This window comes from Carcharodon carcharias, chromosome 6 (genome assembly GCF_017639515.1).
Source record: "Carcharodon carcharias isolate sCarCar2 chromosome 6, sCarCar2.pri, whole genome shotgun sequence".
In the NCBI taxonomy this organism is placed as follows: Eukaryota; Metazoa; Chordata; class Chondrichthyes; order Lamniformes; family Lamnidae; genus Carcharodon; species Carcharodon carcharias.
Window position 1 is genome coordinate 16,325,934 of NC_054472.1, and position 244,013 is coordinate 16,569,946.

General features: G+C 44.0%; 3 protein-coding genes and 1 long non-coding RNA gene across 4 annotated transcripts; 2 read left to right on the plus strand and 2 right to left on the minus strand.

Annotated features, from left to right (window-relative positions):
- Nucleotides 1-57,733: 57,733 nt before the first annotated feature.
- Nucleotides 57,734-81,495, plus strand: txndc5 (thioredoxin domain containing 5). The gene is made up of 10 exons (XM_041189394.1): nt 57,734-58,085; nt 62,327-62,476; nt 63,813-63,918; nt 68,796-68,892; nt 71,232-71,344; nt 72,562-72,648; nt 73,182-73,346; nt 74,360-74,442; nt 76,146-76,275; nt 80,252-81,495. The coding sequence occupies exons 1-10, from the start codon at nt 57,910-57,912 to the stop codon at nt 80,372-80,374; spliced, it is 1,230 nt and encodes a 409-aa protein (XP_041045328.1). The 5' UTR covers nt 57,734-57,909; the 3' UTR covers nt 80,375-81,495.
- Nucleotides 81,116-203,244, minus strand: bmp6 (bone morphogenetic protein 6). Its single transcript, XM_041189393.1, has 7 exons — nt 202,615-203,244; nt 157,718-157,910; nt 146,273-146,421; nt 132,105-132,302; nt 97,458-97,534; nt 85,438-85,548; nt 81,116-82,064 (listed from the first exon to the last, which is right to left on the minus strand). Exons 1-7 carry the CDS (start codon nt 203,051-203,053, stop codon nt 81,915-81,917), a joined length of 1,317 nt encoding a protein of 438 aa, XP_041045327.1. The 5' UTR covers nt 203,054-203,244; the 3' UTR covers nt 81,116-81,914.
- A 500-nt stretch (nt 203,245-203,744) lies between these two features.
- On the plus strand, nt 203,745-214,580 carry LOC121278898. The gene is made up of 2 exons (XR_005943291.1): nt 203,745-203,903; nt 214,378-214,580. It is a non-coding gene; the product is annotated as an uncharacterized LOC121278898 (long non-coding RNA).
- Nucleotides 214,581-214,644: 64 nt separating this feature from the next.
- Nucleotides 214,645-237,783, minus strand: zgc:101569 (uncharacterized protein LOC449822 homolog). Its single transcript, XM_041189395.1, has 6 exons — nt 237,514-237,783; nt 232,080-232,250; nt 228,119-228,216; nt 225,650-225,794; nt 225,407-225,556; nt 214,645-215,384 (listed from the first exon to the last, which is right to left on the minus strand). The coding sequence occupies exons 1-6, from the start codon at nt 237,668-237,670 to the stop codon at nt 215,161-215,163; spliced, it is 945 nt and encodes a 314-aa protein (XP_041045329.1). The 5' UTR covers nt 237,671-237,783; the 3' UTR covers nt 214,645-215,160.
- Between the last annotated feature and the right edge of the window lie 6,230 nt (nt 237,784-244,013).

Sequence of the window (244,013 nt, forward strand, 5' to 3'; positions counted from 1 at the left end):
GGAAATTCCCACCCATGAGTTCCTATCCCACCGTAGCAGCTAAGGAATTTAAATTCAATTAATTAAATTAAATCTGGAATAAGAAGTTAGTATCAATAACGGTGACCCTGAAACTAGCGGATTGTCATGAGAACCCATCTGGTTCACTTGCAGGGAAGGAAATATGCCGACCTTACTCTGTCTAGCCTACGTGTGGCTCCAGACCCGTAGCGATGGGCTTGGCTCTTACCTGCCCTCTGGCACGGCCCAGCATGTTGTATTCACACTGGTGGCTCAGCCACCACCTTCTCAAGACCAATGAGGGATGGGCAAAAAATGTTGACTTTGCCAGTGGCACCCACATTCCCGTGAATGAATATAGCACCCATTAATGCCGTGTGAGGGTTGAAGGAGATGACGTTAGCAGCCACCTCCCCCAGCTTTTCCTGCTGCCACACACCAACAACACCATGCAAACACTGTCGTCTTATCTCCACCGGTAATACTTCTAGCTCTCCTTCAGTGAAGTTCATACATCTCTCTCTCTCTCTCTCTCTCTCTCCCTCCTCCTCCTCTCTAGTTGGCCATTTTCTCCACCCGGCTTCCTTGGCTAGTTGCTCTTTTTGCTTTCGAACTTTGAACTGTGATTCCCATCCTGGATTCCCCGGATCCCTCTCCTGGCCAACATGTGACAGACCTCCCAGGCACCAGAGAACACCACAGCTCGGTGGGTGAGGAGCTTCTGGCCACCTGCTTGAGGTACGCCTGAGCTTTGTTGAAAAGTCCACAGGCCGCCTGGAATTCTGACAGTACCGGGTTACAGCTTCTGGGTGGATCGTCAGCGACACTAAAGCCACACTGAGCTGTGATTTGTTTCGTTAAATTTTTAATGTGACAAATAGTGTGCAAGGGGGATTCACGAGGCAATAACATCTGGCTGCTGATGAACGATTGAGCGCCGAGCACAATGCAGATGTTTTTGCTTCATGATCCATTTCTTTTTCCAATTAATTAAACAGCACCAAGCAGAGCAGTTTACTAAACAGCCCTTTAATAAGTCAACGTGGGCTGAGGCGGGATTTACTAAAGTTTTTGCGAGACTGTATTAATTTCTCCTAAATGCCGCCTGACAAGGTCAATTGCTGCACATGCTGCAGGCCCAGCTACTATGAAGCAATTCATTTACTGCGTGGGACCATTGTTTTGGTTCCCTGTCTTTGTTGATGGAATTGGTATCAAAGTAACAGCAAAGTGTAAAGATTTCTTTCTCAGGTCCGTGTTTTTTTTTGCTATTTTGTTTCATAATTGATGTGCACAACCTTCTAAGTCAGAGGTGTGAGTGCTATCAACTGAGTCTTGGCTGTCAGAGAATGGCTGTACACAAGTTAGAGATCATAATATTTCAAATGTGCCCTTCCTGGTGAGTTATACTGAGTTGTTTTAACTTATTTAACAACTTTAAGGTACGCTTGGATTATCTTTGTCAATAGCTGCCTCACATTAATACCTTTGGTGACTGATCAATAACAATTCATTTATTGTTTTTCTTCTTACTAATGCTGTGGGGCGCTCAAGGGTATTCAGGAGCAGAAACCATGTCTTGGTTGATTTGATTTGTGTTGCTCACCAGCCCAGGATCACTGTAACATCCCCATGACTGCCAAAGCTGGGAGCTACAGTTCCTCAGGATAGTGTCCTCGGCCCAACCAACTTCAGCTGCTTCATCAATGACCTTCCTTCTATCATAAGGTCAGAAGTGGGGATGTTCACTGATGATTGCACAATATTCAGCACCATTTGTGACTCCTCAGATACTGAAAAAGTCCAATATCCAGGCTTGGGCTGACAAGTGGCAAATAACATTCACACCACACAGGTGCCAGGCAATGACCATCTCCAACAAGAGGGAGAATTCAACCATCGCCCCTTGACATTCAATGGCATTACCATCACTGAATCCCCCACTATCAACATCCTGTGGGTTACCATTGACCAGAAACTGAACTGGACTAGCCATATAAATACTGTGGCTACAAGAGCATGTCAGAGGCTAGGAATCCTGCGATGAGTACCTCATCTTCTGAAACCCCAAACTTGTCCACCATCTACATAAACAAATCAGGAGTGTGATGGAATACTCTCCACATGCCTAGATAAGTGCAGCCAACAACACTCAAGAAGCTTGACACCATCCAGGATAAAGCAGCACCCTTGATTGTCACCCCTTCTACAAACATTCACTCCCTCCATCACCGACGTACAGTAGCAGCAGTGTGTACCATCTACAAGATGCACTGCAGGAATTCACCAAGGCTCCTTAGACAGCACCTTCCAAACCCACAACCACTACCACCTAGAAGGACAAAGGCAGCAGAAGTTCCCCTCCAAGTCACTCACCATCCTGACTTGGAAATATATCGCCGTTCCTTCACTGTCGTTGGGTCAAAATCCTGGAACTCCCTAACAGCACTGTGGGTGTACCTACACCACATGGACTGCAGCGGTTCAAGAAGGCAGCTCAGCACCACCTTCTCAAGGGCAACTATGGATGGGCAATAAATTCTGGCCTAGTCAGCAATGCCCACATCCTGTGAATTAATATATAAATAATTTTAAAAATACAGGCTGGGATTAATCCTGGGACAGTAGGACGTTGAACAACATGGTTAGTGCAGTTGGATGTAAGTCCAAGCACACCGTGATCAAATGGTATGGTGCTCTGCTTAGAGCACAGCTTGAGCAATGCTTTCAGCTCAGCTTGTGAGAGAGATGAGAGGGACACTCAGGCACTGGAGACAATGCAGAAGCAAAGAGTCATGAGGCTGATCTTTAGGACAAAGATGAGACAGGTTTGGGAAAATATCTATGTAGTTAATGGAATGGAAAAACATAAATCAGGAATATTAATTAAAATTAAATTGTGGTGTCTGTAAAAGGGACATGGGTCTTGATGGATGTATCAATATGGGCCAAATGGTCTTCCTCATCCATAGTTATTTTGTGACCTTGTGCTTATGAATGCATAGGTTTGTGCTGGACCACCCAGTGCCCATCTCCTCTGTTCAATCGATATAACACTCAGCAGGTTACAAGACACCTTGCCGCCTTCTACTTCGTAGAAACCCAAGCAGAAAGTGCCCATTATTGCTCTGTTGGTGTGGTTAACTCACAAACAGGTTCACTGTGCTATGCACTTATCAGTAAGGATAATTCAGCTGCCTGAGCTGTAGTGTGTGAGGATTGCCACTAGAGGTCAGAATTATACAAATAGAGACGATTGCAAGTGACAATAATATACAAATACCCCATAGATTCACTGATTTAATAGTGAAAATGGTTGTTAAAAGTATGTTGTACAAACTGTTAGCAGGTATATTTTTACATGAATTCAATATTCTGTAAAAACAATATGTCTCTTAGTAGCAACAGGGGATATTTTATTGAAACATCTTTTTTCACCGCTGAATGAGTGAGGGTTTAACCATTGCATGATTGATGCACCCAGTATTACAACACAACAGCTCTGTTTCATACTGAATGGTTGCTATGTTGGATGACATCGATTGTTGAAATCTCTAATTCTCTATTCCTGTACAAGGCAAGTCAAGTCCGGCCCTATCAGGGCTGAAATCTTGATACATTTGTTCTGTATAAGCGGGAGGAGAAAGGACTTGCATTTGTATAGTGGCTTTTAAGACCACTGAACTTCTCAAAGGACTTTACAGCCAATGAAGTACTTTTGTGGTGTAGTCACTGTTGTAATGTAGGAAATACAGCAGCCAATTTGCAGACAGCAAGCTCCCACAAATGGGTAACGACCAGACAATCTGTTTTGATGATGCCGATTGAGGGATAAATATTGACCACGACACCAGGAACGACGACCCTGCTCTCCTTCCAACTATTGTCACTCACTCGAGAGGTCAGACCAGTGCCCATGGTTCAACCTCTCATCTACAACATAGTCAGCACATTATAGGTTGAATATCCTTTATCCGTAAATCCGATAGCCAAACACATCCAAAAACCACACATTTTTTGAACCTCATCGACCTTTAGCGCCTTTTTATTTGCTTTAGGCTCTAGCTAGCCTAGGCTTAGGCTACTGTGATGTATGTAGGCTAGTCCAACATCCGCAATTCCCTGAAATCCAAAACACAATCGGCCCCGAGGGTTTTGGATAACGGATACTCGGCCTGTATCCGCTCCGTATCGCGCTGGGAGCGTCAGCCTGGATTCTGGTGCTTGAGTCCAGGAGGCAGGACTTGAACCCACAAACATTGGACTCAGATGCTGGAATGCTATCAACTGAACCATAGCTGATGCCAGAGCAGAGGTGGTCATTTCAACAACATAAATGGGACTGAGCAAAAGGCTCCCTTGTAATGCAGTGATTCTTGCTGGAACACAGTTCCAGGGGCATCCTCTGACCTCAGCATCTCCTTCAGTCTTCGTGTGGGGGCCAAGATAAACACTCTGAAGGGTATGTCAGATGAGGCTCACTTTGCCCCAAGATTTACATGCACACACTTTCCAACTTGGGTCGATTTATGTTTCTTCACTCCCTCATCCAGGGCCAGTAGGGTCAAATATATCTCCCCTCCCTTCACCCTGGTGAAGATCAACCCATACATCATAGACCATTTGCTAGCTATTGTGACATTATGAATGTAACTCAGGACCTCACCTGATGGTACAGTTGCTTATGATTCTACACATTACTAAAAGCGTTTTTAGTGTATGAAAGCATTAGAGACTCCCCTCCTCCACACGTTGCCCTCGAGGTGGCTGTGGTGGGGACGAGACGTTGTTCACCTCCTTGTGGATTGGGCCTTTGCAAAGAAGGTCTGGAGAGAGATGCAGTGGTTTCTGTCGAGGTTCATCCTGAGCAGTTCTGTGACACAGGACTCTGTGCTCTACGGGCTGTTCCCAGGGACACACACTGAGACAAACATCAACTGCAGCTGGAGGATCATCAACTCGGTGAAAGTCACTCTTTGGTCTGCCCGAAACTTGTTGGTCTTCCAGCGCAAAGAGTTGTCCCCGACCGAGTGTTGCAGACTGGCACATTCCAAGGTCCAGGACTACGTGCTGAGGGACGCACTGAAGCTTGGGGCAGCCGCCGCAAAGGCCCAATTGGGAAAGGTCGCTGTCTGAGACCTTTCTGCCATTGTGCACCAAGGGGCTGGGAAAGGTATAGACCCCTCGGGCTTGTATTCACAATGAATGTATGTAGTGAATACAAGTGTATTATAATTGTATTGAAGCACCTCAGAGCAACATGACGTATGTCGATAACTCAAATACCATTGCACTGTCTGTCTGTAATGACCATATTGAAATGACTGTAATATTCATTGATTGTATTGAAGCACCTCCTGTGTAAAAGTTGAATCTGATTGTATTTCTGGTGATGGCCATTTAGAAATGTTTTGTAATGTTCTTTTAGATATTTTATGAATAAAGTATATTTTTCAAAAAAATTAAATAAATAAATGTTTAAAAACCAAGTCAGTTCATTCGAATGGTTCCAGGGATGAGGGAGTTGTCCTACGATGAGAGGCTGAGTAAACTGGCCCTATATTCTCTGGAGTTTGGAAGAATGGGAGATGATCTCATTGAAATGTACAAGGTTCTGAAGAGGCTTTACAGAGAGGTTGCTTCCATTGGCTGGGGAATCCAGAGCACAGGAGCATGTCTCAGGATGAGAGATCAATCATTTAGTAGAAACTTCTTCCTCAGAGGGTTGTGAATCTTTGAAATTCTCTGCCCCCCCACCAAAAAGCTTGTGGATTCTCCATCATTGAATATACTGAAATCTTGGATAGATTTCTGGTCTCTCAGGGATCAATTGGGATATGGGGAGCAGATGGGAAAGTGGAGCGGAGGAATGATTTTGTTACATGGCTGGTGTCTGGTCTTGCTCCTATTTCTCATATCCTTATCAATTGAGTTTTCACAGCTGTGTGCTTTTTTTCTGCATGTTTTTGATTCTGTAAAAAGAAAATTTTTTGTTCAAATGCACTAAACAAGTCAGAAGGCTGCGGGGGGTGGGGGGGTTGGGGGCGTGGTGGTGGGAGCGGTGACTTAATAGAGATCTTTAAGATTATGAAAGGGGTTTGACAGGGTTGGCGTAGAGACAATGTTTCCCCACCTACAGGACAGTCCAAAACTAGAGCTCATAAATATAAGCTGGTCACCAATAAATCCGATCAGGAATTCAGGAGAACCCTTCCTTACCCAGAGAGTGGTTATAATGTGGAACTCACTGCCAGAGAGCATAACTGTGGGGAATAGTACAGATACATCCACCCACCACCGTTCACCCAAAACATCCATGATCATGACATTCCTCCTTCCAACACCAAGTGTAGAGTCAGCAGATGCCTTGTTACTCGCAAGTCAAACAGACAACTTTCCAATTGCCAATAGTTTTCACTGGTAAACCAGAGCGCTCAAAGAAAGCATAACTGCTCCAAAATGGCCTCGATGTGTTAATAAGGAGGGTCCTGTCTGTTTCGCGAGGTTTAAGTCGAGACCTGCTGGAAAATGAAAGTGGGGGGTGGGGAGGGGGGCGTTGGGTGGGTGCCGCAGTCTGTGGCAAACTTATTGTTTGGCCTTTGGGCGTCGGTTCTACCTGGTTCCTGCTGAAACAATTGAGCAATAGAGGGACTGTAATCAGGGGCCAGTGTTTCTGTGTTTTCAGTGGCTGATAATTCAGGAAGCTCAGCAGCAAATCACTGCACCACCTTTACCTTTCTGATGTCCCCACACACCCCCCACCATTTGCAAAGCACCCATAACAGCCAGCAGAATATCAAGCTCTGAAGAAGAGTCATACGGACTCGAAACGCTAACTCTTTCTTCTCTCTCCACAGGTGCTGCTGAACCTGCTGAGCTTTTCCAGCATTTTCTGTTTTTTATTTCAGGTTTCCAGCATCCGCAGTATTTTGCTTTGATACCACAAGCCAACTGGTGCGATGCCATGTATAAAACAAAGAGCCAACTCTTACCCTCACTCAACACAAACAGCAAGAAGGAGTGACTCTTTTTGAATGATACATGATTATATAAAAGCTAATGAAAGTTCCAAGTCTGGTTTGAGAAGATCAAACAGCATCTAACAGTCTAATAATGTGCTTCAAAAATTACCACTTCAATAATCTTCTCATCTAGCCACAGTGACAATTATATATATATATAAATTATATATATTTAGTTTTATGTAAGTAAATATATATATATACAATATATATAATACTTTTATATATGTCTGTGTGTATATATAATATAAATATATATATATGATATGTGTGTCTGCGCGCATGTGTGTATGTGTGTGGGTATGTATATATTCCTATACATGTATATTACATAAGCCTAGTGCATAAAGACACTTTCTGAAATAGTGATAATCCACAGTCTATATTGAGGTTACTGATCTCAGGGGGTGAGGCACTGGACTCTGCAATTTAGGACTGATCCTCCAATCCCATCATGGGCCTTCCCTCACTACTGACACTTTCTTAAAATTATGTTTTCATTATTGGGTTACCATAATAATAACTGGGTTTGAAGAGAATGTTTAGGGCAGTTGAGGGAGAGAGGGAGAATGGAATTTTTCTAGACTCTCCAGCATGCTGCAGCAACACTTACACAGATGTCCAACAGCCCAGTAACTGCTTCTGTATGGCATTGAGTCTCCTCCTGTGAGCTGGGACTCTGCGGCACGCACCTGAATCCTCTACAGTGGAGCTAGAACCCTAGGCTGGGTCTGAATCCCGATCTAGAGCAGAACTAGGACCCGGGTTGGGTGTGAATCTTGAATTAGAGCAGAGGATCTGAATATCAATCTATAGTAAAGCTAGGGCCAGGGTTTAGTCTACATCCTGATCTAGAGCAGAGCTAGAACCCAGGCTGGGTTAGAATCCCAATCTAGAGCAGATATAGAACACAGGATGGGTCTGAATCTCAAATTAGAGCAGAGCCAGAACTTGGATTGGATCTGAATATCAATCTATAGTAAGGCTAGGACCAGGGTTGAGTCTACATCACGATCTATAGCAGAGCTAGAACCCAGGCTAGTTCTACATCTCAATTTAGAGCAGAGCTAGAACTCAAGTTGTGTTTGCATCTTGATCTATAGTCAAGGATTGGGTTTGTATCTCGATCTGTAGCAGAGCTAGAACCCAGGCGGGCCTGTGCCTCAATCTACAGTGTATCTAGAATGCAGGTTGCATCTACATCTCAATCTACAGCACAGCAAGAATTCGACAGCGTCTGCATCTAAATCTCTGAGGGAACTAGAGCCAACAGAACTCAATCTCTGAGGGCCAATGAAACAACAAAGAGTTCCTCCCAGATTGCTTCCTGTTAACAAGCAACAGTTTCCCATGGTGACTTGACACCTGGTCTTTAAGAGTAACATTGGCCCTCTCATTGCAGGGGGTCCCAGGCAGAAAATCACACTCCCCAATTGGGTGGTCCACTTATCAGTAACACCAATGCCCGAGCAGCCTGTTGATAGCCATGGAGATAAGGCCCGGTTGTCAAAAACAGGCCAGAGATTCCAATGATTCCACCATTCCAGAGATTCCATCCAATGGCCACCTCAAAACTGCTTGGGCCAGTGGGAGGTGAAGGGTGAATGTGGATAAAAATCTGCCCCCACATCTCAGCACCCCCATTGCAGGTTGAAAAGCCCAAGGAGGCTAAATTGGTTTGCAATGCGTGATGACCCGTTCTGCCTCGCCTCATTGCAATCTTACCCTCGTACATTTTTCCTTTCAGATACCCAAGAGCTGCAAGGGGTGCAAGAGCAAGAGGACAATGAAGGTTGAAGCACACTTCTCGCTTCCTTTAATACTCGCGGCCACCAGCTCAGACCCTGTGCGTTTCTTAAAGGCAGTTGAAGGGTGAGATCCATGCTTGGTCAGACACTGGGCATGAGAGGGCTGCAGCCAGGACAGGGGGAAAGGATGGCACAGCACCAGTTTCCTGGAGGGTGAGATTGCTTGTCAGTTCTGCTACAGAAAAGCTCTTCAATGGGCCAGACCATCGCCTCAACGAAAGCGATCAGGTTGAGCAGCTAAGATCTTTCCTTTCTAAAACAATTTGACTGCCAATTAGAAGTTATTACCAAGATAGCTCCAGATAACTAATATCACACAGAATGGAAATAAGACTTGTGAGCCTACAGTTGTCCACGACTGTTCGAGTACAGCCATCACATTAACCTGGCTCTAACAGTGTTCATTGACTCATGATGATCATCGGTGCCTCACAAGCCTCACCAGTCTTTCTCACCACTTTGGGATAAATAGTATTAAAAGTTTGTCTTAAATTCTTTCAGTTTATGTAGGGCTCCCATCTCATTTACTTTGCACACATACCTGCATTTTGTCTTGGTGCTGTATTTAAAGAGAGAACATGAATACTTTAAAGGAGTACTCATCCAGAATAAGTACCATCATTCTCAGTTTTCAAGCCTTTTTGCACCCAGTAATGTTCTCACCTCGCCTGGCAGCCCTCTTAATACTGAAAGAATTCTTAACTGCTCTGCTTTTCCTCTGTGGCTGTGTTTCTCTTTTGAACATCTCCCTTGGTCCCTGATCGCTCTTTTGACCTGTTTCCACATGAATCTGTATGTGTAGACACCATTTTCTCTTCACTTCACTCTCAATTTGTCAATCCATTTAGATTGTTTAGTCTGAGCTGACTGTGCTTCGGTACTTGTCTCACATGGCCAGAATTGTGCTTTTAAAAGTACTACCAGTCCCAGAACATTGCTGCAGAGGCAGGTTAAATTCCAGTCATGCCTTTCAGACACCCTGAAGCTAATAGCTTCCTCATGATGTAATCCTTCACAAAAATAGACAAAAAGCACCCAGATTCCTCAGCCTTCGTTTGTGTGGATGTTGCACAACCTGGGCAAGCGAGAGGAGTGTCGTTCAGGGCCTGGTTCTGCTGGACCTCTACCTGTACCTGATCCCGTTGGGACAGGGTGATTGGGCTGGGGGGGCGGGGGGGCCGGTGGGGGCGGGTTGGGGGGGGGGGGGGGGGGGGGGGGGGTGGGGGTGGGCGGGGGGGGGGTGCACAGAGGGAGGGGGCGGGGGGAGAATCTGGGAAGGACAGGGGTGGCAAGCACTTAATGGGCGCCCCTTTCCCGACATAACTGGAAGAGGCAGGGATATCAGGATGGCATTGGACACACAGCCAGTTCTGTCTCAATTGTACAATCCAGGTGTGCTTGTCCTGCTAGGAGTCCTCCTACCAGAAGGGGGCCACGAAGCCGTTTTTTTTCAAGATTTCTATTTTTTTTAACATCTCCACTACTGCTAAAGTGACGTTTAGACATTAGCTAAAGTAATTTTAATATCCTGTCGCCATGATTCAGTTGGTAGTGTTCTCAAATACGAGTCACAAGGTTCAGGGTTCAAGTACCACTCCACGGCTTAAGCCCAAAAATTGAGCCTAACACCCCAGTGCAGTACTGAGGGAGGTGCTGCACTGGCAGAGGTGCTGCCTTTTGGATGAGAACCAAGGCTCCATTTTGCCTGTTCGGGTGGATGTAAACGATCCCTTGGCACTATTTCCAAGAAGAGCAGGAGAGTTCTCCCTGGTGCCCTGACCAATATTTGTCCCTCGATCAGCATCAAACAGATTATCTGGTCATTATCAGATTATGTGTGAGGGAGTTTTCTGTGTGCAAATTGGTTCTTGTGCTTTCTGATTACAGCAGTGACTACACTTCAAATAGTACTTCACTGGCTGTAAAGCACATTGAGATGCTTTATATAAGGTGTTATATAAATGTAAGTCTTTTCTTTATTTCTTTTCCTTTTTTTTTAAATAACTTTGCTTTTCAGCTGATGAATCCATCCATCAGATAGGATCGCCAACTGTGGTTGGATATATTCCTGGAGGTTTCATCATTTGACCTCCTATGATATTTTGTCCATGGCTGGATAATCCAGGGAAATCTTGGTGCATTGGCAACCCTACAATCAGACCCCTGCTTATCGTCTTCACCCACTGTCAGCTCTCATCTCATCCTTTCGTGACCAATAGACAGTGCCTCATTCCGGCCATCCCTTAGTGCATTCTGTGGTCTCAATCTCCTGTGGGAAATCCCAATGTTTTCCCTCAGTGGAAATCCCCAATTCAGACTCGAAGCTGAGAGGAAATAAAGTTATACTGTTCAGTTTGTGAGAGAATCGCAAACAGTCGCCAAACTATGTGAGTGAACAGGATTTGAGAGCTGGTCAGTGCAGAGCTATCTTCAGGAAACTCTGAGAGGTTCACATCTGTCGACAGGGAGTTTCTCTGAGTTCAAAGCTTCTGCTGAAGGCTGACATGAGGGATGAATGCTGAGTGAGCTGAATACTGCCACACAGGGCCAAATGGACAGTTCGTGAGAATCAGATAAAAGCTCCATGCAATGATCTGAAGGAACACACACGTTCCAGATTGTTGACGAAGGTGTGTGAAAACTTTCCAATACTGTGTTTTCCCTCAATTGGCCTGGCTAAACTGCTCGATTTACAGATTTCTGCGCTTTAGCAGTTAACAAGGTGCTTAATATAAGAAATATGAAGGGACGTGCTGATTGGTCTGTTTGTTGCCAGGTAGGTTAATCAAATTTGTGAGCCATGAGTCTGATGGGAGCAATCTTGGTCTACTGACCATTTTGATTGGCAACACATCGAAATAAAACTGTGAAACATTAACACCAGGGCTGAAAAACATTAAGTAGAACAGGACTATGGCAGACAAAATGCTCCGCACTATGTTCAATACATAAATCTGGCTGCCTTTAAAGGCTTGTCCTTGATTTCCATGGAGAAGCATAATAAATAGCACCTTTTTTATTCATGTCCCTTTCTTCCTATTATTCTCTTCTCTCTTGCTTTTCTTCCCCCCTCACATTTCTGTTTCAACTTGTTTTAATTGTTATCGGTTTCTGTCTCTCTCCTCTTTACCTGCAGTCTTGCTTCTATCTTCACAACCTTTAACTATATCCTGAAGACATTAGATTTGAGATTTTCAGTCCAGTTGACCTATCCTCACATTGACTTAGAGAGATCAACTGGGCCTTCCTTCTAAGATCAGTAAGATGGTGGAGATGGGGGGGAAATAGGTTTTAATTTTTAACACGATGGTCCAACAGGATTTTCAGCGGCAAATTCCCAGTTATTTAGGAAGTGGGACCCTTGGAAGGGAACCTGCACAGTTACTCTTCACCTTGTGCCAACAAGCCTCACTGTCTGCACAGCCAAACGCCCCCTCGCTCGCACTGTCTGGTGTGAAAAAAGGATGCCAGTTTTTTCAGACGCCAGTTTGTGAACAATACGGTATTAATCATTTTAATTCCGCAAACACTCAAGATGGATTTTAGCCAAGAAAGTAACTGAAACATTAGTTCCACATATTCTTCTGAAACTTGTCAACTTCCTAAAACAGCCCGGAAAAAATATTTACATCAGGCTACAGTATGAATGAACTTGTGACACACTTGGTCTCCTTCATTTACTACAACCCCATGTAAAATAAATCTTAGAGTACTTGCAATGGCTGCCTGTCTTTAGGCCTTATTATTATATAGAAGGTGCCTGAGGGCGGAAGCTAAATAAATATGTATTGTTATCTTCAACAATCCTTCTTTTCTTCTGTAAGGGGCTTTTATAAGGTTCATTTTAGCTGGCTGTTCTCCTGGACCGTGCCCAACTGTGCATTCTTCATGTGTAAGCTTAACAGGGAGTGTTGTCTGGCTGTCCACCTGTGGGAGCAATCACATCTGGGAGCGACCCTATTATCATCTAACAGGCCCACACATAATAGTCCAGCAGGAGATGTAGAATAGAAATGACCTTCAGCATCCCAGACAAGCTCCCCCATCCTTATTTGGAGACACTTTTCCCAAGAAATTGGGGAGAGATGTATATAAAGTGGTCAAACCCATATGGCCTTTTATGGTGTTGCCCCCTCCCCCCCCACAATTGTTTTCCCTTCAGATGCTCATCCAATTCCCTTTGGAAAACCAGGATTGAATCTGCCTCCATCACACTCTCAGGTTGTGCATTCCTGATCTTAACCACTTGCTGCGTAAAGAAGTTTTACCTCATGTCACCTTTGGTTCTTTTGGCAATCGTCTTAAATATGTGTCCTGTAGTTCTCAATCTTTCACCAGTGGGAACAACTTCTCTTTATCTACTCTGTCTATACCCAACATGATTTTGCACAGCTCTATCTAATCTCCTCTCAACCTTGTCTTCTCTTGGGAGAACAAGCCCAGCTTCTCCAACGTATCCACGTAACTGAAATCCCTCATCCCTGGAGCTATTCTCGTAAATCTTTTCTGCCTCTCTAAGGCCTTCACGCACCTCCTCAAGTACGCTGGCCAGAATTGGACACAATGCTCTAGTTGAGGCTGAACCAGTGTTTTATAAATGTTCATTATAAGTTCCATGCTTTTGTATTGTATGCCTTTATTTATAAAGCTCAGGATCCCAAATGCCTTTTGAACCATTTTCTCAACCCACCCAGCCATCTTCAATGGTTTTCCTGCCCTGCCATCTTCAACCATTGGTCCACGTTATAGCTTAGTACACCAATACAGGTTCATCAATTTGACACTGAGACTTCCATGGCTGTTAAGGCAGTAGGGTGACTCACACCAAAGCGCCTACCAATGCCACAGGTCAGAGATGTGTGCCAGGTATACCTTGTGACCTGCCGCATGTAGAAAAGCTGGAATCTGGGTTAGTGCTGGACAGTTGCGGCCTTCTGCCGAATTAACCGGCCGGCTGATTTAATCGTTTTCGAGGTCTTCTTGCTTTTCTCTCAGGGTGGGGTGGTGCCTAGCAGAACTCAGATACCCCCAATACACTATGGCAGCTGTAACTGAGGTCAATGGAGGATTGACCTTATGCTCCTCCCTGTCAGGTGTGGTCCAGTGGAGGGTCTCATCTAAATCAGAAGGGTTCGAGACCCACTCTAGCGAATTGACCACTAAATCCAGACTGAGGGAATGTTATAACAGGTGGATAGAGACTCTGCCTCAATGTTGCTACCCGCCTGTATTGAAGACACATGGGACCAGACGACCTGCACCATTGCTCATGCTCCCATGAGCCTCGTCCCACGCCTCTTCATTTAATGCTATCAGCACTACCTTGTATTCCTTTCTCCCTCTTGTGTTTATCCAGCTAGTTTATCTGCCAGTACTGTCAGGTATCCTGTCTCTCAGATGAGACATCAAACCAAGTACCACCCACCCTTTCTGAAGTGAACATGGCAATATTGGGAAGGTGGGGGGAGGCATTATCCCTGGTGTCCTGGCCTATATTTATCCCTCAATCAACATCACTAAAATAGATAATCTTGTCATTTACGTCATTGCCATGTGTAGAATCTTGCTGTGCACAAATTGGCAGCCATGATTCCCACCTTACAATTAAACTTCAAAGGTAATTGGTTATAAAATGCTTTGGTATGTCCTGAGGTCATGATAGGTGCTATGCAGATGCACGTCTTCCTTTCTACACCGTCCATCAGTGCTCTGATGAGCATTGTTATTAAGGCTTTAATTTCTGGAAGATTTTTTCATATATATATATATATATATATATAAAATCAGGCCCTGCCTCTGGATGGATTTATAACCATCTGGCTTCCTGATTAGCACAGTTTGGGAATGCTTTGATCATTTTGGCGGGGAGGGGGTTCCTTTATATATAAAAAGTTCTGTACATTTTTAATGCTATGTTCCTTAAGGAGCAAGCAGCTGTGTCAGAACCGGCCATGGCAGCTGTTCTCCAAGATTCCCGTTCTGGTGGTCTGGCCCCTGGTGTTGATCGTTCTTCAGATCTTTATTATTTTCCTCCCCTGGTTTAATCCAGTCACAGTTTGGAGTCTGGCTTTATTCCACATCTGATGTCAATAATATGCAGTATACAATAGAGCTTTCCAGAAATGTTCTACTGCAATTACATAGAATGACATTGAATGTATTCTATTATTGAGAGTAATGTGTCTAAGTTTCCTGATGATATCAAGCAAGGTGTGAAGGTAAACTGTGGGGAGGACACAGAGAGGCAGCAAAGAGGTACAGACAATTTAAGTGAGTGGGCAGTTGGAGTAGATTGTGGGTAAGTGTGAAGTTATTCACTTCGGTTGTAAGAATAGAAAAGAAGAATATTTTTTAAAAGCTGTGAAACTGCTCACTGTTGATGTTCAGAGAGCCTTGGTTGTGCTGGTACAAGGAATACGGGAAATTAGCATGCAGGTGCAGCAAACAATTAGGAAGGCAAATGGCATGTTGGTCTTCTTCACAAGGGAATTGGAGTACAGGAATCAAGAAGTCTTGCTACAGTTGTACAGGGCTTTGGTGAGACCACATCTGGAGCGCTGTGTGCAGTTTTAGTCTCCACATTTAAGAAAGGATATATTTACATTGGAGGCAAAGGTTCACTGAATTGGCCCCTGGGATGAAGGGATTGTCCTATGATGAGAGGCGGAGTAAATTAGACTTATATTCTCTGGAGTTTAGAAGAATGAGATGTGATCTCGGTGAAACACACAAGATTCTGAAGGAGCTCGATAGGGTAGATGCTGAGAGATTGTTTCCATTGGTTGGGGAATCTAAAACACAGGGGCACAGTCTCAGGATAAGGGGCTGATTATTTAGGCCTGAGATGAGGGGAAATTACTTCACTCAAAGGGCTACGAATCTTTGAAATTCTCTGCCCCAGAGGGTTGTGGATGCTTCATCACTGAATACATTTAAGGCTGGGATGGACAGATTTTTGGTCTCTCAGGGAATCAAGGGATATGGGGAGCTGGTGGGACAAGCCCGAGATCAGCCGTGATCATATTGAATGGCAGGAGCAGGATCGATAGGGCACATGGTCTACTCCTGCTCCCATTTCTTGTGTTCTTGTGTGCAGCAGAGAAACAGGTCATTTGGCCTAACCAGTCTTTGCTGATGCTTATATGCTCCACATGAGTCTCCCCTGACTGCTCTTCATCTAACCCTATCAGCATCTTCTTCCATTCCTTTCTCCATTGTGTGTTTATCCAGCTAGTTTACCCACCACAACCTTCAAGACAACAGCCATGTCTCTTCTGCAAAACCAAAGTACACCAGATGGCTATTCTTGCTGTGTGGTGCCACTCTTTATGTTTGACCAGTTCTTAAAATGGCAGCAACTGTCTCCTAGCACCACAGATAAATGTCGTATTTTAGAAACTTGCCACACAATTCTCTGGCTTTGATAGTCTGTGCTTGGCGACCCCGAGCTGGTACCCATACACCAGGCTCTAAGGTCATACATAGTTCAACCTGCCAGGTAAGATGAGAGTTCTGGCACAAATTGGGTGAGGTACATTTGTGTAGTATATGGGTGTTTGCGTTAGTGAGGGTTGATGTGGGACTGGGGAAACATTAGATGTAGAGAGTCACATGATGGTACACTGTGCGCAGAGAGTGTCTGAGAGAAGCCGGCATGAAGATAGTATCTAGGGCTATACTTTGGAGATATGTATATCGTTGTGTCTTAACAATAAACAGTTCATGTTCAACCACACAAAGGCCTCCAGACCTCTCAGTGAGACACCAAATGATCTTTCAACAATTTATGATGACTTCTCATGCCTATCCATAGAGGTGCTGCTGCTTCCAGAGACAACATTTGGATCTGGATCCCCATGTCTCTGGCTCCCAGAATATTCAGGAATGTTATAAGCATAATACCAGGGCTTTACAAGGAGGGTAGCAAAACTGGGAGGTTATATCTAGTAGGAAAGATTGAACAGGATGGGACTTTTTCCCTCTGGGAGTGTGAAGCTGAAGGGGGACCTGATAGAAGTCTTTAAGATTATGAAAGGGCAGACTTGGAGAAGAAGTTTCCACTTGTGGGAGATACCAAATCCAGGAGCCTTCAATATAAGATAGACACTCATAAATCCAACTGGGCATTCAGGAGAAACTTCCTTGACCCCTAGAGAAATGGGGATGTGGAACTCACTATCAAAAGGAATAGTTGGTACTAAAAGCAGAGATGCATCGAAACGGAAGCTATGTGAGAGAGAAAGGAATAGAGAGATAAACTGATAGGATTAGATCAAGAGGGACAGGAGGAAGCTCGTGTGCAACATAAACAGGGGCATGGACCAGCTGGCTGGCCTGTTTCTGCCTTGTACATTTTATGTACTTCTAAGGAATGCAAACAAACATGTTGTTTAATGATCCTCATCTCGCAGAAATTCATTCCTTATCTACTGTTTATTCTTCCCTTGCCACTGTACTTTCATACATATAATTGTCAGGCAAACTGCTAGATCTCTATCCCGAGTCTTCAGCCAACACTCCACACTGTTCCACATCAAAAGATAGATGCTGCTTTCTCCAATCCCCATTAGCTGAAGCATCTCATCTCCAATGATCCACCTGAGATCAGATGTGGAGACACAGACGCAGAGGGAAATTGTATCCACCTCATCCGTATGCAACAATATACCTGCGATTTCCTGGCAATGCATCTACAATTTCCTGCATTGCACCTCCAATTTTCCTGCATTGCACCTAAAATTTTCCAGCAATGCAGCTGTAATTTCCTGCAATGCATTGGCAATTTCCCTCAATGCCCCGCCTTTTCCTGCAAAGCACCTACAATTTTCCTGCAATGCATCTGCAATTTCCTGAAATGCATTTTTAATTTCCTGCATTGCACCTGCCATTTCTGGCACTGCGTCAGTAATTTCCTGCATTGCACCAGACCCTCAATACATCTGTTTATCATCATCTTTCTTTGCTCAATCCAAGGGGCATATTTGATACAAATAGAAGCTGAAATTTGGCTGGTGGTTTTCGGCTTGCTGATCTGCCGGATTCCAGCTACCTTGGCAGCTGCAGATGTGAAAGGTTTGCCCACAGCTGGCTGCTTCCTTGCCACAAGTGGCTTGTGCCTCACTGGGAAGGCAGTTGCCAACTTCCTGAGCTGCTAGCAGGAGCTAAAGGGTGCAAGAAGCTGTGGACTCTATACAGTGATCAAAATCAATGTGTTCAATGAATGTGCAAAATCCAGTCCAGGAATGTGTCATTTTGTTTCCAGGTACTTTCCAAAAATCTAATGCAGCCCCTCCTGCAGTACAAAGTCCCCCAGTCTGCTCTGTGTTTTTCTAAATATCGTTGGTGGTGCCTACAATCACACTGAACTCATGTTGTCCAATCGTCAAATATTGCAGAGGAAATTTAAGCTCAGAATTTAGTGCTATAAATATTTGCAGACAAAGCCTAACATTGTGCTATATAACTGCGAGGCCTCAGCTTTACATTTCAGTTAGGATTTTGGGGGTCTTCACAGGGAGGTTTTGAGGATGAATTGTGTGAGGGAACGTGTATAACAGGGCAGGTAACAAGTTCGCAAATTAATCTTGAATTGTCAGAAAATTAAATTGGGGGCAGATTGCACATTATAAAAATAACGGTATTTTATCAATAAACTTGCAGACCTCATATGCCTTTGAGAAATTCTTGTTACAATTACATTGGAAAATAAGTGGCGAAATGGGATAGGGGAATCTAGGGGTACAGATACACATCTCATTAAAAATAACTACTCATGTTAATAAGTCCACAGAAACTGCAGACTGACCAATGGGTGTTGTAAAGGCTGTTTGGTGTCTCAATGAGAGGTCTGGAGGCATGTGTAGCTGAACATAAATTGTTTATTGTTAACACATAGCTAGAGGCATGGGAGAATTTTCTCCCTGTCGGGGGGGGGTGATTGGGTGGGAGCAGGCGTGCAGCTGATTGCTGCCCACGATTGGCTGCGTGCCGCCATTTTATGTGGGCGGGCCAATTAAGGCCCACTCAGCGTGACGCACACCCGGAAGCACTGAGCGCTCCCTGTGCGGGCAGGGGGAGTAGGCTGATTCGGGGCCTGCGCAGAAATCTCCCTGAGGCAAAGAGCTGCCTCAGGGTGATTAGTTTGAGTTTATAAAAATTTTAGTGAAGGAAGTAAAAATTTAGGACATGTCCCCTCATGTGAAAGTATCACATGAGCTGGGACATGTCTATGAATTTTAGTTAAAATCTTTATTTCACTTATAAATCATTCATGAAACCTCATCCCGCCCGTGGATGAGGTTTCATGAAAAATGCAAAGGCCACCAGGGCTCTTCACCCACACACCTTAAGGTTGGACGGGCAGCTATGTTAGGTGGTTTAATTAGTTTTTAAATGGCCTTAAGAGGCCTTTGACAGTTTGGTGGGCGCGCAGCCGACTCCGGTGTGTGCCCGCCAAACTGAAAATCGGAATGATGCACAGTGACATCGGGACGCATGCCGGACGTCACTTTACGCATCGGCAAGTGGGCCCTGCCCCCGTTCACCAAGCTGAAGATTCTGGCCCATATCTGCAAGGTATAGCCCTAGCTAGGTGCTATCTTCATGCTGACTTCTCTTAGACTCTCTCTCTCTATGCAGTCTATCATTATGTGACTCTCGACATCATGATGTACTGTTCTCCAGTCCCCAATTAACCCTTGCTTCGCTGAATCCCCTTATACAACAATGGGTTTTATTTCTTCAGGAATAGAACTGAAGAGCAGAGGACTTACGTTACACTTGCACAGAACCTTAGTCAGACCACACTTGGAATACTGTGAACAGTTCTCCATACTATAAAAAGAATATGGAGGCACTGGATAAAGCGCCAAAAAGATTAACTAGAATGACATCAAAATTGCAAGGTTATAGCTTTCAGGAAAGATGGAACAAGCTGGGGCTCTTTTCTCTAGAAAAGAGAAGGTTGGCAGGTGATTTGATAACAGCCTTTAAGATTATGAAACGGTTTGCTAGGGTAACTGTAGAGAAAACGTTTCCAGTTGTGGAGGGGTCCAAAACCAGTGGTCACAAACCTAAGATGGTCACTGATAAATTCATTTGGGACTTCATGAGAAGCGCCTTTGCCCAGGGAATGTGGAATTTGCTGCCACAAGGAATAGTATAGATACATTTAACGGGAAGCTAGATAAACACATGAGGGAGAAAGGAATAGAAGGGTTGATGAGGTGAGATGGATCAAGGCAGGAGGAGGCTTGTGTGAAGTATAAACACCAGCATTACCTTATTGGGCTGAAAAGCCTATTTCTGTGCTGTAAATACTCTGTCACAATTCCATTTTTTCACAATTAGTAAGCACTGCAACCCTCTTTGCCAATGCTTCTGTGAGGCATATCCTGTGAGTACCAAATCACGCTGACTTACTTCTAAGCCTAACGATTTTGTTTCCCTTGCATCACTTCGCATGGCTTTTCCTGGTGCTAACTTGGTCTTGTTCGTACAAGACAAACTCATCAATCACTTCCTGCAGTGACCTGCTGTCTAATGAGAACAACCTCGCTAATTAGTAGGACCAAGTCTGTGTCTTCCTATCGTAAATCTAAAGGTCGCGCAGTCTTAATCTTGAGAGAGAGGCTCTTGTGAAGTCAAATTGTGTGCTGCCTCCTCGCACTCTTCCGTTTACCTGCTTTTTATTGCAGCTGGGAAGAGATTATGTGGCACAGCTGCTGGCATTCTCCCCATGAAAACAGTGTGAGCGCAATGGAATGCTACTTTTCCTGTGTTAATTAGTCTCTTCTCTTCCCATTATTCTTAAGAAGAAAGAACAAACTGTCTGTAAACTGTCAATAAGGTAGCATTATAGAATGATACAGGTCAGAAGGAGGCCATTCAGCCCATCATGCCTGTGCCTGCTCTTTGAAAGAGCTATCCAATTAGTCCCATTCCCCGGCCCTTTCCTCACAGCAATGCAAAGTTTTCCCCTTCAACTCTGTATCCAATCCCCTTTTGGAAGTTACTGTTGAATTTCCATTCAGACAGCACATTCCAAGTCACAAGCGCTCACTGCGTAAAGCTATTTCTCCACATCCCGGCTTTTATTTTCCCGTTTCCATTTTTTTGGAGGAAAGAATGTCAACCTTGTTTTAAAATTCTCCATTTTTGTTATTTTAGTTGATCGTTTCACTGTCAGTTGCCTCTCCTCAGCTGAAAGAGGGGGAGGAAAATTATTCCTGGGGTAGAGCTTTCCCCCTGTCGGCAGGGATGTGTGCGGATGGACGCAGACCCGATCGACGCCCCCCGATCGGGTCCGCGCCGCCATTTTACGTGGGTGGACCAATTAAGGCCCGCCCAGCGTGACACGCGCCCGGAGGCGCTGTGTGCCCCCTGCCCGGGCGGGGTGGGTTCCCTGAGTCAGAGTGTGCTCTTGAGAGCAGAAATCTCCCTGAGGCGCAGAGCAGCCTCAGGGAGATTAGTTCTGAGTGTGAAAAACGGGAAAAAAAAGGTTTTTAGAAAAATATTCGGACATGTCTCCTCATGTGAAACTGTCACATGGGCTGGGACATGGGTGTTCATTTCAATAAAAATGTTTTTCAAAATTTAAAACCATTCATGGAACCTCATCCTGCCCGTGGATGAGTTTCCATGAAAAATGCGAAGGTTGCCTGGGCTTTTCGCCTGCTCCCCCCCCCCCAACCCCCGACCTTAAGGTCGGATGGGCAGCTCCGTTAATGATTTTAATTGACAGTTAAATGGCCTTAATAGGCCTTTGATAGTTCAGCGGGTGCGCAGCCAGGCCGAACTGAAAATCTGAATGACACGCAGTGACTTCGGGACACACCTCACGTCGCCATGCGTCATTTTACGCCTCGGCGAGCGGGCCCCACCTCCACTCGCCAAGCCGAAGATTCAGCCCCTGGGTTCCTGGCGTGTCTGCGCGAGTCGCTGTGAGGAGTTCCATCAGAGCAGCCTAACCTCACTCACTCCCTAATTATCCACACCTCCCTGCTAAAAGCCTCAAGGCTCCACTCAGTTGCTTCCTACATTAGCGCAGCTCTGTTTTAAGGCAAGAATGGTTCTTCCTGGAGTTGAATGGAACAGATCAATCTTACAAGGTATCACAGCACCTATAGCACCAAGCAGCTCAGGAAATCTCATCAACGGCCAAGTGGGTAAAGGAATAGGCTGGTGGCGTAAAGGAAAGAAAGGCCTGTCTTTATGTAGCGCCTTTCACAAATTCAGGACATCCCACAGTGTTTTACAGGCAATGAAGTACTTTTGAAGTATAGTCACTTAGATGGAATTCATAGTCTGAATAAGTTGGTCTTGGGAAGATTTGCTGGTCTCTTCCTGCCCATCAGTGTTATATATTTGTATGTAACCAAGGAAACTCACAGGTGAAAACGGAAGGTACTAAACATTAACAATGACAACTGATTTTTGTTGTTTCCACTTACTTTGAAATTGATTTTTGTTGGTTTTCTAAAGAGAGTGTAACCTACAAGGTATATATTGAGCAGTTTACATTCCCAATGCATCGAGGCTTGTTTAGAGATATGCATCACACATTTTAAGCATTTTTTGTGACAAGCCTATTCGACGTGTCAGGGCACTTGAATAAGCATTTCATGGGTCATGGAGGTTAAAATGTTTCTACCATGACGACATAACAAGCCTGAGATTAACATTCCTCTGGTCAGAATAAAGGTGGGGGCTTTTTCTTTCAAGGGTTCTGCATCTGGTAACACATCTTAGTCACAAGGAATGAATGATTTCTCTGCACTGTCGAACTCTTCCAGGGTGGATGCACCCACGTGAGAAAGGTTATGTTGAAAGTTCAGCATTCCTCTGTGGTAAATGGACAAATCAGTGAACTGCCCTAAGCCTGATCGTTGTGACTTGAAACAATACTGTTCTTCCCCAAAGGAGGCCTGTGATTAATTGAAGCCCAAACAGCTTGTGTCACTTGTCATACATAACAGGCAATCACCTTGCAAAAGATCTTAAATTTGCCACATTACCAAAGTGCGGAGAGCAATGTGAAGCGATCCCGTGTGTTCCTTCATTTTCACCAGGAGGAGAGGTACAGATATTATTCAGCACCAAGTTAGGCAACGCAATAGCACGTATAGATCTGTGTAATCACACTGAATTGTTCTGTCCCAAATCCCCATCCACTCTTCTTTGTGGCCAGGCCTTCAACTGCTTAAGCCTTTTTGGCATTTTCCTTATGTAAACTGTCCACCTCCCTTTCCTTTCAACCCACATCTCTGACCCTCCTTGTGGTCACCCTTCCTCATCGCTCCTCCTTTAAGACTCCCCTCACAGCTTGACTTTTTAACTTAGCTTTTGACCATGCCTCCTAATCCACTTCCTGTGGGTCCAGTAACATAGTGGTCGTCTTACTGGACAAGTAATCCAGAGAAACAAAGTCAAATCGCACCAGGGTAGCCGGGGAATTTAAATTCAATTCATTAAATCAATCTGAAATTTCAAGAACATGTTATCAGTAGAAGTGGCCAGAAGGACATGTCAGCCAGACAGGTCCTGCAGCCGGTGATGGAAGAAACAAAATGAGGAAAAATGCGACTTCACCTCATCCTTACCAACCTGTCCATGATGGTATTGGTAGGAGTGACCACCGCACAGTCCTTGTGAGGTTGAAGTCCCGTCTTCACATTGAGGATACTCTCCATCGTGGTTTGTGGCGCTACCACCGTACTAAATGGGATAGATTCAGAACAGATCCAGCAGCTTAAAACTGGGCATCTATGAGGCACTGTGGGCCATCAGCAGCAGCAGAATTGTACTCAACCACAATCTGTAACCTCGTGGCCCGGCATATCCCCCGCTCTGCAACCACTGTCAAGCCAGTGGACCTTCGATTGTTGAGGCCTGCCTGCCTAGTTCCGACAGAGAACAAAGTTCCTCAAATGGAAGAAAGTCGCTCATTCTGTTTGCAGCCTCAGCAGTGGCTACCTCTCTCAGTGGTGTTGCCGAGGCTGCGGAGCTGCCTGCCGTCTGATTGGGCTAGGAGCTTGGAGAGCCTGCCCGCTCTCCTTCATTGGCTCGACGGCAGCCAATCAAGAGACCGCCTCCGGAAAGATTGCCACCGTGGTCCTGCTTCCTACCCGTGCTCAAGACCAACATCGGGACTTAGCCCTTCCGAGAAATCCTGGCCAGTGTGTTTATCCATCAGGAACAGTTGCTGACGTGACAAGAAGCCTTAGCTGTTCCTTCTCTTCCCAAACCCTTTTCTGCATCTCGATTTCGATCCGATATTGACAGCTCTTCAAAACCTGTTTCTTTGACCCAAAATCCTGTCACCTCCCCTGGCCCAGCTCTGCTCCCTACCTACTGGGAACTGCTTTGGTTCTCTTTGCTACATTAAAAGCAAGTTGTTTTGCTGACCATTTCCCCAACCCATCTCCCACATCAGGTGGTGTTTTAATTATTGGTAACACTGCACGAAGTTAAAACAACAGGGTTTAGGAATACAACCACTTTGTTGCGATACTTGTTCGAGAGCTTTATTTGGCCAACTACTGTTGACATGGGCCGGGAATTAACGCACCCCATTGGAGCCAGCATAATCACGGGAGAGGCTGTATGGCCCATTCCCACCGAGAGGGAAAACCAATCCCCATTTAGTCAACGGCAGGAATGAGATGACGTGAGAAACCTGCCCACTGGCTAAGTAGGTTCATTGTTGAGACACTTAAAGGCCATTATCCCCGAGTCCACTGGGATTTAATGGTTGCTCAAGGATTCTCCCAAACACGCTCAGGTCTCCCGTGCCTCATGAAGGCCGCCCGACCATGGCCTATTGAGCATTTCCAGCACTTCTGTTTTTATTTCAGATTTCCAGAATCTACAGCATTTTGCTTTTGCATCTTGGTTCGTCTTCATCCAGTGTCAGGCTCCGCTGTGTCTGATTTCTACAAGCCGGGTAAGTTCTACACAGTTGGAGGGTTATTTATGAATGGGACATGCTGTATTACTGCATTAATCACTCATATTTTCAATGTAGCTTTGATGTGTTAGTAAGTGGTGATTGAGAGACCCAGCCTTACAAAGGGGTGGGGGTGTGGGGGTGGGGGGGGGGGGGGGGGGGGGGGGGGGGGGGAGTGCCTGCTGAAAGCCCCTTAACCTTGCATCTGACCCCTTCCTGACCTCTCTCTGGCGACCCACTCCCCGTGACCCTTAACCTGTCCACATTCACCCGTCTCCAGGGATCCAGCTAGGCTCCCTGGTAAAAGCCTCAGGAGATAACCAGGGGCAGCCACCTCTCCCGATGGCTCTACCAACAATGGAGAACTGCCGACCTCAGATTGGCCTGTGGCTCTAGGGGGCGGTATTTCCACCCTACCAGGGGACTTAATTCTGTGGGAGGTGACTTAAGTTGCCCACTTAAGTACCTGATTGCATCTTACATGATCTTGGGTGCCCCTTGGAGAGGTGACCCGGGTTTCTCATTGGTGGGCTGAACTCGCATGTTTTCTTAATGATATGCAGTTAATGTCTTAAGATTACTGACTGAAGTTAAGGGTATGATGAGGCTATTAGAAAGCCAAGTTTCTGATAGATGCAGATGAGCAAAATTAACACTGTGGGCTGAATTTGCTGATTATGCACAAAACTGATGTCATGGATCACTCACAGAATCAAAGAATTGTTACAACACAAAAGGAGGCCATTCAGCCCATTACGTCTGCACCGGCTCTCCGAATGAGCAATGCACCTAGTGCCGTTCCCTCACCTTCACCTCGTAACCCTGCACATTCTTCCTTTTCAGATAATAATCCAAGTCCCTCTTGAATGCCTTGATTGGATCTGCCTCTTAGATCACACTCTCAGGCAGAGCATTCCAGTTCCTAACCACTCACTGTGTGTGAATAAGCTTCTCCTCATGTCACCATTGCGTCTTTTGCTAATTATCTTAAATCTGCGTCCTCTTGCTCTCGATCCTTCCACCAAAGGGAATAATTTTTCCGCATCTACTCTGTCCAGACTCGTCACGATTTTGAATACGTCTCTCGACTCTCCAAGTCGCCCGTTTTAGACACTGATCTCAGAATTTAAAAATGAGCAATTTCCAGAATGGGCATTTGATCAACAATTCTGCTTTTGCACCTGCCTTCCTTCTCTTTTAAAAAACACATTGAGCAAACCTCCTTTCGTTTTGCAATTCTCAGAGGCAGTTCATCACTCTTAACTCATCTGAGTTGGGGCAGTTTGTTTTTCACCGTGAGATCAGCTTGCATCTCTGCCAACCACAGACTGACAGAAACCAGCCAGCAATAACAATGGCCTTCCTTAGTCCATCAATGGAGAACAATTGAGCGTAACCTACACAGAGAATGACTTATCGTTGCTGACCACCGCAGTCATACTGAAAGAAGCAAGAGCGCCTAGAAGTACAGGCTTGTTTTTGTCCTCACCATGGAGTCTGTCTGAGTTCTGTGCCAATATATTTCAATGCTGTACATGCATAGACAATAGTCTCCAGCCTGGGTAGGCTGCAGTTAACAAACAGATACTTTGTACGGAGCCAGACCCGAGGTCACAGGGCGTAAGTTGAGAAAGAAAGTGATATAGTGGCTTTCGACTATATATCTGTTCAATATAAGACACTTTGTTTGCAAACAGTTCACAAACAGAGAATACCCTGAATGAAACGAAGACATCATGAATGACATTACACTGACTCCTGTTTGGTTAAATACAAGTGTGTGTCTGTTTTGAGCTCCTGCATTCATGGCACACAAACACTAAAAGGTAACCCTGGTATACATGCAGATGGAGAATGACACCATTTGAACAGGAGTCATGTCCTATTTGAGTGCCTGCTGTGCCCACCTGACACAAACAGACACAAATACCAGCTCCTCAATCACCTCTCTAGCCTGCCTTGGTCTCGAATCCTGGATTCACTAACGTCCTTTAAGGAAGGAAATCTGCTGTCCTTATCGGGTCTGGCCTACGTGCAACTCCAGACCCTCAACAATGTGGTTGACTCTTAACTGCCCTCGGAAATGACCAAGCAAGCCGCTCAGCTCAAGGGCAGTTAGGGATGGGCCACAAATGCTGGCCTTGCCAGTGATGCCAACATCTCATGATTGAATAAAGAAAAAGAAAGAAGGAAGAATTCATCACCAATTTAGCCTATCCCTCATCTCACATATAACACAACTGCGATCCCATTACGGCTACATAGCAAATATTAATGAGTAATGCAGCAAAAAAGCATGTCCCATTCATAATTAACCCTTCACCAGTCTGTATCTTACCGGGTTTATAGAAAGCAGGCACAGCAGAGCCTGACACTGGAGGAAGACTAGCCATACTGCAAAAGCAAAATACTGCAGATTCTGGAAATCTGAAATAAAAATGTAAAATGCAGGAAATACCCAGTAGGTCAGGCAGCATCGGTGGAGGCAGTAACAGAGTTTCAGGTTGATGAACTTTCAGCCGATGACAGGTTATATGATTGGCAACAGGCAGGGTTTTTATTTCGGTGGGCGCGCGAAATCGGCCTCTGGGGAATGGACTGCGACCGGTTCCCGACTGCAATTTCACACTGGCCGACCAGCCACCGTGAAAGATGCACCCAAAGGCTCAGCGCTGCCAGGGTGGGGGGGGCGGGAGGAGGGCGAGCGCTGAAGTCAGCGTGGGTGCGCAGGGGGAGCGTGGAACGAAACCTCCCTGAAGGCAGAGAGCTGCCTTGGGGACCTGAAGAATTTAAATGCAATAAATAAAGATTTTAAAACCTAGAAAAAAATGTCCGCACATTAGAATCCGTCACCTGAACATTTAGATGATGAAAATTCTGTGCAAACATTTTAATTTTTAAAATTTAATAACAGGAACTTCATCCCGCCCTTGGATGAGGTTTCATCAAAAATGCAAAGTCCACCTGGCAGATTCGCCCGTCTGCCAACCATAAGGTTGGACGGGCCACGAAAAATCGGAGTCAATTGGAACTTTAATGGGCTTAATTGCTCTCTTAATTGTCGGCGGGCGCGCTGGTGACTTACCCACGTGCCCGCCGACCGAAATATCGCGTGAGTGTGGGGTTACATCGGGACACTCACCTGAAGTCATCGCACGCTGTTTTACACTCGAGTGGGGTCAGGTCCACACCCGCACGTCGAGCTAAAACTTCTGCCCGTTAACCCTGTTTCTGTCTCCACTGACGCTGTCTGCACTGCTGAGTATTTGCAGCATTTTCTGTATTGAATCAGCTATGTGTATCAGCAGTTGTCTTTTGCTCACCGACTCCGCGGTGCGGAGCAGAACAAACCTCTACTTCTGGGAGCTCTGCTTCTTTCAGTGTTACTGTGGTCGTCAGCAACAATAAGTCATTCTCTGTGTAGGATGAGTAATGTGCTCATTGGCCTCCATTGGCCCCCAGTCCAACAACGCCTCAATCTTAAAATTCTCAACCTTGCCCTCAAATCTTCCCATGGCCTCACCCTTCCCTATCTCCTCCAGCCCTACAACCCTTAGATCTGTAGAACCCTCCAATTCTGGCCTCTTGCGTATCCCCGATTTTAATCACTTCAGTGACCATTGGTGGCCGTGAATTTAGCTGCCTAGGCCCATAGCGCTGGAATTCTCTCTGTAAACCCCTCTACCTCACTCCCTCTCTGTCCTCCTGTAGTAATTATAATTTTGATGAACGTAGGACTGTAGCTTTAAGAATAATCCTGTGTTGTGAGATCACATGATCTGTGTAAACCAATGAGTTAGCAGCTTGGGGAACCTCTATGGGAGAGTTCTTCTCTAGTAGAGTTTGATGCACCCATGTTGTTGCTGCTGCTGTCTTGTAAATAAAGTTAAATGTGTCCACCAAGAAAAGTTGCCTGGAAGATCAACTCTATAACGCCTCCTTTAAAACCTACCCTTTTTTGTCCTAGTATCTCCTCATGTGGCTTAATTTCAAATTTTGCTTGATAATGCCCTTGCAAAGCCTCTTGGGATGTTTTTTAACTACATTAAAGGTGCTATATAAATGCAAGTTGTTGTCAAGTGAAGAGTTTCTACTCTGTAGGTTACGTATCAAAATGAATTTGCAGTGTAACAGCCCTGCTTGACACCGTGTGATACGAATGGAGAAATGCCCATTGCATTACCTAGCAATTTGTTGCAGTGAAAACACATATTCTATTTCAAAAAGGCATCTGCTACAAAATAGTCGGCCCCCAGAATGAAAAGGAACGATTTTAATCCCGCATGGTTGGCATAAACCAGATGATGGGGGAGTTAAAATTGCCAAGGTCAACTGGATCTGACTGGGACTGAGCTGCCACTATTTTAACCTGTGCGCATGAGCTGGTGCCAAGATACTGACCCAAAGCCAATGGGGTCCTCAGGGCTGCCTGAATTTCCATTACTTCCCACTATCTTCACAATGCAAACAGCTGGGGGCCGTGGGGTAAAATACCCTCTTCCCCTTTTCATTTTTCTGCAATGGGTGAGGTTTCAGTTGACCAAATCTCACCCACTGAAAACTGACCCGCATTTAAAATCGGGGCTGAGGTACAGCGGAGCCGTGTGACTAGTCCCTGAGCATCACAGCCCGAGGGTCCTTCGGACAAACTGCATGCAGAGCTACTAAGTTGGCCCTCATGAAAAGAGGAAAACTGAACAAGTGGTTTCCGATTAAAAGTCATGCATTAGGCGATCCGTGACTGACAAAGAGGAATGTCCAAACCCACAATGGAAACAGAGTGGAGGAACCTCTCTGACTATTGGGTCTGATCATAATACAAGGAGTTGCCACCTTTTCAAACATAGCCATGAGGCAAAGGAAGAAGCTGCACAAAAACCCATGTACGCTGGCAGCCTAGTTCACAAAGCGAAGAAAACAGACCGAGAGACGGGAAGCTGAGTACAGTGAAGGAAAACCGCTGGGAGAAGAAGAGGAGCATTCGGCGGAAATAGCTTGCAGTTACTGCCCGTCCCTGGTTGCCCTGGATAGATGATGGTGTTGGACCTTCTCATTGAACCACCATTCTCATTGCACTGTTGGTGCTCACGGAACCTGTAAGGCAGAGGTCAGCATTACACAATATCACCAAAAATTGTCCTAAAGTTCAGTTGCATTGTTTTCACTTAAAGGTTTTTGATATAGTGCCTCATGTGGCTCTCATGCCAACAGGAGTTCCTGCCATATTTCAAACATTGATGCCAATGGAAGAGGTCTCCACCATTGGCAGGCAATGGCCGTGCAACTTAGGAGATGATGAGGCTGGAGGTTACACACCACAGGTTGTTTGGTTATCTTCCCTTCCTTTTCTCTTTCTAACTCTCTCAGTCACATACCCACACTGAAAATGTGATTCCACTCATCTGTCAGTGCTTATCCATGTGATGGTATCCTAACCCTTGTCTTAACCTAGCTCGATTAAATGACGCCATCCTTTCAGAAAGACTGAGGAAGTGAACCTTCTGGGTGAAGAGCCAATACATGTTGCAAAGCACCAGCTCACTAAGTTGGACTTAGTGAGTGATTTAGAGGGGTTTGTGCTGTGGGAATTCACCAACTGTGAGTAAGCAGGAGCAGCCAGAGGTGGCAAGGACCACCCAGAAAAGGGTCAGCGAAGGGCATCCTCGAGCTCAACTCTGCTGAAGAGGTAAGAGATGCTGGTTTCAGGGGCCTTTAATGAAAGATAGGGGCATGGGAGTATAGGAATAGAGTTAGGCCATTTGGTACCTTGAGCCTCTCCACCCAATCAATCGGATCTATACCTCAAATCCATTCACTCACTTTTGTTCCATGTCCCTTGATACCATTACTTAACAAAAATTTATTGATCCTAACCTTAGGAAAGTTCCAATTGACCTCCGAGTTCCAGATTTCCACTGCCCTTTGTGTGAAAGGGTGATTGATTTCTGTGCACCACCAATTGCCAAATGCATTGGACTGCCAGCCAGGGAGATACTGCAACATGTCAAAGAGTGTGGAGGAGTCCACTTCCAACCTTATGGCCTTCTCACACATGACATTAAAACTCTGCAGTCAACCATGGAGCACACAACCATCATAAGGGACGACCCTGCAGGACCGTATAGGCTCAGGCATCTCCTCCACGTTGGACAAGGCTCATGATGAGGCCGGTCATTTCCTCCTCATTATCTGTCCCCTTGCAACCTCTGTTGCTTTGCTCAGATTGCAAAATCAGCTCCCAATGATTTCCAATTATCCACTCTAATTTCAATGAGACAAAGCCTAGCAGTTTTAAAAAAAAAACATTATGTTTGCTGATAAATGCAGCTGAGGAATCCTAAGAGGAGCATCTAATCAAGATGGGGACCCCACGGCTTCCCTGCCTCTGCCCAATTAAGTCTGAGGCAGGAAGGCCACTGGACTGCAATTAATGCCGTTAATTAAGAGCCCCATCCAGTCACTACTGGTATTCATCCAGTGACAGGCAAGGGACTCGCTATGTGGGAAGCATAGTACTGGCAGCAGCCACTGTCACCCCGGTGGTACTGCCAAGCTAAAGCTACCAACCTCAGACTGGTCAGCAGCTCTCGGCGGGCAGGACTTCCATCCTCCAAGGTCCTTGATTCCGGGGAAGGCCCACCACTGCCCAGCTAAGTGCCTGATTGGCACTTAATTCGGCAGACCTTCCCAAAAAGTGTCCAGCGGGCAGGCAAGAACCTGCTGCCTCCATTAAATACCGCCCACAGCCTTTACTACTCCAGTCAGTAGTTTCAAGCAAATTTAAACTGAACTGATGGAACAGTATCTTGAGCGCCATTATATGAATTATTACCTGGTTAGATACACCGTACCTGGTTCGATGACTTAGTAGGTTTCCACCATGATCTGTTAGCAACGCTTTTTGGCTTTTCCTTTTAGCTTCATAAATAGAGGCATTGAGTAAAGCAGGGAAATTATTCTGAACATTTAAGAAGCTCTGCTCAGGCCACAACTGGAGTATTGCACCCAGTTCTGGTCACCATACTTTAAGAAGGTGAGTGTGCTTGAGAGGGCGCAGAGGAGATTTACCCAGAATGGTACCAGGAATGAGCGATCTTAGCCACCAGGTTAGGTAGGAGAAGCTGGGGTTGTTGTCCTTGGAGCAAAGGAGATTGAGGAGAGGTTTGATAGAGATAAATTAGACAAAGAAAAGCTGATTGTAAAAGGACTAGGCAGGAGGCACAGATTCAGGATTTTGGGCAAGAGATACAGAAGAGATGTGAGAAAGAATGCTTTTGTTTCCACAACGAATGTTAATGATCTGGAACTCACCCTCCTAGAGGTTGGTGGAAACAGAGACCAATGATTTCAAAAGGAAGTTGGATGGACATTTCAAAGAAGAAATGTACAGGGCTGTGGAGATTGAGCAGCTGAATGGGACTGATTGGATTGCTCTACAGAGAGCTGGCATGAAATTGATGGGCCAAATGGCCTCCTCCTGTGCTGCAATGAGTCTATGACAATACGTAGATCAGCTTTTCAGTTAATTATTACAGCGCCATAACCGTGACTTCGAAGGCTCTGGAAGCACATCTAACAGTACTGACATAATCCAGTAAAATCAGATAAACAGTGAAGAGAGAGAGAAAAAAAACCAGGCTAGATCCTTCAGGAAATTGAAGGCAAATGGCTTGCTGCCTGGAAAGGTGGTTGTTAGCTGGGTGCTTGGTCAGGCGTTGCATAGTTACTGCTAATGGTAGCTGAAAGTCAGGTGACAGGATTAGACTCCACAGGGTTGCTTTTCAAATGATGGCACTGTGCCTGCTTTTTGTTTTAATTGGCCATTCTTTGGACTAATTTGTTAAAGCAATCATACATCTGAGATTGTCCTTCTGCGATGAATTTTCCCCACCACCTCCTCTTGTGGTCACAGAGACTCAGTCCAGCAGCAGTCAGGGGACCAGCCCTTTTTTATTCTTTCACAGGGTGTGGGCGTCCCTGGCAAGGCCAGCATTTGTTGCCCAACCCTAATTGCCCTTGAACTGAGTGTCTTGCTAGGCCATTTCAGAGGGGAGTTAAATGTCAACCACATTACTGTGAACCTGGAGTCACATGTAGGCCAGGCTCGCTAAGGATGATAGATTTCCTTCCCTTAAGGCACTGGAGGGGTTTTAACAACAATTGATGATAGTTGTCATGGTTACCATTACTGGCTTTCAATTCCACATTTTTTATATAATTGAATTTAAATTCCACCAGGGATTTGAACCCATACCCTCAGAGCATTAGCCTAGGCTTCTGGATTACTAGTCCAGTGACATTACCACTATGCCACCACCATTTCCAATTTACCTAAGTGGGTGCTTTGACATGTGGGCCAGGGCAATGAATGTTGACATGGACTCTTTGTTATTGGAAAGATTGTCACAAACAAGCCTGGTCCTCTCCTGATCTGCTGCCCAAACAATCAAAGGGGGAGAGGGAGGGGGCAAAGCAGGCAAAAGTAGATCAGCTACCCATTACGTACCCTGCCTGATTTTCATTTCCCTCATTTCCCTTGCATCCCAGCCAGAGAGGAATTTTACCCTCTGTTCTTTCCAGAGAGGGTTCCAGGGATGGGGGATTTTATTTACAAGGTTAGATTGGAAACATTGGGGTTGTTCTCCTTGGAGTGAAGGAGAGTGAGGGGAGATTTGAAAGAAGTGCACAAGAGTAAGACAGATTTAGATAAGGTAGACAGGGCAAAACTGTTCCCATGTGCTGATGGTACAAAGAGGAAGAGGCACAGATTTAACATCTTGGGCAAGAGATGCAGTTAGGATGTGAGGAAGAACTTATTTTACTCACCGAGTGGTAATGACTTGGAACTCACAGCGGTGGATATGAAAACAATCAATGATTTCAAAAGAAAATTGGATAGGCACTTGAAGGAAATAAACTTGCAGAGCTATAAGGATCAGGAGAGTGGGAGTGATTGGAGATCCAGCATGGACTCAATGGACTGAATGGTCTCTTTCTGTGCCATAAATGACTCTATGAGTCTAAATGGTCACTTGATTGCGGTAAGTAATGGGAACCCAATTGCTATTTGCCCCTCTTTAACATAGGGGCACTCTAATGCCAATCATACCACGCACTGGCATGCCAGCTGAGAGCTAACCCAAGAATGGATAGGGGAATAAACCTCGCCCCTTCTCAGCTTAGTAAAACAGTAAGCTTTTCTCACTATGTCAGCAGTGAGGGAGCCAGCATTTGCAGGGTGTCCAGTGTACCTGAATGTCACGGAGGTCAACATCCATGGAGCAAAGCTTTTAATTTTAAAAATTATGATTAGTGCATCAGAGAATTGCCAGTTTGTGTAAATCCTTGAAACAGCCAGGGAGACCCTGTGCCAAAAACCCAGCTGAAGAAATAATCGCAGTATTGGCTAACTGAGCAAGCTTGTACCAGAACAAATACTCTATCTGCTTGTGTGTCGTTCTTTCACACGTCATTAAATGGCCTCCATTGTCCGTCAGCATGCTTGAGTTATCAGTAATGGCGGTAATCCAAAGCTTACCATTACCTTTAGACATTTAGTGGTTTACAGTTCCCGTTCTCTTACGCTAATATGTTACAGTAAAAGCTTAAAATGTTTTTTGCTTAAGTATAAAACTGCTGAGTCCAACAAAAATATGGCCTCGGTAGATTTCAATTTTTTAAATTCATTCTTGGCATGTGCGTGTCACTGTCTAGACCAGCATTTATTGCCCATCCCTAATTACCCTTGAGAAGGAGGTAGTGAGCCGCCTTCTTGAACCGCTGCAGTCCATGTGGTGTAGGTACACCCACAGTGCTGTTCTCTGTTGCGGTTTGATATGACTAAGTGGCTGGCTAGGCCATTTCAGAGGCCTGTTAAGAGTCAACCATGTTACTGTCGACCTGGAGTCACATGAAGGCCAGACCCAGTAAGGGTGGCAGATTTCCTCCCCTGAACGGTATTAGTGAACCAGATGGCTTTTTAATGATAGCTTCAGGACCATTATTACCGAGACTAGCATTTTATACTAGATTTATTAATTAACTGAATTTAAATTACCCCAGCTGCCGGGATGAGATTTGAGCTCATGTCTCTGGAGCATCAGTCTGGGTCTCTGGATGACTAGTTCCGTAAGGGGACAACTATGCTCATTGCCAATGTATTTTAAACAATGTTGCACTCACAAAAATAACACAGACCCTGCAGCTTCCAATTTGCTTCTATTGCTATACTTCGCCAAGCCACAGGGAGGCTTACAACAACAATGTGACAACAAACACGCCTGTGATTTTCTCTACTGATGGAATAGAGACTAAAATTTTAAGCAGCAGGGAAATCAAACCTAAATCTTTCTTTTCTGCGGACTCACAGTCTGGATTGTTTTCTAATAAAGAATGCCCAGTTTCCAGCTGTCTTCAGCTGGTCTGGCAAATTAACTGGACAGAGGGGTCGCTCCACTGAATGTCCCCTGTAATTTCCCTCCTGTTGTAGTAATAGGGTCTGGAACATAAAGGCCAGAATCTTCGGGTTGGCGAGCAGAGTTGGGCCCCACTCGCCGACGCGTAAAATGATGGGTGGTGACGCCGGGCGTGTGTCCCGATGTCACCGCGTGTCATTCAGATTTTCAGTTCGGCGGGCGCACACGCTGAACTGTCAAAGGCCTATTAAGACCATTTAAACACTAATTAAAATAACTAATGGAGCTGCCCGTCCAACCTTAAGGTCGGGGGTGGGGGGGGTGCGTGGGGGGGGTGCAGGCGAAGAGCCCAGGCAGCCTTTGCATTTATCATGAAACCACATCCACGGGCGGGATGAGGTTTCATGAAAGTTTTATAATTCAAATACATTTCTTCATTAAAATTCATTGACATGTCCCTGCTCATGTGACACTGTCACGTGAGGGGACATGTCTGAAATGTTTCGTTTCTCTTTATTTAAATTTTTGAAAATGGAATTAAATTCCCTGAGGCAGCTCCGTACCTCAGGGAGATTTCTGCACTCTTTTGCGCACATGCACAAAGGAACACAGGCCCCGACTCAGCTTACTTCCCCCACCCGCACAGAGAGCGCTCAGCGCTTCCGGGTGGGTATCACGCTAGGCGGGCCTCAATTGGCCCACCCACATAAAATGGCGGCGCTCTCCCTCTCCCACTCAGCACCCCACTGCCACCGCCCCCCCACCCCCCCCCACCCCCCCCCCCCCCCCCCACCCCCACCCCCAATGGGGAGAAAATCCTCCCCAAAGTGTTAATGCGGGACTGAGTACAGTACCGCCCACACAGTGATGTAAGAAGGTAGATGACCTAGAACCAGGGTCAACCTAGAGATGGACAAAGCTGTGTAAAGATGTAGGATGGAGTCAGCTCCCCAACTATATATCTATATAGTTATGAGTTGTTAATAAAGACTTGCTGTTGATATACTCAAGGCTACAAAGGCTACTTCATGGTGTCCAAAGCAGAATTCTTCACCTGTGACCCTGCCAGAAACCAGTCCACCGCATTTAAATGGGCACCCAGTTGCCTTTGCTTTTCACACCATTTGTTGCCTCTGAAATTTGCTGGCCCGGTCCAGGTGCTGGATCAGTATAGTGTCACACAACAACAACAACAACTTACAGCTATATAAAATCTTCAAAGTAGTTAAAGTACCAAGGTTGCTGGACAGGAGTCTTGTCAAACAAAATTTGACACTGAGCCACGTAAGGGGCTATTAGAACCGGAGACCAAAAGCTTAGTCAAAGTTGTAAGTTTTAAGGACCTTCTTAAAGGAGAAAAGAGAGGTGAAAGAGGCAGAGAGGTTTCAGGAAGGAATTACAGAATTTAGGGCCTAGGCACATAAGAACATTAAGAATTAGGAGCAGGAGTAGGGTTGGCAACTGTGATTAAATGTATTCCTGGAGGTTTCATCACAAGACTTGCTCCCACATTCCAGCCATTAGTTGGCCAACACATCCATCCTTGTGGCTTATTGCCTTCCTAAGCCAAATGGAAAGCAAAAAGACTCATTACCCAATTGACTGGTACATGACTGTCAACCTTTTTCCCCTCATTTTCAACATTTTTATGTCTGATAAAGAGAAATGTTCAAAGAAAATGAAGCAAAAATAACATTTTTTTTCAATGTCCCAATGATTTTTCTCCAGGGTTGCACACAGCACTGTCCTCAAGATTGATCTTCAATTCCTGGAGACCCCAGGCCAATCCTGGAGGGTTGGCAACCCTAAGCAGGAGTAGGACATTCGTCCCCTGGAGCCTACTCTGCCATTCAGCAAGACTATTGGTGATCTGACTGTGGCCTTAACTCGACTTTCCTGCCTGCTCCACATAACCCTGGACTCCCCTGTCAATCAAAAATCGAACTCAGCCTTGAATATTTTCAATGACCCAACTTACATTGCTCTCTTGGGAAGAGAATGCCAAACACTAATGACCCTCTGAGAGAAGAAATTCCTCCTCATCTCCATCTTAAATGTGAGATCCATTATGGCTGCCAATGGTGGAAATCAGGGATATACGGGAGGCCAGTCTTGGAGGTGCACAGAGATGTTAGAGGGTTGTAGGATAGGAAGGGGGTTACAGAGATTGGGTGGGTGGGTGAGGCCACAGAGGGATTTGAAAGATGAGAATTTAAAAATTGAGGCACTGCCTGACCGGCTGCCAAAGTAAGTCCGCAAGCACAGGGTTGATGGGTGAACAAGTCTCGGTGTGAGTTAGGATGAGATTTGGTAACAGAGATTTGGTTGAGCTCAAGAAGGTGCACGGTAGGAGAACACTGGAATAGTCGAATTTGGGGGTAACAAAATTACGGAGATAAAATAAGTGTAGGGATTTGGACCACTGAGGCGAAGCCTAACATAGGCAGGGCAGAGACAGTTGTTATGGCGATGGAAGTAAGCAATTCAGTGAAGGAAAGGATATGGGGTCTGAAGTTCATCTCCGGGTCAAATTGAACGACAGTTGTGTCAGACAGTTTGGGTCAGAAAGTGAGCAGGAAAGTGAGGAATGGAGTCGGACATGACTAAGAGCAGAGTTTGTGGTGAGGGCCAAAAACAATGGCATCGGTCTTCCCAATATTTCAGCGGAGGACATTTCTGCTCATCTAATATTAGATGTTGGGCAAGCAGCGTGACAACTCAGAGGCAGTGAAGGGGTTGAGAGACTCGGTAGTGAGGTAGAACTGGGTGGGTGGAATCGTTCCAGATTTGCACTAAGTGTGGTGGCAGGTGGGAAAAAGAATATTTTACCTGTCGGCTGCAATGGTGGATTTTCATGCTGTATTGTCCTCGTTAATCATGCATTCCAAGGAAACACACCATTTCGCTGACGGCAGCCCCCGATTTGCCTGCCACGCCATCACTGCGCTGCTTCCTCATGCCAGGCACCAGACTTAAAGTGCAGCCATGCGCACATCTCTCAGTGCTTCCAGCCCAGGACTGCTGCACAGAAGACATGGTCCCGAAAGGCAAGAAGGCTGCAGCCCCTCGATTCAGTGATGCATCCCTGGAACAATTTTTGGACACCATTGGAGCCCACTGCAATGTCCTCTACCCCCGCTCTGGCTGCAGGAGGCCCATCAGTGTCACCACTCCAGCTTGGGAGGTGGTGGCAGAGGTGGTCAGTGCCAACGCTGCACAGAAGAGGTTCGCCACCCAATGCAGGAACAGGAGAATGATCTCATACATGCCGCCAGGGTAAGGCAACTGTTTCATCACTCTAAACTCACACACTCACAAAGCCATCAAACATTCACTGGCATCTCAAGGGACATCACCACTCACTCTCTCACACACACCCTCACATCTCCATCTGGCCTCATCTCCTCTGGAGACTGCCTCCTCAGCCCTCAACCTTTTGGGGCCACTTGCGCAAATCATCATGTGTCCCGACACATGCCTTGGCTTGCCCTCCTTCCCCAGTACAGCCCTAGCCCTGCAGCCTCTTCTCTTGCCTGAGGCCCCTTAACCCCCTTCCCCAAGCAAGTCCTGGCCTTGCAGCCGTTGAAAAGCCACCCCACATTATTGCTGGTCTCGTAAGTAGAGTCCTGCCTGTGAGCCCCCTCTAAAGGTGATGTGGTGCTATCTGTGAAGCCTGGCGCTGATGACTGTGAGTGCTGACTGAAGCAAGGTAGGCAAACAAACCTCAAAGTCCTGAGTGAAGTGCAGCTCGCAAGGTGCACATTGCTTATGTACAGTTGTGAAACACATCGGACATGCTCGGATGATCCAGCATGAGGGAATGATTCCGGCGAGCTGGGCTTATAATGAGATGCAGATGTATTACAATGAAGTTTCCAAGGTCTGATGGTGGGAAATGCAGCCCGTCATTGATGAGCAGAGCAGACAATTGCAAATTGGTTTCACGACGCCGTGAAAGTGATTTTTGGCCTTCTTGCCATATTGTCTGCTCATGCCCGCCACCAACGGGCACAGAAAATTACATCCATTATGTTTTCAAATGATGCCACCAAGGGGCAGCATGGGGATGAGAAATAGGATGGCATCCAAGGATAGATCCTTGAGGGACTCCAGAGGTTAATTTGTCAGGGTGATAAGAGCAGCCATTGCAGGGGATTCTTTGGCTACAGCTGGATAGATAGAAATGGAATCAGCCGAGTGTATTCCCATTGAGCTGAACAGTGGAGGAGAGGCTTTGGAGGAGGGCGTGGTCAACTGTGTCAATGGCTGCAGACAGGTTGATAAGGACCTGGAGGGAAAGGTTACTTTGGTCACAGTTACATCGAATCCCATTAGTGACTTTGATAAGAGCTGTTTCATTTTGTGGCAGGGGTGGAAACCTGTTTGGAGGGTTCAAACATGGAGCTATTCAAAAGATGGGCATGGATGTGGGTGGTAACCAAACATTCAAGGGCTTTGGAGAGGAAAGGGAGAATGGGCCGTAGTTAAGGATAGTGAGTTCAAGGGGTAATGCTGACAGATTTGAATGGGGGCAAGAGGCAACCATTAACAATATCAGCAATCATGGGGCCCAGAAGGAAGGTTGAGTGGTCAGCAGTTTGGATGGGAGTAGTGTTGGGAGAGAGGGATGTGGGATTCATGTACCAACTGAGCTTGGAGGGGGCCTGAAGAGCAACAAACGCTGGCCTTGCCAACGACACCCATATCCCATGAAAGAATAATGAAAAAAACCTTAAAACTAATTATCCCTGAACCCAGGTGGCTCAGGGATTATACAAGACTCACACAGCCCTCCCATGCCTCCAGAGAGCTGCCAGCCTATTGGGGTTGTCAGTGGCCTACTGGGTTTTGGTGGTGGGGTGGGGAGGGTGTGGAGGTGTGAGGGGTGGTCCTTGTTCATAGGTACTCGGTGCCCAATGAGGAACCTGGCATTGGGTAGGTGGAGAGCCTGCTGACAGCCTCCACCCTGCCCTTGCATTCGGACCCCTCCCCATCTCACGGGCAACTCCATCCCCATAAACCCTAACCCACCCCACTCACCTCTTTCCAGGGATCCAGCGTCAATCCCTGGTGAAGGGGTATGTTACTGGGCCTTCTGATTGACCCACAGCCCTCGGGGGTGGGATTTCCACACTACTGGGGACATAATCTGATGTGAGGCCCTGCGCTGTCCAGGTAAGTGCCTGCTAACCTACGAATTGCCTCTTGGAGAAAGGTTCCCACTGATTCTCCAACCAGTAGGTGGGACACACCCATCTCCAACACTAAATTCCTCCTTAAAGATTTCTCTCTGAGGTTCCTGTGCTTTGTGGAGGAGGCTGTTGAAGATAAGGAAGAGTAAAGGATGAATGCAAGAGATTGTGCCCCTATGCATACAAGTATAGACCCTGCCACAAAATCTTACAGATATATTGACTCAAAGTAATTTTTCCTCTCGGCAGTGATTGAGAAGGTGGCGTTTTCCCTTGACAGAGATATCCCAGGTACGGGAACGTGGTTTGAAGCCTCTTTTCACAAGGGGCACAACCTTGCTTGGGGCTGGGAAGACGACAACCGCACTTAACGTTTCTTCACCCTAGTGCTCCCGTTTGATCCCTGGTGACAGTCGGCATATCAGTCAACCAGTCAGTAAGTCATTGCTGGATTGGATATTGGAAGAATCCCCCTTCAGGTAAACCTTTAAATTCCACATGGACGCAAGGCAGAGAGAGAGAGAGAGAAAGAGAGGGGGAGGGGGGGGGGGGAAGGGAGAAGGGAGAGGGAGAGAGAAAGAGAGAGAGAGGAGAGAGAGAAAAGAGATATCAACTTCTTCCGAGTGGTTGAAGTCCCACAAGTGTTGGCTGCCATTGATGCCAACCATATGGGTATGCCGACTGAAAATCTTATCACTTTCACCAACAGGAAATGTTTGAAATGCATAGCAGTTTGATTAGCATACATGAAGAGGAAAAAATAGATTAATGACTTGAGGTGACATTTTAGAACTGGGTTTGAAAGCTTTTTTTTTTGAAGATATTGAGTTATCCAATGTTCATTTAAATAGGTTACATCACCATATCCTCAATCTGGGTTCCTCTAGGCTGCTACAGGGTCTAGAATACAGACAGATTCAATCATGAGCCAGGTTGTCCTGTGAATGTAGAATGTGCTGCCAGTTGGGTTTATCGTAGCACTGTATTGTAAAAGGTTTCAGTTCGCAAATCAACCTTCTGTATAGGAACACAGTAAATAGGAGCAGGAGTAGGCCATTCGGCCACTCGAGCCTGCCCCACCATTCAACTAGATCTTGGCTGATCTTCTACCTCAATTCCATTTTCCTGCACTATCCCCATATCCGTTGATACCTTTAATAACTAGAAATCGATCTCCGTCTTGACCATACTCATTGACAATATGTCTGGGTTAAGATGTCAATTAAATGTAACTGGATCTAGTATTGTGGAATTAAAATCTTTACGTGGCACATAGACTTGGATTATATTCCCTAGAGTTTAGAGAGAGCTGATCTAATCAAGATAAAAAAGGATTTGGTGGAGTTGATACAGAGGAGTTATTTCCTCTGTTGTGGGAAATCCAGGAAAGGGCGTCATAACCTAAAAATTAGAGCTTGGTGGTTCAGGAGCTAAATTAGGAACCACTTCTTCATACAAAGGGTTGAGGGAATCTGGAATTCTCCCCATCAACAGAAAATGTTATTGAAATCTTCAAGGCAAGGGATATGGATCAAAGGAGTTGAGGCACAAATGAACTGGAATCTAACTGAAAAGCCGAACAGACTCGAGGCTGTGAATGACCTTCTCCTCTTCCTGAAATGCACAGCAACAAAAAGTTGGTGGAAGCAGATTTAATAGTAACTTGCGGAAGGGCATGTATAGTGAAACTGGTAAAATACAGATACCTAATTATGGATCAGTGCTTGGACCACTGTGGTTCAAAGTTAACGTTAATTATTTTGAATTAAAGACTGCGGAGGAGAAATTTGCTCGTGTAGCGCCACTGTGTGATCTGTGTGATGTTCTTCAATGATGAAGAGAGACATGGTGCTGCCTGCCTAATTAATCGGCATACATCTGCACAGCACTGCTAGAAGCAGAGTTACACAAGCAAAATTCTTGCCCAAAATTTCTAAATTTGAGGACAATACCAAACTGGGGGGGATGGTCAATATTGAGGAGGACTGTAACAAAATAAAAGAAGATATTAATGAACATGCAGAATGGGTGTATAATTAATGTATAAACTTCATCATAGTTAAGTGTAAGGTAAGAAAAATAAAGAGATGATATATTATTTGCAAATGGGGTTGAGCAGCCGAAGGTATCCCGGAGTACTAGAGCACTAAAGGTAGGTAATCAATGCAGATTAATAAAACCATTAAAAACAAATCAAACCAAACACTTGGGCTTATTTCCAGAGGGAGAAAATTGAAAAAAGTGGAGAATTCCTGTTAAACCTGTATCGAATCTTGGCTAGACCATATTCGGAGCCCTGTGTACAGTTCTGGTTGCTGCGTTATAAAAAGGATATCGAGGCACTGGAGAGTGTGGAGAAAGGATTTTCGAGGATGATACCAGAACTGACAGGTTATACCTATCAGAAAACAAGGAACAAGCTGGGTTTCTTCTCTCTTGAAAATAGAAGGCTGAGGGGTGACCAATTAGAGGTCTTTGATATTGTGAACGATTTCGATAGAGTATAGACACCAGGAGAGTGTTTCTGTTTTTGGGGTAGAGCTAAACTATGGGCCATCAACTTAAGATAGTCATCAGGAAATCAAACCGGGAATTCAGAAGCAGCTACTTTACTCAGAGAGTGGTGGGAATGTGGAATTCGCTACCATCAGGAATGGTTGAGGTGAATAGTGTAGATACATTTAAAGTAAAGCTGGATAAGTATATGAGGGAGAAGGGAATAGAGGGTTATACTCTATTGATAGAAGTAGATAAAGATTGATGGGAGGAGATTTGAGTTGGGCATAAACATCGGCCTGAATGTATATTCTCTGTGAAGGATGGCATCAACTGTCCTTTTTGCAGGTCTCCTTATTTTCAAAATGTCATTGTGTTTACCGACTGCAATCCTGGCTGATTCAAATCTCAATATCGGTTGGGTCAAAAAGGAATCCAGTGACAATCCATCAGCCACCATGATCTTCAATCTCAGGTACAGTGCACACTTTGAACATTTTATAGTGTGGCATCTAGCTCTGTGCTGTGTTTTAAAGTGTAAAAGGGCTTGCTGCATTGAAGGCTGTCTATAATTTGTAACTTGGGAGTGTCTATAGTTTCAGCACGCCTCGAGGATCTGTTGTGATATAAGTTATTTGGAACTGTCAATAAATGTTTACTTTTTGCCTGTGTTCAATTCTTGGGACTATTCGCTTATCCAATTTCATGTGCCTGCGCAGAAACATTTTGCAGGGCTAAGGGGAAAGAACAGAGGAATGAAAGCAATTGGAGCTGGCACAGGCACAATGGGTCGAATGGCCTCCTTCTGTGCTGTAAAGTGCTTTGAACGACCACTTGGAGTAGGTTTGGCATCTTCACTGCGCAGGATGAGATAACAATGCGCAGGCGAGCTACTCTGTCAGATGACCAATCAGACAGTGAAGACATAAATTAAGGCCCTTTCATTTACATATTTAAAATGCCTGCAAACCTTCCAGGATAAATTATTCTTCACTTGAAAGACAAAATTACAGCAGGCTCCAAAATGCTAGAAAATGGACCATGGAAAGCATCAACAATCAAGCTGTTCTGGAGGGACATGTCGTTCTCTCCCCCTGAAAATAAATATTGCACCATCAATGTTTTTATCACTAATTTCTAAATCAATCACTGCTGCAAACTGAGCTGTTGTCTATTTTAGGTTTTTCCCAGACAGTAAAAATGTTGGAAATATTTGTACCATAAATCAAGACAAGCTGAGCCTACTGCATTTTACTCAGATTCCTCAGATTTTGAGCTGTCATCTTTTATGGATTTGAGACTTATTTGTCAGACTAACAGATATGACACTTGACAATACAGCTACCAAATGAGTCATGCAAGGATGAATTAATGACTAATCTGCCAACTTGGTGACTAAGAGCTATGATCTATCTTTACTGATGGGTTATCTTATTTTCCCTTGTGCCGGGTCCTCTATTTATTATGCTAGTTCAGATCATTATAACATATCCTTGCAATGCCCATTGAATCACAGCTTGTGATTTAAGGAGACAGCTGGTTCTTGCTACATAACCTGATGTTCATACTGATTTCAGGGACACCATTTTTACAGGCTTAACTGGAGTGACCACAGGCTGCCAACCTCGCTGTGCCCCAGGGCAATGATTCGGCAGTCTGCACAACCTCAAGGACCAATAACTCTGAGTTGTGTCAGCTGCCAAGCAGGTCGTATGAGAGCCCTTCAGCTGAATAATATCTGAGGCCACTGCCCAATGTGCCCTGTTCCCATGGGCACCCTTACTATATGTTGTTTAGCCCAGTTGGCTAGGTGGCTAGACTGTAATGCAGAATAATGTCAACAGTGCAGGTTCAACCCTTGTACTGGCTGTGGGAGGTCATGGAGGCCTGCCTCCTCACTTTGCTCCATGTTTCTGGCATGTTGCACCTCTAGCTATATTTCGCCAATTGTCTCCCTCCAATGGATACAGATGCCTATGGTCCTTTGTGGACTAGAGTTAATTACTTGATAAGAAAGCCACTTTAGATACATGGTTCAAATATAATTTAAGACATAATCTGCTGCCAGGGCAACCACTAGTTAGTGAGTCAAGTAACCAGGTTACTTTTAACAATAAATGCCACTCTGTTGCTGGCAGACATGCAGCTCTCCTGCTCAACTACCTAGGTTTCCACATTGAAATCCATACACTACTCTTTATGGGGGCATTTGGATTCCTTGCTCAAAATCATCCTATCAATGATAAAGATCTCTCACTGGCAATGAATCTGTCAAACTTCCTTACTCTTTAAGGCCACCATGCCATGTTGGTAGCACTTCTGCTTCTGAGGCAGAAGCTTGTGAATGTTATTTCCACTCTAGTGCATATAATCAAGGCTGACACATCCATGTAGTGCTGAGGGAGTACTGCAGTGTCAGAGGCATTGTCTTTCAGTTGAGATGCTAAACTGAGGCCCCGCCTGCTCTCTCAGGTGGACCTAACAGAACCCATGGCATTGTTGTGAAGAAGAGCAGAGGAGTTCTCCCCAATGTCCTGGTCAATACTTAACCCCCAGTCCAATATAACAGAAAAGGATTACCCAGTCATTTATTTCATTGCTGTTTATGGGACCTGGCTGTCCGCAAAAGGCTGTCATGTGTGTTACATTGCAACAGTGACTACACTTCAAAAGCGCTAAGATGCTTTGGGATGTTGCAAAAGGTGCCATATAAATGCAAGTCTTTCTTTATTACTCCTGGCTCTTCCACTCCAGGAGGTTAATCGGGATGCCTGCCTGATGATTGCCATGAGAGCCTTGAAGGGGTATTTCCTTACTTTGACTGTTGGCCATTGGCCCTTTAAGTGGAGGGAGTAATGGAATACAATCTAAATTTCAGAAGGCTTTCATCACTGGGAGGAGTGCCACCTCCATCCATGGAAACCTAAACTGGCTCTCCCTGTGCTGGATTGTGAAGAGTAATATCTTAGCGAAGCTGTCTTTCTTGTGCACTCGGTCTCTTGAAGAAACACCAACATCGGACCTATATTGAATCACATGATAACGGTCACAAAATGGCTGCCTTTAACCCTTTCAGTTGCTACAACAGCAGTGCTGGATTCTTTCTGAGGGCACCTTGAAGGTTCACTGAGGAAAAGTGTTGGGTTACTGGTCATATAACATCGACAGGTTTAAGGACATGTTCAAAAAAGGAGCTTACAGAACAATTTTAGTGCATCTCCAGGGCAAATGAGGAAAATCCAGTCTTGGCGAAGGATAATCCAGAGGAAGGAATATGAACTGGATCCAACAAATTTGGTTCATTCAGCCTGAACGTGGTGCTATGCTAATTTTGGCTCAGTATTAAATTGTGTTTTTCTTTGCAGGTTAGACGTGATGACAACGCTCCTGCTCAGAGTTTTAGTGCAGTGGAAGTGGGTTGCCCTCACTGAATAACCTTGGATGACTGCCCATTGCCTCTGCATGCAGATTTTATCATGAAGCTTAAAGAACATGAGCGCTCCGCAGTCTCATTCTGTAATGCAGGGACATGTCCTTCAAACTTGCCTATTCTAAGATGCTGCCGAGCTGAGTGGTGTACTTACTCATTGTGCGAATGGGGCCAAAGGCTCTTTGTTAAATGCTTGGGCAGTGGTGTATAGTGACACGCACCCTCAATCCATAAATAATACTGTGAGATTACATTGCATTGCCAGCTGAACGAAACGACTATAGTTGCTGAAGCTGCAATTACTCAAGGGCATTTCCAGTGATAACCTTGCGCCCAGAATTTAGCAGCAATTATTTATGAATGTGGAACATTTTTACAGGAGGGTTCAAAGATTAACTGTGGAAGCAAGATTCCATACAATTTTAAAATTTTCATCCTTGTTTTGAAATATCTCCATGGCCTCACCCCATCCTACTTCAGTAACCTCCTCCAAGACCTACAAGTCCTGTGTTTCTTTTCTAGAGGGATGGAATTGAAATGTTATGCGAAACCTGTATCGAACGTTGGTTAGAAACTCTTAAGAGTGCCGCGTGCACTTCTGGTCACCATATTAAAGAAAGGATGTAGAGGCACTGGAGAGGGTGCAGGGAAGATTGAGAAGGATAATCCCAGAAACGTGTGGGAAAGGATTCCTTGAAAAAAGGCTGAGGGGTGACCTCATAGAGGTCTTTAAAATTATGAATGGTTGTGATAGAATGGATACAGAGAGAATGTTTCCTCTTGTGAGGAAGAGCTAAACTAAAGGCCAATAATATAAGATAGTTCCCAGGAAATCCAATAGGGAATTCAGGAGAAACTTCTTTACCCAAAGGCCAGAATTTTCCAGCCCTCACCATGGTGGGATCCCCCATTGCGATGCCGCAAGCCATTGAAATCTTTATTCACATCGGCGGGACTGGAAGATCCCACCAGCATGAGGGGCTGGAAAGCCTGGTGAGAAAGTGGAACTTGCTACCACAAGGAGTGATTAATGCGAATAGTTCAAATGTATTTAAAGGGATGCTAGACAAGCATATGAGGGAGAAGGGAATAGAGGGTCACAAAGATAGATTTAGGTGGGGAAAGATGAAAGGAGGCCCTAGGAAAGGATAAACACTGGCATGGACTGGTTGGGTTGAATGGCCTGTTTCTGTGTTACATATCCTATGTAATCCTATGTCCTAGATTTCTGCGCTCCTCCAATTCTGGCTTCTTGCACATTCCCAATTTTCAAAGCTCCACCATCCTTTCAGTGGCCTAGACCCTAAGCTCTGGAATTCCCTCTCATAAGCCTTTCTGCCTCTCCACCTCCCATGATGCAGTTAGGAACCCAACACTATTTTAGCCCAATAGCACAGAAGCCCTGCCCACTACTCAACCCATAAGTAAGACTTTGTGAAATTAGTCTCTCAGAGCCTTATCGAAAAAGGCACTGATTGTACAGGTAGTTGGATCATAATGATGTCTGTGCTGTTTCGATTGGCAGGAGAGTTTCAGTTTCTAAACCATCAATTCCTTTTTTTTCTCTCCGCTTACCCTTAGTAAGGTGTTATCTGCTTTAGTACTGCCAATTTTATTTGGATAGAAAAACCACTGGAAGAAGAGGAGCAGCAGCTGGGCCTATTATATGACATCAGTTTTCTTTTAATTCTATCTTGTGGGGCATTGCAGGCAAGGTGAGCAGAGCATAGTGATAACGTTACTGGATTTATAATCTAGAGTGCTGGATGAATATTCTGGAGACTTGAGTTCAAATCCTACCATGGCAGTTGGGGATATTTAATAAATCTGCAATTAAAATGTGAATTCCTATTAGTTATGATCATGAAACTCCTGGGTTGTTGTAATAGCATTTGATTCGCTGAGATCCATCACGGGAAGAAGTCTGTCATTCTTACCTGGCCTGGCCTGACTGGGACTCCAGACTCACAGCAATGTGTTTGCATCTGAAACCACTAGCAAACCACTTCAGGAAAAAAAATTGCTGTATAGTATACCTTTACCACATAGACTGCAGCAGTAGCAATTCAAGAAGGTGACTCACCACCACCTTCTCAAGGGCACTTGGGGTTGAGTAATAAATTCTGGCATTGCCACTGATGCTCACATCCCAAGAATGATTTTTTAAAAATGTATTGCCATACCTGATGGAGGTAAGTTGCCTTCTTGAACCGCTGCAGTCCATGTGGTATAGGTACATCCACAGTGCTGTTAGGTAAAGCGTTCTAGGATTTTGACCCAGTGACAGTGAAGGAACAGCGATATAGTTTCCAAGTCAGGATGGTGCGTGACTTGGAGAGAGCTTGGAGATGGTGTTGGCCCCATGCATCTGCTGCCCTTGTCATTTTAGGTGGTAGAGGTCGTGGGTTTGGAAGGTGCTGTCAAAGGATCGTTGGTGAGTTTCAGTGCATCTTGCAGATGGTTCACACTTCAGCCATGTAGTGCTGGTGATGGAGAGAATGAATGTTTAAGGTGGTGGATAGATTTCCAATCAAATGTGCTCATGTTTTATGGATGGTTTCAAGCTTCTTGCATGGTGATAGAGCTGCACTCACCCAGACAAGTGGAGAGTATTCCATCCATTATGATTCCAGCTGAGGTTACCCCTAGACAAACCTAATCCCAGAGTGGAACCCAGCTTGATAGATCCTAACTTTTATTTATTTGTTTAGATGCTTGGAAAGGTGCTACTGAACAGAGTCACCGGAGTCAGCTAATGAACTTTTAACAAAAGCATTAAACATTTATTAAACAAGGAAAGATGAACTATACTCCTTCACCCACACCTATGCCTTTACAGATATATACAGACTTGTAAGGATAACACAAGTTACAAAGCTATCTCATACTCTAATGTTCACATTAATCACACAGTTCATGTAAACCAATTGCCCACCTGTGGTCAGACACATGACACTCTGAAACCAAGTGGCAGATGCCACCTCAACCAGATGGATGTCTCCTCAACTCCTCTCCCCCTCCCAGACACTTGTCACACCGTGAGCCAACCAATCTCACTGAACTTCGTCTTTCACACGAGGGTTTCCAATCTCCACTTTCCAAGACCTCGCCTTGGAATCTTCTCCCAAACTGATACTTTCTTTCAGACGCCTTATGCAACGGTTCATCTCCAGGGTTTTGAACTCTCCTTCCAATGTTCCTCTTCTCTGGGTCACTACATGCATTCAAGCTGTCTTCCGTGCATTCTCTCTTCACAACACAGCCGACAACAGTACCACTGCTTCACATGCCCATAGCCAAGTGTTATAGACTTTTAGTTGTCTCTTTCTATCTTCTTGCCTCTGCAAGCTGTTCTCACTTTAAATCTGCTTTCTGTAGCTTTTGTCTCTTTAAATCTGAAGCTTGGAGACTTTTTCTCTGCCCCTCACTCTTAACTTCATCAGCAGGATCTTTTCCTGGTTCCTGTCCTTCCTTTGATAGAGGGTCTGTTTGGGACTTTCTCCTGTTCCACTCCTTTGGCTTTTTGGGTCTTTTCTATAGCTTGGGACTGGTTATCTGTCCCCTTTTGCTCTTGTCTCTCTCTCTGGCAGCTACTTTCAACCAATTTTAGCTTGGGACTGGCTATCTGTCCCTTCTAGGTGGCTTCTGTTTGGCAGCGGTCTTCAAAAACTGAACTCAAAACTGTATTTAGTTTTGTGCGTGTCTGTGGGAGGGACCTGCCTCTCTGGATCCCTATTGCTAGGCAACAGCGCTGTTTTTTTTTCTATTCTTGTTTGCTTAACTTAGCTTACCATTGTAAAACTCTCATTAGAAATGCAAGCACACTTTAAAGAGAAACTAAAACTCAATTTAACCTTTCTTAACCACAGATACAGAAATATAAATCAAACTTAAACTTTAAAGCTAAAGCTCATTCCTAACACCCATAATATACAAATATAACTTACTTAAACTGTCTCTATTTCCTAACACATCACACTCCTGACTTATGACTTGTTGATGACTTGTTGTTCAGGTCTTGCTGCATATAGACACAAATTGTTTCATTATCTGAGTAGTTGTAAAATGAATGTTGTGCAATCACCAGCAAACATCCCACTTCTGACCACTTCTAATGATGGAGGGAAGATCATTGATGAAGCAGCTGAGGATGGTTGGACCTAGGACACTACGCTGAGAGACTCCTTCATCAATGTCCTGTGGTTAAGATGATTGCTCTTCAACAAGCGCAACAAAGGGCTTGTTGAAATTCTTACACCTCACCTTTGGAGTTTAACTATTCTTTCCATGTTTGGACCAAGGTTGTAATGAGGTCTGGAGCAGAGTGACCCCCATGTCAGAACCCAAACTGATCATCGATGATCAGGTTGTTGCTGAGGAACTGCTGCTTGATTTCACTGATGGTGACACTTTCCATCACTTTGCTGTTGGGTGAGAGTAGGCTGCTAGAATGGTAGTTGGTTGGATTGGATTTGGCCTGCTCTTTGTGGGTAATTTTCCACATTACCAGCTAGATGCCAATGTTGTAGCTGTACTGGAACAGCTTGGCTACAGGCAGAGATTGTTCTGGAGCTTGAGTTTTCAGTACCACATCCCAGGAGTTGTCAGGGTCTGTAGCCTTTGCAGCATCCAGTGCCTGCAACCATTTCTTAATATCACATGGGGTGAACTGAATTGGCTGATGATGACTTTGTCCATGTTGGGGGCCTCAGGTGGAGGCAAGATACATCATTCACCAGGCACTTGCAGCTGAAGAAGGTTGCAAATGATTCAGTCTTGGCTTTTGCACTGACATGCTGGGCTTCCTGCATCATTGAGGATGGGAATGCTCATGGGCCCCGTTGGATGTTTAATTGTCCCCCACCAGTCAGGTCTGATCCATTCATAGCAGGATGCTTATGTCTGTCTATTGTATGCTATTTACGCTATTTAACAGGTATATCACCCTGGATAGTAGCTTCACCATGCTAATAACTCATTTTTAGGTACACTTGCTGCTCCTGGCATACTTTCCTACAATTCTCATTGAACTAGGGTTGGTCCCCTGACATGATGGTATTGGTGGAATGAGGGATATGCCAGGCCATGCGTTACAGAGTTTGGTTGAATACTATTCTGTTGCTGCTGGTGGTCCAAAATGCCACATGTATGCCCAATCTGTTCTGAATCCATCCCATTTAGCACAGTGCTAGTGCCACACAATATGATGGAAGTTAACTTTTGTGTGAAGATGGGACTTCACCTCCACAAGGACGATGGGGTGGTCACTCCTACTAATACTGTCATGGGCAGAAGCATCTGCGACAGGGTAGGTTGGTGAGGATGAGCTGAAGCTTCTGTTTTCTCTCTTGTTGGCTCCCTCAGCAACTGCTGCGGGCCCAGTCTGACAGATATGTCCTTAAAGATGCAGTTTGTGAGATCCCTGGTAAGTGAGGGTTGGATGGGGATGGGGGCAGGGGTGGTCGCCAGTGAGGGAGGGAGACAGGGGGTTAGAGGAATGGGCAGTGGAGTGGTTCTCAGCAGGCATTCCCCCCTTCCCAATGTCGGGTCTCTCAATTAGGCATCGAGTGCCTTTGAACGAGGGGCTGTCCCCCAGAATGCCTCAAGCAACCCTAACAATGGCAGCGGGGCGAGGCTCCTAAGTGGGCATTAACTGGCCCCTTAAGGGCAGGGAGGCCACGCACAAGCCATCATACCCTGGACTTAATTAGGCGGAGGTGGGGAGCCGTTGGGGCTCCAACCCTGCAACCTCCTGCCCGATCAAAAGCCCCCTCCCCATCTCAGAATTTACCTCTGGGGGCTGGCGGGGGGGGGCATTAAATTGCACCCCAAGGCTTGAATGAACAATCTAGGTTGACACTTAAGTGCAGTGCTGATGGAGGGCTGCATTATTGGAGGTGCTGCCTTTTTGATGTTAAATGCTAAATCGAGGCCACTTCTGTCCTCTCGAGTGGATGTAAAAGATCCCATGACACTGTTTTGAAGATGAGCAGGGGAGTTATCTTTGGCGTCCTGGCCAATATTTATCCCTCAATCAACATCACAAAAACAGATTATCGGGTCATTATCATATTGCTGTTTGTGGAGCTTACTATGTGCAAATTGATTGCTGTGTTTCCTATCTTACAGCACTGACTAAACTTCAAAAGTACTTCATTGCCTGCAAAGTGTCTTGGGGTGTCTGGTTGTCATGAAAGGCACTATATTACTGTAACTGAGTTCAAATTCTCCAGCTGCCCTTGTGGGATTTGAACTCATATCTCCAGGTCATTAGCCCAAGCCATTGATCACCATGCTGCCATTCCCAAAGGTATGTGGAGCGGGGTTGGGTTAGGGCATTCGTGGAAGGTCATAGCCAGACACTGGATACAAACCAGGTGTTAGTGTTGTGGGTCTGTCCTTGGAGCAGTATATCATAGATGTGCTTTGCCAGGCAGGCAGTTGGAGACCTCTGTAACCTCTCGAAACGACTTGCTGGCTGTAGGACCAGGGAGCTCACGTTTTTCAATCGGTTATCAAAATCACTACAGCACTTTGCCCTTCCTTCCAACCTGCTACAGGTGACCTCAGCCGCATGGCGCAGTCTGCTGTCCAGAAAAATGCATTAGGCAGGCTAGGGCCGAGTGGCATATCAGCTTCCCCTTTGACCTCAACAGTCCAAATGAGGGAGCTCAGGGGTTTGCAACTGGCTTACCCCGCGTCCAGTGACTGCACACAGGTTGCCCTCAGGACACTAGCCTTCATCAGCAGAAAAGACCAGCCGTCCATTAATGTCCAGGCAGTGTCAGGTCACAGATGTATGAACATGCAAGCTCGTGTAGGCTATCAAGCCAGCTGTCACGGCCATTTATCAACAGAAAATTGACCACTTCCCCATTATTTTTCCAGGAACATGACAGGATGGCTGCTGAGAGATGAGTGATACCCCCTGCAGATATGGATCACAATACCCCACCTCAACTCCACAAACCCATTACAGCCAACACAAGCATCAGCAAAGTCACGGGACCCCTCAGGATCATTCGTGGCCATACCATTGGGATGCTGAACTCCAAGAGTCGAGCGAGGTCTGATGGTTTCCGACAACATGCCAAGCAAAGAGGCTCCCACATTTTAATGGTGTTCTATTGCACAACGAAGGCAGACAGAGAGGCCTGCCTTTGGAGGAGACACAAGAGGCACAGCAACACTCATCTGCAGAAGAGGAAGTGGCAGAACAGGAAGGACCTCTTCAAAGCCTGGCAACAGGAGAGGTGAGGGGTCAGCTCGCGATTCCACAGACCTGTTCAAGCTCCTGCCCTGACAACCTACACAAGGTCCATCTGCATTAACCGTCCTTGTGACATTCCTCACCAGTCCCTTAATCCTGCAGCAAAAAACATCAAAATCATTCAACCACCTGCTAAATGAATGATATACTGACTGTGCAGAGCCAGAGCTGCTATGAAACCACACTGCAGGCTAAAGTCTAAACAACAACAGCAGTGTGCATTTATATCGCTCCATTAGCATAACAAAATGACCTCACAGAAGCATTCCGGAACAGATTTTGACACAGCCACATAAGGAGATATTAGGTCAGACAACCAAAAGCTTGGTCAAAGGGTTCGGTTTTTAGGAGTGTCTTAAATTAGGAAGGTGAGGTAGAGAGGCATAGGGAGGGAATTCCAGAGCTCAGGTAGCTGAAGGCACGGCTGACAAGGTTGGAATGATTAAAATCAGTAATGCACAAGAGGAAAGAATTGGCAGAATGCTGAAGTTGGTGGGGTCGGGAGGCATGGGTTGCTGGATTGGAGGAGATTACAGAGCTAGGGAAGGGGAGGACATGGAGAGATTTGTAAAGAAGGAGGGGAATTTGAGGTTTTGCTTGGTTGGGAGCCAGTGTAAATCAGCAAGCAGCAGGGAGGCTGAGGGTATGATTGAGGGTGTGGCAAGGAAGCAGACGTTGAAAGCCTGAGAGAAGGTAACACAATGGGTTCCATTGGGTGGCTCTCTTCCTAATGAGGTGGAGGCTCAACACTTCCACTGAGCTGCAGGAATGAAGACTGCAGAGCTGATGAGCTGAATGGCCTCCTTCTGTGCTATAAGATTCCATGAAGGTGAGTGGTTCCTTGAAAGTCTGTGTTTATTGACTCCACCAGCCTCCCCTAGGTGGACACCTGTGCTTCGAAGGCATTGTATAGGTATGAGCTCGGAGCCTGTCTGAACTTCCAGCAAAGCTGCCAAAGCTGGTGATGATGACTCCACTTGTGAGGACATGGCTGGAGGTGGTCACACTGTCCCAAAAATACAGCAAAGTGGACTGCTGCCATTGGAGAAGGCAACATAAGGCTGGAAGTGAACTCCTCCAACCATTGTAATTGTCAGTCTTTCCAATGCTTGGTTTAACTGCTTGTGTGAGACAAGATGTATATTCTTCATGGTTAAGCCCCAGAATTTCCCATCTCTGTCTTGCTCAGCTGAGCTGGGAGAGGATCTTCCTGGATTTCCCCCTGCCACCAGCATCATCTGCTGCTCACTGGTGCTAGGTGTCGCACCACAGGCAGATCCCTCTGGCTGACTGTGTGACTCATGTGGAATGGCAATACCACTGGCAGTGCTTAGGGGAGATGGATCATATGACAGTTTACCCTGAAGAGATTGCCTTTCTCTGAGGTGTTTTCTTCATGGGATGTGGGCATCTCCGGCAAGGGCATTTGTTGCCCATTCCTAATCACCCTTGAGAGTAGTTAAAAGTCACCTACATTACTGTGGGTATGGAGTCATCTGTAGGCTAGACTAGGTAAGGATGGCAGATTCCCTTAGTGAACCAGATGGGTTTATACAACATTTGATGGTAGTTTCAGGGTCACCATTACTGAGACTCCCTTTCCATTCCAGATTTATTAATTAATTGAATTTAAATTCCACCAGCTGCCATGGCAGGATTTGAACCCATCTTCCCAAAGCACTAGCCTGGGTTTTTGCATTGGTAGTCTAGTGACATTACCTCTACAAAGGGACTAAGAGGGAAAAAAAAAGGGGCGGGGGTTAGAATGATGCTGAGAGGCTGGATGTTAGCAGTTGACTGTCTGGAGTGGGCAACTCAAACATGTTAAGCCTGCTGAATGTTTTCATGAGTGAATGAAGGATTAGGAGGAGTATATGCCGACAGGTTGTGCGGACAGGCTGCCAGTCTCACCTCCCCTGATATTCATGCTTTGCCAGGCCCACTAATCTCCTGGGACTGCAATATGAGTGAGGATATTATGATGGGGATCCCTCCCTTCAGTCTTGGTTGTCTCCCGCCCATTAGGCATGGCTTTGGCCTGCGGAAAGAAAAGGTGGGAGTCAGTGTGTAGCTGTTTAAAGGTGGAGATGTGTAGGGCTCATGTTTATAGTGCATGGGATGAGAGGTGAAGAAGAAGGCAGATGGAAGGTGGATAATTGTAAAATCAATGTGTGGGGTAAGAAGTGAGGCGAGAGCCAGGCTTGAATCAGTGTTAAGATATGAAAATGCTGCCACTGTGAGCAGTGAAGAGAACAAATGAAGAGGTGAGATTGTTTGGAATAAGAATAAGACATTTTGCAGTCCTCATCATGATTTTAAAACACACGTATTCTTGAAATGTGGTTGTCACTAAAAAAGCCAGCATTTATTGCCCATCTCTGTTTGCCCTGAGAAGGTGGTGACCTGCTGCTTTCTTGAACACAACTGAAGGTAGTAAAGGGTCAACCAGTTTGGAGTCACATCTAGATCAGCAGGTTTCCTTCCCTGATGGACATTAGTGGACCTGGTGGGCTTTTATGACCATTTAACTGCTTCATGGCCGTTTCTTTAAGCAGCTTTTGACTTTTAGCTTTTTAAAGCTGGTTTTAAATTGGCAAACTCGTTCTCATGGTCAGGCCTCTGGTTATCCAGTCCTGTGACAGAACCACTGCGACATTGTAGTGCATCCATTCTATGCTGAAGGATGTAGCGGAGGGAAAGGAATTGTGGTGAGAGAGGGGCTGGGTGAAAGGAGTGATGACGAGAGAAGTGGAGGTATGAAGAGTTGTACTCACCCTTGCTGCTCTTGGTCTAACTCTCCATCTGCATAACCTCTTACTCCTGTCTCCCTCTTACAGTTTTTCCAGATTCCCCCTTCAAGGTGTCAGCAATGGTTCAGTTGGTAGCACTCTCACCTCTGAATCACCAGGTTGCAGATTTAAGTCTCATTTGAGAGGCTTGAACACAGAAATCTAGGCTGACAATCCCAGCCATTACTGAGGGAGTGCCTCAACGTCTGAGGTGCCACCTTTTGGAAGAGACGTTAAACCAAAGCCCCATATGCTCTCTCAGGTGGATGTAAAAGCTCCCATGGCACTATTTCAAAGAAGAGCAGAGGAGATCTCCCCATTATCCTGGTAATTATTTATCACTCAATCAACATCACTAAAATGGATTATCTGATCATTACCATATTGCTGCTTGTGGGAGCTTGCTGTGCACAAATTGGCTGCTGGTTTCCTACATTCCAACAGTGATTACACTTCCAAGAATACCTCATTGGCTGTAAACCACTTTGAAAATGTTGCGAAAGGCACTATCTAAATGTAAGTCTTTTTTCAAAAAATTGCATCTGATGCTACTCATTTCAACTACTCCTTAGCGAGCTCCACATTCTCACCACACTGCAGATAAACAAGTTTCTCCTGAATTCCCTATTAGATTTATCAGTGACTTATGGCCACTGTGACAATTGAAAACACCTCATCTACACCCACATCCTTTCATGATTAATATTTAAATCTATTTTTATTTGGGAGCAGATTTGATAGAGGTGTTCAAAGTCATTAAGGGTCTGGACTATCTTGGGAGAAACTGTTTCTATTGGCGGAAGGATCGAGGATCAGAGGACACAGAATTAAGGTGATTGGTAAAAGAAGTAATGGCAATATGAGGGAAAATAACTTTACGTTGTCAGTGGTTAGGGTCTGGATTGCACTGCTGGAGAGTGTGGTGGAGGCAGGTTCAATTCTGGCTTTCAAAAGAGATCATGATCTGAAAAACAAAAAAAAAATGCAGGGTTATGGGGGAAAGGCAGGGGAGTGGGATCAGGCGTGCTGCTCTTGCAGAGAGCTAGCACAGACACGACGGGCCGAATGGCCTCTTGCACTGTCATTATTCTATGATTATTTAAACGCCGATGAACATTGCATTTAAGGTTTCACTCGGACACAGCCTGAATGTTGCAGTATACGCTGCCTGGCATCTTTTTGTGTGTGTGCTTGCAATCACCTTACCAACAATACAGTCAGTGTTAACAAAGAGCTGTGCAAAGAGCCACAGTGCAGCTGTGTAATATCCTGTGATCCACCCACTGGAAATGGAGGGGCTTTGATTGACAGGGCAGGCGGTGCAAGTGAATGTGTGTTTGTGTGCTGCTTTACCCTGTGAACTGGCGTGAAGCTGTGGTAAAGCAGGCAGGCTTTCCCTATTGAGTCTCTGCATTTCGTTCAGTTTGCGGCTGCTGTAGTGGAGACCACGTAGGCTTTCCCGGGCAGAGGCACTGGCTTGTGATATATCTGCTCTTTTCTTTTTTTTGTGTGTGTGTGCTCGCATTTTGGTTGAATGAACGATGGCCCCATCCAGTTACCTGTCCAGTTGGCCCCTGCTCCTAACCCTGCTGCTGGGCGCCCTGCCTCCCTCTCTCCAGGAACAAGAGGATGAGCACAGCAAACACCTTTACAACGCCGAGCTCTTAAACCACGCCGTGCAGATCGCTCCTCACTTCATCATGTTCTTTGCACCTTGGTAAAGTTTGGCATCTCTTTTCTCTCTCTGTCTTTTGTTAACCATTTATTGTACATAATCAGATTTTCTTTCGTTGGTATTGGAATTTGGAGAAACGAAAGTTTGTAGCCAAAAAAGAAAAGTTGCCGGCATGGGAGTTTAAAATCCCAGCACAGTTTCCTAATAAAAGTTGGGGGGGGGGGGGGGGAAGCAAAGGGGCAGTTTACTAGAAGTTCTACTATTTGAAGTGTTAACTCTGTGTTTTAAGTTTCATTGCAGCTCCTAATGTGCTGTGTGTGTGTGTGTGCCTGTGTACGTGGCATACGACAAAGGATGGAAGATTACGTAACAATGTTTTACAAAAAAAACCTAACGATCCGTTTGTTTACCGGGGCGAAGTGCTTTTGGTAACAATTGTGAAAGGAAGTGACCCGTGTTTGAAACGCTTCCAGTGCGCTCTCATGGAGTGGCTGCAAACGTAACTGGGTTTTGCAGCAGTGTAACCCCCCTCCGACCACCCCTCCTCCGCTCCCCATCATACATTTACATTCTCAGAATCAAACTGTTCCTGTCCCCTACACTTCCTTGTTTCTGAGTTCCCATTGAATGTGTGGATGTGCAATGAGAGCTCCTCATGACTCAACACTTGAGCTTCTTCCAATTTATGCTGTCCCTTATGTTACATTGGTTGCTGATCTCTGAAAACTCTGTGCAGACATCAATTTTTATTTAATGGTTTAAATGTATTATATCAATTCCTCTGGGCGGCGTTTCTGAGTTGTATCAATGCCAGACATGTAGTTGAACATGGCTGATTTTGAATAATTATAAGAATGCTTTGAAGTGTTTTTGCACTGTTATTGTGTCCTGATTTTCAAACATGTACATTTTTTTATTACAGTTATCCATTTAATTCAAAATGATAGGAAAGAGCAGACAGACTACCTTATTTCTTACCAAACAGTAGTTGATGCCAGATCAATTGTTAGTTTTAAACCCTAGATTGATAGAAAGGTCTTAAGGGATATAGGGCAAAAGCAGGTAAATGGAGTTGGTTGAATGGTGGAACAGGCTTGAGGAGGCTGAATGGCCTCATCCTGTTCCTGTGACCCCCTTCCTATAACCTAATTCGAAGTTTCAGTAACAATTTTGTCTTGGTGGGTTTCTGTCTCCCTACTGTATTAGTTTCAAGACTTAAATTCAAATAAACCCCAACTTCTTGGAGTAGATTCACACTCTGATTGGACTGCACCAACTGGTCTGATATAACTTGACATCACCTAAAAAATTCAGTTGATATAATTAGAATTGGGGAATACGTTGACTGTAGGGCTGGTGATTTGTTTGAATTTAAATCTGAAACTAATGCAGAGATGGTTTGACTTTGAATGTAGATAACATCTGTGATGTACTGTAGTACAGGCAGAATAAATCACCTGTACTGCCAAACAGGAGATTCTTTTTAAAGAGGCTCAGTGAGTGTTCATGTGTATGTGGATGAAACATGTCTATGTGTATTGCATATCACAGGAAATGTTCGACTATGTATAGTAAAATCCTTTAATGAATTTTCCTTCCCTTGAACGATTGTTGTCAGAGATGCAGCTCACATCTGTTAATTTAAATGGATAAAATGTGCGGCATGTAGTCTCGAGTGTATGTGGAAACATTTAGGTCTGAGTTGGAATATTAATTTCCACTTAAGCTGGCAAACTCTCATTCAACATTCCGACTGAGTTTTCTCACTTTAGATTTATTGGATTTACTAGGTAATCTGGATGATTTATAACTTGAGGGATGGGGGAAGTTGTAGAGTCTGGCTGGGTAGGGAGGGAAGAAGGTGCACAGTTGGGTCAATCTGAACGTGAGAGACTGAGGAACAGGATGATGTTTGGAGAGAAGGCAAGGGTTAAAGTCTGACTTGTTGGTTTGAAAGTGATATGTTTACCATCAGGGGAAGAAAGTTCACAATTGGCCCTAGAGGTTATATGCTTTTCTCATGGATGTGAGATCTCACTCGGCTTTGCTTCATATTTGGCATTTAATACTGCACGCTAGCACAGATACATCAGAAAGCACAGAGACACATTACATACATTAATAGACACATGCACATTAAAGTTGTGATTGTATTCTGTAGGTGCATCTTTTTGTTTGATTGTCATACATCAGGGAGCAACTGCAAATCAGACTCTACCTCTCTAAACTATAATGTTAAGTTGCCTCCTTCAGTCTTTTTGACTTTTTTAGTTTCATAACAATCTGCAACTGCTGCTGATTTGAATCTCGAAGAGTTACCTGTGTTTATTCCTGCATTTCACATGGCATTGCCACTGGGATCAGTAAGAAAGAAGCTGGCCAGTAATCTGCTCCTCAGTATCAGGGAGAGGAAGGACTAAAATGGTATTTGAAATAACAGATGTTACTTTGCTATACCGGATCCTTCTTATCTACTTACAGTTTCTGCAGCTGTTTGGGAGAGACAGAATGGTGTATGTGATTAATTTGATAGGATCTTTTAGTCCTTAAAAGTTGTTGATTTGCTTCACGCGACTGGGATGATTTTAACTTTGTGAAAACGGTACAGAGATTTGCCAATTTCTTTTACATCACATGCAATATTTCTTTCGATTGAAATAAAAATCAAGGAAGGTGTAAAAGGGCTAATGATTTTCTATTATCCATTTTACACTATCAGAGCTAAAGTGGCTCCCACTGTTGTTTAAAGTCTTTGTGAAAAGTACCATTGTCTGAGCAAGATGTGCCAGCCTTAAAGTTAGTACGCTCACTCAAGCATTATGGAAAAGTGCACTGAAACATTAGCATGCAACGGATGGAGTGGTAAGGCACGAGTTTGCGCCTGTGATCAGCAGAATGAGAGTCAGCAATTACAGACAATGCTGAGGTTTTACCTTGGGGAACTGCAGTCCAAAGCACCATCTCCAGGTATGTCCTGTTCCACTGGCAGGACTGATACACCACTTGCAGGGCAACAGTGGTATACAGTCAGGTGGACTGATCCTGTGGCTGGAGGTCCTCAGCATCGATTCACATGAAGTCTCATAGCTGCAGCGCAAACATGGGCAAGGAAACCTCCTGCTGATTACTACCAACTTCCCTCCCTCAGCTGATGAATCAGTGCTCCTCCATGTTGAACACTACTTGGAGGAAGCACTGAGGCACATCATGTACTCTGGGTGGAGGACCTCAAATGCCCATCACCAAGAGTGGCTCGGTAGCATCACCACTGACCAAGCTTCCTGAGTCCAGAAGGACATATCTGCCAGAATGGGCCTGTGGCAGGTAGTGAGAGAAACAATACGAGGGGAAAATCCTAGTTGATCTCACCCTCACCAATCTACCTGTCACAGGTGCATCTGTCCATGGTGATATTGGTAGGAGTGACCACCGCACAGTTTTTGTGGAGACCAAGTCCCTTCTTCACACTGTGTGCACCTTCTGTTGAGTTGTGTGGCATGACCGCTGTGCTAAATGATGGGGAACAGATCTAGCTGCTCAAATTGGGGCAACCATGAGAGGCTGTGGGCCACCAGCAGAATTGTATTCAACCACAACCTGTAACCTCGCGGCCCGGCATATCCCTCGCTCTGCCATCAAGGCAGGGGAGCAACTCTGGTTCAATGAGGAAGCTGCAGAGCATGTCAGGAGCAGTACCTAACACTGAGGCGTTCACTCTGGTGAAACCACAATACATGATTACATGCATGCTAAACAGTGGAAGCAATGTGCTATAGACAGTTAAGTGATTCATTACCAATCGATCAGATGAAAGTCATGAATGATGGTGGGCAATTAAGCAACTAACTTGAGGAGGAGGCTCCATAAATGTCCTCATTTGCAATAAGTCAGAGCCTAGCATAAGTGAAAAAGACAGGACTGAAGCGGTCGCAGCTATCTTCAGCCAGAATTGCTGAGTGGATGATCTTTCACTGCCTTCTCCCGAGGTCCTTCCCATTATAGATATCAGTCTTCAGGCAATTTGACTCCCCCGCCCCACATCTCAAGAAACAACAGCTGAATACTGGATACAAGGTAAGCTACGGGTTCCAACAGCAACCCGGCTGTAGCATTGAAGACCATTAACACGTTTCTTTCTTTCTACAGTTCTGTTCTTTCACAAGTAGAGTGCATGTGAATGAAGTAACATGCATCAGAGAAGCCTGTGTATGGTTAGCACAAGCTTTAGATTTTAATCCCATTCACTTTACAGTTATACTGAATGTGTTGTATATTCTCAACAGGTGTGGCCATTGTCAGAGACTTCAGTCAACGTGGAATGAACTAGGGGACAAATATAACAACATGGAAAACCCTCCGGCAAACGTAGCGAAAGTTGACTGCACCAAAGATACGCAGACCTGTTCAGATCAGGGAGTCCGTGGATATCCTACGTAAGAGGGGTGTTTTTAAGGAGATAGGCGGGGGGGGGGAGGGGGGGCTGGGGCCTTTAATTGAAAATGTTTTTAAACACCACGCGGGTCCTGAAAAAGCCAGTCACCTACTCGGGGTCATTCACACACTACCCGCACTTGTTAGGCGTCTGTACTCTCTCTGAAGATGTCAGTGATGTACAAGTTTTATTCATTTTGGATCTTGTTTTTGATTTGGTGACAAGAGGGGAGCGATCCTGCGCAAAAGTCTGGGGTTTTTAGTTGTGCAATATTTAGTGAGTGCTGATTTATATTAAGTCTGTCGTTTATGCAGCTTTATTTCTACAATTGTTCCTGGCAACCAGGCTGATAAATTTGTAAAAACAAGAAAACCAAATGATTGAATTGATAAAATGTGCTGTCGGGTGCAGTGTTTTCTGTAAATATTTATTCATATTGTCAGCAGACCCAGGGAGATGGCCCACATTGGAATGTGGGAAATCATTGTTATAGTAATAACGCTGCTCTGATGTAATCTGCAGATTTGTTACTGTGGCGAGCTGCAACCAACTAAACTGCATTTAAAACACAATTTTAATTATCTCTGTTAACACTTTACATGCTTGGTCAACCCACACAGCCCCCGCCAATAAATTTTGAAAGATCTCTTGGTCACTGTGACATACCCAGCGTCTTTCTACCTTCTAATCTTACCAGATGCTTTGTGCAAAAAATGTTTGTTTTTTTAAAAACCAAATAGCATTTTGGAACTAATATTAGATATGTAACCAGTTTGCTACGTGGGTTAATCGTTTTTTAACATACAAACATATGAATTAGGCCACTCAGCCCCTCGAGCCTGCTCCGCCATTCAATAAGATCATGGCTGATCTGAATGTAACCTCAACCCCACATTCCTGCCTACCCCCTGATAACCTGTCACCCGCTTGTTAATCAGGAATCCATCTGCCTTAAAAATATTCAAAGACTCTGCTTCCACCGCATTTTGAAGAAGAGGGTCCCAAAGACTCTCAGCCCTCTGAGAGAAAAAATTTCTCCTTACCTTTATCTTAAATGAGCGACCCCTAGTTCTAGATTCTCCTACCAGAGGAAACCTCCTCTCCACATCCACCCTGCCAAGACCCCTCAGGATCTTAAAGGTTTCAGTTAAGTCACCTCTTACTCTTCTAAAATCCAGTGGACACAAACCTAACCTGCCCAACCTTTCCTCATAAGACAACCTTCCTAGTCTTGGTATTAGTCTAGTAAACCTTCTCTGAACTGCTTCTAATGCATTTACATCTTTCTTTAAATAAGGAGACCAGTACTGTACACAATTTTTCTGATTATCCATTAGACTGAAGTTGTTCAGACCTGACCAGGAGGCAGTGAAATATCAGGGACCACGAGACCTCCAATCGCTGGAAACCTGGATGCTTCAAACTCTGAATGCTGAACCTGCTGTAAGTCTTTAGGAAATCACTTAACTCTTGCAGTCGGAAATGCTTTAGAATGGAGACTGTCACTGAGAAATCATAGTGGCTACTGTGCGTTCTTATGACCAACTTGTTCTCCTCTTCCTGGACAAAACATGGGATATAGCTCATGTTTGTTTGCATGTTTTTTTAACAAAACTTTCAGACTGTCAAACTGTCAGCTGTGTTGTTACAACTAATCTACTTTCATCAAGGAAGCTACTGTTTGTGCCTTAAGCAATAACTGTTTCTTCGAGTGGTTCTAGATGAGGTGTGAATGGCAGGATCACAACCACCCGAGCGCAGTGTATAGGGATCAAGAAAGAAACAAGAAAAAAATGCACCAGCAAAAAGACATGAAACAAAATGGGGCTAAGGTTATGATCTAAACTTGTCGTACTCAGTGTTGAGTCCAGAAGGCTGCAGGGTCGAAAGATGAAGTGCCATTCCTTGAGCTTGCGTTGAGTTTCATTGGAATACGGCAACAAGTCAAGGACAGAAAGGTCAGTCTTGAAGCAAGGTAAAGAAACGAAATGACAGGTGAAGCTAGGGGTCACGCTTGCGGACTGAATGGAGGTGTCAGTAAAGTTGTCACCCAACCTGCGTTTGGTCTCCCCAGTGTAGAGAAGATATTTCATTGCGTCTGTCATTATACTTATTGTTTTATCTCTACCACAGAGATTAACAATATTGTAATACAGTGCGAGTGGCGATTGTTAAAAGCCTCAAATTACCTACAATAGTACAAAGTTAAAAATGCAGACAATATTTTTAAGTGTACAGTGGTTTTAATATCATTATTAAGGTCTAGAGTCTTAATCAATATAATCCAATCCAGTCCAAAAAATGGAACAAATTAACAGCTCCATGCATGTTTCTTTAGATATTAACTAGTCTTTCCCCATATTAATTCGTAAATTGGGGAAATACCAGTCTCCCTGGAACAGCTGTTTGTTTTTATAGCTTTGCTGGAGTTCAATTATGGCTTTGTTTCAGGTCCATAATGCTTCAAAAAAACTATAAGAAGAAAAGAAATCAAACTGCTGCTTGCTTGATTTTCCCTGTTTAACCCATTCTGTCTTCCACAATCTTATTTGAATTCTTAGTCTAATTTCTGCCTTATTCCAACTTCTGTGTAGCCTTTTATTTGGAAAAATCCTCTACACATTTCACTTAGCCTGTTGGTGAAGGGGTTGCAAGTGGACAAACATAAATTCGAAATGATGTACGTGTTCTTTTCAAAATGGCAATCATAGCGTATGGTGAACAGATAAAGTTGTTCTGTAGGAGTCTCTTGAGAGTTTGGTTTTTATAAAATTCGTAAAAGGGAAACTCATGGTTATAATGACTCAGTAGCTCAACAAGCTAACCGTTAATTTTGAATCCAAGAACGTGAGCAATTGTGGATCACCCTCAGCTTCTTGTCTTCCCTATTCTTGTTCTTTTCCACCAGCTTGAAAGAAATGAGCACTATGACCTCTTCATTATGAAATGTGTGGAATAACTTTTATTCATTGCGATATTGAGGCCTGTCTGGATAATTCACAAGAGTTTGAAATCAAATGAGGAGCTTTGGGTTTCCATCAGCTAATTATACATTTATTAAGGTCTGGTTTTTGTGGCCTTGACTCTGAAGTCCAAATGATGGTGTTCGAAGTCCATTACTTGCTTACTCTGTTGACCACTCTGGACAGTTTTGTGTAAATTAATTGCTACTTTTTCCCCCTCCATCCCAACATTCATTAACTCAGCCTGCTCAATTAAATGCAAGTTTTTGTAAGCTGCTCACTGTTGAGAAAGACCAGGAAAAGGATAATTCCTTAAGTTTGCACTTGGAAAATAATATTGTAAATTCATTAGGATTGCCTCATGTTGCGTGTAAATGGATATTTATGTGTTTTCTCAAACTTGACATCAGAGGGTCACTGTGGGTGGATAAGGAAGCTTGGTTGCACAGTAATATTGCAGTGTTCAGGCACCAAAGCTGACCAAGTCTCTCGATATCAGTTCCTTATTTTCAGAAGGTGCAACTTCATATTTAAAGAGCAATAGATAGGAAGGGGCTATTGTGCTGAAAGTCATTTGCATGCCTGCAGGAGAAATATGCAAATATGTTACCCTGTAACACCAGCAGTCAGCGAATACCGTGATAACCCTGAGTTACAGCAAAAGCAGTGAGGGGATTTGAATGGCAGGATCTTTGTTTTGCATTGACTGATCTTGATGTGCCCAATTTCGGCTTATTTCTGTATTAAAATAGCCTCGAGAAATTGTAGCAGAATGGAAAAAATCTGAACGTCCAATGAGGATAGGAGTTTGTCTGGCAGTGATGACTCCAGTGTTGAATAAGTCAACTGACCTTCCCTGTATAATCACCTGTGATGAGTGGCTACTTGGGTGAGTTACTCTTCATAATGAAGGAACAGGAGGGATCATTGCAGATCGACACTTCAACTCTATTTACCTGACTTCTCTCCATATCCCTTGAAACCTTTAACCGATAAAAATCTATCACTCTCAATCTTGAAATGTTTATTTGTCCATTCATCCAGTGAGTTCCAGATTTCCATTACATTTTATGTGAAGGAGTACTGTCTGGTTTCAATCCTAAATGGGCTCACTCTTAATTTTAAGATTATGTCTCCTTGTTCTGGTTTCCTTATTGAATCCCTTAATCAGTTAGATACCCACTTAGCCTCCTAGACTCAAGAGGATGCAAGCTAAGTTTATGCAATCTATTCTCATAATTTACGCCTTGGTATTTGTATAGAACTCTATCCCTGCATGAGACAGCACCCTCAAAACAAGAGGGGACAGAATTGCCCAATTTACTAGCCTTGGTCACGTATTTGTTTGAAAATGGAATCTGTTGTAATGGGGGAGTACTCTGACTGTCATTGTATGTGCTATTTGGATTATTCCCGCCAGTGTTACTCACCGACTTAAGAGGTGATTGTGTAAGATCTGTCTTATTGTAACTCTCCTTTCAAACTTTCCTCCCCATGGGAATTCCAGCTTGTGGTTTCCTGCCCAATCATTTTATGAGTTGGAAAATTCTGGGGTAGCTGATGCAGCAACAGAAAGTCCCACTCTGTACCAGAGAGCTCAGTGACTCCGGCAAGTGCTATCCTTTGGCCTGTCACATCTACATGCTGTCCCTAAATGGTTTAGATTGACTCCATGCCTGGTAATAGAAGAATAAAATTAAGTACTTTTGGAGAATACTCACCTTTTGTAAAGTTGCAAAGGTGGCAACCATTTGTTCATAACAAGGTCCAGCAAACAGCAACCTCTTCAGTCATGTTGTTTGAGGGATAAATTTTAGCTGGGAGGTGGGGGCGAAAACCCCTGCTCGTCTTTGATCTGAGTTCAGGGATTTTTTACGCCATCCGAGAGGGCAGATGGGGTCACGGTTTAATGTCTTCATTGATCTCTGACAGTGCAGCGCTCCCTCAGTACTGCACAGTGTCAGTTTAGGTGTTTGTGCTCAAGTTACTTGAGTTGAACTTGAGCCCACAAACATCTGCCTCAGATGTGTGAGTATTATCACCTGAGCTCAGGCTAATACTTGAAGCTTTTGATTTAGCGCCTGAAATTATAACCTTGACGTGATATTGAAACTCCAGCAGCCGGCCATTTTAACAGTTGCCCCAACTCGTTCACAGCATAACAGAGCCAAAGAGAGGTGGAATAATGGCTGCCTTGGGCTGCTGTTGCTTTGAAGGCTGCACTGAAGTATTTCCTGCTCAATATTTCCATGGGCTCTATTTTTAAGAGGGTAACTGCCCAAGGACATGCTGATGAATTAATTACCTTTGTAACACCTACCATAAATTTGTGAAGCATAGGCAAGTAAGCCCGAGGAAGGAACAGCTGTGGAGTCTCAAGGCTGTAGTGTTTTCACTAGGATTTTACCAAGGCACAATGAATGAGTGTGTAAAAGCTTTGTGTCCCACATGAACTGTGAGAAGTGACTAATGTTCCATGATATATTTTTGCCCTTTAAAGCTTGCATTACATGTGGAGAGAATATCTTGAGGTACAGAGCAATAGTATGAGAAATTTACTCTAGAGTTAAGACAAAATAAGGCAAAGAATTCAGCCTCAGACAAGTGGCATATTGCTCATTAAAATGTACTGGTTTAAATTCTGTTCCCCAGAAACCCCACCTGCCCAGGATTATGTTGCTAATCTCCTAAACGAACCGACTGATGCTTAAATCTAAGCACAAGAAATGGCCTCTCTTACTGAGGTCATATTTCTGGATCTATTGTATCCATTTTTGCCTTCCTTCCGAACCCTGTCACCCATTAAGCTTGTCATCCTTTAGGAATTGATGTGGTCCCCTTATGAATGTGTCAGCGTAATTAGTATTAATTAATATCTGCTGCTTTTGCTGGGAGTCTGCTCTGTAAATTGAACAAGCTTAAGCTCAAAAGACGTACCTGGCACAGCATTGGGCTTTAGTCCTGACAATGAGTTGCTGCCCTTGGCAGTCCAAGTTGCTTCCCTTTGTTGGGTAAGTTCTTAAATTTGGCTGTTCCCTATGAGACCTCTGGGTGAGCTTCTCACCCGGACCTGAAAGAGTGGATACATGACATTACCTCATGTAGCTGGATTAATTAAGTTTGGGGTGAGAGAATGAGTGGAGAGGGCCGTACACCAGTCTGTCTGTAGTAAGGGAAGAAGTATTTTGATCAAACGCAGCATTAAGGAGATGAAGGGTGAAGTGTGTTGTCCAAAGAAGAGATGCATTTCCTTTAGGGTCAAATACCTATTGCTAAATTTGTACTTACGGTGCAGTTTTATCTCCCAATAATTTAGAAATGAAACCCTGATTTAAAAATGTTATTTATTCTTGGTAGCAAATAGAATCTGAAGAGGAACCTCCCACGGTCCCAGAAGCCAAGCAGGGCTTGTATGAACTATCAGCTAATAATTTCAAGCTTCATACTACACAAGGTATGTTTTACACCAGGTTAAGTATTTGTTTGTTTGGTGTTTTTAGGTCTGGATGTGCAGGGGCTCCATTATGGCCTTTTAATCCCTGTTAGAAGGTTGTAGAATAACTCATATTCCTAGTATAAAAGCAAAATACTGCAGATGCTGAAAATCTGAAATAAAAGCAAAGTCCTGGAGAAACTCAGCAGGTCTGGCAGCATCTGTGGAGAAAGAACAAGAGTTAACGTTTTGAGTTGATTACGCCTCTTCTTCAGGAATGACCAGCTCTGAAGAAGAGTCATATTGGATTTGAAACATTAATGCTGTTTCTCTTTCTACAGATGCTGCCAGACCTGCTGAGTATTTACAGCACTTTCTGGCTTTTATGTATCTTGTTTGATTCTGAGAATGGTGGTGCAGTAGTAATGAACTGGGCGAGTAATCCAGATGCCTGGGCTAATGCTCTGGGGACGCTGTTTCAAATCCCATCTCAGCGGCTTAGTGGAATTTAAATTCAGTGAATTAATATATTCATAATTAATGATCATGAAAATACTGGATTGTTGTATAAACCATCTGCCTCACTAATATCCTTTAGGGAAGGAAATCTCTCATCCTTATCCCGTTGGCCTACATGTGACTGTAGACCCACAGCAATGTGATTGATTCATATCTGCCCTCGGAAATGGCCTAGCAAGCCACTCAGCTGTATTAAAACTGTTACAGAAAAGTTGAAAAAGAACCTTAACACAGTGCCGTGGGTGTATCTGTACCGCATGAATGGCAGTGGTTCAGGAAGGCTGCTCCCACATCCTTCTGAAGGGCATTTAGTAAAGGGAAATAAATGCTGGCCTGTCTGCGATGTTTACATACCAAGAATGATTTTTTTTTTTAAATTGTGTTAAATGAGTCCCACAACAGACTCTCAAATGTGAATGATGGAGCTTCAGTTCCTCTTTTTAAAGGAAGTGGCTGTTTTTTTTATTTTTTTGGAGTGACCACTTCAAAACACGGCTTTCCTTTGAACCATACAAGTAGGCCATCAGGAGGAGAGAATTTGCAATTACTATTTCACTGCTTTAATGGTAGCTACATTGTTAACCTTTTGTAAAGATAAACACTGTACTGGATGAGCGTGTTAACCATTGGTAAACTTGCTATAGTCCTTCGAGTGCGTGTGACTCTTCTTCGATCTGAAGAAGAGTCATACGGGCTCGAAACATTATCTCTGTGTGTGTCTCTCTCTCTCCACAGATGCTGTCAGACCTGCTGAGTTTTTCCAGCATTTTTTGTTTCCGTTTCAGATTTCCAGCATCCGTAGTATTTTGCCTTTATATTACTGCTAAAGTCCTGATTGGTTGACGTGTGTTAATGGTTTGAAGGAAGGTATATGGTTGCTCCTCCGAGAACCGTCCGTCCAATGCAAGCACGGGAATCTAAAAGAAATCAGGCTTTCCCTTGTGTGCTTCATGGAGTCATATAAAAATATTCAAAACAATTAGACTCCTACCAGTAAGTTAGTACAGATTACTGATGTTAGACAGCCATTGGGCCAGCTAACAGTTGGATTTAGTACAAAGGAAGTTGGAGCAAATAATTAAACCTAATTACAATACGTTCATTATGAAGGAAAGAATTGTACTTTGGGAGAATAAGGCATGTTTCTCTCCCATCTGTGTTTGGGCTCTCCATGTTTTCTGTCATCTTTCAAATGGGCACTGTGTGGTTTGCAAAAATATTCCAGTGTGACAGAATACGGACTCTCTGCCTGACCTCCTTGTAAGAAGTAGCTTACCCTGACTGCCTGACAACATTGAGAACTTGGACCTGCAGGGGATTATGAATGAGCCTCTGCTTTCAGTGCCCTGCGGCTCCCGTGTGTACTGTTTACAGGACGCACAGTAGCACCTCCCAACCTGTTGCCTCTACCGCTTAGGCTGGTGGGTTCACCATCACCTCCAGGTTCCCCTCCAAGTCACATCTCACACCACCCTGACTTGTACATATAGTGCTCTTCCTTTATCGTTTTTGGGTCAGGGCCTCGGGAATGCCTACCCGACAGCATTGTGGGAGCAGCTGCATCACACGGACTGCAGCACCTCAAGAAGAAGGGCCCACCTTCTTGAGGACAACTGGAGACGAAGCTGGTTTTGTCAACCGTGCCCCCACAACCTGAATAATTAAAATACAAAATGCTGTCAGTTTGCCTCAGTTGGTAACACCCTGTGCTGTTGGGAGAACGTTTTCCCTCCCTCGCACTTCCTTTCCAGGTGAATTCTCAGGAATGGTGTTTAGACTTTCGTGTGTTTTCTTTTAAAACAACTTCTTGTAACGTGCGATTTAAAACAAATACTTTCCAGGTTTTCACTTTATCAAGTTCTTCGCTCCCTGGTGTGGGCACTGCAAAGCTCTGGCTCCAACCTGGGAACAGCTGGCATCAATGTTTGAGCATTCAGACGTGAAAATTGGCAAGGTGGGAGCATCAAAAGTAACAGGAAACATTCTTTCCAACAGAGTTTTGAAGAGTACGCTTAACAAGTTGTGCGCATTGCTGTGTTTACTCTAGATCACATTATTTGATAGAACTGCTTGATTGTTGATGAGGATATGTTTGATGGAGAGGAGTACAGTCTGATAATCCAATACATTATTTGCTATTATAAAGTCAATTCAAGATTAGTGCAAATTGCAGGGACTCTTTTCACCATTCCCCCCACACCCCCTTCCTTGAACACTATAATACCAGTGAACATAATTATTGGGATATAGAAATTAGTGGGGTGAGGAAGAGAAATCACAATGATGGTTCTCTGTATTCCATCTTGGTTGCAAACTTTATCTGGGAATCTCTCATTTGAAGCCCCCGTGTTACAAATTCATTGGGGCGCATTATTGTTCCAACCCTGACGTGTGCACTCTTTAGGAAGTGCTTTTCGAGGCTGTTGTGGTTGAGTAAACCCTGCAACTCTGAAAAGTGGTAGGATTGATCACTGAATCCTAATTGTGCCCAACCCCATGCCTATTCTCAAAGCCCGATTCCATTAGTGAGCTTTAAAGCCATTGGAACAGAACTGTTTGTGATTCAGTTGTTGGGGTTGTCTAGGATACTGGAGAAGCATTAACTGCATACTGTAAACCTGATTTTGAAACCCATGAGTGATATCATGTACAAAATTGTCCTGGAGACCCTCCAGCTAAATCTTCTCTCACTATCCTGAGAAGCCACAGTAGATCAAGGGTCATTTGACCTCCTACAGTGGTTGTCACTAAACCAGGGTACTTTGGTCAGTCATCAATTGCAGCCTTTTACCATAATTAACAACGTTGAGAGGTGAGCACTCCCTCAGGAAATGCTTTGGATCTAAGGTATAGATATCCCTATACAGTCCTTGACACATCAACAGGCTCTAGCTTTGAGCAATATGGCTGGCTGGGAACTATTTCAATTTGTGCTATTAATCTACTCTCCAACATAAATAGGGCGGTTTGCCCAGTTAAAGGGGGGTGCACAGCCCACAGACTGCCAGCCCTTTCACTTAAATTTTCTTCCTGATATAACTTGCATGTCAAAATTCCAGAAAAATAATTAGGCAGAGTTCACTTTAGATGTCGAAACCTCTCAGTAATTTGTTCACTTTCTGACTGTAGCCTTTCCTCTGCAATATTAACTCTCTTGCGATCTAATTCTAGGTTGATTGCACTGCCCATCAGCAGTTGTGCTCTCAGAACCAAGTGCGTGGGTACCCGACTCTACTTTGGTTTAAGGATGGTGAAAAGGTAAGTGTAATTTTTATTTTAAATTGTGTGTGACGGATTTCTCCTCCCTCCTGGCCTGATTCAATAACATGTGCTGCCTTCCATGTATCTTAGCACATTAGGAACTTCAGCTGAGCTTTCAGACTGTCTCAATTCCAAGGGATGGTCCTTGGTGCTTAATGTGTGCAGAAGTGATAACCAAAGCTTATCTAACATGGTAAAACCTGTCTGCGTTGGAGTGGACAGATGTCCAACTTCCAGGCAGAATCTGTTCTTCACTCCACTAAACACTGTGGAGCACCTTCTGTATCAAACTGTGTGCGCACACATATGCAAGTGTATAATGATGGAAGAGGCAAGGGAAAGGAATTCTATGGGGGAAAAGTGCATGACATTTGCTGCCTTTTGACTGTGATCGTAACAATCTCTTTGGATATTCTACTTTTTTACTGTTCAGTTGTGAAGAGTGGTAAAGTGTGGCTTTTTGAGAATATTTTGAACCATAAAATCCCTCTCCAAATGTTCAAATGAATTCAGTGTTGCCCCTTTCTCAGGTTGATCAATACAAGGGAAAGAGAGACCTGGACTCTCTAAAGGAATACGTGGATTCCCAGTTAAAGGTAGCTGAACCTTCTGAAGAAGATCAGGAAAGTGATGAACATATTGAGGAAGAGGATCGACCGGAGGAGGAGGAGGAGGAGGAGGAGGAGAAGGAACCGGTATTTAAGATATTTAGGGTGGTTTCAGACAGAGAAACTGCAAGGGCAATGTGGTTTTAGCCTCTTTTTGCTCTACAGTTGGGGAATTTCAGTTCTTTGAGCACTGAATTCGTTCATTTAACGATGTTTCATCAAACTAAAATGCTCTCTTCCAATCTTTATAAGCGTTAGTGTCTGGTCACTGAACAAAGTTAATATGTGCCTTTCATGGTCTTGATTTGTTTGTGTTAGTCCTTGGTAGGAGATAGTTTGCAGGTTTAAGCTGGTTAATGGTGCTTGTAAGTAGATTATTGAAATCAATACATTTTTATATGGGGGGGGGGGGTGCCATGGTGGAAAATTCACCTCAGCTGAAAAATGTTCATGTTGTGCTAAGCAACATGCAACCCTTTTTTTCAAGAGGAAAAACCTTAAACTCAGTTAATTTAGTTTTTCTTTGATAACTCTGGCCCTAATCTACTGCCCAATTTAAACGTGCAATAAATAGGTTTTCATTTCAGATGTTGCTTCTAAATTTAGGCTTGTGAAAACAGTAAATAAACTGCACTTGAGAAATTCTGTGTTGTGAGATTAAACAGGTTGATACCTAATTAGAACACGAGGTATCAGGAAATGTTTTTCAAAGGTTTCATCTGTAGATATTATTTTCTTTGGGGATTTTTCTATGCAAAGACCCGAAAGGCTAGATGTAAAAATTAGCCGTATCACATCACAGTGGGTGGTCCATTTCTGTCCACTGTTCCCCACAGACTGGAGTTCTGTATCCCAGATGTGCTGTGATGGCGAGACCAGGTACCTTCCCCCTACATTTGAGAGGGACGCACTGGCTAACTTAATGGATGAAAATGAAGAATTATGGAGGTTTCTCAACTTGGCATCCGACAGGGCCCAAGTTATGCCACTGGGGACCTTAAATGGGATGGAATAAGAGACTTTAGGATTCTTTCAGTCTAAAGCTGTGACGTGCATGCTTTACACTCATAATGACTGTTTATATTTTTCCCTCATTGCAGTACAGTGTGCTGACCTTGACTGAGAGTGACTTTGAGCAGATCATAGCCATGGGGGTGACATTTGTGAAGTTTTATGCTCCCTGGTAAGTAATATGTTCTTCTGTGATTTATTAATGGAGGGAAATATAGGCCAGGTCAAAAGGATCAAGCGGGTTAAGTTTATTCAGAGAACTCCCAGCCCTAATTAGTGTGCAGGCGAGAATTCATAATCTTGAAGCATTTCATAGTTTGGCTGCTGAAGGGAATATCTTTTCCTGTAGGGTTTTTGGTTAAAAAGGAGTTGGGATTTGACGTTGTTGATTCTGTCCCACGGTAGAGAAATTTCTGGCTAGAACATTCTGCAGTGTGGTGTCCTGGAAAGCCACATGAGGGCTCTGTGAGGGATGAAATGCTGGCAATAACTTGTCACTTCAGCTATTGCCCACATGCCCCTTGGAAACCTTCCCAAATTTCTGATGCATTGGTAATAAAAAAAAATTGAAATTGTAACCCACATAGGAGCCACATTGAGTGGGTGGGCTCACCAATTCCACAGTGGGTGGGGGGTCTCTAGATGTCACTTACTTACTTTCCTGCTGTGGAAGGAGAGCCAGCAAGAAGATTCCAAGTAGCATGTTCCAGCTAGTCTCTTTCTACAAATCCTCCTACCCCCTGATGAACCGTCCTGTCTTTTCCTCTAGAACTTTCTTCTACTCCTTCCCCTCCAGGTACCATGCCTAAGAGGGTGTTGTCAACCATGGGTTTCGATCGGATTGGTCCATGATTATGCTTGGCAAAGTACTGCAGTGGTTTGCTGTTGCCTTCTGCAGTATGGACGACCAGGAAACTCTCCCATTCTTACCGCCTGCCATCAGGCACATTGGAAGGATTTACAGGCCAATAATCAACCTATTTGGCTACATTATGGATGCACCTTCTGTGGCCATCAAATCCTGATATAAGGCTGAACTTGGAGCCTTTGGCCCAGAGGTAGCGATGCTACCAATGCGCCACAAAACCTCTCCAGGACTTTCTACTAGGTCCTGTAAATAACTGGGCACGATCACAAATGGGTTAATTCAAGTGTAGATTTGTAAGCTTTGGTCCCACAATGGGACTTGAGCAACTTTCTAACTCTTGTGACATAACAGAGCCTTGGAGTCTTTCTGCGGAAACTCAGCAATGGTTTATGGGTTTGTATTTGTGGGAAGGAGGAAGAATGGGGGGAGTGGCTGTGGTTTGTGGTGGGGGGGGGGTGTGGCTTGGCACACCACCTAGTGGCTAATTTCAGTATGGCATTAGCAGTCTTCAGAGCAGGCTGCACCTTTCAGAAAGGGGATGTGCACATCAGAAAACACACTTGAGAGGTTTGGCCCTCAAATAAATGTTGATATAAGGACCACAATGTTTCCTTCAATATAAAGCTGTCAGCTTAATGAACATGGCAACTGAATCTTGAATTTGTGAAATGCCATGTAGTTTTGGAGACAAGTGAGATATCTTAGTGGGCACCAGTACTTTGAACATCATCAGTAGTTAAAAGACCCCTTGTCTACAGTGTTGACTTGTAAAAAGCTTCCCTGTTTCTGTTCTGCTGTGGGTTAACTCTCTTTTGGAAATGAGGGTGCAGGATCCTTGGAGGTGTGGCAATATTTACAGGAGGGGGCCCCTCCACACTTGTGCAACAGTTTACAGTAAAAACTAAGATATTCGTTTTTGGACACTTCTGCTCAGCACATGGAAGAAGTTTTGCACTTTTAACATTACCTCCACCTGTAATCCACACACTCTCTATCTTTGTCAATAGGTGTGGACATTGCAAGAGTCTAGCACCAACCTGGGAGGAACTTGCCAAACAAGAATTCCCTAGTCTAAATGATATCAAAATTGCAAAAGTGGACTGCACTGAACAGCGTTCCCTCTGCAATAAGTACTCGGTAAGTAAAAAAAACTATCAGATGTTGAAAAGTAGTAGTTGGCGGGTGACTTTCCTTTTTTAGTTTGTCATTTTCCATGTGGTTCAAAGTAGCAGCATTGCTAAAACCGCAGTTCTTTCTTTGCAAGGTTTATTTAATTTTATGTGGCTGGCTTTCAAAAACTCGTGAAGGCTATAAAATACAGGCTAATCAAGGCTGAATTTCTCACTCTGGTTGGGAATACTGCGCAGTAGCAAGAAGTGTATCCAGCAGCAAATACAGCAAGGTCAGCTCACGGATGGACTGTTGCACATAGAATGGTAGGCCTACCACATGCTGCTATTGAGCAGTGTTGATGTCTGCTCATGGGTAGGTGAGTAAATAAATGCTTTTTTGTTTCTAAATTATGTGGACAATATTTTAAGCTGACAGACCTCTTTCCCTGTCCCCACTTTCTCTCTAGGATTTTGAATTTTTAAAAAAAATCAATAAAGAGCAATGTGTCTAAACAATGACAACTTTTTTTGCAAGCTATCTTGTGCCAGGGTTTTGATGTGCTAGATTGTGCTTTGTCTCTGTCAGTCTTGTTCTACATTTGGTAGACACTTTTTTTTAATGTTGCATTTTGGTGCCAGTGTGTTGTATTACTGGACAGTGTGCTATAAATTCTATGGTTTAAGTGGGCTAGAGAAAGAATTAGTTTAGTGAAAGGAGTTTTAGGTTGACCATTAGGCTTCAATTTAAATGAATTCTACAAGGATCAGTCATGGGCAGAAAATCATACACTACTTGGTTTCTAATTCTCTTTGAGGTCTTGGCCTGAAAGCACACCTCCCTCACAGCGCTGCAATCTCCAACATGGGTAGTTTTCTAACACTTAAAGAAGAATAGAATCGCAAAAGGGGTGGCACAGTGGTTAGCGCTGCTGCCTCACAGCTCCAGGGACCTGGGTTCGATCCTGACCTCGGGTGTCTGTCTGTGTGGAGTTTGCACGTTCTCCCCGTGTCTGTGTGGGTTTCCGCCGGCTGGTCTGGTTTCGTCCCGACATGCTGGTTAGGTGGTTTGGCTTTGGTGAATGTGTGTGTGTGTGCGCGCCCTGTGATGGACTGTGGCATCCCATCCTGGGTGTACCCCTGCCCATTGCCTGTCAGGATAGGCTCTGACTCCCTGTGACCCTGAATTGGATGAGGCAGTTCTGGAAAAATAAGTGAGTGAGGATCACAGAAGCTTCTGGTTAATTGTGAATGAGAGTGACTGCCTTTGGCATCGAGGCAGCATTTGACCGAGTCTGGCATCAAGGAGCTCTGGCAAAACTGGAGTTATTGGGAATCGGGGGAAAACTCTTCACTGGTTGGAATCATACCTAGCACAAAGGAAGATGGTTGTGGTTGTTGGAGGTCAATCATGTCAGCTCCAGGACATCACTGCAGGAGTTCCTCAGGGTAGTGTCCTCGGCCCAACCATCTTCAGCTGCTTCATCAATGACCTTCATTCCATCGTCAGGTCAGAAGTGGGGATGTTCACTGATGATTGCACAATATACAGCAACATTCGTGACTTCTCAGATACTGAAGCAGTCCATGTCCAAATGCAGCAAGACCTGGACAATATCCAGGTTTGGGCTGACAAGTGGCAAGTAACAGTCATGCCACACAAGTGCCAGGCAATGACCATCTCCAACGAGAGAGAATCCAACCATTGCCCCTTGGTGTTCAATGGCATTACCATCACTGAATCCCCCACTGTCAACATCCTGGGGGTTACCATTGACCAGAAACTAAACTGGACTAGCCATATAAATACTGTGGCTATCAGAGCAGGTCAGAGGCTAGGAATCGTGCGACAAGTAACTCACCTCCTGACTCCCCAAAGCCCGAACGTCATATACAAGGCAGGAATGTGATTGAATGCTCCCCACTTGTCTGGATGAGTGCAACTCCAACAACACTCAAGAAGTTTGACACCACCCAGGACAAAGCAGCCTGCCTGATTGGCACCACATCCACAAACATTCACTCTGTCTGGAATGTGTACCATCTACAAGATGCACTGCAGGAACTCACCAAACCCACAACCACTACCACCTAGGACAAGGGCAGCAGATAAATAGGAACACCACCACCTGGAAGTTCCCCTCCAAGTCACTCACCTTCACTGTCACTGGGTCAAAATCCTGGAACTCCCTCCCTAACAGCACTGTGGGTGTACCAACACCACATGGACTGCAGTGGTTCAAGAAGGCAGCTCACCACCACTTTCTCAAGGGCAATTAGGATTGGGCAATAAATGCTGGTCTAGCCAGCAAAGCCCACATCACATGAATGAATTTTTAAAAAATTATAAATCTATTAGAATCTTAATGTGGTCATGATGTCGAGACCCCTAACTATATTCAACGCTGTGTATTTGGCTTAATGGCCATAAAATCTAATTCTAAGCAATGGTGACTTCTGACTGGAGGATCCAGCACCCTTTTTCGTAAAGTTAAATAAATGTTTTCAGTTCAGCACAAAACAAAGGGCCTTAACTTATTCTCTCAAATTTTTCCTTTGCTTGAATATCATTTTTTCCACTTAGAAATGAGAAGGGCATTATCAGAACACATAGTTAGGGGGCAGTTACTGTGTTTGTACTTTGCTCTACCTGAGGGGTTAACCTTTTGCTGGGCTACGGCCCCACCAGCATCAGCCACTGTGATCCAAGTGACGTTTTGTTTGAACTCTGCCGGTGAATGTCGGAGGTTATCTAATCACGTGCTGGGCTTTTGTCCTGTCCTGTCCTGTCAACTTTCAGTAGGTGTTCCTGGATCGAGGTTGCAAATAGGAAATCCTTTGCTCTTGTAAAGAGTTCCTAAGAGATCGTCTATGAGATGCACTAGGAAACTGTAACAAAGATCAAATGCTTGTCAGCAGATGCCTTCCTATGATATCATTTAGATCAACTTTTAGTATTGGTCCAAGGCAATGTAGGGAGGAGGCGGCCATTAGGCTCCTTGAGCCTGCTCCATCCTTCAGTAGGATCTTGGCAGACCTGATTGTGGCTTTACCTCCACTTCCCATAGCCTTTGACTCCTTTGTGGGTCAAAAATCTGTCTAACTCAATCATGAATACATTCAGTGACCCAGCCTCCACTGCCCTCTGGAAGAGAATTCCAAACATGAACGACCTTTGGAGAAAAAAAAATCATCCATACTGCAACCTTGTTCTAGGTTCCCATGAGGGGAAACATCCACCCTGTCAAGTCCCTTCCAAATATTATATTTCAATAACATCACCTCATTCTTCTAAACTCCGAGTGTAGACCCACCCTGCTAAAACCTTTCGTTAGGTTCATCCAAAGGAATCAGCCAAGCAAATTTTCTCTGAACTGCTTCCAATGCAAGTATATTCCTCCTTAAATAAAGAGACCAAAATTGTGTACCATTCTCTAGCTAGTGAATCTCTGACTTGGGATTGGAGTGTAGTCAATATGGATTTTCGAAAGACACATTAAGCTTGGCTAATTTAGTTGATCACTGGCCGTATAGATAGACATATTTTCAGAAAGTAATACATAATGAAGAACTGGTTACAAAGGTTGAGCCCCATGGTAAGTGTAGTGGCTGCTTTGAGGACTGGCTTAAGGATCAAAAAGAGGAAATGAAATGGACATTTTTCAGATTGATAGTTATGGTTAGTGTTATGTTCCACGCACAAGTGATTTGGACAGTGGTGTGGAATAATTCATAGGTTAGGAGATTTTTTTGTCATCCATTGGCCATGGGAAAATGTTGAAGGGTATAGGAAGAGTAAGAGGGTGGAGTTAGCGTAGATAATTCTGATGTGGATATTGCATAAGTGGTGATCACCTGTGATTTCCTATTGTTTAACAGCACTGGCTAGAGTTTAACATTCATGGGTTGTATATGTGATATTCTATAACTTGATTTCCACTCTCGGGTCTATAATACATAAAATTAATGGCTTTTTTTTAAGAAATGTGTTTGTTTTTTTTAAGGTCCGTGGTTATCCAACATTGTTGCTGTTCCGTGGTGGTCAGCAGTTGAGTGAGTACAACGGGGCAAGAGATTTAGAAGCTCTTCACACCTTTATCCTACAGCAAGCCAGAGATGAACTGTAAAACTGTGTTGCCCAACCACCACCTCGTGTCACTGTTTACAAGAATTAAGTGGTTATTTTTTAATGTGTAAACTTTTCTGTTGTCATCAGTGTATGTACATAAAGGTTAATGCCAACTTACCCACCTTCTACAAGATGGAGGTTGGCTGCAGCTTTCACCAGATAGTGGTGCCTTCTATGTATGTGGTACTGAAAGGTGAGATTTCACTTATTCCGTCACCCCTGTCTGCCATCTTTTAACACTTCTGTGGATGTGGTTCATGTGTAGTTATCAGACAATCATGTTACATCAGTTGTATCTGATTAGCAATGACAATACGGTGGGGAGAAAACTAAACAGAATACCTCAGTGTATCACTAAGCCACGTTCACTTGCACAAGTTAATAAAAAGGAAGTCAAGCCAGTTTATTATGTGAGCGAATGATAGTGTTGTAGTGTGTGAAAGTTTGTATTGAATAAAACAAGAGTGTGACTTGCAGTACCAGACAATATCCTTACGAGGATTAAGTAAATTAGTTGAAGGATGAGCATTTCAAAATTCACTGAGTGAACAGAACTGGATAACGTTGTAGTTACCATTTTATGTGGTAACACGTTGCATCCCCTTTTGAGTTCCAATTTGTGGGCTAAAAATCTCCAGGAACACTCTGCTCTCAATTGCATTTAATGAACGCATTTTCTTTTTGAAAACTGTGCACTAGAGAAGGTGGCTGAAAGTGGTTGTTTTTCATTTCATGCCAATTTTTAAATTGAAAGGTCCCAAAATGAATTAAAGCATCAAACAAGCCAAGTAATCGATTAAGCTGGTGGCCATTGTCAGAGCACTTCTTGAAAGAAAGAACGTGAGTGCTTGAGAACGCAGCCCCAAAGATGCATAACTATTTTACTATACATGCAAATTGAGTGAGCAAACTGTAGAGGAAAACCACTTGATTTTAACATTGTTTATTGTTAGCATGTGTGTATGGAGAATGAATTGTTCTTCAAGAGGGGTGGGGGAGCAGTAAATGTGTGTGTGGTTGGCACTTAGCTTTTGTATAAAACGAATCATTAAACAAATGTGATACTATGTCAACAGTTTACACTACTTGGCAATTTCTAATAAAAATTTCTTAACAAAATGATTGTCCAGAGTGCGTCTTATAAAAGTTAACGTGCAGAGTCTGTCCAAATGAGGGGCTGCAATGAGGTGGCGTTGCAGCTTTCCCTAAGGCTCGAGTCTGAAGCGGTAAAAGTTTCCTTCCGAACCACATACACTGCATCTTCCACCCTCTTAAAACACAGTGACTGCTATCGCCATCATTACAGCCCCCAGTTAAAACGCGGTTACCAAAAAAAACCCAAAACAAATAAATTACATTTTATGAAAACTATGTACAAAATATATTACAAAAGCCTTTTTAAGTAGAAACCTTTTTTTAAAAAAAAAATTGTAAACATTATTTACAGAGGTATTGCTCCAGGGAATCTTATATCGCTATGCATTGAGGATGTAGTTACTCTCCAGTAGTTTTAGGTCAAGATGAACTTCCTTGTCCTTTTAATGACAGCCACATGCTCTGACCACCATGTTCCTGTACTTTTTCAATATAACATTGGAGCTGTCATCGAAGAAGAGGACAGAAATTGCATTCAGCTTGGTAGGAGCACAGCAGGGTTTTGGAATGTAGTCTGGGTTCATGAGATGGACCTAAGGTCAAAGAAATTCAAAACCTTTTAGGTCTATGCACTCAAACGCACCCCATAATACGCTTTCACGCTGCCTTTCGTCAAACTCCAGCAGCTGCTGTATGCTTTTTAATGTAAGATTTGACTTGCAACATTGGTATCAAATGCTACATTCAGGCAGTGAAGTCAAGAAGTATTCTCAACAAAAAAAAAATACTCACATAGCATGGAACCTTGACAAAACTGCCCAAAGGTTGGTCCTTAAATAATAGGAATTTAAGTGCCTGAGTCTTTACTGTGCAGTTAGCAAGCGTCCTGACATCATCGCACCATAGTTAGGTGAGTTGGCAGTGTGCCCGCTGACACTTTAATGGCCTTAATAGGCCTTAGTACTAATTAATAGCAATTTTTCACTGGCAGGCTCTGCATTTTTGAGGAAACTTTATCCATGGGCAGGATGAGATTTCTGACATTAATTAAAAAAAACGTCTTATGCTTCTGTTCATGTCAGAGTCCTGTGTGGGGACATTTCCCACCCACCCCCGCCCCCCCCCCCCCCCCCCCCCCCCCCCGAATTTTCAAAACCTTTAATTTTGATTTTAAAACTCTTCAGCTCCCTGAGGCAGATCCCTGCCTTCAGGGAGATTTCAGTGCGCACTCCTCCGCGCATGCGCACACTTTTGCGCTCGCCCTCTTCCTGACTACGCCCCAAGCATTTCGGCGCACCTTTCACGCTAGCTGGCTGTTAATTGGCCAGCCAGCATGAAATCGCAGGTGGTGGGCCATTTCTCAGCCGCTTCTGGGCACCCAATGACCCGAAAATCCTGCCCCCCCATGACTTTTTTCATGAGATGTGGGCATCGCTGGCAAGGTCAGCATTTGTTGCCCATCCCTAATTGCCCTTGAACTGAGTGGCTTGTTAGGCCAATTCAGAGGGCATTTAGAATCAACCACATTGCTGTGGGTCTGGAGTCACATGCAGGCCAGACTAGCTAAGGACGGCAGATTTCCATTCCCTAAAAGGGGCATCACTGATAGTTTCATGGTGACCATTTCTGAGACCTAGCTTTATACTCCGAATTCCACCAGTTGCCGTGGTGGGATTTGAATAGGCCCCCCAGAGCATTAACCTGGGCCTCTGGATTATTAACATAGTGACACTACCACTACACCACCGTCTCCCAGCATAGCATAGAGTGAGGTTAGGTATTTCTGGGGAGAAAATAAAACAAATAAATCAAGAAACACTGGTCTGTTCACAGAGGGGGGAGGGGAGGTGAATTGTTATCTCAGCAGGAAATTATAACTTTAATAACTCTAATCCCTGTTTGTAGACATGGATTGGAAGAACTATTGGGATGGTTGGGAAATCGAGAGTTTATTTAGTAAGGTCCATGTTGCACAACTGGATTGAAATGGCTTGTGTTCCACGAGAGGGTTAACCTGAATTATCAATCATGTTTCTCTACACTGACTTTGCAGTTGGTACTCCTGTTTTTGCTTTCTGTCTGCATCAAAATTGTTCAGGCTGTCTTCTGGCCTTTTTTGAAAAGTCTTTTTTTAAAAACATACGACAATTTAGCCCATCCGCATTCATGTGCCATGCTGTTTATTTTCACCTCCACCTTTGCCCGACTCTCCCCATCTCAGCTCTTCTGCCGCTGAATTCCTCATTCATGCTTTTCTTACCTTGAGACTTAACGATTCGGAAGCTCTCTTGGCCGACCTCCCACAGGCTGTCCCTCCACAAACTTGAGGTCATCCAAAACTCTGCTGCCCCTGCCCTAACTCACACCGAGTTCCATTCACCCGTGCTTGCTGACCTGCACCAGCTTCCTCAGGCATTTTAAAATTCTAATCCTGGCTTTCAAATCCCTCCATGGCCTTGTCCCCCCCTATTGCTAATCTCCTCCAGCCCTACAACCCTCAGATCTGTGTGCTCCTCTTAATTCTGGCCTCTTGTGCATCCTCGAAGTTAATTGCTCTGCCATTGCTGGCCATATCTTCAACTGCCTAGGCCCTAAACTCTGGAACTCTCCCCCTAAACCCCTCTGCCTCTTTCTTCCTTGAGGCATTCCTTAAAGCTTACCTCTTGGACCAAGCTTTTGATCACCTGACCCAATATCTCAGGTGGCAAGACGTCGCATTTTGCCTGTGAAGCGTGTTGGGACATTTCATTATGTAAAAGGCGCTACAGAAACACAAGTTATTGCTGTTGTCATTTGATTTCACCGGGGTTCAGCAAGCGCGACTTAATATCCACGATTAAGATGACCTTAATTTTAATGCAAACCCAACAAAATAACACACACTTCCCTGGGTCAAAACTTAATTTTGCCTTGGCTGTTCCTTAAAAAAAAAAACAATATTTTCACCGGGTTGGATTTTGTGGAGCAGGTGGGCGGGCATGGGAGAATTGTGCGGGAGGCTGTGCGTCAGATTCCCAGTGGTGGGAAAACTGTAAAAGATCAAGTCAGCAGCGGCAGTAAAACGGGAAACTTGCTCGTCAGCAGCGATAAGCTCACTGATGTGCTTGATTACCCATTTGCATAGCATCTAAATAAAATTCAACACAATTTAGTCCTGCCTTTCCGATTTTGTGAGACGCTCATGTGAATCTCGGGCTTCAGTACCCTGCCCTTTCTATGTGGCTTCCTTGACTCAAATTGAGTGTGCTTTGGACTTCCAGGAGACTGAGTCACAGAGCACTGGGGTTGATCTTGGAGATGTTTCCCCCTCGTGCAAACTTGCGGAGCTGACATTCTGAGGGGTGGGGCCTCAGGCAGCGAATTCATAACCCAAGGGAACTGTTCAAAATTTGCAAGGGGAAAACGCACGACTGAGGGGTAGAGGAGCCATCCCTTAAAGTGGCATCACAGATCTGTGTCCCTAAGGGGAGGACACTTAGGCGGCTGCCTGTGAAGAAGGGGAGAGGTAGTGACAGCATGGGAATCATCCCCCCTATCCTCCTCCATCCTCGAGCTGGACTTTGACACCTCAGTTGAATCCTCCCTCCCCCCACCCCCTCCAGAATGATCTCGTGTGATGGTGAAGAACCTTCTCCCTGGTCTTTGGGATGTCTTTTTGTGCTGTAGCAACAGAACTTCAGATGCTGGCGGGGGGAGAACTGCAGAACTTTCTTAAAAAGCCCGCCAGGCGATTTCCAACTTTTAACACAGAGCTGCCTGCTCTTCAAAAAGGGCACAGCAGCTCTTACCCGGCCACTGGGTGGCGTGGGCTTTCCAATGTCAGAGCACCCCCCCCCCACGCAGTGAGATCCTGCAGCAAGCCCGCATTACTCGCACTAATCGTCTGTGCCAGGTCCCCGCCGACTTCTGGCAGTTGGTATGTGCCGTGACGATAGGGTTAAATCCAGCCTGTTATGTTTTACTCACCAGTGTCTGTACAATTGCATGGTTTGTGGCATTCATATGTGCATTAAGAGGAAATGAGCACTCTCCATCACAGTAATATGCTGCATATCCTTCAGGTGCTATTATCCAATCCTTTGAAAACAAGAATTATAATATTGATAACCTTAATATAATTTTAGTAAAAATACTTTGCAACTGTTGGCTGGGTATATTCCCCTGCCGGCTAAATGTTTTGCCTCCTTATCTCATTTCTAGTGGTTATTTTCTGCTGTTGTCCCCTGAAACATTCCTCACCAAACAAACTCTGCCAAGAAAAAAATCTCCAGTATCATAGTAAACCAAAGAGAATATTGAGTGCCAGGTCCCTCAATCATGTATATACCCAAAAAATAACATCACTTGGATACAATTCATAGGAACATTAGGAACCCACCTGTCACTGGTCCAAGAACCCCACTGGATCTCATTAACATCCACGTGAGCGCAACTGGTCACAAAATGGCATTTCTTTACACAAGTTAGGCACTTAAAAATGTGACGAAACTAGTGCGTTAAAAATACTGAACATAGTATAATAATATAAACAAATAATAAAAATATTAAATATACTATAATATAAATAATAAAAACTAATTTAAAAAATCATTCTATGAATACTGCCAGTACTGCATCAGGACTCTCTGCGTTCTTTCGAATGGACTGCAATTGGAGTCTTTCACTGCAACTTGTCACCCTCTGAACAGTCAAGGATATCTGCGGCCCCTCTGACTCAGTCTCAACAGCTGGGCCATGATTCCACTGTATAAGGGTGGGGTCTTTTTTTAGCAGGAAGCCCAGCTGACTCCATTGCACCTACCGCCCCTAACCCCAGCCCATCCCCGAGAGGAAGTGAGAGCCTGATCTGCAAGTGATCATTTCAAGACCACTTCCTGTTTACTGAGAGGGGGCAGGAGCAAACTAGAGAGGGGGAAAAGCAAAATCCCAATAGGAATGGGAATAGAGAAATCTACAAAAGGAAAAGCCAGATAAAGAGAAGCAGGTGAGAGGGTCACTGAAAAGGGGGAAAAGAAGAGGATGAGAGTAGGGAAAGCAGGGAGGGTGCATGGAGGAAAGTGTTGGAGAAGGTGAAGGTGAAAGAAGGGAGATTGAAGGAGTGTAGCAGAAGGAAGGGAAGAATGAGTGAAATACAATGAGAGTGAAGAACGAGTAAAGAATGAGATAGAGAAACACAGACTGGAGGTAAAGAGGGGAGAAGGGATGGAGAAGAAAAAGCAGTGAAGGGAGAGACATGTCTTAGGGTAGGTGAGGCAGACGGCAAGGAAGAGATGTAAAGAGGGAAAGTCAAAGACACACCTTAAAGGGTATGAGTTGATGGATTCAGAAGGAATGAGAGCAACAAACGAGGTAAAACAAGCCAATTTCCTGAGTTTTGTGTTTAAAATTAAAGCAAACTGGGTTGGGGATGAGCAGGAGAAATGTGGGGCAGGATTACCAGCATTGCATTGGGAAGCACTGTAAACAGTTCAGGTGCCACCCTATGGGGCAAACTGCCAAGTAAAAATCAGACCCCCTTCTAGTGCTGCAGTGAACCTTGCACTAATGTCAAACCAAAGAGAATATTGAGTTCCAGGTCCCGCAATCACATTATAATCTCAAAAAATAACATCACTATATCATTATCACAATATCACATCACAACATCATTATATACAATTCATAAGAAACATTAGGAACCCATTTGTCAATTGGTCCATAAGGGCCAAGAACCCCACAGGGTCTCATTTACATCCACGAGCGCGCACCTGGTCACAAAATGGCATTTCTTTACACAATTTAGGCACTTAAAAAATGTGACTAAACTAGTGTTTTAAAAATACTGAGTATAATATAATAATATAAACAAATAGTAAAAATACTAAATATACTATAATAATATAAATGAATAATAAAGGTGAAGTGACTGCTTTTAACCCCCAGGCTTAGGGTGAATTTTTAAAATATATTTAAGTGGAGCCGGTTAGAAAAAGGGTTTGGCTTTTAAGAAAGCTTTTTATTTAAGAGCATTTTCTCTTAGCGGCAGGGACAAAGTGTTGTATGAGCCAGCTGCATGGAAACAGCATAAAACATTTACTTAATGTAGCAAGTTGTGAGGATTTGGAATGCACTGCCTGAAGGGACAGCGAGCACAGATACAACAGTAACTTTCAAAAGAGAATTGGAAAAATACTTGGAGGGAAAAGAAAGTTGTTGGGCCATAGGGAAAAAGCAGCAGAGTGGGATAAATTGGATTGTTCTACCAAAGAGCTAGCACAGACACAATGGATTGAATGGTCTCCTGCACCATTTCATCCTGTGATTCCATGAACATATAAAGCTCAAGTGTGCCCTGGACAGTACGCTGAAGAATTTTTTTTAAAATATCTGGTGGTCCATGCAGTGCAGCTTCAGGATGAAGGTCCAACATTAATCTTTGAAATAAACAATTGAGGGAAGCAAATAGAAAGCTGCAAACAATGGATGTACAGTAATTCAAGCCATAACATAACTGTGATGCGAAAAGAAGGATTTACGAATTAAATATTGAGGGGGGGAAGGGACAGGGAATGAGCACACAGCAGGAGAAGGAAGGTTTTAAAGGAGAATCTAAGAACCAATCATGAAACACTGAACACTGCTCATCAACAACAAAGGGCAAAGAGAAGAACCCACTCAGTATAAATCTTTGAGCAACTCCATGAGTTGATCAACTAATAGTAAATAAAGTTTACATAGTGCCTTATTACTTTAAAAGCACCTCACCCTTTGAAGCACAGTACATGCAAACAAAGCAGCCTTCCACTAACATCCAATAATGAAGTGATTGACTGTTTAATTTGTTTTTTTTAAAAAAACTGTTGATTGAGGGCAAAAGGTTGGCCTAAGTAGAGCAGGAAAGATTGCTGCTCTTTGTACCGTTTAGCGAGATTGGATGGGTTGGTGTGGTCATTAACAAAAAAGCAAAAAGGCTCTAGGTTCAACATTGCACTCACAAAGGGCATCGTTTTTGACACTTTTTCCAGTCCTGAGCGGGCTGCTCATTCCTGGAGAGCATCAGAGCTGAATCTTGCTCTGCCAAAACTCAACTGCTACCTCCATGCACGAATCACTGGATAGCATGCACTGGCAGGATTGAACTGATTCCCCATGCCCACCCTCCTATCCTTAACATATGGGCGTGAAGGCCAATTGCAGAATTCCTATCGCCTCCCTCTTTGTGATCAGTTAACTCAGAACGGGTCAGGAATGAAAGCTGGGACATCCCTTTCCACATAGCTCAGTAACAAACCCAGTGCTGATGTACCTACTTGGTGAACCAGAGAGCTGCGGGATCTGTTATTTGGTCGGGTGGGGAAAGAGGTAATCAATTTAAGGGACTGTTAGGATTCATAAGAGCCATCAGCAAAACTACAGGTGGCTGACGAGATACTGCTACTTGGACACAGCAGATTCACCTTGGCGCAAATCGAGATATCTAAAATTCTTTCAATGTGAAGTCTGCTGAGCTATTTCTGAAATAATGTGACCAAGGACTATTTAACTGTATTGCTTTGAAGTTCACTGTTGTGCAGACGGATACAGTCTTATTCCACACTTTACAAAAATGGCAATTTGATTGACCAGGTAATTTGGTTTTTGCCATGATGCTTGATGAAGAATATTGGCCAGGGTAGCAGATAATTTCATGAGACTCCTGATGTATGTTTGTTCCAATTAACATGTTAATCGATACTAATTTAGGCCCAAACTCACCTTTCAATTCCTATTGCCCTAGCACTTGGGAACAACACCTCCCCCCTTTCTCTGCCATTAGATATCAACAGACATATAGGCATGGATCCTCATCATTCTACTGAGTGAGGAAGACCAAGTTAGGGAAAAGGTATCACCTTCATTTTTTGAAGAAACTTTCTCTTAAGGGACGACCTCCTCCATCTAAGAGCACTTAACACAGAGATTGTGGTCCACAACATCCGGGGGTGGTAGTAGTAGTAGTAACTAGTATTTCTGCTTGCCTGCCAATGCGTCTGCGGTGTCTGTGTCATGCGTGTGCGCATGCGTGGTTGTGCACAGCCCTCACCCTAAACATGGGAAAAATTTACTTCAGGTAGCACTTTAACATTAGTTCTCTGGAAACGAATGCTTGAGAGATTTTCCAATCTGCCCCAGGAATGTGCTACTTGCTCAGCTCGTCCTTGCAAAATGGGTGATAGACTCTTTAGGCTGGACTTGTTCTACCAAGGCAGGTAGCTCGAGTCGGGAAATTTCCTGACTTGGCAACCCACCTTGGTTTAAAGGGCCCTGTTGGAGCCAATTTTCGCTCTAGGGTGGTGGGGGGACAGGATACAGTTGGACCCACTGACCCTGGAAGCAGTTCTTGCTGACCATGGGGGCAGCCGAATGCTGAGACGGGCTGGCTAAAAAGCCTGCCTCATTTCTCTGGAACTTTCCCCAGCAGTTTTTGATACTGTTAGACCTACCCACTACCCATGGCCCCTCATAACCTCCCATTCCACCTCCAAGTCAATTCACATTTCCACCCACCCTATGCCCCCTCATACCACCATGCCCATCATGCCCCCTCACAGCCCCATATAACCTCCATAGCCACTCATTCAGTAACCACCATTGGGCAGACCTCAGGGACCATATGGAGATGAAAAAAATCATTTCTAACAATTTCTACTTCCTTTCACAAAGTCATCACCTTCTGGTAGAGGTTATTGATGTGTGCCATTATCATGGGCTTCCTATAGTTGTTGAGAGGGGGACAATTTGAAATAGTTGTGGACAAGGCTCACCCAGGGACACTCTTTGTAAGCTTGTGCCTACTGTGGAAAGCCAGATTTTAAATGGTGAGATTCTGTAGAAAGATTAGCCCTAATTATGCTAACAGTATTAGTATGTAAACAGTCAGTAATTATACAACCTGGCTGCCCTGGAATTGAGCTGACGGGACCTTGGCTTCCAGTTGTGGGTGGGTGATCAAGACACTGAGAAAACACCCTGACTGCTAGCCCTATAATTAGGCCAGGGCCTAATTACATACAATCTGGCCTTGTCCCTGAACATTATTCTGTTGTTAAGCATCTGGACCTGGTGTCTGCTTCTCGCAGATACAAGCTCAGTTCATTCCAAAACAATAACTTATAAGCTCAGTTCGTTTGCTGCAAGAACATTTTAACTTGCCATAAACTGGCAAGGTCTGAGAGGACAATGGTCAACTTTCTTTCTTAATTGGCATTTGAGCAATTAGTAGGTCACCGCAGTCACCTGGAGTTTTCCCTAAGGAGTAGGAGAGAAATTTTCCCATACTATATCCCCCATAAACTGACCAGGATTTCTCCCATCCCAGAAGATTGTGGGACTCGGAATGGGGTGGAGGAGGGAATCAGCCCTAAGCTGATTTCAACCCCTAACTCAATATTTGTGCAACGTTCACTGTTAGCACCAGTTTGCACACATATCCTTATAGGGCCGTGCCCCTGTCCAAAAAGCAGTACAAATCCAACCCGGCCAATTGCCGCCCAACCAGTCTATTCTCGATCATCAGTAAAATGATGGGGTCATCGAGCAACACTTGCTTAGCAATAACCTGCTCACTGATACCCAGTTTGGATTCCACCTGGGCCACTCAGTTCCTGACATCATTACAGCCTGGGTTGAAACCTGGACAAAAGGGCCGAACTCCAGAGGTGAGGTGACAGTGACAGCCCTTGACGTCAAGGCAGCATTTGACTGAGTCTGGCATCAAGGGGACCTAGCAAAACTGGAGTCAACAGGAATCAGGGGAAAAGCATTCTGCTGGTTGGAGTCATACTTAGCACAAAGGAAAATGGTTGTGCCTATTGGAGGCCAATCATCTCAGTCCCAGAAGTTCCTCAGGGTAATGTCCTAGGCCCAACTATCTTCAGCTGCTTCATCAATGACCTTCCTTCCATCATAAGGTCAGAAGTGGAGATGTTCGCTGAAGATTTCACAATGTTCAGCACCATTTGCAACTCCACAGATACTGAAGTAGTTCATGTCCAAATGCAGCAAGACCTGGGCAATGTCCAGGCTTGGGCTGACAAGTGGCAAGTAACATTCATGCCACACAAGTGCCGGGCAAAGACCATCTCCAGCAAGAGAGAATTTAACCCTTGTCCCTTGACATTCAATGGCATTACCATTGCTGAATTTCCCCCACTATCAACATCCTAGGGGTTACCATTGACCAGAAACTGAACTGGACTAGCCATATAAATAATGTGGCTGCAAGAGCAGGGCAAGGGCTAGGAATCCTGCGGCGAGTAACTCACCTCCCGACTCCCCAAAGCCTGTCTGCAATCTAAAAGGTACTAGTCAGGAGTGTGATGGAATACTCTCCACTTGCCTGGATGAGTGCAGCTCCAACAACACACAAGAAGCTTGACACCATCCAGGACAAAGCAGCCCGCTTGATTGGTACCCAATCCACAAACATTCACTCCCTCCACCACTGACCCACAGTGGCAGCAGTGTGTACCACCTACAAGACACACTGCAGGAACTCACCAAGGCTCCTTAGACAGCACCTTCCAAACCCAGGACAACTACCGCCTAGAAGGACAAGGGCAGCAGATACGTGGGAACACCACCACCTGGAAATTGCCCTCCAAGCCACTCACCATCCTGACTTGGAAATATATCGCTGTTCCTTCTTTGTCACTGGGTCAAAATCCTGGAACTCCCTCCCTAACAGCACGGTGGGTGTACCTGCACCATATGGACTGCAGCGGTTCAAGAAGGCAGCTCACCACCACCTTCTCAAGGGCAATTAGGGATGGGCAATAAATGCTGGCCTAGCCTGCGATGCCTACATCCCGTGAAAGAATTTGAAAAATATTTAGATTACTGGCAGATTCCAAGTTTCTCCTGGGGTATAAGCCATCAATCCTGGCTGGGTCCTCTGCATGATCTTTCCCTCATAACTTCCTCAAAGTTTCCAGTCAAAGCTTCTCTATCACCAGGTCTCTCAGGGCTTCTCGCTGGCAGCAGTATGCATTATACATTCTTTATTCTTTCATGGGCTCTGGACATCACTGGCAAGGCCAGCATTTGTTGCCCATCCCTAATTGCCCTTAAAACCGAGTGCATTGCTAGGCCATTTCAGAGGACAGGTAAGAGTCAACCACATTGCTGTTGGTCTGGAGTCACACGTACACCAGACCAAGTAAGGATGGCAGATTTCCGTCCCTAAAAGACATTAATGAACCAGATGGGTTTTTAAGACAATCAATGATTGTTGTCATGGTCACCATTACTGAGACTAGCTTTATATTCCAGATTTAGGAATTGAATTTAAATTCCATCAGCTGCGATTGTGGGATTTGAACCCATGTTCCCAGAGCATTAGTCTGGGCCTCTGGATTACTAGTCTAGTGACATTACCAAGATGCCATCACCTCCTCCGTGGATCCTGAACTGTAAACCAATTGAGCTGGGAGACCATTTCATTTCTTAGTATTGTAAAGATGGTACCAGTCCTCGATTTCTCCAGATTTCCAAAGTTGGCTTTTAAATCTCATGAGATTAAATGGGAAGTTTTGAGGGAAGCAGGTACACAAGAAGAACTTCTGTAGACAGGCCAAGAGACAACCACAGTTCTTTGGGCACATATTTAGGAGTGAGAAACTAGAACAACTGGTAAAATTGAGGGCTGCAAAACAAGAGTGAGACAAAGAAGGGAATACACCGACAGTTTAAGAAGCAGAAGATGTAAAAGATTTGAGAACACCACCAAGATATTGGCTCTTATCAAGCACCGTGAAAGTTGGAAAGCCATGATCGCTGACATTGTAAAACATGGCACCTGAAAAGATTAAATGGCTCACATCTGCACCATTCCTGTTTCAAAATCACTGCTAAAAGCTCCAACACAGTTCCTTACTAGTGCAGTAAGTTTACATCTTTAACCTTTCATCAGCTTTCTGCTCGATTCTGTTTATCTCCTCATCTTGTCCTCTTGCTATGCTGCAGCTTCTGGCAGCCCTGTTACCATTGAAAATCAAAGTTAAAATTGAAGGAATTCGGTCTTGGGTTTGTCCATGACTTTGGTTGGCTGAGATTTACAGTTAGGGTCTGGGTTTATAGTCAAATTATATCCCCAATATACCGTTGGTATGACCTGATGTGTGAACAGCACAAATTAAACAACGGATTCCTGGATTGGGATCATACCACTTTTTATGAGAACAGAACACTGCAGTGGCCCCCTCTGCACTATTAATTTTCAGCCCTGACAAAGACACCAAATCCTGCGGGAATAGCTCCACAGGAGTCAGGAACTGCTATGTACGTTATTCACGTATGAGCTTAAGACATTGAGTGTCAACTGGCTATTCGCCAAAGATGCCTCACAGCCAAGTTCCGATTCTCATCCAGTGTCCAGACTTATTCACTTTCCAGCAGAGGTCACTGAACAGTAATCAGAAGCAGGAAGCCTGGTTGATTCTGCTCTCCCCATCGTTAGCACAGGAGTGAAGAGACCAAGTCTCTCTCTTCAATTACAATACCAGCTAAGTCAGCAGGGAGCAGGAATCAAACTGGGGGCTTTCTGGCTGCATGCTCAGTCATAGGAGGGAGCGGAGTGGCTCAGGTTAGCAATGATGACAGGTAGAACTTCAACAACCTTATTTGGCTCCCTGGCCATCAATACAAAATTAATAGAATCCCCTCAGAAAGGGCATTTGAAACCTTCTTAAAGCCTTGACTTTTCATTGATGGAAAAATATAGTCTTATACTACTTTTTGGTAATTGGGAGAGATAATATAAGCTGGGCAAAAAACAGTTAATGAACATTTGTAATGGATTAACCATACGCACATTCAAATGAGGAAAGTCCTCATTTATAATTAAAGCTGTTTGTATAAAAGCACAGGCTGGAGAAGGTACTGTATATGTCACTGTTACTGTATATGTTATTTCTTTATCCTTCTTGACAGGTTTCATTTCTTCTCCAGATGTTGATCCTTTGTTGGGATCCGATTCCACTGGTGCAAAATAACATCAACTACCCTGCCCGTGACTCCCATTGGTGAGTTAGTGCTAGTAGGCATTTTTTGGCAGGATAGGACAGGGACACAGGATCACAGCTGAGAATGCAATGTGTTCATAAAAGCACCTTCCAACAGCAATTAGAATCATGTTGGCACAGAAGGATGCCATTTGGCCCATCGATTCCATGCTGGCTCTCTGTAGAGCAATCCAGTCAGTCAGTCAGTCCATGTTCTATCCCTGCAAGTTTATTTCCCTCAAGTGCCCATCCAAATTCCTTTTGAAATTATTCGCCATCTCCATTTCCATCACCCTCATGGACAGTGTGTTCCAGGTCATTATCACTCTCTGCTTAAAAAAGCTCTTCCACGCAATCCCCCCACCCCACCCATCCTGCACCTCTCACCCAAAACCCGAGTCTACTAGTCCTTGTACGTATCAGCAAGTAGGAGCCAATTTTCTTTGCCTGCTTTATCAAAACCTGTCATAATCTTTTGTGCACCTCCATCAAATTGCTGGACAATTAACCGCAGGAACCTTGGTCAACCTGCTTCTTCCTAATGCAGGGCACCAATCAATTTTAGTGTCACGAGCATCACTGAGTAACCTACTACATGTTGATACACACGTAAGCATTTTTACTTGCTGGAGAGCATTGTCAACCCTTCTTTAATAAATGTTGGTGAAAATAGAGAGTGAGCGATCAGCAGATTGGGAAAGGACCAGGCTTAAGGATCATACACCAGGAGCCCAGCAAGGCACAAAACGTACACAGTCTGACACTCAATGAATTCCCATTGAAAGATTAAACCAAAAATTGAAACCTAATGATAACAATGTAAAGCAGTTGATTCTCAAATTCTGCCTTGTCCCTTTGCCCAGAGGTGAATGTATGCACATTGTTATAGGCCTACTCAAAGAGGCCCCAAAACGTAAAAGTCTTTTGATGCCCTGAAATTATTCCTAAAAAAGTAAAACCAAACAGAAGAAACTTTAAAAATGAAGGTCAAAATAAAACCCAAATGCAATTTGTGAATGAAGCACTACAGTCGCCTGTGACAAGGGGCAGTGATGCTGAGGATTGAGAGTTCAGTTTCCAATCAAATCCAGGGCAGGTCTGCTGGAAATACAGGAGCAGCTAGGGATAGAGGGAAGGGCCGGGGAAGTGGCAGATGCAACTGAGAGAAGTGGGAAGGTAAGCCATGAGAGGACAAGCAAGCAAGGAAACTGGTCCAGAGTTAGCACCTCGCTTGCAAGCACAGGGTTCTGTAAGCGTCATTGCAGCCCTGCAAATAGACAAGCTATCAGGGAGACACATTAAAAGGCATCGAGAGTTAGGAGCCAGACAATATTTTTTTGCTGGGGATAATTCAGTGGTGCTTGAACAGGTAGGCCTGAGCTGCACACAAAATTGGGCCTCAGATCTCACTTAAGTGAAGTGCAGACGCCTAGCTGGGCATTCTCAAGCAAGTCACCAGCTACAGGGCTTCAGATTTCAGGCTTCTTCATTACTGACAGAAACCTCAGGTAAATCTTTACAGGGGGCTGGGGACTGTGATGGGCAAGGGTTGCAGCCAGCATGGAGGGTGATCGGGTGACTGCGGTTGACATCGGTTTGAGGCGGTGATCAGTTTGGCGGTGGTTTTGGCAGGCCATAATGCACAGGTCAATTGTGTCTCTCTGCTCTGAAATGTTTCCAGCTATTAACAGCTGTGGCTTTCTGAACAAACTGGGCTCCTCAATTTTTAGGTGAAAATCATTACCGATTGGTAGGTTGTAGCCCAGCGGTTTCAAATCTGGGTCACGTATGGATTGTAGAGCCAGTGTACTCCAGGTACCACACCCTCAGAGCAGGAGAGCTATCCCCAGTGTTCTGGCTAATGTTTATCCCTCAACCAACTTCATAGAACCAGATCATCTGGTCATTATCACAGTGCTTGTGGGAGCTTGCTGTGCACAAATTGTCTGCCGTGTTTCCTACATTAAAAGGGTGACTACATTTCAAAAGAAGCTAATTGGCTGTAAAGAACTTTGGGACATTGAGTTTATGAGAAGTGCAATATAGATGCACATCTTTCTCTCAACAGCTGGTTTCTTAAAGACAAGATCTATATTCCCTAGAATTTGGAAAAATGAGAAGTGATCTCATTGAAACATAAAATTATAAAAGGGGCGTGACAGCATAGTTGCTAGAAGGATGTTTCCCCTGGTTGGTGAGTCTAGACCTAGGACTCTCAGTCTCAGAATAAGGGACAGACCAATTAGGACAGAATGGAGGAGAAACTTCTTCACTCAAACGATTGTGGATCATTGGAATTCTACCTACACTAGTTGCTGTGCACGCTCAGTTGTTGAGTACATTCCAGTCAGAGATAAATGGTTTTTAGATACTAAAAGGAATTAAGCAAGATTGGGATAGTGCAAGAAGGTAGAGTTGAGGTAAAAGATCAGCCATGATCAAATTGAATGACAGAGCAGGCTTGATGGGCCGAATGTACTACTTCTCTCTTAGGTGCTTTCCCACTGATTCCATTTAGGCACTTGGGACACTTGGACCATTGATAAGGTTTATGATCATTATTTCTTTAATTGATGAGTATTTAAGCCAATCAGAATTTTGTGTTTAATGGGCATTTTTGAGCAGTGGTGTATATTACATACAAGACCTTTAATTATGTGAACAAAGAGGTGCAAAAGTATGGAATTATAAGTTCCAACTAGCTGCTTGGCTCCCTGAATGTATGTGTGAATTGATTTTATTTATTATGCAAGTGTTTTTCTGGAGTTGAGATGCGGGTTAAAGAAAGTGGCAGACGATAGTTTTTAGTCACAGGTCTGAAAATACTTTCTTCCCTCAAGCTTCTAATAATGTTACTATACATGGCTGGCAAAAGCATATCTGACACCGGAGTCTCCAGCATCACCAATGCCAAAATCAGAAGCGATGTACAAAATGGGGGGGAAAAAGAAGTGTTGTGTTTTTTACCTGCCATCCTAAGTCCCGAAAACTCACATAGAGTTCATGCTTTTTGCAAGCTTGTCGCTGGTCACTGGTGTTGTATTCTGTTAGAAGAAATAAAATTAAGAGTTTTTTTTTAAATGAATAGCCACAAAGTTAAGTACGCAGGAGGGATGCTCTTTGGCCCATCTTGTACTTAAAGTGAAAACATCCTCACAGCAACCAAATGCTCCTCGAATGACCTGCGTTTTGACTTCTGTGATTCTACACGAAAATTGATTCCAGATATTAATCGCTGGAAATTTTTTTTCCCAATGTCCAGTCCTTAACTTTCCCTTTGACAGTTTGTACCCAAGACCCCTTGTCCTGCAGCCATGGTGCAATTTGATATGGTATTTGGCATTAATCATTTCCAGCACACAAGATCTCTCACATCTCGACAAAAGGTCCCTCTCATTTGTTTCCTTTCAAAGCTGGAGTCAGTTTGTCTCAACATTCTCCATAATCCTGTGGTCCTACTCAGCATCATTTCCAAAGCTTAGGGCAGAATTTTTTGCTCGGCATGTGGGCACATGCCCCACCCTCTTGGGCGTGAAATAGCGCGTGATGACATCGGGCGATGGCATCACGCACACTCGCGATATTTTGGTCGGCGGGCGGGCGTTAAGCTCTGAGCAGCGCCCCCCCCCGGAAATTAAGAGGGCAATTAAGCCCGTTAATGGCACAATTAACAGAGATTTTTCACTGCCCGTCCAATGTAATGGCTGGCGGGCGGGTCAATCGGCCAGGTGGCCTTTGCATTTTGCAGGAAACCTCATCCACGGACGGGGTGAGGTTTTTGTGATAAATTCAAATTAAAATTAAAATAAATTTCGGTGGACAGCATTTTCATTACCTACATCTTCAGGTGACTGATGAATCTCGGACACTTCTTTCCGGTTTCTGTGACTTTTATTATAGGTCGTTCAGCCCGTGCTGACTTCAGCGCTTGCCCTCCTCCCACCATCCCCCTCACCCCCCCACCCCAGCAGTGCTGAGCCTTTCCGCACGCGCTTCATGCTGGTTGGCTGTTAATTGGCCAGCCAGCGTGAATTCACGGACGGATCCCGAACCCGCCAGCCTAAAATTCCTGCCCTTAATGTTTTCTTGTGTGTAAGTGACAGTATCAAAGTTGCCTCCTCCACAAAAGCACTCATATAGCTTCATCAAGCTAGCCTCAGTCTTAAAGTACACTCATTTGGCAAATCTGATAACTGCCGTTCTGTAAGGATTCGACATGAGTCAGCATTGGGTCTATCTTGACTCTCTTCCACCCTCTCCAGCAATGTTTAAGACCATGTCTCTTAAATTATCTCTCTCTTAAGTCTGTACATTTCTGGAATACTTGAGCGAATTCTTCACAATTCTTCAGTTTTCTCTTTCTCGGCCCTACTGTATCCCACTCCATTATTTAGTACAGCATCACTTGTGAATTTAACAAACTTACACTTAGGCTCAGATTCAACTCAATCATGTAGATCAGAAATAGAAAGGGCACCAGCACTGTTTCCTGCTCAACTCCATTCTTGTTACTTGGATGTCTTCCTGCCCCCACCAGGTCAATCTGTAATTTCAGCTATTTTATCTACAATATGACTAACATAGGTTTCTGTAGCAACCGTTCAGGTGCAACTTTACTCAAAGGTTTGGGAGACTAGGTGAGCTGTTAGCGTTGGGTTTTTGAATGCCCGCTTAGGATATCACATCCCTCAAAAGTCAAGATGGTGTCAATGTGACAATTACAAATGTGACATGAGGGAAAACTTTTTCAAAACAACGAGTGGTTCGGGTCTGGAATGCACTGCCTGGAAGTGTGGTGGAGGCAGGTTCAATTGAGGCATTCAAGAGGGCATTGGATGATAATTTGAATGGGAACAATGTGCAGAGATACGGGGAAAAGGCAGAGCAATGGCACTAGGTCATAATGCTCATTTGGAGAGCTGGTGCAGAAATGATGGGCTAAGTGATCTTCTGTGCCATTAAAATTCTGTGACCCTGTGAATGCCCCTCTGCCTCAAACCAAGCTGGCAGCCACTTTCTAGAACTTAAAAAAAAAGTTATACTCAATTTTGCTCCGGATGATTGATATAAAATGAATGAATCTGTTACCTAGGATTTGCTTCATCAACTTGTTGAAGGGTCATGAGTACTCGAAACGTCAACTTTTTTCTTCTCCGCCGATGCTGCCAGACCTGCTGAATTTTTCCAGGTAATTCTGTTTTTGTTTCCTGAAATTAGGTACCAGACTGGCTTGCCAACAGTGGGACCTCTTATGATGGGTGGCATGCTTCTAGAATCTACTTTGATGGATGTATGGCCATCAAGTACTTTTAAATTTACCTTTGGTTTCAAGCCCATATTGATCTAGAAGGATCTCAGTTGGAGGAAAAGATTCTTACTGTGGCATTTCATTTTGATTTCAATAGCTGTGCACATTTCTAGTTCCCCCTTTGTGATAGGACTATCCTAGTGGATTATATTTATATAGTGGTTCTTGTTAAAGAACATGTGCTTACTGATCCTTGGTAATCTACTCACCACACATGTTCAGCTGTTTTCCTTAAAATATTTCTTTTAACGTCGAGTGATTTTTTTATATAAAAAGGTTAAACTTGATTGATTTACATAAGCTCTTCCTTGTCCTAAACCAAAGTATTGGTTTGCATTAATAAAAACAAAAAAACTGCGGATGCTGGAAATCCAAAACAAAAACAGAATTACCTGGAAAAACTCAGCAGGTCTGGCAGCATCGGCGGAGAAGAAAAGAGTTGACGTTTCGAGTCCTCATGACCCTTCGACAGAACTAGTTCTGTCGAAGGGTCATGAGGACTCGAAACGTCAACTCTTTTCTTCTCCGCCGATGCTGCCAGACCTGCTGAGTTTTTCCAGGTAATTCTGTTTTTGTATTGGTTTGCATTACTAGTTTACCCCAGGTCTTATCAAACATAATCTCATTACAGCTGCTGTTGCCCAAGGTTACCACTACAGCCATTCCTAGTGTACAAATCCATTGCCCAATTGAAATGCAAATTACCCCCTTTGACATGCTAACAAAACACACAGAAAGCAGCCATCCATTGCTTTCATTAGCTTAGATCCTAAATAGTTTTAGTTTACATAGAACACAAAAAAATGATACAGCACCTTTCACAGGACACCCAAAGCACTTTACAGCCAATTAAGTACTTTTGAGGTGTAGCCACTGTTATAATGTAAGAAACACAGCAGCTAATTTGCACACAGCAAGCTCCCACAAACAGCAATGTGATAATGACCAGATAAAATGTTTTCGTGATGTTTATTGAGGGCTAACTTGAATGAGCGGGGATATCTCCTTTGCTTTTCTTTGAAATTGTGCTGTGGGATCTTTTACATCCACCTGAGTGGGGAGGGAGGAAGGAGGAATGAGCCTAGATGTAAAGTCTAATCCAAAGATGGCATCTCCGACAGTGCTGCACTCCTTCAGTACTGAACTGGAGTGTCATCCTTGAATTTTTTTTTTTGTGTGCTCATGTCCTGGAATGATGACTTGAACCCACAACCTCTAGAATTATTGTCGCTCCCTTTGCACTAAATTCTTCCAGCCATCCGCACTAATTCTCAATATACCCTGCTCTCCCATCACTATTGCTGTTTAGGCTGTGAATTCTGCTACTGTGGCAACCCTTGCATGTTGTACACATCTCCATCACTAGGGGCCAGCTTTTCTGGAGCCTTATGGAATTTCCCATGGATAGAGACCTTATCCTCAAGGCCTTTTGGAATTTTGAAACAAATTAACTAGTACTTACAAAGAGAGAGAAGTTTTCTTAAATCGACCTTCATTGGCAAAGCCAAACGGATAAATGTGGATATTAATTTTCTGGGTGTTAGAAGGTCTTAACAATTAAGACTCATGGGGTTAATGTGAGGTATTGAGAGGGGCGGTTCGTTCAACATGCTGGTCTTTTGCACTTCCCTGTAATCAAGAGGGGGCCATGATTTTACGTGACTGGGCTGGATTTCCCACACCCCTGCCAGCGGGCCTGAAGGCTGGAGTAAAATCGAACAGGCAGCCTTCCCACCCCGTACCCACCCAATTAATGGCCATTTAAGGGCCTCAACCCACCGCTGCCGCGGTTTTACCTGTGGCAGGCGGGTCACCCATGCCATGTGGGAAGCCTGGCAACTTCACTGTGCAGGGTGGTGTTGGGCGAGGTGAGGGTGGGGGGAGAGGGCGGGGAGGAGAGAGGGGAAAATCTCCTTTGCTCTCCTCTGGGACCATCGGAGCCACACCCTCCAAAGGCCTGCCCTCGCTCTTTAACTCTCCCACCTGGTCTCCTGAATTTCAAACTTCCCCTTGTATCGCTGCTCCTCTTATTGCCTGTTGATCTGATCCTGCACCATGCGCCCTCCATTCAGGTTAGTTCTCTGCTAAAATGGCAACCAGGGTCCTATGTACTTTACAGAATTATACAGCACAGAACGAGGCAGTCATGCCTGTGTTAGCTCTTTGGTAGACCTATCCAATTAGTCCCACTCCTCTTGTCCCTTCTCTAGTATTCCCCTTCCAATTCTCTTTTGAATATATACACATTCTCTTTGAAAGTTACTACAGAATCTGCTTCATTGCCCTTTCAGGCAGTGCATTCCAGATCTCAGTAACTCACTTGAGTAAAAGAAAATTCATGTTGCCTCAGGTTCTTTTGCCAATCACCTTAAGTCTGTATACTCTGCTCACCGACCTATCACTGGAAACAGTTTTTCCTTATTTGCTCTATCAAAACCAGCCATTATTTTGAACATCTCTATCAGATCTCCCGTTAACCTACTCTGCTCCGAGAAAAACAATCCCAGTCTCTCTGCATAACTGAGGCCCCTCATCCCTGGCTACCGGTCCAGTAAATCTCTTCTGCACTCTCTATAAGGCCTTGACGTCCTTCCTAAAGTGCTAGGGCCTCTATTTACATATTAAAAAGGGACCTACTGCTTGGTACAGGCTGGTGCTTTTGTAGGCCCCTTTCAAAATGGCAAGGGACAATTAATAGGGCGAACAGGGTAGCAAGGCTACCAACCCTCTTTCTTTTTTTTTAGGCTTTTACTGCCTAACATTTCCACAAATGAAGAAAAAAATTAATCAGCCCTAATCTCTTTTTCCCCAGATATACAGGACAAATCATAAACAAACATACATACTCATGCTCAACACTGGAAGGTGCAAGGCATATATTTCACTCAGCGACCATTTTGCTGTTGACATTCACGAGTTCAAAAGCCGCAAAAACACTTGGCCAGCTTTATAGTTGAAAATAAATTAAGACAATGGAAGACTGCCCTGCAACCTTCAAAATCCAATGTATTGCATTCCTGTGATTAAATATGAAGGGGCAGTACGGATAAATGATGCAAAAACACCATCGTCCATTCAATCTAATCAAGAGTTAACGTTTGTACCCAATGGACAGTGTCATGCCCTGGATAGAAATTGCTGCCGACAGGAGTGAAAAACTATCCTTTCAACTGCAAACCACAAAAGGAATTTGGGATTGGTAGGGTTAAGCAGAATTTCAAAAGTTTCGCTGTTTCATTTCTAAAGCTTCTTTGGAAATAGTGTGTCGGACATGCCTGTGTGTCAAGGTGTTTCCTTGCCCCTTGGTGCCGGTCTCTATTACGTCGCTGGAAAACCCTTTATGCCCTGAATTTTATTACAGCTGGAACTTTCTTAAATAAGTGCAGCTGTGTATGTAGGGCTCGGAGGTACCCTCCACACTGGTGTCCTTGTTGAGGCTCCCTTTCCTGCTGAGCTTGCTGCGATTATCCTGCATTTCCTATTCCTTCATATGAGCTCAAGTGCTCTTGGAGAACAGACAAACATTTACTGAGGTTAATCCTCAGAGGAACTGTTTGACAAGTCTAGGGCTGCCAAATTATTTAATACTTCAACATAATTAACTGCCACCGAAGTCACTAAGTTGAAGTAGCTTAGAGTTCATCTTCTTTTTAAAGACCCTCCCTGTTTATTTAAGCGATCTTACTATATAAATGAGCGAGCAAATTGCTGAAACATTTTCTAACACCACTTAACTTTGAAACAATCTTCAGCACAAATTCTGGGTGGGCAGCAGAACAAGACAATCGCTAAATACACATGGTCTACTGACACAGGCTAAAAAGGGAGAAATGTAGATATCTGGTTTGAATGTAGAAAGGTTTTCCTCTTGTTTATACAGCAGCAGTTTTCTTTGACAAGGGATGAAATGCAACTTAAGAAGGTGCGGGTGTAGGGGCCAGTCTCTGTTGATAGAGCGAGTCTACGTCATCTTCACTGTCCAAGAGGGATGGGGTTTGAAACATTTTCCAGCAGTTGCCACTTCAGGCAGTGGAGCAGCTCTGGCAGTGACAGTACGTGACTGTAGTCTGTAGCAACTCCAGCATGGTAGGGGTGCATGGGGAATCTCTGTGACAGGACAAGTATCTCAAGAGTCTTTGCCAGGTTTGAAAGTGAGCAAGGCTCATTGGTGTCCCACAGTGTCCTCAGCTCCCACTGATGTCTCCAAGCAGCAGGCAAGGCACATCAGCGGACATACCCTTGTAATTCATCTCAGCCGGTGAGCTAAACTAAGGGCAGCATCAGCTTCAGCTGCTGCAGTTTGGGGACGTCACCTCTCTTAAGTGCATGAAGTCTGGAATGATGGAAGATCCTAGCAAGAGAACAATGGCTCTGAAAATGGACACCAGCAAGATGCATGATACATCCAAGGCACTCTCCTGACAAAGTGGACTTTTGGCCAGTCACCTCGATAAAGACTGGGACCTTACCAAGTTATCAGGCCACAGTTGAAACCTAGTTACAAAAATGCTTTCGTTTACAGTTGAAGTGATTGGCACAACATTGCATCCAGCCCTTGGCAAGAGGAAGGAACCTGAAGAGACAATAGAGACTGTTCAAGTTCAGCAGTGCAGGTGGGAAGCAATGCTGCTAATTGCAAATCTAACACTTGGCTGCTGTATGCTTCCTGGAAGTATGTGAAGAAAAAGACATTTGCAAGGCTGCTGTTTACATTACCACAATAGCAGTGTCATATCAGTATGAAATGGGAGAGAGTTGATGGTGGTGCAAATACTACACTTTCTCCAGGGTTGAGTATACTTGGGTGGTCTTACTCCAAAATCATTTGTGCAGTGTAAGCAGCTTGAGTAAAGTGAATCACGCATGAAAACAACATAACACAAATAGCTGAACACTGAAGCAAGCCAGAGAGCTGGATTAGGTTTCTTTAAAGCAAGTGCTTTATGCAAGAGCAATGTGTACATTTTAAACAGGGACGGTGATCCAAATCATACTTGTGGCTTTTCCTTTGGTATCAGAAAGTTCTCGGCCTTATACATGTTGTTATGTTTTGACCAAGACTCGTTAGGTAGTCTTTAAGTCCCATTCTCAGAGCATGCCTTAGTTTTCTTAACATGTGATAGAAGCAGCAATAGGATGGACCAAATCAATGTTGGGAATTAAAAAGGGGGGATTCACTTGCATAAGGTCAGAGACAAACCAAAAGGGTCTTCGTGCATTACAGTTAAACTTCTCCTGTAAAAATGAGAAGAACCTGTGTATAACCTTTTGCAGTGTCAGCAGACAATCAGTAGGTAGGACTTGCACCAGAGGCTGATGGTTGTGTGTTCAAGTCCCACACGAAGAGACTGGAACACAAAATCAAGGCTGAAACTCCAGTGTGGTACTGACAGAGTGCTGCGTTGTTGAAGGCGCCGACTTTCGGTAAAGTGTGAAACTGATGCCTCGTCTCCTCTTTCAGGTGGACGCAAACGAGCCCATGGCACTGTCATGAAGAGCAGCAGGGGAACTCTCCCCAGTGTCCTGGGGGCCAAGATTTATCCCTCAAGCAACATCATTATCTGGTCATTATCTCTTTGCTGGATGCGAGATCTTGCTATGCATAAATTGGCTGTTGCCTACATTACAGTAGTAACTGTACTTCAAAAATACTCAGCTGTAAAGTCCTTTGGGATGTTCTAAGTCGTGAAACCACTATGTATAAGGGAGTTATTTCCATACGGATAAACAGCTTGCAAAAGCTACGGTCATGGACACGAAGGAGGTAACTGATAGCCTAGGCCCAGCCTGGCTACAGTCTAAAGTAAATAAAATGGCTAGAAAAGCAAGATGCCCATCCATGGCACCATATGCGACTCTGCTTGTAGAAGAGGGTTCACAAGGTAAACAGTGCAGATAAAAATCTCAAGATAAACAGTGCAGACAAACAACTAGACTTCCCACGCTAAAGGTCAGGTGCAGTCAAGCGAGGCTCGTGTTGGCTAGGGTCAGAGACTTGCTGCTCTAAAGGTCGATGAGGTTGGGGAAAAAAAGCACGATTTTTGGATGTGTTTGGATTTCGGATTTATGGGTGAAGGACACTCGACTTGTACAGAGTGTGCAGAACAGGTAGTGGAAGATTGGCCACCCATTATACACCTCAAATAAAAAGGGAAAATGTTGGGCAGCGGGTGTAATCTGCTACTACTTGTTCTGAATCTCCGCCAAAGGTAATCTTTAACTGCAACGGCCCAACACTGAGCCATCTTACAGCACTGCAGCCCCAGTTACTATATTTTATACCATAATATTTTATAAATCATCTCCACGGGTCAACAAGATAAATTTAATACAAAACAGTAAGGGAAGGTTACAGAAAAGCATTTAATACAGAGGGTGCTTAAGATTCTTGGCATTAAGATTAAGGTTCCTGCTCAACATGGCCCACATTCAAAACTTAGTTCTTTGGGCTTCTACTAGCCCTGATCCTCTTCTCCACTAGACTGGCATTTCCCGGGTTTCCTGCTCATGGTGTCGAGCTAAAATTGCCACTGATCTCAATGAGGTTATTGGGACACTTCAAATGCTCAAATGGAACCTGACGGCATTAGGCAGGTCTGCCTGCTGCATGCTCAGTGGAGTAGACTAAAACCTGCAACTGGTCAGCTCCCCACTGCTCCAGGGTGGATAATTAAGGTGGGCGATTTTAATAGCCAACCTGCCCACTTTCTGCCAGGGCTGGCAGGGCTCCTCTCTTCAATGGCCCTCACTGGGAACTTTGTTCTAAAGTTGGTCATGAAAGGTTGAGAGATTCTGTGACAGATACAGGAATTTGATGCTGTCCAAGGTTGTGCACCTTTTTAAAAGGGCTCAGTCAAAATCAATGTTATACTGGGGCTTTAAAACCACAAGGTAGTCCCCACACCTGTCAGCTGAAACAGCTTCTCTTTAGTCAAAAACTAGTTAGGATTAATAAAAACACTGCTTAAAACATAAGATGTCAGTGGCCTGACCTTTGGCTACAGCTTTATGGTAAAGTTGCCATTATCATATAAAAGGGCCCTTGAAATGTCTCGTGCCGCAATGTTCTATTACAATCTGAATCTGCCTATTGCCATGTGGAAAACAGCATTGTTCCTTTGATACTCAATTTAATTAAGCTCATTGATTGACCCTACACCCAGAGTAAAACTATCCCGAAACTTCAAGCTCAACTCCCATTCTCAATGTGATCACGTAGAAGAAACTCTACCAAAAGCTGAACTGAAAACCAGCGCTGGTCTAGACTGCTTGTTTTTTTTATATTAAAACCCTGTCTACTATTTCTGGGCACTGTGTACAGTTATTGTGGTTGTACTGTATTTGATCCACCTCTCTACTTGCCTAATCCACACATAAATTCAACTGATTCGGCACCTTACAGTCTCTGAATGCTATATTGAGTTCAATAATTCCAGGTCATAACCTTTGCTCCCATTTTTTTCAGACGGAAGCTGTTGTGGATGATACCCTGTTTCACACTGGCTCCTCCTCTGGGCCATTTTGTTTTTTTTAAACTTGTCCCACTACCATTACCTTTTGTCTTACACCATCATTTAATCTGGGGGGGATGGTTGCATAGTGGTAATGTCACTGGGCTAGTAATCCAGTGACCCAAACTGATGCTCTGGGCACATGGGTTCAAATCCCACCAAGGCAGACTGTGGAAATTAAAAACAAAAACAGAATTACCTGGAAAAACTCAGCAGGTCTGGCAGCATCGGCGGAGAAGAAAAAATTAAAGTCAATTAGTAAAAATCTGGAATCGAAAGCTAGCCTTAGAAACAGTGACCTTGACAGCTATCATTGATTGTTGGAAAAACCCATCTGGTTCACTAATGTCCTTTAGGGAAGGAAATCTGCCATCCTTACCTGGTCTGGCCTATATGTGACTCCAGACCCACAGCAATGTGGTTGACTCTTAACTGCCCCCTGAAATGGCTGAGCAAGCCACTCAGTTCAAGGGTAATTAGGGATGAGCAACAAACGCTGGCCTTGCCAATGACACCCACATCCCATCAAAGAATAAACCTTCCGGCCTCTCACCCTACTACAGATCTTTTTGTTCTATTCCCCACTTTCTCTGCCTCTCGATCCACTTAAAACCTGTTAATCTCTAATATTTTATTACAATTTTGACAAAAGATCATCGACCTGAAATGTTGACTGTTTCTTTCTCCACAGATGCTGCCTGACCTGATTACGCAACCAAAATGGGACTATGGGGTTAAAGGTACAGGTCAGTCGCACACTGACTGAGTAGCAGAACAGGTTTGAGGGGCTAAACAGCCTTCGCAATGCCTGCTTCTGCACAGTCCAAGTGCATGGGAGGGACATCTTATTAGATCCATCTAGTGGAAAGTGGATATCAACAATTTGTGAGCATCAAGGAGAGGCAAAGTGAATTTAATAATCACCACAGTAAAATTTTATGCCAGTTTCCAAAATGAGCCAGAAAGTAATGCTTTGTTAAAAACAAAAAACTGCCGATGCTGGAAATTAGTTCTGTTGAAGGATCACGAGGACTCGAAACGTCAACTCTTTTCTTCTCCGCCGATGCTGCCAGACCTGCTGAGTTTTTCCAAGTAATGTTTTGTGGTGTTTGGAAGTTTCTAATGAACTCTAAGCCCCAGAGGTGAGTTGAGAGTGACTTCCCTTGATGTCAAGGCAGCTTTTGACCCAGTGTGTCATCAAGGAGCTCCAGAAAAACTGGAGTCAATCAGAATCAGGGGGAAAACTCTCTCCTGGTTGGAGTCATACCTAGCACAAAGGAAGATGGTTGTGTTGCTGGAGTTAAGTCTTCTCAATTCCAGGACATTACCCTGAATTACTGCAGTGATGTCCTAGGCCAAACCATCTTCAGCTGCTTCATCAATGACCTCCCTTCCATCATAAGTTCATGTTTGCAGATGATTGCACAATGTTCAGCACCATTCATGATTCCTCAGATACTGAAGCAGTCCAAGTCTAAATGCAGCAAGACCTGGACAACATCCAGGCTTGGGCTGACAAATGGCAAGTAACATTCGCGCCAATCAAGTGACAGGCAATGACCATCTCCAACATGAGAGAATCTAACTATCGCCCCTTGGCATTCAGTCGCATTACCATCGCTGAATCCCCCACTATCAACATCCTGGGGGTTACCATTGGCCAGAAACTGAACTGGACTTGCCATATAAATAGAGTGGCTCTAAGAGGTAGTCAGAGACTAGGAATCCTGTGGTAAGTAACTCACCTCCTAACTCCATAAAGCCTGTCCACCATCTACAAGGCACAAGTCAGTAGTGTGATGGAATAATTTCCACTTGCCTGGATAAGTGCAGCTCCAACAACGCTCAGGAAGCTCAACACCATCCAGGACAAAGCAAACTGCTTGTTTGGCACCCCATCCACAAACATTCACTCCCCCCATCACCGATGAACAGTGGCGGCAATGCGTAACATCTATAAGATGCACTGCAGAAACTCACCAAGGCTCCTTATACAGCATCTTCCAAACTCACGACCTCTACCATCTGGAAGGAAAAGGGTAACAGAGACACATGGGAACACCACCTGAAAGTTCCCCTCCAAACCACGCACCATCCTGACTTGGAAATATATTACATTCCTTCACTGTCACTGCGTCAAAATCCTGGAACTCCCTCCCTAACAGCACTGCAGGTGTACCAACACCACAGGGACTGTAGCAGTTCAAGAAGGCAGCTCACCACCACCTTCTCAAGAGCAATTAGGGACGGGCAATAAATGCTGGCCCAGCCAGTGACACCCACATCCCGTAAATGAATTTTTAAAAAGTTGTCCTCAAGGAGGTGATGGTGAGCCGCCTTCCTAAACCGCTGCTGTCCGTGTGATGTAGGTAAACCCACAGTGCTGTTAGGGAGGGAAATCCAGGATTTTGACCCAGCAACAGTGAAGGAACAGCGATATATTTCCAAGTCAGGATGGTTAGTGACTTGGATAGAAATATCTTGGTGGGTATTCCCATGTGTCTGCGGCCCTCGTCCTTTTAGATGGTAGCAGTTGTGGGTTTGGAAGGTGGCTAGACCACACTTAGAATACTGTGTGCAGTTCTGGTCATCCCAATTATGAAAACAATATAGAGGCACTGGAGAGGGTACAGAGAAGATTTACAAGGATGATACCAGAAATGTGTGGGTATACACATCAGGAAAGGTTTGACAGGCTGTGTTTCCCCTCTCTGGGAAGAAGGTCGAGGTCTTCAAGATCTTATAGAGATTTAAAATTATGAAAAGTTTTGACAGAGTGGATTTAGAGAGAATGTTCACCTATCTACATTGCATGGTATAATCATATTCTGCTTCTTTTAGCAACTTAATAGCACACATCCTAGATAGATCGAGCTAAGTAACCATTTAACACCTGTAATTAATTTAACTAGCTGTATATCCAGATCAAAGTTCCTCAGTCATATAGTTCTGAAACAAATAAGGTGCATAACCAGTGATCTAACCTACAGTCCACACTCTGAAAGCCCTTTTCAATTCCTCCTGCCCCAATACCATCTTGTCTGTGCTCATTTAGGCAATGTTAATGGAGTGATCCTTTTATACAAGCTTGAAATGTTAGACAATTGCGGCTATGGACAACTGAATAAAGGAATTTTGGTGCCTACAGGGATATTCCCATTAAGGTTTTTGTACACGTTAACTATGATTGTAACCCTTGTAACAGATTGTTTGTCTTCTCCACACGCACATTAATGAAACTTTAATTAGGATCACTGCAGATGTATTTACCATTGTGTCATTAATCGATAATATAGTACATAGTGTAGCATTTCCACACACACCACTGGATGCCTCATTAAGCGAGACAAGAAACTGTCTGCTTTGAGATTCCACTGATAGTAAATGCTACAAAGTGGCACCAATAAAATAGTTTCTGGTTTACTTCCTGCTCATAAAAATTTATGCCACACATTAAATGGCCGGATCTGCTTCTAACAAGCTGCTGAACGAAAGCCCCTCAAACAGCTACAATTAAGCTCGAGGTATTTAAAAAATGTTAAGTGACAGCTCATCAGCCCATAAAGGCATTAACCCTTTCACCAAGCCGTTTGCTTTATGCCAGCATCCTTGTTAAAACAGCAAATACCGATTCTGCTACAATTAGGCCACAATGAAGGGGAAGGGGGATGTTTATCGTGGGATTCAAACCCACCAGTTTGAGTAGGAGATTAAGGCGAAGGCTGACTTCTTGGTTATTTTTTGTAACAGCATTTCCTTTAGCTCAATATTCAGGCAGAAGTCGTCCACGCGGCTTTTCAGACATACAATTATGTCCACATTTTCCTGCTTTGCTGGTTGAGAAAAAACAGGGCAGTTCACAACTGAGTGGAAACATGGGTTCAGCCCTGTGATTAATGACTTTCCACTGCTTGCATCTTTTTTCCTTTTTTAAAAAAAAATTTACATAAAAGAAATATTTCCTCCATTCGGGGGTTGGGTGAATTCCTCACACTGGGGATGGTCAGTGATGTCAGCCACTCGCTGGCTTCCTACCTACAACTAACGAGCGGGAGAGAGTTTGGAGTGATTGCCACGATGCCAGGTTGCTTCAGAATTCAGGCAGCCGTCAGTGCGGTCCCCTCTCCGCGAGTTATAGTTCACCCAAAGCGATCCGCAACTTTCAAACCGATGATGCAGACAGTTGGCAGCGGTGAGATTTTGATGCAGGGCACGTGCAGCATGCAATTTTTGCAAAATAGCCAAAAACATTTGGTTCCCTTTACTGAGATGTGTACCTGCTACAGGATTGTCCTTCACGTCCATCTACACGTTTCAAGAGGGGACACTGAAGGCACCACACACCGGGTACGTCTAATGTAATCACTACAGTTCAGCTAAATTAGTGGGTCTTCACCTTACATTTCTTACCCACCCTCCCCCCCACCCCACCCTGCCACAAGAAGTGACATTCACAGGAATGGGACCAGGGCAAAGGCTTATTGCGATTTTACAACAACTTATATTGATGTAGCACCTTTAGCATAATAAAAGGTCCCAACGTGCTTCACAGACAGATTTGTAAAACAAACATATGACACCGAACAACACAAGGGGATATTAGGACAGGTGGCCAAAAGCTTGGTGAAAGAGGAAAGTTTTCAGGAGTATCTCAAAGGGGGAAAGTGAAGTAGAGATGTGGAGAGATGGAGGGAGGGAATTCCTGAGTTCAGGGCCCAGGCAGCCGAAGGCATCAATGGTGGAACAATTATAATTGGAAATGCAAAAGGAGGCCAGAATGAGAGGAGCAGAGATATCGGGATTAAAAACAAAAATAGCTGGAAAAATTCAGCAGGCCTTACAGCATCTGCGGAGAGGAACACAGTTAAAGTTTCAAGTCCTTATGACTCTTCATCAGATATCAGAGGGTTGTGGGGCTGGAGGAGATGACAGAGGTAAGGAAGGCAGAAGGGATTTGAGAGCAAGGATACAACCAAAGAAAAGTTACAGAGCGGAAAGTGGCCATCAACCCATCGTGTCTGCGCTGGCCAAAAACACTGAAAAGAAACTAGCCGCTCATTTTAATCCCACTTCCCAGCACCTGGCCTGTAGCCTTGCAGGTAACAGCACTTCAGATGCAGATCCAGGTACCTTTCAAATGAGTTGAGCATTTCAGCTTCAACCACCAACTCAGGCAGTGAATTCCAGACACCCATTGCCCTCTGGGTGAAAAAGTTTTTCTTCATGTCCCCTCTAATCCTTCTACCAACCACCTTAAATCTATGCCCCCTGGTGATTGACCTCTCAAGCTAGGGGAAATAAGTCTTTCCTCTCTACCATACTTCGGCCTCTTTTCACAAATGTATAATAATTATCTTAATATTATTGTGATTTATTGTAAACATAGGTTAATAGTGGGGTTTGGATAGTGAATGAGTGAGTGAATGAGAGAGATTTAATTGAACTGGAGAAGCTGGTCTGGAGCTTTGACTCATCAAAAGAAGCTCGGTTTGAAATGCTAAATACATAAACGTGGCTGAAATTTTGGAATGTGAGGTGAGGAGAATTTGCATTTTCAGATAAATCAGGGTAGTTTGAATTTCAAAGAGATGGTAGGATGTTACGCCTAGCCAGAGAAGCTAGGCCAAGCAGTGTGTTTATTTTTCCCCAAAAGTTACTTTTCCCCAAAAGATATTATTAGCACCAAGAAATGATTTATATTATGAGAAAGATAAAGTTCTAAAGACATATGGGAACAATGGGATTGACATGAAAAGGGAGAAATATGTATAAAGGAGATTGAAGCCACGTGTCAGGGAAGGCATTGTAAGATCTAACACAAGTGTGAAAAGCCTCCAGTATTTGTGCATTAAGCTTGCTGTCTACAGAAACCGAAGCTGGGAAAAGCCATTGTGAATTCTCCTGTCCAGGGCATTGTGGTAACTTGCTGGCATGTGTTTAAAATCTATTTTTTTTTTTTACTGTTGCCTTAGTGGGGGTATAACTGAAAGCCAGATTAATTAGGGGCTTTAGGAGTTATTATAGTAAGAATGTGTAGACCTGCGTATGTCATTGACATCTTTTCTTTTGTTAATAAATGTTTAATTTAGTTCTCTAAAAAATCGCAAATCTTGGTGGACTTATTACTACTGAATTCAGGGCATGCATCTCAAAATAAAATACAAATTGCAAAACCATTACAACAGCCGGATCGAGTTTCCCTCTTGGATTTGATCTGCCTGACACACATCACCTGCCACGTCATAACACCCTCAATTTTGTACACCTCAATTAGGTCACCCCCTCAGCTTCCTCTGTTCAAAGGAAACAACCCTAGCCTATCCAATCTATCCTCATAGCTGCAATTTTCAAGCCCTGGCAACATGCTTGTAAATCTCCTCTGCACTCTATCCAGATCAATTATGTCCTTCCTGTAATGTGGTGACCAGAACTTCACACAAAATTCCAGCTTTGGCCTAACCAGCATTTAAAACAGTTCCATCATTATATCCCTGCTTTTGTAATCAATACCTTGCCCAATAAAGGAAAGCATTCCATATGCTTTCTTGACCACCTTGTCCATCTGCCCTGCCACCTTCAAGGACCTGTGGGCATGCACTCCAATGTCTCTCACTTCCTTAATCTATCTCAATAACTTCCTGTTTACTGAGTAGTCCCTTGCTTTGTTTGCCTCCCTCAAATGCACTGCCTCACACTTTTCCAGATTTAATTCCATTTGACTCTGCCCACTCAATCACACCACTGATATCATTCTGGAGTTGACAGCTATCCTTTTCAATATCAACTACATGGCCAATTATTGTGTCATTTGCAAATTTCCCAATCATGCCTCTCACATTTAAGTCTAGATCATTAACATACACAACAAACAGCAAGGGCCCAATACCGAGCCTGTGGAACACCACTGGAATCCGTTTTCCATTGTAAAAACATCGATCGACCATTAACCCTTTGTTTCCTGTCGCTGAGCCAATTTTGGATCCAACCTGCCACCTTCCCCTGTATCCCAGGAGATCTCACTTTCCTGACCAGTCTGCCATGTGGGACCTTGTCAAACGCCTTTCTGAAATCCATGTAGACGACATCCATGACATTACCCTTATCAATCCTCCTTGTTATTTCCTCATAAAATTCTATTAAGTCAGTAAGACACAATCTCCCCTTAACAAAACCATGCTGACTAGTCCTGGTCAATCCCAGCTTTTATAAGTGACGGTTTATCCTATCTCTCAGAATTGTTTCCAATAATTTGACTGCCACCGAAGACAGACCAACCAGCCTATAATTTTCTGGCCTATCCCTCACATGAGAATTGTAAATTTAAGACATTTCTTGAGCAGGAGCCAATATAGATCAGTGAGCACAGGGTTGATAGGAGAATGGGTCTTGCTTTATGTGTTAAGATATAGGCAGCAGAGTTTTGGTCGACCTCAAGTTTATGGATGGTAGAATGTGGGGGACCAGCCAGGAGTGCATTGGAATAGTCAGGTAATGATTTACATGTTTAAATATTAAGTAAACGCAATTGAATTAACTTAATAGATTATCCATTGAGTTTTGCTGAAAAAAGAGACACGTCTAAGCTTTTCGTCTTGCACTTGTCAGGGCACTCGCAAGAATACCAATATAAGGGGAAGACAGCAATTTGTACTGTATGTGAAGAGAGTGCTGATTGGTTGGCAGGTGGCGTTGTCATGGAGAATGCATCACTGATGGTGACTGACAGCTAACTGCCAAGAATTGTTTGAAATTTAAACCTGATTGGTCAAGGCATTGTCCCGAGGAATGAATCAGTGAATGGCTGTCACTTGTTTTGTTTAGCTGAAACAGGTGCAACGTGTACACATGTTCTTCCTGTCTGCAAAGAACAGGGCCCTGTGTATTAATGTATGTAGCTTCAAGTAGATACAAATGCGTCAAGCTGCGAGCCTGACTGACAATCTTGAATTGGTTGTCAACGTAATTCTTAGCACATTGAGCATTATTCAGTAAATGTCGTCCAATCACTGATTCACAACTAATGTTGGACACTGTGTTTTGAGTTTTGCAAGCACAGACTGGTTGAGTACAATCTGTACCCTGCCCATTGTGAACAATGGAAGGGGCATGCTGTTTGATACGGTCTGCCAGTCTTTGGCATGTAATGCCCACATACCTAGCATCACACTGGCACGGAAATTCATATACCACGTTATTCATTTGAGAGATAGGCGAATGTCTTTTTGGCTTGATGGCAGCATCCTGTTAGTCACAAATACCACTTGTGTTGCTACTGCATTGTAGCAGCGTGAAACAGCTGGCTTCGCCTGTTGCTCAAATTTTTGAGATACCTTGTACTTCCAGGGTAATGGGAGGTAGACTGCACACTTTTCAGCACTGAAAGTGACGGCCTTAAGCCAGTTCATGAGCTTGCATGATACACAGTGCGGAATGATCTGATCAGGGTAGCCATTATCCTGCAGGTGCCTTTGATGCGCCCTATTTCATCATCAAGCTTGCATGGTGAGCAAATGTCTTAGGCCCTATTTACAAGATTGCCAATAAAAGTAGACAACATCTGCTGAATAATCCTCAGTGTCCTAGGAATTACGCTGAAATCCAATTTAAGATTGTCAGTCAGGTTCGCAGTGTGGTGCACTTGCCTGTACTGGAAGCTACATATATTAATACACAGGGCCCTGTTCTTTGCAGGCAGAAAGAACATGTACACACATTGCGCTATTTCAGTAAACAAAATGAATGATAGCCATTCGCTGACTCATTCCTCAGGGCAATGCCTTGGCCAATCAAGGTCAATCTGCGTTTAAATTTCAAATATTTCTTGGCAGTTAACTGTTAGTCATCATCAGTCTTGCATTCTCCATGGCAACACCACTTGCCAACCAATCAGCACTCTCTTCACATATAGCATAAATTGTTGTCTTTCCCTTATATTGGTATCCTTGCAAGTGTCCTGATGAGTGCAAGATGGCATGTCTCTTTTTCAGCAATACTCAAGTTCTGTACTACCAAATGACAATTTAGATTATCCTTTGGGATTAGCTAAAGAAGGTTTTCTCACACCCTCCTTTCTCAAGTGCATGGGCACAATTTGAGCCAAAGTTTAAAGGAAACAAACACTTGTGTGTCATGTTGGGGATGGTGAACTTTTTAAAAACAAAAGCAGCATCTTCACCACTGTTGTGTTTATTTAACACATGAATTTGATCAGAATGCAATATGTTTTGCATTTTTCTGCACAGAGGGAAGTTACAGTGCTCATTTTCTACATTGCCATGCAGTTCATTCTCCATTTTTAATCCAAATGCAGTGGTACAAAGAATAGTGAAATTATCTCTGCAATGTATGCTAACTTATTCTAATGATTGTGCATGTCAAAACTGAGAAATCAGTGAATTAATAAAGACTTGTGTCAAGGGCTGACATGGCTAAGTGAACACCTTCACATGAAATGATATGAGTTTCACTCTTTGCTAGTTGACTTGGCCAGTTGAAATGGACAGAGACATTCCACAATCCTCATGGTAACATATTTTATAGCGATGGGCTTGCTTAAGGTTGCGTCAATTGAAACATCCAGATTTGTATAAATCTTTAGTCCTACTGATACAATTTGCCTGTGCTCTGAAGATATCTGCACAATGAGGTCTGTGTTTGATCTGTGAGGAATGTGGTGGCAGGAACCATTTTAGCACCAAAAAAATGTCTCGAGGAAGATACAATTCACTGAAAGAAAACATTTTCGGAAGGGGGATAAGATTAGCCTAATCCAACAGCCTGAAACATCCTGCTATAATGTGCTGAAGCTGAAAATTATCTTAAGTATGGGATAATTTAAGTTTTCAATGTGTCATGGGTTCAATATGAGTATCAGATCAATGGAAAAGATGATTAAAACCAGACAACGGGTGGAATTTTCAGGTCCCGCCTGCCAGTAGGATTTACTGGTGTCGCCAAAGTCAATGGACTTTTGGCTGTCTCACTGCATCCACCGCGATGGGCCAGAAAATCCCATCCACTGGCATTAAAGATGGAAAAAAGCCTCAATTTCCAACTAACTTTGGCCCAAGAGGGGCTCCCGTGTAGATTTTCCATTTACTGGGAATGATACATCACTGATTGAGGCCAATCGGCCCATTGCACCTATGCTGTCTCTTTGGCAGAGCTATCCAATTATTCCATTCCCTGGCTCTTTCCCAATCAGCCTGTGATTTCTTTCCCTTCAACTGTTTATCCAATTCTCTTTTGAATGTCACTGTTGCATTTGCTTCCACTCCCTTTTTATGCAATAGGTTCCAAATCACAATCACGCATCATGTGAAAACTTGCTTCCTCAGGCCAACCCAAATTCCTTTGCAAATTACTTTAAATCCATGTCCTCAGGTTACCAATCCTTCTGCAACCACAAACAGTTTCCTCCACAGTTACTCTGTGAAAGCCACTGAAGATTTTGAGCACCTCTATCAAATCTCCTCAACCTTCTCTGCTCCACAGAGAACATCCCCAGTTGATCCAGTTCCTCCACATGATTCAAGTCCATGGCACCATTCTAATAAAACTCCTCTGTGCCCTACCTAAGACACTGACATGCTTCCTAAAGTTTGGTTGCCCAGAACTGAACAGAACCCAGCTGAGGCCCATCAGTGTTTCATAAAGGTTTCACAGAATCACAAACCTTATTGGCACAGGAGGCGGCCAATTGGTCCATCATATCTGCACCGCCTCTCCAAACGAGCATTATAACCTTGTGCCATTGCCCTGCCTTTTCCCCGTACCCTTGCACATTGTTTCTATTCAAATAATCATCTAATGCTCCCTTGAATGCCTTGATTGAGCCTGCCTCCACCACACTTCCAGGCAGTGCTTTCCAGACCCGAACCACTCGCTGTGTGAAAATGTTTTTTCTCTCGTCACATTTGCTTCTTTTGCAAATCACTTTAAATATGTGCCCTCTCGTTCTGGATCCTTTTACGAGTGGGAGCAGCTTCTCCCTATCTACTCTGTCCAGCCCCCTCATGATTTTGAATATCTCTATCAAATCTCCTCTCAGCCTTCTTCTCTCCAAAGAGAACAGTCCCAACCTCTCCAATCTATTTTCATAGACAAAGTTTCTCATCGTTTCACATAACTTCCTTGCTTCGGTACTCTACTCCTCTATTAATAAAGCCAGTGATTCAAAGTCTTCTCAATTTGACCTGCCACCTACAAACATTTGTGTGCATACACCCAGGGGTCTCTGTTTCTAAACCCTAAAATTGTACCATTTTGTTTATATTGCCTCTCTTCGTTCTTCCTACCAAAATGCTGTCACCATTCCTTTAATTTTGTGCAAAAGTCTATTATGTGGCACTTTGTCACACGTTCTTTTTTTGGAAGTCCAGATGCACAACATCTATTGCTCTACCTTTTCCGATATTTCGTCAAAGAACTTGGTAAAGTTAGTCAAACATGATTGGTAAACCTATACCGACCAGCCTACATTTCTCGGGATGCCAATCGATTTTTCTCCTCAATTACTGTCTCAAAGTTTCCCCATCACAGACGTCAGACTGCCTTATCTCTTACTCCGTGTAAAAAAAAAACAAGAGTGTAACTTTTGCAACCCTCGTGTCCTCTGGCACCACCCCCCCTTATCCAAGGAGCATTGGAAGATTGTGGTCAGATCCTCAGCAATTTCCAACCTTACTTTCTTCAGTAATCTAAGATGCATCCCATCTGGATAGGGTGACACTCCTGCATTGAGGGCTGCCGATCTTGCAGGTACATCCTCTAGCTACCCAATATTGCTACTATCTCCTCCTTTAATACATGGTAACATCCTTTACTCTAAAGAAGGCAGATGGAAAGTACTCACTTAACACCTCAGACAAGTCCTCTGCCTCCACAAGGTTTTACTTTTTGGTTGCTTATCCATACTGCAACCTTCGTCTGACTACCCTTTTACTATTTGTTCCTTTATAAATGACTTCTGGCTTCCCTTCAAATGTTAGATCTTATCCCCCACTTAATCCTTTTTTAGATCACTTCTGTACTTTCTATATTCAGTTTCCGTATTATAAACCTTGTAATTGTCATAAGCCTTGTTTTTTGGCATCATTTGAACCCCTATACCTTTATCATCCAGGGAGCAGTAGCTCTGACTGCCCTTCCTTCTACTACACACACCCCTTCCCCTCACAGAAATGTGTCTATTCTGTTCCCTGAACCACCTCCTCTTTGGAGGCCTCCCATTGCTCAATTAGACAAAGGCCAGGATTTTCCGCTCCCGTTCGCCGTTGGGGGTGGGGGGGGAGAGTGGAAAACACAACGAGGCAGCCAAAAATTGGTTTTACGCGTGCTAAAGCCAGTTTGCGATTGTGCACTCCAGCTGCCAATGACAGGCCACCTTTCCTGCGGCAGCATGTCAGGAATGTCATTTCAATATATTCGCATCTCATTATCAGGGCTCCTCACTGGAATCACAGATCCCCCCCCACCCACAACGCTGGATCATCAGGGCATGTCAGCGTGCAACTAGACCGACGTGTTTCTCAGCGTATGCGAGCGACGTGCAACTGGTGACCTGCACGTTGCTCATGACTTCCAAGGTTCGTTTGCCTACTTTTCATTGCACAGCGCTCAGTCATCAACTCCAGGCTTCACAGGCAGCACCACATCGCTTTCAGTGGGGTGTCACAGGCAAGTCTCTACCTACCAGACCAGCAGTAAGGCAGGGGTGGCTTTTAATGGGCTGCAGGGCTAGGGGTGAACAAGTGGGCATGCTTGCGCTCAGACACATGACTGAGGGGGAGCGGGCAGGGGTAAGCACCCTCAGTGCCAGGATGGGCAGGATGTTACAGAATGAAATAAACCACTTGGGGCCAGAATGGGAGGGGCGCTGAATGAAGGAGTGCTTCGGTTTACATTGCTGAACCTGCAAAGTCTGTCCTTGTCCCAGTTCAGGGAGTGGGAGTCCAGTCTCAGTTGTGCCCAGCAGCATGCTGTGCGCAGGGCATTGTCGTAACATCACGCGCCTTACCCGTGGGGTTTCTGGCATCATACTGGGCCGCAGGTGGCACACAGTCAGGTGAGGCATCCACAGCCTACAGATGGGGAAAAAGGCATTGTGGGGGTATCCGAGGGTGCAAGTGACCTCAAGTTGGGGAGGGATGAGGTCCACATGGGGCATAAGCACATCCATCTCAAATTGCTCATGGGCTAGCAAACGGATATCCACCACAAATATGATAGAATCAACGAATACAGAGGGAGGGTGGAGAGGTCTTGGAGAGAGGGAAACCTGAACATGGAGCTCCTCCAAGATGATGGGGAGGAGAGAGGCACAGCTGAGGCATGTTAGGAACCTTCGTGTCTAAGGTTGAGTGGCACCACGGTAAACGAGAAGAAACGAGGAGCTGCCAAGAAAAAAATAATCAAGAAAACGCCACCAAAGGGCGGGAAGAAGAGGAAGAGATCCAGGACGGAGAGTTACTCCATCCAGAAAGTGATGAAGCAGGTTCACCCCGACACCAGCATCTCCTCCAAGGCCATGAGCATCATGAACTTATTCGTCAATGACGTTTTGGTGTGCATCGTGGACGAGGCTTCCCGCCTGGCCCATTATAACAAGCGGCAGACTATTGGCTCCCGGTAGATCCAGACCGCCATGCGCCTGCTGCTGCCCGGGGAACAGGCCCAGCATGCCGTGTCGGAGGGCACAAAGGCGGTGACCAAGTTCACCAGCTCCAAGTGAAACACCACAATGCACTGAAAAATAAAAAGACGAACCAGGAAAGTGAAGCAATGATGCACATTCATGCGAGACTAATCCCGCAAAGTGGCACAAAGTGATCCCTTTGTTTTAACCCCTTGTTGGCAGTGTGGAAATTCCCAAGAACGATAACGAACTACACAGCAATTGGGCAACTGGACAAGCTTCAGAAGTGTGTTAGAATCATGGCGCTGGACGGTTTACAGAAGAGAAACCTCAGGCCCCCCTCAAATAATCTCATTTCCTGACTAAATATTGACCCTCATGTTTATTCCAAAGAGTGTAGAATTAGTGCAGTGAAGGAGGATCCCAGCGTCAGGGCTGAAAGCAGCAAGTCCAAGCGCCAGGCCAAAGCAATGCCATAGAGGAGTCCGTCATGTAAGGGAGGGTGGGGGCACACTTTGATATGGACCCGGCACTGGCCATCAAGTCAAAGGTGATTACTCTCCGACGCTGGAACAAAGCCCTTGAATCCACATTCACCAACGAATCATTGACAGAGAAAGGATCTTTGGAGACTAATGCTGGCACTTGTCTGTTTCTCACTGATGCTGCAGAAAGGAGACTATCAGCGATATGGAGCCTGGAATCATTGCTGCCTGCAGGAATCGCATACAGGCAGGAGAGAAGGGGAAGATTGCGATGGAGGCACCTAGATCACCAATGAGAGGAGCAAAAGCCTGAGAACCAAGGGGCAGCAGGGACCCCTCCGGACACAGCGGAGGAGAGTCACAGAAACGTTGTGCATAGGTGGCTCATAAAACCGAGGGTGTACACAGAACTCCTGTCTTATCCGCATGTCCAGGGATCTGGTGGCTGACATTTGGTCACATTCTCCAGGAATTGGTGCCACGGAGACCGGGAGAGCATCCATTGCCGGTGGCTCTCAAAGTAACGGCCACCCTCAACTTCTACACCAGTGGCCGGTTCCAGGGCTCCACTGGGGACCTCTGCGGGATCTCCCAAGCGTCCACCCACAAACGCAGACGTGAGGTGACAGACACCCTGTTTGCCAAGGCCCACAATGACATCAACTTCGACAGAGATCAAGCAAACCAGGATGCCCGAGCACTGGGCTTTTGCTGAGATTTCCGATTCACAGACAGTCATGTGGCTATAACAGTTCCCTGCAACAAGCACTCCAATACAGGAAAACTACCACTCACTCAACGTACAACTAGCCTGTGACCATAAGAAACTTATCATGCAGGTTTGCATCAGATCCCCAGGAAGCGTCCACAACTCTCATGTCTCGAGTGGATCGCAGATCCCAGACATCTTTGAGGGACCACTCAGGATCCAAGGCTGGCTCCTCAATGACAAGGGGTACCCATAAAGGACGTGGCTGATGATGCCCATGCAGTGGCCGCAGAACCCTGCAGAGAGAAGGTAAAACAAGGCTCATGCTACTACCCGAACATTGGAGCACACCATAGGGAACCTAAAGGTGCGATTCTGATGCCTGGACAGATCGGGTGAAGCACTCCAGTGCACTCCCCAGGGGGTCTCATGGATCATCGTGGTCTGCTGCGTGCTGCACAGCCTGGTGCTGCAAAGAGGAGAGGACTTGCCAGTTGCCGACATGGAGGAGCTGCACGTCTCCTCCGAGGAGGACATTGAAGAGGATGAGGGCATTGAGTTCGAGGAAGCTGAGATGCAGGGGAAGAGGCCAGTGCACGGGCCAGACAAGGCAGGCATGCACATGAGGCCCTCACATAGTCACCAGGTTCCACGTGGAGGATGCCGAGTTGTAGTGAGTGCCCTACTGGACAAGTGCCCTCCATCGTGGGCCAACATGAACACCAGTGTTGCTATTCCTCTCATTTCAATCATGCACTTCAATATGAGAATGAATAGTTACACATCAGGCTCACATTGCCCTGATCCTTTGAAGGATAATGAAGCCTCGGGAACATGTGTCTTTGCTGAGATGAGGTGCTATTGGAGGAGGGAGTCCCGGCGTCAGACATCAGGAGCTGCTGCCTCTTCCAGTGTCGCTCCAGCACCCCAGTCGGAGCAGCAGCCTACAAGAGCCAGGAGCTGCTCCACTATCCTCAGTGGCTTGTAGATGTCTGCCTTCAATCTGACAAAGCTCCTCAAGGAGATCCATCTTCGACAACAGGGTAACACATTCTGTGTAACGTCAATAGTGAAACAGAAGGTGACCCTTGGGCCAAGACAGCTGAGGACATTCTGCAGGTATGTATCTAATCAGAGATGACTCAATCCTCTGTGTCACCTTCTCCTCGACCACATTAACATCCGGCACTCTCAGTTAGAGATGCTGGCCTGCTTTTATCCTTACCTTACTCTGCATGTGGACCACCTGAAGATGACATGGTCACCTCTTGTGTGCCAGACATTAAAATGCCTCCTCTCTCAGACCTGGCCCTTGCGAACTCCAAAATTCTCTCACACCACGAAGCCCTCAAGGTGATAAGTCGCTGCTAATGAAGAACCAGACTTTAGCTTCAGTACATCCTCGCTCCTATTCCATTGCCCCCCTCAACATTGTCTAAAGCTACAATGTGCGCTTCCAGAGAATGCTCAAAGGCTCTGCTGACCACCAAAATCACCGTTTGCAATTAGCATCCCCCCTCTCGGTGAGTGTTTAGGTGATGGGACGCTCGGCGCTGCATTCCCAACATGGTGACCAGAGCTTTGTGGCCGTAATCCAGACAATTACAGATCGAGAAACGCTGAAGGTTCTGGTTCGAGCACCAGGACAATAATGTGGTCGAGAGGGGCAGAACGTCGGCATCTTGATTGGGAAGGTGCTCCCACTTATTGGTGAGTTTAGCATGTGTAGACGCAAAGTTGGAAACACAATTGGCAGACGTCAGCGCACACGGGTTCTGAGTATTGGCTCATAGCATGAAAAACCTGACGGACAACAGAAAGCACATGGAGTTGCACGATATATAACCCTTCACCAAGCGTTAACACATCTCTCCTTGCACACTACACCTTCACCTTTCAAGAATGCAGATGAGATAGGGGAACACCTCTGCCTCAATCTTACACAACCAAGAATAAACATGACATGACCCTGTGAAGCATGTGAACGAGGTTCATTCCACAAGCACTCTTAACATTAAGGTCAAGGCATCACTGATGTTGAGAATGATCTGGAAAAGGGACACACACTGTGGTGATATGGAAGCACACAACACAGACGAGAGGCCCATGATAGCGACATCTGTGATAAGTTGGGGGAGGCACTATGGTATCACATCTGATTGATAGCAACACAGCTCATCATAAAGGGGTATACACAACAGGAGATGTGAAATGGGTGAGATTCTATTTACATTTGTGAACATTATAAACATGTCGTGAACACCCGGGCCACTGTTGTGCTCCAAAATATTTTTAATTTTCCTAACTCCACCACTACGTCTTGGTGCTTCCCCAGCATTCACCAGCGGAGATGGAGGCAGCCAGCTGACTACTATGCCCTGTTGTCTGTGATGAATTTGGCAGGCGCCCTCAAGAGGGCCAAGATGTGGCCCTCATGCAGGGCCCCGGCCTGCTTTGGATGTCCTGCTGCATCCTCCTCAGCCTGTGGAGCTGGAGGTGATGGGGGTCACAGGAAGAGGGGATTGGGTTTGGCCAGGCAGTCCCAGAGTCAGCTGGGTGGATGGCCCCAGGGTACCCAGCTTCTGCTCCTTCTCCCTATGGGTGTCCGAGTGCCCCTGGCTGACTCCTTGAGCAGAAAGGGCAACTGGAGTGAGATCTAGGTGCCCCGCTACTCTCTCGTGTAGCCACTGATGGATGCCACCAATGGCTACAGTGATGGATTGCTGGTCCTGCACTGCTGCAGGAGCAACGTCCGGGACAGAGGTCTCAATGGTGGCCACCAGCGTACCAATGATAGTCTCGGTGCGTTGGCATGCCAGCACTATCACCTCAGACTGAAGGTGGACGGACTCTTCCATTGTGTGTTGCAGTCTGAGGAATGCAGCTGACATCCCTTCCCAATGTTCCCGTGATTGTCGATGCAGCTTCACCAACTGATTTAGAACCGAGTCCAAAGGCTCGTCATCTGACACGGACTCAGCAGAATTGTGGCCTCCAGCAGTGCTCCCAGTGCCTGTAACCTCAGATGTCCCTGCCTCCACCTGCTTGAGGACCAGGTTGTGCACTAAGCTCACCGGATAGTGACCCTGAGCCTGCTCCAGAACTAGGTCCCATCGAGGTGTGTCTCTCTGTGCTGCTGGATGGTTTGGGTGAGCGCTATGATGGGTCTTCGAGGATGCTATCCTCTGGTTCCTCATTCGAGGAGTCGGGGTTGGAGCTAAGTGCCTGGCTTGTGGATGCCCCCGGGAGCTTTCCGGAGGTGCATGTGAAAGAAAGGATAGATAATTAGTGCATGGCAGCCGAGTGCCAAACAGGACAATGCTCTCACAGTATGGTTGTCTGAGGGATGAACTGGTGTAGGGTCCTTCCTTGGGTGTGCACTGCACATCTCACTACCGCCGCAGGCACAGTCCATGTCCTCTCCGGCCAGCTCGATGGCTCAATTCTCGGAGGGAGTAAGGACCTTGATTTCGCCACTCCACCCTTGGTCTAGGGCCTCTCCCTTCAATTGTGTGCAAGCTTGTCCTGCATAAGGGCAGATGGAGTGAGAGAGCAGGACGCATGCCAGGGCAGATGATAAAGGTGCCCTGCCATGTGTGGGTGGCGACTGCAGCCATGGATGGGATGAGGGCACAGACTGCAGAGGACAGGAGGCCAGATGGAGATGTGAAAGTGTGCGAGACAGAGTGAGTGGCGATGTCCCTTGAGGTGGCAGCATGTGAGATGCCAGTGAATTTGTGATGGGCTTGTAAGTGTGGGAGTGGAGAGCGATGAGATGGTTGACTTACCCTGGTGGCACAGCTGAGATCATTCATTCTCTTTTTGCTCTGGATGGCTGACCTCTTCTGTGCTGCGTCAGCACTGAACACTGCTGCCACCGCCTCCCAAGCCGGAGTGGTGAGATTGGCGGAGTTCCTCCAGCCATCACGAGGGTTGACCATCGTGGTGGGCCTCAACCGCATCCAACAGCGTTCCAGTGTGACGTCACTGAATTGCGGACGGGCATTCTTCTCCCCTTTGGGAGCCATGCCTTCTGTGGAGCAGTCCTGGGCTGCAGATAATAAAAAAGCCCTGCCGTTTAAATGTGGTACCCGGAGTGAAGAAGCGGTGAGCTCACAGCGGGATGGGCCAATCAGAAGCCGCCTGCCCGCGATCCGGCGTGCTTCCCACGTGTGCAAAATTAACGTGGTGGGAAGCAGATGACACGGCGGGAAAACCCGCCATCGCAGCCGGCAGGCAGACGCCGGTTTTCGTGCCCGCTGCCGCACTTAGTGCGATGAGTGGAAAATCCCGCCCAAAGTATTAAGAGAATCAATATACAATCTCAATGCATTCGGCCACCACAAAATGAATCCCTTCTACTTGGTGCTCTACGATTTTTTAGAACGCATGATGATTTGGGCACCACGGGCAGGATTTCCCAGCACGCCCGCTCACCACCGCGACCTTCCAGTCCTGCCGAAAGTCAACGGGCTTTTGGCTGGCCCGCTGCACCCCCCATGGCTGATCCCACCACTGCGGGGCTGGAAAATCCCAGCCTATTAGTCTATGAAAACACCGAAGGCAAGAGACTTCCACCCGAAGTTTATTCCTTAAGAGCCAAACCATTTATAGATGGTTCCTGAGAGGAGGTGTGTTGGTTTTAACTGCCACTCTACAACATTGGAACCTGCCTGTGTAGCTCCCAAGAAGCATTGTGCTCTCACACAGGAGTCAAAAATTAGTCCACTTACCCAGGGGTTATAAGTACTTCTTAGCATTCAGAAAACTCTCGAGCAAATATCTGAAATACTTTGAGAAATACAAGATAGAGGAACAATTGTTGTTGACAGACTGCTAGAGGTCGTTAGGGAGTTTTGCCTGTCTATGGCTCACACTTCCTCGGCTGAGAAGCATTTCCATCTCTTTTAGGCTTCGACAGAATTCTCAATCAGAAGGAAAGCACATTGAAGTATTCCTTTCCAAGAAAATAAAATCATCAAGCTGGAGTCCATAAGTCCCAGAACAAAATTGCTCTCACATAAAGTGACTGGAGTTATTCCAGGGATGTAATGTCCATTTGTTTGGTTGGGCATGTTTCTCCTGCCCCATAATGCTGCCACTTAATCTGCATTTCTGCTGAAAGTCATATAGAAGAGTTAATCTAGCAATACCAATGCTACAGTAAAATCTGGAGCACGTAATACAAACAACTCAATTTGCTTGACCAGCATATTACGAGCACTTCTGTTCCAGCAATAGCAGGCTGCAGATCCTGAAAGAGTAGAAGCACCAACCATGCCACTTGAGCAACAGGTGCAACCTGTCCTGTGAAGGAGATACATCTATCTAGACATAGCACTAACGTGTAACTTAAACTGCTTCAGTGCATCAAGAGACGTGGTTGGTTTATGATTGTTCTTTGTTTTGAGACATCACCTTGTGTTCTGGGAGCCATGGAGCTCACTTAAGAAAAACCTCACAGAGGCAGTCCTGCATCAATAAGCAGAAAAAAAAGACTAACTGCAGATCAGAGAAGAAATAGAAAATGTTTCAATGCTCAAGTTGCATCAACCTCGAAACTCCCACCATGCACCTAAAAGTAAAAGTTGTGACACAAATTGCCAGCTTCCACCTCTGCAACATATCCGTCTCTGTCCCCTTCATAAGCACTCTCCTCTTGCTCTCTGTAATTCTCTCCATACCTACAATGCTCCAAGACATCTGCACCCCTCCAATTCTGCCCTCTTGTGCATCTTCGATTTTGATTTCTCCACCACTAACAAATGGGCCTTCCATTATCTATGCCCTAGGCTCTAGAATTTCCTCTCTAAACCTCTCCGACTCACTAACTCTTTCTCATCCTTTTAAGACTCTTCTTAAAACTTACCACTTTGACAAAGCTTTCAGTCACCCGTGTGAACATCTATTATATGGCTGGGTGCCAAATTTTCTTCTATAATGCTCCTACAGAGTACATTGGGATGTTTCACTCTGTTAAGGGTGCTATATAAATGCAAATTGTTGTCATACTCATGAATATATTGAAAATCAGCCGAAGTGTTCAAGATATTATGATAAACGTCATAAAGATTCAATTAAAAATAGCCTATGTTTGCACACTGTTTTACAGAATGCCTATTTATGCCAAATGTGAATATTTTATTATAGTGTACCAAACGCTAAACTTCACTGAGAAACGCTCTAACTTCAACTTGAGTTGTGGATAAGACTTTTATGATAGATTATGATTAGAGTTTACAGCTCACTTATAATCAAAGGGAATGATCAATTCAAATTGAGCAATTTATTTGCAGCTCATTTCTCTCCCCATTGCCATTTTTATGCTCTTCCCAGTTTGCACTGTTCCCCAATCTGAACTGGTCAATTGACCTATTCCCAAGCCTCCTGTTTCTCACTGTAAGGAGTTCAGATGGTGCCTGTCTGCATCAGTGATTTAGCTTTTCTTTTTAAATTGATTTAAATACTAGCCGGGTGATTAATTTTGAGTAGGTTTTCCATTAAGCTTTTAAATAAAAGCCCTTCATTTTTACAGAATGGTTCAAGGGAGGATGGGCTTTAACTATAAGGATAGCTTAGACAAGCTAGGGTTATTCCCCTTGGAACAGAGGAGAGTAAGGAGAGATTTGATAGAGGTGCACAGGATTATGACAGGTTTAGATAAGGTGGACAAAGAAAAGCTGTTCCCAATAGTTGATGGCACAAGGACTAGGGGGCATGGATTTAAGGTTTAAGGAAAGAGATGCTGCGGGGATGTGAGGAAGAGCCCTTTTACATGCCGAGTGGTAATGACCTGGACAACACTATCTACAAAGGCAGTGGAAGCGGAGATGATGAATGGTTTGAAAAGGAAATTGGGGAATAAACATGCAGGGATAGCGCAGGGGAATAGGAATGACTGCATTGCTCCACAGAGAGCTGGCATAGAGTTGATGGGCCAGATGGCCGCCTCCCGTGTCGTACAGACTCAACGATTCTACTGCTTTTCAGGTAGCTACTTGAAAGTTTGAGGTGGCCTATTTTCACATCCTCTTAGTCCCTCTCCCCAAGCACTGGTGAAATCACAAGTTTTGCATAGAAGTAGCAGGTATGTGCGTCAATGTACTGAGTGTGTTTGCTATTTTTAAGTTATTGTTCAAATGAACAATGGCACCAAGGCACAAATCTCTTCGCAGCTCTCGCTGGCGAAGACAGATGTATAAAGGACAAAAGTGTAGTTCTCTTTTATTAATAAAAGCTGAAGGAAGGCTTTGTTCCACAACTTGTGTACTGCAAAAAAAGAACACGCTGAAATATGTAACAAATGATTTTGCTTCTTTTGGGTGGGGATGAGAAACGTGCGCATTTAGAAATGTCGCTGGTATAGTATCAGGAAAAGCTGCACAAACTACCAAACTTCAACTGTTAAATTTGTAATTTTGTCAGATGTTCTGACCAACAGTTTGGACATTCACAGGGAAAGCATTGCCCATGGAGAAAGTGGATAACTGAAAAAATCCCTACATGACAACATCTGTACTGACTTCACCTTAAAACCACTCTCATGGAAGTGGTCCATCACCATCTCGCTTGTTCCCCTCCCTTCTGTCCGTCCCTCTTTATTTCAGCCCTATTTTCTCACACACACTCACACACACTTATTGCCACCCACACACACACACTTATTGCCACCCACAGTCTCCTTATACAGGATACATAAATTAATACAGAATCCAAAATCACAGATTTGTTGCAGCGCAAGAGGAGGCCATTCAGCCTATCCTGTCTACACCAGCTCTCTGAATGAGCAACTCATCTGGTTCCATTCCAGTGACTTCTTCCCATAACTCTGCACATTCATCTTTTTCAGATAACAGCCTAATTCCTTTCTGAATTCCTCGATCAAACCTGCCTTTCATCACGATCTCAGTTAGTGCATTGCAAATCCTAGCCACTCACTGTGAGAAAGAGTTATTCATGTCTCTGTTGTTTCTTTTGCCAATTACCATAAATCTATGCACTCTTGTTCTCAATCCTTTCACAAGTGGGAACAGTTTCTCCCTATCTACATGTGTCAGGCCTCTCATGATTTTGAAAACCTCTGTCAAATCTCCTCTCAGCCTTCCCTTCTCCAAGGAAAACAGTCCCAACTCCTCCAATCTATCTTCGTAACGGAAGTTCCTTATTCTTGGAACAAATCTTCGTAACGGAAGTTCCTCATTCTTGGAACAAATCTCATGAATCTTTTCTGTACTCTCTCTAATGCCTTCACATCCTTGGTAAAGTGCAGCACCTAGATCTGGATGCAATACTCTAGCTGAGGCTGAACCAATGTCTTATGCAAGTTCAACATAACCGCCTTGCTCTTGTACTCTGTGCCCTTATTCATAAAAATGCCTGCTCTTTCAACTTGTTCTGCCACCTTCAATGACTTATGCACAGATGCACCCTGGTCCCTCTGCTCTTGCACGCCCTTTAGAGTTGTACTCTCTATTTTATATTGTCTTTCCGTGTTCTTCCTACCAAATGAATCACCTCACACTTCCTCGCATTGAATTTCATCTGCCAATTGTCCGCCTATTCCACCAACTTGTCTCTGTCCTTTTGAAGTTCTACACTATCCTCCTCAGAGTTCACAATGCTTCTAAGTTTTGTATTATCTACGAGTTTTGAAACTGTGCCTGGTATACCAAGGTTTAGGTCATTGATATATGAGGAAGAGCAAGATTCCCAACACCGACCCCTGGGGAACTCCACTATAACTTCCCTCCAATCTGAAAGATATCCATTAACCACTACTCTGTTTCCTATCACTCAACCAGTTTTGTATCAATGTTTCTATAATCCCTTTTATTCCATGAGCTATAACTTTGCTCACAAATCTACTGTGTGGCCAAGTATCAAATGCCTTTTGGAAGCCCATGTACATCACATCAACAGCATTACCCTCATCAACCCTCTTTATTATCACTTCAAAAAGACTCCAGCAAGTTAGTTAAACACAATTTTCCCTTAACAAATCTATGCTGGCCTTCCTTAATTAATCCACATTTGTTCAAGTAGTTATTAATTTTGTCCTGAATTGTTTCCAGAAGTTTCCCCAGCATCGAAGTCAAACTGACTAGCCTGTAGTTGCTGGGCTTATCTTTACACCCATTTTTGAACATTTGCTATGTCCCTTGCCTCCATGTATAAATCCCCTTTTTGTTCCCTAATCAGCACACTCTTCCCTTTACCCCCTTTTATTATTTATATGCCTATAGAAGACTTTAGGATTCCCTTTTATGTTAGCTACCAGTCTCTTTTCATACTCTCTCTTATTTGCTTTTTCACTTCCCTCTTGAACCTTCTATATTCACCCTGGCTCTACGTCATGTTATCCATCTGTCATTAGCACACTTTCTTTTGTTAACAAAACACCATTTAACAATTCAAATAAAATAGTCTGCCCCTAGTAGGCAAATCAATTTGGAAGACATAAAAAGACAATGCGAAATACTTTAATAGAATGGCATTTTTGGAGGGAGTTGAAACATAGGTTTTAATGGCAGGAATCAACCACATTTAACACTCTTAACAGAGATGACTGAAAAAAGTGTTTGTACATTAATTAGTTATTTGGCCAAAGAGGTCTTATTTATAACTTCAGAGAAAGTTAATTATGTTACAACATTACGTTAGCTTTTCTCTCCAACCCAGGCTACTGAAGGACCCAAGGAAGTTTAAACTGCCTAAATTCAGTTCCCAATAGATACACACCCACAGCACAAAATGACTTTTGATTCAGGAATAAGTGGTAGAAATTCAACAATATATTTTTGGAAGGGCAGATTGCACACTGTAATAACGAAAGTTTTATTCACTCCTAATTTGAAAAGAAACTTTGTTAATAAAACACTACTTAACATTTCAAAGTAAAACATTCTACGCATAATGGACAGGTAATCAAGGACTCAAATCTTTCACTCCCAATTGCTCTTACTTACCAGTTAAACTTGTTGCTCTGGGTGACTCTTGAACTGATGTAGATTTAGTACGGCCTTGGTGTCTGCGTTTGTTTGTAGCCGATCGTGTTGTTCGAATGTGCACCTCACTGACTTTGAAGAAAACCACCATAAAGGGCTGTCTGTCATGTGGTCCATGATGTCCTATCAGGCCTGCCAGTTTGGGGTTGATTCCTTGACCTGCAAGAACATGAGATTCAAATTAAAAATACACAATCAAAACATTTGTTGTAATCTGTATATACTTTTTGCAGCACATGCTAGTTTATTTTCCAATTCAAAATAATTAGGAATATTCCAAAGGCAACATGGGGACACTGCTTCCATACAGAAAGAAGTCATCTCAGTGGGGTTATGGGTTGAAGTCAAGTCTAAATGGATAAAAGTCTCCTTTACATGCTGTCTATGGTCTACAGTTAATTTGGGTAATCCTAGCCCAGCTTGCAGAAGGCTGCTGAGTAAAGACCAGGAACTGAACACATCTGTTTAGCTCAGTGTCATTTATGGCCTTTTCACGTATAACGTTCAGTATGTGCCTTTTTCTTAAAGGCTATATAATGACTTCATTGAAATCCTTCAAACACAAGATCGCTGCTTGACAGATGTACCTGGTCATATGCTCTTTTATAGCCCTGTCCCCATAAACATCCTTGATACTGTGGTGACCTATTCTAAAATTAATTGCTCCTGAGCAATTTTGCAAATATATTCTCGCTGGTCAAATTTCATTCAAAGGATGACATCTTTCTGATTAAAGTCTACAGCTACAAGTCACAAAACATACATTATAGGCCATGAATGATGGTTCAAGTTCTGTAATTCCCTCTCTCCACCTCTCTCTCCCTCTTTAAGCCTACCTCATTGACAAAGCTTTTGTCATCTGCCCCAATCTCTCCTTATGCTGGCCTGTGAGAGATCAAGTAGACTAGGCTAATTAGAGGGGGGGCTCATTAAAATTCTCAATGATCTTGACAGGGTAGACACTGGGTAGATGTTCCCCTGGCTGGGGAATCTAAAACCAGGGGTCACAATCACATGGTAAGGGCTTGGCCATTTAACACTAAGATGAGGAGAAACTTCCTTTACTCAGAGGGCTGTGGAGTGTTTTCAAGACAGGGTACATTCAAGACTCAGATCGACAGATTTTTGGATACGTGTATCAAGATATTATGGAGATAGTGCAAAGAGGAAGAAGTGAATGGCGAATCAGACTCAAAAGGGCTCAATGGCCTACTCCTGCTCAAGCTACTTATATTCTTATGTGGCATGTCAAATTTTGTTTGATAACGCTGTGAAGCTCCTTGAAATGTTTTCCTTTGTTACAGACACAAATTTTTTTTAATCCTGTCATGGGTTGTGGGCATCACTGGCTGGGCCAGCATTTATTGCCCATCCCTAACTGCCCTTGAGAAAGTTGTGGTGAGATGACTTCTTGAGCTGCTGCAGTCCATGTGGTGTAGGTACACCCACAGTGCTGTTGTCGGCGGGGGTGGGGGGGGGGGGGGTCAGTGGAGGAACGGCGATATATTTCCAAGTCAGGATGGTGAGTGGCTTGGAGGGGGACTTCCAGGTGCTGGTGTTCTCATGTGCATACTGCCCTTGTCCTTCTAGATGGTAGTGGCCGTGGGTTTGGAAAGTGCTGCCTAAGGAGCCTTGAGTTCCTGCAGTGCAAGTAATTGTCATACTTGGGTCTTTTGAACATTCTGGTGTAAATACTGCATGATATTAATGACACAGAAAAATCATTTTACTCTGAAGGAGGTTGAAGAGACGGGTTACCGATCCTACCTGTGAGGCAGATGAATATTGTTGGTGATGGTGCCTTTCGGATTACATCCTTAACTCTGCAAGATAAGCCTTTCCACCATCTACAAGGCACAAGTTGGGAGTGTGATGCGATGCTCTCCACTTGTCTGGATGAGTTCAACTCCAACAACACTCAAGTAGCTCGGCACCATCCAGGACAAAGTAGCCCACTTGATTGGCACCCCATCCACAAACATTCACTCCCTCCACCACCAACACACAGTGGCAGCAGTGTGCACCATCTACAAGATGCACTGCAGGAACTCACCAAGCTTCTCTAGATGGCACCTTCTAAACCCACAACCACTACCATCTGGAAGGACAAGGTCAGCAGATGCAAGGGAACACCACCACCTGGAAGTTCCCCTCCAAGCCACACACCATCCTGACTTGGAAATATATTGCCATTCCTTCACTGATCTCCCTCCCCAACAGCACGGTGGGTGTACCTATAGCACATGGACTATAGTGGTTCTAGATGGCTGCTCACCACCACCTTCTGAAAGGCAATTAGGGATGGGCAATAAATGCCAGCCTAGCCAGCAACACCCACATTCCAGAAATGAAAAAAAAAATAATGCAATGCTATTAACTAGAAACTCCTTCAAACCAATTATCAAGCATCATCAGAAGTGTCTACAGAACATAATTCTTAACTTTGAATTATTCAGTTCTTTGTTTCATTTGCTTTTGGGAGTTGGGTGATGCTGACAAGACGATGTTTATTGTCCATCCCTAGTTGCTGTGAAGTGATGGCTCTGACCCTTCTTCAGCAGCTGCAGACTGTGCGGTGACTGTGCTTCCACTATAGACACCTTTGCTATTGCTACACAATAAATTTGACTATTTAAGTAGTTGTGTAGCAAAAAAAAACCATTAAAAGTTAATCATTTGTTTCGATGGTATGCTTCTGATCATTAAATCAATCTTTAAAATGTAATACCATCCCATACAAGAAAACTTGCCAAAAATCTAGCAAAATTTACTTAGCGCTTTAATATAATTAAAATTTCTCGTCAAGCCTGAAAACAGATTCAGATAAGCTCCATACTTGGGCTTGAAAGACAAGTTTTAGCAGAACAATCAGGTTATAGTTAACTCCTTTTTTGAAAAAAAAAAGAAAGGAAATTTTAGGAAGCAAATTATGGGGTAGGGCAGCTTTAAAATGAAACAACATTTCTTTATTGCATACGTGTTCAACTTTTTCCAACTTTCTTCCATCGAGCCCAAGTTCCAACAACTCACACCTGCTTTCCACGGCAACACCGGGGTAGGACTCACTGTTCGACTTGAAGTGTGACAATGGAATAACTATTTGTGGAAAACTCCCTTTTCCCCATGAGCCTGACCGACATGGGTTTTCCAAACGCAGCTTATTCAGCCCAGAAAAATAAAGTTAGGCATCTAATCCAATGGCTAAACAATTATATTTTTGGCATCCTGTAGTTCCATATGAAATAATGACAGGTCAATTCCAAGAAAGACTTTTAAAAAAAAATACATAACTATGTCTAGACATAAGTGACGTGGCAGAAAATAAGGAAAATATTTAACTACGCTTAAACAAATCTGACTAACTCATTACACATTGAACCATATACTAATTCACAATTTTGCTTGTATTCCAATCTGTGATCTCAGTGATGTGAGCAATCCCCTTCTACAGATGTAATGTTTATATTAAATGTTTTGGGCCTGTATAAAAGTAGAGCTGTACTGCTGTGGACTCCCTTTGATGGACCAGACTACAGATTCGAACACGACTATCCGATCAACCAATGAGGTCCCAGTAACAGCATCCAATCAGATTCTAGAACTGTGCCTTAAGTACCAGAATAACCTGTTGTACTAATTAATTAACAATCTCATTCTACTGAGAAAAGTCAACAATTCAGAAGAAAATTGCAACCTTATCCATAAACTTGTTTCAACAACCACCCCCACTCTCTTCGAATTAGCATACTGTATGTTCCCTCATCCAGTCAGCTGATGTCTCAACCTCGAAAGCCCAGAGAGAGGCCGCACAAGAGACAGAGATGAAAAGGAAATGTAATGAGGATGAGTGGGAGAAATGAACCCTTTTACAATGAGAACATTTTATGCGTTGACACGAGAGAATTCAATGAAGTCTTTCCAAGTCCATCCCATCAGTAAACACATTCAGCAGCCAAGGCTACTCCACAAAGTTCCTCGGACTTATTCTTTGTACAGCTCAAGTCACACTCAAGACCAAGTTGATGTATCAATGCAGCACTGAAGGGGATGCTGCACTGTCAGAGGTGCTGTTTTTCCAGTGAGGTGTTAAATCGAGGCTTCCTCTGTCTTCTCAGGTGAACGCAAAAGATCCTATGGCACCATTTGTAAGAAGGGGAGCATCCCAGGAAGCATGAAACTCTCAAACAACATCACCAAAACAGATTATCTGGCCATTATCACATTGCTGTTTGTAGAACATTGCTGTGTGCAAATTGGCTGCCATGTTTCCAGATTATGCAATTCCCTAAATTACAAACATGATTATATTTCAAAAGTATCTCATTGGCAGTAAAAGTATTTGGGATACCCTGGGGTCAAGAAGAGTATTACATAATTGCCAATTGTTTATAGACATAATTATGCCAATGACCCAACTATCGGCTAAGTCAGTGCTGTTTCTCATGCCAACATTTTTAACCTGCTGGTTTGTAAATGTCAATTAAAGATGGCAAGTTGTGAAAAATGAAAATGTGAGGTAGTTTATAAAATTGTACTAAGTATTTTCAATAAATCCCAAAGAAAACACACTTTTTGATTCAGTATGACCGATCTGACATGATACAATTCAATGAGTAATAGTTCTGACTGGTTGGTTATGTGACACACACACGGGATGCTCAGCATGTGACTTGTCAAAGGTTTTCTCTCTCCAATTCTACTCTTATTTGTATCTCAAGTTTGTAAACTGCTTTTAGAGCCATAGGTTGGCTGGGTGATTTGACTCCATCAATGTTGGACATTTAAGCAGAGATGTGGAGGAAATTTTACACATTCTTTAGAATGTTTAGAGTTCTTGAGCTCCCCTAGTGCTGCAAGAGATTTGAATTAACTAGTGTAGTTAAAGTTGGACTCTGCCTTGGTTATAGTTTCTCGCCCAAGTGAGTGCATTTCTCTCACACACTAATTTTTTTTCTGTTCATTCTCAAGCAAAGGTATTATTTATGAAAAGAAACAGAATAAAATTACAAGCCATGTACTTGCATAGAATTTAAACGCAGGAGAAAGCCATTCAGCCCAACAGGTTCATGCTGCCTTTCTTATGCACCACATAAGCCTCCTCCCACCCTACTTTTAACCCCATCAGCATATCCTTCTATGCCTTTCTCCCTGGTGTATTTCTCTCACTTCCCCTTAAACGGATTCATGTTTTTTGCTTCAACTACTCCCTGCAGCAGTGAGCCCCACATTCTAGCTGCTCTCTGGGTAACAAAGTTTCCACTGGATTCATTGGTAACTGCCTTATAGTTACGATGTGCAGTTCTGGTCTCGCCCTCAAGTGGAAAACATCCTCTCCACGTTTCCTGTTATCAAAACCTTTCCATTTTTTGGAAAAAAATAGACCTCTATTTGGACATCCCTCAAGCCTTCTCTTTCCTAGAAGAGTCGCAGCCTGTTCTGACTAACCTTGTTTTGCCCACGGAAGACTAAAATACTGAATTTAAGCCAAGTATCTTATCAATGCTTTCAGTTCTTCATAATTTATAACAAAAACTGTACTTAACAGCCAGATCAGCTCTTTCATTTTGGCAGAAAAGGAGCCCCCACCCCAGTTGCTGAAATGTTCATCTTGCCCTACAAGGTTCTACTTCCAAAAAAATCATTAACAAACAAAATATAATTTTATAAAATAAAACAAAACACCAGTCAATGCCACACTGTAACTCCCTTGATATCCCCAACTGAATAGTTGCAGAATTGACAATGTTCAGGAGAGTGTAGGTATGGACATCAAACCAGTAAAGGTTTAGTCGTTATACTCATACACCAGTTCTTTTAAAAATATGGATTTAACTCCTTCTGCTAAATGTTGTGCTGTTTATACTGCTCCTGCCAATTGCATTGTTTGAATGTACCCACTGAGAGTCATCATCACTTGAGCATAACTGAACTGAATAGGAAATGAAATTTTTGTCCAGCACCTTGTTTTTACAATCTAATTTACCGATTTTGGGGTGTTCTAGCAGTTTCTTCAAGTCACGAGAGAGAATCTAATCCAGTGATGATTCTATTATGGGAATGGCTGTTCTGATTGCAACATGATTACCACTTAACCTTTCTTTAGTTTCTTAATGCAGCAATATTGTTACAGAGACCAACATTGCTGCCCACGGTGATTGTAATATTTTCTTTTTTTTTAATTCATTCATGGGATTTGAGTGTTGCTCGCTAGGGTAGCTATTATTGCCCAACTGTAATTATCCTCGAGAAGGTGGCGGCGAGTTGCCTTCTTGAACCGCTGCAGTGCATGTGGTGTAGGTACACCCACAGTACTGTTAGGGAGGGAGTTCCAGGATTTTGACTCAGCGACAGTGAAGGAACTGAGATATATTTCCATGTCAGGATGGTGAATGGCTTGGAGGGGAACTTCAATGTGGTGGTGTTCCCACACCTCTGCTGCCCTCGTCCTTCTAAGTGGTAGTGGTCATGGGTTTCGAAGGTGCTGCCGAAGGAGGCTTGGTGAATTCCTGCAGTGCATCTTGCACATGGTACACACTGCTGCCACTGTGTGTTGGCATTGGAGAGAATGAATGTTTGTGGATGGGATGCTAATCAAGCGACCTGTTTCCTGAGTGGTGTCAAGCTTCTTGAGTGTTGTCGGAGTTGTACTCATCCAGAGTATTCCATCACACTCCTGACTTGTGTCTTGTAGATGGCAAACAGGCTTTGGGGAGTCAGGAGGTGAGTTACTTACCATAGAATTCCCAGCCTCTGACCTGCCTTTGTAGCCACAGTATTTATATGGCTAGTCCAGTTCAGTTTCTGGTCAATGGTGACCCTCAGGATGTTGATAGTGGAGGATTCAGTGATGGCAATGCCATTGAATGTCAAGGAGCGATAGTTAGATTCTCTCTTGTTGGAAATGGTCATTGCCTGGCACTTGTGTGTTACGAATGTCACTTGTTGTTTGGCAGCCCAAGCCTCGATATTTTCCAGGTCTTGTTACATTTGGACATGGACTGCTTCAGTATCTAAGGAGTCGTGAATGTTGTGCAATCATCAGTCAACATCCCCAGTTTTCACCCAATGATGGAAGGAAGGACATTGATGAAGCGGCTGAAGATGGCTGGGCTGAGGACACTACCCTGAGGAACTCCTGCAGTGATGCCCTGGAACTGAGATGATTGACCTCCAACAACCATCTTCCTTTGTGCTAGTTATGATTCCAACCAGCAGAGAGTTTTCCCCTGATTCCCATTGACCCCAGTTTTGCTAGGGCTCCTTGATTCTCTATTAAAAGTCATATATGAGTAGCTTTAATTATCTTTCGACTCTCTATCCATTTTGTATGTTTTACTTAAAGCTGTCCGGTTTGCATGATGGTAGCGGGTAACATGAAGCAGATTGGAGGGTACGTATTTGGGGTTTTGGAACAGTAAAGGAGGTAGTTTTGGGGTACAGCAACACTGATGGAGATTTCCAGGGTTTGACAAGAGCGGTGGGGGTTGAGGATATGAGGAGTGGGGGGTCAAGGGTATGAGAACACTTTTGGGATAAAGGCCAGGGGCCATTGCCAGAGGTGGAATCAGCAAGGAGAGCAGGAGGAAGGGAGGGATGGGAGGTGCCAGCAGTGGAGAGCAACAGACTGTGGAATACGGAAGATGGTCCAAGTCAGACTAGGCAGATGGAGCAGCAGTCTGCTAATGTTAGGCAAATACAACACTGGGGTATACTGGACTGGGGGATGGGTTCTCAAGATCTGGCATCAGTGGTCAAGATCTGATACGGGAGTAGGGGAAAGCTGACGGTCCTGCAGTATTGACTGGATAGAGGTACCAGAATCTATCAGTACTTGGACATGGAGGATCCTGAAGTCAAGTAACCATGGGGAAGTTAGTTCCAAGTCTGGTCATACTTGGAGCTAGATACTGGGACCCTGGCTCCAGGGGCATTGCAGGGAGTGGAATCTGAGACCAGTGGAGGGTACCAGGGTTGGCACAATTGCCTTCAGTGATGCTCCTCCTCCCAAGGACTGCTGGTACTGAACAGCCACTGACCTCTAATGGCCAGCAGCTCTTGGAGGTGGGGAATTCATCCTGGAAGCCCCAGGAACCTCGACAGAAAACAGGTTGGCACCCAGTTGGATTTAAGTAGTGTTGGGGCGCTGAGAAATGGCTATGGTGGGGCTGCCACTGGCTCTCCAGCTGGCAGGTGGACCCAACATGGCAGCCATTAAACCCAGCCCATTGCCTGCACTGTTTTCTACAGCACAATATTGCCTACACTTCTAAAGTAGGTTTTGGCTGTGAAGTGTTCTATAAATTCTACTTTTTTTTTTAAAGCCGTAAAAACAGTTTGTTACACAGTGCATTTATTTCACTTACTTCATTACAATAGATCCATTCCAGTGCAAAAGTAAGCATTAACAAAAGGCAGAATTCCTGCCACAGACTGTGGTCAAGTGCTTGTGCTAAAATATGAGCAAGTTATTAACACAAGTTCCAAGCTTCAGTATGAGTAGCCAATGAAAGGGTTTTCACATATAACAGAAGCAATGCCCAAAGTTCTTGAGCCCTAGAACCTAATGAAGAAGTGGGAAAAGAGACTGAAACACTGAATTGGACAATTATCACACCTAGAAAAAAGTGCTTGTAAACACCTTTAATGACAATCTAACACATTAATTCTCAAAGAGGGTTTAACACTTCAGTCTTCACGTTGGAACAGGCGATTCTATGATGGCAAGAGGAGCCAGTTGTCAGGGTGCTCTGGCCACTATCGGATAGTAAGAGTGGAACCAAGTAAGGATAGTCCCACTAATAGTGACAAGAGATAATTGAGCAACCACACCCAAGGCTGCAAAGACGTCAAGGAGAGAAAATGCACCACTTCGGTTACGTTCCAATAGAATCTCTGGTCTAGAAAGGGATCTCTTTAAAGGTTGTCAAACAACGCAAAGGAAATCAAGGACGAAATCTCAGGAAGAAATCTGCAGACAAGTTCAAGCAAAGATCAAAAACCACGTTGGAATTGTTGATGATAATAGCTACAAGACTGAGATAGGGAAAATGTATTGAGAAAGAGAAGAATTTCCTCAGTTAGCACATTGTCACTTCAATAGGAATGAAGCGTTACTTAACCCAGTTCTAGGTAATGAGGCAAGCAGGCAATTTAGGAGACATTAGCAATGTCAATATAATTTTTATAACCTCTTTATAATGGCACACCTACTCTAAGTCCAATCTAATTCAGATCTGGTACAAGTTGAGCATTAGCTCTTTGCTCTTGTACTGTTTACCTCAAACTGCAGAATCAAAGGTTCTGTTTTCCTTCTTAAAGGCAGCCGCTTCACCATTGGTGGCGTGCATTTATCTTTCTAGACTTTAGGCTCTGGAGTATCCTCCTTACACCTCTCAACCTCACGTTCCTTCGTTAAGACATTCCTTAAAATCTACCTCTTGAACCAAGCTTTTGGAAGAGGAGGTGTGTCTGTGTGCGTACGCGCACTTGGGGTGGGGGTGGAGGGTGGCAGTGTGCGCTGTTGGGAAGAGGTGTGTGAGGTCTGCAGCTGAGGGAGTGGTGGGGGGGGTGAAAGGAAGAGGTGTGTGCATGGCTGATGGGGTGGGGGGGGTGGCGGTGTCATGGGGAAGAGGGATGTTGGGTAGGTGTGTCTATCTGTAGCTGTGTATGTAGCGGGGTGAGAGAAGCTTCACGTTTCTTCTCTCACCCGGGAATGCGGTAATTGACTAAAACCTACAGAGTACCTAAAATAATAACATTTTTACAAAGTGCTTTAGAAACACAAATTTTCATAGTTATATGAGATGTATTATTACATCTATAAATAGACAAACGTTTAACAATTATATACCAAATGTTACCATGCTGCTTTATTGATATTTTGTTTTTGCTGGCATCTGGGGTCACATTAATTTGAGTGTTAAAATTGGGTTACACTGAAAAATTGTTTGGGATGCACAGAGTTAGATAGCTGCTTGATTAAAAAAAAAAGGTATATTAACAGTTATGGGGTGTGAGCAAGATAGTTTGAAGGAATAATTGGGTCAGATGTTTGGAACACTGCCAGAGACCTAGTGGGACAGATGATTAACCTCTATCCTTTAACTTGCTATTGTGCACCAAAATGTTTTGGTCTCGAGCTTTCCACAATTTTCTTTACCAAAGCATCCAGCCTTCGACAATAACCTGATTTTAAGTCTGACCTCTGCATATCAAACCACCCCAGATTCACTGTGATGATAAAGGATCCCAAAACCACTCTTAACCACGACCGTGTGCATCAGTACAGGTCAATTGGCAGCATTTGTATCTCTCAGCTAGGAGGTTGGAAATTGGGCCTACATATCAGTACAGAAGGGGGTGCTGCATTATTGGCAAACAATTCTTTAATACAATAAAAGTGTAGCTCCCATCTGCTTGCTCAGCTGAATATTACAGATCCCATGGCGCTGCTTAAAGAACAGAGAAATCTCCTAGCATGCGGGTCAGTATTTCTCCCTCAACTGTAACAAACCAGTGTACAGATGAACTGGGCGTTTATCTTGGTGCTCTTTTGTGAGGTGCTGCTGCTGCTTCTCAATGGCTGTAGCACTTGCCTAGACAAGAGAGTTATTATAAACTTAACTACTTCTGAATTCCAAAGTGCTTGGAGAAGTTTTGCTGTGAAAACAACAGGAGGGGGGCAGTTTTCAACTGCCCGCCGCACGTTATTCACCTGAAAAATGGGCAATTGGCAGAGGAGAACTCAGGTGGACCTTCAGGCAACTCTTCGACCCCAAGGCCTGCACCATTCAACTTTCACAAGCATTGGTTTAAATGGGTGCCCAGCACTCCCAGGAGGTAAGCTGAATATGGAAATCGAGCATCCTATGCCCATTGTGGGGGCACAGACCACAATTTGTGTGTAAAAAATGGACAGACATGTGCCACAATTGAGACACCCAATGGCACCAGCTCTTGAATGGCCTAACCAGCCATTCTTAAGAGGGACCCACCGCCCACCTTTCGAGGAATAGTTTTGCTTATTGTTTATCTTAAAAAAAAAAGTTTTATGGGACCAAGAGACCCAAGCTTGCTTATTGGATCCATGAGGTTTTCCAAACCCAACAAGCTGCTGAGATTGGTGCCTGCAACTCGCTACTGAATGCAAATGAGGCCTCACCCTGAAAATGGCCCCATTTTGGGCACAGTTTGTAAAGCTCCCTTTATATGAAGGCAAGTATTATTCATCTGTTTACAAGGTGTGGCTCCTAATCTTGGGTGAGATGGGGTGGGGGGTGGTGAGGAGGTGTGGAAAGGTCAGTTAAACAAGACAGGTGCCAATAACTTCAGTCTGGCACTAATTCGTGAGCCAGACCACCATTCTATGGGTGAAAACTCAGACAGTATTTACTCACACCAGTCAAGATGTGAGAGTAATTGAATAACTGTTGTGCCAATAGCTTCCCCCTACTTGAAAAAGCGTTCTGCCATACGTCTCAGAAAAGTTTGGCTGAAAGATTTCCAATCTGGCCAGACGTTTGGCAGCTGCTTGTGGACATGTGGTAAGCATTCCTCCTGCATGGGGACTAGCTTTGAAACTGACTGGAACCTGTGAAGAGGATTTCCGGAGAGGGTGTCATCTGGGACTTTTCCATAGTTCAACCACAAACCCCAGTTGTACAAACAGGGTTGGGGGGAGAAAAATAGCAAGCGCCTGAGCAAGCCAATAAAGCACCATGCTGAGTCAGCAATCCAGTCACTTGTGGGTGGGATACAAACATACGCCCAAGACAGGTTTACAGGTATCATTGCAACTCTAAAGATTTGAAGGGATTGAGACTAGGCCAAAGGGCAGTGTGCGTGTGCCAGCCAATAGGAATCACAAAACGTTGAGTTTCCCTTCCAACCAGCTACGTGGAAACAAGTTATGTTTTAGGTCTACAGGTCTCATCCCATCTGCTGGGCATTTTGCCCGAAAAACTGGAGAGAGTTTTGGATCGATGACACCCTACTCCTTCAGATGACATAACTTTAGAATCAGGTCTTGCATTCTGCTCAGGGTTCTGGCAATACTTCCTTACCTCAGGAATCTACTACTTCCAAATGTCAGCAACAAAAAAAACGAGCACTGCATACTACCGAGCGAAACACAGCTCAGACTCCAATTTCAATTCTTGGTCAGTGCCATGTTTTTTGTAGGGGAGCTAGATCATTTGAGAGGGTGGTCACCTCTGTCCTTTCGCGAGTCACCCCAGGCCCAGGTTAAGGGTCCCACGCTGTGGGTTGCGAGCCCTGGCCAACAGATGAACCAGCGAATATTCAACAGTGATGGCAGAAGACCTACGGCCTCGAGGGACGATGGCTGCTTACAGGTGGAGTGTTCTTCGGGTAGAGGGCTTGCGTTTCCATTCAGCACATGTGAGGGATGCAAGGGGAAACCGCCCCATGTATTCTTACCCTTAGTCATCTTGTTCACTGAAATTGAAAATGGGAGGCTCCTATGAGCAGAGCACAGGACGGCGAGGTGTGGAGAAATGGGCATAGGGTCTGCCCTCAGGCAGATCACTACTACTACAATGCTATTTGACAGAGTCAGGATAATCAGGAGCTTGGTGGGGAGTGGGGGGCTTCATTACAATTAGCCTCATTAACTTATATTTACCCAGATAAAATGTAACTGGTGAGGAACACTTAATCAGGATCAAAAATGTTTCCCTTTACACATTTAGCTTTATGCACTGTTTGGCTGTCCCGAAACCAATGACAAAATATTAGTGTTCACAATGATTCAGTCATATTCCTTTCTGAGATTAGCCCCTGCCCTATCCTGGACCAGCTGATCTGAACTAGGTAGGAAGTAACTACTTCAGTCCTTCATTTTCTTTTTGTGAGTCGCTTCAATCCATTTTGATTAAACTTGCAGGGGGTAAAGTTATAATCCACAGGAAGGAATTGAAGGGTCCAGAAAGGAATGCTTCCTGCATTCGAGTCAGAAATGTTCAAGCTAACTTCAGCGTAACTAAAAACCTGTAAAAAGCAAATAGCCAGAAGTCAACTAAAAATAACAGAATCTCGCAGACTAGAAATAGACACTGTGTTGTCAAGAAAAAAGATTTTGTCTGCAGCACTGTAAATACAGATGGAGTGGGAAAAAACTTGTTGCTATCGTTTAAAGCAGCATTGGAAGACAAGTCACATCTATTCATAAAGGGACATGCACGCTTCCAATTTCTTGGATAGATATACACAGAATCCTGCACATTTTATGGTTTACTAAATAATCTTGCCACAGCTAAAGCGGGGAGTGTGGCTCCTAACCTTGGGTGAGGTAGGGTGGGGAGGTGTGGAAAGGTCAGTTGAACAAGACAGGTGCCAATAACTTCGGTCTGGCACTAATTCGTGACCTGACTGCCATTCTACGGGTGAAAACTCAAGAGAGTATTTACTCACGCCAGTCAAGGTGTGAGAATAATTGAATAACTGTTGTGCCAATACCTTCAAATACCTCCCTACAATAATCCAAAAGGAAATCCATTAATTAAAAACATTTACTCCATAAATGGGGAATTATTAGACTGAGACGGGGGGGGTGGTAAAAATTAATTGACTGGACACAAAAGTAGGCAGATTTGATTCAAATTAATTTAAAAGGAATAAAGCTTTTCCGAAGTGAAAAAAACAAAGCATTGGAAAAACTTCGCAGGTCTGGCAGCATCTGTGGTGAGGGAAACAGAGCTAACATTTTAAATCATGATGACTTCTTTGGAACCTAACACTTCCGAGTTCCGAAGGAGTCATATTGGACTCGAATGTTAACTCTTATTTCTCTCTCCAAAGAAGCTGCCAGATCTGCTAAGTTTTTCCTCACATTTTGCTTTTATTTCAGATTTCCAGCATCTGCATTGTTTTGCTTTTATTGTAAAGTTTTCCAGCTACGTTTTCACAAAGATTGAGCTATTAATGGGCTAAAGAATAGGGGGAAAAAGATGCATCACCCTCGCAATAACTAACACAACTTCACCAAATGTTATTTTGTGCAACAGTTAAATACATTGCACTGTTATGCCTAACCTTAAATCAATGAAGTAGGCGACACAGGGGAGTTGACCCTCGCTTTGTAAGCAACGTAACTGCTTAAGTCTACCCACCATCAGTGGCCTGCACGTGCAGCTGGAGTCCGAGGTTGTGCTGTGGGCTCATCACCCATAGATTGCTGGTAGCAGTGATGTCAAAAACCTGCCAGCCTTCTTCTGAGGCCCAAACCATCCGGGTATCCAACAGGAACAAATCCGTATCCCTGCCGAAGGGGAGGAAAAGAAAAGGTGAATTCTTGAGCCTCAGAACACTCCTGTAACACCTCTCGGGCTTTCGCACTTAATTAGTGTTAGATTTCGGAAACAAAAATCCAAATTGTTTTCAGATAAAAGCTTATAACAAAAGCACCCATTGCCAAAACTAAATTGTATTTATGTGTAGGCCAGGCCAGGTAAGGTAGGCAGAAGTTCTTTCCTAAAAATTGTTTTTTTTTATATACAGAAATCTGGTAGCGACATAGTCACCATTAAAGATTCTACCTTCCTTATAAACAGAATTTAAATTCCTCAACTGGCATGGTGGGTCTTGAACTCTCGATCTCTGGATCGCTAGTTCCGATAGGAATAGGTGTTAACTTTGGAAAGCAGCCAAGAGGCCTCACAGTCAGTACGCATTACTGCAGCAGCTGACTTTCTCATCTGCTTTCAAAGACAGAAGAGAGGGTGGAGTTTTGATCATTAAGGAGGATGTAGTTGTTCTTAAAAGGAATTACTGACTGCAGGAAGGAATTAAAGCAAATTGGGTGCAGCTGGATCAAGTAGTTGGCACAAAATTTTATCAGCTCCATGCCCTCGGGGCAAGGATTCAAGATGAGGCATTGTGTGTGCAAATAAGGGATACACAAAGTAATATCAGTGTTAATTACCCGGTTACTCACTTGTCTGATAGGGATCAGTCAAATCTTGATGGAGGCAGGGTGGAAGCATTTATGAATATTAATAATTTTTTTTGCCTTAAGTGTCAGCCGTGGCTCAGGTGGTAATGCTCTCGCCTCTGAGCCAGAAGGTGGTAGGTTCAAGTCTCAACCCAGGAAGTGGGTGCAAAAGTTGAATCTGACACTCCAGTGCAGTGCCGAAGGGGTGCTGCACTGTTGGAGGTGCTGCTTTTCAAATGAGAATTTTACCTGAGGCCCCCTCTCAGGTGGCTGTAAACGATCCCATGGCACTATTTTGAAGAAGAGCAGGGGAGTTCAACCAGGTGTCCTGGCCAATATTGATTCTTCAATCAACATCACAAAAACAGATTATCTGGCCATTATCACATTGGTTTTTGTGGGAGCTTGCTGTGCACAAATTGGCTGCCACATTTCTTACATTGCAACCATGACTACACTTCAAAAGTATCTTATTGGCTGTCAAGCACTTTGGAACATCCTGTGGTCATGAAAGGCACTATATAAATACAAGTTTTTTCTTTTGTATTCAGGATGTCGCAATGAATAATTTCCTAGTTTTAGTGCTTGGCAATGACTTCTGCAATGGAGTCTGACTTCCATGTGCAGGGGACCCTGTTGGCAAGTTATCGTAGCTCCATCAAATTTCAGTTAGTCAGAGCTTCCTGCTGCCGATAATTTAATTAGTGTCAAGATTTCTCAAAGGAGGGGCTGATTAGGGGATTGCTAGATAAGACTTTGAGATGACAAGGTTTCTAAAATAACACAAGCAGTATATTTTGCTCAAGGGAACAGGGTGTTTAAGTTGGATAGGGAAGGGCATACTGTGGAGTGGGGCACCAATAGGAAATACAAAAATGTTAGGCTAGATCACAGGATGTTCTTGCCTTCCAGAATGGGTTAATGAAACGTATGATCGGTGTAGATTCACTGTAAGCCTATGGACAAGTTCCTAAGAGTCCAGCACTATCTCAGGCTAAAATGGAAGTTGCTGAAAAGCAACTATAATCATTGATTCCAATTACTTGCTTGATGAGATCTTGATCCACTGCTTTGGAGTTTGGAAAGGGATTTGCCATTTTTTTGTCTCCCCCAAGAGACTGTGTTCAATCGCTCCACTATCTGTCACCATGGATACGGTTACCTGGGCCCCAAGCTCTGGAATCACCTCCCTACACCTCTTTCCCTCTTTAAGACGCCATTTAAAACCTCTCTGGCCCAGCTTTTGGTCATCTGCCCTAATATCTCCTTATGTGGCTTCATATGTGCTCTTGTGAAGAAACTTCAGACATTTAGTTCCATTAAGGCTCTGTGTACAAAAGTTGTTGTTGACACAATAAAGATTGGAAAAATACAAAAACCATAAAGTGGACAAATAAGGCAAAAAATGTCAAAAGTGGTGATGGTCTTAGCTTGGCATCTATCAGGCTTTAGTCATTCAGTAGCCTCAGGACTGGCATTGCAAAGTCTGGAAAATCCTGGTAGAATTGAGCAGCCACTCACTAAAGGTGCAGTGTCCTCAACTGCACCACAGCTACAGAGGGCTCCTTTATTCTTTCTTTTTGAGTCCCCAGGGTGTGGTCATTTACCACACAGCTTGCCACCCAACACTATAACAGTTCAGACTGTACCAGAGATGACGTTTCAGCTTCAAGCTAGGCAGACAGTCTCTCATCAGGCTGGGTGATGAGGAAGAAGATTGAGAGGGAGCAGCTCGCCCCCATTCTGTTCCATAAAGATAATTGGTCCAGATTGGTCTCCTGTTGACAATTCCATAGAACAGCACCTCCCAAATACCTTTGAACAGTGGGAGTTGTGGCACACCCTGGATTTTTTCTCTGCAAGGTTCTTGCAGCATTATGACATCTGATGTATAATTTGAGAGAGATGTTATAGCTGTTCAGTACTTGCTGGGCTTATAGACCCTGTTATCATTCTCAATTGTTTTAATTGTACAGCAACTAGTTCTGTGTTGGAAGGGTTTAACCAAAGGAGTGCAATATTCTCCAGCTGATCAGCAGAGCTGGTGCCAAGCTATGCAACATTTGTGCATTAGCTTCTCAAGTTGAGCCTATTATCAGGTCATTTCTGCTCTGGATCTTCCGAGAGACCTTGGTGAGGTGCTTCAAGTAGGGAAGTGTGCAATCTAGAAATTATTCCTAGATGTAGTGGCTTCGGGTCACCAAGGGATGTTGCACTCTTGTGACGTGTGGGCGTGGTTAAGATGAAAACACGACAACACTGTCTTCAACACACTAAGTTTCAGCTTCCACGTTGTGTAACAGCCACTGATGACTGAGACGTCTTTGGTCAATGGAGGTGCAGTGCTCTTATGCTCTCATTTTGCATGCTATGTTCACCCCAAGCAGCAAACCACAGACTAAATCCAGTTACCAGTTCCAAATGGCTTTGAGGAACCATAGAACAGTTACAACATAGAAAGGGGCCATATGGTCTGTCATGTCCATGCTTTTTGCACATGCAACTCCCCTAGTTCCACTCCCCTGCCATTTCCCTGTAGCCCTGCAAATTGTTTTTCTTCAATTATCCAATTCCCTTTTGAAAGCCACGATTGAAGCTGCCTTCACCATTCTTAGGCAGTGCATTCCAGATGTCAACTATTTACTGCATAAAAGATTTTCCTCATGCCACCATTGCTTCTCTTGCCATTCACCTTAAATTGGTGTCCCCCCGGTTCTTGATCCTTCAGCCCAACAAGGACACTTTCTCCCCGCTTACTCAGCGTTTTGAACACCTCTGTCAAATCTCCCTTCATTTTCTCCTTGGAGAAATCAACACGAGTTTCTCCAATCAATGCCCACAATTCCTCATCCCTGGAACCATTCTCATGAATCTTTTCTGCACCTTCTCTAATGCCTTGACTATCTAAAAAAAACTGCGGAGAATTTTACAAGGGGCGGTGTATTTTTATCTCCAAAAAAAAAAAAAAGCATTTGACAAAAAGTGGCTACTATTTGAACTTGAAATAGTGGGGATTCAGGCATGACCTGGGAGTGGATAAAAACTGGATCGGATGCACTGGTTCTTCATTGGAATTATGTTGATGTATTGGTGTCCCCTGAGATGGTTGCCCTAGGGAATCAATCATAAAAACTTACAGCACAGGAGGCCGCCATTCAGCCCTTCATGCCTGTGCTGGGCACATATCCTGTTGGGTTTGTTTTGTCCTTAACCCCATAAATTCCTCATGCTAAAGTACCTGAACAGCTCCCCTTGGAAATCATTTATCGAATCAGCTTCCACCACCTTCTCAAGTAGAGAACTTGGACCCTGACAACTCAGTGAAAACATTTCATCTCGCCTAGCTCTTTTGTCAATGATTGGTAATCTATGACCTCTTGGTATTGACCCATATGCCAGAGAGAATAGATTTTCTCTATCCAACCTCAAAAATCTATCATCTTGAAATTTTCTACTAGGCCACTTCGGCTCTATCCCAAGGTTAACAGGCCCAACTTTTCCTGATAACTGAAGTTCCCATCCCTGGTAACCCTCCTCTACACCTCTTTTTTAAAATATCTTTCTTCAAATGTGGTGCCCACAATTGCCCATTATACTACAGCTGAGGCATAACTGCAGATTTATAAATTTCCAGCATGATCTCTTTTGTTTTATATTCTACTCCTCTATTTGGAACACTCCAAATAACCCCAAATGACCTCCAAATAATCCATGTGCTTCTTTAAGCCAGTTTACCAACTTCCCCTGTCACCTTTAAGGATTTGAGTATATGGACACCGAAGTCCCATCCACAATTTCCAAAATAGTACCAGTTATAGTATTCAATATTTCCACATTAATCCTCCCAAAACCTGCTCCAACTAATATCTATGTACATATAATTTCCACTGGAGAGCACTGGTTCTTGCACCATTACCTCTGGAATCGCTCAATGATCTATTCTTGGACCCCTCATATTTCTCATTCGTATGCTGTCCATTGGCAACATCGTCTGAAAATACATCAGATTCCATGATGGCATGCAACTTTAGCTCACCATCACCTCTCTCAACTATTCCACTGCTCGTCACCAGACATCCAGTTATTGGGTCAGCAGATATATTCTCCAATTAAATACTGGAGAGATCAAAGCTGAGGGCTTTTGGTTACCTGACCCAATATCTCCTTTCGTGGCTCAGTGTCCGATTTTGCTTTATAATGCTCCTATGAAGCACCTGGAGACGTTTTATGTTAAAGGTGCTACATAAATGCAAGTTGTTGCTATTGCCTTCCTTCCCCGCCACAAACCAACTTGCATTTATATAACGCCGTTAACATAGTAAAGCAAACCAAGGCACCTCCAAGGGGGCATTATCACACAAGATTTAACACCAAGACACACGAGGAGATATTGGGGCAAATGAAAGGGGTTAAGTTTTGAGAGGCGTCTTAAAGGAGGTAGTAAGGTAGACAGGTTTAGGAAGTGAATTCAGGAGCTTATGACGTAAGCAGCTGAAGGCACAGCCACCAAAAAAATACAGTAACAATAACAGTGATACACAAGAGGCCACAATTGGGGAACAAAGTGCTCTTAGGGGAGTTGTCGAGCTAATCCAACAATTCTGAATCCACTTGCAATGATTCCATTGCTGCCTTGGTTGAGATCAGCTGACTTGACGCAGAAGATAAACTGAACCTGGAATCTTCCTAGTCTGTATAGTTTAACATAACAGCTCATCATAAACATGTCCATTCAGCCCAAATAGTCAGAGTCATGACAGCACAGTGGTAGGTCATTCAGCCCTTCAAGCCCATGGGGTTAAATGTCGAAATTAGTAAAAGATTAATTATATTCAACAACCCACTGCAACAAAGCTATAGTGTGTGTTACAATTATTTTAAAATTATCAAGAGCTTTGACACTGTGAATCAGCAGATATAATGTTCTCTGTTTGGGGAATCAAATTATCAGAGCACTAAATACAGGACCCGTCAATCAATGGAGTTTTCCACTAGTCTGGGAGTGAATGAATGACCAAATGTGAGACGGCTTGCATTATGTCAGATATTTTCAACTTTCATCAAATAAATACACGGAGGAGAAAAATTTAAAATAAATTTCTTTATGCATGGCCTGCCTGAGCAAGGAATCTTTTGCCACAGGCAGAGCACATTGCAGCTTTTAAGAGCAATTATGATAAATATTTGAAGCAGAGAAAGATACAAAGCGAAGAGAAAGAGATCTGGGCTGTAGAATTAGCTTTGGGTTGCTCTAGCAAAGAGCTAGCCAAATGGCTTCTTTCTGCCCTGGTTCAATGGAAGGGGCTCGAGATTCTAAAAGTAGAACTTACTATGAAGAGACTACAATCTTGTCATGTCTGTGCCCAGAAGCACTAACCGAAGCACAGGATACAAATACATTTGCATGGTGACATGAAAGGCTGATCTGGTCTACCATTTTTCCCAAGACTGGCTTTTAAACCTATAATTAACCAGGTGTTTCACAGACTGGTCAGATGCATGTGATGCAACACCTCCACCCTTTCATTTGGTTTTCAATGCTGGCTACTTTGAAGCTTCCCCTTTTCTACCAGCTTGCTCCTTTTAGGCTTTGATTTTTTTTTTCTCTATCCGCTCAAACAGGGGCTTTGTACTCATGGTAAAGTTTAAAATCAAATCATTTCTCTGGATTCTCCTCTAAAACATCCTTTTCATTAGTTCATCTACAGCTCTTCCCACCAGGCGAGGGACAAAATAAAATTAAGTAACCCTGAATGTATCTAACTAACACGATTTTTAACAAGAGGCACAGCAATTAAGTACTGTTGCATTTTTACTTCACAGACTCCAACAGGATAAACCATGTTTTTTTTTGACATCCCCCACTCCCCTTAGTGATTTCCTTGTCGAGGCAGTAGTGCTCTTGCACTTCATCTGAGGGAGAATTCGGTTTTGCTTGTGAAACAAAAAGGAACCCATGATTTAATGCTAACACAATGCCACCCATTGTGCATGTTTGGCAACCTACAAAGACGTCTATTTGTTTCTCTCCAACTAAGCATGAAATTAGATTATTCATAACCTTTGAAAATATCCTCAGAGTGGATGTCTTATATCCACGCCTATTATATACATGTGCTAATAGAACGGCCAGCAGCAACCCCAGCTACTAAATTGTTATGCAGTGGACTGTAGTGTAAACTGTGCTTCAACCTGTTATAATGGTCAGCTGGAAAACCTCCGAAGCCACCCATCTGTAGGACTTCATTTCACTTGTTTAGACTACACCCCCTCCCCTCCCCACCCCCACCACTTAATAAGAAACATACAGATTGTTCGTAAATCACAACAATCAAATCCTGATCATTGCACAATTACAGTTTACCAAGAAAGACTAAGGCTAGATTTGGGTTTCAATAACCTGAAGATAAAATGTAAAAAGATTTGAAAGCCATTTAAACCATTCAGCACTTTAATCCAGACAAAACACCCTGGGTGGGATTTTCCGGTCCCACCATTGGTCGCAGGCGTGACGGGAAAACTTGGAGAGCAGCGAAAAGAACCGGCTTTTGGCCGCTCTCCAAATTTTCCCATCCCACCCACAATAACAGCCGCCGTTGGTGGGCCCAGAAAGTCCCAGCCACTCTCATTTTACAAAATGGTGACTTAAGTGTGGTGCATCAACATTAAAATATGCAAGCTATTAATATCATTCGATGGACCGTGAACTAAAAAAAAAATGAAGATGAGATTTGATGCTCGGAGTGGTTTTGGAATTCATCAGCCACGCTTGCAAGGAGTGACTTGTTTGTTTTAAAACCATGTTTGAGACTCATGTACAGTTCACGTTCTACACAAGGTCCACAAGATTCTTCACATCGAAGTAAACCGGCCTCCAAACTGAAGTGCATCTGCACACAAACACCCTTTCATATATAACAAAAACAGGAAATGCTGGCAAAACTCAGCAGGTCTGGCAGGATCTGTGGAGAGAGAAACAAAGTGAACATTTCGAGTCCCGAGGACTCTTTTTCAGAGCTAAAGAGAGGTAGAAATATGACGGATTTTATACTTTGTACAGGAGGTGGAGCAAAATAGAAGATCAGGGATAGGTGGATGCGAAGGAGAAATTTGCCAAAGATCTCATGGAACACAGGACAAAGGGCAACGCTAATGTTAAAGACTAAAGAAGGTGCTGATAGTGGCAAAAAGGTAAAATAGAAGAATGTGGTAATAGCAGATCAAGGGTCAGAGCTCTGTGAAAGCAAAACAAAAAAAACAAGTGACAGATGGCCATGTGTGTGGGGGGGATGGGTAGTTTGGGGGAAAAGGACAAAAAAAAGTTAAAATAAATAAATAAGGATAAAAACGGAGGAGTGTTTTCATGGTCTGAAGCCGTTGAACTCGATGTTAAGTCGGGAAGGCTGTGAAGTGTCTAACAGGAAGATGAGGTGCTGCTCCTTCAGTTTGAGTTGGGCTATACTGGAACATTGCATCAGGCCAAGGAGGGACATGTGGGCACGAGAGCAAGATGGTGTATTGAAATGACAAGCGACAGGAAGGTCTGGGTCATGTTTGTGGACTGAGCGAAGGTGTTCCGCAAAGCGCTCACCCAGTCTGCGTTAAGTCTCCCCAATGTAGAGGAGACCACATTGGGAGCAGCGAATATAGTAGACCAAATTAAGGGAGGTGCAAGTGAAGCGCTGCTTCACCTGAAATGAGTGTTTGAGGCCTTGAGGTAAAGGCACCTTCTGCAATTGCATGGGAAGGGGATGAGGAGTTGAGGGTGATGGAGGAGTGGATCAGCGTGTGCAGGGAATGGTGCCTACAAAATGCTGACCTGTGGGGTGGGGGGCTGGAGAGGAGAGGAGAGGTGAGCACAAGGTGTGTTTGGTGGTGGCATCACACTGGAGTTGGCGAGAATGGCGGAGGATGATCCTTTGAATGTGGAGGCTGCTGGGGTGAAAAGTGGGACAAGAGGGACAGTATCATGGTTCTGGGAGGAAGGGGAAGGGGTGAGGGCAGAGGTGGGGAATTGGGTCGGACACGTCAATTGGGTCCTGTCAACCACAGTATGGGGAACCCTTGGTTAAGAAAAAAGGAAGACATGTCAGAAGCATTGTTTTGGGAGGTAGCATCATTGGAACAGATGGACGGAGGCGGAGGAACTGGGAGAACGGGATGGAGTCCTCACACCCTGCTTCCTGTAAGCACCCAGACGAAAAGTAAGATCAGATAAATTGTTGGGGACAACTAAACAATCCATGTGTTTGTTTTTTTAAATTGTTGTAGCATTTTAGCAAAGAAATTATTGAATAAGGAAATCACTTGTCCACCATGCATTGATCCGGGAAATTAAGCCACAGCTCTGAGCAAATGCATCATGTCCTAACCAAGGCTACTGAGCAAGATTGAGGTCAGTTTAGCAAAAACATTGAAAGACAATTTATTATTAAGGAAAGTAATTATGCCCGTGAAACAGGCACTTTAAAAAATTTGTTTGAACCCTCGGCCAGGATTTTTCGGATAGTGGGGTTTCCCAGCTGGCCATCTGAAGAGTCGGTGGGAATACATCCCCACAGGCACTGTCTGCCCCACAGCCATTTCACACAACAAAGAGCATTGATTGGCTAAAGGCAGGATCCCCACCCTTGACTTGGGTGCAAGTCCTGCCTTAGAGACCGGCAGCTCTCTAAGTCCCTGCTGTGCCCGAAGCTGCAGTGGACGGCACCGGGGCAACATGAAGTCTCCAGAGGCCCAAGTCCCAGGATTCCTGGAAGGTAAGGTTTGGGGGTGTCAGAGAGCGGGGAGAGGGTTGGGGAGACCTGGGGGAGGATGGCGGGGGGGGGGGGGGGGGGGGGGGGGGTCAGTGGGTGATTGGGGTGTTGGGAGGGGACGCCAGGGAGTTCCGGTGGGCGGGGGATGGTCCTGTGGTTGCTGGACCCTAAGTGAGGGGGCGCCCGAAGTTTAAAAAGGGTGGAGCACCCCCTTCCCAACCAAGGCCAAAACCCCGATTATTGTCGGGTGTCCCCCATACCCCAGGAACTCCTCCCGTTAGTCTAAAAATTGAGGCTGGGTGGGAAACATCCCTTAAATGGCCAATAATTGGAACCACTTAAATGGCAGATGTCCTGCCTGCCCCAGCACAAAATCGCAGAGAGGCTGGGGCTGGCGAGAACCCAGCGGGAAGCCCATCCGAGGAATTTTACGCTCAACCCCCGCCTACAAGCCGGCCGGTGCGGGGGAGGGTGAAATTCAGGCCCTCTTTTTGGAGGTTAGAAATTTTAGTTACTGGGGCGAAAAATAAAAGAGGGACATCCGGAGCAGGCGTGTCAGTGTGTGAAACTGTCTCAATCAGGTCCTTCAGCATCACCGAGTGATAAAGGGGGCCCAACTGAACTGTGAACCCATCATCCGTCTTTCAAACATTGTCCGCGCGCAGATGTTTCTGTTTTTGCTTCACGTTTCCAGCCTTGTATTTATTTTTGGTCACAGCGGAAAATTTCTCAGAGTCGCACGCACTTCACAGCTCACACGACGCACTGATATTAATGAGATTCGTGCACAAGTCAGAGAAGAGGAAAGCTGATTTTTTACAATATCACGAGACATGATCAGTCCCCGAGTGATTCAGGCCTTTGCTCCTTCATCAGGACGTAACCATTACAATTTTACAAGAATAAAACCTTTTCTGGCTCAGCATCCCCAGGCCTCCGCACAATCGAGAAAAGCCAAGCCACAACCTGCTCACAAATCACAACCCTGTCTCTTTGAAAGTTACCCTCTTGGACTAGTTGTTACCCAAAACTTAAAGGGAGAACTCCTCGAAACCAAAGGCACGAACTGAAGGGTTGAAATTGGCCTTTAAAATGCGCTAATTTGTAAAATTGTACAAATTTGATTTCACAAGCGATTCAGGACCGCTGCTCCTGGCCAGAATATACAGACCTGACTGTCAACCGGGATTACCACTTATTTTCGTCAGACACAGCCATTTTAGCATGCTGCCATGTACTCTTGAAAGATCCTGTTTGCTTTCAAATAGCATGCACCCAATTCTAGGCCCCAGGCAACACCATGTTTAAGCGTTTATACTCAGTCAACACCCATCATTGCTCTGAATAGAACGGCATCTGACAAACAATACAAGAATGAATTGATATATTTGAATAGTGTGTGCTTACCTGGAATCCACTGAATACGGTAACAATTAGTAGCATAATGCAAAACAAACACTTGGAGGAGTATCACAAACATACTGCCAGAAGTTGGGTTGAAATGTCACAGCTGCTTTTAAATTGCAGACAGGAATTGCTTTTTTAAGCACATTTTTAGATTGCATTGACAACATAGCACATTGGAAGTCCAATATCCTGCATCATACAGCATCTCGATCCCTATAAACCACCAAATGAAACTTACCGGTCCATTGGTCCCAACAGGTACAAGCTAGTGAACATAATGAGCAGTTCTGTTCACCATTCTCCTGTAGACCAGTCATAGAGAAGCATCGATAGGAACTCAAGGTACTAGTTGGATCAAATCTGCAACCCACATACATTAGAGGGAAAGTCACAGGGCATCAGAACATGCCCAAATGTGAAAGGCTGGAGGAGGAAACACTATTTTCAAAGTCTGTTCTCACCTGTTGACATGCTCGTGCAGCACCTGGTAGATACTGATCTCAAAAGTTTCATTTTCAAAACGGCTCTTCACCCATTCCTTATAAATACGAAATTCTGCTGCAGTGACAGCCTCTCCCTCTGGAATTCGGGACAGGTTAAATTTATACTCCTGGTGATGCGGCTGGTAGAGAGCAAAGCCTTTATCGTGTTCAACTGCAAGAAGAAAAATAAATTGCAATTTTAAAAGTCAGAAAATCAAAATGCAAATATTTCAAATAATGTATTTATATAAAATTCCCATGAGAGTCCAACAGCTGATGTAGTTATTCAGCTCTGTAAATCAGTGATGCATGTAGCTCATAACCTAGGGCATGGCAGGGATACAGTCCGATAGCTTTGCTGTGTTGGCACAGAAAGCTCCTTCAGGTCATCTGTGTAGCAGCAGCTGTACCAGCTTATGGATGACGGGCACACAGCCTCCATTATATCACTGAGCCTGGCAACAAGGGAGAAACTTCCCATACTCAGAAGTAACTTAGCTCTTTATCCTTGCCCTTTTGTAACTTCTACCAGAGTTGCGAAAGTCTTTGTCCCAACACTCTTCCCTCAGGTTGCTCCTCAAGCCACAAAGGCAATAACAAATGATCTAACAGTCAGACTGAACCTTAGTGAGAGGCAGAGGCAGGGGGACACGCAAACATACCGGAGATCATACTGTGGTCTGTGCACATAAAGTGTGTAGAGTTATACAAAACACTAAGGTTGGGATTTTCCAGCCTCACCCGCCGCTGGGATCATCCGGCCCCGCGGGAAGTCAATGGGCTTTTGGCTGGGTTGCCCAATCTCCGGTGGCAGGTCCTGTCACCCTGGGGCTGGAAAATCCCGGCCTAAGTCTTCTTGTAGTGTCTCTCGTTTCACACGGTCGGACTGGTTTTAAAAAGACTGCAATTTCTGCGACAAGAATTCCAATGGCTTACGTTTATACAGCCTTTATATTTATATACCTTTAACGTAGGAGACATCCCAAGGTACGTGAAAGGGAAATGGAAACCAAAGCAGGAAAATTAAAGCACATTTGAAAATACAGTTCAAGAAAGCTTCCTCAAAACCCATCATTCCTGACCTGAAAACCGGTTTTATTTTTGTGAAGAGGATTTGGTAGTCTGCCTAGGAGAAAGAAATATTGGTTACATTGCGAGAAAGGTATATCAGAATTTTCTGATTTCCCCTATTATATGGCAAAACCTTATCCATAAGAACTTGCAGGAAAAATCACTCCAGCTTTTTTTTAAAAAAAAGATACAGGATTAACAAAAGCCTCCTCTGGGGATTCCCTGGGCCCACTGGAGCCCAGCAAACCACCCCCCACCCCCAACCCCTGCCAAAGCAGGTCATACTCCCTTTAACCCTCCCCACCTGACCCCTCAAACCCAGCCCCATACCCCACCTTGCTGGGGTCTGCCAGGTAGGCCCAGCCAATACCCCAGACTTACCTTGAAGTCAGGCTCCAAAAGCTCTTATTCAGGGACCGCCTATAGTCACAACAGTGGCCACCGCTCAAACCTGGTGCTGCTGGGGCCACAGAGCTGATTGGCTGACAGCTCTCTAAGGCAGGACGTCCTCCCCAGACAGGAGATTGGGGACAGCAGTCTCGACCTTAGGCAAATAACACTGATCTCAGGGTAAAATGGCAGCTGCCGGGCAGTTTTCAGCAGAAAGTCACCAACAATAAATGTCTTAGGGATTTTAAAAGATGTATCTGCACTATAAATGCAAAACAGGTGCAAAGCTTTGAGAAATGCCTGCAACCAGAAATGAGTCAGAATCCAACCTGATACCTGGGCAAAGGGATCTTTACTTATTCGTTCATTCGCATCCTGGGTGTCACCAGCTAGGCCAGCATTTACTGCCCATCCCTAATTGCCCTTGAGAAGATGGTGGTGAGCGGTCATCTCGAACCGCTGCAGTTCATGTGGTGTAGCAACATTAATAGTGCTGCCAGTGGAGGAGTTCCAGGATTTTGACCCAGTGACAATGAAGGAACAGTGATATATTTCAAAGTCAGGATGGCGTGTGGCTTGGAGGAGAACTTGCAAGTGGTGGTGCCCCTATGCATCTCCTGCCCTTCTCCTTCTAGGTGGCACAGGTCATGGGTTTGGAGACGTGCATGCGTGAAAGAGCACAGGCCCTGACTCTCCCTCCTCCACCCCACCCCCACCCACCCACGCAGGTAGCACTGAGCGTTTCCGGGTGCACGTCACGCTGGGCGGGCCTTAATTGGCCCACCCACGTAAAATGGCGGCGCGCAGCCGATCGAGGGCGGCAATTGGCTGCATGCCCGCCCCCACCGGCTCCCAACCAACCCATCCCCGACGGGGAGAAAATTCTCCCCTATATTTATTTGTGCGATGTCAACCAGGGGTCAGTCAGTAGCACCCTCGTCTCCGAGCCAGGAAGATCCGAATTCAAGTCCCGCTCCAGGGCTCGTGAACAAAAATCGAGGCTGACAGTCCAGTATCTCAGTACTGAGGGAGTACAGCACTGTCGAAGGAAGGTTTCCTAAGTCCATGACCCAATTTTAGTGTCTCTGAACAAAATTCTTACCTTGGTGTGCGGATGCATGCCTGACCCGCTTGAGCATGAAATGATGCGCGCTGACATGAGGTGAGCACCATGATGTCAACGCGCAGTCGTGCCATAGTTCATTTGGTGGGCGCGCACAGGAATCGGTAGCATGCCTGCCGTCAATTAAAAAACCTGTTAAGGCCATTAAAGTAAACATGAAGTTAAATTTTTCGCTGCCCCTCTAACCTTATGGTCGGTGGGTAGGCAAAAAGGCCAAGCGAGCTTTGCATTTTTTTGGAAACCTCATCCATGGGCTGGATGAGGTTTCCAACATCAAATAAAAATAAAATGTTTTAAATTTCACTTATAACACAACTTACGACGGAGTCACATGAGTAGGGACATGTTATAAGTGAAACTTAAAATAATGACAGAGTCACGTGAGTGGATAAATGTTTTATAATATTTTTCACGTCTTTATTTATTTATTTTTTGAAAACGCTTCATCTCCCGGAGGTAGTTCTGTGCCTCAGGGAGATTCTCAAGCGCTCAGTCGTGTGCATGTGCGAAGTTTGGGCTCGCCCCGTTTGCCCTCCTCCCCCACCCGCACAGGCAGCGCTGAGCACTGCTGCTCGCATTTCACGCTGGGCGGGCCTTAATTGGCCCTGCCAGCATGAAACCGCCTTCCAGCCTGGATTGCGGATGGCGGTCGGCTTCCTGACCAACCCCGCCCGACATGGGCTAAATTCTGCCCTCCATCACTGCCCTATTAGACTCAGCTGGATCGCTATCTGAAAAGAAAGATTGTGCAAGATTATGCAGATAAGGCAGGGGACTGACACTAGGTAGAATGCTCTGAGAGAGCCAGTGCAGACTCGATAGGCCAAATGGCCTCCTTCTGCACTGTAAAGATTCTGATTCTGTGGTCATGACAGACAACAGCCCCATGTACCTGACCCCATGCACCCTGACAACAATGGCTTCAAGAGCGTCAAACTGATTTTCTTGCCTCCCAACACCATGGCCAAGGCCCAGCCAGGGGGCGATTAGGAACCTGAAAACCCACTGACCCCTCAGTTTATCAAGGACATTAATAAGCAGGAGTACAACAACCCAACTGTACTGGAGAAGGTGTGGACGATGGTGATGGAAGCCACAACTGCTAACTGCTTCCACCACACTGGGTTCAAACGGGTTACAACTGCAAAAGGCTTCAAGAAGGAAGAGGAGCAGGGTGAGGCCAATCAACCCAATGACGAGGCACTTTTCGCTTGGGAAGCTATGGAAACTCCAGCAGTCAACCAGGGAGGTGGACAATGCTGTCCGCTGCACGACAGAGCTGACAGATGGTGCAGTTGTAGATGCAGTCTGTTCTTCTTTCCTGGATCGCACTCCCAATATTTTTCAATGCAGAGCTCTGTCCTTCCGGCCTTTTACAAGCTCAGACCATTGCAAGGTGAGAACAAATCGAATGAAGACTTTTTCCACACATTTACTGCGGTTTTGTTTGGCATTTATGAGTATGTTGTTTTTGACATAGACTATGTTTGTTGGCACATCCAGTTTCATAGAGATGCATTAAAAGTGGGAATGGATTCTCCTTGGCTATCATGAAGCTCCGTTGAACACAAATTCTGTGGGCGGATCTCCTGGGATTCGACTCCTCGGATTTTATTGTTGATCAGTCATGACGACAATGAAATTACTGGAACATCACAAAAACTCATCTGGTCCACTGTCCTTTAGGGAAGGAAAACTTCCACTCTTACTATATCTGGTTGACATGTGGTTGATTCTTAACTGCCCTCAAATGGCCTAAACATGTCGCTCCAGCTGTTAGGGATGGGCAATAAATGCTGGGTTTGCCAGCAATGTCCACACCCTCTCAATTAACTTTTTTTAAATCATAAAATGAAAGAGACGCCATCTAAATCAGCCAGCACATGACCAGGATCTAACTTAAGTATAAAGTTATTTTAACACTAGATTGTAAAAAAAAGTACAGTAAACACCAGACTAATGAATACGAGGGTTGAGCTCAGTGATCAGCTGCAGGCCCTAAAATACTGACAAACAACTGAAAATAACTTTAAAACTTAACATGATGGCATAACATTACGAAAGATAATTTATTAACTTGTAGGTTGTGCAATTGAGTAATTCAACTTCAATCCCTTAAAGAATGATGATTATTTTGCTCGAATCTGTCTGTTTTTCAAGAAAGCCACAAGCTAACAAACAAATAGATGGTCCAGTCTTAGGCAACATACACGGAGTGATTCCATGGTGAAACATCTCAGACGCAACTGCACAGCTTTCAAAGCTTAAGTGTTCCCTCTTTGGGAGCAGACTATTTTTATATAAATAAAAGCAACAAAAAAAAAAACCCTTACTTTTACAGCCGAGTTTAAACTTAGCAAAAAGGTTTGAAAATGATGAGACTAGTATTACATTGGGTTTTTAGCACCAGCTCACTAAAAGGTTTTGCAAGGACATGCGACTTTGAAGTGACTTTATGATAAGCGTTAAAGCCAAGGGACCCCGACTGCTGGAAGCATATTCGTGACGTTTTCAGAAATGGAGTTCACTTCCTGAGGAGGCTATTGATGGCTAAATGGTAGGACAAAAAGCAAAAGTAGCATGCCATTACCTGGTTAGAATTTTACTTTCATTATGTATCCCCTTCAAAGCCCTAGGAGATAAGGCGCATCACAAACTGAGAGCTCTGTGGAAATTGCCAACACAATGACTTCGATGGAGGTGGGGAATACATCTGATCAAAAAGGGCGGGGGGGGGGGTGGTAATGATGGGAAGAGAAAGGAGATGTAGCCATTTTCACAACCTTTGTGCCAATAGAATTTTAAAAGTTAACTCAATTTGAGGCAGGTTGCAATTTACAGAATATTAAATATGCCCTTCTTCTCAAGTTGTCTGCCCGAAGACATATCTGACCCATAGTGCCTCAATCTCCACCACAATTAGGTCAAGGAGGCAGGTTCTAAATCCACCCTAGCACTGACTGAACCCCATGCTATGGGAACCAATCTGATCCACACCGGCTATCCAGCCAACTGAGCCAGCCAACCAACCCACCCCCCAAGGAGTCCAAGTGACACTTTCAAATGCATATTGCAGCCCGGAGCTATGGGTAGTGATGCTGGAGGCTCCAATTTTTTTCCATCACACGACTGACCAGGAATCTCCCCCGCTCTTACTGCCTGCCATTAGCGTGTGTTGGAAGGACTTACAAGTTGATACTCAACCTGTTTGACCACATTAGGAACACACCTTCCATGGGTGTTATGTCCTGTAATGGGACTTGAACCCAAAGCCTTTGGCTCAGAGGCAGGGACGCTACCCACTGCACCACAAGACCTCTTCAAATATATCTTTACAACTGTACAGAAAACTAGGTGTTACACAGTTTGTATTCTGCACCTTTAGCATTTGAAAATGCAGTTGAAGTTAAAAGGGGAGATTTGCCTCTCATGCTTCAGATTGCAGTGCTCGGACTGCTGATACGCTTCAATAGCCAGAAAGCTTTGGGTTGATCACATAATCCTGGAACGTTGGTGGTGTGGTTTACGAAATAAATTACTTCACTTAGCTGGAGGATCTGAGTTTGCTCACTGATCTACAGCAAAACTCATTGGTTGACAGGGATCTGCGAGCAGACCATAATGCGAGACATCCAGGTGCAGCCAGCCAGCATAGTCAAAAAGCAAATGAGGCCTTAAAGTAGTTACAAGTCAAGAGAGCTTTCATGGGCAAGCTCGGCAGAATACAATGGAAATGGAAACCTGACAAAACAGGTCCAAATACACAAATTATTTAAAGCTAGTAGGAAGATAGAAATTCTATTAAAAAAGGCAAATGGGGAATGTTGGTTTTCATCTTGACAGGGCTGGAACACAAAGGGAAGTTATATGCAAAGTGACGAGAGAGCCCTTATTCAGACCCCACTTGGAATACTGTATTCAATTTGGTTTGTGTTCCCCCAGATTTAGAAGACTGACCTGATCCGGGTGTCTAAAAATACTAGTTTTTGATAAGGTAGAAACTAGTCCCCCTGGCGGGGGAACAAAGAGCAAGGGTCTTAAAAGTAGAGCCAGTCATTCAGGACCAAAAATAGGGAGCAGTTTTTCCACATTGTGGATAATGGGACAATGGGAGCTTTCAAGGCTGATCTTGAGTTTTGGCACACGAGGGTATGGAGCAAAAGCAGAGAGAGAGAGAGAGTTAGGTTGCAAATCAGCCATGATCTAAATGAATGGCAGAAAAAGTTTGAAGGGCTGAATGGCAGTCTCCTGTTCCCAAGACACCTCTCAGATCTATTTGGAATAAACTATTGCCCTTCAGTCTCCAAATCCACTGTCCCCTATTTGTTTTCTATCTGCGAAACATTAAGAAGCCTGAGCAAATACTATAGCTGTATATATTGTAGTGAAACAAACTTCCAAGTTACATTGAAATAATTCAGCATTTCCATTACAATGAAAACAGGAACAAGAGCTTTATCTAAACTGGCAACAATCTCCTATTCACTTCCACTCCCCAAAAAGAGAAAACACATATATGAAGGAAATTAAACTAGGAGTAGAAATACTGCTTTATAATTTATATTAAGAGCACTGCAGGTAAAATATATGTCCAGTATTCTAATATGCATCAATCTGTGTGCATTTGTCCACAAATCAAAGAACATCGAGTAAAGCCGAGTGAACATTTGTCATGGCTTAGGTTTTATTTATGACAAGATTCTAAGTGGGTTATAAAGTTGCTCCTGTTTGATGCAGCAGTACAACACATTTGGAGGAAATAGAGGTAGGGATTGCACTGGGTGTCATTTCCTCTTCAGTCCGGTCTCCTACCAGAACATCAAGCTGAAAAGGGCAGATCCAGGAACAGACCAGCTCACCAAACTCCAGTGTAACCAAACAGGGCACATTTTGCCCTGAGTGCACTACAAGCCCAAAACCAAATGAATTTTTCACCGACCTAGTGCCTTGTAGCAGCCAGCTTCTTCAGAAAAAGGATGCAAACTACAAAAATAAAAATCACATGCTCCCATCTTTAACATAGCGTTTTATTTTTAAAAAGTGTGCAAAACTGAACAGGATCTAACTGATTGACAGAACAGGCTCGAGGGGGCTGAATGGCCTTCTCCAGTTTGTCGAAACAGACTTATTCTCAAAATTATAAATTGAAAACAAAATCTTCAAGATGCCAGTATTGCCATTTGCTGCACTGACAATTATATTTTAAGAAAAATTGGCCTCTTCATGCATTTTTGACAGCTTTTCATCCAACTTTTATATAATAATGTTGTTTCTGCCTACAAGAAATCCAAACTCAAAACAGTAGGATGGTTGACTGTATTTACGCAGTTCTGACGTCACCTCACTTTCCAACATGCTGTTGTTTACAGCTCTGGCTGATAATACATGCAGCGAAGTTAAGTAACTTCAGTACTTTTACTGACACTTCGCAAATGTGCTAACACTTTAAGGTTTACCTAGAGGAATTGTGCTAATTGTTCACACAGAAAAATAGCATTGATGTAAGCACCGAGACCCAAGGCGCTTTACAGATAGGTGAACGGGAAACAGATGGTAACTGGGAAAGAAATCAGGTGAGGTGGAGCCGACCCCTCGGTTGAGGAGGTGGATTTTGAGGGCGTTCTTAAAAGGGAGAGAGAGAGACAAACGTTTAGCGAAGAAATTTCAGAGTAGGAGCTTTGTGACTAAAGGATTTGGTGTCAATCATGGGACTAAGGGATGGGAAATGAGTTAGGGAACTTGCATTTATATAGCAGCTTTCAAACCTCAGGCCATCTCAGTAAAATACTGCCAAAATGTGGCAGCCAATTTGTGCACAGCAAGGTCCCCCCCCCCCACCTCCCCCCAGCCCAGAAAAACAGCAATGGTCATCTATTTTAGATGACGACTGTAGGCTAGGAACCTGGGAGAACTTCCTTGTTTTTCTTGGAATAATGCATCCACTTGACAGACCAGACGAAAGATTACACGTCTGACTGCACAGTGCTCCCTCAGCAATGGACTGAAGTGCCAGCCTAGGTTTATGTGCTTCAGTCTATGCTATTGGATTGGAATAGCTGTGAGCCAAAAGTTGGCAGGATACTGGTCAAAAGAACTGAGCATGCGGATGATGGGAGCAAGAGGAGGAGAAACATAAGTGTTTGAGATTACAGAGCAGATTGGGACAAGCCATGGATGGAACTGAAGACAAGAACAAGGAACTGTAAACTTGAGGCATTGACAGCCAGTGAGCCAATTCAGATAGTGAGGGTTTGGTGATGGGCAAGTGGAACATGGCCTTTGGGGGGGAAGGGGGTACATGAGATAGAGTTTGGGGCAAATAGGAGTTTACAGAAGATGATTGGCCAGCAAGTGAATTGGAGTACTTGGGTATAGTAGCTGTAACTCAAGGATCTAAATCAATAATGAAACACGGAGTAGTGGCAGAGGCAACTGGTGATGCAGAAGTGGAAGCAAGTGGTCTTTGCAATTAAGGATGTTGGATTTGAAGCTTTAGTTCAGAGTCAAACAAGATAGCATAGTTACAAGAAACCAGGTTCAGCCCAAGAGGCTGCCCAGAAAGATGTAGACTTGTAGATTTAAAATGAATTTCCATTTTAGGTCATGTTATGATTCAGTTGGTAGCTTGCTCACCCGAGTCACAAGATTCTGGGTTCAAGTCCCACTTCAGGGCTGGAGCACAAAATCAAAGCCGGCACTCCTGTGCAGTACCGAGGAAAAGCTGCACTGTCGGATGAGACAGTAAACTGAGGCCACATCTGCCTACTCACAGCACTTTTTTTTGACGAAGAGTTCGGGAGTTATCCCCAGTGTCCTGACCAATACCTATCCCTAAATCAACATGACAAAAACAGATTCTCCAGTCATTATCACATTACTGTCTGTGGGAGCGTGCTGTGTCTCCTGCATTACAACAGCAACTACCCTTCAAAAGTACTTCATTGGGTGTGAAGCACTTGGAGACATGCTATGGTTGTGAAAAGTGCAAGATAAATGTAAGTCTTTCCTCTTCCATTTTTTAAAAAAAAAACTTTAATTCAAATATTTTAGGGCAATAGCTTCAACTGTGCCAGGCATACTCATGGGAGAAACAGTTTGGTGATGTGGTAGCTGCAAAGGAACCTTGTATAAGAACCCCAATGTAAATTGCCAAAACATAAATTACAATGGGAAGCCTCTTCCCTATAGCAGGGATTAGTAATAGAAAATAAAAATCAGGGAGTGGTCCAGAAACTGGCTGGTGTCCTTTGCATCTGAAGGATGAAGTGTTTAAAATGCATCACTTTGGAATTCAAGGACTGCCCTTCAATAATCACTCCCAAAGGTAGTCACCTCTCTCTTTACCAGTCCTAAAAGCAGTTCACAGTTAATACTCAATAGAGCCTGGAGTGTGCATCAGCAGCTGAACACCACTTCAGCTGTCCCACAACTTATGCTTTAAACTCTTGCTGGGAAAGGAATGTTGCAGCAGATAAAAAAAATTTAAGTGGGCTTTGACATACTATTTTTAAGTCACCGCTGTTACAGTGGCAAGCACCATACCTATAAATGAGACCTGAGGCAGCTTAATTTGGAGGGAAAACGAAGTCTTAAAAAGCAACAAGCAAGCATTTAACTGAACCGAAACAGGAAATAAACAAGAGAAAGAGAGAGGAAGAAAAAAAACATTCAAACTACAAGATCAAATAGCAAACAAATGGAGAATTGTGCTAAAAGGAATGCAAGTTTCAAACTTCATCACCGAATCCCAGGAATACTGCTGGTCTTAAAAGACTGAAGAGAATTACCCCTGTTGAATCACTGGCCTCTCCTCAAGGCCTGTTTGTTTCCAAATTTTACTTGGGTAGAATGGAAATTGCCAACTAATTGGAATGGCGAGATACATAGGTGATGCGGAGCATTACTCCCCCTTGTACCTGAGTCACCAGCACCTTCCCTCCCACCCCCAACAACACTGTTCCCCCTTGTACCTGGGTCATGATCACCTCCCTCCCACCCCCAAAAACACTACTCCCCCTTGTACCTGGGTCACCATCAACTTCCCTCCCACCCCTAACAACACTACTCCCCCTTGTACCTGGGTCACCATCAACTTCCCTTCCACCCCTAACAACACTGCTCCCCCTTGTATGTGGGTCACACATCACCCTCCCTGACACCCCAATAACACTGCTCCTCCTTGTATCTGGGTCACTTGTCACCCTCTCATGGAGGTGCTGGACTTCTATACTGCTTCATCAAGCTAGGCCAAAACACACCACATTCTCCACAAATCAGGAGATGGCAGCTTAGTTTTGAATGCCATAATGTTTAGTTACATTAGCAGGAACTGTCATAGCCATAACTGACCAACTATCTAACGTTCATACCAGCACCTAGTGTAAATCATCCCTGATGACACAGCTTACAGGGGACACAAAGGCAAAGCTTCAAAAGACCACCAGGTCTGGAGCCCAGTGTTGACAGATTGCAAGTGAATTGATGCAGGTGCGGAAGAGGCACCATTATGGTGCCAAATATAAAAACCTAAACTGACACTCACTCCGTATTCAGACTCCTCATGTTGACTTGAAGCCAAAAGACCAGGTTACATTCTGACTATCTGCTCAATTGAACTTCAACACAGGGAGTTTTCCCCCACAATACTGACCTGTTTATTTTACCACTTTAAATAATGATCTCACTCACTAGAAAAAATGTATTTTCAATAACAGTAGCTGTTATTCATTCCAGTCAAAAAATTGGCTGAAAGATCAGAGATTACCTCCATGGCCAAAACATTAACCGCTGGATGGATCTACACAAAGCTGGTCAGGTTTCAGTCACCTTTCCGTTTAGTTAGTCTTACACTGGCAACGTGAACACATTCACACAGGAAGTGCTGACCTTTATCTGGTCAATTTGCTAAGTTTCAATTTCTCTACTTCACCTTTTCACATCGTAATATTAAATAGAAAAGAAGTATTAACAGGCAAGATATGCCAAATGTAGAGATGATATTTTGAATCCTCTTTTCTGCATTTTACATTTGGAGGGATATGAAATAATGATACTGGGATCCTTTGTTGCTGAAAACGCTGACCACGCCATCTTTAAACGTGCTACCTTCACTTAGCATTCACATCGGCAACGATTTTTTCACCTTCCTGTCAGGGGACTACGCCTGGCTTCAACAGCCATAACTAATGTGTGAAACAGGACTTCCCACTTTGACAAATTGGGCCTTTTTAATTGATGGATACATTACCACTTATTTGTTGCTACATTAATGGGTCCAGACACTGGAACCACTGCTAATTGAAAACAGGCGGACACAGTCAATACTGGCATCCGCCTGGCCACTCGCCAATTTGCTAGTTAACATTGAAAATCTCTTCCCACCTGAAACCATTTAGCCAACAGAAGTGTTAGGCCACAGGGTCAATATGTTAAATGAAGGCTTAAGTGGGGATTCGCACTACCTGGTGTGGTAATGAAGCACGTAGGCCCTTGAAGAGCTCCTGTCAAGGCTCCGCACAGTTGGCTAACCTTACCTGGGGTAGCCGTAAACTGAACTTTTCCCAGGATTAGGAAAAAGAGTTGAAAAGAAATAATCAGTCATGGCTCCGTCTCCTGAATGCTACCCCTGCAGGGATATGTGGACACTGGCTGAGAGCAGAATTAAACATAGATAACTAGCATGGTTAAGCAGCCTGATGACATTTGAGGCTCAGGCAAGGGCTCCTGCTGGAAAGCACGCATGTGGCTCTCGGATGATAACACAATAGGATTCAGCCGCCATGCTGATACAGTCGAATAAGCTAATACAGTCTAGGTTCACACATGAAGAACAGCCACCTGACCCAACCAGACAGTGCCATCTGTAGAACTGTAGCCCAGCATAACGCCACCTTTTGAGGAGGAGGAATCATAATCGACAGGCGGGGGGGAGGGGTTTGGGTGTTAAGCTGGAAATGACTGATCCTATGTAGCGGAAGGCTTGCCACAGATGTTGAGCTTCAAGAATCTTTAATTGGGAAGCTGCAATGACAACCAAACCATTTTCTACAAACTTGTTACAATTGGATTCTATGGAGACTCACTTCCCCTTGGTGTGGATTAACCCAGTAACTAAATAAAGAAGAATTGCATATGCAGAGCATATTTCATATCTTCAAAGCACTGGCTTTGCAACATTTTAAGTGTAGTCACTGCTGTTTACTAAGAAAATATGATAGTTCCACAGATAGCAATGACATTTTTTTTTAAATACATATTACCTGTTAAGTATTTACAGCAGAGAAACAGGCCATTCAGCCCACTCAGTACCTGCCAGTGTTTATGCTGCACACAAGCCTCCTCCCCTCACTTCTTTATCAAAGCCCATCAACATGTCCCTCTATTCCTTTTTCACTCACATGTTTATCTAGATTCCCCTTAGATGTTTTTATGTTATTGGCCTCATCTACTCCCTGACGTGGTGAGTTTCACATTCACACCAGTCTCTGGGTAAAAAGCGGTTTCTCCTGATTTCCTTACTGATGATGGTGAAATGATAAATGCCGGCCAGGGTACCAGACAGAACTCCACCCAAACGCATTCTCAGGTGGGTAACTGGAAAGCACAAGCACCATCAGGGATTTCAGGGTACGGGCCATATCTGCACACCACTACTCAGATGGCCAAACAGGTGGAGAGGTCTGAAGAAGGGTCATACGGACTCGAAACGTTAACTCTGTTTCTCTCTCTCTCCACAGATGCTGCCAGACCTGCTGAGTATTTCCAGCATTTTCTGTTTTTTATTTAGGTGGAAAATGTCAGCTGGCTTGGCAAGTAGTAAGAGGGCAGGCCAGAGGCTCTCAGCCAGCACTAACAGAAGGCCCACCAACACATGCAGGTAAGTTATGGGGGGGGAAGCTAGCATGGACTCAGTAGACTTAATGGCCTCCTTCTGTGCTGTAATAACTCTATGACCTCATCATCCGCTGTCGAAACCAGGAGCACTAAAATTGGAATTTGGCGGGAACGGAGCGGGAAAGGGAGCTGCTCCATTGTAAGTTCTCTCAGGTTCTGTGCTCACCAAGCGAGGGGGCTGCTGCCCTCCCCGACAATGTCAGGAGCAGAAATGAAGCCCTCCCGACAACTGCATCACTTTTAAAAAGTTACCCAGGCGTGAAAGTAATTCAAATCTCAGGTAACACCATGTATAAACTCCTCAACCTTTGGGGAAGATTCCCCAGAGATTAATGCTTTCTAATCATTCCCAGCTATCTTATTTTGCTTCATGGAATCTAGCTCATGTTGGACATAATTTAAGTAGAGTTCATATCAGCGCTTGTAATACAAGGAAAATATTATACACAAAAGAAGCATCAGGAAAGCATTTCCTCTGGTATGAAGATTTGCTACTTCTTTGTCCTGAATTTATGAAAATAAAAAGCACGAGACTGAAATATTTTATTTAATAGTCTAATTAGAAGCATGACAGGGCACCTCAGTCCCTTGGAATGTGCATCCCTGTTCCATGTGGACAAATATTTTGCCCGTGTGCAATAACTGACATCAGCTGGAGGAGCTCGAGCTCCAGGTTTCAGAGCTTGAGCAACAGCAGCCATGACTGCCGTGCATCCACTAGGCTACATGGATAGCACGTTTTGGAAAGTAGTCACCCCGCAGCTAAAGTATGTGCAGGGAGAGAGGGAATGGGCAAGTACCAGGCAGCCAAGGAAGACCAGGCATGCGTTGCAGGGGTCCCCAGGCTGCATCTTGCTCTCAGCTTTCAACTCTCAAGAGTGGCGAGGGTGATTATTCTTCTGGAGAGTGTAGCCGCAGTCAAGTCCACAGCAACAATAACGGCTCAGTTGTACAAGGGGGCAGGAGGAAGACTGGGAAAGCAATGGTGATAATGGATTCTATAATTAGGGGATAAGCGTTGTTTCTCTGCAGCTGCAAATGTCAATCCAAGATGGTATGCTGCGTCCATGATGCCAGGGTCAAGGATGCCACTGAGCAGCTGCAGAGCACCCTGAAGAGAGAGAGAGAGTGAGTTAATTGAGACACTGGATGGGCTAAATATTGATAAAGTATTAGAAAGGCTGGCTGCACTTAGTTGCTAAGTCACCAGGACGAGATGGTTTACATCTGAGGATACGTAGGAAGTAAGGGCGGAAATTGCAGAGGATTTGACCATAATCTTCCTTCGATACTGGGGGCTGGTGCTGGACGACTGGAGAATTGCAAAAATTACACCTTGTTCAAAAAACGAGAGTGCACAAGGATAAACTCAGTAACTACAGGCCAGTCAGTTTAACCCATTTAGTGAAAAAGCTTTTAGAGATGATATTGCAGGTCACTCAGCCAAGTGTGGGTTAATTAAGAAAAGCTAGAAATTTGTTAAAACGCAAATAAAAGCAGAAAATGCTGGAACTGCTTGGCAGCATCCATGGAGAGAGGAACTGAGTTAATGTTTCATCAATTGTGAATTGCCTGCTTTATATTTCCAAGAATTTCTGTTTTTAGTTCAGATGCACCGCAGAAACTCACCAAGGCTCCTTAGACAGCACCTTCCAAATCCATGACCACTACCATCTAGAAGGACAAGGGCAGCAGATAGATGGGAACACCACCATCTGGAAGCTCCCCTCCAAGCCACTCACCATCCTGACTTGGAAATACATCTCTGTTCCTCCACTGTTGCTGGGTCAAAATCCTGGAACTCCCTCCCTGTGAATACTGTGGGTGTGCCTACACCACATGGACTGCAGTGGCTCAAGAAGGCAGCTCACCACCACCTTCTCAAAGGCAACTAGGGATGGGCAATAAATGCTGACCCAGCCAGCGAAGCCCACACCCCTTGAATGAATAAAAAAAGGATTCTAGCATCAGTAGTATTTTGCCTTTGTTTTAAGGGAAAATTGTACTTAACTAACTTGACAATTTTTTGATGAGGTATCAGGGAAAGTTAATGTGGGTAATGCAGTTGATGTCGGGTACAGTACATGGATTTTCAAAAGGTGTTTGATAAAGTGCCACATTACAGTCCATGGAATAAATGGGACATTGGCGCAATGGATACAAAATTGGCTCAGTGACAGGAAACAGTCGTGGTGAATGGTTGTTTTTCAAACTGGAGGAAGGTTTACAGTGGGGATTCCCTGGGGGTTGATACTTGGACCAATGCTTTTTTTGGATATATATTAATAACTTTAACTTGGGCGGGCAGGGCACAAAATTTGCAGATGACAAAACTTGGAAGTTTTGTTAACTGTGAGGCCGTCAGTGATAGACTTCAAGAGACATCAAAGGGTTGGTGGAATGGGCAAACAATCAGCAGATGCAATTTATTGCAGAGGAGTGTGACTTGATGCGTTTTGGTAGGAAGAATGAGGAGAGGTAATATAAAACTAAAAGGTACAATTCCTATGGGAGTGCAGGAGCAAAGAGATCTGGTCTATAAATTGCTGCAGGTGGAGAAAGTGGTTAATACAGCATACGGGATCCTGGGCTTTATTAATAGAGGGTGAGAGTACAAAAACAAGAACGCTTTGATGAACCTTAATATAAAACACACAGGTTCGCCTCAGCTGGAGCAGTGTGTCCAATTCAGGCGCCACACTTTACGAAGGATGTGAAGGTGTTAGAGACAGTGCAGAAAAGATTTGTGAAAACAGCTCCAGGGATAAGAGACTTCAGTTACATGAATAGATTCAGAAAATGTAGGCTGTTCTCCTTGCAGAAGAGGAAATTAAGAGGAGACTTGATAGAGGTGTTCAAAATCACGAGGGTCCGGATAGAGTAGATAGGGAGACACTGTTCCCATTGGTGCTAAGGGTCAAGAAGCAGAGAACAGGGGTTTAAGGTGATTGGCAAAAGAACAAACGGTGACTTGGGAGACAGGGTTGGGGGGAGAAACATTCCTGCACAGCAAGTGGTTAGGACTTGGAACACGCTGCCTGAGGCTGTGCTGGAGGAAATTCATTTGGGGCTTTCAGAAGGGAACTAGATAAGCACCTAAAGATTAAATAAAAACTGCAGGCCATCACCATTTTATGTGGGTAGGCCACTTAAGGCCTGCCCAGTGTGACGCACACCCGGGAGCGCTCCCCTGTGCAGGTGGGGGGAGGAAGAGGGAGAGTCGGGGCCTGCGCTTTTTCACGCATGCGTGTAAAATAGCGCAGAAATCTCCCTCAGGCACTCGTTCAGTTTGATTTTTTTTTAAATTTTAATAAAGAAAAAGCATTTTTTTTTAAAGACATTAGCCCTCATGTGACAGTGTCACACGAGCTGGGACACGTCAATGAACTTCAATAAAAAAATTTATTCAATTTATAAACCCTTCATGAAACCTCATCCCGCCCGTGGATGAGGTTTCACGATAAATGCGAAGGCCGCCTGGGCTCTTCGTCTGCAAACCCCCCCCCCCCCGCCGTTGGACGGGCAGCTCAACTAATTACTTTAATTAGTTTTTAAATAGCCTTAATAGGCCTTTGACAGTTTGACAGGGGCATGCAGCCGACTCTGATGCACGCCCAACGAGCTGAGGATCAGAATGAGGCGCAGTGACATCGGGAGGCACGCCCCCACCCCCCATCACCACGCGTCACTGTACACATCGGCGAGCGGGGTCCCGCCACCCCCTCACCGACCCGAAGATTCCACCCCAGGACTCTGGGGAAAGGGTGGGGAGTGAGGCGAGCGGAGCTTCTCTTGCAGAGAGCTGGTCGAATACGCCAGGCCATATGGCCCCCTGTGTGCTGTAATGATTCTAACACAGCTGCTTTCAAGTGAGCGATGCATCAATATATCAATTTGAATCCTTTTGTTTGAGGTTCAAAATTAAAGTAATTAGGTTGCTGAAGTGACCCACCCTGGGAAAACCATGCACAGGGAGACATCACAGCAGCATTGGTTTGTGCAGCTAACACTTCACAGCTGTTCAATGGTGCTGTTTAATACAAGAACAAAAACAGAAGAAAAGCTGGAAGTACTCAATGGGTCAGGTAGGATCCGTGGAAAAACAGAACTCAGCCAGTGTCTCAGACCTCAAAGACGCTTCCTCAGGAGTGGGAGATATTACAGATGAACCACATTATTTTTTTTTTTAAAAAAGCACACGGAATGCAACAAGGGAAAGGGGGAAGGGAGAGAAAAAAAAGGAAGAAACAGAAAACAGCCACGCAGCAAAAGAGATGGAATGGATTGTGATGTGCTTGTGTGGAGAAGGGGAGACAATTAAATGGCAGGCGTGATATCAGAACAAGACAAAAAGGAGGCATAATGAGAGAAATAAACTACATGTGGGAGACAGAGTACGTGATTCGCTGATGGCAAATAGGTAGAAAGGGAATATTAAAAAAAGAGACAGGGTGGGACAGGCTGTAGTGGTCCAGAATCTGATAGCAGGCAGGCAGGTCAATACCAAGGCTGCAGTCTATTCACCAATTGTAGCCCAATAGGAGGTCTCACTTCAATTACCAACCTGCACCCTCCCACATCTCTAGAAACACATATTTCCAGCACCTAACTGTCAGAGAGAAAATTGGAACTGCTGTTAAAGTCTGAAGTTGTTACATGCCAATATTTTGGCTGGGGGGTTGCAAAGTGCTCAGTAGAAATATGAGGTGCTGTTTACAGAATTTCCATTGGGCTTCACTGGACAGCCTCCTGCAGTGATGGTTGGTGGTGGATGAGCAGGTGCAGTTCGCCAGTGGGTGTTATGGTCCTGGGCAGGTTGATGGTGCCACGTTCTGTGAGACGTAACTACCAAGCAGTGGCTGACGCCACTGAATCCCGTTCAGACTCACCACACTCAGGGTGGGCAGGAGGGGCCACGGCTGTTCACTTTTTGATATCATTCAACCTTCATATGGGTGCGGGTGCCCAGGCAAATGTGACCCCTGTGGGTGTTCCATCACGTGCGTGCCCACGGGTGGCCATCTAGGTGTAATTCTATGGGTGATAAAAGCAAAATACTGCAGACGCTGGAAACCTGAAACAAAAACAGAAAATGCTGGAAAAGCTCAGCAGGTCTGACAGCATCTGTGGAGAGAAGAACAGAGTTAACGTTTCCAATCCATATGACTCTAATTCAGGCTCTTCTTCTGATGGCAGAGCTCTGAAGAGTCATACTGATTCGAAATGTTAACTTTGTTTCTCTCTCCACAGGTGCTGTTAGACCTGTGGAGTTTTTCCAGCATTTTCTGTTTTTGTTTCGTAATTCTATTGGTGCCCTGCTGGTATAGTCTCATTGACCATCTGGGTCTGGTCCCATAGATGCTGCTGGTATAGTACCATGGGTGCCCTGCTGGGGTATATTCATGGACTGGCTTAAACCAATTTTTCCATTGGTTCTAATTTTCCAAAATTCTCTAGATTCTGGAAAGGTCCCATCAGATTGGAAAATAGCAAACAATATTCAAGAAAGGAGGGAGGCAGAAAATGAGAAAATACAAGCCAGTTAGCTTAACATCTGTCATCGGGAAAATGCTAGAACCTATTATTGAGATGGTTATATTAGGGCACTTAGAAAACCTCAGTGCAATCAGGTAGAGTGGACATGGTTTAGTGAAAGGAAAATCATGTTGGACTAATTTATTGAAGTTCTTTGAGGAAGTAACAAGCAACATGGATAAAGGAGAATCTGTGGATGTGCTGTACTTTGATTTCCAGAAGGGATTTGACAAAGTGCCACATCAAAGGTTACTTCGCAAATTAAGAGCTCATAGTGTAGGGGGTAACATATTAGCATGGACAGGGGATTAGTTAGCTAACAGAAAATAGAGGGCAGGCATAAATGGGTCGTCTTCAGGTTGGCAAGATGTGATGAACGGTGTGTCCCAGGGATCAGTGCTGGGGCCTTAACAATTTCAATTTATATCAATGACTTGGATGAAGGGACTGAATGTATGGTTGCTAAATTTGCTGATGACAAAATTAGGTAGGAAAGTAAGTTGTGAAGGGGATATAAGGAGTCTGCAAAGGGATATAGATAGGTCAAGTAAGTGGACAAAAATTTGGCAGATGAAGTAATATGTGGGAAAACGTGAACTTGTTCACTTTGGCAGGAAGAATAGAAAATCAGTATACGGATTTAAATGGAGAGAGATTGAAAGCTCTGGAGGTACAGAGGGATGTGTGTGGGGTACGTGAATCATAAAAATTTAGTATGCGGGTGCAGCAAGTGATTAGGAAGGCAAATAGAATGTTGTCGGCTATTGCAAGGGAAATGGAATCTAAAAGTAAGGAGGTTTTGCTACAGTTGTGTAGGGCGTTGGTGAGACCACACCTGGAGTACTGTGTACAGTTTTGGTCTCCTTATTCAAGGAAGGATACAAATGCATTGTAAGCAGAGAAGGCTCACTCGACTGATACCTGGGATTGGGCAAGGGAGCGCAGAGAGGCGGAGGGGTACTTATCTTATAAGGAAAGGTTGAACAAGCTGGGCCTGTATCCCTTGGAATTTAGAAGAATGAGGGGTGATCTTATTGAAACATAAGATCCCGAGGGGACTTGACAAGATGGATGCTGAAAGGATTTTTCCCCTTGTGGGAGACTAGAACTGGGGAACAGAGTTTAAAAATAAGGGGTCTTCCATTTAAGATGGAGATGGGAAAAAAAATTTCTCTGAGGGTCGAGTGTCTTTGAAACTCTTCTCCAGGAAGCAGGGGTCATTAAATATTTTTAAAAGCAGAGGTAGATAGATTCTTGACTAACAAGGGAGTCAAAGGATATCGGGGAAGGCAGAAATGTGGAGTTGAGGCCACTGTCAGGTCTGCCATGACCTTACTGAATGGTGGGGTAGGCTCGAGGGGCTAAATGGCCAAGTCTAGCTCCTGATTCCTAGGTTCAAATGCATCCTCATCTCTGTCTTAAATAGGTAACTCCTTATTCTGAAATTGTGCCCCCAGTTCTAGATTCCCCCACAAGGGGAAACATGCTCCGAGCATCCACCCTGTCAAGACCCCTCAGAATCTTAAAATCACCTCTCATTCTTCTATACTTCAATGAGTCTAGGCTCAACATGCTCAACCAGTCCTCATAAGACGAACCTCTTCGTCTGAGGAATCAGCCAAGAGGGCCTTGCCCTAACTAGAGGTAAAGGTCAGCCATGATCGTATTGAATGGCAAAGCTGGCTCAAGGGGCTGAATGGCCTTCTCCTGTTTCAGTTTCTGATAGTGTGTGGAAATAATTGTAGGGGAAACATTTTATCAACATATACTAACAGTTATATTAAAAGCCTAAAAGTGTGTGGAAGGCCAGAGGGGGAGGGATGATTGGCACTGCAGGGAGCCCAGGGTGTTCAGCAAGCAAGGTGTTCATCGGTGCTTGGTTCCCCCATCTTATGGGAGACACCATACCTGATTTGGGGATGTACTTGGAAATCACACACGGACACAGACACGCACACACATCACTGCCACCAGAAATGGGAAGCTTGGAGGGTGGGGGAACTTAACTTGGCGCAAAACCAAAAATCAGTTCCCCAACGTCAGGAATTAAGCTCTCGGACTTTAAAGGCGAGTTGAGCTTCATGAAAAACAACGTCAGGAACCCTTTGTGTGTGCATCAGCGTGTGGTGCATGCTCATTAAAAGGCCTGTGTGCTGGAATTTCTTTTACCTGACAAATTAAAGTTCCCCGCCAGTCAGAAATGAGAATGTTCACTTTCACGAGCTTTACCTCTCCCGTGACTTTGAGGCGAGCGGAGGCTGCTTTCATCTTCTTTGGGATCGCTTGTGACGTCACCCACATCGGCAGCCAGTAGGACAAGCTGTGCAAAGGTTGGGCACAGGAGGCAGGGGAAGGGTGGATGGCTGTCCAGGTGCCCTTCAAATGCGGCACCAAGGCCTTCGGCCCCAGAAGCTAACGGCAGGGACGGGCGATGGCGACTTCCTGCCCACTCCCACTGTGAGATTCTCCGACCAGCACGAGATTGCGCGTAGTCGGCCTTCACATAGCACCCTCTCCTGAAAACGCGGGAATCACTCCTGCTTCTGCGACCACCACCACCAAACTTAGGCTCCAGTGCAGAAGATTCCACCCACAGATTGAGAGGCTGGAGGGGGCGACGAATGGGCAAGTGTTTCCATCTCCTACACTTACATGGGAAGGAGAGCAGGAGATGTAGGCAACAGGAAGAGTCAAATAAGATGCCATGGAGGGAACAGTCCCTTCGGCATTCTGAGGAGGCAGAGTGAGGACGATGGTGAGATTGTGCTGCAGGAGCCATGTCGAATGCAGAGGCTGGTGGAGTGAGAGGCGTGCGTACGTCTTCCATTCGATTAACTCCTGTTCTCTACCCAGGCATTTCGCAGGTCATTGCATTTCTTCTCATGTGTGTTTTGTCTCCCCCCCCACCCCACCCCAGTCCCACCTTCTCGCGTAATGTGTTCCTTTTAAAATGCTGCTCATCTGTAACACGTCCTAGTTTTCTGGGGATGTGGTCTGAAACATCCGCTGACCTTTTTTCTCCACCGCCACTTCCCAACTGGCTGAATATTTCCAGCTTTTTCTATTTTTGTTTCAGATTTCCAGCATTTATAGTATTTGTGTTTTTTTTTCTCTGTTAAAATGCTGATTTCTATTTTGAGATCGATACCTGGTGCCCCTCACCTCAGCAGCAAGGCAAAGCTTTCCAGCAATCAAACATTGGTCAAATTTGATGTTGGCAAATAGCTGGTGCGTACGTTGGCTTTTTGCCAACAATTTGCATTTATATAGCCCCTTTAACACGGCAAAACGTTCCAATACTCTTCACGGAAGCATTATATCATCAACATAAAATAGCTAAAAGAAATTTTGGATAAGAATGCGATAGAAAATTAGTTTGCCTTGTGTCGATTGCTGTTAGACATGTGTTCTCAGAATGGCCTCATATAGCTTGCCAGGGTTTAATCTGGTTGACATCACATTCTTTATATCAGCGTAATGTTAAAACTACTTTGCACCAAATTTAATTGTGTAATATAACCAGCCTGTAAAGAGAAACTTTCAGCCTGTCAGAAGGCTACTGCAGTTTAACAAGACCATATTCAGTAAATAAACCTCAGTCTGTAGCTTTCCTCTTCCTGTGGAAGTTACACCTTGGAAATGTTTATATTTTTTTTAAAAAAGGGTAAAAAAATATGGAAAATATAAAAGGGGCACTTGGCAGCTCCAGCGAATTCATTTAAAGTCTTTCTGGCCTGAACGGTTTTCCAAATAAGCATACACCATTCAGAAATACGTAACTCACTACATCCAAGGCTTTAAAGTCATTATCGTCCTCCTGATGTAGTTCAAAACCTCTATGTGAAAACCAGTCACAAATCAACCCACATTGTACTTTGAAAGCAAGCAAACTCCCAAAAGACTAGGTAACAATGTCCTACTGTAAATGGAAAACTATCATACCAAGAGCAACCCAAAGAGAAGGACTGGAAAGAATTTGTGAATAGAAGCTCAATAGTGAATAAAAACCAGAACAGACAGATATAAATAGGCACTGTTGCCAAGTACTTTCAGTACTGGATGAGCAACACAGATTGCAATTACAAATTCCACCATGGCAAGTTGGGAAGCTGAATTTGATCAATTGGGTAAATTGCTGTAAAAAAAAAATCAAAATTGCTTCACTAAATCTCTGCAGAGACGGGAATTGGCTGCACATGCCAGGACTGGCCTACACGTGGTTCCAGTCCTTTATTATCTGATTCTCTTAATGTCCACTGTAATGGAGTGTTGAACACCATACAGATTTACAGGCCAACAACCCCAGCAACAGACAAGATCTCACCCCTGCCAACCCTGCGGAAGTCCTCATCGTCAATGTCTCTGGAGTGGCACCAAGATGGGACAACTGTCCCCCAGAACAGTCATGCACACGTGGGACATGTCTATCAGCTAACATCCAAGACTTGTCCATCACAGAATCGCCATCCCTCAGCAGATCCTGGGCCAGTAGGAGTGACAGCACAATGGTTACACAGTCGGGTGAGCTTGCCCCCTCCACCTCCCCCCAAACCCACAAGTCTCATGATTTCTTCGGCCAATCAGCACCTGTCACTCAGTTGTACCCAGTGAATTAGTGCTTCATGGTTAGCGCTACATAGAAGAAACCATGAAAGAGTGCACACGGATTGGAAGAGGTCAATAGAAGAGTGAAAAAAAAAAGACAGCCTTGCATTTATATATGTTGCTTCTCCTACTCAGCGGACATCTCAGTGCCTTCACAGCCAATGAAGCACTTTTGAAGCAAATATAAAACAATGGGAATGCTGGAAATCTGAAACGAAAACAGAAAGTGCCAGAAATACTTAACAGGTCTGGCAGCCTCAGTGGAGACACGTTTCAGGTCAAGGTGACCGTTCATTAGAATTACCAAAGCTGAAGGGTCATCCACCCGAAACGTTAACTCCGTTTCTCTCTCCACAGATGCTGCCTGACTGGCTGAGCATTTCCAGCATTTTCTGTTTTTATTTTAAGCACCTTTGAAGTGTAGTCACTGTTGCAATTTAGGAAATGCAGCAGCCAGTTTGCACTCAGAAACCCCCACAAACAGCAATGTGATAATGATCAGATAATCTGTTTTTGTGATGTTGATTGAGAGGTAGATATTAGCCGGGACACTGGGGAGAACTCCCTTGCCCTTCTTCGAAATAGTGCCCTGCAAGCAGGCCTCAGTTTAGCACCTCATCCAAAAGACGGCAGCTCCAACAGTGCTGCACCCCCTCAGTGCTACACTGGAGTGTCAAGCTTGGATTTTTGTGCTCAAAATTGATTGGGATTTTAACCCAGAACCTTGTAACTCAGCTGAGGGTGCTACCAACTGTGCCACAACTGATACTGGTAACTTGAAAGCTCCACCAGCACATTCCTCCGTTTGCTTGATCTGTGGCCCCAACCTTCCCAGACCACAGGCTAACAATCCAACCGGTAAATACAAGCATTCTTGAAGTAGGCTAGACTCAGACAATAACAGTTAAAATCCTCCTGATCACTACTCCAGACAAAATTTGAATCAACCATAAATCTTTCTGAAATCCAGGGTTCTATTCCTACTAACCTGGTGAGAATTGCATTTTCCAATGTGAACATTAAAATAGAATGATTCAGTGGTTTGAGATGTGTCAGAGTTTAGGCTCCCACCACCTCCCTCCGTGGGACCCTGGCACAAAGAGTTCTTGAAAACTTACATCATAATAATGACCTGTTAAGGTGCAGAAACCCCAGGAAATGGTGAGGCAAGTGACTTATGCCATTGTGCACCTCACTTGCTGGGATTTTCCCGCTGCTCCACAGAGACACTCGCCAAATAGGTTATACGACTAATTATCATAGCTCTGCTCCTCCATTAAGATTGAGTTGGCAGAATTAAAGACTGTATAATTACCACAGCCAGCTAGATCATTGCAGAATGGTACAGGGGTTGGGGTTCAGTACGTTTGTTGTAATCACAGAAACAGATTACTCTTTAGGATAAGAAATAATGCTTTGCAGTACTGAGGGAGTGCTGCAGTGTCAGGGATACTGTCTTTCAGGTGAGACGTTAAATTGAGGCCTCGTCTGCCCTCTCAGCTGGACGTTAAAGATCCCTTGGCACCATTTCGAAGAACAGCGGGCAAGTTCTCTCAGGCATCCTGGACAACATTTGTCCCTCGATCAACATCACAAAAACATTTTCTGGACAATGCCGTTTTTGGGACCTTGCTGTGCACACGTTTGCTGTCACATTTCCTACATTTGAACAGTGACCATACTTCAAAGAGTGGTTCATTGGCTGTTAGGTGTTTGGGGCATGCTGTTGTTGTAAAAGGCGCTATATTAATGCAACTCTTCTTTACTTTTGCAGCCAAAGTACAAAGGAACAAATTATGGCCCCAATATTTTCAGGGGTCCAGTCGGGGGTGGTGTGGATAGGAGAGAGAATTGGAATGGGTGAAGCTGAAAATGGTGAAGAACCTGGCAAGGCCCATCTTAACAATTTGTTGCTTCACCTCCCACCAAGCAGCCGATTGAACAGGCACCCTGGCCAGTGGTTCAGAAGGAATGCTGGCGGCAGGAGGTCATGTTGGGGAACAGTCCCTGGCAGTCAAGAGTGGGTGGGGAGAGGTGAACATGCAAACAAGGCCATTCAGCCCCTTGAGCCTGCTCTGCCATTTAAGAATATCATGTCTGATCTGATAGCAACCTGATCTGCATCCCACCTACTCCCGATAACCTATCACCCCATCCCACCCCTGGCTTACCAAGAATCTATCCACCTCTGCCTTAAAAATACTCAAAGGCTCTGCATCCACCACCTTTTCAGGAAGGGAGTTCCAAAGACTCTCAGCCCTCAAGTGAAAAAATTTCACCTTATCTATTTTAAGTGGGTTCTCCCCCCCACCCCTTTAACTTCGTAAAATGTCAAAACACATCACAAAACTGTCGCTGAAGGACGGGGAAGTACAATGGTCCAAAGAATGGCATCCGTTGGCAAAATCACAATTGCAGCAAACTCCAGGCTTTAGTTATCGTTTCAACATCCAATAAGAATTCATCCTTAATTACTGCTTTCTTTGTCTATTGGAGATTTTGCGGGATACGCCACTATATTCTCATCTCTCTGAAAAGAAAGCACATCTTTCCAGCAGTTTAGACAACTAATTACAAGTTGTTTGTTACACAGAAGCCAAGAGGTACTCGAAGATACTGAATGAACACATCCTTCTTTTGAAGTGTTAAGTCCATTAGGGTCAAAATGCCTTTTTTTCCCCAAAAAGAACATAATTCTTAGAGTCTAGTAAACAGGATCTTCGAGTGAGAGTCAATTTTGTCTCTCAGCAAGCCTCCTAGGTAGGTAACTGCACAAACAATGCAAAGCTCAGCTCTTCCAGAGTTCAAATCTCTGTCTGCAGCTAAAAACTGCATTTCTGTAGACCTTACATAACATAGAAAACATCCAAAGATGCGCCAGAAGTTTAATCAGAAAAAAAATCTATGCTGAACCAAAGTAGGAGATATGAGGCATGACTAAAAAGTTTGGTCAAAGAGATGGGTTTTAATGCAAAGGAGGAGCGAGGCTCAGAGAGGTTTAGGGAGGGAATTCCAGAGCTTAGGGCCAAAACAGTTGAAGGCATGGCCTCCAGTGGTAGGACAAAAGGAATGATGGATGCACAAGAGGCCTGAGAGAATTCCCCACTTCATATTCACTCTAAAGATCTTGCAGTTGCCAGTCATTCATGATTAAAGACAACTGTAGGAATAATTGGACAGAATGCTAATTTGTAGTTGCTCAAGTTATCTGGGTCCTGAGTGCTTGTTTGTGCTTTGATGATGAACAATTTAATAAGGCCTAGAACCTGTATTCTAATGTCCAAATTCAGCCATCACGTCTCAAAAGGTTCCCTGACCTGGTGACCTTCACAGGGAGACTTTAAAGGGAAGCAGTTTCCTTATTATCCCGAGTCATTATAGAGCTGCATGGAAAAAAGAATAACTTGTGTTTCTACTGAGCCTTTCACGTCCTTAAGATATTCCAACACACTGCACAATTATTGAAATACTTTGAAGAATTATTTTTGTCACACACTGCAGTGTAGGCAAATGAGGGGACAGTAAAGTTCCACTAACAGCCAATGAGATGAAAGCAAAATGCTGCAGGTACTAGAAATCTGAAATAAAAAACAGAAAAGGCTAGAAATGTTCGGGGTCAGACAGTTCCTGCGGCGAGAGAAAGTGTTAACATTCGACATTAACTATTTCTCTCTCTGCAGATGCTGGGTGACCTGCTGAGTACTTGCAGCATCTTGTGCTTTTAGTGAGATAAAGTGGCAGACGAATCTGCTTTCAATGGAGTAGGTCGAGGTAGAACTCTCAGCCAGGGCGCATCCAACTCCTTGAACAACACCACAGAATCCTCTACATTCTCAACAGACAGACGAGGCTTTCATGCAACATCCTAGCTGAAAGACCCAAATTTTCAACCATTCAATACCGTACTGAAGAGGTTTTGCATTCAAGCACTTTGGATACAGATGGATCAAAAAGAGGGGTTCTAGCGAGTATCTTGAAATAGGAAAGAGAGGTTAAAGAGGCAGAGAGGTTTAGAGAGGGGCTTCAGGAGCTTAGGACCCAGCCAGCTGAAGACACAGTTGCCAGTGATAGAACGATTGAAACTGAGGATGGTCAAGGGGCCAGGATTTGGGAGAGCACAGAGACCTCAGAGGTTGCCGTGCTGGAGGGGGTTATAGAGGTAGGGTGGGGCTTGGCCATGAGGAACTTGGAAGCAAGGAGTGAGAACTTCAAAATTAAAATATTGCTCAGCTGACAGCCAATGTAAATCAGCAAGCACAGGGAATGGGGCGGAAATCATAGGTGTGAGTGGGACTCGATGCAAGTTAGGACACGCACAGAGCTTTCAAATGAGCTTAATCTTATGGAGGGTGCAAGCTGAGAGAGAGCAGTCAGGAGTGCTGTAGGAGAGTCAAGGAGCAAAAGGCATGGGTGAGGGTTTCAGCAGCAGATGAGCCGAGGAAGGGGTGGAGTCGAGCGACGCCAGAGGTGGAAACAGCAATGGTGCGGCTATTTGGTCGTGGCCAAATGTGACGCCAAGATTGCAAACAGTCTGAATCAGCCTCAGCAAGCTGCCAGGAGGAGGAATGGAACCAGTAGCTGGGTAATGGGGTTTGTGGCAGGGGCTGAACACAATGCCTCCAGTCTTAGCAATATTTTGTTGGAGGAAATTCCTGCTCCTCCAGTACTGGATGTTGGACAAGCAGTCTGCATTTTAAAGGGAAGTGGAAGGAGCTGGTGGTGAGGTAGAGTTGGGTGCCATCAGTGTATATATGAAAACCGACAGTTTCCAGATGATGTCACCGAGGGGCAGCATGTTGATGAGCAATAGGAGGGGTCCAAGGACAGATCCTTCAGCCCTATGATCCTTCACAATCAGAGTGATTCTCCAATTCTGGCCTCTGTGCACCCAATTTATTTCATCCAATTACTGACAGTTAAGCCTTTAACCGTCTAGGCCTCAGCTCTAGCATCCCCTCCCTAAACTTCTCTGCCTCTCTACCTGTTTCAAGACACTTCTTTAAACCAACCACCACACGTCCTAAAATCTCTGCATGTGACTGTCAAATTTTGTCTCATAAGTTTCCAATGAAGTGTCTTGGGGCATTTTGCTACTTTAAAGGTGCTATATAAATGCAAATTGCTGTGCGGTTAAGACCTTATCCTTTAAAGTAACCCTCTGCTCCATGTATTATTCTCAGTTGAAACAATAAGCAAAATACATCAGCCACTGAGGGATTCTGTTGGGCATTCACTGGTTAGTTGTATATTTTAAGTATCTGGTTTACCTCAGCAATGTACAGATGACACTAGTTGTAAGTCAACAACTGGTTTATTTAGTACTTTAAAATATCTTTACAATTACATGATGTCTCCCCATAATATCAAGTGTGCAGTGATTTTGTGGATAGAAGCATCAGTGTGACACCGAGACACACTGAGCAAAGAAACGCCAATTTCTGTGCCAAGTCAATTGACCTATACCAGGCAAAACTTAACCAAATCATCTTGGCAAGGTGGCAGAGGGCAGGCAAGTCAGCTGCCAACACCTCCTGGTATGTATGTCATTTTAAAAATGACTGGCCTACACTTGAGTAAGCATTGGCAGTGTAACCCTAGGCCTCTATGTACACCCACAAAATAATGCAGCTCGCTCCTGTTCTTATTTTTCCTCTCACCAGTGACAGAACAACCTCACCACTTGAACCAAGACAAACAGAATGACTCACTGTAAAGATAACCCTGCGGCCTACAGGTTATCATGGTCCCATCATGGGCCTGCTGCCACTACTGGAGAGGAAATTTGTTTAGTCCCTCTACGTCAAAGAATTAACGCAACTCAAAATAAAATTGGGAAGTCCGACTTCCAGTGAGACTATAAACTCTGATTACAGCAAATGTGTTTTTAAAGGAAGATAAAAGGAACATAGAAAATGCTGATCTGCCAGCAGCTGAAAATATTTAGAAGGACAACAGGAAAATATGTTTTGGCAGGGGCCTTTAGTGAAGGATCATTTGTGTTTTATTTTGTCTATTTTTTTAATATACCCAGTAAACAAAGTATGATGGTAATGACTAAGCTGAACAAAGTGTTAGAAATGTTAAAAGATTTGGTGGGGTAGATAGGGAGAATCTATTTCCTCTGGTGGTAGAAATCAAGAGTAAGGGGGCATACTCTTAAAATTAGAGCGAGGGCATTCATGGGCAAAATTCAGAGCACAGGGGTCAGTACTGCACAAAATTCAGGGGCACATTTTTCCCCCACACAGGGGTGATTAGAAATTTGGAACTCTCACATCTGAAAGGCTGCGGATGCTCCACAATCGGACCTTTCAAGACGGAAATGGGCGGATGTGTTAGGCAAGGGGATATAGAGCAAGGCCCTATTCTCCTACACAGGCTGCTGCAGAAGATCCCCAATTTACCAGCCAAAGAGTTGCTGGGGAAGTGTTCTGGCCAACTTTCCTCACTAAACCAACGTAGAAGAGGGGAACAGATTAACTAGTAATTCCTCTCTGTTGTTTGTGGGATCTTGCTGTGAGCAAATTCATCCACAAAAAACAAGTACCACACTTCTAAAGTAATTCAATCATTGCAAAATGGTTTAGCATATCCACAGGCATTGTATAAATACAATGGGCGGATGGCTTGGCCTAAATAGCCAAGTGGTTATGGTACTGGGTTTGTAACCCCAAGATCAAGAGTTCAAATCTCACAATGGCAAACTATGAAACAATGTAACTTCATCTGAATAGGAACGGATGGAAACGTGTTTGTACTCGAAAGAGTTACAATGGGCGGAGTCATCCCAGGTTTGCACAAAGTGCAGTAGAGGGCAGAAAAAAAGACATTTTACTTGCTGGCCACAAAGTCCCATTCCCAGTGCATCCTGCCTCATTAATAACGCATTCGCGGGAAACATGCTGGCCTCTGATTCGCCCAAACCGCCATCATCTCAGGCCTTTGGTAATCCGGCCGCCAAATTTAAATAGCACCCCCGCACACAGCTAGCACTCTCTAAGGGATCAGAAGCACACCCCCACACACACACCTTCATCTGCCCTGAGGATCGTGTTCTTATCCCATCCATGGCACCACTCACCACCCACACGTGCCAGGCATCCTCCTCATCTGGCCTGGCAGGCATCCTGCTTACACTCTCTCCATCTGTATTCATGCAGGACAAGCTGGCACACAACAAAAGGGAAAGGTCACAGACGGGCGGAGGAATGCCCAACATCAAGGTCCTCACAGGCTTTGAAAATGGAGTCATCCAGCTGGCCTGCGATGAGCTGGACCGGTCCCGTGCTGACGGTGAGGTCAGCGGTACCCAAACAAGTGAGGATCCAGCAGTGCAACATCCATCAGATAACCATGCTGTGAGTCAGTTCCCCTATTCTGCAGTCCCCTGCCATGCACTAATTATCTCTCCTCACTTTCTCAGGCACATCTGGGAAGCAGCTGAGGGGGTCTACAAGCTAGATCCTCAACTCAAGCCCCAAAGACACCTCAAAAGAGTAACCTGATAATACCCTAATTGATGACCCTTCACAGCACTCATCCACACCTTCCACCAGCACAGAACTAGGTGGGACCTAGTTCTAGAGTAGCCTCAGGATCACATCTGTTGAGCACATCACACTGCCTGACCCACAGTAGGCGGCAGCAGGGACTTCCCTAGTTTCCAGCAGTTGGAGGATTGCTTGAGGCCATAAATCTGAAGTCGAGTCAAGATGATGAGCCTCTGGACTCAGTTATACCTCAGTTGCTGGAGCTGCAAAGGCAAGCTCGGGAACATTAAGAGGGATGCCCACGGCACTCCAAAGATTGCAAGGCACGATGCAAGGCAAGTTTCATCAGTCAGGACAAAGAATTTAAAGATGCAGCATTGACCTAAGCATCAGAAACAACAAGGCACACCCAGCCCAATTGGCTCTGTGGAGTCCTCCTCATCAACATCCAGGGACCTGTGCCAAAATTGGGAGAGCTGTCCCACAGATGAGTCAAGCCACAGCCTGATATTGTCATACTCAATGAATCATACCTCACAGCCAATATCCTAGACTCCTCCATCACCATCCCTGGGCAAGCCCTTCCAACTAGCAGGACAGATCCACCAGAGGCAACACAGCACAGTAACATACAGTCGGGAGGGAGTTAATGTGGGACATCCTCAATATTGACTCCAGACCCCATGAAGTCTCAATGCATCTTGCCAAACATGGGCTCAGAAATCTCCTAATTACCACCTATTGCCCTTCCTTAGTTAATAAATCAATGCTCCTCCATGTTGAGCATGACTTGGAAGGAGCACTGAGGGTAAGAACACAGATGTACTATGAGCAGGGACTTCAATGTTGTAGCATCACTACTGTTCAAGCTAGCCTAGGGCATATCTGCCAGACAAGGCCTGCAGCAACACAAAGGAAAAACCTGCTTGATCTTGTCCTTACCAATTTACTTGTCCATGTGTGACCACCACAGTCCTTGTGAAGGAGTCACATCTTGACAGTAAGACTCGCCATCATATTTGTGCGGTATAGCACTGTGTTAAATGAGAGAGCCAGTACAGACCGAGCAGCTTAAAACTGGTGCTGATGACTACCAGCAGCATAATTGTACTGAACTATAATCTGTAAACTCAAGGTCCAGCATATTCCTCACTCTACCATTACCATCAAGCCAAGGAATCAACCCTGGTTCAATAAGGAGTGTAGGAGTGCATACCAGGATCAGTGCTAGGCATAAAATGAAGTGCCAATGTGGTGAAGCTACATCCACGCCAAACAGAGAAGGCAGCATGCTCTAGAAAGAGCGAAGCAATCCCACAACCAACAGATCAAATCAAAATTCTGCAGACTTGCTACATCCAGTCATGAATAATGGCAGACATTTAAACAAATAACTGGAGGAGGAAGTTCTCTGAACTTCTTCAATGATGGAGGAGTCTGGCACATGCAAAAGACAAGGCTGAAGCATTTGCAACCATCTTCAGCCAGAAGTGCCAAGTGAACTGCGTGTCTGATAAATAAGTGCAACTTGTTTAATTTGGATTACGTCCTGACTCTTGTCTATGTGTGACTGCAAACGAGGAAACCAAAGGCTTGATGGAGGAAATCTAACAGTCTGACCCAGATCACGTAAAAGGTGAAAGGTTATCGGGGTAGGCAGGAGGTTACAATCAGATCAGCCATGATCTTATTGAATGTGGAGCAGGCTTGAAGGGCCAAGTGATCTACTCCTGTTCCTAGTTCATAAGAATGTATCTAACAGTTCATCTCATCCTCCTCCTGAGGTACTCACCATCACAGGTGCCAGTCTTCAGCCAAATCAACTCATCATGATTTCAAAAACAGTTGCATCTCTAGCCAAGCTATTCCAATACAATATAAATTCAGCATCTACCCAAATACATTCTTCACAAAAACCAGGACAAATCTCATCAGACCAATTACTGCCCCATTGATTTACTCTGGATTTAGTGACGGCAATGTCACTGAATGCCATGGGAGACTGGTTAGATTCTCTCTTGTTGTAGATGGTTATTGCCAGGCTCTTAAGTGGCAAGTAACTTTCGCGCCGCACATCAGCCCAAGCCTGAATGTTGCCCAGGTACCACATCCCCACATGCAGCAAGACCGGGACAACATTCAGGCTTGGGCTGGTAAGTGGCAAGTAACATTCCATGGCAACACCATCATCAACATTCTAGGGATCACCATTGACCAGAAACATAACTGGACCAACCATATAAATACTGTGGCTACAAAAGCAGGTCAGAGGCTAGGAATTCTCCGTCAAGTAACTCACTTCCTAAGTTCCCAAAGCCTGTCCACCATCGACAAGTTACAAGGTACAAATAAGGAGTGTGATGGAATGCTCCCCACTTGCCTGAATGAGTCCAGTGCCAACACCACTCAAGAAACTCAACACCATCCAGGAAAAAGCAGCCCAATTGATTGGCACCCCATCCACCCCCTTAAACATGGGCCTCAACGACCCAAGGCGGTGGCTCAACACCAGCTTCACAAGGCCAATTAAGACAATAAATACTGACCTTGTCAACAATGCCCACTTCCCATGGACAAATTATAAAACAATTCCCTAAAACCAGCACTTTTCCCCAGAGGTTTCGCCAATGTATTTTAAAAGGATTTAACCAATGTATGAAATTGCTTTTGTCTGCTTCAAAGCTCCACTATTACATGATCTAGGTCAGACTGTTAGATTTCCTCTACCAAGCCTTTGGTTTTCCTCAGTTGCAGTCACACATACACAAGAGTCAGGACATAATCCAAACTAAACAAGTCACACTTATTTACCAGACACGCAGTTCAAAGAATGGATTCCTTTTATTTAAAAAAACAGGTTAAATCGTTAACCAATCTTTCCTTCTGAAAGAAATCATTTAATGGGTGTGCTGAGGATTGCTGGGAGGATGTGGAGATTTGCTAGCAGAGTTACTGAACAAACTATGTAATGGAGCCAAATTAACAATTATTACAAAAATCACTGACACACCCACCCCACAGCTGCTATTATGGCTCTTTATATTGTCCGTTTCAGTCTTTTCTAAGTGGGAGCCTCTCGCATGAGATCACTATTTACACAAGGAAATATTCAAGCAATTATAAAAAATGTTAGTTATTCACACATTTTTTTTTTTTAAAATGGTGACACTAACGGGCAAGACTATTTTTACCCTCAAACTTTCACCCTCCACTCCTGAAGATATCGAGTTATGCTGGGGTTATGTCTTACCCGTTCCAGCAGCCCTCCAGTACCGTGCCCAAGTGTGAGTCCGGATAGTGAGTGGCAGCAAACTACTGGAATAAGGTGGGCATCGCAGCGGAGCCTGGTCCCTGAGAGTGGTGGGGTTGGTAGGGGGGGTGCGGGGGTTGTTGGTGGAGGGTGGCGAAGATTAGGGGCCAACAGCAGCATCTAAAATCATACTCCAACTGAAATATTGCAGCAGGAACAAGAATTGAACCTGGGACTTTCCTGACTCGTATAACACGGTGGTTATTTTATTCACAGAGGATTAGCTTTTTATGGAGGGGACTCTGGGGCATTTCAAATGGACAAAACACTGAGCTGGATTCCTAGAAGGCAGCTGGGAGAGACAAAACTTGCAACACATTCACATTCGCAGCAAGAATTATTCATGGATGTGAAAGACTGCATTACTTCATTAGAGACACAATCTCATGCCAAGCACAGAGACAATTCACAACCACAACAAATAACTATTTTATGATATTTCACCAACGCTCGTGTAAAGCAAAATCAATTGTTTGGGCATATAGCCATACTTCACTGGATAGCTTTCCTAATATTAACCCAGTTTAAGTATAATACATGCTAGTTCTAGCCCCTTTATGGCAAGATATTAGAATTCTTCAGCTAAATTTTAGTGTTTGGATCAATGATTGCGTTTGCTTTCTTTATAAAGGCCAAGCACAATTACATTGTAGATAAAAGCATTATTAATTTGCAGTGTTACAGCACATGGTATGCAAAGTCTCCTCACCACAGAAACCAGTTAAGCAGCCAATGAAAAATAGCTAAAGAATGTGTCTAAGGAAATACGATACTGGGTACACAATGGGAAGCATGAAAAGCAACACAAAATGACATTAGAGATAAACAACTAAACACCACAGTCACTTATGGGCTGGTAAGATAAGGCCCAAGGCAAGAATAATGCAATTAAAAAAATAACAGAGTGAAGTGGTGCAATACCTCCAGAAGCAAAATATTTAACCCAACCCAATCGTTTAAAGACTTTATGGCAGTGGTTTTCAAACCTTCTCGTCTGCCGACAACTTAGGTGGGGCAAACGACCTAGTGGACCACCTACTGGTGCTACCACACCCGCTTTCGCTTGCCACCACAAAAAACTCATCAAAATTAATGGGAACTTATGAAAACTAGAAATATTTTGAAGCTTTTCCACTGCTAAATGCAATAAATGTGCATTATTTTCTTAAAATTAAATGTGTTAATTATGTTATGCAAAAAAAGTATAGGCATTTTGATATTATAAATGCCAATAGTACAACTACTATATATAAATAAAAGTGGTGAGGAGGAGGGTTCTGGCCTTGGCGTTGCACATCAGTAATTTGCTTTTTGGGTCAGCTCACAAGCCACCAGTGGTTCACTAACCACAATTTCAGAACCATTTCTTTCGGCAGAGGAAAAATGGCCAGGCCTGGTCCTATATGACAATCGCAAATCAAACTAATAGCTTTCCTAATTTCCCACCCTTGCCCTCACTTTTAATATTTGGTCATTTCATTATTACTGTTTGCCAACAGATCAGCCACAAGACAGACAATTCTTCCATTAATTTTCCTTGTGCTGACTGCAAATGGCAGTCTGAACAAGTAGGCCCATGTATCTTTCAAACTAAAGATTAATTATGACGTATGTTAGTCCTCCCTCAAGACTAACAGTCGACCCATTTATCAATGCACCACACCAAAAATACTTAGATGCTGAACATTTACTGGCTTCTCCAAATGGGCCAAAAATCTTTCTTTGTTCATTGTCACCATAGCCTTAGTGGGGCCATTGGCATCACCTTACTTCTATTCTGGTTTTCTTCAAACCTCCCTCAGTCCCTGTCTCAATGTTTCCACCCATCTGATTTTTCTTCTTCCTCTTCTGTTTTTATCCTCAACTTCTCCTTCAATTGTTGGCCAGGACAAGGTTGTCACATCTTCGTTTCCAATGTCCATACTTGGTGATCTTTCTTTCTCTGACATTATATGTTTCATGTTAGCTTACAATATGTTTATAGAGAAAGAAATAATTGCATCATGATGCTGGTAAGGGAGTGCACAGATGGATACCACATCAACTTTTGATCTGGGACGCGGCATGGTCAAGAAACGGAGGGAAAATAGTGGACTATTTTGGTAATACTCAACCGGTCCCCACAAGCCCTAATCCACCCACGACCCACTCAATGTAGGCTATCTTCTTTCTCTCTGCTTTTCTCTCTTCCTTTTGAGCTTCCTGTCCACCAAGATTAACAAGGGTGGGAACTATGGGCTGTTGAGTGAAGGAGCAGAAATGTCTGGCTCCTATTGAGCTCCAAACTTGCATGTATGCTCTGTATTGCTATGTGCCAGTCTGTAATCATTTTGCCGCTTGCCAATCTCCAGTGGGTCCAGGGGGAAGAAAATATCACAGTGTAACTTCAGGAGAACAGTAAGTTTGAGCACTGTACTAAGCAACGATTTATCCAGGGATAGCAATTCTGGTTTCTGTTGGCATGAGGTCCACCCTGGTTACTCTGCGCCAGAGATTCAGTAAAACAAGGGACCGTGCATGTGCAAGATTCACATTTGTGCAGTTATTCAATCATTGTAATCAGTACTTCAAGGCCATTGTTCATGTATGTGCAGGCCAGCAATATGCATCGTTGGACCCTGGAGGCCAGACCACCCACAGTCAGACCCAGTGCTGCTGACACGTGTGCTGCTCGTCTCTGGAGTTAGCAGCACTTTTGTTCTAAGGAAATTTCACACTACTCAATATCAAGAGTATCAAATCACTTAGCATTCGGGGCTAATCTGATAAAGTTCTTGCTGTTACAGGGTTATTCTACAGCATAAAGAGACGTCAATTTCAAAAAGCACCATCCCTAATACAATGAAGACTGTCCCATTTCCCACACCAGCTGCACTTAAATCATGGAGCTGATTCAGTGTCAATTATACAATATTGTGGACTTGGAGCATTTCAGCTCATTAAAGAAAGAATATGTGATTGCTCCAGTCTGTTGGATGTTAACACTAGTCCTGGGTTGAAACATATTGAAATTCACATGCCTCCCAGCTTTCTAGAATCTTGGAAAATTAAAGTGTGGCAATTGCTGGGTCAGACTTGAGTGTACTTAGTTACGAACAGTGCCAAAATTCTTAGTCACTGTGTTTTGATGGGTTTCTATTGTCCTCCCACGGCGTAAGGAGTACTTTAAAGGTCATAACAGTCTGACTATATCAACAACAAACTACAACATTCTACATAACTTCCATCCATGGCTCATCTCGGAGCATTCTCACCTCCGATTAACAAGGTTTTGGTTCAAGTCCCTTTCCCAGGGCTTGAGCACAAAAATCAAGGCTGACATTCCAGTGCAGTTCTCCGGGAGCACTGCACTGTCAGAGATGCCATCTTTCAGATGAGACCTTAAACCAAGGCTCCAGCTGCCTGCTCGGATGGACCCAATAGATCCACAGCATTATTTTGAAGATGTTATGCCCAGTGCCATCTCTGCTATTAACACTTGCTTTATTCTTTAACACTATCATTAGCACCCCCTTTGTCTTGTGTTCCATGACATCTTTGTCACTTAACATCTCCAGTCCTCCAACCTATCCCTGACCTTCTAGTTTGCTCCCCCTTTTCAACATAAAACCCACCACATATCTACCTCTCTTCAGTTCCAAAGGAAAGTCATATTGGACATGAAACATTAACTCTGTGTCTCTCTCCCTCTCCACAAATGCTGCCAGGCCTGAGGTTTTCCAGCATTTTCTGTTTTTATTCCAGTGTCCTGGCCACTACATATCCCTCAATCAACACAGCAAGGGGAGATTATCTGGTCATCAACACACTGCTGTTTGTGGGAGTTTTCCAAGTGCAATGTTTCCTACATCACAATAGTGGCTGCAGTTCAAAAGTGCTTCATTGGCATTAAAGCACTGAGACTCCAAAGGTCACATAAAGCATTATAAAAATGCAAAGTCTTTATTTTTGGGCATCAAGAGTACTGCACGCACTAGCCCATCAGCTTTCCCTGTAAATGGCTCATTCTCATCGCCCTGGATAGCACGTGATAATTAAGACTGTATCTTGTGATCAGGCCCTTACAAGCAAACATATTTCACTGCTATGAAAGGGCCAGTACTTTACAAAGCACTTTACTACAGCTTTTATTTTAAATTGTTTCCTCCTCTTCCTCTCCCTTTTCACACCCACCCTCCCCCACGCACACACAATGCACCAATCAAGCATTTCTGCCACACAGATGGAATTCCAGGGGGACAAAACAAAACCCAAGGCAGAAGCAATTATCAAGTGTTTAGTGCTGATAAAGCCAATAGAAGTTGCCTCTGGAAAAAGCAACCAGCGCTTCTCAAATTCAGGAATGTCCTGCAGGCTAGATTCAGCACCATGTTAATATTTGACCTGTAAATGCTTGATAATGACACCTGGCGCAAAATGTATAATTCTCCTCGTCAGGTTCTACACTTGTTTTCTCGGTCTGGAATCCACTGTCAATTGCACATTTTTCTGCAACATTTCAAACCACGGACAAGGCAACAAAATCCAAATCTCTGACCTGTGCCCCCTCCCCACTGGGAATAATGATGTGCAAGCTTGGCCGCACTTTTGGTGATAGGATATTGACTCAAAACATTAACTTTGTTTTTCTCTCCACAGATACTGTCAGTCCTGCTGAGTATTCCCAGCATTTTCCGTTTTGATTTCAGACATCTGGACTATTTTGCTTTTGCCTCAGAAGATGAATTGCGTGAAGTGCTTTGGGACGTCCGGAGGACACGATAAGCACAATATAAATGCAACCTATCCCTGATCTTCTATTCTGCTCCAGCTGCCCCTCCCCGCTTTATTCAACAGCATAAGACCCATCACATTTCTACCCCTCTCTAGTTCTGAAAAACAATCATACTGGATTTGAAACATTAATTGTTTCTCTCTACATAGATGCTGCCAGACCTACTGCGTTTTTCCAGCATTTTGTTTTTAAAACAATATAAATGCACTTCTTTACTTAATTTCACCACCATTTAAAAAACTTTTCTTAAGTATTTCACACCAAGTGAAATTTACCCCCTGTGCAAAACAGAATCTACAGATCTATAGGACAAACACATCTTACTTACAATTTTGTAGATGAATTCCATTTATATTCAATGCAAATTTAATAATGTTGTTATCACAACTGCCCAAGGCTATCTGGTTAGAGGTCACTGCTGCAACTCATGGATAAATTTGCATTCTCTGTGCAGCTTAACTGGATATTACCTGCCTCTAAAAGCACAGAGTTGGGTTCTGCATCTCTGATTCAACTATGAATATTTTTAAAACCCAGAACAGCAATCCATTGCAATCAAACACGTGACCAACCCGTCCTGTATCTCAGTCTTAAAACAATATTCCATCTAATGGCTTTATAAAATATCTTCTCACCTTTCTGTCCACAGCTAATCTTAAAAGTTTGCCAGTGAATTTTTAAAATAGGAAAGAAAATCACGTGGGTGGTATTATAATCAAAACTGCTGGCGTCAGTGCAATGTCAACTTCTGATAAGGTAGCCTAAAGCTTATTGACTTATACTGTGTTCATGTAACACATTGTATGACTGTGGACATCTCCTTTTTAAGAACAACTTACTCACTTCAGTGATGACAAAATTCTCAAAAGCATCATGGATTTTCAGGAAAGTCTGAACAGGAGTGCGAGAGATAGAGAGGTTTAGATAGAGAATTCCACATGGGATCTAGGAGGCTGAAACTCAACCACTTATGACAGAATGAAGGAAGGAGGCAATGGATAAGAGGGAAAAGGGTCAAAGGACAACAAAGTTCAGGGTAGGGTCTGTAGGATTGATGGAAGTTACAGAGATAGGGAATGTCAAGGCCATGAAACGATTTTTAACATGTGTAATCATTTTAGTTTTGAAGTGTTGGGGGACTGGAAGTCACATGTGGAGATACAAGGAGGTAGCCTTTGTACTGGATGGTGTGGAGTCAAATGCTCAGCTTGGTGTGGTTGAATTTTAGTTTATCATCATGACAGTGCTGGTGGCTGGGGACCAAAGACAATGGTTTTAGTCTTCCAATATTTAATTGGATGACATTATGGTTCATCCAAGACTGAATGTCAGACAGATGGTCCAATCTCCACCATGTCCTCCCTAACTCCAAACTCATCATTCTGATCATTCAGTCAGGCAGCATCAATGCAGTATTTGAGAAGAGGGATCATGCCACCCTCTGTGGTCGTCCTCGGCATAGTTGCACTCCTTGTTGCAACACAATCAATTTGCTTCCTCATCTAAATGTGGCCTTTCAGTGGCAATGCTGTAGGGGGTCAGCTTCCATGGGAATGTTGACAACAGCCACTTCTACCTCTCCAACACTTTCTTCGAATGTCTCAGTGCTGTCAGACCACCTAAAGGAAATCATGGACGAGCTACAATTTCCATCAATTGAACCTTGCTTTCCAATGCCATCAAAAGCCCTTCATCCTTTCCATCAACTCAAACAATTACCCAGGCCCCTTGCTCAGACTGGACAGATGGTATGCACCCATCCTGTTCCAGCCAGGACTGAGTTTGAAACGTCTTATTCTATCCATCACCATGAGCTTTTGCACCTACCTCCACCTGACCTTATTTCCTCTGCCGCTGAAACCCCAATTAATGCCTTTGTCATCTCTACACTTGCCGTCTCCTACCCTGGCCTGATCAGTCTGCCAATCTCTGTCTTTCATAAAACTCCAAATCACCTAAAATTTTACCACCCACATTCAGCAGTGGATCCCACTAATCTACGATTCTCTTAATGTTACTGATCTACATTGACCCCAGTGACTAATCCCTTTACAGCCTCAGCGCCTTCCACCATTACAACAGCGACTACACTTCCAAATGCTTCACTGGCTCTGAATCGCTTTAGGACATGAAAGGTGCTACATAAATGCAAGTCTTTTTCTCCAGACCTTGTTTCCCTCAGACATTCTCTGAACCACCTCTGCATCTCTTCCTCCCTCCATTCCATCTTCAGTGACAAAGCAGCCAGCTAACTTGATTCTCCTCTTTAGAGTTCTCTTAGTCACAAGGTTCCCGGTTCAAGTCCCACTCTAGGGCTTGAGCACAAAAATCTAGGCTGGCACTCCAGCACAGTACTGAGGAGTGTTGCACTACTGGAGGTGCCATCTTTTGGATGAGACATTAAATTGAGGCTCCATCCACCTGCCTGGGGTGATATAAAAGATTGACAGTATTTTGAGGAAGGGCAGGGAAGTTGCCCTCAATGTCATGGTCAATACTTATCCCATAGTCGACATCACAAAAGAACAGGTTGCTGGGTCATTATCACATGGCAGCTTGCGGGATCTTGCTGTGTGCAGATCAGCCACCACATTTCCTACACTACACTTCAGAAGTACTCCATTGGCTATAAACCACTGAGGTATTCAGTGATGATTGTAAAGAATATGATACAAACACAAGTTTTTTTTAAGTTTCCAAATTGACCCCCTGCCCCACTCCCTCCCACCCACATACTTAAACACTTCTCAAGGCAAAACAAACTCATGCATGCAACATGGTGACTGTACTCATTCAGGGAATGGCCATATTGAACAAACTGCATTGCACGGCCATGAAATTAGTTTCCTCTTGACTAGAACATTGAGTGTCGAGCTGCATTCACTTCGGTGTTCCCAGTGACCAAAATCATCAGTATTAAATTAATTGCCTAAAACTGACAGTGCAAGATACTAACTCCATTGGATAAAACAATGAATTGCCTGTTCTCTCAAACGCTGAATTATAAAGAATGAGAGAGGGAATGTACATAATATAATGTTGCTGCATGCTCCCAGGCAAACTTGGTTATGCTTTACACTCTTGCTTTAGGAGCCTAACTCCCTGGAGTGTATTATTGCCTTGTAACTGTCCCAGGCATCTTATTCACTGTGTTTTTTCTCCCAGGTGCTAACATTTCTTGTTGATTTATTGAAAAAGCTGCCCAGTGAGCATCCCACTGGCACATCACATGGGCACAACACCTGCATCAAAATAATAGGGTGCACAGACAGTCACATCAACCAGCCAGCTAAAACAGAAAGCAACAAGGATACGTCTCTGCACAAGGACAATGGTTCTACATCTCTCAACTTCCCAGGTCCAAGGTTACACTTATAACAGTTCCAGCACCATACAAGGTGCACACATTTCCTGTCTGTTGTTTGGAGGCACAAGGGGAATTGCTGGGAACCTGACCCATTGTTAGCCACTGGGTCGAGTGGAACTGATTCACATTATATCAGCCCTTGACCTGAACCAATGCCCTTTAAGAGAAGCGGTGTGGGTACAAATTTCAGAGATAACAGGGAATTACCAGCTTAACGCTGGATTTCTGCAGTCTCATGTCATACCTCAGCCTGGGTTCCAGGGCAACTGAGAGCAGCAAGAACCAGCTGTTAAACGTTGTGGCCATCATGAATGGGGAGAACCACAAAAGCCATTGGCATCTAACATACATCTGTCTTTCAGATGAGACTTCATGAGATGCCCCATCTGCCCTCTCAAGTGGACACAAGAGCACTATTTTTTTAAGAACAGGGGCGTTCTCCCGAGTGACCTTGGCCATTATTCACCCTTCGAACCAACATCACAGAAACAGATCACCCGGCCGTTGTCACATTGCTGGCCGTGGGAGCTTGTGGTGTGCAAACTGACCTCCCTCTCAAAACAGTGACTACAGCTCAAAAAAGTGCTTTATCGGGCTGTGAAACACCGAGGCGCCCTGTGGTCAGGAAAGGAGCTATAAAAATGCAAGCCTTGCCTTCTGAGCCACAAACGAGTGGGCCCAGTGCGATGATGAATCATTATTGCCGCAGAAACGCGAGGGTTTTAAGTTGTGCAACTGTGATCAAATATCAGCTGGTTGAATCTACGTATTCATTAATTGCACTAATTTGACGTAACCCCACTCAGATGTGGGACGATGTGAGGCAAGTGCCAAACAGCAGTTGATGTGCTTCACAAAAAGCCATGAACTCTACCCTCACCCATTATAATCAGCAGGCCAGTATTTACCAAGTGGAAGTGAGCGCTATTAAGACGATCATGTTAGTTGCTGTCACTGATATGAACCAGTTAACTGTTTCTCTCCCCTACCCCTCCCAAAGCACGCCAACTTTATTGAGCAAGAGCTGTTTTGACTGCAGGTAAATACTATCCACTCCACAGGGACCTGTTTTAACGTGCAGATTACCAGCCACCATCATTAACCAATGCTTTTTTTTAAAAAAAACTTCTTCCGCCTCGGGACCCAGTAACTGGCTCGACTGGGGACCCACATGTCAAACCAAGATTTTAAAGCGAATAAACAAAGAATTTGGTGTCAATATTTTGTTTAGAAAGCTCTGACTAATATACTCCCAGCTAAGTTCCCAGAGCAGTGCCAAAAAAAAACTAGTCAGACGGAGGTTCACATTAGAGCAGAGGGAGATGATATATATTTTTTTTCCTTGGGTCGCTCACTAGGTTAATGGCATGTTTGCAGCTAATTACCCTCCAAGGTACATTCCAGCTACCAAAATCTCGCAGGTGCGAGGTGTGCAGCATCTCGGGGACTTTACACTCTTGCATTCTGCTCGGTTGCTTCAGTTTCCACCCCCCCCCCCCCAAAAAAAAATCCAATTTATGAATGAAGTCCGAATCCCGAGTAAGGGGGCAGTTCGCCTTGTTTTGTCTAACGTTGACATGGGCGACAGGTGCCATTGCAGTCCGTAAGTCAAATATCTTCTAAACATTATACAAACTTGGAGTCGTGTGGACTATCTTGCGTGTGCCACACTTGCAGTTCAATACTTTGCTTTCGCGCGGCACAGAATAGGCACTTTGGGGGCGGTGGGGGGACTGAGGCCACTGAGGCCTCACAAGTGCGCGACTAAATTCAAAATCCAGCAAGGTTGGAGGTTTCGAAGAATGCATGCTTTAAATATAGACTATAAATGTTTTTTTTTAAAAAATAACATCCAAGTACTTGCAATTGCATTCACTACACACACTTCATTCAAAGACCCAACAACAGGCCGGGTTACAGAAACTCTCAACACCAAAGGTAGTCCTGAAAACACATGTCTTAACCACTACACACGGATAGCACACAATGAAGCCTGAGTGTGTTCCAAGGGATTGGTGTTCTGTGGTAATGCGGGCCACGTCTGTTGTATGGATTTCGGGCAGGAACAATCCATCCACAAGGTCTAGTGTCTGGCACCGAGAAGTACTTTCTGATAAGATCGCCCCAACAGACAGAGAGAGGGAGAGAGAGATAAGCGAAGCCCTCTCCTGCCTCCAGCCCCATTCTGGGTGGTAAAATGAATTATCCTCTCCCTCATCATCTGCTTTACGAACTAAAAGTGATAGTTGGGGGGGGGGGGGGGGAAGCATTTCAGAAAGCTTGCACAGAGAAGACAAGAGGAGAAAGTTTCGCCTTACCCAGGTTAACAAAACTCATGACCATGTCGGCCTGGTTGAGGAAGGTGCTGTCCTGTAAGCTGGCCAGCGGCGGGCTCTGCGTGGTGAACACGGCTCTGTAGCGGGGCGAGAAGCCCTCACCACCCTCCTCCTCCTCCTCCTCACCCCCCCCGGTGGACATGGCATTGTACAGGTCGAGCATGAAGAGCGGCGCAGAGTTCTGCTTGCCGTGCGAGTGCGGTCGGGGCCGGTGAGGTAGCCCCAGGATGGAGAGAATCTCCCGCTGCATGTCCCTCTTCTCGTGCTGCTTCAGGCGCCGGTGCACGAAGCTCGAGTGCATGTCGCCGGTGTCCAGCAGCAGGCTGCCCGCCGCCACCGACAGCCACTCCAGCAGCAGGCAGCCACTCCACAGCAACCCGACTCCCTGCTCCATTGAAAGTGTTCCCATTGTCCAGCGCATTGTGAACCGACAGAATTCAAAACTTTGGGTGTGGGGGGGGGGGGGGGGAAGAAACAAAAACACTTTTCTATTTAATATAAATATGATTTTTTTTTATATATATATATAAATAAATAAACGCGAGCACTCTAGCTGCAGCCTTCCAGTGAGTCCCTGTGTATGGCGCGCACTCTCTTACACACGGTCCCTGCTGCTCACATCTTGTGAATGAACGATTCGAACCTCGCAGCAGGTAACACTCCAAACCCTTTGTTACGTCACCTGATTGACAGCCCAGATGGTCGACACAGCGTTCCATCTGCGCCCAGCGGAGGCGGGGATTTTCGCTGCGCTCCCCTCTCCTCCCCATTCATCAGTCTGGCTGCTGTTAGTCTCTCTCTCTCTGTGTGGGGTGGTTCTACTCGCAGTTCCAAGGGAAATAAATGTTTGTGAAGTTACAGTACTTAAACGTTGCACGTATCTTTTTCCGAGCAATTTGTTAAGGGGCTGCAAAGAATTCTGCTTGAAGTGCTGAGTTGTCTCCTAAAGTTCATGAACCTCTCTAATTTTAATTCTAAAGTTTTGGATGTGTTTAAGGAGCGTTAGATTCGGAATTTATATTGTCTTTGGGAGTCACTACATCCGTTTTAAATCAAACATTCATAAGCAGGGCGCAGCTCTCCGAGTTGGCTATTAACTGAATGTTATTTTAGCGGTTATCTACTGCATTCCTTGCTCCAAGATAATGGGACAGAGTATTTTCACCGGAAATGTTCAGTCTAGCACTGTTTATTTCTGTACGGGGATGAAATGAGGGATTTTTTTTCCCGAATATACCAAATGGCCAGTGAAAATGCTTTTGCAGAAACAGGTAAGGATGTACCTCTTATTACAATGCAGCTTTGAAGCTGTTGAGGCGATCTTCAATGCCCCTGGACATGCTCCTATGCTGGAAATGTTTTATTCAGCTCATTACGCATCATCGGCGCTTTATACGATGCACTTATTGCTCTCCTGTCGCTTATCATTTCAAAGTACCACCTTGCTTTCATGCCCACATATCCGAAGCCCAACGCAAACTGGAGGAACAGCACTTCCAACTAGGCACTTTACAGCCTTCCAGACTTAACGTTGAGTTTAACAACTTCAGACCATGAACTCCCTTCTCCATCTTGACCCTTTTTAATCCAACTTTTAAATGTGTTTTTTCATATTTTTAAATTTTTCATAATTTCATTTTTTTAATCCTTTTACCCCCTTCCCCCACAGGGCCATCTGTCACTTGTTTCTATGTTGTGCTTTCACAGAGCACTGACCCTTGTTCTGCTATTAACACATTCTGCTATCTTACCTGTATGCCACTATCAGCACCGTCTTTAGTATTTAACACTATCATTAACACTCCCTTTATCTTGTGCCCATGACATCTTTGTCAATCTCTGCTGAGCTCCCACCCATCCCTGACCTTCTATTTTGCTCCACCCCCTCTTAAACAGTATAAAATCCATCACATTTTTACTTCTCTTTAGCTCTGTAGAAGAGTCATACAAACTTGAAATGTTAAGTCTGTTTCTCTCCCCACAGATGCTGCCAGACCTGCTGAGTTCTTCCAGCATTTTCTGTTTTTATTTCAGATTTCCAGCATCCGCAGTATTTTGCTTATATCATTTCTTAAACGGTTATGTGCCTTTGCATTATTAAATAATTCATAAAATAAATGAGCATTGGTTAATTTAAATATAAAACCAAATAAACGTGTAACACACACGGGGGTACAGCTACCTTAAGTATATTAGATAGTTGACTAAAAAAGACTGAAGCTGGGATTGAACTAGTACAGAATTTCATGTAGTTCGCTTTCAACAAGGAGTTATTCAAACTCCAACGTGCTATCAACTCAAAATAAGAATGGAAGGTGTACCTGTAGAAGAGTCATGTTGGGCTTGAAACATTAACTCTGTTTCTCTCTCCACGAATGCTGCCAGGCCTGCTGAGTTTTTCCAGCACTTTCTGCTTTTATCTCAGGTTTCCAGAATCCGTAGTGTTTTGCTTTGACTTCAGTGATTTCAGTTCACCAAAAGCCAGAACTAACATTTCTAAAACATAAAACGAGGTTCTTCTACATTCCGTCACTTGCTTCACAGCTTTTGTGATGGCTGGGCTTTCAAATGGAAATTCCTCTTCTTGGGACGCCACCTGGAGATTCAGTCAGGAAAAGCAGAGTTGTGTGCCTCTTAAACTAATTTAGATTTAGCAACCCAGCTGAAAGGGGAGCACGCGATTTAAATACGGTTATCAAGGTATCATCATGAATCTGAATAGCTCGCAGGTTATCAGCTAATACCAACACTGGCAATTTTGTTCTTTTTTTTTTGCACAGGCTTTAGCATATTTAAACATCAATAAATGCGCCAATTTAAACCAAACTCATCGGGCAGAATTTTCTGCCTGGCGGGCGGGTGGGCTCGACCCAATCTCTGGCGGGCGGGGAGCCGATCACCGCCGGTGAAGTGGGCCCCGCCACCATTTTACGTGGGAGGGTCAATTAAGGCCCGCCCAGTGTGATGTCCGGCAGGAAGCGCCATGCGCTCCCTGTGCAGGCGGGTGGGGGTGGGGGGGTGTGGGTGGGGGGGATTCCCCAAAAGCAAGAGTGTGCCCTTTCGCGCATGTGCATGATAGAGCGCACATCTCCCTGCGACAAAGTGCAGCCTCAGGGAGATCACTTCCACGTTGAAAAATATTAAAAATAGAAGAAAAAAATTCCCTAACGTGACCCTCTCATGAGATGGGACATGTTCATAATTTACATAATAACTTTATTAAAAATTTTTAAACCCTACATGAAACCTCATCCCGCCGCTGAACGAGGTTTCATGTTTTTTCTAGTTCCCGCCAGGGCTCCTGGCCTGCCTGCCAGCCTTCAGGTTGGACGGGCAGGTCCACTAATTGTATAAATGATCCTGTGAATGGCCTCAATTGGCCACTGACAGGTCGGTTGGCCTGCAGTTGATTTTGCTGTGCCCCCGCCTTCCTGAAAACTTAAATGGGGCGCGGTGACATCGGGGGTTCCTCCCGACTTCATCCCGCATCATTTTACGCGTTGGCGAGCGGGCCTCGCCCCCCTGCTCGCCAACCGCAAAATTCTGCCCATCAAGTTTTATATCTGCACCAAAATGAAAAGCCTCAGCCCTGGTTCAGCTAGCAGCACTCCGATGTGAGTTAGAAGGTCCGCCTTCAAGTCCCACTGCACCACTTGAGCACAAAAATCTAGGCTGACACCCCAGTGCAGGGCAGAGGGGGTGCTGCACTGTTGGAGGTGCCCTCTTTCAGATGAGGTGTAAAATAGGCCCTGCCTGCACTAACAGATGGACGCCAAAAATAATCCCATGGCTCCATCTTGTATGTCCCGATGCCTTGACCAATATTTATGCCCCAAACAGCATCACAAAAACACTGTTGTTTGTGGGATCTTGCTGTGTGCAAATTTCCTATATTACAACAGTGACTACACTTTAAAAGTATTTCATTGGTTGTAAAGGGCTTTGGGACCTCCTGTGCTTCAAAGAGGCGCTATATAAATGCAAGTGTTTTCTTTCATACTTAGTAACTGGCAATACACAGAGATCAGTAAACCATTGAAGATATATCAGGGAAGAGAAATGTTTCTGACAGGACATCTCACCAGAAAGCATTAACCTGTCTTTTCCCCATTCAGGCACTGATGGTTATGCTGCACATTTCCAGCATTCACTTGGGACACAAGTGGAGCTGTTCTGACCAGGGTAGTCAAGATGTGGAGTGTTGGGGGTATATGTTTACCTTTGCTGTCCAGATGGTCATTTGACAGAGTGGATTGTCCACCTGGTATAGAAATCGCCTGCTTCTCATTTTATTGGAATCACTGCAGTGATAACCAAAAACTACCCTGTGGTCTTTAGCGGGTTGCTTTCTCAATTATAAAATTATAGGCAGAAGCATTAACAGGATATTTTACTGCAAGGACCATCAGAGCAGAGAATAATGTCCTCACCTCATACAGCATAGAAGGAAGCCATTTGGCCCATTGTGCCTTTGGTAACTCCTGCAAAGAATTAGCTGATGAGTCCCTCCCTCCTGCTCATTCACCATAGCTCTGAAATTTTTTTCCAATTCCCTTTTGAAAGTTATTATTGACTCTGTTTCCACCAGCTTTTCAGGCAGTGCATTCCAGATCACAACAACTCACTGCATTAAACACCTCTCATCTCCCTCCTGATTCCATTATAATTCCCTTCAACCTCTGTGCGCTGCTGTTTGATCAACTACCAGTAGAAATAATTTTGCCTTACTTCATTTAAACCCATCATAATTTTGAATACCTCGATTAATTAATAATCTCCCTTTAACCCCATCTATTCTAAGGAGAACAATCCCAACTTCTCTAGTCTTGTGACACAACTGAAGTCTGGTTTGATGAGCTCTACTACCATCCAGATTGGGATCTACAAACCTAAGAGCCGTTTAAAATTAAAAACAGAAAATGCTGGAAAAACTCAGCAGGTCTGACAGCATCTGCGGAGAAAGAAACAGAGTTAGCGTTTTGAGTCCGTATGACTCTTCTTCAGAGCTAAGAACTGTTTGGTTCTTCTATGGCTCAACCAATTTCTTACTGCCTTAGTAAGCACCTTGTTTATGGGATTGGGATACGTTTGAGACCCAGCATTAACATAAAGCACTAAAATTAAGGCAAAATACTGCAGATGCTGGGGATCTGAAATTAGAACAAAGAAGAATCATATTGGACTTGAAAACTCTGTTTCTCTCATCACAGATGCTGTCAGACCTGCTGCGATTTTCCAACACTTTCTGCTTTTATTATTCACATAAAGCACTTCCAGGTTGAGTAATTCAGACAAGTTGGCAAATAATCCTGCACCAACAATCAACCAAATTGGATCTTTTTTTTATTCATTAGATGTGGGCATCACTAGCTAGACCAGCATTTATTGCCCACCCCTAATTGCCCTTGTTTAGAGGGCATTTAAGAGTCAACCACATTGCAGTGGGTCTGGAGTCATATGTAGGCCAGACCAGGAAAGGACAACAGATTTCCTTTCCTAAAGGACATTAGTGAACCAGATGGGTTGTTATAACAATCAACAATGGTTTCATGGTCATGATTAGACTTATAATTCCAGATTTTGATTGAATTCAAATTCCACCAAGGCAAGATGTGAACACGGGTCCACGAAGCATTACTCTGGGTCTCTGGATCATTAGTCCAGTGACAATACCACTATGCCACCACCTCCCCAATCAATGTAACTTCTTCCACTTCTTCCAAACAACATTCTTGTGGTTTAAAATTTTATGCCAGTCTGGCATTTTATGCAGGTTTCTCCATTCTTAAAACACCTAATGTTGCACATTGCTGTCATCTCCCCTCGTAAGCTCTTTGAAGCTGCTGAAAAGCTTAGCAACAGCAATTGCTACTTCAACTATCCACTATACTTTTATTTATAATATAATTACTGACCATTGAATCATGTAATTTGCTTATAATATATTTGTGCACAGTAATAAAAATAACTTAAAATTGCTAGCTAAACTATTTATGGACACAGACACATATGCCACCTTTAAATATATTAAAAACTTTCAGACACCCAATTTCACATTTACATTTCAACCTTTGCTACAGTAATGTAAAATAAATTGGTTCTAGATGGTTATCAAATCGCAATACTGTTCATTTTTTTTATGCTGTTCATTTTAACTTGCAAGAAGATTATAAGCATGCACTTTTAGAATGAGTTTAATTGACAATCCCAACCTTGCAATTCATCAGATCCCTTTAATTTATTACCATGTTACTACAATAAATTATCTACATCTATTTCTTGAACTTATAGAACTAACCTAGAGCCAGAAGCTATAGCAATGATACTGTGGCATCTTTTGTGTTGTTTGAGTTCCAAAAATTATAAGCAGTATTTACTTATGCTTAATACTGTAACACTCAACAACTTTAGTAGGATAAGATGGTAACTTGTACTCGAACCAAGTCCAAATGGAAGGATGACTTTCAAAAATCTGTTAATAACTATGCCAAATGTCACTCAAATTACTTAGAAAACTGCATTTCACTGGAATGGTTAGAACTAGTGTAATCAGTTTGGCATCTTCCAAGAATGATTCCCATCCCCTCTCAATCAAACAGTCCAAGTGATAATGACATGTTCCTTTATGGAATCTCTGTATTGATCTGTGTATATTCACAAATCAGGAATTGAGTTTAAGTTTCTCTTGCACTAATCATCAAATTGTCTTTCTTCATTTGACTACAGCTATTGTTTGAAATGTGCTTCTTCATTAGAATGCAGGGCAGACATGAAAGCAGCAAACCAAAGCACAGGTTATCACAATACATCCCATAGCACTTTACAGCAAAGATGAGGTGGACATCAAGCATAAGGAAGTCAGTTGGGATGTGACTGAGAACAGGGGAAAAGGGGAACAAAGTTAAATGGTTCTGGAAAAAAAGAATTCAAAGGGCAAAAATGTGAGAATGTTTTGGAAGAAATGCCATGAATGTAGTTCAGAAGTTTAGTAAGCTTTTGCTAAAACAGCTGCATAAGCAAAGCAATTGTTTGAGAAAATTAGCGTCCATTGGCCTAAAAAGAAAGTGGCAGTAAGGAAAGAAAGATGGCTTAAAGGGTTAGAGCAATTGCTATTGACTGGCAGACAGTGGCTATGGGCTGCCCCAGGTATGCTGAACCAAGTGAATTGTATACAAATTTGCAACTGCAGGTTCATTTAGTTATCTGAAAACTATCAGATATGGATAAAAACATGAGCTGTTGCTGGTTGACACACTTTCACAGTAGTTTTAATGCACCAGTAAGTTTCTATTTCAGAAGACATTAAACTACCACTTTTGGTCCTGAGATAGTGAAAGATGCTATTTTAGTGCAAGTCTTTCTTCTGCTCTTGCACTATTTGACTGCTTGTCTGACATCAATTCCTAGGTGAGTTGTAGCATCCTACAGCTCAATGTCAATAAATCTGAAGCTACTCTGTTCAGCTCTAGCTAGTACCATCGTGCCCCAATGACAGCCAATGAAGTACCTTTGATGTGTCATTTAGTCACTGATATAGGATTGGCAAAACCCTAGAACTGGTGCAGATGACAGAGGCAGACTTGGGCGTTGACACCACGCAGGCTGAACTAGCACCTCCAGACGATGCTGCTGAAGCGTGGGCTCTCACTGATAAATAGGAGGGGAACACGAGTGGCATGGGAGGAAGAGTAGTTTAAGAAAAGGCAGTGACTGCACTGGGACAGATGGAGTTGGAACCATGTGAGCATAGTGTTGTAAAGGGGAACAGTGTTCGAAGAGGCAATGAAGGAAAATTAAGTAGTTGAGGTGGGGCAGCAATGTGACCACAAACACACAGATTTTTCACAATATGATTAAAGTGGAATTTGTTAAGAGAGATTATTCATATTCCACACATTCCTGATACTTGATTCCACCCCAATATATCGTAAAACCACAAACTTGAGCAATTTTGGTCTTGCTGATAATCATTGATTTTATTTTCTAGTGCTATGTCATTTTGCGTAATTTGCCAGAATTGTTTAAAAAAGTTTTATGGGGTGTGAGCGTCGCTGGCAAGGCCAGCATTTGTTCCACATCCCTAATTGCCCTTGAGAAGGCGGTGGTGAGCCCTCTTCTTGAACCGCTGCAGTCCATGTGGTGTAGGTAAACCCACAGTGCTGTTAGGAAAGGGAGTTTGAGGATTTTGACCCAGCGACAGTGAAGGAACAGTTCCAAATCAGGATGGCGTGTGGCTGGACGGGAACTTGGAGGTGGTGGGCTTCCCGTGTGTCTTCTTTATCATTTCTTCTTTATCATAGCCTATTGCGCTACAGATAATGTATGAGCTTTGATGGTTGTGGCAGGTACATGGCATTTTATTTTTGCTGCAGTAGCTGCAGAAACAGGACCTAAACCCACAGCCCCAGTTTGTCCCACTTCCACTGTCCTGCCTCAGAATGCCTAGCACATCAACACAAGGCACAAAGTATAATTAATAGATGGATCAGCACTTTATTACATTCAATTGCTGGCAGTAATTAAAAACAGTGACTTTCATCATATCTGAACAAAGTGAATAATATACAAGTTTGCAACTGCAAGTATGTTTAGTTATATGAAAACTATCACATATGGATAAAAACATGAGTTGTTGCTCATTGACACACTTTCACAGTAGTTTTAATGCACCAGTAAGTTTCTACTTCAGACAACATTAAACTACCACAATTTGTGTCAGAAATATGGAGGTACCAACTATCAATGCTGCTTTACAAGAATCTCATTTGCTTATTGAAATTTGACTAAATACTTGAAGCACAATCTTTATAATAGTATACACTTTATCATAAAAGTACCAACAGTGTTATTCATTTATACCGAAAGTACGAGAAAAAAATTATACAGTATATTTATTTCCCTTTTATATCTTTATTTTGCACTTCTCCGTTTGCGTCTCCGCAGACTGTTATTCGGGAGCAGGAACCAAAATGACCCACCTTCCAAGTGTTTGCCTATGTTGAATTTCAGGTAGCCACTGTGTAGTGCACAAGAACAATCTGGGGGTGGGCTGCCTTGGAATTTTTCCTTGCTGGGCTAACGTGGTTTATTTCCATTTAACAGCCGCTGCCTGATGGCACTGAGTTGCATCAAAGCACCACTGCAGCACAATTAATAAATATCAGCCTTTAAACAGAATTTTCCAAGCTTACTGATCTCCAGGGTTCTGCACTCTCTCTCTCTCTCTCTCTCTCTCCTGTTTCAAGTAGCTGAATGGAGAAACTGAAGCAAAAAAAATCTGAATTACTGGCACCTAGGAATAATGTCAGTCTGTTTAAAATAAGAACAACTTTGGGATCGGAATTCCTTGGCTGTGCTGGAAAACTCTTGCTGTGACTTCTGTGGAAGTCTGCCAGAATAGCCAGAAACTTCAATGGGATGCAGATTTTTTAGCAGGACTCTGCTGGGCAAGTTCTTGTCGGGCAAGTCTTTGACACAGGAGAGAGGGAGGCCTCCCTAAGACAGGGGTTTCTGGTTGAGGGCCCTCAGTCGTGAACCAGCTTAGCAACGAGGTACACCAGGCCTCGAGCAGGCATGTCTTGCCAACAGGGCTGGCTTGGGACCCGCCTTGGGATTAGGCAAGGACTAGAGTCTGAACCCCAAAATATCAGCCAGTCAAAATTTTTAATCTTCAAGTGGTTCCTCAATAGAGGTCAGCATCTGGCCACTGTGCCTGATCTTTCTAACTTTAGTGGGATGAGTGGGCAGGATTACTAGCAGGCAAGATCCTAGCTAACTGCTTGGATCCCAACAAATTGAAGCCTTCCAGAAAAATATTTACAGAGCCAATACATCATTGGTCCAAAAATAATTGTTGGACAATACATTTAACTATACTATGCTCGGTATGTAACATGTTCAACAAAAATACATTCCATTGAACAGCAAAGACTCAGCAAGAAAGCTCCATTTCTGGCTTACTCAGGAAGTTAAGGATAGTATTAGATTAAAAGAAGAGGCTTATAATGTGGCAAAGAACAGACGTAAGCCTGAGGAATAGACATGTTTTAGAAACCAGCAAAGGACCATACAAAAAGTTGATAAAAGGGGAAATAATAGAATATGAGAGTAAACTACAAGGAATTTAAAAACAGACTGTAACAGCTGTTACAAGTATATGAAAAGGAGGAGAGTAGCTGAAGTAAATATTGGTCCCTTAGAGGCAGAGACAGGAGACATCATCATGGAGATTAAGGAAATGGCAGAGATGTTGAACAAATATTTTGTGTCTGTCTTCACAGTAGAAGACATGAAGTACATGCCAGAAATAGAGGGTAACCAAGAGGTCAAAAAGAGTGAGAAACTTAAGATAATTAATGTCATCAGAAAAAAAGCATTGGAGAAACTTAGACTAAAATCTTGATAAATACCCAGGACCTGATGGCCTATATTCTAGAGTTCTAATAGAAGTAGCTGCAGAGATAGTGGATGCGATTATGATTTTCCAAAATTCCCTAGGTTCTAGAATGGTCCCAGGGGATTGGAAGCTAGCACATGTAACTCCACTATGCAAGAAAGGAGGGCGAGAGAAAACAGGGAACTACAGGTCAGTTAGCCTGACATCAGTTGTCAGGGAAAATGCTGGAATCTCTTATGGAAGAAGTCTTAACATTGCATTTAGTGAAAAATCATAGTGAGGTCAGAAAAAGTCAACATGGTTTTACATAAGGCAAATCATGTTTGACAAATTTATTAGAGTTTGTTCAGGAAGTAACTAGTAGGGTAGATAAAGGGGAACCAGTAGATGTTGAATATATTTAAGGCTGAGATGGACAGATTTTTAACTTCTCAGGGAATCAAGAGGTATTGGGAGGGTGGGGGGGGCGGTGGGAAAGTGGAACTGAGGCGGAAGATGAGCTATGATCTTATTGAATGGTGGGATAGACTTGAGGGCCATATGGTCTTCTCCTGTTCCTATTTCTTATGTCCTTATGTACTGAGGGAAAAAGCTATGTGCCACAGTGAGAGGCCCAGTTTCAAAATCAAACTGTTGGAATGAAGATTGCCTCTCTTTCTGCTGACTGGAAGCGTCCAATGCAAAATGCTTTTGGCTGCCTCAACCCAACTATTCTTGGGTACAAGCTGACAGCACAAAGCTGTCCATTATTTGGCATTGACTTGGCGCTTTCACTTGCGAGACTCTCAACGTGGCTTAAGGAAAGAAAAAAAGACCCAAGGCTTACCAGGTTTTAAAAAGTCATCTTCCAGCATGCTTTGAATTAGCCAGGAAACAGAAACAGATTCCGGCATTTTCCCTGACACATAAGATATGCTTTCTTAAGACACATTACTCATGCTGAGTAAAGGACGCTTTACTTTCTATCTGGTCTGTGGCTGCCTGAAATATTTGATATGGACACTGGGTGATAGGAAAATTGTTGGACAATTTTCAAGATGGTAAGCAATCATCCTTGGAGAGACAAGCATCAGCTTACATAAAATAAATATTTAAAGTACCATCTGCAAACATAATAGTGCTTTTAGAAACAAGTAAAAATAACAAATGACACTTAATCTAGGATTAATTTATCATACTTGACTTTAGACAGTTAATTCAATTAAGTCCTAAAGAAATCGCAAGTGCTGTAGATGCTAGAAACTTGAAATAAAAACAGAAAATGCTGGAATCCTTCAGCAAGCCAAACAGCATCTGCAGAGAGAGGAACAGAATTCAAAGAGAGTCTAACATTGCTTCTTTCTCCACAGATGCTGCCTGATCTACTGAATGTATCGTAGGAAGATATGAATTATGAACATAGGAACAGGAGGAGGCCATATAGCTCTTCAAGCCTATTCCACCATTCAATTAGATTGTGGCTGATGTGTAAGCCATATCCCTTTATGCCTTTGGTTAACAAAAAATTTAATCAATCTCCAATTTAAAATTAATAAATGATCTATCAACAATTGCTATTTGTGAAAGGGTGTTCCAAATTTCTACCACCCTTTGTGTGAAGAAGTGTTCACTTCTGAAAGGCCCGGCTCTAATTTTTAGACTATGTCTGCTAGTCCCCCAATTAGCAGAAATGGTTTCTCTCCCTCTCTCTCTACCCTATCCATTTCCAGCATTTTCTGTTTTACTTCCATACCTTATCCACTTAGGTTCCATTCTCAATGATAATATTTTGATTTTTCCTCCATTTCTTGCAAAAGTAACCAAACTTGACATTTACTTTACTGAAAATAAATGAAAGCAATTACCAATTTAATTTTCCTCATTTTATTCTCTTTCTGTCGCCTGACAACTTTTAGCCAGCTGTGATGTTGGGAAGCGTCCCTGCTCAGTTAGAATTTTTTTTTAAATGCATCAATTGTTGTTATTATGAATTATTGCTTCGATCTGAACCTGTGTCAACTGCAGGAAGAAAGGGATACCTTAAATCAGGAAGAGCACCATCTGTGCTGATCAGGACCCCAATCAACCACCATCCCCCGCCCCTGCAAAAAAAATCCTTCCCGTGGTTCACATCTCTTCATGCTTTTCAGAAGCTAAGAGAATTTTCCTTGTCTTCCAGTTCCTAGGATGAACTTGTTTGCACCAGGGATGGCTTCCTTTGAAATCACATCTTTAGCATTGTCAAATTCAGCCTGCATGCCTTCAGTAAAGGAGGAAGCATCAAACATACCATAATAAGCAGAGGCTCTGTCAGCACACATGCAGTGTTGGGGGAAAGCAGATATCTGTTCAGCCAACTCTACGGCACTTTGAAGAGCTGCAAGGAAACATGAATGAAATAAGTACATGTTGGAAGAGTTCATAGTCAGACCACAGTGCCATCTAGCTGTTGGTCAAATGAATTGTTGAAGTACAGACACATTTTATTCAAACAGTAAATGCGTGTTTAAAATGCGCATTGTGGGAAACTTAAATCCTGTACATTAGTTTTCCCCTGGAGGTTAACCATCAGTTGGCAGGACAATGGAAAATCGGCCCATTCTGGATAATGGCAAAGCAAGTAATCATCGGCAATCCCTTCATCAGTCCCATCCATGTCTGTAACAGGAAAAGATACCATCTCACCCGGTGGTCAGCTCATTCTGGTCTAGGTAGTACAACGTCATGCATGCTTACGCTTGCTTTCCTGCCAGCTGTCTCAATGCCTTTACTTTAAGGCAGTGTCTCATTCCACCTCATTCTGCCACACCTTGGCTCGGAAAAGCAAGTGCCTGGGAGAATGCTGGAAGATCAAGGCTGGCCTCTAAGCAATGGCTGTTGACACCTGCACACTGTCCAAGGACACCAGCTCAGTACTGCTGATATGATGTTGAATCAATGACCAGGATCCACACTGGGCAGACTACTATAATTCTGAGGATACGTCGCAGGTGCCTATAGTCTTGGAATGTTCTGCAAAACGCTCCAGCTAAAGTTTTAAGGATTGTGGTGGGGTGAAGTACATTTAGTTTTTCAAGATCTCTCCTTACTCAAGGAGACCCAAGAGACTGAAGAGACAGACACCAAATGGTTCAGGTGAGGCAGCAACAGCTGTATCATGAGGAGAAAGTAAAGGATAATTCAACATGGGCAGTGAGAAACATTCGGACTAATATGTTACGGAATATCCTCTTCTGACTTACAACTCTGTCCGCTCATTAATAATTCTGCCAATGCCATCTTTTCACCAGAAGCTGGTGTTTGTGCACAGAAACTGATTTGTACCGAGTTAACACACGTGGCCTCCCCATCAGAAACATTTCCAATGTTCACTAAAGAAAATGGCTCAAAGTACGTTCTGTTCCATCACTGTAACTTTGGTCGGTGTGAAGGACAAACCACACTTACACAGGTTCTGCCACACTCCTACCAATGGCAGAACCAGAGAGGCAGCATGAAATTCACCCCTTCCCCCCATTTTTTGTAACTTTATTCAGTATTGTTAGGCCAGAATTTCTGCTTGTTGACAGGAACTAATCTTGGTAATTGGAAATTAAATTGGTCATCTGTAAAACCTAAAAATAAAACAGACTTGCACGGAGTGCTACATTTTCCGAAGTAGTACTTCAGAGCATGGTTTATTTATGTGGTGGAATGGTTGGCTCGCAAGTCAGGAGCTCCTGACAATTTCCCTTTAAGTTGTGTGTTTTTTCTCCAGATCAGATTTGAATGCTTTGGTATTTTCAACCACAAGAGATTCTCTGTCAGTCTCTTCAACAGTTAATCCATCACCAGGAGCTCAATGGAACTTGCTGGGGTATTCAGGGGAATCGCTGAAGCAGGTTTGTAGGGGATCTGTGCTTCTTCAGGATATTTAGGCATTCGTATGTTTTCAATGGAGGTCCCAGGACAGCAATACTCAAAGAATCTGCAGGTGCCATTCTTATTGATTTACACGGCTTTCAGGCAGATTCTGGCACTGAAATCCCTTGTAGGCTAGAATTCCATTTTTCTGAGCATGCTTGTGAAGATGGGGGCGGAGTCAAATAAAACTAAAAATATTGAAAACAGAGGCTGGGATTTTCCGAAAAAAGTCAATGGACTTCTGGCTGGCCCACTACAGCCCCAGCCACCACAGGGAGGGGGGAGGGGTGGGGGGGGGGGGATTGCCGATAAAGCCCGGCCATGAATTTCCCATACACACTAGTCAATATGTAAATAGCCTGAGGATTACAAGTGCAGTTTGGAAACTGCTGCAGAGTTGTGTCTATGTGAATTGCATATGTGCTGTTATTATGACACTACTTTGCAAGTATAAAGGTATATACAGGGTCAACTTCACAAGATCAAGGTGTTGACAGATCACAGCCCACAAAAAATCTTGGATTGCAACACTGTTGGACCTTAAGGGCACTTCTTTTATGTTGGAAAGTGTGACCTCATATCGTAACTGAGGGCTAGAGGGCCTAAAATGTAACCAAACAACTGGGAGAAACTCCCAAAGAACCAAAATGTGCCTTTTAACCAGCACACCTCGGCACTCGACTGTCTCTGTGGCCACCTTAAACCAGCATCCAGGGCTAGTGGGTCCAACTGTATCCTGAATCCACTCCAAGCACGAAGATCCTGTCATTCGGGGGTGGTGGTTGGGGTTGTGGTGGGGGAGGGGGCCTTTCTACCGAGGCAGGTGTAGCAAGCCGGGAAATTTCCCGATTTGAGTTTCCCACCTCGATATGGGAAATCCAAGCCTTAGGGGTGAGTGATCTGTGAAGCAGGTTCTCAGTTTTTTCTACATTATTTGGCAGGATAGAGTTCAGACATTCTGGCCTCTAATTAGTGGAGTCTCATTTTGATCCTCTGATGTATCAGAATGTTTGCTGCTTTTCACGAGGGTGAGTCAATCGACAAGACCAATTTGGAAAAGGTGACAATGGAGAGCAGCTACTCAGCAGTTAAGGTCTGACAAACATAAACATCCATGACAACAGAACAAGGATTTTTCTTAGGGAATAACTTTTTTAAGGGAAATGCTATTGTCTCTGACATATAATTCAAAGGATTGGTGAATATTTGATACTTGACCATGGATTTCAGACGCCCTGAGATTTGACATCCAACCCTGTCCTTAAGAGGGATGGTGAATCACAGCGGACATTACAGAAGGCTATGCTTCCGACATACCAGCATAAGGCAACTCAGGTGCAGGCCGTGCAGTGGTCAGACATGGCAAATGTTGAGTGCCTTCATTCAGGCTGGTTGTTCGATGGTGGATGGGTGAAGGACAAACCTGCTTGATAAAAGAGTTAGCAACTGCAAAGAAAAGGCCTTCAGTAAAATGACACATCTAGAAATCGACGATAGAATTCAGCATTGAATGCAAAGATGAATGTGGAACAGTAGCACTACTGTATCCCTCTCGGATCAATTTCTAACTAAAAATGTCATAAAGTGCATGAGTAAATTCCTTCATGAAAATTCCTTGAGAAGGAATTACATTCATCAGGCCTTTTCAGTCCAATATACACAGCACTAGAGCACCAAGTTATGAGTCTATAAGGTTTTAACTCCAAATCCAAGAATGAACTTCTTTGCAGGTCTGGAAAATTGTTGACTGTACAATGATTTCACTCCTAACTCCTTCAAAAAAACTATGCCTTTCTCTTTCTGTAAAACCAGCAATGTTGAACAGTGATCACAGGTAGATTTATGACATCCAAGACAAACAAAGAAATCTATAAAGGTGGTAGGACAGTTCGACTACGTGATTTGGCTTTGTCAACACAAAAGAAGACAAAAGCATGGAAGTTATGCTAAACCTTTATGAATCACTAGTTGAACCTTGAGGAGGTCTTGTAGCGCAGTGGTAACGTCCCTACCTCTGGGCCAGAATTTCCACATCCCACTCCAGGACTTGATGGCTATCAAAGGTGCATTCATTCATACAGATTGATTATCAGCCTGTAAAAATCTGTCCAATATGCCTGATGGCAGGCGGTAAGAGTGGGAGAGTTTCTTGGCCAGCCACGCTGCAGGAGGCAACGGCAAACCACTGCAGTGCTTTGCCAAGCGTAATCATGGACCAATCCAATGGAAGCCCCTCTTAGGGCCTGGTGCCTGAAGGAGGAGGAGGAAGAGATGATAAGCCTCAGCCTCAGTACTGTGTCTAATTCCAGACACCACACTTTAGAAAGGATGCCAAATCCTTGGAGAGGGTGCAGAAGAGATCCCCCAGAATGACAGCAGGGATGAGGGACTTCAGTTATGTAGCAAGACCAGAGGAGTTGGGATTGTTCTCCATAGAGCAGAAAATGTTAAAGGGAGATTTAGCAGGGCTGTTCAAAAGTGTGCCTGGCTTGATAGAGTAAACAAGGAGAAACTATTTTCACTGACGGGAGGGTCAGTGACCACAGATTTGATTATCGCCAAAAAAAAAATCAAGGGAGTGGTGAAGAGACATTTTTGTCTTGCAGCGAGCTGTTAAGGCCTGGGACGCACTGCCCTGTTAGGGTGGTGCAAGCAGATTCAATAGCGGCTTTCAAAATGGAATCAAATACTTAAAGTGGAAACATTTGCAGAGCTATGGGCAAAGAGCAGGAGGCCGGGAGCCAGCACAGGCAGGGTGAACAGAATGACTTTCTTTTATGCTGTAAGATTCTCTGGCTGGAGTTTTTCTCCAGGAGTGTGGAACAGAGGGGGACTGTTTCTGGATCCCAAAGCCAAACCTGGTGGGCGGGGAGGTTTGGGGGGAGGGGGGGAGGGGGGTGGAGCGATATGTGAAAAACAGTCACTCATTGGGATTTTGAAAGGGGCTCCCCCTTAGTCGTCCTGGAAACATCTTTGCCGTCCAATTATGGCTGCCAGACAGGCTCACAATGCTGAAGGGCCAATCCGAGGCCTTTCAGCTTGAAAGGAACAACTGGCTGTAATGGAAGGTAAGCAAGAGAGAGGGAGCTTCAAGATGAAGAAGCCTCCTCTCACAAACCTTTTTAAACTTAAATATTTGGGCCTCACTAGCTGGGCCAGGATTTATTGCCTGTCCCTAGTTGCCCTTGAGAAGGTGGTGGTGAGCTGCCTTCTTGAACCGTTGCGGTCCATGTGGTGTAGGTACACCCACAGTGCTGTTAGGGAGGGAGTTCCAGGATTTTGACCCAGCAACAGTGAAGGAACGGCGATATATTTCCAAGTCAGGATGCTGAGTTGGAAGTTAAATTAATTTAGTTGATTTAATTAATTAAAATTTTAAAATGGCTTTTGCAGCCAGGCTACCAAATTGTGATGAGGACGGCGGCGGTGGGTGGGGGGGGTGGGTGTGTGTGTGGTGGGGTTGATCTTCACTACAGGTTGGCCTGTGGCTGCCCCTGCACCCAGGGCAGGCAGCGAAGGCTTGTCTTGAACACTGGCCCCCTGGCCTGCTGTGGAAAGTCACCTCCTGACAGTTAAACTGGCCCCTCCACCTTGGGGAACCCAGAGGCCTGTTAGCAGAATCCAAGCCGGTTGGTGAAGTCAAAACCAAGACATGAAGTTTTTCCTTATTGAGAGAGTTTGTTCAGTCTCAACACTGCTCTCACACACCCAATGCCCCAGCTGTCCCCTATTTATACTCTTCTGGAAATGCCCATTTCACAAAAAAAACCAATTGTTAGGAAATAGAGATAGTTTAAGTAAGATCTGTTTGTATTTGTAGGTGTTAGGAATGAGCTTTAGCTTTAATGTTTAAATTTGATTTGTGTTTCTACATCTGTGTGTTAAGAAATGGTCAAATTGAATTTTAGTTTCACTTTAAAAGGTGCCTGCATTTCTAATGAGAGTTTTACAACTGTTGCAGCTAAGTTAAATGAACAAGAATAGAGAAACTGGGCTGTTGCCTAGCAACAGGGGCCCAAAGACACACAGAAGAAACTAAAAATAGCAGTTTGATTTGGAAGCTGTTTGAGTTCAGTTGGTTTTGAAAAGAGCTGCCAGGAGAAACTGGAGAAAAGGGGACAGATAGCCAGTCCCAAGCTAACGAAAAGACCCCAAAATCCATGGGAGTGGAATAGGAGGAAATCCCAAGCAGACCTTCTAGTCAAAAGAAGGACAGGAACCTGGGAAAAGGTACTGTTAAGTGAAGTTAAGAGTGAGGCACAGAGAAAGGCTCCAAGCTTCAAGTTTAAAGCTTCAATCTTAAAGAGATAAAGGCTTGCAAGAGGCCAGAAGGTCCAAGATGACAACTGAAAGTCTGTAACTCTTTGCTATGGGCTTGTGAAGCAGTGATACTGTTGACGGTTGAGTTGGTGAGAAAGAGTGTGTGGAAGACAGCTTGAATGTATGAGGTGACCCAGGGGAGAGGAACATTGGAAGGAAAGTTTGAATTCCTGGAGGTGAACCCTTGCGGAAGGTGTCTGAGAGAAAGCGTCAGTTTGGGAGAAGATTCCAGAGCGAGTTCTTGGAAAGTAGAGATTGGAAACCCTCGCGTGAAATGCGGAGTCCAGCGAGACTGGTTGACTCACAGTGTGACAAGCATCTGTGGGCGAGGAGTTGAGTAGATCCATAGCATCTGGTCAGGTAGCATCTGTCACTTGGTTTCAGAGTGTGGTGTGTCTGGTCATAGGTCACCAATTGGTTTACATGAACTGTGTACTTACTGTGAACATTAGAGTATAAGATAGCTTTCGTCTGTATAAATCTGTATATATCTGTAAAAGGTATAGTTGTGGGTGAAGAAGTATTATAATATATTCATCCTTTATGTTTGATAAATGATTTATGCTTTTGTTAAAGTTCACTAGCTGATTCCAGTGACTCTGTTCAGTAGCCCCTCTCCACGTATCCAAACAAACAATTAAAAGTTAGGATCTATCAAGCTGGGTTCAGGATCAGGCTTGTCCAGGGTTAACCTCAGCTTGGGATCATAACACAATAAAAGAAAAGCCAATTGATAACCCTTTAAAGGACACTGTAGCTAATAAAAAAAAATTAAAGGAACCGTACCAAATTAAATTAAAACATCTTTTTGGGGGTCCACTACTTATATGTGCTGAAAGTACTGAATTAAACAATACCCTTCACCTGTGTATCTTAACAATATAATTAACATACTATTAACAAGGCCGACTGGAAAAATGGCCTAGAAGCAGGATAGAGCCAGGAAACCAGCACATTGGCCAGCAGGGCTATCACACTTCCTTCACACCTCCAATCCTGGCCCAGGGGGAGGCCAAAAATGTAGCCCCATGATTCTATAAATCTGCAAACCAATGGACGGAGTAAGATGATGGCAACCTAGGCACCGAGCACATTCCTAATTACAGTACAGCACGGGCAAAGGCTTGGGACCAATCATTTTCACTGACCAGCAGTCAATGATACAAAGAAGGAAGTGGAAAAAAGTAACTACTAAAAATAAGGTACATTGGTGTTCGTTTAGCTTGAATTCTTGGGGATTGGCATCCATAATATTGTCATCATTGAGGAAGGCCACACAGTTTACACTAACAAACCCAAATCATAGAATTACAGCACTTATACAGAACATCTAAGGGGATATAAATGGGCGAGATATGATTGGGAAATTTGCAGATGACAGAAAAATTGGCCATGTAGTTGATAGTGAAGAGGATAGCTGTTGTCTCCAGAATTATATCAATGGTTTGGTTAAGTGGGCAGAAAAGTGACAAATGGAATTAAATCCAGAAAAATGTGAGGAAATGCATTTGGGGAGGGCAAGCAAAGCAAGGGAATACTCAATAAATGGTAGGATATTGAGAGGGATTGAGGAAGTGAGAGACCTTGGAGTGCATGTCTACAGGTCCCTGAAGATGGCAGGACAGGTGGTTAGGGTGGTAAAGAAAACATCTGGAATGCTTTCCTTTATTGGACAAGGTATTGAATACAAAACCAAGGATGTAATGATGGAACTGTACAAACACTGGTTAGGCCACAGCTGGAATTTTGTGTGCAGTTCTGGTCACCACATTAAAAGAAGATCATAATTGCTCTGGAGTGAGTACAGGGAAGATTTACAAGAATGCTGCCAGGGCTTGAAAACTGCAGCTACAAGGAAAGGTTGGATAGGCTAGGGTGGTTTTCCTTAGAACAGAGGAGGCTGAGGGGTGACCTAATTGAGGTGTACAAAATTATGAGGGGCCTAGATAGGGTAGACAGGAAAGACTTGTTTCCCCTAGCTGAGGGGTCAATTACTAGGGGACATAGATTTAAGGTGATTGGTAAAAGGATTAGCAGGGACATGAGGGACAACTTTTTCATGCAGAGGGTGGTGGGTACCTGGAATTCATTGCCTAAATTGGTGGTTGAGGCTGAAATGCTCAACTCATTTAAAAGGTACTGGGATCTGCATCTGAAGCGCTGTAACCTGCAAGGCTACGGACCAGGTGCTGGAAAGTGGGTTTAAAATGAGCGGCTAGTTTCTTTTATCTCTTTTTCTGACCGGCACAGGCATGATGAGCTGAATGGCCTCTTTCTGTGCCGTAACTTTTCTATGGTTCTACAGGAAACAAAAATTGTCATGGGATTACTATGATTTACCGCACTTTGCAAGGTTAGCTTCAAATAATTGCAGTTCCTCACAGGTCTTTAGATATCTAAACCTTGGGGCTATGTGCAAACATTTGGTTGCACAAATAAGCCAACATTCCATCTGATCCATACTTGGTGACACTGCAATACTTTCCTGACACCTTAAACAGCAATGTAAACATGTGACGGCGTGGATAGGAATGCCATGTTGGCCTTAAAATTATTCTGTGAAAATAGGCAGACAAAAACTCTTCAAACGTGCGCCACGAACTCCTCACCCTGCCATTTTAACGGCGGTTTTAACCCATTTATTTTAAGCTGGTCACCCTGCCCATTAAAATATCACATGGGTGAATGCCCTCCAGAATCTATCTAGTGTTCTCAATATTCGCACAGTGTTAATTTCCAGGCCACTGATTTTCAGGGCTGGGGCGATCGCTCTTTTATTATTGTGAACTATTGTGAAGCATCAACATTCCTTCCCAGCTGAGTCAAACGTTGGCAGTGCAAGAAGCTCTCTATGTGAAAGTCACAGTAAAGTGCATGTTTGTTCTCACCACAAGCAGTCTCACTGGTGCAGCAAGAGGTCAGTGTGTCAAGCCTTACGTGACTTTGACCATAAACTACAGTGGGAATGAGAAAAAGTGGCATGTTAACAAAACTGGGGAAAGAGAAACAAGATTTCCATGGGCATGTTTAGGACCTTGCATTCTGCGCCTCTGGTACATCAGAATTTAAAATTTGAATTCTGGAGTCTCCTCTGCAGCCGATCTTAAATAATTTTCTACCATTGTGTCAACAACCCGTGTGTAACTCTTCACTCGCATATCTTTGCCAGAGTTAAGAATTGCTCAATTAGAATTTACATAAACAATACTGTATTACTAAGCATATTTGATCTATTACACCAAAGGAAAATATTAAGCCGAAATGCTTTAGGCTTGTTTTAATATGAGTGTTATCCTCGACTCATCACCCCAGATCGCTATCAGCACTCCACCCTGGTGTGCTGTGAAACTGTTCACAAATGTTAATTGTCTGTCTCTATCTCTCTGCTCATTTAAGCCCCAGTGCTTCCAATGTCAGTTCCACTACTCCTTCACATTTTAAACATGCATGTAAAGTGCTGGTGCCTTGCCTCATCTCACTGTAATAATTACCAGCTAGTACAGTAAATAGCCAATGTTAAAGTCAGCACATTCTGTTGACCAGTACTTGAAATGTCTCTGGTTTATATGACTCCGCGAGCAGAGTAGATGTTTACTGTGTAACAGCAGTATCTAGAGAAGTGTAAATGGTGCTGTTACTGCTCCAGCTGGTATCTCTCTCCAGAGTTGGAGAGAGGCGCAGCATCTGACTAAAGTGCTGATGAGTGGAGAAGTTGGACTGAGTAGAAGCAAGACAGTTTTAACTGCGCTGCCATGTTTTCAATCAGGATCTGAAAAATAGAATGTGCAGAAATATTTGTACTCAGAATTTTCTGAGTCCCAGGTCAAGCAAAATATACCGTATGGGCAAATTTTATATTTCAGAGCAACTCAAAAAAACTTAAATTTGGAAGGACAAAACTAATTGCACTTCCACGTTTTTAGTTTAAGAATGAGAATTCCACACACTCATCATTGTATTTTACTAAAATCTTAGTGATAGCACTGGGCAGTGTTTCAACATTACAACTTAAGTGGCATTCAGTCAAATACTAGTCAAGTCCTTTTCTTCTCCCCAGTAAAATTTAACTTGGACATGACTGCTTGCTTCTTTCTAAAGGAGATGTAATGACAGTAGTGGCAAATAATATTACTGCAATTAGTTCATTTTCCTTTTAAAACTGAGGATCATACAAACCTTGACCAGCTGGGACGACTCGATTGACAAGCCCAAACTCATAAGCTTCTTGCGCACTGATTGGACGCCCAGTCAAAATAAGGTCCAGTGCCCTGGATAATCCAATTAGCTTTGGCAGCCTTACTGTGCCTCCATCTATTAGTGGAACACCTGAGAGAGGGAAATAGAGATGTCATTTTATGCAGCTACTGTGCCGCTGTGAACGAAACAGGATAAAGTCTTCTGTTCAGCTTCCAAACGTACCAAAACGTCTGCAGAATACTCCCATGATAGCACTTTGTTCCACCACGCGTAAATCAGCCAACAAAGCGAGTTCTAGTCCACCAGCTACAGCATATCCACTCACAGCAGCGATCACTGGTTTTGAAAACTGCATGCGGGATGGGCCCTGTCAAAAGCAGAAAGTTTTTATCTGGGGTAAAACAAAACAAAATTTCAGAAATACACAGCAGATCAGTAAGTACTTAAAGTGCTTTGCACTCAACCATTTCCATTTATGTAGAAACAACAAAAATACTTTTCATTTATAGAGCACATTTAACCTAGTTAAATGTCCCAAGGCATTTCACAGGAGTAATATCAAACAAAATTTGACACTGAACAACACAAGGAAATATTAAGACACTTGGCTAAAAGCTAGGTCAAAGGGATAGATTTTTTTGGAGCATCTTTAAGGAGAGAGGAAGGTAGAGAGGTTCAAAGAGGGAACGCCAGAGCTTAGGGTCTAGGTGGCTGAAGACATGGCTGCCATTGGTGGAGCATAGAAAACTGGGGATGTGCGAAAGGCAGGTGCAGTCATCTTGAAGGGCAGGGGGAGATCACAAAGATTTGAGGGGGCGAAGCCACGGAGGGATTTGAAAACAAGGATTGAATTGTAACCTTGAGGCATTGCTCAGCAGGGGTCAACGAAGGTCAGTGAGCACCAGGGCGGTGTACGAACGGAACTTGGTGCAAGTTAGAATGCAAGCAGCAGAGGTTTGGATCAGCTTCAGTTTGTGGAGGGTGGAAGATGGGAGGCTGACCAGGGCTACATTGGCATAGTCAAGTCTAGGAGGAACAAAGGCATGGATGAGTGTTTCAGGAGCAAATGAGCTGAGGCAGGGGCAGAATTAGGTGACGTTATACATAAATTAATCAACATATCTTATAGTAGGAAACAGTTGACACAAAACAGGAAATAGGAGAGAGAGGAAGTGATTAAAGGTGTAGTCAATGAGGATACATTTTGCAGGGGATCATGAACAAGGGGAGAGAGGTCGCAAGGCAAAAAGATTTGAGAGAAGGATTCCAGGTTACATAGCCTGTTTGCTGAAGGCTGTGTCATGGACAGAGACTTTACTTCAATTTTAATTAAATTTAGAAAGGACGTTGTGGCCTTGGAGAGAGTGCGGCAAATATTTACTAGGATGGTATCAGAGTTGCAGGGTTTCAGTTATTTGGAGAGAAAAGAGGAGCTGGGTTCATTCTCCTCAACGCAAAATTATTAAGGGTTTTGATAGAGTGGATAGAGAGAAACTAGTTCCACTGGCAGGGGGAGTCAAAAACTAGAGGACACAAATTTAAAATAATTGGCAAAAAAAGCCAGAGGGTAGATGAGGAGAATTTTTTTTTAATCACAAACACTGACTCTGTGAAGAGTTAATCAGCAATGGTAAAGAGTCAGGCATGTTAATGTCTCAGATAAGGAGAGAAGGGTCCACACCTGAATCAGCAACTTGTCCTGTTCCTTCCACACATGCCAGGTGACCCCCACCACCTGCCCCCCCCCACTACAATGTTTCCAGCATTTTCTCCTTTGTTGTCTTTACAGGTTGCAGTGCCTTTTTTAAAATAACTGACCAGAGTATACAAAGGAAAGTGAGGAACAGAGATCACCGTGTGACAAAACTGCACAGAAATATGTACAAAGTGTCGAAGGGGCTTGTGCGGGACATAAACGTTGGTATAAGCTAAATGGCCTGTTTCCGTGCTGTAAATTCCATGTAAAATAGATTTCATTTTATTGTTGCAGCAAATGGATTGGTGCGAGACCACAGCTCACAGCTGAAGAACAATTTTTTTCAGCTTTGAGCACATTATTTGAAAGCAAAAAAGAAGTAGAATTGTAAGCCAAAAGACCAACATCAGGTTTTAATTTTAATTTCGCAGAACCGAACCACTAGCTTCAAGTTTATCATCTGATTTTCATCTTGGTTGCTATAGCAGACATGGAAAACAGTGTGATGATCCTTCCATGACCTCGCCTCCACCCCATCCCCCAGCTTTGTTATCTCCTCCAGCCCTCCGACGTATCTGCACTCCTCCAACTCTGATCTCTTGAGTTTCCGATTTTAATCGCTGCACCATCGGTGGCCATGCTTTCAGCTGCCAAGGCCCTAAGCTCTAAAATTCCCTCCCTAACCACTTCTGCCTTTCCACCTCTGTCTCCTCCTTTAAGATGCTCCTCAAATCCTACCTTTCTGATCAAGCGCCCATCATAATAATACCTTTGTTTGCGTAGGTGTCAAATTTCGTCTGATAATGTAGTAGAATGCACTTCACAGGGACATTAAAGATACTTTCTAAATGCAAGTCGTTGTTGACATTATGGAAGGTTGGTGTCAGTCTCCAGCATATAACATATAATCTTGTGAGTTAACTAGGATCATGAGGGTAACTGAAGATTAATGTGCTAATAGTGTTTAAAGTGCAATTGCATTCAACAATACACACCATAGGACCTGGATCCTTCGTGACATCCTGGTCATGCTTTGTGGATGCTGCAGCTTGAGGCAGCTCCTTTAAGTCATAACCGGCACAGAAGTTACCTCCTGCAAAAATCAGAAAAGAATCAGCAACTACACACACACATACTTCCCCATTTGGCTGTTCATTTATCTCAACGTGCAATTTAATGACATGGAGGCAAGGTTGGATGTAGGCGAGGAACCTGGAGTTTAAAGTGGGCTAAATAACTTCTTAAAAAAACACAGGCAGGACACTCAGTTACTGTCCCTTCAGGTTAGTAACCAGAAATTCATCTGATTGTAACTCCGAACTACTTTCTTTTGCATAAATTACCCTTCCAAATCAAAAGGTTCTGCTAAAATCATTTATTTTTATAGATTATACATTCTAAGAAATCAAATTACCCGAGGCCTGAAGCATTTGCACTTTACAGTGAAATTGGAAGGATCCAATATTGAGCTAATTGGGTAAATGCTGTACAAGGTCACATCAACCAGTTAGCCCCTGGTTTGATAGTGGTTCACATTTGATTTAGTTGGACCATTACACTTAGCCACAAGTGTCCCCAGTTAGAAAGGAGTAAAATCAGCTTCTGTTCACTATCCAGTGCTATCACTATCCATTCTGCAGTGTCAACGCCAGATGAGAATGATACTCAAAGATGGCAGCCAACACAATTTCATTGGTTTCCCATTCATGGAGGTCAGCTCCACTAGGTCTGAGTCATAAAGCTGCAAACTGAATTAGAAAGTTGTGGTTCCACTTAAAAGAATGCTGGGATGCATTGTGCCACCAAATATATACCAAGGAACTAGCTGAATCTTTAATAACTTGTAGTCAACTGACTAGTCCCCCCAAAATAGACCTGTAAAAGTGCCCTTTTTAAATCTGCTACATAAAGGTTGCTGAGAGAAGGCCAGCAAACACAAAGAAAGCATCTCCTAATGTCTCCTCCCATTTAAGACAGAGATGAAGAGGAATTTCTTCTCTCTGAGGGTAGTCAATCTGTGGAATTCTTTACCATAGAGGGCTGTAGAGGCTGGGTCGTCAAGTATGTTCAAGGCTGAGATAGACAGGTTTTTAATCAGTCAGGGAATCAAGGGTTATGGGGAAAAGGCAGGAAAGTGGAGTTGAGGATTATCAGATCAGCCATGATCTAATTGAATGGTGGAGCAGACTCGATGGGCCGAATGGCCTAGTTCTGCTCCTACATCTTATGGTCTTCACCAAAAACTACATCAGCCAATGACGGCCTCTCATACAGACCATGAGCCTCGGCTCTTGCTAACCCATTCTACTACAGACTGGACGTGTGCAAAAGCTCTCTGTTTTATATCTTGATTTCAAAGCAAAGTCTCCTTGTATTCAATGAAGCAGAGTGACACATTCTAGAAAGTCTCTCACCATCATGCATCTCTCAAGTTTTTTCACACAAATGGGGAGATGTGACATCTTTATCTCAGTGTTAAATAGTGTGAGTTTTCAAATGATTTTATAACACCATTAAGGAATGCCTTGTATATACACAGACCTCCTGGTGTAATTCACATAGAGGCTTTATGGCTTAATTGCCTGAGACCTTCCCTGATTTAAGCTGGCTGAGTGTTTGTGTTAGCTCAAAACCTTTACCCGGTTTAGGGCAGGTGAGATGTAAAAATTTTTAAAAAATCTCAAACCTGAATCCAATCCATTCACTTTCATGTTTAACAAGGGGGAGACAAGGGATGGACAGCAAACAACAAAAACCACTTGCATTTATATAGCACCTTTAGCATTAATAAAAAACCCACATTCAGATGGTAGGTTGGCTATTTAAATATTATCGTTGGGGTGGCAGCCTCACATTTAATCTGCTTTCCGGTTTAGCCCTGGCTGGTTGGGTTTCCTGGACCAGCAGGAGTATTGCCCTTTCTCCCCCTCCACCTCCCGGTTCCCATGTTTACGTTCTCTTCTGCTATCTGACCACCATCCCGTCCAAAACAACCCCCTTCCCATCCCCCTGGGATTGGGATCAGAACTGCACATCCTCCCCCACCGCTTGGTTGGGGATCTGGAGACCTCCTTTCCCAACCGGATGCCCTGCTGTTCAATCAGGCCTGGGTGGGATCTTGTAGAAAAAAATATGCACTGACATCCGGGTTTCTTCGATCACCCAAACCAATTCCCCCAAACTTCTCCTTGGGTGGGTGTAGTACCAGGAGTAGCCACCACATCCTCAGTGCCGCTGCTGAGCGATGAAGAGCTGTTGACCTCTGATTGGTTGGCAACTCTCAGTGGGTGGAACTTCCACCCTGGGGATCCTCAATCCTGAGGCAGGCTCACCACTGCCCAATTAAGTGGCTGATTGACACTTAAATCCACAGGTCTTTCTGAAAAGAGGTGACGTAGGGCTCTCCAGCCAGCAGGCATGTCCCCTATTGCCTTCATTAAAAACCATCCATTATGATACAGGAGGCCTTCAGCCCATCAAATCCATGCTGGCTCACATCAATCCAATCAGTCCCATTCCCCCACTCTATCCCTGTTGCCCTGCAATTTAATTTCTCTCAAGTGTGCATCCAATTTTGTTTTGAGATCATTGATCATCTCTGCTTCCACCACCCTCGTAGACAGCAAGTTCCAGCATTACCACTCGCTGTGTTAAAAAAGTTCTTCCTCATCTCCCTCCAGAATTCTGGCAAAATCACTAAAACTTTGCTCATTCTCATCTTCAATCTCCTTTGCCTCACTGACCCAAACCTCAAGGCCTCTCTCTCCTCCTCTAAATTATTGCTCAAGACCTATCTCTTTGACCAAGCTTTTGGTCATCTATGCTAATGGCTCTTTATGTGGGTGGTGGCATAGTGGTATTGTCACTGGACTGGTAATCCATCGACACAGAGCAATGCCTCTGGGGACCTGGGTTTGAATCCCACCATGGCAAATGGTGGAATCTGAATTCAATAAACATCTGGACTTAAAGATCTAATGACAACAATGCCTTTAGGGAAGGAAGTCTGCTGTCCTTGCCTAATGTGACTCTTAAATGCCCTCTGAACAAGGGCAATTAGGGACTAGCTAGTGAACAAATAACGCTCATACATGACAGGCACTATATAAAGACAAATTGTTATTCTTATGTGCTCTATTATTAATAATGTTTGCAAGAAGTTCCCCACACAGGTCCACCTTCCTGGCTGATAATGTTGCCTCTTCCTGCTCCCTCGGTGCTGAAAGTTGCAGCCCCTGTTGAGAAATTCTGAGGAATTTTTGCCCTACTTCTGACCAGGGAGTTACAGCTCAGGCTGTGAAATATTTATGAGAGAAATGTGTCTAATATGTTCACCCTGTTCCTGTGAAGTTACAATACTCATAATATGCTGTGACAATCAGGCAAAGCATTCACAAACAACCAAGGCACAAAACTTCAAAACTAACAGGGCTATATTACTTCAGTTTGATACAGATTAAGCTATCCGATTATGAATTGCCTTTAATGACAATTCTGAGTTAACTTTGCTGTTCTGAATGAGGTTGAAACATAAATCGGTGAAGAAGACAGATGTTTGTGCCAGCGTCAGAGGGGAATGATGTCGGTGTGGGACGAGAGGCACATGTACAACAGCAACTTTCCTTCCATAAGGAACATTAGTGAACCAGTTGAGTTGCTATGACACTCCAACATGGCCACTTTTACTGATACTGTTTTTGTTTCAATTATGAAGTGACTTCAAATCCTCAAACAAACAGTCATGGTGGGATTTGAACACATATTCTGCTGGATTATTAGCCTACTAACATCATAAACAACACTGCCTTTGCTTCAAGATCTATTTGCTGTGTGGCAGTGATGGGCTGTTGCATTCAAACTACAATGCGACTGTAAGTAGCATCAGGAACTGAGCCTCAGGTCCTGGATTATCTGTGAGCAAAGGAGCCGGCGATCCGCTTGTCTGAATAAACAAACCTGTTCCATATAGTACAGCCGCTGTCAATGCTTTGTCCCTCTCAAATGTAGTGAATGCTTCCAATAGTTGTAGTGCTGTGATCCTGTTGACAGCATTTCTTACATCAGGCCTGTTAAGCCCAATGGTCATAATTGATCCATTCTTCTCAGTGATTACATAATTCTTCCCAGCTACAAAACAGAACAATTTGATGTACACATTATACTTGGTAAATTTTCACTTTTACATTCTCACAAGAGAAAGGCACACCCCACACTAATTTTTTTATCCTTTGAAATTATATCTCGTGGCATTTCCAAAAGAGATAATGGATCAAACTGTGCTGTCCCATTTTTCCTGGAAACATTTATTCAGAAGTCGCAAACTACTCTGAAACAAAAGTCATCCAGAATTCTAGCTCTGACCTCTGTAGTGTTCAATAAGGTTAATCACACATTCCTCCTCCACACCTCTCCTCCCCATCTATTCTCAAACATAACTGTCTTCAAATGGATCCACCTCTACCTGCCCCAATGCATCACCAGCAATGGCCTCTGCTCCATCTTTCACACCATCGCTTTTGAAGTATGGAGTGAATGTTGGCCATGGCTCAGGTGGTAGCAGGCTCGTCTCCTATTCAGAAGATTCTGTGTTCAAGTCCCACTCCACAGCTTGAGCATATAAATCAAGGCTGGCATCCCAGTGAAATACTGAGGGAGTGCTGCACTGTTGGAGGTGTTGTCTTTGAGATGAGGCAGACCTACTTGCTCAAGTGGATGTTCAAGATCCCATGGCACTCTTTTAAAAAGAGGAGGGAGTTATCTCTAATGGCCTCCCCAATATGTGTCCCTCAATCAACATCACAAGAACATTTTATTTGGTCATTATCACATTGCTGTTTGTGAGAGCTTGCTATGCACAAATTGACACAGGGTCAGTTTATATGAGTATATTAATGGCATCCTGTTCTGCATACCCAACACCTCAATCTCACAACCAGCACTATTGACAAATGGTCTGCTTGACATTGTGGTCCCACATTTCCTGCGTCAATCCACTAAAATCATTGCAACGATAGTTCAAAACAATCTGTATTATTGAGGAGACTTCCATTAAAGTCCCTTTGATAAGCCTCAGTTGCGGTACAATTTAAAAATTACTTTTATCATGTAACAAATTAGGCTATTCTTTTTGTCTGGCCACCTATCTGCATTGCAAATTTCCCTCAAAACCTGTCTATATTCACAAGCATTAGGACAACTGAACACTACCTGTAAAAAAGGCGGACCGCCGAACACCCAACACAATAAACTGCTAAAACGGTACTGTTTCTTGCTGTTGTCAGTTCTCTCAATATCAAAGGAGATCCACAGCAAGGTATTTGGAGTGAATGTAGCCAGTGGGGTGGGGTTCAAGATGCCGATGTGTCAAGCATGTTGAAGACCAGGTTTACAGGGAAGTCCAGTCATTGGCACGGAGCATTGAGCTTCTGGATAAGCAGTAAATTTCTATAGTTTCTGCAAGGCAAGTCAGCCAGAACCAGTAATTCAACTATGAATTCCCTTTCTTTAAAAATCCTCTCGCAACACATCCCTTCAACTAAGCTTTGGCTCACCTTGCTTAACCCTCGTTCACAGATTCAATACCCACCCCTTTTCCATGCAGGGACTGTGTAAACGTTAAATGCAAAACTGTTGCTGTTTAAACCATGGACAGGCAGACTGCTAAATCCATCAGGATGGTCTCCCCAAAGAAGTACCAAGGGATTTTCCCACTGTCCTGACCAATATTATCCCAACCAAAACAAAAACAGATTTACCTGGAAAAACTCAGCAGGTCTGGCAGCATCAGCGGAGAAGAAAAGAGTTGACGTTTCGAGTCCTCATGACCCTTCAACAGACTGAGTTTTTCCAGGTAATTCTGTTTTTGTTTTGGATTTCCAGCATCCGCAATTTTTTGTTTTTATCCCAACCAACACCACCATAAGCTGATTATCTGCTCATTAATAGCGCCACAGTTTATTGGGTCTATACTGTTTACAACTTGGCTGCTCTGTTTGCCTACAACTCAACAGTGACTATAATACATAAGTACTTCATTGGTTATAAAGCACTTTAGATTAGGGTTGCCAGCTGATTAAATGTATTCCTGGAGGTTTCATTACATGATTTGCCCTCATGCTCCAGCCATTATCCAGCTAACACATCCATCCTTGTGACGTACTGCCTTCCTACGCCAATTGGAAAGCAAAAAGACTCATTACCCAATTGGATGATGCTTGCCTGTCAACCAAACAGCCTTTTTTCCCCCCATTTTCAACATTTTTATATACGGTAAAGTGAAACAGTCAAAGGAAATGACAAAAAAACTCAATCTTTTTTAATGTCCAGATGATTATTCTCCAGGGTTGCACACAGCAGTGTCCTGGAGATTGATCTTCAATTCCTGGAGATTCCAGGCCAATCCTGGATGGTTGGCAACCCTACTTTGGATGTTCTGGGCTTGCTCTTTCGCAATGATTGATTCGCAAACCTTTCCCAGGGAAATAAATTGTGCACCAGCTCCTTTATCTAGTACTTGCGTTCATTCACCTCTCAATGTTTTGAATGCATTCTGGCTGGGCAAGGTTGCATCAGCAGCTTTAAGGTCACTGTTGTGCAATCTTCCTTGTGGTGTAAACAGGATAAATCAGGCACCAAATAAATTATTTCATGGGCATAAAGAAGACATTATCCTATTGCAGACTGCAAACCCATTTAAATACAGAAAGGCTATTTCTGTGTGGTGTCAGAGCAAAATTCTTCTTGGAGTCAGCAGTAGCTCAATCGGTAGAGCTCTCACCTCTGAGTCAGAAAGTTCAATCCCTACTCCAGGTACTTGGGCACAGAATATAAACTAACACTCTGGTGCAGTACCAAGAGAGTGCAACAGGGCCAGAATACTGTCTAACGGATGAGAAAGTAACATGTATACCTAAACCACGTGGACAGCAGCGGTTCAAGAAGGCAGCCCACCATCACCTTCTCAAGGGCAATTAGGGATGGGCAATAAATGCTGGCCTAGCCAATGACATCTACATCCCATGAAAGAATTTTTAAAAACGAAACCAAGCTCCCTTCAGGTGGATCTGAAAGATCCCACAGCACCAGTGGAAGAAGGGGAGAAAAATCCTAAGGGGATGACCCATCATCCATGGTTAACTAAAGACGCTAAGGAAAGCAGTAAAAGTAAGGAAAAAGCATTAACTGTGCAAAGATGAGTGGCAGTTCAAATGATTGGTCAGAAGATAAAGAACAGCAGAGGATGACTAAAAGGTTAATCAGGAGAAATAGAGTATGGGAGGAAGCTAGCTAGAAATGTAAAAATAGATAGCAAGAGATTCTACAGGTATTTAGAAAGGAAAAGAGTAAGTAAAGTGAGTGTTGGTCCTCCAGAGAGTGACAGTGGGGAGTTAATAGTAGATAATAAGGAAATGGCAGAAGAAATGAACAGATATTTTGCTTGTGTTCACTATAGAGAATACAAAAAATATTCCAGTAATGGCTGCAAATCAGGAGGTGAAAGGGAGAGGAGAACTTGGTGAAATTTCAATCACTAGGGAAGCGGTACTGAGCAAACTGATGGAGCTGTGGGCTGACAGGTCTCCGGGTCCTGATGGACTTCATCCTAGGGTCTTAAAAGAAGTGGCAAATGAGGTAGTATATGTGCTGGTGTTAATTTTCTAAAATTCGCTAGATTCTGGAAAGGTTCCACTAGACTGAAAAGTAACAAATATAACTCCTCTATTCAAGAAGGAAGGGAGGCAGAAAACAGGAAACTATAGGCCAGTTAGCTTGGCGTCTGTCCTGGGGAAGTTGTTAGAATCAATCATTATAGATTATAGCTGGGCACTTGAAAACTCAAGGGAAGAGTAACTATGGTTTTGCAAAAAGGAAATCATGTTTAACCAATTTATTGGAGTTTTTTGAAGGAGTAACACACACTGTGGATAAAGGAGAGTCTGTAGACATATTGTACTTGGATTTCCAGAGGGCATTTGATAAGGTGCCACATCAAAGGTTATTGCAGAAAATAAAAGTTCATGGTGTAAGGAGTAACATATTAGCATGGATAGAAGATTGGGTGGCTGGCAGAAGACAAAGAGTGTGCATAAATATGTATTTTTCTGATTGGCAGGATGTGACAAGTGGAGTCCCGCAGGGGTCTGTGCTGCGACCTCAACTTTTTACAATTTATATCAATGACTTAGATGAGGGGAGTGAACACATGATAGTTAAATTTGCATATAACACAAAGATAGGTATGAAAGTATGTGGTGAAGAGGACATAGGAGCTTGCAGATGAATATGAATAGGTTGAGTGAGTGGGCAAAGATCTGGCAAATTGAGTTTAATATGGGAAAATGTGAAGTTGTTCACTTTGGCAGGAAGAATAAAAAAAAGTATTACTTAAACCGGGAACGACTGCAGAGTTCTGAGGTGCAGAGAGATCTAGGTGTTCTAGTACATGAGTCACAAAAAGTTAGTATGCAGGTACATTAAGCAATTAAGAAGGCTAATTAATGGAATGCTATCCTTTATTATGAGAGGAATTGAACACAAAATAAGGATGTTATGCTTCAGTTATACAGGACATTGGTGAGATCACATCTCAAATACTGTGTGCAGTTTTGGTCTCCTTACTTAAAGGAGGATGTAAATACATTGCAGGCAGTTCAGAGGAGGTTTACTAGATTGCTATCTGGAATGAGTGGGTTGTCTTATGAGGAAAGGTTGGACAGACTGGGCTTATTTCCACTGGAGTTTAGAAGAGTCAGGGGTGATTTGATAGCAGTATATAAGGTCCTGAAGGTGGATGTGGAAAGGATGTTTCCTCTTGTGGATGAGTCCAGAACTAGGGAGCACTGTTTTAAATTAGGGTTCACCCTTTTAGGACTGAGATGAGGAGAATTTTTTTTCTCTGAGGGTTGTGCGACTTTGGAACTCTACCTCAGAAGGTAGTGGAGGCGGTGTCATTGAATAGTTTTAAGGCAGAGGTGGACAGATTCTAGTTTGGCAGGGGAATCAAAGGTTATTGGGGGTTGATGGGAATGTGGAATTCAAAACACAAGCAGATCAGCCATGATTTTACTGAATGGCAGAGCAGGCTCGATGGGCCAAATGGCCTCCTCCTGCTCATATTTATTATGTCCCCAGGTGCCCTGGCCAGCGTTTAGCTTTCCAACCAACTCCTTAAAACAGGCCAGGCGGTCATTAATCACAGTGTGGGATCTTGCTGTGCACGACTCGGCTGCCGCGTTACCTCCATGACAAAGAGCCACCTGTAATCCAATATACTTAACTGGCTGTAAAGGGTCCTGGGGGGAGGTCCAGGGGTCGTGAAAGGCGCTGTATCAATCCTATCGGGTGCTGCCTGATGTTTTGAGGCGGAGCCATTCACCCAAGGGAGACTCACCTGCCTCCCCCTGTCCAGCTGTTGTGACACTCCTGGCTGGTACGTGCGGGGCTCGGCTGCAGCGACGGGCTGCTCCCTGGAGCTTACAGCGAGCTGTCGCCTGGCTTTGGGCTCCCGAAGCGGCCGCAGAGCACCACAAACGACTCCAGACCGACATGGCAAACAACCAAGGGCACAGAGCAGGGGAAACACCTGCTCACACAATCTCCCTCTGCAAACCGTGGGCAAATGTGAACCCTGACTCCTCGGGACTTGCTTGAAAAGTTTCAATTTCCCCGGCTCCTACTCTAGCTCACACACACAAAAAAAGTCCTCATATAACTTCCCGCGAGAGTGGCAGGGGGAAGGGATCAGAAACAGAAGAGTTTATCTTTCCGGTGCTAGCGAGATATAAACTGCCTGGTTTGTTTGTTGAGATGTATTAAACTCTGACTGAAGCGGACTTTTCAGCTTGCCCCCAAATTCGCCCCCCTAGGCTTTCTCCCCTTTGCACCTTCCAGGCATTTTATTGGGTTCAGTTCCTGATTCCCCCCCCCACCTCATCCCTGAATTTCCACTCCCCAGGAAGGGGGAGCCTCCGATTTTCTAGCCCGGAATCTGACCGCCCTGATTTGTTCAAGTTGGTCTCCATCAGAGCTATGCATTTTTAAAGTTGAGCTAACTCTATTTGCCAGAAGCTTCTCTTTAATCCGTTTTAGTGGAAAGAGTACAGTTTTTTTTAACTGCAGTATATTTGCTTCCTATTTCCAATAGGAGTAACATACTGATAAAAGCAAATTACTGCGGATGCTGGAAATCTGAAACAAAAACAGAAAATGCTGGAAAAACTCAGCAGGTCTAACAGCCTCTGTGGAGAGGAAAACAGAGTTAACGTTTCGAGTCCGTATGACTTTTCTTCAGAGCTAAGATGGAGAGTCATAAGGACTCAAAACGTTAACTTTTCTTCTCCCCACAGATGCTGTTAGGCCTGCTGAGATTTTCCAGCATTATCTGTTTTTGTTTCGGAGTAACATAATGGTCGTTTTGCCATTTTCCATTTTTCCCCAGCCTTTTGCGAGCCTGTTAAAATATGGTTGGGATTAAATAAATTTGAGAGAAAAAAATGACACCTTTATGAAATCAAGGAAATTACTTTCATATTTTCTTTGATTAATTTTTCAAAACTATCTCCACTGTATTCATTATATTAAATTTTATTTAAAGTATCAGGTTTGTCCTGTAACTGTAGCTCTGGCATTTATCTCATTAATGACAGTTGAGTGGTGTCATTGTTTGTTAAAAGGTACCACGTGCCCCCTTTTTAAAGAGCCTCAACAATGAACTGCAAGTCAAACAAAAATATAAAGGAAACTGAAGGTTCGGTTCTGGATATCAGTGAGGCTCTCCAGCTCTCTTCTCATCGGTCATGCAGCAGCACTGGCATCTACCCAAAAATGTAAAAGATTGCCCAGGGTGTGTCCTACCCAGAGAACGCAGGACTAATCTAACTGACCTCTTTCTAATTACCAGCAAGGTGATGGACAATGTCATCAATAATGATCAAACAAATAATTGCTTATGTTCAGTTCAGCTTCTGCCAGAACCTTTCAGCTCCAGACCTCAATCCAGGCATGGACACAACAGCTGAATGCCAGACAAGAATTGAGAGTAACATTTAGCCCTTAGACATCAAGGTAGCAATCAAAGATATGGCACCGAAAAACCCTAGGAAAACTGGGATCATTGGGAGTTAAAGGGAAGACTCTCCAGTAGCTGGAGTCATACCTGACACAATGGAAGATAAGCGTCACTATTGATAGTCTATTTGTCACAACAGAATGCTGCAAGTGTTCCTCAGGACAGCATCCTTAGCTTATCTACCTACCTTCAAATAAATCATCAATGACATCTCTTCTATTATAGGGTCCAAACTGATGCTGTCCTCTGATGATTCTACTACTTGTGTCTCCATTCAGAACTGTTGTGTATTGTACCGAGAAAAGATTCACCAAGTGGATTCACTGCAAGCAGCCATCATTGAACTAACTTTACTTACACTTCCCCAACTGAAACAGAGAGGGCAGCAGAGAGAGGCAGCTCCACAATAAACTACACTTGCCCCCCACTTAAAAAAAAACAATTTATACATTAAATGTAAAGTGGTATATCTACATAATTTGCCAAAATATATGACTGAACAAATATCAAAAATATCTGAAATTTAACAGGAAGTGTTGTGTCATGAAAAGTGGACTACAGCCATGAATTACTTACGGGCATATCGAACTTTTTAAGGAAAACTTGTGTTTTTTAAAAGAAATACAAGAAAGGACACTGAGCAAAAGTTAGCTGATAATGTAAAGTGACCACTTCCTGGCAAATTCCTATGTGGAATATACTAACAGACCTGTCCTGAGAGAACATGGAATGTTGCACCTGTGAAGGTGTCATGGCCTTCTTCAAGCAGAGACACTTGGAAGGGAGATAGGAAAGATGCAAAAGGCTGAACTTTAATCTCCTCTACAGAGACAAAAGACTGATTACCACATCTCAGCAGGCATCTAAAGTCCACCTCCTGTTGAGTCATATCTCAGAATGTGTAAAGTGGTTGGAGATCAAAGAAAATGGACTCTGGGCACAAGATATGGTTTTTTTCCCTTACAGGAAAACATAGGGGAAAATGGTTAAAAAGCTAGCTGCAGCGCAGTTACTAGTGTGCTGGTGCAGTCATCCCTGCAGTTGCAGGCAAAGTCTCTCTCTCTATCTCTCTCTTCCTGGGGGCAAGGCAATGGAAGCCACAATCAAAAAGGAAATAAGACAGCTTCTTCAGCCAACCTGCAGAACCAAGTGTACCCAAGCCAACGGTTAAACTGCCAAAGTCAGGTCAACTGGAATCACCCAACTTAACGGCTGCAATGTTTCGCCATCTATGCCTCATGGGCAAGCCAAGACTGATTCGTACATCTTTTTAAACTCTTATTTGGACTCTGAATTTCTCATTTCTGATCTGTGTGTATGTGTGTCATGTTTTTATTATTTTTCTCAGGTTTTTAGTAACAAGTAAACTTACTCATTTTTTGACTTAAGAAAGCCTGGTTAAGTTGGATCCTTATAAAAAAAATAAACACATTTGGAATGGGGAAAGGTATCCACGGAGGGAAGGGATCCCTTTTAGATTAATCTTGTTGTGACCAACCAAGGGGGTTGAATAAAGAAGGGGAGCCAGCTTATTCCTCCTCACCTGGGAGCACAACAAAATTGGGGTTCCATTCGGGAAGTTAACAAACTGGGGGACCTTGCCCGGGGACCAGTCATAACAGGTTGCGAGTTTGTTGCTAGTGTAATCACAACTAAAACACATACATGACCAATATTAGCAGAGTTATTTACATGTAAAATTGTTTTTTTTCCCAGAACACCAGTATGTCTTTAACCAAAAATATCAACATTTGAATGCGAAGTAATGAAGAGAACAACTTCCTCCTTCTTCCTTCCTACATACTTTCACTTTCTGTCTGGTATCTTCTTCCAATTCCATTTTCATTAGCATGATCTGCTGACTTATGAATTTTAACATTGTAATGATGGACCATCAAAATCAAAGCCTATCTCTGAAGCTGTGCTGCTGCCAGGGATCATGCCCTCGTCTTTGAACCAAATATGACTGCAAGGGTTTGGTGGTCAAGTGAACTTCCCACTACACAGGTACTTGTAGAATTTTGTAACACTTATGATCACTAATGCCTCTTTCTCAACTTGTTAGTATTTGCTCTGACTGTGCGAAACTGCGTGAAGCATATGCCACAGGCTTCTCCACACTGTCTTCCATTATGTGAGATAACACCACACCTAATCCTTGCGGTGAGACATCGCACGCTAAAACCAATTGATTCTTGGGATGATGGTGGGTCAAAAGCATCACTAGTCAATACCATCTTCACTTCTCCAAATGCTTCCTGACACTCCACAGAGCATTTCCAAGCTATTCCATCTTTGAGCAGTTGATACAGTGGAGTGAATGTATTAGCTTAGTGGGGGATGAACTTAGAATAATACACAACAATCCCGCTGAATGTTCTAAGATCTTCTTTGTTCTCTGGTGTCTTTGCTTTCAAAATCCCCTCAACCTTCTATTGCATTGGGTGTATACCTTTACCATCTATTTAGTGACCCAGGCATGTTAAACTTGACAAAGCAATACCTGTGCTTTTTAGCTTTAATGTCATGCTCCTGAATGTTGGACTTCATTCAACATTACAATGTGCTCTTTCTCTGTCTTACTGCTAATTAGAATGTCATCTAAGAAGCAGCACAATCCTTTCATCCCTAATCCATGATGCTCTGGAACACTGCTGGATATCCTGAATGGTAACCCTTCAGTACTGGTGCAGCCCTTTGTGTGTATGAATGGTAAGCTGTTCCTTGTTCTTGTCAGTTAATTCTAATTGCAAATAAGCATTTGATAAATCTATCTTAGTGAACATCTTTCTATTGGCTAAATTAGAAAACAGATCTTCACTGATTGGCAGTGGGTAAGCATCATTGTCGATCGCCTTATTTACCTTTTGTTTATAATCTCCACAAAACCAAATGGGCCTGTCTGCTTTTTGAACTACCACAATGGATGTAATCCATTCACTGCCCTTCACGTTCTTAATTGCCCTCGTTCTTTCAAATCTATCCAGCTCTTTACTTACTGCTTCTAATTGTGCATAAGGCGCTGGCCTAGCCCTGCAAAATCTCAGCTGTACATTGTCCTTTATCTTGACTTTGGCCTTGTGATATGTAGTTTTATCATTTGGCCCTCCTTGCTCAAAGGCCACTTTGTACTTTATTAGCACTTTCTCAATGTCAGGCATACCCTTACTGAACACTACTCTGAATAACTTAGCCCAGTTTAATCATATTTTCTTAAACCAATGCCTTCCCCTCCTACTACTACCAATGGCAAGCATTAGGATGCATCATCATTTTCCACCCTAACACTAACTTGACCTAACACTGGAATACTGTAATTGGAATAACTAATCAGTTTGACACCAGTTTTGCATAAGGGAATGTGACTTAGGGATATGTTCTCTCCTTCTAAAATAACGGACAGTGCTGCAGCTACATCAACGATGAAAGTGAGTTGTGAATCTCTGATTTTCATTTCCACTGTGGGCGCTGGAATTATATCTTCAGCCCTATTACTCTCATCTTTCATCTGCTGTTTTTCTTGCTCTCTGACTGCGTACAATTCTGGATCTTACTGCTCAACACCATCAACTTCTGTTTCCATATCTATCATTTCCACATTCAAGAACTTCCAGGTTCCTCAACTAGCTTGACCTGGTGCATGGCTGTGACCTGGAACATTACTGTTTCCTCTACTCCTGTATGCCATTTAAATATTACTTATCCACAGACAGCACTTTGACTGGAAATGGGGGCATGGCTACCATGGGCAATGGTAACATTTAAAATTCTGATTCAGACTGAACTTGGCTGTTGTAGCTTGGATCCCACTGAAATTTGGTGGATATCCCCTGTCACTCAGGAAAAGAACTTTCTTGCAATTTGCAACTATCTCTTTCTGCCATTTCCTTAGGCATGGCCTCATTGTCAGCTTATTGCCTATACTCAAAAGCTAGGCCTGGATTTTATTGTTCTTTAGGCCTCCTATGCAAGTGTCTATAAGGTTGATTTCCAAATTCGCACCATACCCACAGTGATGAGAGAGTTTCTTTAATTCAAGAATGTAATCTGTAATTATCACTTGGCAACTTCCTCATTTGACGGAATGCAGTGCAATTTCATTCTTAGTCATGCTATAATAAGAGTACAGAGTCTCATTAATTTCAGCATATTCCAATGCTCTAAGGTCTCTCAGGCAGCATTGGTTAAAAACTACATCAAAAGCATCTGGCCCCATCATGGTGAGGAAAACATTTACTTTCTCACCACCTCCTATTTTATTTACTTTCATCCAAATATGCAACCTTCATTTGTAACTACACCTCTTTGTTAGGATTAAATTCCCCCATTGTCTCCAAGTGTACCTTCAGTGCCATTTTTTCATTCAATTACATACTATGCTGATTCACTGAGCTGTATCTGAACACAATATGGACTCAGAGCAATCTTTCAAACTGCTCGAACTTCCTCCGAAACAACTTTAGGAGTTCCAAAAAGTGTGTGACAATGTTCCCCAGTTCAATTTTCTCAAATGAAATGTAAAAAAGAATTCCATCTGATCATCGTTGCCATCTTTCTGTTGTATATTGCACTGAGAAAAGACCCGCTATTATTGAATGAACTCTATTAATACCTCCCCAACAGAAACAGAGAGGGCAGCAGTGAGGCAGCTCTACAATATACTAGAAGAACCCCACTGACAAGGCCATGAAAGCCTACAGCAGAATCTAGATACCATTCAGAGTTGGGTTAAGTGACAGGTAACAATGTTGGAAAATATGACTGTCAGTTTGCGCACAGCAAGCTCCCACAATCAGCAATGAGATAAATAGCCAAAACGTGAT

Excerpts from the sequence above, each read along its gene's own strand:
- txndc5 (XM_041189394.1), top strand. The coding sequence starts at position 57,910 with ATGGCCCCATCCAGTTACCTGTCCAGTTGGCCCCTGCTCCTAACCCTG. Across the intron at positions 68,893-71,231 it reads CAAGCTTCATACTACACAAG|GTTTTCACTTTATCAAGTTC; the intron begins GTATGTTTTACA and ends AATACTTTCCAG. Across the intron at positions 73,347-74,359 it reads AGGAGGAGGAGAAGGAACCG|TACAGTGTGCTGACCTTGAC; the intron begins GTATTTAAGATA and ends CCCTCATTGCAG.
- bmp6 (XM_041189393.1), bottom strand. The coding sequence starts at position 203,053 with ATGCGCTGGACAATGGGAACACTTTCAATGGAGCAGGGAGTCGGGTTG. Across the intron at positions 132,303-146,272 it reads GCACGTGCAGGCCACTGATG|GTCAAGGAATCAACCCCAAA; the intron begins GTGGGTAGACTT and ends ATGTTCTTGCAG. Across the intron at positions 97,535-132,104 it reads CAGAGCAACAAGTTTAACTG|AATACAACACCAGTGACCAG; the intron begins GTAAGTAAGAGC and ends TTCTTCTAACAG.
- zgc:101569 (XM_041189395.1), bottom strand. The coding sequence starts at position 237,670 with ATGTCGGTCTGGAGTCGTTTGTGGTGCTCTGCGGCCGCTTCGGGAGCC. Across the intron at positions 228,217-232,079 it reads GGCTGTACTATATGGAACAG|GAGGTAACTTCTGTGCCGGT; the intron begins GTTTGTTTATTC and ends TGATTTTTGCAG. Across the intron at positions 225,795-228,118 it reads CGAAGGATCCAGGTCCTATG|GGCCCATCCCGCATGCAGTT; the intron begins GTGTGTATTGTT and ends TGCTTTTGACAG.